Source organism: Eleginops maclovinus, chromosome 6 (genome assembly GCF_036324505.1).
Source record: "Eleginops maclovinus isolate JMC-PN-2008 ecotype Puerto Natales chromosome 6, JC_Emac_rtc_rv5, whole genome shotgun sequence".
Taxonomy (NCBI): domain Eukaryota; kingdom Metazoa; phylum Chordata; class Actinopteri; order Perciformes; family Eleginopidae; genus Eleginops; species Eleginops maclovinus.
The window spans coordinates 13,617,123-13,897,269 of NC_086354.1; the positions used below are offsets into that span (position 1 = coordinate 13,617,123).

At 40.9% G+C, this 280,147-nt stretch overlaps 20 protein-coding genes and 5 long non-coding RNA genes across 43 annotated transcripts; 10 read left to right on the forward strand and 15 right to left on the reverse strand.

Moving 5' to 3' along the window:
- Nucleotides 1–7,706: 7,706 nt before the first annotated feature.
- nyap2b (neuronal tyrosine-phosphorylated phosphoinositide-3-kinase adaptor 2b) lies at nt 7,707–24,384 on the forward strand. Its single transcript, XM_063884937.1, has 7 exons — nt 7,707–8,003; nt 12,715–13,025; nt 16,580–17,644; nt 20,015–20,137; nt 20,353–21,396; nt 21,513–21,616; nt 22,070–24,384. The coding sequence occupies exons 1-7, from the start codon at nt 7,825–7,827 to the stop codon at nt 22,355–22,357; spliced, it is 3,114 nt and encodes a 1,037-aa protein (XP_063741007.1). The 5' UTR covers nt 7,707–7,824; the 3' UTR covers nt 22,358–24,384.
- Nucleotides 24,352–36,121, reverse strand: LOC134866017 (collagen alpha-4(IV) chain-like). Its single transcript, XM_063885908.1, has 24 exons — nt 36,092–36,121; nt 35,799–35,982; nt 35,631–35,702; nt 35,276–35,383; nt 34,920–35,137; nt 34,558–34,753; nt 34,213–34,377; nt 33,721–33,864; nt 33,546–33,656; nt 33,218–33,396; nt 32,879–32,942; nt 32,629–32,703; nt 32,222–32,329; nt 31,657–31,764; nt 31,406–31,477; nt 28,670–28,798; nt 28,362–28,469; nt 28,062–28,217; nt 27,869–27,976; nt 27,521–27,666; nt 27,291–27,399; nt 26,011–26,199; nt 25,609–25,892; nt 24,352–25,521 (listed from the first exon to the last, which is right to left on the reverse strand). The coding sequence occupies exons 1-24, from the start codon at nt 36,119–36,121 to the stop codon at nt 25,261–25,263; spliced, it is 3,324 nt and encodes a 1,107-aa protein (XP_063741978.1). The 3' UTR covers nt 24,352–25,260.
- A 199-nt stretch (nt 36,122–36,320) lies between these two features.
- LOC134865432 (uncharacterized) lies at nt 36,321–36,917 on the reverse strand. The gene is made up of 3 exons (XR_010165967.1): nt 36,819–36,917; nt 36,475–36,635; nt 36,321–36,396 (listed from the first exon to the last, which is right to left on the reverse strand). It is a non-coding gene; the product is annotated as an uncharacterized LOC134865432 (long non-coding RNA).
- Nucleotides 36,918–44,375: 7,458 nt separating this feature from the next.
- On the forward strand, nt 44,376–48,150 carry LOC134865431 (uncharacterized). Its single transcript, XR_010165966.1, has 4 exons — nt 44,376–44,545; nt 46,917–47,002; nt 47,377–47,454; nt 47,955–48,150. It is a non-coding gene; the product is annotated as an uncharacterized LOC134865431 (long non-coding RNA).
- Nucleotides 48,151–48,186: 36 nt separating this feature from the next.
- Nucleotides 48,187–74,041, forward strand: LOC134866018 (collagen alpha-3(IV) chain-like). The gene is made up of 52 exons (XM_063885909.1): nt 48,187–48,222; nt 49,913–49,966; nt 52,402–52,491; nt 52,635–52,679; nt 52,874–52,918; nt 53,052–53,114; nt 53,195–53,248; nt 53,407–53,433; nt 57,822–57,890; nt 58,055–58,117; nt 58,201–58,236; nt 58,679–58,723; nt 58,917–58,994; nt 59,127–59,180; nt 59,271–59,336; nt 60,581–60,622; nt 60,713–60,766; nt 60,876–60,917; nt 61,550–61,628; nt 61,833–61,868; nt 62,012–62,188; nt 62,552–62,641; nt 62,871–62,954; nt 63,124–63,194; nt 63,271–63,459; nt 63,613–63,784; nt 63,896–63,985; nt 64,066–64,170; nt 64,480–64,574; nt 65,172–65,322; nt 65,491–65,604; nt 65,910–66,074; nt 66,302–66,388; nt 66,613–66,753; nt 66,992–67,090; nt 67,190–67,288; nt 67,571–67,710; nt 67,841–67,967; nt 68,074–68,154; nt 68,326–68,424; nt 68,632–68,679; nt 68,885–69,067; nt 69,259–69,389; nt 69,604–69,676; nt 69,964–70,038; nt 70,305–70,430; nt 70,812–70,907; nt 71,181–71,390; nt 71,488–71,665; nt 72,099–72,213; nt 72,297–72,469; nt 72,758–74,041. The coding sequence occupies exons 1-52, from the start codon at nt 48,187–48,189 to the stop codon at nt 72,867–72,869; spliced, it is 4,974 nt and encodes a 1,657-aa protein (XP_063741979.1). The 3' UTR covers nt 72,870–74,041.
- Nucleotides 74,042–81,697: 7,656 nt separating this feature from the next.
- Nucleotides 81,698–115,188, reverse strand: fgf12a (fibroblast growth factor 12a). Of its 7 annotated transcripts, none has more exons than XM_063884932.1 (6): nt 114,969–115,059; nt 100,355–100,402; nt 97,287–97,397; nt 93,024–93,127; nt 85,690–85,888; nt 81,698–84,985 (listed from the first exon to the last, which is right to left on the reverse strand). In XM_063884932.1, exons 1-6 carry the CDS (start codon nt 114,985–114,987, stop codon nt 84,870–84,872), a joined length of 597 nt encoding a protein of 198 aa, XP_063741002.1. In that variant the 5' UTR covers nt 114,988–115,059; the 3' UTR covers nt 81,698–84,869. The 7 variants fall into 7 exon arrangements, with proteins under 7 accessions (XP_063741002.1, XP_063740999.1, XP_063741003.1 ...); XM_063884929.1 differs by lacking the exon at nt 114,969–115,059 and adding an exon at nt 101,676–102,851; XM_063884933.1 differs by lacking the exon at nt 100,355–100,402 and having other exon boundaries at nt 114,954–115,188.
- Nucleotides 115,189–119,141: 3,953 nt separating this feature from the next.
- On the forward strand, nt 119,142–123,047 carry parla (presenilin associated, rhomboid-like a). The gene is made up of 10 exons (XM_063884923.1): nt 119,142–119,274; nt 120,154–120,337; nt 120,435–120,539; nt 120,654–120,786; nt 121,162–121,257; nt 121,412–121,561; nt 121,673–121,743; nt 121,824–121,925; nt 122,225–122,322; nt 122,488–123,047. Exons 1-10 carry the CDS (start codon nt 119,195–119,197, stop codon nt 122,630–122,632), a joined length of 1,164 nt encoding a protein of 387 aa, XP_063740993.1. The 5' UTR covers nt 119,142–119,194; the 3' UTR covers nt 122,633–123,047.
- Nucleotides 123,048–123,431: 384 nt separating this feature from the next.
- extl2 (exostosin-like glycosyltransferase 2) lies at nt 123,432–126,728 on the reverse strand. Of its 3 annotated transcripts, XM_063884920.1 has the most exons (7): nt 126,602–126,726; nt 126,429–126,500; nt 125,145–125,593; nt 124,942–125,012; nt 124,640–124,755; nt 124,048–124,505; nt 123,432–123,951 (listed from the first exon to the last, which is right to left on the reverse strand). In XM_063884920.1, the coding sequence occupies exons 1-6, from the start codon at nt 126,670–126,672 to the stop codon at nt 124,106–124,108; spliced, it is 1,179 nt and encodes a 392-aa protein (XP_063740990.1). In that variant the 5' UTR covers nt 126,673–126,726; the 3' UTR covers nt 123,432–123,951; nt 124,048–124,105. The 3 variants fall into 3 exon arrangements, with proteins under 3 accessions (XP_063740990.1, XP_063740991.1, XP_063740992.1); XM_063884921.1 differs by having other exon boundaries at nt 123,432–124,505; nt 126,602–126,728; XM_063884922.1 differs by lacking the exon at nt 126,602–126,726.
- On the forward strand, nt 126,428–130,317 carry zgc:110366 (uncharacterized protein LOC550476 homolog). 2 transcript variants are annotated; one of them, XM_063884928.1, is made up of 8 exons: nt 126,428–126,541; nt 126,733–127,078; nt 127,525–127,773; nt 127,940–128,044; nt 128,123–128,214; nt 128,424–128,606; nt 128,692–128,751; nt 129,296–130,317. In XM_063884928.1, the coding sequence occupies exons 2-8, from the start codon at nt 127,003–127,005 to the stop codon at nt 129,389–129,391; spliced, it is 861 nt and encodes a 286-aa protein (XP_063740998.1). In that variant the 5' UTR covers nt 126,428–126,541; nt 126,733–127,002; the 3' UTR covers nt 129,392–130,317. The 2 variants fall into 2 exon arrangements, with proteins under 2 accessions (XP_063740998.1, XP_063740997.1); XM_063884927.1 differs by having other exon boundaries at nt 126,519–127,078.
- A 19-nt stretch (nt 130,318–130,336) lies between these two features.
- rc3h1b (ring finger and CCCH-type domains 1b) lies at nt 130,337–143,789 on the reverse strand. 2 transcript variants are annotated; one of them, XM_063884918.1, is made up of 20 exons: nt 143,628–143,789; nt 141,945–142,362; nt 140,451–140,571; nt 140,067–140,306; nt 139,747–139,922; nt 139,343–139,543; nt 139,057–139,189; nt 138,705–138,823; nt 138,291–138,403; nt 137,942–138,187; nt 137,450–137,658; nt 136,871–137,280; nt 136,585–136,743; nt 136,209–136,361; nt 135,730–135,952; nt 135,437–135,527; nt 135,187–135,283; nt 134,656–134,859; nt 134,320–134,423; nt 130,337–134,221 (listed from the first exon to the last, which is right to left on the reverse strand). In XM_063884918.1, exons 2-20 carry the CDS (start codon nt 142,173–142,175, stop codon nt 134,065–134,067), a joined length of 3,387 nt encoding a protein of 1,128 aa, XP_063740988.1. In that variant the 5' UTR covers nt 142,176–142,362; nt 143,628–143,789; the 3' UTR covers nt 130,337–134,064. The 2 variants fall into 2 exon arrangements, with proteins under 2 accessions (XP_063740988.1, XP_063740987.1); XM_063884917.1 differs by having other exon boundaries at nt 135,437–135,530.
- Nucleotides 143,790–144,067: 278 nt separating this feature from the next.
- On the forward strand, nt 144,068–153,759 carry si:ch211-13f8.1 (uncharacterized). 3 transcript variants are annotated; one of them, XM_063884915.1, is made up of 10 exons: nt 144,068–144,727; nt 145,237–146,462; nt 147,626–147,692; nt 148,670–148,822; nt 149,444–150,591; nt 151,194–151,335; nt 151,689–151,911; nt 152,413–152,525; nt 152,606–152,796; nt 153,234–153,759. In XM_063884915.1, the coding sequence occupies exons 2-10, from the start codon at nt 145,271–145,273 to the stop codon at nt 153,425–153,427; spliced, it is 3,423 nt and encodes a 1,140-aa protein (XP_063740985.1). In that variant the 5' UTR covers nt 144,068–144,727; nt 145,237–145,270; the 3' UTR covers nt 153,428–153,759. The 3 variants fall into 3 exon arrangements, with proteins under 3 accessions (XP_063740985.1, XP_063740984.1, XP_063740986.1); XM_063884914.1 differs by having other exon boundaries at nt 144,069–144,727; nt 147,620–147,692; XM_063884916.1 differs by lacking the exon at nt 144,068–144,727 and having other exon boundaries at nt 145,948–146,223; nt 147,620–147,692.
- A 1,515-nt stretch (nt 153,760–155,274) lies between these two features.
- Nucleotides 155,275–160,631, forward strand: tal1 (T-cell acute lymphocytic leukemia 1). Its single transcript, XM_063884924.1, has 4 exons — nt 155,275–155,466; nt 156,700–157,242; nt 157,614–157,702; nt 158,645–160,631. The coding sequence occupies exons 2-4, from the start codon at nt 156,737–156,739 to the stop codon at nt 159,166–159,168; spliced, it is 1,119 nt and encodes a 372-aa protein (XP_063740994.1). The 5' UTR covers nt 155,275–155,466; nt 156,700–156,736; the 3' UTR covers nt 159,169–160,631.
- A 3,755-nt stretch (nt 160,632–164,386) lies between these two features.
- On the reverse strand, nt 164,387–168,597 carry otol1a (otolin 1a). The gene is made up of 6 exons (XM_063884919.1): nt 168,519–168,597; nt 166,642–166,724; nt 166,059–166,538; nt 165,887–165,976; nt 165,668–165,739; nt 164,387–165,332 (listed from the first exon to the last, which is right to left on the reverse strand). Exons 3-6 carry the CDS (start codon nt 166,522–166,524, stop codon nt 164,455–164,457), a joined length of 1,506 nt encoding a protein of 501 aa, XP_063740989.1. The 5' UTR covers nt 166,525–166,538; nt 166,642–166,724; nt 168,519–168,597; the 3' UTR covers nt 164,387–164,454.
- LOC134865427 (protein phosphatase 1L-like) lies at nt 168,503–176,654 on the forward strand. Its single transcript, XM_063884926.1, is given in 5 exon segments — nt 168,503–169,421; nt 172,738–172,803; nt 172,805–172,913; nt 173,899–174,060; nt 174,353–176,654. Coding segments are annotated over 5 exon segments (1,092 nt in total). The 5' UTR covers nt 168,503–169,022; the 3' UTR covers nt 174,709–176,654.
- A 903-nt stretch (nt 176,655–177,557) lies between these two features.
- Nucleotides 177,558–181,001, forward strand: arl14 (ADP-ribosylation factor-like 14). Its single transcript, XM_063886482.1, has one exon. The coding sequence runs from the start codon at nt 179,944–179,946 to the stop codon at nt 180,472–180,474; it is 531 nt and encodes a 176-aa protein (XP_063742552.1). The 5' UTR covers nt 177,558–179,943; the 3' UTR covers nt 180,475–181,001.
- Nucleotides 181,002–183,109: 2,108 nt separating this feature from the next.
- Nucleotides 183,110–186,252, reverse strand: LOC134865677 (zona pellucida sperm-binding protein 3-like). Its single transcript, XM_063885340.1, has 8 exons — nt 185,742–186,252; nt 185,065–185,180; nt 184,879–184,982; nt 184,526–184,703; nt 184,303–184,420; nt 184,077–184,162; nt 183,727–183,998; nt 183,110–183,408 (listed from the first exon to the last, which is right to left on the reverse strand). The coding sequence occupies exons 1-8, from the start codon at nt 186,153–186,155 to the stop codon at nt 183,302–183,304; spliced, it is 1,395 nt and encodes a 464-aa protein (XP_063741410.1). The 5' UTR covers nt 186,156–186,252; the 3' UTR covers nt 183,110–183,301.
- Nucleotides 186,253–187,798: 1,546 nt separating this feature from the next.
- On the reverse strand, nt 187,799–189,938 carry zmp:0000001127 (interleukin-12 subunit alpha). The gene is made up of 7 exons (XM_063884999.1): nt 189,826–189,938; nt 189,577–189,722; nt 189,411–189,497; nt 189,289–189,330; nt 188,614–188,733; nt 188,344–188,394; nt 187,799–188,115 (listed from the first exon to the last, which is right to left on the reverse strand). Exons 1-7 carry the CDS (start codon nt 189,842–189,844, stop codon nt 187,990–187,992), a joined length of 591 nt encoding a protein of 196 aa, XP_063741069.1. The 5' UTR covers nt 189,845–189,938; the 3' UTR covers nt 187,799–187,989.
- A 993-nt stretch (nt 189,939–190,931) lies between these two features.
- LOC134865470 (schwannomin-interacting protein 1-like) lies at nt 190,932–202,060 on the reverse strand. Of its 2 annotated transcripts, XM_063884997.1 has the most exons (8): nt 201,830–202,060; nt 201,147–201,398; nt 197,352–197,461; nt 194,565–194,682; nt 194,266–194,472; nt 193,716–193,839; nt 192,481–192,574; nt 190,932–192,338 (listed from the first exon to the last, which is right to left on the reverse strand). In XM_063884997.1, exons 2-8 carry the CDS (start codon nt 201,387–201,389, stop codon nt 192,287–192,289), a joined length of 948 nt encoding a protein of 315 aa, XP_063741067.1. In that variant the 5' UTR covers nt 201,390–201,398; nt 201,830–202,060; the 3' UTR covers nt 190,932–192,286. The 2 variants fall into 2 exon arrangements, with proteins under 2 accessions (XP_063741067.1, XP_063741068.1); XM_063884998.1 differs by lacking the exons at nt 201,147–201,398; nt 201,830–202,060 and adding an exon at nt 200,126–200,358.
- An 867-nt stretch (nt 202,061–202,927) lies between these two features.
- LOC134865694 (uncharacterized) lies at nt 202,928–204,173 on the reverse strand. Its single transcript, XR_010165986.1, has 2 exons — nt 203,068–204,173; nt 202,928–202,978 (listed from the first exon to the last, which is right to left on the reverse strand). It is a non-coding gene; the product is annotated as an uncharacterized LOC134865694 (long non-coding RNA).
- Nucleotides 204,174–204,373: 200 nt separating this feature from the next.
- LOC134866473 (uncharacterized) lies at nt 204,374–205,187 on the reverse strand. Its single transcript, XR_010166043.1, has 3 exons — nt 204,849–205,187; nt 204,598–204,741; nt 204,374–204,511 (listed from the first exon to the last, which is right to left on the reverse strand). It is a non-coding gene; the product is annotated as an uncharacterized LOC134866473 (long non-coding RNA).
- A 1,440-nt stretch (nt 205,188–206,627) lies between these two features.
- Nucleotides 206,628–209,436, reverse strand: LOC134865651 (uncharacterized). Its single transcript, XR_010165982.1, has 4 exons — nt 209,123–209,436; nt 208,897–209,031; nt 208,683–208,801; nt 206,628–208,459 (listed from the first exon to the last, which is right to left on the reverse strand). It is a non-coding gene; the product is annotated as an uncharacterized LOC134865651 (long non-coding RNA).
- A 2,236-nt stretch (nt 209,437–211,672) lies between these two features.
- Nucleotides 211,673–214,663, forward strand: LOC134866380 (glutamate-rich protein 6). Of its 3 annotated transcripts, none has more exons than XM_063886511.1 (7): nt 211,673–211,880; nt 211,980–212,041; nt 212,170–212,351; nt 212,883–212,962; nt 213,094–213,252; nt 213,884–214,109; nt 214,199–214,663. In XM_063886511.1, the coding sequence occupies exons 1-7, from the start codon at nt 211,687–211,689 to the stop codon at nt 214,352–214,354; spliced, it is 1,059 nt and encodes a 352-aa protein (XP_063742581.1). In that variant the 5' UTR covers nt 211,673–211,686; the 3' UTR covers nt 214,355–214,663. The 3 variants fall into 3 exon arrangements, with proteins under 3 accessions (XP_063742581.1, XP_063742583.1, XP_063742580.1); XM_063886513.1 differs by having other exon boundaries at nt 214,215–214,663; XM_063886510.1 differs by having other exon boundaries at nt 213,884–214,663.
- Nucleotides 214,664–215,469: 806 nt separating this feature from the next.
- Nucleotides 215,470–220,035, reverse strand: selenot1a (selenoprotein T, 1a). Its single transcript, XM_063886514.1, has 6 exons — nt 219,813–220,035; nt 218,816–218,926; nt 217,713–217,839; nt 217,066–217,153; nt 216,135–216,301; nt 215,470–215,997 (listed from the first exon to the last, which is right to left on the reverse strand). Exons 1-5 carry the CDS (start codon nt 219,950–219,952, stop codon nt 216,177–216,179), a joined length of 591 nt encoding a protein of 196 aa, XP_063742584.1. The 5' UTR covers nt 219,953–220,035; the 3' UTR covers nt 215,470–215,997; nt 216,135–216,176.
- A 760-nt stretch (nt 220,036–220,795) lies between these two features.
- kif2c (kinesin family member 2C) lies at nt 220,796–229,086 on the reverse strand. Of its 4 annotated transcripts, none has more exons than XM_063884904.1 (23): nt 229,008–229,086; nt 228,720–228,799; nt 228,512–228,606; nt 227,539–227,664; nt 226,424–226,472; nt 226,318–226,347; nt 225,589–225,741; nt 225,216–225,332; nt 224,767–224,864; nt 224,585–224,680; nt 224,453–224,507; nt 224,161–224,323; nt 223,601–223,691; nt 223,434–223,497; nt 223,179–223,270; nt 222,924–223,066; nt 222,555–222,768; nt 222,164–222,274; nt 222,002–222,069; nt 221,807–221,885; nt 221,631–221,711; nt 221,446–221,539; nt 220,796–221,201 (listed from the first exon to the last, which is right to left on the reverse strand). In XM_063884904.1, the coding sequence occupies exons 2-23, from the start codon at nt 228,778–228,780 to the stop codon at nt 221,140–221,142; spliced, it is 2,142 nt and encodes a 713-aa protein (XP_063740974.1). In that variant the 5' UTR covers nt 228,781–228,799; nt 229,008–229,086; the 3' UTR covers nt 220,796–221,139. The 4 variants fall into 4 exon arrangements, with proteins under 4 accessions (XP_063740974.1, XP_063740976.1, XP_063740975.1 ...); XM_063884906.1 differs by having other exon boundaries at nt 229,012–229,038; XM_063884905.1 differs by having other exon boundaries at nt 228,927–229,020.
- A 12,436-nt stretch (nt 229,087–241,522) lies between these two features.
- On the reverse strand, nt 241,523–270,185 carry ptch2 (patched 2). The gene is made up of 23 exons (XM_063886915.1): nt 269,587–270,185; nt 267,885–268,077; nt 258,706–258,895; nt 258,547–258,616; nt 258,358–258,449; nt 256,216–256,324; nt 256,020–256,106; nt 255,764–255,885; nt 254,681–254,828; nt 253,565–253,696; nt 253,300–253,455; nt 253,089–253,181; nt 252,861–252,986; nt 251,684–252,071; nt 251,039–251,563; nt 250,349–250,491; nt 250,036–250,216; nt 249,657–249,937; nt 247,951–248,088; nt 247,327–247,469; nt 244,082–244,481; nt 243,437–243,977; nt 241,523–243,292 (listed from the first exon to the last, which is right to left on the reverse strand). Exons 1-23 carry the CDS (start codon nt 269,731–269,733, stop codon nt 243,258–243,260), a joined length of 4,440 nt encoding a protein of 1,479 aa, XP_063742985.1. The 5' UTR covers nt 269,734–270,185; the 3' UTR covers nt 241,523–243,257.
- Nucleotides 270,186–280,147: the final 9,962 nt, after the last annotated feature.

The window sequence follows — 280,147 nt, forward strand, 5'->3', positions numbered from 1 at the left end:
CCGTACCGTAATTTCTCTATAGCAAATAGTAGTCTAACATTTAATTCACAAAGCAACCGTTTAACCAACCCCAATAGCCACATCTATGTAGGCCTGTGTTTGAGGAAAGCTACACATTCCAGTAAATGTTTTCTACATTTTAGGACTTGCAGGTCTATGAGAAAATATTGTCAAATGTTCTTTCTTTCTTTTTTTGCTGTGATTTTATTATGATTTAATCCTAATTCCTAATGTTTTGAATTTGAGGAGTCTAACTGCATTATATTATGTGTTGCAACTAGGACCATCTGTTCCTGCCCTGATCTAGTCAGACTCTGTATAATCTTAACATTTGATTTAAGAAAGTGAGATCCATTTCTACAGAAAGATGTACAGGTTAAATGGGACACTCCTGGTGCTGCTGCTCCTGGTAAGTCCTTTTCATGCCATTTTTGAACCAAGTGAGAAAGGAAGGACAAAAGTTATTTATTTGAAATTGGTCAGCAGATGGTGCTAACAACCCTTGTTTTTTTTATAGCCATTCATTAATGCTCAGGTTTGTTTTTCTGTAATAAAAACCATTAACTTAGGACAACGTATTTGTTATTTAAAAAAGTATGAGGTGACTTTAATTTACTTTGGTTCTAAACACATTTTTAAATAAACAATCTCAGGTATCCGTAGTTTACCAGGAATAGGTCAGTAGTCAGCCCTAGCATCCTTGCAGTCATCACATAAACATGACATGTATTCACTGAGAAATCCATTTGTTATCCCTGAAGAACAACTACAGTCCGTATTTACACATAGCCATAAAACTGTGTACAGTGTGAACTCATGCTGAGATTTTTTAACCATGTGATGAGTTAACAAACATTACTGTGGTGATGCCAATTATGCACATCCAATCCTTTGAATAGGACTTCAGTAGGATGAAGTGGCTGCAGTCATCATGGCAGGGGATCCTTCATTCTGTGTCCTCATGCTGTGTCTGAGTCCAGTAGTTAGTGGACCATCTCTGGGGGCTTTAGCCCATCAGTTCTGGCCCTTTAAACTGGGTATTTAAGGGGCTTACAGGGGGTTAAACCCCCAAGATTGCAGCCCTCAACCGCCTGTTTGAGAGATTATGTTCTTCAGTCTTCCATTTTCACCTCTCTGTCTTGTCGGAACAGCAGGAAGTGTGGAGGGTAGACGTTAGAGACATGCCTCAGCTTGACATCTCTGGAGGGAGGAAGTTGGGATAAATGAGTTTGGAAAAGCTTGATTAAGTAGAACATCACCACATGCTGTGCAGCTGAATTCTAAGTAACTTCTTGGTTAGATTTTGGGGACAAATCTTTCTAAGTAATGAAATATCTTGCTTCAAAAAAAACAAAACAGGGTGTGCATTGAGTACTTTAAGGACATGCAAGCATGTCACATGGAGTGGTCAAATGTCTGCACAGTGCTGTCCAGAGCAGGGACCTTAGGCTGTGCTCCATTTCTATCAGCTAAATGTGAATACTGGAAGTAAGCCATGCTGCATCTTTAATGAGAGTCTGACATCTCCAAGCTCACTATCTGTCCAGCTAGTGCCTTCTTTATTCGTACCGGCATGGCACTCACAGAGAGGACAGAAAACAGAAAACGCCACTAAGCCTGCCAGATGCTTTCAAGAATCCTAATGCCACACCACACCCTCCCTAGAAGCAAATGCCATTTATAGTAGCACAGTGTGTAGAGTGCCAATCCCTGACAGCAGGAAATTGCACTTAATAAAACCTTGTAAAGCATAGTCCTTGCCCTCACTCTATTTCCTCAGTGGCATTTAATTGATTGGTTAAATGGTTTTCATAGACTCTTCATTAGCCCGTTACAGCAGAGGATCAATGCCACATCATTACATGCATGATTGAACCAAGTACCAGCCATGCGCTGCAGGGCCCATTGGTTTGCATTTGTAAACATTCAATTATAGAGACAATGGCCCACTACATGAACTGGTAAGGTGATGTTACTCTGCAAAAAAACTTTCAAAACTGATTGACTAAGCGCACTGGCTTGTTATTAATTGAATTAGAATATATTATCTTAGAAGTATTGGAATCAGCACCCAGTATAAAATGAGCAAGGATACAATTGATATGTATAGTTGAGACAGCCAAATTGGAGCAAATATCCAACGTACCAATCATTGTTGTCTAATGCTTTTGGCCTTAGATGATCATTAGAAGAGCCTTGCTTCTACTGTATGTTCCGGTTTTGCATACAGTATGCTGACAGATATCCATTAGTCTACTGCAGCCCACATAATCGTATCAGATGTTTTAGATTGAGTGGATTAATCTAACAAGCTGTTTACTAAACAAATAAAACACAAACACTAAACAACATCTGGTGAAATCATACCATCCACAAAGCCAAATCTCAGCTCTGCCTTCATTTTCATATCAATTACATACCTGTAAAGTTTTGTATCTGTGCCTTGCAGTGTTGTGCTGCTATTGCAATGACAAAGTCCACAGACAGACAAACAGACAATCGGACGGACGGACGGACGGACAGACGGACGGACAGACAGACAGACAGACAGACCAATATATAAACGCTTGGCAAAGTATTAAAAGTTGCCTCTGTGCTAGTTCCAGCTACAGTAGGTGTCACCAGGACCACTTTTTGGCTTTATGATACAAACAGACCAAAAGTTTAAAACAATACCAGTGTTGATGTTGTGGCTGGTAACAATGATTTCATTACCAAACAACATTTGCAAATGAATTTGAATACAGTCAAATATTCTTTCACTAATGTATGCAGGCAGTTTGGATGTCTTACTCTTTGTATGCCATTCCTTTTGTGTCTGTAAGTGTATGAGAAGTGCAAAGTTGCAGCCATCGTGTCTTGTTTCACCCCCTATTCTGTCCCTTAGGGAGCATCCTCCACTGTTCACAAAACAAAGTACTGTTGTGCACATAGGTGGAAACATTTGTTTAACCCATTCACCCCTGAGATTTCCTCACTTTCTGTGCTCATTGAACTGGAAGGGATCTAAATACTTCTTTAGAGCTTGTACACAGGGGTGTTGTAGTGAGGTCAAACTGGGGCCCTTGTGTATGTGCATGTGCATGAGCACGTGTGCTGAGTTTGTCTGGATGAGGTGGATGAAGAGACTTGCTTTGTGCGTGACCAGTCGACCACATACCTCACAATAGGCAGAAAAAGGGGGTGACTACCTTTTGACAGAACATTTCATCTCAATGGGATCATAGCAATTGTCTATTTATGGCATGTGGCATGCTGTTATGAGAGGAGTGTTTGAACTCGGTGCAGAGAAATGCTGTCAAATTTCATCCTGTTTTACCTTTAATATCCTCAGTCCCAAACAGCTGCCTCTTTTAATAATCATATGCAGTCCAGCACAGCGGTTCATCCCTAGCCCTGCTGAACTCAGTAGTGCATCATTGCTCTTTTTGGCTCCCCCTCCCCTTGCCATATTTTTTAACAACACTGCCCCATTCTCTCTTTTAAACTGTTTGTGAACTGTTTTTGTGGCCTCCAACCTTTTCCCCCCAGCATCCTATTTGCTCACTCCCCCTTCATAGTGCTAGACAGAACCAGGGATATAGGGAGGGAGGGGGGGAAAGTGAGGGGGAGAAGAGGAGGGGTTAAGAGAAATGGAGGGAAGGGTTGATGAAAACAACAGATCTCTGCTCCCTAATCCTTTTGTGTCGACGGTGTTAATCCACCCGAGCAAACCCCTACCGATCCACACCACTCACCCTCCCTCAACCCCTGTTTCTGTAGCATATACCAGGCGCTCCTCCACATAAACAAACGACAACACTACTGAAACCAATACCCGTCCCCCAGACAGTCAAGCAGAAGTACACGGCAGTAGCCCCCTGACGAACAGGCAACTCAGAATCAACTCTGTCCCTGTTTTCATCCTGTTCATCTTTGTAGCCACTGGGAACAAGTCTTTTCTCGATTGCGTGCTTTGTTTATCTTTGCAAACATATTTTAACTTTGCATCAGCATGGCATCGTGTATGAGAATTTGCAAAGTGTTATTTTGATTTTTTGATTTCGCTTTCATGCATTTGCTTATCTTTGTGTTTATTTTCTACTCTGATTTGGCTTACTGTACATGTGACAAATGCACTTGAGAGCAACACGGTGCATTCACTGCAAGTGTTTTTGTGTCGCGATCTTGTTTACGAGCTTTTAGAGAGAGGGGAGGGAGGGATTGGGGTGTCGAGGAGGGGTAGCGCAGTGGTTGAGAGGAGGTTGTATCTAATGAGGTCGCACCCTGGCAACCCGGTGACTCCTCCCACTCCCCCCCCCCACTACCTCAACCATCTTTCCTTTTCGCCCTCTCTGAATGTGCCCACCCACTCAACCTCCCCCCTCACCCTTTGACAGGGAGCGCTCTCCGTGGTGCTGAAAGCAGAAAAACACATTCAGCCAGGCTCTAGTCACAGTGCAGCTGCAAAGGGGAAAGCATGTGAGACACATGAGGCAAAAACTAAATAAACGACTAACTGCAGAAAGAGATTAGGGAATGAGTGCTTATTAAGATGAGTTGAAAAGCACACAGCAGGAGAATTAGGAGTGTAGCAAAAGGAAGGAGAGAGGGAGAGAGGATGACGCTCTAGCAGAAGGTGGCTACAGTAGGCAGTGGGCGTGTTCTTGTTGTTGTGATCTATAGTTGGGAAGCCCGGTGTCATCTGCTTAGGCACAGAGCGACTCTACAGCCCTGTGTGGACGAGCAGGGCTGAGGGAGCCGGCAGGGGATGCCATTACTGGAAACGCGCTCTGTTTTCTAACCCTTCGGGGCACTGTGGATGAGGACTTCTTTCACCTGCATGACACTCTGAGACATTGTATGCATTTGGACATATTCAAGCAGAAGGAAGGACATTCTGGGGAAGAAGAAAGACTATGAGCGCCTGGTATGCATCTGCGAGAGGAGTTTGATGTGTGAGAGTGTTTGAGAGTGCCAGTGTGCATTTGTGTCATGCTTGCAGTTGCGGGTGCGGTCTGTTGCTACGCTGCGTCTTCCTTCTGTCTCTAGCATGTGCAGATGTGTGGAGCAGTGAAGCTGGCACCTGGTTAGGAGTTTGGCATCATCTGGACTGGAGGGGTCACATCTCCCTTTCTGCCCAGGGAAGGGAGCATTGGGTTGGGCACCCAATGTCCCAGCTCCCCTCTTGCACCAGCCTTATCCTGGATCAAATGGACTCCTTCTAAAAGTCAAAAAGTTGGACTATACAATGGATGGAAGTCTATGTGGATTTAAGTGGAATAGTGCATTGGTTATGCAGCAAAGGTCAGAGTTCACTAGCATGCACTGGGCTCATCAGGAGAAGACAGAAGACAAGTTGGTCCACAAACTAGCAGGGACACAGCCCCATTGTAAGTATGCATCATTACCCTTGCTTTCACACAACAATGACCCATAAGCCAATGCTAATTCGATACATCATTTATCATCATAATGCATGCAAATGTTATTGTTTTTTTACATCCACATTAAAATCGCAAAAAAACATTCAGAGATGCACCTGTGTGTGTATACGGTTTACAGGTTAAGCTGGTCCACTTTGCTGCACTGATGTGTGTGCCTATGTGTGCATGAGCGCCCACGCTTGCTGTCACCAGACTATTGGCCTTGCAATCTTTTTGACATTGCGTCTCTAGAATATCCATGCTGCCCTTCTCCTGTGACATGGTTGCCTGGAAACAGAAATGGTGTGCCACTTTCATTTACTTAAAGCAAAGTGCACCTCTGTGTTTCAACTGTTGCAGCCCATTTCAGCTGGGGCTGAGGGAGAGACACGAGAGGAGATAGAAAAAGGAAAAAAAGAGAAAATGCATAATGCCAAGAGGAATCAGTGAGAATGGAAAGGGAAATAAAGCTCTGTTGAAAAAAATGGGTTGCTGAATTGACAGGTTTTATAGAGATTAGCAAACAAGAATAGAATTTTACATCGATGAGTTATGGGAGGACAATCCAATGTGAAAGGCTTGGTTGGTAAAAACAGTGTGATAAACAAGCTGATTCCAGTGCAGAGTGCTGCTGCAGGCTTATAGGGATTAGGCAGGCAGGCTTAATTCAGCTCAAACACTATTTGAACTGTGCCTTCCTACTGCTGCACCCTTTACACATCTAACTGGTGCACCTTGTTTTTCTTCAGAAACCAAGATTTATTTCCTTTGTACAGCCCCAGCTCTCTGGTTGCACCAGTGATGAGAGCTGATATTCATGGTGGAAAAATCTACACCACTTGACACCATGATTATGTGCCCTAGTTTGAACTCTGCTCCAAGATGTTGATTCCATCTGTTCTTTTGGCTCTTATCAGCCCTCTACTCGTGCCTGTACAAAAGTACGCTAAGGTGTCTAATGAAAATAGGTGCAAGGGAGTGGAAGACAAACCCACTGAGCTGGGCACCATGCTGTACTTGATAGACAGACACAAGTTAGAGGGATACTGAGGATGCCCAGACAATGGCCAGTCTCTTAGTTGGCCCTGCAATTTCCATCTGGCAAGCACCCCCGACAACCCCCCCTTGTTACCCTTGCCTCCCTACACACAAACATACATACAGTTATCACAAGCCCCCTCCCCCACCCCATGCACACTCACACTCAGCGCCTCTCACACGTAAACAAGCATGAGTCTTAGGCTGATCTGAAAACATTGACCTACATAAAAGCATGCACTGTCTTCCACTGGCCTCTCCAAAATCACATTTGGCCGTTGCACATAGCATATACTATGTTGCATGCAGCTGCACAGGTTTCCAGGCAGATGTACACACATGAGCACTGAATCACATCATATGCCGCACCATGCTGTGTTTGGAAATGTATTCACAATTAGGATGCTATCATATGATTCACTGAAGTAGTGAATCATATGATAGCACCACACTGGATGTATCATTGAAGAGGCTTTTCCTCACAGAAACATCCACGCTCTCTCTTATGACAACGATGCTGTCAGTAATAGTCTTTTTACGGAATCAAAAGCAAGGAACAACTCAAAAGGAGACTAATTTTAGATCTTAAACACTGGATCGAGGATGATGTCTGCATATGCAAAACCACGCATCTGGTAAGAGTGGTTTGTTAAATCTGTGTGTTGGTCCCTGGAGTGCTATATTTTCACATCTGAGCCCAGCACATATTGCATCTGCAGAACATGAAAGCCCATTTTCAGTTTCATAGGGACAGCCAATCATTTCAGCCAGGAAATGTGCGAACACAACTGAGAAAATGAACAGCCGCTACTGATCCACAGCCAATATGAAGTCTGAAACCCAAGGTTATGAGTAACTGCAGCTAGATAGTTAGTGCCTTGGCTGTTTTTCATACTTACAGGACGTGTGTGTGTGTGTGTGTGTGTGTGTGTGTGTGTGTGTGTGTGTGTGTGTGTGTGTGTGTGTGTGTGTGTGTGTGTGTGTGTGTGTGTGTGTGTGTGTGTGTGTGTGTGTGTGTGTGTGTACACAACCCTCAAGGGAACACATTTACTATGAACACATGATGAACAAGTCGATCCTGTTTAGACCATGAACCACACAACAACACTGTGGAACATTGAATAAAACAAGCTACATCAAACAAACTTAATTGTTTCTATATTTTATTTATAATCTTGCTCCATCGATTTTCATCTCACAAAGACTGACTTGGAAAATGAAGGCATAACAGTGTGCTGGTTTTGCATTGTGGACATACTCTTATATGATGCACTACTGGTTTTCCTTCGTAGTATTTTGTGTTTCAATCTCTTTAACGCAAGCCATTGTCGCTAACATTTTCTTTATGTCTCCATCAGAATGCTGTGGAAACCCTTGAAGAATGATGAGTTCTAAAGAGGAGGAAACTCTCCGTTTTTTCCAGTATGTTGAGGAGAATGGGCTGAGAGCCTACAACGGCCTAGTGGCTCAGAACTTGGACCACGCCAGGAATGAGAGAAATAGGACATTCCTGCAGGAGAAAAACGACAAGAAGAGAAAACAGGAGGAAGCCATAAGGAGGTAGGAAGAAAACCACCAAACAAAGTGCTTCACAAAACAAAAAACAGACTATTTGGCAAAGCTTTTTTGCAGTAAAGAATACATACATTGAACACAACCTTGCTTTAGCTCACCAATGGGATTCTGCTCTCTAAAGGCAAGCATGTCACCAGGTTCACTTCAGGAAGATGTCGTAAGAAATTAGGACAAGCGGCCTGAGTGTCCCTTTGGCAATGGCAGGTTGCTATTTTTTGGGGGTTGCCTGTGTGGACTTGTGCACCCCATGATCTGTAGAGGATAATTAATTTTTCACTTTTAGACTTATTTAGGACTTGTCCTTGGATGGAGGTCATCGCTGCTCCATTTTTAGAATGGAGAGCATTTACAATTAAGCAGGACTGGAGCCGGCTGTGACAGACAGTGGGTTAGCTTTCAGAGACATCCAGTTATGCTGTTGCTGTGTAACTACTGTTTGGAGATGAACATTTTCCAAAACTGTAGAAAGTTTTATCATTTTTCATAAATTGTTGTAACACCCCTTAGAGTTTGAGGAAATGAGTCACTTGTGCCACTGCACCCTGTCTTACATGGTGTGATGAGTAAGCTTTTTCCGCTGTTCCACTGTGCGCAGCAACAACACTGTGGGGCATCCCGAAACATGTGCGAATAAGAAGCACGAACTCTCAACGTGACTAGCATGTGGATGCGGCGTGCTTGTGTTGTGGGGTAGAATAGGGCACACAGAGTCACAGAGTCATGGGGATGACAACAGGACATTAGAGAGTGGTTTGGAATGTGTTTGTGCAAAGGCAAGGACATCTGAGTTGCTTTGTTCTCCACCAAATATCTGAGAGCAGAATGCAATGACACCACAAATCACTCCATTGACAAGATTGGATTTGATTTTCTTTACATTTTATATTGGTTAAAAATGATTTGAGCTTTAAGAGCAGCAACAAAATTCAGACAGCTGCTTCTGTGATTTCTTTTCTTGGAATACTATTACAATACGTAGGTTTCAGGAGTGATGACTCATCTAAATAAGTTTATGTTTTACAAATTTTTAAAAAGTATGAATTTGAAAAGAATATCAGTCTTTTTCCTCCTAAGGTGTAGATGACTCATACTGTAAGTTGCTTAACTTTTTGGTGATTTTTATATATGAATTTATTAAAGAGGATGCATATCCTATCTGCAAGAACACCCATGAAGTAGTACAAAACAGCTCTTTCCACTTTATAATCAAACAAAAGGCTTATAGAAAATGCTGTCCAATCTTGTCGTAGTATCTAAATATCATCTCAGTTGGTTCAGATACAGAACAAAGTATTTTAACAGCTGGGAGATTTAGATTTGCATTGAATGCTTACATTGATGTGGCCAGATGGTTCTATTTAACTGATTTATCAGGGGCACTTTGAACCTTGTCACATTTCTGTCAAGGGGTCCAGCGATAAAAAACAAACCGTTCATCCGCTGCTTGTGTGCATTGTACAGTATGCACACTTTATATCCCTATCAAAACTGAACCTAAAGTTGAACTTTAAACCAACATTACATGTTCTAAAAAGCTAAAATCCATCCTGCAATGACTTTTATCACTCAAAAACAACATGTCCCTGCTTCCATTGTCTTCAGCCATCTGATGCAGGTCTGTAAAGTAGTTTACTGAATGGGACAGGCTGGACGATGCCTGAGGAAAATGCCATCTACTGTCCTGCTATCCTTCCACTGTCTCTCAGCTGTTGCCAAAGCTAAAATATTAATACACAGTCACTGGAGGAATAGTCTTAAAAAATAACTGGATTTTTCATGAGGCCTATAAGTAGGTCAATGAGACGACCCATTTTTACAGTTACTGAATGAGAGTGAGAGGATTCATTGGTTGGATGCTTGCAAGTGCGTGTGTACAAGCACGTGCTTGTGTACATGTGCATGCATGGGCCTGAGTATAGGGAAATGAGCGAGAAAGGTAGGAAAGAACAAATGGCCGCTGTGATTGTTTGAGGGCAAAAGAGCTTCTTAAAGCAAATGTGTTTAAGAGGAGGGGAATAGAAAAAAACCTGTTAGAGAGAGATTAAGTGTGAGCTCAGTTTCAGGAGATGTTTTCTGCCTGGTGACAGCTGGAACAGCCATAGGCCAATCAGATCAGCACGTTTGGTTTGAGTGAGGCGGGCCTTCCTGCCTGCTGCTATCTCACTAAGGGTTTATTTTATTGTATTTCATATGAAAAACTCATTCATGCCCCCCCCCCACACACACACACACACACACACACACACACACACACACACACACACACACACACACACACAAACACACACAAACAAATTCCAACAAATTTGATTAAACGTGCCAGTGCATCCATAAACACACACACACAACCTCCAAGAAACCTCACTCAAATTTACTTATATTTACATGCTTGCAAATTTCAAACGACTGCATTTGTTCTCTTTGCCCTTTGTGCAGACATGCACACCTAAACAGAAAAAACATTCTGTCAGTCTTTTTTCCCCCCTCAAAATCTCCTTCACTGTTTCTTTTTCTGTGTTGTTGTTTTCCCTGTCGCATGGTGTGACAGTGAGAGAGCCAGAGCTGCCCGACGACAAGTCAGCTCGAACTGGTCCAAATGCACCTGTGGTCTGTCCTCTAGCCAATCACTGGGCAAATATACTATAAATAATCCAGTCACCACTACTCCAGTCACACCCACCAACCAACAAACACAATCCATGTATATGAGTGTGCATGCACACAGTCACAGCAAATGCACAGTCAAAACATCCTGTATGAAAAGGTTGTCACCTGTTGCTGAATGACTTCAGTGACATTTTTTAAACTTATTTGTTGATTGGCAAACACATTTGCAATATTTTCTAGAGACTGTTAAGGCCATTAACAATGACAAAATATTTTTTTTTTTTGCAATGACATTACCTTGTGTCTTGTATGAAGTCATTCTTTTTACCATTTCTCTTCCAGTTCTGCTTCACATTCTTCAGGAATGTTGGTCTTTTGTTGGTGACAGTACATTTCCCCATTTCCTAGTAATACCATGTATGCTAGCAACTAGCAATTTCTAATGAAATATCAATTTCTTTCTATCATAATTTATCCAGAGGGATAACAGAGAAAGGAATAACAAAGTCTTATATCCCAGTATTTGTCAAAGCATACCATTTCCCAGATAACAATTATGTGTCCTTAGTCATGTTGAGCTGGCTCCAAATTATTTTCTCAAGCGTGAACTTTTAATGAATCCATACTTATATAAAAATCCTTGTATAATTTCTTTATTTGCCATCGCATTTTGAATCGGATATTAATTAACTTCTTCTATATCTTTCAGTAATGCTTCAAAATCTGGCTCGCACCAACAATAAATTGTCTCAGCTGATCTGTACTCCTTAAAATCTGAAGACATTCAACCTACAGTTCATATTTGGGAGCTGGAAGGTTTATATCTAGCTATCGGACTTTTGTTCCCTCTGAAAAACCCTATCAGAGATATTTGACCCCAACGTGGTTGCTATATTTTTTATACAGAATCCGCCTAAATATCCACTTAACATGATTTGTTGTTTACTTTTTACACGTTCAATTTATTTAATATAACATCGGCAATCTACTGTTTTTAGCAGTCGCATTTCTCTTGTATCCCCACAGTCATCCTTAAACAATGACAGTGAAGTGGTTTTGATGTGCACGTGTGCTTTATTATTAATGTGCGGCAGTGGCTGGTTTTGTGTCTGGTTTCTATGGGTACCATGTTGCTAGGCAAAGTTAAGCCCCTGACCAATGAACCCACCCCACCAAGCACCTTCTGTTCAGCAGCTGGCCGGGAGGGAGTCAGAGTCAGCAAAGTCACACACTGAGGGGTCATAAACAACCGCATGCATTCAGTCCCACATGCATGCAAAAACTCACACAAGTCAGGGATTTGTGAAGCCACACACACAAATTCATCTTATTTCATGCCAACATTTAAATCTCCAACAAAAAGCCTAATCGTGGCTCGGGTTATGATAATAAATAAATAACTAAAGTGCAGAGATCAAGTGTGTGCAGATTGCATACTCGTTATGTCTATTGTACAAATGATTCCCCTTGAAAAAGTCAGATCTTCAGCTTGTTTACTCTGCAATACACACACATTCGTACACACAGCCCTCCTCTCCCGTCTCCCCAACACTCAGACATCATTAACTCTCCATTCAGGCCAATCATCCGTTTATAGAGATTGATTGTGGGGGGGGGGGGGGCATCCCTATCCAGGGTTAAACTCAAATCAATGCTTTGCCCTTAAATAAACCCTGCTTTCAGTGGCACTAACATGCCTGTTATTGTTGACTTACCGCTCTCATCATTTGAACACAGAATGAAATACACACACACACACACACACACACACAAGACGAAGACTCTGTATGTCAGGGTGTGTTGTTTTTGCTGTCTGCTGACAAGAACAGCTTCCAGGGGATGATGCCCCCAAAACTAATGCCCCCTTTTTTCAGCCCCAATGATACAATATAACATGATATTGAATACATTTCTGATTGTTTCAGTCTTTTGCATCAGATGCCATGTTTTTATTATTTACATATAATACTATATTTATCTTCTCTTGACCCTTTATCTCTCCTCCCCTGTCTCTCTCTCTCTCTCTCTCTCTCTCTCTCTCTCTCTCTCTCTGTCTCTGTCTCTCTCTCTCTCCTGCTTTCTGTTTTAGGACAGGTGAGGACATTGCAACTGAAGGCAAGCACTTACGTATGGGCTCAATTACCATGCCGGACCCCCAGGAACGCATGCCCCACCCGCATGCCCTCGCCTGTGGGCAGGGCTTCTCCGTTCGCTCCCAGTCCCTCCACTCTGTCGGCGGTGGGAACAGTGGGGGCGGAGGAGATGATGAGGTAGGGAGCCCGACCTCTAGGAAGCAGCCCCCACCCAAGCCCAGGAGGGACCCGGCCACCAAGCTGAGCATGTCGTCTGAGGCGGTGGACCACAGTCCCACGTCCACCTGCCGCGGGGAGCGATGTGACGGTGAGTGGTGGTGGCACTTCACACCAAACAGCTGCGCTATATTTAGCTGCTCTCTGCAGTGCCCTCCTCAACAGTTTCTCCTACAATGACATGACATCTAGCTCTTCACTGCATACTTTACACAAAGTACCATTGAATTCATGTTAAAAAGAGAGCTTCAAGTACAGTTAAACCACAGTTAACAAGTTTAGGATGCACTACACAGCAATTAGGATGTCATAGCCTGCGGTCAAGTGAAGTGCATGTAAAGGAATGCTCAAAAGATTAAGAGACGATTTGGGCTGCACCATGCTGATTAGTCTGGTCACACTTTATCTGTTGTGTGAGGGAAAACTCTTCTGTAACATGTGTGAATGATAGCGGACAAATGTATAGATATCACAAAGTAATTAAGAACAAAGGCCAGAGAAATTGTGACTGAAAATCTATGAAGAAAGGTTGGAAGGTTATGGATTTGTTTTACTTTTTTACTGCAGGTTTTTTATGTGTTCTTTCTTGCCCCACAGATAAATCAGAAAGTATAACATTCAGAATCCTTTACTATCATGTAAAAGCAGGAGTGAAATTATCATCACAGCATGATGCATATGAATGGCTGGATCAGTTCTTGTGCTGCTAGAAACCTCTGGGCTTTGGGGAATATAGTCTCATACATCATTTTGTTGTGTTTGCTGCACTCTTAAGGTCATGGCAGATTGTGCTTATTCAAGAATTTTGAATTTTTTGAAGAGTTAATGCAGATGACAGATGTTAAAAAAATATATGGAGTGTTGTCCAGAAAGGAGGTGTTTGTGATGTTGATGGTAAAAACCGGGTGCTCTTCAAGTCTATAAAAATGATGACTGTCCAGCTCACCTTAAATCATAGTCCATCTTATTGGTCTTAACAGCATCTATCCTTATTGATGTATAGAAAACTAACGTCATGTGGACTCCACACGTTGTCATCAGGCTAACATTTTAAACATCATACCATTTAAAAAGGTGCAAGTGTTGCCATATCTTTGTGAATTGGACCACCAGTAGTTATATATCCACTAAGTATTTTACTCATTAGTTCTCTTTTAATATGGTCTTAGTTTCTCTGGCTGAGTGTAAGGTCCTAAAAAAAATGTATATAGTTTTGTTTATTAGGTTAAAGCTCCAGTAGACCACTCCTTGAAGAAGGTGCTGGCTATAGGAGGGTATCAATCACAGAGCCAGTTCACACAGAGTTATCAGTGCACATAAAGAAGTCACACGTCGCGACAGATCCTAGACTCATTTAAAAATGTCTTACTTATTTTTATATTAAGTATGACAAGGCAAATTACCAATAAAAATTAAACACATTTCCTTTTAGAAAAATCTAGCGAGGCCAACATTGAGACGTGCATTGATTGAGATTGAGTGGGAGCACCCTGCAGCAATTTCACTCAATGTTTTGAAAGAAAATAAACAACACAATATGCCTGTTTAGCCATGGATGAAAAAGACGGCATAATTAAAGTACATCAGCTCCATGTAAAAAAAAAAGCTTTAATGAATAGGACCAGAATTAATTGAGCAAAAGTAATGTTTCCCTAGGGCCACATATACAATCACTGCCTGAGCAAATACACACAGCCATACAATAAATGCACATGTGCTGAGCACAAAGGAAAACGAACATGCACTGCAAAATTAGACCGTTGTTTCCTATAGTCTTAGTGTTTGAGGCAGAGCTGAGCAAAAATATTCTGAGGGTTGAGGGAAGCTTTGACTCCATTTCACTTTGGATGCGTTGTTGCCAACATGATGTTAAGGGAGTCGCCCAGCCTGGCTCAGATTGGTGGGGATCTCTCTATGTGCACACAGATCTTCCTGGGCACCACGGCAACCATCCCACAGAAACAAGACCCCCTGCAGCCCAGCCAATCACAGAATCACTGAGGAGCCCGAGCCAATGGGGCTCTAGAGATGATGAAGTCTGAGGCTTAGCAGCCAATCAGAGTGAGAGTGTGGGGGTGTCCCTGGCTGAGGGGAGGGTTGCGTGCTCTGTAGCTGGCGCTGTAGCGGGAAGGGGTGGAGCCTGTCCGAGTAGAATTCATTCAGGAGGAGCGATTGACCTAGATTCATTTTCCCCAGGAGGAGGGAGAGGGGGGTTTGCGGGTAAACACATCCGCTGCAGGGGGAGGGGGAGAAGAGGGAGCAATAGAGAGAGGAGAAGGGAAGAGACCGGGAGAAAGCGATATATGGACTGACGGATTCATCATTAGCGCTCAAACATATCTCAAAATCCAACAAATATATTAGTGAGATAATGCACATGATAGATCAAAAGAGGAATGCACACACTCTCACACAAAAGGGAGAGAGAGAGAGACAATGAAAGTATCTTGTCAGTCCAAACAAACACATGCCAGAACACCACATTTTCGAATAACACCTTATTAATCGTAAGGGAAATTGTCAAAAAAAAAAAAAAACCTGTTATTTGATCTATTGAAAATTCAAGTTGGCATCATCAACATCCACTTGGATTTTTGATAACCAACTGGATTTTTCTTGAATTCATTCATGGCTATCCTTTTCTAGTTATATTTTCAATTAAAATAAAATACTCTAACAGTCTAGCTATTTACCGATATCCGTTAAATGTCCTGCAACATGTCAAAGATAAACACCTACAGATACATTCCCCTTTGGAAAGACTGACTTTATTATTTGCGCTTTAAAAAATGTTTACATGCATGTCCTAATTTCCCTCTCTGAATGTATAGGCATGTGCAGTGTGTGCGTGCTTGCATGTTAGTAAGGATGGATGGTGGTGAGTCATACAGTTACAGGAAGTATGCGTGTGTCTTTGCCATCTGGCATCTGAATTATTAAAGGTGTAAAATCTGCAGTTTTAGGATTTCAGACATGGTCCAGCTCTTAACTACACTTATCTATCAGTGCCTATCCAAGAAAGGGACTCTTGCATCAAAATATCTCAGTGTCTGACCTAGAAATGCTCTGTGAAGATCCCAATAGTAAGAGTGCTTGTACTGTGAGTAAACTAGCATTAGGACCGCATCGTACAGTAGTATCTAGTTGACGTGAACACTGTACCATAGCTTCACTGCACCACATCTAAAGAGATTTACACTGCAATACTACGTCACCACTATCAGAAAGAAGTTTCACAGTGTGTGTGACCCAGATACTATACTCACATACTGATCCAATGCCGTATATGTGACCTAGAAATATGCATATGCCTCAACTATTCACACAAATCTGACTCAAGATATTGCTCTCAGCTATACACGTTGACCTACATCTGACCCACAAAACTGAAGTTGGCCTTATATTAATGATATTGACTCACTCAATGAGTCTTGCAAAGATAGAAAGGTTTTTTTTTTTTTATCACATTCATTGTTGCGATGTGTATGACATCTGTGCAATCCTCCTCAAACAACAACAAAATATCAGTCAGAACTACAAAAAGCATACAATGAATGTACAATATGCTTTCTGTTGTCAGGTAGTTGTCAATATGATTGTTTCCAGTGGATCTGTGTTTGACTTTTCTTCCTCTCCATCCTTCAGGAGCTCAAGGATGCAGTGAGGACTGCAGGCGGGTGCCGCCACCCAAACCCAAGAGGAACCCCAACACGCAGCTGAGCGTTTCCTTCGATGAGTCCTTCATCAAGAGCCACGGCGGGGTGTGCAGAGCCCTCCACCACGTCACCTCCCCCTACGAACTCAGCCACTCACCTCCGCAGAGCGACGAGAGCCCTACAGACGACTGTGAAGATGAACCTGTCTACATAGAGATGGGTGGCATTGATGTCGGAGCACGAGAACCCCTGAAGAGTGAGGACGAGGAGCCGGGGGAGTCTGTGTACGAGGAGATGAAGTACCCAGTTCTGGATGATATGGAGTATCGCACTGACCCTGTGGGATGCCGCTCCGCGTGTCCCACCCCGGCACCGTATGACCCCGAACCTCTCAGTCGCTGCTCGACACCTCGAAACATTCCACTCTGTGACATTCCTGCACCCTTTCCCAATTTACTCACCCATCGGCCTCCTCTGCTGGTGTTCCCACCTGCGCCGGCTCAGTGCTCTCCTAACTCAGACGAGTCCCCCCTCACCCCTCTAGATGTTACCAAATTGCCCATGCTGGAGAACCAATCCTACAGTAAATCTCCAACATCATCCAGTGAGCCACCTTCCTCGGCACACCTCCGCAGGGAGCTCACTGCCACCCCGACCCTCACCATCTCTGGCCGCTCTTCTGCACCTCCTCTACCCTGTACCCTCTACAAATCCTCCTCCTCATCCTCCTATCAGCGCAGCCACTCTGCTTGCCCATCACCGGTCAGCATGGGCCGCTGTCTCACCCCTCTCAGCCTCATGCGTACACCTCCCTTCGATGCTCCGATGCCATTCCCAGGGGGGCTGCCGCGGAGCGCCTCAGCCACCCCTCACGGCAAAGGCTCTCCACCTCAAGACGGTGTGGGCCGACTCCATGGCTCTATGCAGAATGTGTCAACAGGGCGGTCACGGACGCCCACAAGCCCGCTGGACGAACTTACCAACCTGTTTACAACAGGCAGGAACATGCTGAAGAAAAATGCCAGTGGCAGGAAGTCTAAAGAGCCTGGAGAGAGTGAGTAATTTCACTAATTTGTGTACTCATTTTGGAGCTTAGTGAAGCAAAGGGCACAAACAAGCTCATATTTATTTATGTGTCTTTGATTCCTGAAGAGTGTTGACAACTGCATGTTCTTTCATAAATCTTACCCTGTATGGATGTATCCTCATTTCATAAGAGAAAAGCTTAGTTCGCAGACTTAATGAGAAAGCAACCCGACAAACACTGCAGTCTCACAATAACAGGGTTAGCCAATGGTCTGGCTGCAGTAAACCCTGCAGTAAACCCAAAAAAGAGTCTTGAGTTCCCTTGTTAGTGCAATTCATTTCCTGTTTTGGCTTCACAGATTCAACCCTGCTAAATTAGGGGGCTATGTAGAGAATGCCTCCCTTTCTACTGTACCGTGTATGATGTTTGTGGCTCTCTCCATTTGTTTAATCTAGGTCCAGCCAGCAAGCCAAGTCTGTTACAGATCGTATGATTTAATCTGAGGGGATTAGAGACTAAAGCGGACAGCAGGTCCCTCAGACCCACTCATGGCATTAGGCCATCAGGCAGAATTACTTTTAAATATGTAAACATCATGTTTAAATACCGATAGCCGATGCCGTGCTGCTCTCAAGACTTTGTAAAAAATGAATGCAACTGTAACCAACAAATCAGTTATAGTGTTCACATTATCTATGGCGCCCTATGGTTGGTCTGGTGGTCTATGTTAAGCCGGAATGATTAACTACAGCCATTATACCAAACTAAATAAGCAAGAGGGGATTTTATTAATGCATGGAGTGTAGTTCATGTAGAGGTATGTCATGCATTATTTGAAAAGGGTCACTAATAAATTAAAATAGAGCATCTGATGATTTGAGTGAGGTTTGAAATGTAACCATAGTTGGCATATAGCTGAGCTGTAGTGTGACACACTTAAACATATTGAACATAAACCCTTCAACAAAACAGAAATTATTCAAGCCCATTTTGTACATAAATCAGAAAAGTTCTACAAAGAGTCCACACATCCATCCCTCGTAGCAACTACAACATAGCAACAGTGGAAGAAGGAGAAATCCCTGTTTCTTATTTGCAGATTCCCTCCCCATGGGTAATGCAGCCAATCACAGCTCAGGGCATGCCGGTCTACAGGAAAACTGAGCAATGAGCTCCTGATGGGAATAGCTATGGCTCTGAACTCAAATCTGCACCTGATCAGAGGATGTTAGATTCTCTTTTCTGTCCAATCAGCATACACTCTCCCTCAAGATTGAGCCAATCAGGAAGCTGTGGCTGCTGTGCGGATGGGGATAGTAGAAGTTTTGACAATTTGTGTGATCTTGCTGTTTTATGAAATATGATAAATACATCTTACAGTTGGTGCTGCGCATTTGATGTTTAATCAGTCAGAATATACTCGATTTTTTTTCAATTACTTGCTTACATTAAATGATTGTGTGTGTGTGTGTGTGTGTGTGTGTGTGTGTGTGTGGGGGCTCTGTGACTGGCTGCTACAAGCACACACAGTGTAATGAGCACACACACCTAACACAATATACAGAGGTTGATTTTTTTTCTCTCACTTTCCGAGGCGATACAGGCAGCAACAGCTAGTAACCCACTTACCAACTGGTTGATCGCAACACTCTCTCCCACACTGTACACACATGCATGCACACATGAATGACACATAACATGACAAGGGATAGGCATGATAAGGAATGCCTGTGCTTGCTACTGTATGTTAAAGCCCATATAGATACCATTTAGAGGCATAGTCTACATGGAAATCAACCATGCACATACATTTTTTATTTGCGCAGTGATGATCTATAATGCCTTTATTGTGCCTTGGATCAGTGACATACATACAGTTCCAGTTTTTATTTTCCGAACAGGATGCAATGTTGTATGTCGTCTAGAAACAACACCAATACAGTTGTGAATGGTATTCCAAACATCAGATGGCACTGGTAATGTTGTAGAATGTAAATTGTATTGTTAACAAAGGAAATTTTATGGTACTGTCGTGGGTCATTTTGCAGATTTTAGGGTGAAACAAACATTATTTTTGGCTTATTGAACTGAAATAATGTGTGTGATAGCGTGCATTAATATATAGCAGGATTAATACAGTTTTAATGCCTGTTAGCATTGAATCATCTCCAGTGATTTACTGCCACTGTCTCAGTGAGTAGTGAGTGACACCTAGTGGACGAATGGTGGTAGTGCAGACATTTGAAATAAAAAAACATTATCATTTGCTATTTTTTTAATCTTTCTACAATTGACCATTTATCAGCAATTTATTATAATTATACATGTTAAGTGCATTATTAACTACAACAGAAAAATTGTTTGTCTTCTGAACTCTATGTCTTTGTTGTTTTATAGCTGAGTCCAAAAGCAAATCTCACAGCGAGTCCAAGCGTGAGGGAAAGGAGCGCCACAGCCACAGCAAGGAGTCCAAACGGGAATCAAAGGAACGCCACAGCAAAGAGTCTTCTCACCGGAGAGATCGGGAAAAAGACAGAGACAAAGACCGGGACAAAGACAGAGATAAAGAAAGACAAAAAGACAGAGACAAAGACAAAGAGAGAGACAAAGACAGACAAAAAGACAGAGATAAAGACAGACAAAAGACAAAGAGAGACAGAAAGACAGAGACAAAGAAAGAGAGAAAGATAAAGACAGAGGGAGCAGCAATGCAGAGCCACTTCCCCCAAGACGCAACAGTAAAGACCGTACTTATAGCGGTTCAGACGTGCCACCGGCTCGCAGGGATAGCAGGGATAGCAGGGACCAGGGCTGCAGCAGTCTGGAGCCCATCCCTTCGATAAGAAGGGACTCCAAAGACAGAGGGCTCAGCAATGGTGACCTAATGCTAAGGAGAGACAGTAAAGATCGAGGCGGGGGACACGCAATTGAGTCTTTGATGAGACAGGACAGCAAGGACAGACTGCTGGATCAGCCCCCTGAGCTGTTACCAAAACAAGAGAGCAAGGAAAGGTCAAGAAACGGTGTAGACAGTAGACATGAAAGCAGAGAGAGACTGCTGGATCAGCCGCCTGAGCTCTTACCAAGACAGGATAGCAAAGAGAGAGCCAGGAACGGTGTGGACTCAAAACATGAAAGCAGAGACAGGCCGCCTGAGCTTATCCCTCGGCAAGAGAGCAAAGACAGAGCTAGAACTGGAGCAGAATATAGGCATGAAAGCAAAGACCACTGTCCTGATTTGTTACCCCCGCAGGAATTCAAAGAGAGGGCACGAAATGAAATGGAACACAGACATGAAGGTAGAATAGATCAGCCACCTGAGATCCTACCCCGCCAGGAAACATCCAGAGGCAGCAACGGGAGGGTCGGATACGCCTCTGAATCCAAGCATGATGGGAGAGATCGGAGCTGCCACAACGGGGGAGATCTCCCTCCTCCTCTTCTGCCCAGGCAGGACAGTAAAGATCTGAGCAGAACTGGTCTGGAAGTGAGACGGGACAGCAAAGACAGAAGTCTAAATGGCTCAGACCAGCATCATTACGATGTCAAGAACAACAAGAGCCCTTCTGCCATGGAGTATAGGTGCGATAGTAAAGAGCGAGGATACAGATCAGATGGCACGCCCAGACGAGATAACCGATCAAGCTACGGCGCGGACCAATCAAAAGCACAAGAGAGGAACGGCAGCACAATGTCAGGGCAGCACTCATCCACAACGACACCTACTCACCACGGGAGACCCTCCGGTAGCCCACCAATTCCCACGGGAACAGGAAATGGTGAGGATTTAAACATCATATTCAATAGAATCTAGAATTGTTCATACAATTTTTTTAATAAAAAAAAGCTTTCTAATGAAATATGACCAAAGGTGTGATTTCTCCTCCACTTGCAGATCTGAAAGCAGCACCTAAGTATTGCCGCTCACCTTCTATGCCTGCTAACCCCTCCCCAATGGGAACTCCACAAAGGAAGGCAGCAGAGGCACATCCAAGTCAGGTATGCAGATTTGATTGTTTGTATTTACTTTAATGTACTTTTGTAGCCTTTAACATTTTCTCTCCATCTGTCCTATAGTATTTGTCTGCATCAATCAGTATTCAGCTTCATTTAAATCAAAGCGGCACCTTTTTAGCTGAGTGGTTACAGTGCATGCCATATAACTACATTGAGCTTGATTCCTGCATTGTGATATCTCATGCATTTCATACCCCTCCTCACAATCTTACACTGTGCTCCAGAAAAAAAAAAGAAAAAGGCCCAAACAAACTAAACCTTAGAAAAAGAACTATCATATCTGATCAAACTACTAAAAACACATAGTATATTAAGCTTTTCATTGTGTTTTTAGTCATGAATAATGAAATACAGAAGAGATTTTTTTAGAAATTTAAATTGTTCAACTACTTGATCTGTATTTGCTTCACTTAATATTTTGTGTCTGCCCATCAGATGCCCCAGATGCCATGGATCTGTGGAGACACCACTATGCTAGAGCAGATTGAGAGGAAACGCACCCTCTGCATGGAGATCCGCTCAAAACAACATCCACACCTGCAGAGATCTCTGGAGAGGCCTCCTCCTGCGGACAGGAGCGAGGACAAGCACCAGGAGAGGAGTCAGTGCAAGCAGCAAAATGCATCTGTTCTCCCAGGCTGGGGGAAAAGCAGCGGGGCCAAGAAGATCCGTCCTCCCCCTTACCCCACACAGAAAACCGTATTCTGGGACACGGCCATCTGACAACACACTCAAACCTCCCTGCCACACAACCCCATATTACCCTCTCCCTCTTTCCTCTGGGCTGTGCTGATTCTTCAGGGGCGTCAGGACAGCCAGTAAGAGCACCCGGGTGAGACTCGCTGATGTCAAAGGACAATGGTGGTTACCATAGCAATATTTCTGCTTGTTCAGGTTGTCATGTTTTCTTATCATCACTGGTGATATTTGCTATTTTTCTATTTCCTGTGACTGGATTCTTGTAATATAATTAGTAGAATAGATATTTGATGAATAGATATTTTCTAAATGAGATGGGGATTAAAAAGCATTTTAAATTATGTATAGTAGATGTAGATGCAATCTAATGTTTGTTTTGTTATTTTTGTTTTGGTTATTTTACATTTGAAAGCATAATCTATCAATACTTGTACTGTAGTAGCATAATTTTCTTATGCCCAACTCTTTCTTTTGTGCTCCAAAGCACAAAACCGAATGGACTATTCAACTCTGTCTATATATACTTTACATTTTCACTGTTGTATTGTAAGTTGAGGAGTTAACGTCAATGTGCTTTAGATTCCAGCGCCCTCCATGCCTGGTGCAGTACACTTTGTTCTAGAATGTACAACAGTTGGTCCTAGAACAGAAACAGGAAACTTTGTGTGCTTCAGTTTGTATATTACAGTAAGAAGCTGTGTAGTCACTATACATCAAAGCCTTTCAAAGCGGTTGAATCATTTTATAGGAAAACCTGTTGGCTGGCATGTTGTGGAGGACAGAAAAAGTGCAAAACGCTGTTTTTCTAAGATAGGCTATGAGGGTGGGTTGGGGAGGTAGCAAATTAGAACATACATTATTAACAGTTTAATTTCTAAAACCAGCCAAAGCCTGTTCAAGTGAGATATTGGTGTGGTTGCACTTTTGACGGTTGTTTTTTTGAGAAAGGGTTTGGGGCAATAGCTGGCGATTACTTGCGCCCTTACTTTGCCATGCACACTGCAAGCACCATGACACAGTGTAAATACTTGATGCCAACGACCAGCCCAGTACAATCAACACCTGAGCTTTTAGAGCATTTCTTCATTTTACTGCAGATTATAATAGCCATATGCACTTGCTTAAGAAATAACTTTCAAGATTATGCTTATATATATATTTTTGAAAATGTTAACGGTAGCTGTGCCATGTTTAGTTTTTAATTTATTGGCTGGGAGTGACATGCAGTCATCTGTGATTGGTTGTCTCTGACAATATTCCCAATTCAATTGGCTGGCAACCGTTTAAGAGAATAAGTCGTTTAAGGACCTATTACATGGCAACAGCTCTACCCAGTCAAGCAGACAGGGGTTGCACAATGGCCTAGAAATCTTTGAGGCTTTGTAAAAATAAAAACAATCTGCACTACCCATTATATTCCATCACATTTAATCAGGCTGATAACATACATTTCCCTCTCCCCCTGCTCTTTCCCTCTACCTCAACCTCCTACTTACATCATCCAAATTGGTTCTCGTTAGCACATTAAATGCAATGTCGACATTGCCAAAATAGTGTGGGTTTGACAAATGAGCTAGCCCTCAGAGTGCAAGTGCAGTACCCCCTCACTGGTGAGAATCAAAACTGCAGAGGTCCCTCTGTGTTGTACCTGTATGTGTGTGTGTGTGTGTGTGTGGGGGGGGGGGGGGGTGTGTGTGTGGGAGAGAGCTGTGTGTGTTTGTGTCCGTGTGCCAAGCTACACTGTATGCAAGTTGAATCTTTAAAAATGATTGTTTTAAGACATTCACTTTGCCCCATCCATGATGTTGGTGGGTGGAGGTTGGAAATGTAATAATGATGATGTACAATCTCTTTGTGTGTATAAACGTGCACTGTGAAAAGGTAGAGAGAGCACCGCACTGTCAGAGTCCTCTGTCTTATTGCACTGAGTGTTCTCTTGTTTTTACGTAATAAAAAGGAAAAGGAAAAAACATGTTTGAGGAAAAAAGTACTGTATTCTGATTGTCACTTGGGTTCTGTTGAGAGAAAGAAATAAATATGAACTTGAAACCCGCTATGGAAATCTGTATCCTGTTCAAATTATTCATTGGCTCCCATCTTGGGATTATTGCATGTACACTGTTGTTTCTACCAGATTTTTGAAAGCTATTGAACTCTGAATGACTCAGTGTTGAAACTTTTTTGAAATGATTAATTTAATTTTAGATCTTCTCCTAAATGACTAGTCTAAAGTGGGTTATTGAAAAATACAAAGGCACAGCAGCAGGATCAAACATTAGAAATAGCACCTCCTTAAAAGGAATAAAGTATCAGGAACAACACATAAGATATTCAGATACAAGTTATTCTGTACTAAAATGACAAAGCTGGACTTTTTGTCACAAGATGTCCTCAAATAGAATCTTTATATACACACCCCTAAATGGTATCTGAATTTTGGAAACGTGTATCCTTTTCAAATTATTCATTTTCTCCCATTTTAGGATTTTTGCATGAAAGTTGTGGTTGTGTTTTCCAACTGTCGAAAAGCTATTGAACTCTGAATGACTCGTAGTGTCGAAACTTTTTCTTACCATTTAATAGAGGAGCACATTTTAGATGAGGAAGAAAAGGTCTTCAGAATACATTTCCTTAATGACTAATCCAAAGTGGATTATTGCAAAATATTCAGCTACAACCGCAGGATCAAACACTGTTATCATTAGAAATAACATCTCCCTTAAAATAATGACATAAAAGGAAAACAGTAACAGAGACATCATATAAAAGATTCACAGATAAAAGTTGTACTGTATAAAGATGGCAAAGTCACAAGATGTCCATAAATAGAATCTATCTAAAACTCTAGATTGTAATCAGAATTGTAATTTGACAGTGGGATGGTTTGTATCATTAATGTTAAAACTTAAAGTGGAAAAAGAAGTCCTTTATTGTGCTCTGAGGCAGACGTGACACTGACTGGCCTTGTGTCGCTGTTGGTCCGCTGCCTTGATGGTGCCAGGCCTCTGGGTGATAAACTGTTCTGTTGGACTAACAGTAGTCAGCCAAAAACTGTACAGGTTGGCAAAGTAGTGGCAGGACCCACGCGCACCCTGGCACTCTATGAAGGGGGGAGTTCGGAAATCCTTAAGGCAGCTACCAGAGGAAGATAGAGACTGGCCACCACCCTCATCACCGGCCCCTGTGTGCTAAAGAGAGAAAGGCAGCAGGTACACAGTAGGTAAATTGGTAGTATTTTCTTCCAGACACACAGTAAACATGTTTGTCACACTCACCAGGAGGAAAGAGTATCCCGTCCACAGACTCCTCCAGCCACGTGGACATGAGGGGACGTTGTGATCCTGGCTGTGAAAAGCCACTGCAGGCGCAACAGTCTCACACACCGCACAACGACTGATGTGGGAGCTAATCTCCTGGCCGAAGAGGGGCATCATGGGTATGGGAGCGGTGGTGGAGAGCCAATAGGATTTGTCGTTGCGACTGGAGTAGTGGCAGGCAGCTTTGTTGCAGTACGAGAAAGGCATGGTGGAGAAAACACGGAGACAGGATCCAGCCTGGCCTACAAGGAGAACATGTTAAGAAGAGAGAGACAGAGTATAAAAGAAAAAATAACGCATACACTCAGACTGATGCATACACAATTTCCAGCAAAATTGTCACTTTATGCAGACAATTACCCAGGTCTTGAGTGTGAGCCTTCTCTTGCCCTTCCAAGTAAACCAGACTGTAGCCCACCCAAAGCTGGATGCTGCCTTCAGGGCACCGTGGCACCTGAACTGACTGACTGTGGATCACCAAAAGGTGGCCTGACCTCAGTGCCCCTCTATGGCCTGGCCTACCTGGATCACCGGTTGGACCTGGGATACCTGGAGGATACAGCGGTTTAACAAGCTGTCACGGTTGTGGTCACAGGACCCAAATGCAGAGAAACAAGGGGAGGCAGGTATGGGGGTTTGAACTAAAAGCGAGCTTTATTAAATAAAAGCTGTTAACAAAAGTCAAAAAGGCAAGGTACAACAAAAAAGAAAAGTAGCAAATGAAAACTATGACAAACCAAAGGATGCAGGAGAACAGGGGAGGGTAAGCCAGGGAAATCCAGGAAATGAAAAAGACCTTGATATGAAAGATGACGACCGAACAAGACACAAAAGAGGAACTAAGATTAAATACACATGTGTAATCACAAGACAAGACACAACTGGAGAGGGGAGGAGAAACACAGGGGCAACAGGTGAACACAAGGACACAATCAGGCACAGGAGGGAAACTCAGAGAGGAAGTGAAACTAAACATGACACAAGAGGGGAAAATATTTCAAAAATAAAATAGGAAACAACAAACACAAAACAAGGATCATGACACAAGCAGCAAGTGAGTGAAGTAGAGATGAAATGTGCTATTTATCGGAGGAAGTCAATATTTTTTATCTGTGGCCTGCATACTTTTTCAAATCGTTCTACATAATATTAGTGTCTCTTTTAAGGTGACCAAATCTTAATCCTTAATCACATAGTACACCAAGTGGTCTATTTACATGATTGGTACCTCTGTGATTAGTATGAAATAACTAGCCACTAGTGAAATGTACAAACAATATCAGGTTTAAAACACGATGAATAGACATGACACAAAGTTTTTTTTTTAATCCAGCATTTGCATGTTGATTTAGAATTTGAATGTCAATGTTATGAATGAAACATAGGTTTCAAGGTTTTATTGGACATATGCACAGCATATACAATGTATATGTTGGCAATGAAAATCTTATATCCCATGCTCCTCCAACAACTCAACATACATGGTGCAAATGAGATAAATAAAATAGTGCAGAAAGAGAGAAGAATATTTACAATAACAACAATAAAGATTTAAGGATGTGAAATATATACACATGTGGAATACATTGAAAACATAGTAGATGGATTTGTTACAGTTCTAAATGGCTGTATCTGATTACCCTGAGGCCCAGTAAATCCTTGCTGACCAACATCTCCTGGGTCTCCAACAGGACCATCACGACCAGCAGGACCTGGTTTGCCAGGCAGGCCTACATACCCTACAGGACCCTTCAGTCCTGAAGCACACACAGATACATACAGAAAAATGAGGATTAACACATACAGTACAACACAGATTTATTGAGACCATAATATGTAAACAAATACATACATGAAGAATATATTAGACTCTCTTGCCTTTACGTCCTGGAGTCCCAGGAGGACCTACATCGCCACGATATCCCACAGATCCTGGTAATCCACGTGGTCCTGGGAGTCCAGGTGGAGCCTCACCTCGGTTGCCTCTGATGGAATCACCAGGGGCACCTTTAGCACCTGGGAAAAAAGTGTTTAATGAATAATAAATATTTCAAAATGAATGAAAGTAAAACACAATATGTAAAGAATCTTAAGACTTTTTAATGTCACTTAAATACCCTCAGTCATTGAAACGCAAATGCACACTCACATTTTAACAGATGTCTTGACTTCACATAGAAATAACGGCATATCTGTTCGCCATTTAGGTGTCACTTACCTGCTGCCCCAGTTGGGCCAGTTGAACCCTTCCTGCCCCAAGGCCCAGGGACTCCAGTCTGACCATTGGGGCCTGGAGGACCTTTAGGACCTTTAGGACCTCTCTCACCTGTCAAAGTGCAGCACCATTTTCAGTGCTTAAGTGGATGGCAACACAGTAAATACTGATGGCAGCAGTAATGCACCTAGTATACCTTTTGGCCCTGTAACCCCTTGGTAGCCCTGTGACCCAGAAGGCCCTGGGGGGCCACCGTCGCCCTTGCGGCCTGGTAACCCAGGTAGGCCGGTTGAACCTGGGTCTCCTTTGGAGAAAATGCTGCTGCCTGGAAGGCCCGGCTCCCCAGGAGGGCCTAAAAACCCAATTGTAGACTAATTGAAAGGCACACCTACACTTAAACAAAAACATCCAAACAATGTTCATTCCCAAATGGGGCCACACAACAATGGAGACAAGGGACGAATGGACAAGCGTAAATAGGTGCAAAGAAACACACCTGGGGATCCTGGAGGTCCTTCATATCCTATGTCCCCGTAGGATCCTGGCGGAGGCTTGAAGCAATCTATCCCAGGGTTCCCAGATGCCCCTGGGGAGCCTGGAAGACCTGAGGGAAGAAACAGGGAAAAGTGAAATAGGTTATCTCAGGGTGTAATGACTAGAGGACGGAGACAGTAAACACTCTCAACAAAAAGCAGATATAGAGCAATAAAGTGCTAACAAAAATGTTTGTCTGCAACTGTTAATGTTTCCACCACTAGCATAAGCAGATGCACTAGGAACTGTATTGGTATAGATGTTTGATACCTTTGAAGCCAGATGGGCCTCTCTGGCCTTTAGGCCCAGGAAAACTGACTTCTGGAGACCCTTGCTGTCCCCTGACCCCTTTGACTCCAGGAAGACCATCTGGTCCAGGAGGGCCAGAGAAACCTATGCCTTGAAGTAATAAACATGTACATTGTTTAAAGGATTAGTGCGTTCTCAAAAGTGTTTAATTGCCTGATACTAGAAATAGTTTGTTTTTTGTTAGCTTAGAATGAGCCCTTCATATCTGAATAGGAAGCAGGTGCTCTTGCATGTGGCCCTCCATGGTACATGTTGCGCTCTTTAGGTGGTGTGTCTGCACCCATAGGACTCTTGTAGGTATCAAAAGACTTGAAAGGGGGGTATGGGTACAGTAGTGGTGAAGGTGAGTGGGGTTGGGGTCTGAATGAAAGGTATATGGTATGGCTGAAATTATGCTTTAACAATTAAGTGTTTGTAGTGTATACTACATGCACAAGAAAAGTATACCAACAGATAAAAGAAACAAATTAAAGCTGCAACAGCGATGAGCGGGTCTGAGACGCTGGCAGGATGTTGTCACAACGTCGACATGTGTCGCGCAGGTGTTTTCCAGAGTCACTCGTTAGAAAAGGCGGGAAGTTTCAGGCCGATCGGACGACATTCATGGGAGTTACAGCATTAACACAAACATGATCTGTCGCCATGGCAATGGCATATGATGACATCCCATAATACTCCTAGATGTGTTCAGGGCTGCATCAATATCAAACATGTTACGTTTTAGGTCATTTGGAGCATGTTAACTGGAGTTAAGAGAAAAACGTGTTGCCATAGCAACGGCATACGATGACATCCCATAATTAACATAGAGCTGGTCAGCGTGTGGCCAGTAACCATTATCTGCAGTCTGGTGCGATTTGGTTGATTTTCCATTGACTTATGATGACAACGTGTTTTATAGCGAGCATTGACTTTCCATGGCAACGGCATATGATGACATCCCTTAATTAACATAGAGCTGTTCAGGGCCGGACCAGTCACCATTATCTACAGTCTCGTGCCATTAACATGATTTTCCATTGACTTATAATGACAACGTGTTTTATGGCGAGCATTGCGTTTCCATGGCAACGGCATATGATGACATCCCATAATTAACATAGAGCTGTTCGGGGCGTGTCCAGCAACCATTATCTGCAGTCTGGTACGATTTGGACGTGCCATTAACATGATTTTCCATTGACTTATAATGACAACGTGTTTTATGGCGAGCATTGCGTTTCCATGGCAACGGCATATGATGACATCCCATAATTAACATAGAGCTGTTCGGGGCGTGTCCAGCAACCATTATCTGCAGTCTGGTACGATTTGGACGATTTTCCATTTGATGACAACGTGTTTTATAGCGAGCATTGACTTTCCATGGCAACGGCATATGTTAACATCCCTTAATTAACATAGAGCTGTTCAGGGCCGGACCAGTCACCATTATCTACAGTCTCGTGCCATTAACATGATTTTCCATTGACTTATAATGACAACGTGTTTTATGGTGAGCATTGCGTTCCCATAGCAACAGCATATGACATCCCATAATACTCCTAGATGTGTTCAGGGCTGCATCAATATCAAACATGTTACGTTTTGGGCCATTTGGAACATGTTACCTGGAACTATGAGAAAACTTTGTAGCCATGGCAACGGCATACGATGACATCCCATAATTAATATACAGCTGTTCAGGGCCGGACCAGTAACCATTATCATCAGTCTGGTGGCGTTCGGATGATTTTCCATTGAGTTAAGATGACACCGTGTTTTATGGCGAGCATTGCGTTCCATGGCAACCACATATGGTGACACACCATAATTAACATAGAGCTGTTGAGGGGCGGACCATTAACCATTATCTGAGGTCTGGTGGCGTTCGGATGATTTTCCATTGACTTACAATAACGTTTTTTATGGCGAGCATTGCGGTTTCCATGGCAACGGCCGACCGTGAGATCGCAGATTCTGCTTACAGCTGTTGAGCATGGACCAGTGACACACAGGCGAAGATTGGAGGTCGATCGGATCGTGTCCATTGGAGTTACAGCGGCATCGTGTGTTATGGCGAGGGATGCGTTGCGATGGCAACGCCACATTTTGTAACGTACATTTTGACGTAGAGCTGTTCAGGGCAGCAGTGTTAACCATCATGTGGCGTTTGGTGACTTTCTGAGCATGTCAGTTGGAGTTATGACATCATTGTGTTCCATGGCAAGGGGTCGCCGAAAATCGTACGAACGCGAACTTTGGTGCTAAATAACGGCTACGTCGTGCAAAAAAAAGTTAGAGTTTGTGATATCGTTTTGTCGCCCATGTCTCAAGACGCTACCCGACGATTTTCGAGCCGATCGGACAAGGCCCCTCGGAGGAGTTTGTTCAAGTACGAGCGTATATCCGACGCCAAATTCAAAATGGCCGACTTCCTGTACGTTTTTTCATACAGGCCCAAGAGGCTTTTTTGTTCGTCTCCGGACCCTGGATATGCGTAGCGATTGTCGTTCGTTTCCGAGAAAGTTAAAGTAGGGGGAGTTAACGCTAAAAACGGAAGTGGGCGTGGCCTACGCAATTTTTATCGGAAAGTTCCGAAACCAATTTCAGACGTCTAAGCGAATGACCAATTTCAATAGGGTCTTCGACGGCCTCTGGTCTCAGACCCTAATAAATGAAGCACCTATTTAAAGTTATGATAAAAATCATTCTTACCACTCTCGCCTTTTATCCCATTTGGACCTCTAAGCCCATCTAGTCCATCAAGACCTGGTGGTCCAGGGGTCCCTTTTAGAAAATGCCAGCAAAACAAAAGAATTCTCTTGTTAAGGTTTTGGCATGCACATCTTAGAACCCCATTGAGACTGAAATTAAGCAAAGTGATGTTAATATTAGCCAACACAAATAACAATTACAGTGTATTGCCTGTACCCTGCCCATCCGCTGATAAACAACATTGTTAGTACCTGGAGGCCCATATGGGCCAGGTGGGCCAAGTGGTCCCAGACCTCCATGATCACCTGGCAGACCTGGAATACCTGGAAGACCTGAAGAGCCACGAGGACCAGGGAAGCCTGAGACACACAAATAAAAAGGCCCCAACCACCATATAGCATCGTTAACTCTACGTTTGAACATCAGCAGTGTTCCTGCATTTATCCCCTCTTGCAGTATATTACACTCACACCCAATGTATTAGGTACACCTGTCAACTGCTTGTATAAGCCAGAAGCATTGTTTGCTGACACCAAATTGGCTGATTCATGTTAAAGTTGCTAGGTGTGCCTACCAAAACATAAATACATACTAAATACAGTTTTTATTTACAAAAAACACATAAAAATCCAAGACAAACACACAAGCAGCTGAAATAAAGATGCACTATGGCAACATTAGGATGATAATTTGATTGACAAAATGGTATGACGTTTATACACACACACACACACACACACACACACACACACACACACACACACACACACACACACACACACACACACACACACAGCATTCTCTGACATAAATCACCTGTTTCTCCTTGTCTTCCTGGCTCCCCATCAATGCCTGGTTGTCCTGGTTGTCCGGACCTTCCCCGGGGTCCTGGGTCTCCTGGATAACCTGGAATCCCTCTGGGCACTCAAGGGGAATTATTGAGTAGATATTCATTTAATTACAGTTATACATCCACTTAGAGAATTATATATTCTAGGAAACTCAAAACCTTTTTCAAAATAAACTAATATATAACAAAATAATTTCAGTCACTCTTCATCGTTTCAAATAATTTCTAATTCTTAAGGCCTTCTGGTAAATGTATCCTTTTATGTTCTTAATTAGATTTGACTTTTTATTTACTTTATAAGATAGTGTAAGGCCATGTCACACATTGGGGTCCTCCTTGCTGCCCACAAGTGTGTGGTATTTTCTAAACTCACCAGTCTGTCCATCCTCTCCTGGCATTCCTTTGGATCCAGGTGGACCAGGGTCTCCATAAGATTGTCCTGGGTTACCTGCAACCGATTTGAGATACGGTATGCATTTATTATAACAACATACTACAACATCTTGAATCTTGAATCTTGAATCAAAGTGGCAAAACACTAATGACCCATTCCAAAGTTAATTCTGTTGTAAACTAAAAACCTTTTTCTCCATTAAATGAAATGAATCTCTCTTTCGACTCACCTTTGACACCTGGAAATCCCGGTAACCCTGGAATACCTGATGGTCCCAAAGGCCCTTGATCTCCCTTTAAAAGACATAAATACATGCACTCAATTTAACATCACTTCAGAGACTGACTTACAATGAATTATGTATCGTTGAACCACTTATATTGTATCTGTTCTACAGGTAATTAAACATAAGTAGTCTAAGGCTAGCCATCAACTTAATCCATGGAGAAGTCCCCACAAAAGAGGAAAACATTTTATTTGAGAACATTCTGACATATATCAAGAAAAAAGCTGAACACAAACAGCTGTTGCAAAATATTTAAGAGCAAAGATTATTTGTTTTGTGTACCGGATCTCCACTTTGTCCAGGCAATCCCCTTGGACCAGTGAAACCTTTGATTCCAGGGAACCCTGGAGAACCTGGTCTTCCTGCTCTGCCCAGAGCACCAGTGCTGCCTTTATACCCTAGAGAACCAGGCCACCCATCTGGTCCTGAATCACCTGGTGGTCCCCTCAGGCCCTTTGAGCCTGTTAGCACAGACAACATAATATTTATGTAGTCCTATACTGTTTATCACAATCTTAAGTAAGTCTTTTTAGTTCATCAACCTGCACTTCAAGCAATCATCTTCTTAGTTGTTTTAAAAAATGCATAAGTTAGATGCAAGGTTCCTTGCCTTCAGGTCCTTGTTGTCCTTGTTGCCCTTCCCTTCCAGAAATTCCTAGTTGGCCCTTTTTTACATTCACAATCCCTGAAGGTCCTGGTAATCCTGGCAAACCACGTACACCTGGATGGACAACAGAGTTATAATGAAATCTCAATAAATACATGACTTTTAAACGGAAACTTACCTTTATTACCAGGCTGTCCTGGGTATCCAGGGTCCCCTGGGAGACCAGTAAAACCTGTCTCTCCTTGTTTACCCCTGGGCCCTGCAGGTCCAGGATGGCCTGGTAAACGTATGGCCCCAGGTTTGCCTGGGTACCCACTTTCACCTAGATGAATTGAAAGGAAAGTATAATTGTAATAAGGACAGACTGTTTTACAGAAACAAAAATATTGGATTGGGTTTTAGTAAAAGCCTTGTTGTTGTATTTGGTCAGTGACATATACTGTAACAGCTCCGACCTGCAGTGTGATTCTGGTATTGGTGGGAAATGTGGGGATCAGATGATGGTTATATTTTTGGTGTCTGGAGGTAGTGGGTACATATGCACAAGTACAGCTTTGTATGTGATGCTTGATGGTGCAGACAATGTCAGAAAAACCTGTCTGATTTTGAAATGGTTAAAAACACAGTTATTTCTCCAAAGCTTTCCTGTCATTCTAGGTCAGTGGTTCACCTTTCTTTCCTGGCAAGCCGTCAGCCCCAGGTTCTCCTGAGATGCCATTAGGGCCTCTTGGTCCAACCACTGACAAACCAGGAGGGCCAGGGAAACCTTTTGGACCCCTAAGTCCATGACCAGGTGGACCTATATCTCCCTTCAAACCCTTCTGACCAGGAAGGCCTATGCAACATTTTGCAATTGAAAGAGAGAAATGTTTTAATGGATGGTCAGATGGTGGCTTCACAACTAGACATTCATGAATGTGCAATTCATATACATTTGACATTGTTAGGGGACACAAAGATGGACAACCAGAGTGACAGAGAATCAAAATGATGCTTTCTGCTGCTGTGTGATCACCTGGTATTCCCCTGTGTCCAGGATTTCCTGTAGGGCCTGGAGGCCCTGGAAGTCCTTTCAGTTCAAATGCAGTGCAAGGTGGGCCTCGGGGACCAGTGGCCCCAGGGTCACCACTGGATCCTGGCTCTCCTTTCCAACCAGGTGGTCTAGACAGGCCTTGTTCACCTGTAATTAAGAGGCATCGATGGTGAACCAACTTCAATGCACAGATTAGAATGGGAAGTACACTGTAATTATATCTGGGATCTTTTTGAATGAAATAGGCCAACATAACTGAAGCCTACTTTGTTCAGTGGATGGTTTGTGTTTACTTGAAATTTAAGTAAACTCTATTTAAGTCTTGAATAGAGATAAAACTTAACTGCAGATCCAGGGTTTCCAGGAATGCCTCGTAGTCCTTTCTTCCCCAAAAGCCCAGGGCGGCCAGGTGGGCCAGTATCAAATGGCCTGGCAGAGAAAACATCGCCTGGCTCACCCTTCCTGCCTGGATCTCCTTGAAACCCTGGAGGGCCTGGAGGACCAACCTGGCTAATTCCCCTGGCACCAGGGTCACCTGGATCCCCATCTAAACCTGGAAGTCCTATATAAAAAAAAGAGACCTATAAGTGCACAAATAATCCCCCTAACTTTCTAGCAACACCTTGAACTTGGTCTCTCCAAAGAAGAACAATCTTTATAAAATTGTGTATAGATATATAACATTTTAGAGAGTTGTTACCTATCTGTCCAATTCCTCCAGTACTACTGTCATCTCCTTTCATGCCTTTCGGGCCTGGGTGTCCCAGAGTTCCTGGAGGACCATCTCTTCCTGACTCACCTGGAATACCTACAAGGATCCAAAGAAAATGTGCCTTGCAACATGAACATCAAACGTTTCAAGGGTCATAAGTCATTCCTTTTAATGACACGTGGCTTAGTACACTACTGTAAGTCAATCAAATTCTGGCACTAGAAATGGCATTAGGACTTGTCAACAAACAATAACGCAACCCTCCTTTGACTGAAAGATGGGATTTTTGCATTGAGAATGCATTCTAATCAAAGATAGTATGAGGAACACCTGTGAGACTTACCCGGTGATCCTGGCTTCCCCTCGGGACCTGGTGGTCCAATTTCATATTCATGACAGCTTAACCCATTTTCACCTTGGGACACAAATGCAATATATTTTTTGAGTCCCTGACACCTGCTTAAGGGGCTTATCAACACCAACTGAGAATCTCTCAAATCAGGTATCTGACCTGGAGGGCCTGTTCGTCCAGGAATTCCTGAGGGGCCAGGACTTCCCTGATACCCTTTAGGTCCTTGGAGCCCCTTAGGGCCTGAAAAACCAGGACCGGGAGGGCCAATAGGACCTGGAAACCCTTTGAGTCCAGCAGCACCAGGGTACCCTTTGGGACCAGGTAACCCTACAAATCCAGCACCCTGCAAAAATGTTGCCTGATATCATAACTGCACAACCAAAACAAAGTGTAGCGAATCGAAAATAGTTTTCTATTTCAGAAATAAAATGTACAGCAATTCACCGGTATACCAGGGTCACCTGCAGGGCCAGGGGGACCATCCCTTCCTGACCTACCTGATGTTCCAGGAGGACCAGAATGTCCAGGGTCTCCTAGGTCACCCTTGGCACCTTACAACAACAAAAATAAACAGATATTACATTATAGGCAACTGTTAAAAATTTGGATTTTGCAGATGTTTCCAAACATTTAAAGTAAGTATACCCCTTGCTTGTTCAATAACACTGTAGGACAGGTTCTCACCTTTAACGTCTGACTCAAAAGAGTGACCTTTTTGACCCTTGTGTCCTTTAATACCATGAATACCTGGAAAGCCCTGTGAAAAACATAGTCAAATACAAAACTGCACACTACACTTTAATTCTTACTTAATTTGTTTTCCTACTGTCCTTACTTCTGGTCCTCTTGGACCATCATGTCCTTTTAGCCCAGGGTCTCCCTTAAGTCCTTGAGTTCCAGGAAACCCTGGAGAACCTTTAGAACCAGTTGGTCCAGTTGGACCAGGGGGACCTTCTCTTCCTCCTTCAGACCTACAGTTACATTCCCCTAGACAACCTGTACAACATGGGGGACAACATGTATGAGTATGATGCAGTGTTTTTATATTCTGCACAGTTATACCTACTGAATTATATACAATTATACAAAATCACCAATATGTTCCAGGTAATTCCCACGGTACATTTCTTGACACATAACACAATCTGTTTGTAGAATCAATAAAAGGTCAGAGATCACCTTTAATTCCTTTGAGTCCTTTGTTTCCATGGGGTCCATTAGGGCCTCTATCACCCGGGTCCCCTGGGTAACCAGGTTCACAATAGTAATCTGTAAATCAACCAAACACAATTATTGAAGAAGTTCAAAGTTTAAGGAAGCATTGGAGCAAAAGATGACTTTTTTTAATCAGAAGTAATAGAGAACTCACCTCCACATCCTGATCAAGAATGCCACATGCACACACACACACACACACACACACACACACACACACACACACACACACACACACACACACACACACACACACACACACACACACACACACACACGAAAGGTAAGTAAATGTTCAAAATAAAACATCAACAACCTAGCTTAACTTTTTTCAAAAAATGATATACATTTGTAAAATTAACTAACATTTATATTTTGTATTTAACATAAGAAAAGTACTGATATACCTGGAGGCCCGAGGGAACCTCTGACACCTTTAGGCCCGAGGTGTCCTTTAACTCCCTTTGGTCCCGGAAATGGATCATCCAAGTAGTTAAACCTTCCTGGCTCTCCCTTGTACCCCTTGGGACCGGGGGACCCTCGTTGACCAGGCAACCAAGGCTCTTCTAGTAGGGTGTGAAAGACGATATGAAACTTACAATAAGGTAGCATCAACACTGACTGACTGACTGACTGACTGACTGACTGACTGACTGACTGACTGACTGACTGACTGACTGACTGACTGACTGACTGACTGACTGACTGACTGACTGACTGTCTGAGTTTTTAACTGCAGGTACAATCCTGATCACAGTGAGAGATATACTCTGTGATATATTGTATATGTAGTGCATGAAGTCAGCAGTAACTGGAAAGTTAGAGACCAACTCTGACCTGGTATTGTTAACCCTGGTGGGCCAGTAGGTCCTTGAATGCCCATGTGCCCAGGCTCACCAGGGAGTCCGGGAAATCCAGCATACCCAGTGTCACCTTTAACACCTAAACCATAAAAACATAAAACCATGAAAAATGTAGTAAGGCTTAATTACTGTCCTACGTAGTGTGTTTGCTATTGTCTCATTTTCTCAACTGTTTGTAAACAAACCTTGTTAATGATAGTTATATTCACTTTTTATAGTATGGTTACTGACACATTTTAATTTGACAACAAGTTTAAAGTAAACGATTTTACAGCGACCTTTCAACCTTCGAGAGGATGAGTTTTTCAGAGTTAAGTTAATGGGGAATATACTTTTTAAAGCTATGTTCAGCATGTATAAACATTCTACAGTTACAGTGGTGAGAACATTGTTTTGCCAATATAATAAACTTATATTGGTCAAATCAGAAAAACTAAGGTTGTTGACTATTGGCCTTTATTTCAATAAATGATTTCCTATTCATCTTTCAAATAAAAGACATCTAATAAGATAGTGCTACTATTGTCCACACATAGTTCAATCAGTATGGAGAGTGTAGCTTCAGCTGTTATATCACCTCTGGCATCACTTCCATTGTGAAAGTGCTGGAGACCTGGGGGACCTGGATCTCCTGGGTAACCCTGTTGAATGCAAAGACAAAGACAGAAACCATAGTTATAAACAGAAAATGCCACTGATGTAGATAATCTGGTGCAAATGTGACACTAAGTGACCACAAGAGGGCAACAGTTTCCCTTTACTTTGTTCCTACATTTGAAGAACACTTCTAATTGTAAGTGGATCAAAGGTATCACAAGGATTATGCTGAAAATATATAGATTCCTGTCAATATCAAGCTTTACCCATGCAATAGCTGTTTAGTATATTATTATACATCTGCTACTTTCTGCATTCGACACAAGCTTTTTTAATGTTGTTCAAATTGTATGCCAATTTCTTTAATGTTTATCTAACGCTCACCTTTGGTCCATTTCTTCCAGTGAGTCCTGGAAATCCTCTCTCTCCATGGACACCCTGAAAATATATGAATATATTTAACTTAAAAAATGCAAAACAATACAATCACAGGAAAGGGTTAGTCCTCATGATTAAGTTTACCTCAGGTCCTGGCAGTCCATTGCTACCAGGCAATCCTGGAAGACCCTACAGATGGAAACAATGGAGTGAATATTGTATGTGTTGTCTAAAAGCGTTTTGCAGTGTGATTTAAGACACAAACCCTCAATCCAGGAAAACCAGGGACTCCTTGCTCTCCTTTCATTCCTTGAATGCTGTAGTCTCCGCCCTAATTAGGAACAAAAATTCAAACAAACTAACTTTTTCTTTCTCTCAGACATACATGTATGCTGACATTAGAACTCACCCTTATGCCCTTTAGTCCACATGGTCCAGGAAGACCTCGGTCTCCCTGAGAAGCAGGAAAGAAAATAAAGAAAAATATAAAATATTTCTTTTTATACACATATATGAGGTAGTTAAATATCAGTAGTCTTGTAAAATCACAAATAAGAGCTTTGGTGTCACCTTGTAACCTTTGGTTAGAAGAAAGTCTGACGGAGATTTTTGTTGTTCTTCTGTTTCGTCTGGGCCAGGTGGGCCAGGTGGTCCTTGTTCCCCCTGGAATATGAAGGGGTGAAGACATTTGCTGGTGTTATAATCGCACATGCATAAACACAAACACATCACAGCAAAACCTCGTTGCATAGCTTTGAAAGGCATAAATTGTTTCTTACATAGTCACCTTCACCTCCTGCCAGTGATCCTCCGGGGTCACCCTACACAACAATCAAAATTATAGAAAGGTTTTATGGATGCATGGGTGTGTCTGTGTATGCACGTGTATGTTTCTTTATTTAATAGCAATTATTCGCAAAAATTGTGAAAAAGGTGACTCACTGGTGGTCCTCTCACACCTTTTGGTCCATCCAAACCCTTAATGAAATCACACAAATAAAAATGTTTACCTGTGCACTTCTTCTTGTAATGTAGATCATGAACATTGATGGTCATAATATATATTTCTGCTTAACGTGCATGTTTAGTAATATAATGTCCTTTATTACAAGCTATATACAAGACTTATTTTTACTTCATATCCAGGATCACCACGAGGGCCTGTGCTTCCTTTAGGTCCAATGTCTCCATTTCGTCCCTGATTTAGAAACAACAATACAATGTTAAAAGAAAGTCAATGTAAGCAGAGTCAGTTTAATTATAAGCCCCTTGCGAAATTGAAATCATTCAATTCCTGCTTTATTTCTTAGCAAAAAAAGGGCTTGGAGGATTCTTCGTTTAGAATATTACTACAGAATAATGAATTACTGATTCAAAATACTCAGTAAAAATGAGAAAACATAACATACAGTAAGCCCCCCTTGTCCATCTCTACCACGCTCCCCCTGTAGGATAACACAAAACACATTTGAGAATGTTGAAAATTCACAGACAGTGTACATTGCAAATAATTATGAACCCACTGAAACAGAAATGCATTTTGACACTTGTGAAGCTCTGTTTGTTATTATAAGAGCTTCTCCAAACGAAGGAAATTTACCGGTGGTCCAGGAAGGGCAGCCCCATACAAAGGTTCTCCTTTAATCCCTTTAGGTCCATGTAAACCCTAATAAGAAAACACAATAAATGTTAACATTTGTTTGGACTTAGTTGAAACAAATCACTGGAACGTTTATACTGGATTATGTGGCCAAACCTTGAATTATGTTGAATGAATATGTTTGTCAAAATTCAGGTCCTCAATTAATTATTGCTACAAAAGCTACATACTACATCTGTTAAATAAGTCAACTGCAGTTTTTTACAAAAATATCACTATGATTTAAACATGTAAAAAGTTAACTTTACTCACCGGTGGCCCATGGAGACCATCAAAACCAGGGATACCAGAGACTCCTGGTCGACCCCTTGTCCCGTAACAGCCATCAACTCCCAGCAAACCAGGCTCACCGCCTGCTCCAGGGTGGCCCTGTTCAATAGATGTAATATATATGTAAGCCATAACAATATCAGACGCCACTATTATGACCACTTGTTGAAACCATAAAGAAATGTTGGTTAAAAGTATCCCAAAGCATCAGGCCCATATTTAATCCATAATATTATCCTATAACATAATGGTTAAGATGAACAACTTGTGTGTTTTTTTTTTAACACATACACTTAAGTAGTGAAGAGGCAGCTGCATTAGGCATAAACACACAGCCAACAGCTACAGTATGCCATGATGTCTCCACTAGAGGGAATAGCAGACACAAGTTTAAAAATAACTGCAGCATTTACTGTTTAGTAGTCAATATTGAATCCTAAATGTATAAACTGTGCAGTAAGACAGTTGGAAAAATCAAATGACATATTACAAAGTGTCTTATATTATAATCAAATATACAGTGGGGCAAAAAAGTATTTAGTCAGCTACCAATTGTGCAAGTTCTCCCATTTAAAAAGATGAGAGATGCCTGTAATTTTCATCATAGGTACACTTCAACTATGAGAGACAGAATGGGGGAAACAATCCAGAAAATCACATTGTAGGATTTTTAATGAATTAATTGGTAAATTCCTCGGTAAAATAAGTATTTCGTCACCTACAAACAAGCAAGATTTCTGGCTCTCACAGACCTGTAACTTCTTCTTTAAGAGGCTCCTCTGTCCTCCACTCGTCACCTGTATTAATGGCACCTTTTTGAACTCGTTGTCAGTATAAAAGACACCTGTCCACAACCTCAAACAGTCATACTCTGAACTCCACTATGGCCAAGACCAAGGAGCTGTCAAAGGAGACCAGAGACAAAATTGTAGACCTGCACCAGGCTGGGAAAACTGAATCTGCAATAGGTAAGCAGCTTGGTGTGAAGAAATCAACTGTGGGAGCAATTATTAGAAAATGGAAGACATACAAGACCACTGCTAATCTCCCTCGATCTGGGGCTCCACGCAAGATCTCACCCCGTGGGGTCAAAATGATCACAAGAACGGTGAGCAAAAATCCCAGAACCACACGGGGGGACCTAGTGAATGACCTGCAGAGAGCTGGGACCAAAGTAACAGAGGCTACCATCAGTAACACACTACGCCGCCAGGGACTTAAATCCTGCAGTTCCAGACGTGTCCCCCTGCTTAAGCCAGTACATGTCCAGGCCCGTCTGAAGTTTGCTAGAGGGCATTTGGATGATCCAGAAGAGGATTAGGAGAATGTCATATGGTCAGATGAAACCAAAATAGAACTTTTTGGTAAAAATTCAACTCGTCGTGTTTGGAGGAGAAAGAATGCAGAGTTGCATCCAAAGAACACCATACCTACTGTGAAGCATGGGGGTGGAAACATCATCCTTTGGGGCTGTTTTTCTGCAAAGGGACCAGGACGACTCATCCGTGTAAAGGAAAGAATGAATGGGGCCATGTATCGTGAGATTTTGAGTGAAAACCTCCTTCCATCAGCAAGGGCACTGAAGATGAAGCGTGGCTGGGTCTTTCAGCATGACAATCATTCCAAACACACCGCCAGGGCAACGATGGAGTGGCTTCATAAGAAGCATTTCAAGGTCCTGGAGTGGCCTAGCCAGTCTCCAGATCTCAACCCCATAGAAAATGTTTGGAGGGAGTTGAAAGTCTGTGTTGCCCAGCGACAGCCCCAAAACATCACTGCTTTAGAGGAGATCTGCATGGAGGAATGGGCCAAAATACCAGCAACAGTGTGTGAAAACCTTGTGAAGACTTACAGAAAACGTTTGACCTCTGTCATTGCCAACAAAGGGTATATAACAAAGTATTGAGAGGAACTTTTGTTATTGACCAAATACTTATTTTCCACAATAATTGGAAAATAAATTCTTTCAAAATCAGACAATGTGATTTTCTGGATTTTTTTTTCTCATTCTGTCTCTCATAGTTGAGGTATACCTATGATAAAAATTACAGGCCTCTCATCTTTTTAAATGGGAGAACTTGCACAATTGGTGGCTGACTAAATACTTTTTTGCCCCACTGTATATATGTAATCCTATATGGAAGAAAATAAGTAGGAAATATGTTAACTTCGCATTGAGCTGTACAGGGTTCAGGAAATGAATAATGTACAACTCCACCATAGGTTTACTTACAGGTGAGCCATCATTACCACGAACACCAGGAACACCAGTCTTGCCCTGAAAGTAAAAAAAATATGTGCGTGATCCATTCATTCAGGTTTATATTGCATTATTCCCTCCCAAGCCATCCTTGTGATGGTTGGTGAAACTTGGAGGCATTATCTGCCTTTCTCTTTCTATCTTAAACAGAAGAAGATAAACACTCACACGGTCACCTTTGCGCCCTTCTGGGCCAGGTGCTCCCTCTGCTCCCCTCCTGCCTTTCTCTCCAAGTGACCCTTGATGTCCCCATGGTCCCATTGGTCCCTGGGGCCCTTGATGTCCTGCCTTCCCCGGAGCTCCCTACAGAGAGAAAAGTCATGTATATAAAACTTTAACTTTGAACTTCTAACTGTGGTTGTGAGTATTATTTTTTTCCTTAAGGATCCAGGAAGTATATGGTGTATAATGGAAACTAATCAATACATGTTACTAGTTTTGAATTATTCAAAAAGAAAACACATTTACTATCAATATGTTCTACAGTTGAATATCTTGCTTATTTAAATCTCTTAAAAAGAACATGAATAAACCTACTATTGAGAGTTATTCCTAATACATGAGAACATGAGAAAAAAAAGTTCTCACCCGGGCACCTTTAGCAGGATGACACTGACATACAGAGCAGTCTCTGCCTTCACATGGGCCATCAATGAAACTCCCCTGAAACAATAAACATTGATAAAACATAGAGTGATCATTGCTGCAATGAGGGAGAGGAAAGAGAGAGAGAGAGAGAGAGAGAGAGAGAGAGAGAGAGAGAGAGAGAGAGAGAGAGAGAGAGAGAGAGAGAGACTAGTTGAGGCTGAGTGTGTAGGCTATCTAAGCAGAACAGAGTTTTAGCTGAGCTTTAATAGTAGCCGTGAGAATTAACACATTTCCCTGTGGAGACTCGACAGTCCTGATTAGATAGTTTTAAACAAATCAATGTTCTCGCAGAGATTTGGGTAAATAATGAGTGCTCTGACCTTGGAAAAAAAAATCTCACATTTCTCAAAACTCTCTTACTGATAAACTGTTCAGATGTTAAGTATTCCCACTGATATGTTTATGTGTACGAGTGGTTTAACAGTCTCCTCCTTCACAAACACAGTCATGTTTTCTCAAAGCATACCAAATATTTGCACATCTGCTGTCCCACTTTCTCTTTTGGTCCAACGCTAGTATCTCTAGTATCTCTAGCACCGGGCTCCATTGCCCAGTCCAGCTTCATCAGAATCTAAGACGTAAAGTTACAACATACAACCTTATCTCGAAAAAGGTGTCAAATCAATGAATTAATTAAAAGTGTGTGACTACCTTGTAATCATTATTAGCATATAAAAACACGCAACATAGCTCTTTTGAGGAAGTTTGAAAACCTGGCAAATTCTTATTTATATACCCCAAATTTTTTTATTTAAAACACATGACTGATAGATAGGCCTATATTATTCAGTTCAATTAACCTATGCCAGATCTAGAAACAGTTGCTCCACCACAACAACACGCGGTGTTTTAGGGAATGATTTAGCAAACACTCGCGATACCTCGGTACCAACAGCAACACGAGTTTTAGACATTTCTGTAAAGTAGCTTAAAAAACTATTAAATTCATGGTACTCCTGATATAGGTTATAAGAAAAATAAACATGGGTTATATCCTCTGTTCGGTGGCGCAAAGGTAGGTTGTAAATTAACGTCAGAAATGCGATTGGAAATGATGGCAACAGCACTAACTTAACTGTTATTAGATTAACTTGGAGTGAATCGACGCAAAGCTATATGCTACACAATTGTTCATGTCATTATATCTATCTCTTATTTCCCACTCAGTTCAACAAATGTGATAATCCGACTAAACTCGTTGGGAAGCACAACAGTGTAACTCTTAACATCTGACAAAGTAGCATTTAGCCTTATTGACAACCACACTTTTAACCAGTTGTGTAGTTTAACGTTTAAACAATATCCTGTGACCGGTGGACACCGATGATTTTAATCTCAGGTAACTATTCAGAAGGAGGATCTTCAATGATGATATGTAGGAGATATGTCAATATAATATAATATCCCACTCGTCGTCGTTGAAAATGAGGGAAACCTCAATGCCCTAGAGCAGGGGTGTCCAAACTACGGCCCGGGGGCCAAATGCGGCCCGCAGCTAATTCTAAAAGTATAATGGAATATGGCCCACAAGTTAAACTTTTGCTTGTCTTATATTGTACTTCTCAAATATAATTGTTAAAATATATTAATGAGCCCAATTTTCAAATAAATTCTGTCATTTAGAATTTAAACCATTTTTTAACAAATCTTAGTTGATAATAAAAAAAAACCAATAATAATAACAAGCTTGAAAATTGAACCTTCATATTTACTCTTATTATCAGCAATCTGAGGCTTCTGTTTTAAGGAATGAGCTGCCAACAACATTAATGAAACCCTAAAGAGAGATGGGATGTAGGCTGTTTTTTTCTCAAAGCATTTTTAAGTATCGCACATTATTCACCTACATTTGATTTGCTTTGCTAACTTATAACTTAACTTATGAGTTAATATTCACCTCTATAGGTGGCCCAGCTCTCCGTATATTTTTCTGTATGTGGCCCTCAGTGAAAAACGTTTGGACACCCCTGCCCTAGAGTATAAAATAAAGGTTTAAAATCAATATAGATATGATGATATGTCAAGTCGTTCATGTTGATTGCAATTTCTATTTTGACCGTACTTTAATAATTAGCCTTTCTTAGCATCAAATATCATCCATACACCTGCATTGCCTAAGACTCTTGGCATGTGCATAGTTTCCTTCCCACACTACTGACAGGGACTTTTTCTTTTGTTGTGGATAAACTTTAAAACAAAGAAGTGCACTGTTTCTAGGCTGTTAGACTTATATTTTTCTTTGGCATTTTTATATTGTGATGTTGTTACGTTTCAGTTGACATTAACCAATACTGATGCAGTATGCCATTTTGGACTATATCATAACAGCCAATTATCGCTTTACCTGAAGTAGAAGTCTTTTTGTATACCAAAAGAAAACCCAAGCATGAGTGTATACTGTGCTGGAAAGTACATTGTATAAACACATACAGTAGAGAGCAACACATACAGTTTCCCGATGCATAAAATGCATTAAGCATTATTTTCTTCGCAACAATTAGCTATAGACCTGCATGTGGCAGAACTTAGGTGTTTACAAGTCATAAGTTCCTTGACTAGAAAGCTCCGTACACAGTGTGACATTTTGTACGTTGAGAGCATCAGGTTCATGATCTTGAATTAATGGTTTGTTATTTTTGATGGCCTAACTACATTCCAGGTTACTGTAAGCAGCAGCAGTGTTTATGCAAATATACATGCAGCCTACTTAAACTGTAAAGAATTAATTTCAATGCAATGCAGTCCAATTTAACATCCTTACAAAGTAATTCCAACCAAAGCCCATCACAAAAAAATAATGTTTATGTCAGGGCTCCATTTCATCTTTGCTGGTGCATGTATTTCCCTTAGTGTACTCAAAAAACATGTTTAATCTATTGTGGCCCCAGCACACTAAATACTTTAAACATAGATTTTGAATCTGTTTTAGCTAAATCTGTGCTCATCCTTATATGTAGTCCTAATCAGTGCATATGTTGCCCCAATTAAAATTGTCTTCCCATTATTTAAAAGAACTATGATAAGGTTTTGACATGATTTATGGGATGACTAAATACAGTTTTGATTACAATTAAGGTCTGCTGTGTCTTACAGTTGCCGAAAGTCTGAGTTTGGGTTTATTGCTGATAATTATTATCCCTGCAAAATATTCATATAAGTATACACAAGTGTATGCAAAGTTTATTTGCAAAATATTATTAAATATGAGGATTTGAGATGTAAAGGTTCTCATAGTAGTTTTAATCTAAATCTGAATGCATGTAATGAAGACTTAAAAAGAAAAGCCTTACTGCATTGAGCTGCTGCACAAAGACTAGGAAGACAAGGATCCACCTGTGAATGTGACAGTGGGTAAACATTAACTGTTGTCATTCTGCACATTACAGGAGGGAAGTAAAAGTCAACATGTTGGAACAGTATGCAAACGTGTTGAATATCCGAGTAAACAAGCAGGAAATTTGTTTGTCTTCAGGTAAATATAGTAGGTTTACAAATTAGGGTAATTCCTTTAAAGTTATTGAGAAATACCTCATTGTGTTTACTGTGTACGGGTTCTGTGATTTATACTGTATGTTCTGCAGATGAAGGTTTAATTTGTTTCAGAAATATTATACAAGTTTTTTTTGTTTTTTATAAAACGTTACTGAATCATTGTTGCCAGTGTTTAACACGAAATAAAAATGTAAAAGACTTAAAGATACATTAATCTACATTTTCTGATGTGGTGATACAGTTCAGTCGGAAAACATTTTTAGTTGTAATCACCAGATATAGTGGATGCTATTAATATTAAATTATTAACATGCATGCCATATTGGTAATTATTTAATATAAATGTTGTTGCAGTGGGACTCACCTGTGGGGAGACAGAGTAACTTCAGTAACTGAGGATCCCATCTTTTTTCTCATCGGTCTGCTTTACAGGTGAGTGTTGGCCTCAGTGCTGCCCCCTCTGGTGAATAAAAGTAAGCATGAAACACCTGTGAGCTGTGGGCCGGATGATATTATGTGACAGTAAAGAATACTTTTCTTTTTAGGTAGAAGTTGGAACATGTTATTATGTTTTCCAAAAGATCTATTTGCTACTGATGATGAAATTGTAGGTGCAGCACCTCAACCCACCAGATATATTTAAAGCATAAACATTAGCAGCCCATGTACACTAAAGGTAGCAGTCAATAATGCTCATAAAAAACATTAAAAACTCACCCAAATTGAGAATATCAAATGAATCTTCATGAACGCCTTGGTGCCCTCTAAGCAGGATAATCTCCGACAAGATTCAAACTAATCTCCTGCCTCTGTATCAGTGAAAACCAAACAGAGTAACTGCCACTGTTTGTGCAAATTTGGGATGAGGCGATGAGAAGGATCATGTTTGGGGTTGACCTGCATCAATAAGCTCTGGCCCCCTCCCTCTACAGGATCAAGTTAAACAATTTCTCTGGGCTGTCCTGTCTATCAAGTACCTTTCGAATCCAGACGAAGAACCTTAATTTATATGAAGCCATGACCTAGCATAACCCATAGGACAGCAGTGGATGGGTGTAATGTGACAAGTAGTAACTGAGGAAGACGCTCAGTGGGTCCTTTTTTTTATACTGGATTAAGAAAAGAACTATGGGTAGGCCACTGTTTGTATTTCTTCCGATCCTGATGGCTGTGTTGCTGATGGGCACTGGGGCCAACGATGTAAGATGTTTTATTTTCCTTACTGAAATTACTTACTGATTTTATAAATATAACCGATTCTAGACTTCTATCTTAAATGCACTTTATTTATCCTTTTTCTTTTTACATTTATGCTTTGTACCTTTGTGTAGACACAATCCTAATTTGTCATTCTGTCAGAATCAAACTGCTGCTTTTTCTTTCTTTGATAGCAGAGATTGTGTTAGAGCTATAATGGTTGATGTGTGAACTTTGATTTGTGAGCTTTGTTTAGGAAAAGTATAATAGCTTTTATCGCGGCTGTTCCAATTCCTTTTTAGGCAATGCATCTGTAACATTTAAGTTAAATAACTTGTCTCATATTTTAACTTTACCTCACAGTCACTGTTTATGGGACACCAGCCTTATTCTGTGACAGTACGTTCCTTGTCTGTTTCCTGTTGTGTACAATGTTAGTGGCATTCACTCAGTTTAATAAACAATGTTGTCATCTGTTTGTAACTGTAGTGGCTACGCTCAACTTCAAACACCTTGAATCTTAAGGAAATGCAAATGCAGTTTTGTTTGCACATTTCCTCCCTTGTGTACATTATTCACTTCACTGGGCTATGTTGGTGGGCTTTTTTATAGACAGTCATTGAAAGGGGACAGGATATGGTGGAAGAAGGAAAAAGAAGCAAAACAGACCTCCAGGACTTAACTGAAAGCCTACAAAGAAAAGACAAACTGCAAATTAGTAAACAGTTTTTCCTGTAAAAAAAAGTTTTGTATATTATTATTAAATTGAAAATTAAATTAATAGTAAAATTCTGAATTCTTACGGCTCATAACGGACGAGAACATCTTTGTTGTTGTGCTGTAATAGCCCAGCAGCTGTTATAGCCATGGCCAAACACATCTCCAACGGTATGAAGAAAAGATAACAATTTCAAATAGAATTTTTAACAATATGAGACTTATCAGATCCAATGTTCCAACTTTTTTTGTCAAGGAGCACAGAAGCACACTGTAATTTATTGCTGGAAAATGACAGGTTAGTTTTTAATACGTCTGAAATGACTTCACTTGATGATGGTTTATTTATTATATCAGTATCTCAGCCTATAACTGACCCTGTTATTTAGCCTAGAGACAACCCAATCCTTACATCTGTTATTAGTGTAGCTCCACCCTCTTTGTCTGCTAGCTTCCTTGAACCTTTTTCTCTGCTGATGAGCAGTTATGATTACAGCCTTGAAGTTAAAGGCCACTGTGTTAAACAAAGACATTGTACAAATTGCTTCCATAAATCCTCCTCACAAATGCAGCAAACAATTTTGAATTTAACAAATTCTTGATAAGTTACAAGTGATGGATGACACTTCTGGGGGCATAGGGACATTAATATTGCCATGGTGAAATAAATAAAGCTGAAATAATCAAATTCAACATGAATAAATTGCTTTTATACTGGCAAGGCTGTCAAGACTCAGGTGAAAGAACAATTGTAGTCCATGTTCATCTCACTTGTGTTACCACTTTCTGCAGTTCGTATGAGAGGGAAAGGATATTGCTTAACACTAGTGTGGGGAAGCACAGTTTTCCTTTATAAGTCGGTCATGGGCAAAAGCATTTGAAAACCACTTCTTTCTATATCAACATAGAATCCAATTCTATAAACATTGTTTTTCAAATACATATTCGACATTTTTTAAATTGTATTTCTTTTTAGTGTGTGTGCAATGGAAAGTCGAGATGCCACTGTGCAGGAGTGAAAGGCAGCAGGGTAAGTAGATCATGGTCTGTTCAAAACAATCATCCTGTTGCATTCAAAACACACCATACTGTACAGCAGCGTTCACAAGCAAAGAATTTAGGTGCAGTTGTCCACCTCTACACTAGTCATTGCAGTTGCAGAGCCTTGACATATCATTGTTGAAAAAGCATGAATACCTTCTTTTTAAGTGTGTTTCAACATCAAACTTCTTTATGTTAGCCTTTTCAAGAGCAACCAGCTGTCCACTTATAAAGCCACTAGCTGAGCTCCAAGCAGAGAGAGAGTATGACACACTGATCCCTTTTCAGTCTTATAGTTCAGTCTAGCCAATGCTCTGCAACAAACCATGTGACTGTAATGACTGCCCTTTCGATATTCATTGCAAAAAGACAATTCAAATTAATGAATGAATAATGAAATGTTATATTTACTCGTAGTAAATATGTTCATTTTCACTTTGCTATCATCAGTGTTAGTGTCAAAAGCATCAGCCCTAAAGTTATTGACAGGTTTTTTTACAGGGCCTAACACTTGACAACATTTCAACTATATTATTAAGTTTTCCTGATGTTGTTTCAGGTTTGTTAGCAGTAATACTATTTGAAAACATTAACAAATGATATGTGTGAATTTAACTTAATTCTTTCACTTTGAACGAGCCCTAATTTGCCAACAGCAATTTTATGTGTATACAGTGGGGCAAAAAAGTATTTAGTCAGCCACCAATTGTGCAAGTTCTCCCATTTAAAACGATGAGAGAGGCCTGTAATTTTCATCATAGGTACACTTCAACTATGAGAGACAGAATGGGGAAACAATCCAGGAAATCACATTGTAGGATTTTTAATGAATTAATTGGTAAATTCCTCGGTAAAATAAGTATTTGGTCACCTACAAACAAGCAAGGTTTCTGGCTCTCACAGACCTGTAACTTCTTCTTTAAGAGGCTCCTCTGTCCTCCACTCGTTACCTGTATTAATGGCACCTTTTTGAACTTGTTATCAGTATAAAAGACACCTGTCCACAACCTCAAACAGTCATACTCCAAACTCCACTATGGCCAAGACCAAAGATCTGTCAAAGGAGACCAGAGACAAAATTGTAGACCTGCACCAGGCTGGGAAAACTGAATCTGCAATAGGTAAGCAGCTTGGTGTGAAGAAATCAACTGTGGGAGCAATTATTAGAAAATGGAAGACATAAAAGACCACTGCTAATCTCCCTCGATCTGGGGCTCCACGCAAGATCTCACCCCGTGGGGTCAAAATGATCACAAGAACGGTGAGCAAAAATCCCAGAACCACACGGGGGACCTAGTGAATGACCTGCAGAGAGCTGGGACCAAAGTAACAGAGGCTACCATCAGTAACACACTACGCCGCCAGGGACTTAAATCCTGCAGTTCCAGACGTGTCCCCCTGCTTAAGCCAGTACATGTCCAGGCCCGTCTGAAGTTTGCTAGAGGGCATTTGGATGATCCAGAAGAGGATTGGGAGAATGTCATATGGTCAGATGAAACCAAAATAGAACCTTTTGGTAAAAACTCAACTCGTCGTGTTTGGAGGAGAAAGAATGCAGAGTTGCATCCAAAGAATACCACTGTGAAGCATGGGGGTGGAAACATCATGCTTTGGGGCTGTTTTTCTGCAAAGGGACCAGGACGACTGATCCGTGTAAAGGAAAGAATGAATGGGGCCATGTATCGTGAGATTTTGAGTGAAAACCTCCTTCCATCAGCAAGGGCACTGAAGATGAAGCGTGGCTGGGTCTTTCAGCATGACAATGATCCCAAACACACCGCCAGGGCAACGAAGGAGTGGCTTCGTAAGAAGCATTTCAAGGTCCTGGAGTGGCCTAGCCAGTCTCCAGATCTCAACCCCATAGAAAATGTTTGGAGGGAGTTGAAAGTCTGTGTTGCCCAGCGACAGCCCCAAAACATCACTGCTTTAGAGGAGATCTGCATGGAGGAATGGGCCAAAATACCAGCAACAGTGTGTGAAAACCTTGTGAAGACTTACAGAAAACGTTTGACCTCTGTCATTGCCAACAAAGGGTATATAACAAAGTATTGAGATGAACTTTTGTTATTGACCAAATACTTATTTTCCACAATGATTTGAAAATAAATTCTTTAAAAATCAGACAATGTGATTTTCTGGATTTTTTTTTTCTCATTTGTCTCTCATAGTTGAGGTATACCTATGATAAAAATTACAGGCCTCTCCATCTTTTTAAATGGGAGAACTTGCACAATTGGTGGCTGACTAAATACTTTTTTGCCCCACTGTATGTAGATACTGTTTATATTTATTATTATTTGTTTACTGCCCTTTTGTCCTTCTCTCTCTCTCTCTCACTCACTCACACACACACACACACACACACACACACACACACACACACACACACACACACACACACACCACACACACACACACTCACAGGGTGACAAAGGTTTCCCAGGACTTCCAGGTCCTCCGGGGTCTGGAGGTCGTCCAGGACCAGATGGTCATGCTGGGCCTTCAGGACCAAAGGTAGATGCGATACTGTTGTTAAATTAAAATGTATATAGACTGTGACAAATGACACTTCCTCCTTGTTTACATTGACATCCCTTGTTTTGTAGTTGTACTGCATTTTACCAGATCAATGAGATTAATTATGCTGTCTTTGACAGGGTAAAACTGGGCCCAATGGACTTGTGGGGCCCAAAGGCGATCCGGTAACATAGCTGGGTGTTTGTTGTGTGTTTTTTGTATGTCTCAGTGACTGACTATTCAGTTAAAAATTGAAATGACTTGTGTTTAAAACATATGTGTATATGTGTGAATGCAAACATTTTGTTAGACCAGGTATCCACTCTGTAGCGTGTGTGTCTTTAAAAAGCTTGTACTGTTTTTGTTTCCTTCATTACAGGGACCTGAAGGAAAAGAAGGGTTTGCTGGGTCTCATGGTTTACCGGTGACTTATTGTACTCTCTTGCCCATCAGTGTTACTCTGTTCATCTTCCGATTTATGTATTGTGTGCAAGTGCATGTTCCTGCCCATGTTTAAAAATGACTTATAGATAAGTTTGGCTGATATTCTTTTACAGGGTATCCCAGGTTTACAAGGGCTTCCTGGCCTCACAGGGGCTCCAGGCTGCAATGGAACAGATGTAAGAAAATGTTACACATTAACAGTTTCATGGCAGCAAACTCGAAGCGGTCTTACTTTGAACCTATTGCATACTTCCAGGGAGACGATGGACTTCCTGGTTTACCCGGGGTTAATGGCAATGATGGATATTCAGTAAGTTATTTATATTGTGTTACATTATGTTGTAAGCAAATACAATTTGTTACACTTATCAACCTTGGTCTTTTATTTTGAAATGCCGTCCTTAAATAAACCTTTAGGGATTGTGTTTACTGTTTATAATTTGTTTAGACTTTGTCTTTACTTTACAGGGTCCACCCGGTCTGCCTGGACCTAAGGTAATGAAATGGATGCAGCGCCACCCACGCTCTGTTGTTTAGTGCTTTTTATCCTAGGCAAGGGGGAAACTGCAGAATTGCTCAGCACTTACAGCCTTTAAATACGTTTATTACCAGGAACCTGCCTCCTCAAGCTCCCAGAGCTCATATATACCTAATCCATGTGAGACCAATAACTAGTTTAAAGATGTTTCTTTGTTTTGTTTCTTCAATTAAGTCCATCATTTTGCACACAAAAAAAATAGTTAATTCTCAAAATCTGAACACTTGTTTGTATTCACAAGATTGCTAGCATTGAGTGTTATTAAAGTGTATATATTATGGACCTACTACATTAGACATTTTTCTTGTGGACATTGGTATGGGTTATAATCCTGGTCATTTTCTGTTGCAGTGTTTGCCCCAAGGTGTTGATCTGTAGTCATTTTAGAAATCTTCCAAACCCCAACACATTGTATACAAGTGCAGAAACTACTCCATATGTGTAGTCTAAAGAAACTACACTCTTCTGTTTTACCATAAGGGTCCTTTTTCTGTGATATTTCTGTGATCTAAGGGGTAAAAATAAAAACAGCATGGAGACAGAACACATGTATTCGCTGGTCGGTACAACATGTTGGTCAATGTAGGTTGGTTTAAATGTCTTTTTTGTGACTTGACTTGACCAGACTGAGATAGATTACCATACCAGTACAGCAGGTTACTATTTCGCTCCCCCACCAATTCTGCCTTATCGTGCAGACACATATTAGCAAGATGGCAATTAGCAAGATGGCGCCGAGGATGGCTGCCGTGTCTCGAGCTCCTCAACAACTCCACATTTTAGTGTTTTTATTGTTTTACTTTGTTGGTTGTTTTTAACTTTTTTTGCAACATGCAAACCGCCCAAGCGAGCCCTATCATCCAATATGATAGAGAACAACTTTTACACATCAGGTCGCTGGTGGACAGCAATAATCCACGACGACCTGCAAACAATGGAGAGTCTCCGTGTTTACCTGCTGGAGCTCTACCTGTGGAGCGCAGGAGGAAGAGACCACGAGGATCCCGGGCCGGGGTCCTGGTCAGGCTGAGGAAACGTGAAAACAGGCCTCCTCTACCGAGTTTACTTCTGGCAAATGTCCAATCCCTGGATAATAAGCTGGACGAACTCCGTAGCAGGGTGGCATTTCAACGGGACATTAAGACCTGTAATGTTTTGGTTTTCACGGAGACTTGGCTCGACCCCACGATACCGGACGCCGCCATTGCTCCACACGGATTCTCCATTCATCGCCAGGACCGGACAATAAACTCAGGGAAGAGCAAGGGAGGAGGTGTCTGCTTCATGATCAACAACAACTGGTGCTCAGATGTGGAGATCATTTCTTCGGACTGTTCTCCCAGCCTAGAGCACATCATGATCGGATGCCGGCCTTTTTATCTGCCGAGGGAGTTCACATCTGTTGTTCTAACAGCAGTGTATGTTCCGCCGCACGCTGACAACAACACAGCGCTGGAGGAGCTGTATGGGATTATCGACAGGACAGAGACTTCTCGGCCAGAGGCCGCATTTATTGTGGCCGGGGATTTTAACAGAGCCAACATGAAGAAAGTCCTGCCGAAATACTATCAGCACGTCAGCTGCCCCACGCGCGGTGGAAATACACTGGACCATGTTTACACTCCTTTCCGGCATGGATATAAAGCCCTCCCCCGCTCCCCCTTCGGCAAGTCAGACCACATATCTCTTCTTCTGCTCCCTGTTTACCGGCAGAGACTGAAGAGGGACCGACCTGTGACAAGGACAGTGCAGCGTTGGTCCGAGCAGTCTGACTCTGCTCTCCGCCACTGCTTTGGCATCACGGAGTGGTGTGTGTTTGAGGAGGACGATATAAACACACACACTGACGCGGTCATTTGCTACATCGGCAAATGCATCGATGACGTCGTGCCGCGGATTACTGTACGGACATTCCCAAATGAGAAGCCCTGGATAAACGGCGAGGTCCGAGCTAAACTTAAAGCACGGGCCATCGCGCACAGCGGCGGTGATTTGGATGAGTACAGGAATTCCAGGTATGCACTCCGGAGAGCTATTAGCAGTGCGAAAAGACAATACAGGGACAAGGTGGAGTCGAACTACAAGGGCTCCAACGCCAGAAATATGTGGTCTGGACTAAAAACAATAACAGACTACAAAAGGACAACGAGTGGTGCTGAGGAAGTGTCTGCATCTCTCCCAGATGAACTGAACACATTTTATGCACGCTTTGAGAAGCCCCCGGCTGTGGAGGCACCAAAGGCCCAGGATCCCTGCTCACTGGTTTTAACCAGTGCAGATGTGTGTAGAGCTCTGAAAAGGATCAACGCACACAGGGCTCCAGGACCTGATGGCATCCCTGGCCGTGCTCTCAAGGTGTGTGCAGTTCAGCTGGCAGATGTGTTCACAGACATTTTCAATAGGTCACTGCTCCAGTCTGTAGTCCCCACATGCTTTAAAGAGTCCATCATTGTCCCTGTCCCCAAAAAGACAAAACCCATCTGCCTCAATGACTACCGCCCAGTTGCACTCACCTCCATCATCATGAAGTGCTTTGAGCGGTTAGTCAAAACTTTTATCACATCCTCCCTCCCTGACTCACTGGACCCCCTGCAGTTTGCCTACAGAGCAAACAGGTCCACGGATGATGCCATCTCCCTCACCCTCCACACTGCCCTCTCCCACCTGGACCAGAGGAACACTTATGTGAGAATGCTGTTCATTGACTACAGTTCAGCATTCAACACCATTGTGCCCTCCAAGCTCATCATTAAGCTCAGGGACCTTGGGCTCAACAGCGCCCTCTGTGACTGGATCATGAGCTTCCTGACGGGCAGATCCCAGGCAGTGCGGATGGGGAACATCACATCCTCCACCTTGACCCTCAACACCGGAGCCCCTCAGGGTTGTGTGCTCAGCCCTCTCCTCTACTCCCTGTTCACGCACGACTGCGTGGCCACACACAGCTCCAACACCATCATCAAGTTTGCTGACGACACGACCGTCATCGGCCTGATCACAGACGGCGACGAGACGGCGTACAGAGAGGAGGTCAGAGCCCTGACATCTTGGTGCCAGGACAACAACCTCCATCTCAACGTCAGCAAAACAAAGGAGCTGATTGTGGACTACAGGAAGAGGCAGAGAGAAGCACACACACCCATCACCATCGACGGGACTCCTGTGGAGAGAGTCAGCAGCTTCAGGTTCCTCGGGGTTAACATCAGTGAGGACCTGACATGGACACATCACACCAGGGTCATATCCAAGACGGCTCGACAGCGGCTCTTCTTCCTCCGCAGGCTGCGGAAGTTCAACATGGACTCCAGGATACTCTGCAACTTCTACAGGTGCACCATCGAGAGTATCCTGACTGGCTGCATCACCGCCTGGTATGGCAGTTGCACTGCCCTCAACCGTAAGACTCTACAGAGGGTGGTGAAAACTGCTCAGCACATCACCAGGACGGAGTTGCCATCCATGGAGGACCTCTACACCCAGCGGTGTAGGAAGAAGGCCGGTAGGATATTAAAGGACCCCCATCACCCCAGCAACAATCTGTTCTGTCTGCTGCCGTCTGGCAGACGGTACCGCAGCATCCGGACCAAGACCACCAGACTCAGAGACAGTTTTATACCACAGGCTATAAGACTACTGAACTCCTGAGCTCTGTGAATGTCTACTCACATCTGTTTATAGTACACACATACATATATATTATACATATCTGCCATATACATCTGTTATACATAATATATGCATCTGTCCATACCTCCTCATTCAACAGTGTAAAGTGTGTAAATACTCTCAATGTATTCCACATATGTATATATTTCACATCCTCAAATCTGTATTGTTAATATTGTAAATATTCTTCTCTCTTTTTCACTATTTTATTTATCTTTTGCACCATGTATGTTGAGTTGTTGGAGGAGCACGCGACATAAGATTTTCATTGCCAACATATACGCTGTATCTGCTGTGCATATGACAAATAAAACCTTGAAACCTTGAAACCTTGAAACCTTGAAACATGGTACAAACTGCTGCAGCGCCTGAACATTAATGTCAAGGCCCTTAAAAAAAGAATCAACCATTTTTCCCCTTTTTCTTTAACTAGTTGTCATTTGTAACTCTATTTTATAAGCACAGGTTGCTGAATTGGTAAATGAGAAGTGCGATTTATGCAACCTTGTAAAAGAGGCAACCCCTCATTATAATTCAGAAGGCATACATGCATGTCAAGTGCACAGACACATAAAAATGAGTGATGTAGCCTGCAGAGCCAAACTGTGATATTTTAACACACATTCAGTCATTTTTTAATAACTAAATGTTTGATAATCTTTCTTCCTCTATTTTACAGGGTGAATCTTGGGGATCAATAAACGCACCACCAGGTACACCTGGGCATCCTGGAAGGGGCGGAAAGCCGGTATCTGTTTAGATTATGTTATTAATGATAATATAATTCTGTCTGTACGATATATTACAGTTCCATGAAAGTCATTAGAATTAAATGAGAAATATAAAAGTAGTACTGTATTACATATATTTTGCTTGTGTATTAATGTAAAGGACACGTCCCTTGACTTTCAGGGAAGTCCAGGGTACCCTGGAGATCAGGGACAAAGAGGGGACCATGGACCTTGGGGCTCTATCGTGAGTAAAGTTTTCAGGGTTGCAGAGAATAAATATAGCACAAAAGTGTTTGATGTTTGATCTACCTGTTTTCTTATGAACAGGGGATTCCTGGTCGTGCTGGGGCTCCAGGATCTAAGGTAATTTTATTGAATAGGGATCAATAGTTTGGTCTGTACGTGTGTGACAGCTTTTGCCTGTGAACGAGTGTGAGTATTATCTGTGTGTATAGACGGTACAGAGGAGAACCACAGCTGCTGGGTTTTTGTTTTGGTCTGGTTCTTATTATCATAGTTAACCATGTACAAACTACCTGGGAAAGTGGAAACATTGCCTAGTAGTTGATATAATGTACACTGTTTGGCAACTGTGCTTGTTTTTTGGTAAGACAGTGTTTTGGAATTTAATGTGAACATCTGAATGTGTTATTGTCTACAGGTTTTCTGTTCACTTTCAGAAAAAAAGTGAGAACCTGACCACAACTGATTGGAAAAAATATATAAAATAGAGACGGTTTGAATAAAATACTGATAGAACAATTTATTTATACAAACAAATCATGACTGTGTTCCCATCCTACAGGGTCAAGAAGGCATTGGCGGTATCCTAGGACCTCGAGGACCAAGGGTAATTCATTTTGATGCCTGTGCGCTGCTGACAGCTATGTTTTTAGGATCTCTTAAAGACGGTAGGCATGTTTATGGTATTAAAGTGTACAGTATGTAAGTCCCTTTGGATAGAAAGCATCAGCCAAATACAATTTTATGTTTGCATTTTGTCTTATTTAGCCTTGACGATAAACTCAATGTGTTTGATTTAGGGGAGACAAGGACCAAGAGGCCCGCCGGGTCCACCGGGTCCGATGAACAGTTTTCAAACAGGGACTCTGGTGTTGAAGGTACAGTACAGACTGAGGTCAAATCACTGGAGCAATAATATATTCAAAAGGATATTGTTTAATTTAACATGTTGGAAAGATAAAAAGTTTTCATTGCAACTATAAAAAAATAACCTGAAATGTGTCATTCAGGGTGAAAGAGGAGTCATTGGAGATGTAGGAGAAAAGGGCTGCAAGGGTGCGCCAGTAAGTATATACTTTACACATTTTTAATTAGCTTGTTAGTGTTTTTTATTTATCTCTCTGATCCCTGTCTTTATTTCAATCTGTTCTCAGGGGGACCCTAGTGATGGTTATAACACCAAAGGAGAAAAGGGAGACAAAGGACTGCAGGGTCCAGAAGTAAGATACTACATGCCACCTCTTCCACTCATCCTCACCTCTAAGCCTTCCTTATGGATTGTGCATACATATGAAATGTAACGGTGTGAAAAAAAGTCTTATATACTTTTACACCATATCTTTTTCCCGGCGAACAGAGATGTAACCACTTCACATTGCATTGATGGGCCAGCAGTTACACTCTGAGAATAGCTAAAGAATAAAGGATGATCAGCAGAGGGCAGTAATGCAGCATTTAATTGAATGTGATTTGCCACAAAGCTGCAAAAAAATAATTAAAGCCCTTATTGATTGTCCCGCTGTCAGTTGAAAGTATTAATGTGAAACTCCTGGAAGATAAACAGGGTTTAGGAAGGCTCTCAGATAACTACAAGTCGTGCATTTCTTTCTGAGCGAGTAAAGCAGGAGGACGTGTTTGTTTACTTGTGATTTATGCAGCAGAGTGAATAGCTTTGTGACTAATTTTCTGTCTTATCTTAGTGTCTGCACATTTTTACTATTCAATGCGGTTCATTGTGTCTTGCTTTTATGCAGCAATTCCCTTACTAAGAGACAATAAAGGTAGATTGACCTTATCATCAGTCTGTTTACACAATTTCTCAAAATTCAGTTCCTAAAAAATTGCTTCAGCCCAAGTTACACTGAATAATGTTACTACTACCTGCTGTGGCTCCCTAGTTAAGGCCCATCCAGCCGCTTTGAAACAAGGGGAAGGTTTCTGTTCAGGTTTGGGGACGAAACCTCAAGTCTGATTGCACATGGAGGACGTTACAGCTTTTTACGTTTTTTTGTTTTGTTTTGTTTACAACAGTGACATCTTTAGCTGACCAATATGACTTCTTGCTCCTGATATTTGTTGGGATTCCATGCATCGAAGCCACCCAATGTGGTTGAGAATTTCAAATCTGAGCTTGACCTAGAATTTTGTGTGTCATGTGGATAGCCTGATTTATGCTCTAAACATGGTTTCATTTTGTTTTGCTTTTTTCAAAGGCTTGTGGCATGCGTCTGAATGATGCTTTTTAGGAAAGCGCATCTTCTTATTACATCTATTCATATGGAATGAAAGAGGGGCCTTCCCTAAATCCTTGCTGTGGATTGCTTTAATACTTACTGTGCCAATCAAAGATAAATCCTTAATAATTCAATAAATGAACGCATGCCTGAGGTCTTTCATAAACTGTTTTCTTTATAGAAAGTTGAACCTGCCAATTGCTCACTGCCTTCCTCTTTTGTCCTTACAGGGAAAGAAAGGGAAGGATGGTGAACCAGGACAAACATATGTGGTACCGCTCTTTGCTATGATCATGGATGTATGCAGAGGTATTATGTCTTACTGTGTTTGTGGCTTTTGAATACAACATAGTTTTCTTTAGGGAAGGCCTGGCCGTGGAGGGCTTCTGGGATATCCAGGGACAGCAGGAGAGATGGTCAGTGATTTCTTATATGCAAAATAATAACTAAAGTCTTTTGAGTCAGTTGGTATGTTTTGTTACTTCATTCTCTGATTATACTATTGTATTGAACTGTTATATTTAGGGTGAAAAGGGAGAAAGGGGTCCCCCTGGCCAACCTGGAGATGTGAGTATATCCTTTTCATTTTATACTGAGTACTCACTGAACTTGGTGTTTTTTTAAGCCAGTTTCCAATACAATTTTCAATGCTATAAGAGATGTTTATTGCATCCATGCCTATTACGTAGCTTTTTCCTTGAAGCCCCCCTTCGACACTTACTCAATTGCTTTTTCCTCTCAAACACATTCTGATCTTTGCCACTTATCTGTTGTTGTTTTGTTTCCTGGAGTTGTTTTCATTTAGCTTGACTGTTAATAGATAGCTTCTCACCAAAAATGGCACATAATGTTCAAAATCTGTGTTGTACCTCAATAGTACGTAAAGGTAACTCTCAAGATATAGCCTTACTTTCTTTTTAGATACTGATCAACTTTTAAAGGTTGGTAAGACATGTTGTCTATTCATGAACTGTCTATACTCTGACTCCAAAAAATGCAGAGGAGAAGCTGGCTGACCTGATTAAGGGGTTGAGAGCGGGGGTCGCAGAGGTGTGGTCTACCAAGGAGCCCACTATTTTTCCTCAACCTCAGAGAAGACAAACCACTTGTGATCTTTAGTGCCCCCTTGTGGGAGGGCTTCTTTATTTGTTGCTGTTTCATTTTGATTTCTTTACATGTGCCTTATGATTATATTTAAGGTATTTGGGCCTGAGCCACTGAAAGGATACCGCGGAGATCCTGGTTTCCCAGGCTTTCCCGGGCCACCTGGGCGTCAAGGTAAACAAAGATAATTATTTGTAATAAGCAGAAAGAAACAAGGAGAGATGAAAAACGCATACATGTAGATCTGGTGGCCCTAAGTCAGTGTCTGCCATCATTGAATAATTATATTTCTGTAGCCATAATAGTGATGAATGTATAGACTAATGTTTGCTTTCAGCAGATATGCCTCTAGGAATAACATGTTACTACTTTTCTCAGGTATTGAAGGGTTTCCTGGACCTGATGGTCCTCCAGGTGTGTAGTGAAGAGGCTTTTCTCATCTTTTCTATCCCTCTCTTTATCACTCAATACTGTATTTAAAAGGTGAAGTATTAATATATATTACTTTTGGTGTGTCTAAATATATTACTTACAGTTTCTCTATATACATTACACAGGCCATTCATCTGGGATAAATGTGCCATGCCCACGTGGTCCTAATGGCTTTCCGGGCTCCAAAGGGCACCCTGGGGAGCCTGGGGATATTTATCTAGGACCTTCAGGTCTAGATGGGGATGATGGTGATCCAGGGCCTCCCGGGGATCCGGGCCCACCTGGACAACCTGAAGACAGTGGTATGTGTAAATACCTTCCTTGTAAAAAGACATCTTTTCAAAGCTCACTTGCGTTCTTCTCTTTTCTGTGATGTTAAGATAAAATGGCTGCTGTTCTATTGCACTAATGCACGCAACATTAACTCTATGTGATCGTAAAGGATGACAGGCGCGTGTTTAACAAATGAGCCATCAGTTATCAGAAACAACATGGTACAATTATGTTCAAGATTGGATTGGATTGCCTTAGTTAAACTAGACACATTTTTAACTATGAGTTGATTTTTTGGTAATTTCGAATAGAAATGCATTTTGATATGAATGTCACATTTCTAGGTAACCATAATAAGTTGACTGATGGACTGTTGTTGGTATTGATTGCAGCTAAAAGGCTAACCAACGGTCCCCCAGGAATGAAAGGGGTGCCGGGTAAACCTGGACCTATGGGATATGATGGAACATATGGAATGAAAGGTGGGAAATGAAGTGTCCTTCATAAATAAATTACTTTGTTCGTAATTGGTTTGACACCTGTTCAAGTCACTAATACTGCTAAAATCTTGCATGCAGTTGTTATAACATAGCAGTTTATGTATCTCTGTAATGGACTGGGGGGAGGTGTTATGATAGAAAACATAATATTGTATAACATAATTGGGACTAGTTTCAGCTCAAAATATTCCAATTGTTAATCTTTGTTCAGGAATTAAAGGGGAGCCCTGTTATGACTGTCTTGGATCAGGAATCCCTGGACCACCAGGTCCCCGGGGCCTACCTGGCCTCCCTGGTAAATTCACTCACTGGAGGAAAACAGAATATATCAAATCTGTCCTTCTTCAACACTGAAATGCTTCTTTTTTTTTTAAAGTTGTGGATATACAATAGTGTAGACAAGAGGAATAGAGTATGAAATGTTTTAAACTGGAATAGACAATCTGTATATTTCCTTGACTCAGGATATAACACAGGACCAGGTGCCAAAGGTGATCCAGGTTTTTCAGGGCTTGTTGGCTTACCAGGAGTACAAGTAAGAACGCACGTCCTAAAAAACATAAAACCTTTATTTTTTCCAAACATTTTTGAACAATAATTCTTCTCTGAAGGGTCCTATGGGTCAAATGGGATTTCCAGGCCCTCAAGGACAAAGAGGAGACTCATATTCATACAACACTCCTGGGATAAAGGGAGCAAAAGGAGACCCGGGATACCCTGGCAGACCTGGTGCATATGCACTCCCTGGATTTCCTGGACAACCAGGTCGCAGAGGCGAACCAGGTCCCCCAGGGGATTCGGTGAGAAATTTTTGTCAGGTTTCAAATTAACATGCAATTTGTTTTGACATTTATCCACATGGTAATGTTTCAAGATTCTTTAATTCTTAGCCATTTGCAACATAATTTATAATTTAAGTTATTGTTGTAATAAGTTCTCAGTCTTCTCTCTAGTATCCCTTCCATGGTGCAGAGGGAGACCAAGGTTTCCCAGGTCCACCAGGTTTTTTAGGCATACCAGGACCTGTTGGCTACCCTGGGCCAGTGGGATACGGACCTAGTGGACTTCCAGGAAGTCCGGGAGATGTTGGTGTACCTGGTCTGCCCGGACAAGCTGGAACTCCAGGTAAAGAAACACATTGACCTTTAAACAATTTGTCATAAATGTATGCATGAACACACATGTAGATAGACAGCCATTGGGTGTCCTTTACTTTTCTTACTCCTTTATTGGTAGGCCAGAAAGGCGAACCCAGCCAGATCCACCCCATAAGACTTCCTGGACCGCCTGGATTTCAGGGTCTGCCTGGTCCCCCCGGAATCCCAGGTACGTATGTGAAATATGGTATTTACATTTACATACAATAAATGATGGAAGCATTTCCATACTTACTAACAAACATCCAGGTCATCACGGAGCGCCAGGTATCCCAGGACTACCAGGTTTTCCGGGAAACAAAGGAGAAAGTGGTGAGGTGTTTCCTGGAATGCCAGGGATCCGAGGACAGAAAGGTAACACATGCTGTTGAGCAAAAGCAGAAAAGCCACATAGATAGCAGAATCAATTTTTGGAAGTTAACATCTTCTTAAGCAAATGGAGAGCAACCAAAAGTATAGTTAACTTTGTGTGTGTGTGTGTGTGTGTGTGTGTGTGTGTGTGTGTGTGTGTGTGTGTGTGTGTGTGTGTGTGTGTGTGTGTGTGTGTGTGTGTGTGTGTGTGTGTGTGTGTGTGTGTGTGTGTGTGTGTGTGTGTGTGTGTGTGTGTGTGTGTGTGTGTGTGTGTGTGTGTGTGTGTGTGTGTGTGTGTGTGGTTTTGTTCAGGTGACAAGGGGCAGCCAGGTCCCGCTGGTGTTTCAACTCTTGGCGATATTGGTCGGCAAGGTTCACCAGGCCCTCCTGGTCGTGCAGGAATGAAGGTCAGAGACACAGACTATATCTGATATAAATATAATGATATAGTTAACATCTACAAATAGTACATTAGAAATGTATTGGTCAATAAATAAAAGCAAATTAAAGGGTCAAACTAAAGGTCTCCAGTTAAAATACAGACGGGTTGACACTGTGTAATACCGAAGCTGATTAAAAACAGGGACTTAAAAATATATATCAAAGCTTCCCTTCTAAATGTTATATTTTTTCTGTTGAGATCTTGGATTAGACAGCAAGAGATCCATGTACATTTGGTAAAGACACTTTTTGCTGAGAGTATGATGAGAAGATTGACATGATGTGACCCAATAGCACTATATGTGATTACTAGTTTGCCTTCAGTGGACGAGCAGAAAAGTGACTTTAGTGGTTGGCTTTGTTATAGTAGTGCAGAATAAAGTTATCGCTTACTATGCAAGTTAAAACTTTTCCAAAACATTCAAGTGCTCATTTTAGTGGGTTTTTGAATAGATTTATTTTTCCCTGACTTTTTTACCAAAAATGGTGTTGCAATATAATAAAATTACCCTGCTTAAATGAATCGATAAATAAATAATATTCTGTGTGTTTGTGATCATCAGGGTGATGGTGTCCCTGGATACTCTGGCACCCCAGGAGCACCAGGGACACCAGGGGAAGAAGGAGCTCAGGGGCCTGTGGGAGATCCTGGGATCCCTGGCCTACCTGGGAACCCAGGACCAAATGGCAATCGTGGTTTTAAAGGACAAAAAGGTACGCATAAATCAATTTTAAAACTGAAACCCACACACAGACAGAAATCCATAATAAGAAAATAATGCAGGGATCAAACACACACAGACCTGTGCTTTCATGCATTGCATATATATTCATACAAACACTTGTTCATCAATTAACTGCTTTGGTCTATGTTATATACAGGAAGTAAAGGTTATATTGGGCCCCTTGGACCTCCTGGTAATCAAGGTTCATGTAAAAGTGATTTTCCTGGTCCAAAGGGAACTCAAGGACCAGACGGTTATCCAGGAAATCCAGGTCAGTGTTTATTGAAGTCATGTGATGTATGTAACTCAACTCCAGAGAGGCGATGAATGCAGTAGATGAACGACAATAGAAGGTAAAATAACAAAAATAATTCTAAAATGTCCAACAAGTGTATAAAGTTTCTTCCTATAGGGTTAAAAATACTTTAAAACATTAAAAAAAGATATATTTAACATTAATTATGTTACTAATAATAACATAAAGAAATACTATATACTTGTTCACCATTCCCTTAACAACATACAGTATTTCCCTCTGCTCCCCAACTCAATTTTCTTCTGTCTCCCCTCTTCCAGGATCTAATGGTCCGCCGGGGGAGAAAGGGAACCCTGGAGTGACGGGGATTGGTCCTTTTGGCGCACCCGGTGAACCTGGCTTAATTGGGCCATCAGTGCTAGGTCTAAGTGGGCTTCGTGGACACAAAGGGATCAAGGGACGACATGGCATCCCCGGTCAACCAGGTACGGTATTGTTTCTCTGACAGACACGTTTTTCAAGGTGTTTTATTCTAGATAGATTGGAAGTGGGTCTTTTAAACTTTTCAAAATAATAACTTTTTAATGTACTTCAAAAGTATTTATTATGAAGACGTCAGTATTGAAACGTCATGGTTATTAAATCATCCTGTTTTATCACAAAATGTAGATAGAATACATAGAGCTGGTTTTCATTAATTCCACTCTTCTAGGAATGAGAGGAGATCCTGGACCAGACGGGTTACCAGGGTATGGACCAGAAGGGCTCCCTGGAATTATCGGTGCACCAGGCCAAATAGGTGCGCACACACACACACACACACACACACACACACACACACACACACACACACACACACACACACACACTCACACACAAATCTGTACACTATATCAACTACATATTTTTTCCAGAAAGATTGATTTAAAAAGTCTTGCGTCAGTTTTTAAACAATGGTTGATGACAAATCGTAGTCGTATATGAGGTTCACAATTATGATAGAATGAAAGCCTCTATTGACAGGTTCCCCTGGCCGACATGGGGCAAGAGGTCCGCCAGGTCCACCAGGCATGAACGGTGAACCAGGTCTTAGAGGTCCTCCAGGCACTTCAGCATCACAAAATGTTATTGCTTCGGGGCCCCCAGGGGACCCAGGCAATATGGGTAAGCTTCACAGTGACTCTTACTTTTTAATAATGTTATTGCGAAATGCTTACAGCTGTTCCACAAAACACAACTGATAGGTTTTAAGGTATCTTTTTTTTACATTACTTTTAGGTTGTTATATCAAAGGGCATGTCATGCTCTTGCAATAGTGCATGTGAAGTAATAAATGCTGTTTTTGCAAGTTAAGCCTACGTGGTGGTTGTTCTTTTTTTTAACTCTACGTGTTCTTTGTAAGGTTACTCTGGTCTATGTGGAGTCCATGGAGATCCTGGAAGTATTGGACCCAAAGGGCAGAAAGGGATAGGTCGAGCACCAGGGCTTCCCGGACAAAGAGGTTTGTTATCAGTTTCACATCTGTATCAATACAATTGCCAGTATTTCTGGCCCCCAGATCAACCGTTTGTGAAATTGCATTTCTACCGTGGTTGTCCAGGTCCATCAGGTGAACCAGGTGTTGATGGACTCCTGCTCTCAGTAGGCTCTCCAGGGTCTCAAGGATCTCCTGGAGACCCGGGAGTCATAGGGCCTCCAGGTAGGATATAAATGTTGATCTATTGTCATACATGCTGATTGCTTTGCTACAAGTCACATCTCTAACCTCACTGAAGTACAGTTATTCTGCTAAATAGCTCTATTACTACAAATTCACAATACAATCTAATGTCTTTGACCAACCCTTAAAGGCTTACAATATAGTTATAAAATAATTCTCTAAAATAATCTGTACTGCCAAGTGTAGCTTACATTGTACTGATATCATAGTCTCTTTAAATATATCTTACCTTAAATAATCAGATTGGTTTAACCCTCACAGGCCCAAAGGGATTAAAAGGAGACCTAGGAATCCCTGGAGGGCCAGGTCCAGATGGTGTACCAGGTTCACCCGGTAACAAAGGAGTTAATGGAGAGCCAAATTACTATGGATATGGACTACCTGGACCAGTAGGACAAAAGGTACGGATGACTGATCCAACCATTTTTTGTAACTGATGCAGCAAAGCATGGTCCAATCTACTAAAATACTAGTGTGCCATTTTGAGAAAACGATAGAGATTCCTTTCTTTTTTCTGTTCGTCTTATCCAGGGTGAACCAGGATCAATTAATCCTCATGTGATGAAGGGTCAGAAAGGAGAACCTGGTTCTTTTGGACCTTTAGGTTTACCAGGAAACCATGGAGCCAAAGGGAACCCAGGGCCTGTTGGTCAAAATGGTTACTACCACTGCTCACAAAGACAAGGCAGTTTATGATTGTCGTATGTTTTGCCCCCACTAAGTTAACCTCCCACCTCTCTGTTGTCCCAACCGTACCACCCCAGGGTCACCAGGCTATCAAGGGCCTGAGGGTTCAGATGGACCTCCAGGAAGCAAAGGGCAGTTAGGACCCAATGGACCAGCTGGTAATGTCCTTTAACCAGAACTTGTTTTTGCTAATGAAGGGAAACGTATAATTAATCAATTTTCAACAACCGTTACGCCACCCACTTTTGAAAGACGAGGAAGTTGAATCTGTATTATGATTTCACTGCTCTATTATATGTTTGCAGTTTGACCACATCTGTTTTTCTCAGGTGAACCAGGGCCACAAGGCGTCAGTGGTTATCAAGGTCCTAAAGGCAATCAGGGCCGCGATGGCATCCCTGGACCGCCGGGGCCGAAAGGAGACACTAGTAAGGGGAATTTTCCTTTCGCAGATCTGTATGGTTTTCAGAGCTCCTGCACATCATGTATATGACAAAACTACAAGTTTTACAGTTTATATTTTCTTTATGTTCATACCCCTGGCCTGTAGAAAAGTGTCTATTTCATAGCTATTGGTACTGTCAAAGCCATGGCTGCGGCCAAACTTAACCTGTTCTTCCATCTCTTCTTTGTAGATATATCAGGAGGGACATCTGGTAGGCGTGGTAAAACAGGTCAACAAGGTGAGTTTCAGGTAAACGATTTAAGAGTTTAACAAACTTGTGTCACAATCCTTTATTTTAAAAACACTTGTATTTTACCCAGATGAGCACTCTTTTGTACCTGTTATGTTGCATAGCACAAAACACATTTTACATGAACACTTTTTATTGTCTTTAGTTGGTTATTAGCACTGTAATGCCACACTTTTATACTTCTGCACTGTAGGTCCCTCCGGGAGCCCTGGTCCCCTCAGCTTGTCTCTTCCAGGGGGTCCTGGACCAATAGGTGATAGAGGAATTCGAGGTTCACCTGGAGCCACTGGTCTGAAAGGACTACCAGGAAGAGAAGGAGCATGTGTTCCTGGGTCAAAAGGAGACCGTGGCTATCCGGGCAATCCTGGTAGCCCAGGTAAGGATATACAGATGGAGGATAAAGTGTCTCACGTACCCTTGGGGGAAAGTGGGATATATCCTGATAGCTGTGTTTTACAAGATGTACAAAAATAGTACTTTTGAAACTGTTCAAAATATTTAATAATTGTTTTCTTGGCATGGTTCTCAGTTAATAAAATAACTATCTCCTCCCTCCTGTTAATGTAGGCAATCGTGGCTTACCTGGTCATCCAGTTCCAACAATGCCAGGGTTTAAAGGAGACAAAGGGTACCCAGGTTTTACAGGTGGCCCGGGCTCTAGTGGACCCATAGGAGAATCAGGCCACCACGGACGGACTGTAAGTGAGCCGTATATCGACGTATTCTATGCAGACTAAATACTGGGAAAATACCTGTCGGATTAGTATTTCAATGTTATGTCCAGTGTTTTGTTTTTCTTCATATTTATATTATTACATTTATATATATTTATATTTGAATGAGTATAATCCTTAGTTACATCACAACTGAAGCCTAATCTTTGACCTTTCATTGTTTAATCTTCCTCCTTAGGGTCCAAGAGGCATACCTGGGCGCCCAGGTCCAAGAGGGGATTCTGGTCCTCCTGGAATCTATGGAAACCCAGGTAATTTATCATGTCCATTTGAGCCTAGAGATTTGGTGTTTTCTTTCAATTCTCTGCCAGACAATAGCATATCTGTCTCCAGAGAAGAGTTAGAGTCCACAATTGATTTATGATCCCACAACTGGGATGAAATATAAATTGGCCAGAGAAAACAGTGGACAGAGAATAATAAGATTTATGAGGATTCATTACAGTTTCTTCTGTGATATCCAAGAATGGAATTTCCACAAAAGGGTAAAATGACAAGATAATTTCCTTAAAATATATTTAAAACCTCTGTGTTTCAGGTGGCAAGGGAGACCCTGGATACATCCCAGGCCCTCCTGGTCAATCTGGGGTAAAAGGCTCTCCTGGATGTCCTGGTACGGCAAAAGTTTGACTTAGGTTTGCTACTGTTAAAAAATAATCAGGAATAATACTGATCCCTATTGATATCTCCTAGACGTTTCTAGATCATATCAGATATGAAATACTCCACCGAGCCCTGTTGGATAACTAGTCTAACTTGATTATCGGCAATGTTAGCATTCTGCTGCCCTTAACTAATTCCAGGAAATATGTCAGCCATGTCATACAGGTATAATGTATTTTTAATAGCTTTACAAATGCTCCTGCTCTGTCACTACAGGCAACAAAGGTCAACCTGCAGTGGTCGGGGTGAGGTATGAACCAGGACTTTCTGGCCCACCGGGTCCCCCTGGCAATCGCGGATCCCCAGGGAGCACAGGGCCATCAGGACCAACAGGCCAACCAGGTACACAGTATAACCTTAGCTGCTTCGATTTATTGATTTTAAGATTTGGTACGTTGCCAAAGATACTGCACCTTTTTTTGGTCAGTTTAATACCATGATATTTCCTATGTATTAAATGAAGTTGGACATTGTTCAAAACTAGCTTTATTTTATTTATTGCTTTTCTCTTTTTTATGCTTTTATACTAATATCATTAAGAATGGTTTCTGTTTCTAGAAACTCTTATAGAGAAAGTGTCAAAAACCAAACCAAAAACAAATAGATTGAAACTCAAACGTCACAGGTACAGAGTTTTTATTTCATGCTTGTTAAAACTTTACCATCAGCCTTTTTTTTCTTTCGATTTTTAACCCCATGTGACACTGAATCTTTCTGTTCCAGGTCAACAGGGCATCAAAGGACAGCGTGGCTCCAACCCAAGCGGCCAGCCCGGATTTACTGGCCACAAAGGGGACCAAGGAAGATCAGGACTGCCAGGTGTGTGTATATGTGTTTTAAAAAGGAGTGTATGTCAGTTCACAGCAGATGATATGTTATGATTAAAAATGGTAATTTTCTACAGTATGACCAACTACATCATGGTGATCAATATGAATTCCATGTTAAAAAATACACGCTTTAGTCCAAAGGGAGAATAAGTGGTGACAAAGATTGTAGTACACCGCTATAACCAAACAAAACCACTCACATGATGTCAGTTAAAAACATAGTACCGTTGTTATTTGTATTAATAATGGGTTTTCTCTGCAGGTCAAGCAGGAAGACCTGGTAACCCAGGCAACAAGGGCCCTCCAGGGCGGCCAGGCGAAGGGGGTCCGAGTTATTTTGACAGTTTTCTGATTGCCAGACACAGCCAGAAAACCAGCATCCCTGAATGCCCTAATGGCACTACCTTCATCTACTCTGGTTACTCTTTCCTCTTCATCAACGGAAATGAGAGAGCTCATGGTCAGGACCTTGGTAAGAGCGTGGAGAACTTTATTAATAGAAATCATTTGCAAAGTCTGCATCCTAAATACATACTACATTTGAGTCATTTTCTGACTCCGTCTCTCAGGCACCACAGGAAGCTGTCTACCTCGTTTCACCACCATGCCCTTCCTGTTTTGTGACACCGAATCAACCTGCCGCTATGCTTCTCGTAACGACTACTCCTACTGGCTGTCCACTGACACTGCTTTGCCCGCCAACATGGTTTCCATCACAGGGGATAGACAGGCCTCCTTTATCAGCAGGTGCGACAGCAGCATATCCACACACTCATCTAATACTGTTTAATTGCTTTATAGTTCAGTTTTTGGGATTATCATACAAAGGTACAAAGATGTCATAAACAGAAAAGAAAACAATGATAACAAACTCATAAAACAAGAAGAAGAAGTAAATAAACAAATGGTAAGTATTGGCATCACCTATAATATTACCATCACATGCAAACTTGATAATAATATCTACATATAATGACATTACCAGCTACACCATTGTTAGCTATTTTATATAATATTCATGTAAGGTCCGGATATTATCTGAAATACCTCCTGTCTGTTGTTAAATTACTGTTTTAAAAGCAAATAAAACATTTTGTACATTTTCTATTAAATGAAATAACCTTTTTTAAATATCTTTCGACAGTTTTAATATCAATGTTTTTATGCATGTGTGTTTTAGGTGCTCAGTGTGTGAAAGCACATCCAATGTCATAGCCGTCCACAGCCAGACAGTTCTGATACCTGAATGTCCCCAAGGCTGGGAGTCACTATGGAAAGGATACTCATTTGTCATGGTAAAAGAGCGTTTTTTGTATTTTTAGTCCCTTGATGTGTCTCTTTCATTGAATTTTCTTCATATTTCCTTCATCCGTTCTAGCAAACGGGAGCCGGAGCAGATGGCTCCTCCCAGCCGCTTGTTTCTCCTGGCTCGTGTCTGGAAAGTTTCCGCCAAGTTCCCTTCATAGAGTGTCATGGCAGGGGAACGTGTAACTACTACCCTGATTCCTATAGCTACTGGCTGGCCTCAATAGACCCTAACAGCATGTTCAGGTAAGCTTTTGTGGACTCATGCCATGGGGATCCCTTCTTTGATCTGCAGTTTAAATCACACGCATGATGTTTGGGTTTGTGATGATGACATTAACAGCTGCTAATTGTAGAGGAGTTTCATTAGCATTTTTTTAGTTTGTTTTGCATGTCCTATGATTACCTCAATGCTGTTTCAGAATCATAACCTTATTCTACTTAGAAAGGATATGTTTGAACCGTTTTACCATGTCACTTTGAATCAAGCCCTTATACAGCTGTAATGTGTTTGTGCTCTGCTCTCTCCTACAGTAAACCTGTTCCTCACACAGTGAAGGGACCGTCTCTACAAAGTGTCATTAGCCGTTGTCAAGTTTGTAGGAAACCATGGCAACCAACAGATGGCAAACGTGGGGACAATTAACATTGGCTATCTTACTCTTCAATGTCATTTGACATATGAAAATAATGACAAATTTGACACAACTGTTTATGCAATTTGAAGTGTGCATATCTGTTTGTATCACTGGTGCTTTCAAGTAACACAAGTCTGTATATCGGTCTGAATTAAACAGCAATTTTAAGCAAATTTAAAACAAGTTTTAATATTGGGTGTCTTATAATCTCTGATGTAGTGTATATTAGAATTAATGCGTGTCATGATACACATAGAAACTGTGTTGTTCCATCTCTATATAATTAAATCTGTGATAAACTATAACCTTAAGAGCAGCTGGTAATAGCAGTGATTAAGGTATTACTTGTTGATGTGTTAGTAATACTAGTACAGCAGCACTAATTCATCCTATATGTGTGTTTATTCTCACTGAAATATTCAGTTTTACTTGACATGCTTGACATAATAAAGGTAGCCATCTGGGACCTGGACAAGCCTCTAATGACTGAGAAATAATCGACGTGTTTATACTTTGCTGATGTCAGTGAATGACGTAAAAGGTATGATGTCACGGACAGATTACACGCATGTTCCTAAACTGGCGAGGCAGTATGTAGTAAATCGCTTTGGAATGATTGCGTTGTCGTGTTTTCAAACCCACATATTGAGTCATTTATGCCCTCTAAAAGCATTTCTTTGATTTGCTTAGCAAGTGAAATGATGCATTGAATAGATTAAACTTTATCACTCACACTGCCTGCAACTTTCTCCAATCCATTTCTAAATTGACTGTCAGGAGGCTGTCTGTGTGCCTTCGGGACAAAAATGCACATTAAGGTATCAATTTATTTTGCATTAAATCTTTCTCATTTTAAATTGTCAATTGAAGTAATAAAAATACAATACAAAATAAGGATTATTTTAATGAAATGTTAATCTCCCTGTTTATTCCACAGGGGGCCATTGATTTGAAACAGCCTGTTTTTAAACTAATCCAACTAATTATCTGTCCAGAATAGCCAGCAAACATCTTATTTCTCTGCAGTATTCATTCAGAAAAGTATCAGCAGAGGAATAGGTCCCTTAGGAACGGCCATTCAAACTCTCTCATCCATATCTGTCACTCTGATCAATACATGCAAACGTTCCATATAACTAGATGCAAAAAGTACAACACCCTTTGACAACACTGGTTTTAAAATACTGTTGCTTTTTGGCAAGCAGATCTTCCAACATATCGATTGCTCGGAGTCAGAAATAACAAGCAGCCTCACACGCTTATGCAAGGGAGGCAGCTAACACAACAACTGAAGAGGAGCTGAACCCTTTTTGGGAATTTTACGGCTGTGATGAAGCATCACACTGATTATATCATTAGTTTTTGACATTTTTGGGGCAATTTCTCAACTCATTAAAAGTGAAGTTCTAACACATCTGAGAAAGTCCTGATAGAACAAGCAGCCACTCCTTGAATGCCACCTAAATGAACTAAGTGTTACATGCAGGCAGTTGTCAGCATGGATAGAAACACTCCGCTGTAAAGTGCTCTTGGTAGCCTTCTTAACAGGATTATTCAGCTCCCTACAGTGCACTTACTAATTGTTTAGGCGGCTATATTAGGCTTCTACACCTCTATAATTGGGTTAAAATGGCGATTTGTTGAAAGGTTGATGTGTTTCAAGGTTGTCTCCTATGTGAGAAGGTCGTGTGTTTTCAGTTTCCTCCACACATGTGCCTTACATTAGATTAGCTGCATGTGTCTAAGGCAAGAAAAGAATGGCGTACTATAAAATGTAAGACACAAATGTAGGTTCCCATATTAAAAAAAATGAATTCCAGTTCATGTCAGATGTCAATCCATAGTTATTAAATGCCATGTCAATATTTTTGTGTACTGCTTATACTTAATTTAATGATCTGCTGGTAAACTCTATACAAACTACAGAGATATTGTTACACCCTCACCGGTGAATGGGATTTTTTTTCCCTTTTTATATCCATAGACTGTTAAAATCCTTAAGGAACAGCTGTTTAAACACTTCACTTACAGTCACTCAGTTGTAATAACGGAAAATTAAGCCTGAGTACAGGCGGCACCTTCATTGAGAACCTTTATCTAATGCTAATTGTCACAAGGTATAGCCATGATGTAATTGTATACTTTTTTTTATTAATAACACTTGCTGGTGATAGCATCGACAGAACATATGGACAGGCTAATTATTCAATGAAGAAGAAAATATTACAATTATATTTTCACTGCAGCAATCCAGTTTATTGTAGTAATACCACATTTATGATAAGTATTCCCATTTACTTCAAACAGAAATTACAATTCTAGAAAGTCATTTCACTCACTTTTCCCATCTCATTCATCAAATAAAGAAATACCAAACACTGGTTTTTTCCTGAGATATATATTAAACAGGATGATTTTAATGGGGTTACTTCAGTCCACGTAATGCGGTTGCAAATTTACAGCATGTGCCATTACAAAATCATTATAGCCTGTGACAAATGTGTCTTAATTCGGAAGCACAGGAACTGTTAAGTGAAACAGAGCAGAAATCTCATTAGAGGGATGAACAGAACAAACTCACAAGGGTGTAACAAATGATAAATTGACCTTTATGGACTACGGATATCCCAGTGTCTCTGAGCTGCCTGTAGACTCCACTTTTATGGCACAGTGGGGTTAATGAAATCATTGTTTCCTACATGTCATCGTCATTAATATTTTATTGTACATGAGTGCACATTTCACTTGGCTTACAGGGAATTGCTTTTAACTCGGAAGTAGAGGGGATCCTTCACATTTCCGTGTCACGCCAATGACAGCGTCTATTAGCTTCAACCACATTCTTTGTGTAATGATGACACAAGAAAAAACCTGGATGGGGAAAATATCCTGATTTAGTCCTTTTGTCTCACTCTTAATGACTGCTGTAAATGACATAGTACACGCTTCAGTGCATTGATGGGGCAAAACACGTAATTGACGATGTGCCTTACGCATACCCCTCCCTGTTTGGGATTAGGTAACACTTTAAAAGCAGATGTCTCCCAGTGGCATCAGCAGTGGATGGTGTGGTGTCTTACCAAGAAGAAATCTTTTAACAAGAAGCACACAAGCAAGATGTCCCAATTAAGGATGGCACACTTCTTGTGCATTTTGGCACTTTTGTGTTTTGTATCGTGTGTTGCAGAAAATATAGAGACTCAGCAGGGACTTGAAGACCTCCAACTTCAGAAAGACTCATTGCTATGGCTCGACAAATTAGAAGACAAACGGGTAAGATGACTTTATTTTCTTTAATGCCCTTTTATATAAACTATGTTATTAATGCTTATCACATCACAAAATGCCATCCTTCCTCCATGTGGTTGAAATCAGGTCCCAAGTACCAGAATATCCTGCCTACAGCGTTTCAATTTATTATGTTTTTCCGTACTTTTGCACACAACTTTTCATTCACCTTGATCTGTTAAAATTGTATTTTTATCCCCAGTGAGTCATTGTGTATGCTGTCAGAGCTACCTGCCAGATATCTGTCATTTGATTATCCTCAAAGCTGCACCTCCATGAAAATGCAGATTAGAGATCAAAGTACTAAGTTTTATTTCCCTCTCTAGCTATGAGCAACAAATGATACATTCTGATCCTATAATAAACTGATTTACAGTAAAAAGTTTCATATTTGACAACATTTAAGAGCTTATAAATGTTTGAAATCCTCTTATAATCACACTGTGTCAATATGTTGTTCTGTAGGAATCGCGAAAGGAACTGAATTTGGTAGACTGGCTTTATAAACTTTTCAAAATTGAAAATGGAAATATCCTCAAAGGCACAGAGAAACAGAAGAAGAATCGACGTGGACTGGGCAGGACAACTCGCAGATTCGGATGCAGAAGTTTTTACTGGAAATCCTGGACTGCCTGCTAACTGTTTCACTAAAGTGCCAGAAAAACTGTGAACTGGATATTTGTCTCTAGTCTGCTTTTAAAGGCTAGGATATTGTTTTCTCTTGACATAATTAATTTTTGCTGAATAAGTGGCCCATACAATCAATAAACTACATTGCGTTTTAAGATTTTAAAATGGTTTGTGCTGTTCTTGCTCACATAAATGTTCTATGTTGATAGAATATAACATTACTATGTGGTTTTCAGAGAGATCGTAGCTCCTTAAGACTATACTTTTAAGAAACAATTATAAATATATAAAATATATTTGCCATCATACTCTTATCAATAATTGGTTCTCATTAATCCTACACTCTTTAGTGCTAAATCTCAACATATAGGCTTTTCCTGGAGGGCAACATTTGTATTTGTTTAAAAGTACTTCAGTAAGTTCAACAATACTCTTAGATGTGCTTGCCTGCATTATTTACAGTTCACCTGGCAGTCTGGAGGAGGTGTAAACAATGAAGTGGCCACTGAATAATTAATGAATGGTAAATGAGCTTTTACTGTGAAAAAGCAGCTGCTAACTCTTACTGAAGTTAAGAGCGCTCCGCAGTGAGCTGAAAAACTGTGCTCCACTGGCCTGTAGAAATGTGAGCTGTTGTAGATATGCTGTATCTGATATACAGTATACCAAATAAAAACAGATCACTTTCATGTATTTATTCATTCATCACACATCAAACTACTGATATTGGCCCTCTTTTGTTAGCCGGTTCCCCTATGCCACATTATTTTCACTCCAGCAGAGGAGGCTGTTCTTCTCTTCGTTCAATCCAGATAGTCTTTAAATGTCATAAATGTCTGCAGTGTGTTTGATGTTTCCTCTTGATTTTTATGCTAGACCAGCACTGCAATAAACCAAGTGCTTTAAGGACATCCATTAATCTTCTACATATTAGATATTCTTTCAATGGTGAAGGCAATGATTGAAGGAAATCCTTTAAGTGTACTAGCTTTGGTGTGGAATCTGCAGTGACAAAAATGCGTTGTGTGTGGCAGTTGTGCATGCATTTGAACGAGTTGGCATTTCTTATATTGCTTATTTGCATATTTACGTATACATGCCTGTGTGTGCATTAAAGATGTCTTGTAACATCACATACTGACACACTGATAATCATGGATTTAGATAGCTCAGCATATCCTAAAGGTCTTGTACTGTAATAAATTGGTGTACACATTGTATGTATTATGCATGTAAAGCTGTGAGGTGAATTTGGTGAGAATTACATAAATCTCAAAAAAGTAAAGAAGATGCAGAAAAAGAATGCTGGTTTGAGAAGAAATGTATCAAATTGGATAGAGAGGTGAAGAGGGAATAGGGATTAGTAAAGTAAAAAAATAGGGAAGGGAAGGAAAGAGAGATGCAAAGAGGATGAGTAAGGGGATGAGAGAGAAAATTATTTAAGTAGCAGTGTTGGAGCGTAACCGCAGTCAAAGCTTGGCTTAGTATCCTTTCTGTCCCTGGGCTATTGGGATTCAGCAGAACAGCTTCTCTCTGTAACAGGAACCACTGCCAGCACATTAACATGCTCATACTGCAGAGCTTCTTCAATAAAGTGTGTGAGAGTTACAGATAGAAAGTGTGTGAGAGGGTTTGTGGGCGGGCGGCTGGGTGAGTGGGTTTACACAGTGTGTGTGTGTGGGGGGTGGGGGGGTGGGGGGGGGTGGGGGGGTGCCTGTGTGCGCTGTGCATGAACTTTTATATGTCTTATGTCTCTTGTGAGTGAGCGCTTGTATTTCTCGCAATATTTATTTGCAAGCAGTAGAGGCCAAAAGCAGCAAATCACAGAGAAAGAGAGGTGGAGAGGAGGTAAAGTGATCTTCTTTTATCGTCTTAGGACAGCAAACACCCTCACAAGCTGCATCAGCAGAAGCTTAAAGGTTTGAATGCAGCCTCTTCAACCATCATAACTAATTTCATTCAAACTTTCATGACCACTAAGCAGCTCTTCATTTCCTTCCTCCCATCTTACGGAAGTAAATACATTAGAACCAGTTTTCGATAGTTTTGCCGACTCTGATCTGTGGATTTAGATGTTGAAGACGCAGATAAGAAAACACTGAGCCAGCAAGATCAAAGGAGCATCACTGAGCCTTAATTGAACAGAGACCAATTATTTTTAATGAGTAGAACTGAATTCCCCACTTCTGAGCAGGAGTTCCCTCATTCTCTCCTTGGGAGGACTACAAAAGAGAAACATGCGCAGTCCCAGGGGAACAGGCCCATATCAAAACAACAGGACAAAAAGTGGAAGACAGAGGGGGAAGAAAGATGCCTGGGATACAGGATCAAAATAGCTCTTCTCTGTGTGCTCATGACTCTGCAAAAGACAAACATGCACAACTCTGTAACATACAGTCCCTGAATGTCTTCGTTGTAGACAGTCCTGAGACCTGAAAGATCCATAAGCTTTACCTTCAGTGTGGCGTAATGGTGTTGTTCACCAAAGGATAGGTAGGCTATACTTGTGATCTTGAGGAGATGTAGGCCCAATTGTGTAAAATGTATAGAGCTAACAAGTTTAGCTTATTGCATGACGTGGATTTATGAAGAAAAAAAAATGTATTCCAAATAATAATCGAATTAATCAAATATAACTGTCGACTTCATTCAAAATTCCAAGCAACTAAAACAAAGAGAATCACTGATTTAAGGCACCACCAGGCGAGCATGCTCAGTGACCCAAAACAAACAGACCCACAGGTCAGGTGCATGCTGGGTGGTCTAGATCAATCGCTATATCATGGTAGACCCAGAGCGATCTAGAAGACCCAATTGCGTGTCTTCTTCGTTAGCTAAGTGAACTTCTGAGCTCTTTAAGGTGTCGTGAGCCGTGCATTTAGTTTAAAACTTTAGAAACGCATTTATATCCTGAGAAGTTGGACCTCGAGCAGATTCACGCTGGTAAAGACTTAATGAATGACTTTTAGACAGGTGGGCAGCTTCCACGATACCTAGTATGCTATGCTTGTTTACAAAGGAACTACAAACTGTTCAGGCTCTGTGTTTTTGGGCTGTTGCTGCTGTTGAGTTTATATTGTCTTTTCATCGCTTTGCTTTAGGGATGCTTTATTATGCTTTTGCTTTGTTGATGGTCATTTTTGTGTAGCTTAATTGTGAGAGTTTTGCCCACTCCTCTACCGCGGCGAAGTTTTAGGTTGGGTAATGGACAGATTTGATCTACGTACAGCAGTGTCCTCTGTCTCAGTGTCACCGACTGTCGGCGGTCAGAGGACAGTTAGGGCTTCTCTAATGGACGAATAATAAATTAAAGTTAGAATGACACAAACCCAATGTCATTTCAATACCTCAATCCAATGCTTACTCCTATTAGTGAAAGCTTTGCTCAACATATTATAAATGTGTCTTATGCTGCACACATTTTTTATCAATGATAAAAGAGATTTTATCAACAAATACATTTAAAATGAAAGTATATTCAATGTGTACCATATCATTTGACCCAATTTGCTCCAAATCAATGCATCATTGTTACACCTCTTTGGATTTTGGATTGGGTTTTAATTATTTTTCTATTTTATATGAATACATTTATAAACGAAATAGCAGTTTTTTAATCAAAACTTGTAATTTTTAATAAATGGTAAATGGAATGCAATCATATAGAACTTGTCCAGGCTTTACGACTCCTTAAAGCACTTTACATAGGTATTCCTTCACCCATTTGGGCTGCCACGAAAGGAGCCACAGGCTCAGGGAAACTTGCATTCACACACAGTTGGCCGCTCCCAAGATGAGGATTGTTATTCTAAACCTCACAGAGAGTATTTAAAGGTTGCTAGGGCCATAATGAATCAGGAACAGCAATTCAATAAACAACTGATGATCCTGATTCAATTAAAAAAGAAAAGATATTATTGTGATTCATTATTTTTATCATGATTATCTCATTAAGTTCCTGCAGGTTCTTAAATTTGAACTAATTTAAATTATATATGGTTATTATTAAGTGCATCTAAGATGTAAGTACAGCCTGTGACTCCAAGGTTGTGTCTTCCACACAGGAGGACAGGAAGGGAGGTCGGGGAGGACAGGTGAGGGGAGTAGCAGAGGCCACAGTCAGAGCTGTAGCATAGAGGACAGCAGAGCTTTCCCTCTGTATGTGTGTCTGAACAGATGACCCTGTTTTAGACTGCCAACTCCCGGCTGGTGTCTGAACAGCTGACCTTTACTTTTTTCTGCCCTTAGTCAAAGTTAATCACAGAGGTGGATGCTGTGAACAAGACGGCATATCGATTTTCATAAAACACAATTTTTGGTCTGCATGTTTGAGCCTACTCGCATTGTAATAGTGATGAAATGTTTTTTTTGTGTCTCCTTAAAAAAGATCTGTAATAACTTTGGTAATTTCTTAACGTTTCTTCCAGCACACAGTTAAATCTTTTAAATAATTTGAATTCTGATGCTTTTAAAACTTAATCTCAAACCCTCCTTTATATGACTAACATGCTCACTGGAAAACATTACAGATGCTAAAATCAGCAGGTTGACATTGTGAGCGAGTTGCTCTAAAGCATTATTGCTAAACTCAAAGCACCACTCTGCCTGTAAGCCTTCAGAGAGCTGTCATAATGGCTGTAGACATTTTATGATACCCAGACTGTATTTGAGTTTAGGGATTGATGTAATGACAGGGAGATAAAGAAAGTAAAATGCAGTCGACAAAGAACTTTCCTCTCGCTTCTTTATTTATTTTTGCCATCAACTTTTGTCCTTTTTAGTTTTTTCAACCATTTCTTTCTCAATTTCATGGTGAGAACCAATACATTTGCACTCTTCTCAGCTGTTTACTGAACACAAAGTAATAACAAGAAAAACATACTTCCCACCCCTCCCTCCTCCCAACTCTGCTGCTCTCTGTGCTGCAGCCATCACACAGCAATGAAGACAAAACCACGTCCTGAAGTCAGGGGAGCCTTCATCCTCCTCCTCCTCCTCCTCCTCCTCATTCTCCTTGCAGACGGTACGGAAGGTCTGTTTCCATGACAACGGGAGAATTAAGGGCGAAGGAGCGCCATCCCAAAATGACACATCGGATTTAGGGGCTGTTGAGAAGATAAATCGCCCTCGGTGTATTGATAGAGGAAGCGGATTAGATTTTCTGAATTTCAAAACGCTTAAGAATCTCAAGTTGATGGATTTAGTTTGTCTGCTCATGTCGCTGCTTCTCTTGTTGTTGCAAAGACTCACATTCATTTTAAAGAAGATTCACAAAAAAACTGTCAGTCATGATCAACAACACATTGAATCAGTCACTGCGTCTAGGTGAACGTTTTTGATAACATAGTCTTTATTCTTAAACAATCACTAACTTCATTCTGATTTTATTATCAATGCATATTTTTTTATTTCATCTCACAATTCATAATGCATATATGAGTGTGTTCCAATGCAGTGAAATCATCTGCAAACATAAACATAATAAATTATACTTAATATCACGTACAACCTAAGCCTTTGGTCACCCTTTCATACATCAATAACCCCCCCCCCAAAAAAAGTGCATTACTCTCCCACCTTCTCACATCAAATATTTATACCGCCTTGCTTTAGTCATCCCTTTTTTAAATCCTCTCATCCTGCTGTCAACTGTTGACATCGAGTACATCCAATTTCATGCATTGCTTTGAGTCCACATGTATTTTCATTTGCACCAAAATAAACCTCTATAAAAAGATATTCCTATATGCTGGTCTTGCCTGTTGACTTCCAGTGTCACGCCTGATGTACTGTAAGTATCAATGTTATGCTGTAGGTGAGTCGAACTAGTGTACCGTTAGTTATCGCAGATAACCAGACCCAAGGTAGAACACCAGATCTATGATAATATATCACTGCGTTTTCTCTGTTCAACTGAATGTGTGCTATTTACTGTACATACCACCAACTTAGCATATGTTTTCCAACCAGATATAGGAGAGACATACAAACTCTCACTAAATTACTGATCAAAATGTTGCATAAAAAAAGTTCTGGACCCATTCTCCCCGAATTTGAATCAAGTTCTCACCTCAAAATCAACCCAAGATTACATCAACTCCTACAGTCATGCAATGCTCATGCTTTGTCTCGGCTCCTGTATCCCCCTTCCTAAACTAGCTAGCTTGGCTGTACACCATCTTTTGTTAATAATAAAAACACCATCGACCCCGTCCCGACCTCTCTAAACACCCCATCGGTGGCCAGGCTTTGTGCAACAGCTGCTGGACAAGAAGCGGCCAGCCTTTATGTCTGGCCCCATCTGCGGAACAATTTGTAGGACTTCCTGAGTTAGACAAACTAATTGGGGATTAGAAATGAGCTATGCAACGTCCACGGTGTACCAGTCAATTCACCTTGTTTATACAGCCCTGTCAGCATGTTGATTTATGAAAGAGAAGCTTCCTTCACAATGCAGCAAATGGCTCATTTCATGGGTCACAAAACCAGGGGGGTGGAGAATCTATTGGTTACCATGTCAGGAAAAACAAACGATAAGATACTCTCACAGGAATAGTAAGATATCCTCCCCAAACCTAGCTAATCCAGACAAACTGGCTCCTCAATGAGACCTTCTGCTACATTGTGATGGGAAGTCTTAATGATTATGACCTATATCGAAAACATCACCAAGTCAGGTCAGTGGATTATTAAACAGTCAGGCACCCTGTCCTCCAGTGTTGAGAAAATCTCTAATGCTTTCAGAGTAAAAGTAACAGAAAGAGTCTTGAAAACTAATCAACACATATCCTCACTGCCGGGTCTGCCAAAACAACTTTCATTCCTTCTCTTGCTTAGAAAAAAACAGGAGAAGACTTTTTGTCCATATATTTAAAGGCATTATTACTGTTACATGGTTATATTTTGAGAGTTGTTGTTGTATTAACCTAGCAAACAACAGAGAAAGTGGTCTGTGTTTCTTGAGGTGTAAATGTGAAGTGACCGTGTTTTGGCCATGGCTCATAGTGCTGATGCTGGTCAATATCTTCCCCGTTGCTATTGGAGAGAATACAGTTATTTATTTTTTTGACAATGTTGGACATCTCTTTACTTAGAACCGAATAATCATTGCAAATGTTAAAGAGTATATTGAAGCGATATCAAAACAGCTTTCCTTTGACTGACTTTGACCTACCTGTACAACTTTCTTTGACAAACACACTTACCACAGGGATGTGTCGTCTGCTTATTATTACTATTATTAAGAGACATACTAGACTGCTCTCTATTATATTGCTTGAATCAGTCTTGTCCCGTCATTGCAGAACAATATAGGGGGAGCCCATGTTCGAGTACTTGAAACATCCCTATCTGTCCTATTAGTCCCGCTTACAGTTCACACCTGAGTAAATTACATCCCACCCTAAGCACTCTGTTTCCATTGGAGTCCAACACAGAGAACTATCAAATACATTCATTCTTACCCCCACACCAAAGCAGGTAGTGTGACAGTGCATTCAAGATCAAACTATGAGAGAGAAAACATCTGAAAAGATGTCTTTTTCTAGTCTCAAAACAAAAGAAAGCCAGAATTACCGTGATAGTAACTGGGATGATAAGATACAACAGATTTAGTAATGATGAAGATGTCACAGCTATTACTGACAACAATAACACAGTTAAGCGTATGAGGGTGCAACAGAATTTAGAAAATGAAACCATTGTATGAAAATTTTACATGTATTAAAGCTTGTTTTTCACAGCATAAATTGGAAATGATAGATATTTGTTTGAAGAGAGAGACCACCATTTATTTATTTATCACAGCTTTTTCTCTTTTTTTTTTTTTGCATAACATGTTGGTCAAGTCCTGATTGAAAATGTTAGATTTTTCATATATATATATATATATATATATCCATATCTTCTGGTTTCATATTAATTCATCTAAAAGGTTTTCACAGGCAAGAGTTCAGTTTGTTTTTGTTTTCTTGGGTTGTACAGTAATAGCTCCTCGTCGTAGCAACGCCCCCTTTTTGTTTCAGAGGGGAAGGTGGTGCGAAATTGGGGGGGGGGCCACTCCCCCCTGCTGGAAGCCCCTCCCCCCACTGCTATGTGGAGTCCTGATTGACAGCTTTCCCTCCGTTCATGGTGGGAGTCCCTGAGCTCTTCCTGGAGCGGTGCTTGTCCTCTATCTCATGCATTGAAGGCTCCCTGTACATACAAACTGTAGGGATGTAAAGAAAGGAAAGGAGAAGGAGAGAAGGAAGGAGAGGAGACGACAGGACAAAGAGAGGAAGAGCTCAGAAAGGGGACAATGGAGAGCAGATTGAAGAGATGGATGGGTAGACAGAGACAAGGTCAGGTGTAAGGCTGGAGGGGCAATTATACCAGGCAGGGAATTAGACCAGGTAAGCACTTTTTTGGGGACATTGCTTATCAAGTTTTCATGATATCTATCAGACGTAGTAATTTCTGAAATACATAGTCATCTGGCAAACTAAAACGTTTTAGATGTTGGAATTAATCTGCTTTTTAGTATCTTTGTTTTCCAGGTTGGTACGATGAAAACAAGAACATTAAGATGAACTTTCACTGCACACACTACAAAATGTTATGCTGGGCTGGATTAAAGAATCTTAATTAAATAACCACACTGAAAAAACTGAAACATTGACTTGAATTAAATGTATTATATCAACAAATTTCACATGACTGTATTAGGTTAGTTGAAAGCAACAATATTAGGTTGAACCAAAATTGAGCCGATATTTTTTTATTCAAACTTAATGTTATTGCTTTGAACTAACCTAATACACTTGTGTGAAATTTGTTGACATAATACGTGCAGTAATTCCCAGCAACAAAGAACAAAACAAGCAATATAAAAGATCACTTCAAAGCTGTTCCAGAAAACAAGCTTTCTCGTACCTTCGATGGGCCGGGGCACAAAGTGTGACGAGGGTTTAGTCTTCTTGACGCGATTGCCCTTCATGACTTGTCCCTCCTTGGTGAGGCCGAGGAACCAGGCACGCCCCGACTCCTGCTGCCGGTACACAGTGGACGAGTAGATCACATAGTAGTTTTCAAAAACGGACTCTTTGAACTTGCACTCCGGCGTGAACATCTCCTGCAAAAGAAAACAAAAACAAAAGAGGGACTGAAGGATATAGATACGGTTTGTGTATGTGGGCTTGATTCATTAAGTTAATAATATTAAATGAATGAATGCACACTCAGAATATTTTTTGTATACAGAATAATAAAAAAAGAAGGCGGTTTCTGTTTCAGTTTGCCAATATTGGCTCCCAACTCTAGGGGTGTACATTGCCAAGGTCAGTAAATGTACTGTAAACACAGACAGACACATCCTTGAAATCTACTGTAAGTAATGATGGTCTAATTAGAATAATGGTGAACAATGGAGGATTGTTATCTCCCTGCTTCATTATCAAAGTAGCAAGTCAAGACAAAGTCAAGGGGACACAGGAGGTGGAGAGGATTGACAGGGAAAAGGGGAACAAGCCAGATATTGAATACACTGTCGGGACAGAGTACCGTGCCAAAATATTGCCATGACAATTTGGGACGTGTAAACAATGCTCTTCACTGTCTCACCCTTAACAAAACCAAGATGCCTTAACCTTTAGTGAAGAAAGTAGTGGAGCTGACCTTTTCATATTAGGCAAGAAATAGTGTGGCATTACTTTTCACAATAAGAAAAGTGTACTTTATAAAGCAGGTGAGCCTATTAACGTATGCTGACAAGGCGAATGCCAAACCTCATCACCTTTACATCTCATCTCTGCTCTCCTGCTCAGCTCAAAGTTTCCTGACTGATAGAGGCCAAATGAATACCTAACACCAGTCAAATTGAAGGGCGGTGAAGTCCTGTGTGTCCCAAACAGATTTGTGTGATGTGGAACAGCTGGCTTGAGAGAATTTGTGCCATTTCGGTTCAGGCAGGCTTTGAAGTGTGTGTGTGTGTGTGTGTGTGTGTGTGTGTGTGTGTGTGTGTGTGTGTGTGTGTGTGTGTGTGTGTGTGTGTGTGTGTGTGTGTGTGTGCGTATGTGTGTGTGTGTGTGTGTGTGTGTGTGTGTGTGTGTGTGTGTGTGTGTGTGTGTGTGTGTGTGTGTGTGTGTGTGTGTGTGTGTGTGTGTGTGTGTGTGTGTGTTATTTCATTTATTAATATCTCCTACAGGGTTCTGCACCCTTTTTAAGGTTGTCTAGTTGACTGACAGCCCAATTCTACTTCCCGCTGGAGGTGACTGTTTATGTGTTTGGGTGTGTGAAATAAAGCTAGAGTGAAAGAGCCTTTAAAAAAGATAAGGAATGAAGGAGAGAATGAAAAACTGTGTTAGAGGGTTGAGTCACCCAAATAACGAAAACACATATTTTCTGTTTCCTGTGCTTAGTTTTGGATGTTTTTCATAATACATCTTGAGTTTCCTGCTTAAACCCTCCTCTAAAATCAAACACTGACATTACTCATCATAACAATGCTGTTTAAAGACGTCTGTGTCTTTTACTTGCTTGATCAGTCACAGTGTGTGTGTGACCACTCATTTATAAGACACAGCAGTTCATAGCAGACTGTGTAAAGGACTCGGGGAAGGTGAGGTCTCATGGTGGGCTGTGTGGAAACGTCTCGCTGGTCAGCAGGAGGGGTGTACAAGATCTGTGGAGAGCAGGCAGCTGACTTTATCTAGACCCGCTGACAAACTGTCAAACGGCAGACGTCTCTCTCTGTCGGGATACACAGGGGCAGGTCTGGTCTGTCTGGCTGTGTGTGTGTTTATGTGTGTTTGAGTGGGTAGGGGGGAGACATTGATGCATTACACACCAGCAGGCTTTGTCCCCCCACCCCCAACAGCAACACATTAGTGCGCTCCTCTAGCCTACCCTTCACAATCAGCCACTTTGCTTTGCTGACACATGGTAGAATCTCCTCCAAATTCATCCACAAGGACAACACTCTGTTACTGTCTATGAAAAGGCTAGGAGCATTTTAGAAAGCACCCTGGCTGTGGCTAGGGAATGATTGGGGTGGGATGTAAGTGACTTTGAAGTCTTTGACAGAGCACCTTGTTTGTGAATGACAGAGTGGAAATATGAGGCGAAGAGACGGGGTTGGAGTTTCGCGTGATTAATTCGATCTCCTTAATGGCCATGCGTGAACCATAGAATCAAAGAGGGAAGGGGAAGCCGGGAAATACATACTGGCGTACGGCCACATCCGCACACATACTCAATGCGGAAAACATGCCTTCCCACATTAAAATGCCTACCAACAGGTTTGCGCTTTGCTTCCTCTGCCAGGAATAAATAATCAACTGAAGTTGTTACCCCGACCGAGCAAGGAAAATTAAAAAAAGACCTGCCACATTTCAGCAATAACAGGCTGTTCTTAGTGGTAGTAGAGTTTATACAAGGACGCTTATTTATATTCTGTGGTACTCTGAAGGAGAAGCGTGAAGTAATTTTTAGTGAAATTCGAACATGAGACGGCTCACTCCACGCCATAAGTGAGCTTAGGAGAAATCAACCCAAAGGGCGCATGAGACCGAATGAACAAACTCCATGAATCTGGGGACAGAACATGTAACAGTTTTAACACTCATAAAATGTAATATGATTTTTTACCAAAGACTGCAAGCTGATGTTTAAAACTAAATAATTATTATCCTCTTTATAGTACACGGAGACATTAAGGTGAGGTCAGTGGTGAAAAGTCACTCAGTACATTTCAAATACTGTAGTTTATTACAATTTGAAGGTACTTGAACTTCACTTTAAATGTATTGCCACTTTGTACTTCTACTTAAGTTCTAGCTAGTCAGAGGGAATTGTTTTACTCCATCACTTTTCAAGAGCTGTTACTAAACATATTAATAATAATATTAAATAAATATAATGAAATGTGTTAATATGGGTAACGATCAGACTGTTTTGATCCCTTGGTGAAAGTTCCCTTGCATTATGTAACAGAAATGCTCCACCTTTACCCGCAACAACATCAAAGAAATGCATAATGCATCAATAATTCAATGAGGTAATATACATTATTCTAAATCGGACCACTCTGCATAATGAGAACCGCTGCTTTAGGTACTTGATGTTAATACTTTCCTAACATTTTGAAGACCTTAACTTAAAGCCGAGTATTCTACACTGTAGTTTTAAACCACAGCAGATTACTTCGTCCACCACTCAGTGATGTAAACTGAGATTGCTGACTGCAAATATGAAAACGAAAACACAAAAGGGTGAAACAACATGCAGGGAAGAGTGGGTGAAACTTTTAGGGACATTTATATCTGTTGCTAGTCATCCCGAGACACTCAATCAAATGATGTAATGGTAACAGGAATTTATATTAACAAACGAGTGCTTATCGAAGTGGGGGTTTATGCGAACAAAACTGGCACACAGGAAAGATGTTTGCCATTCAAAACAAGGATTTGAATTTAACAATTAAGTTTGAATATGACACAATTAGCTTAACAAAGATTTTAAGAGGAAAAAGCACTTAACACATTTCTTAGGTCTCGGAAACATTAAGACTTTCATATTGGTGAGAAACAGTGTGGGTGAGTGTGATCTGTTTCTCTATATTTGTGGATATATAAAGCCTGTTGCTAGACAAATTCAAACACAAAACCACGACAACAAAAATCCCTGATGATGCAGAACATCGAAAAGGCATGACTAAGGTGATAATTGTGTGTTTAGTCCGGGGAGCCTGTGGAAGGTGGGTGAGCAGGTGTAGGGAAATGTAAAATGGAACAGAAAGTAAGAAGGCATGATGCAAACTGGGCTGCCAACATATCTGGGTTGAACGCTTCCTGAATCCCAATCAGATCCTGGCCCCATCTGATGATGGAGGCAGTTTTCTGGCTCTGCATTAAGGTGCCTTCTGCTGCCGACAGGCGTCCTTTGACTTTGGATAAAGATGCTTAGGATATGGGGGGGGGGGGGGGGGGGGGGTGCTTCACTGAAATATGGGTCTAAGCTGCTGGTGAGATTTGGCCTCAGTGAGAATCACAGGCTTACCATGGATCTCCCGGCGAGCTCATTATTATTCTGAAAGAGATTCAGGTGGGGGATTGTCTAGACGTTACTTAAAACTGAAAAACTCTTTCTTCTGTCTGTTTCTATCTCTCTCCTCCCCTCCTTGTTTATATTTTTTCTCTGTCTCACCCTGAAAACCTAACACATTAAAAAAAATTTCCCTTGTAACTTTAACTTGCTCAGGAGAGGACATTCATGGTTAATTGGCAAAATCCATCAACAAAAAATACCAATGCTCTGAATTGCTAAGTTAGTTCCTTTTTTATATCTCCATAGAACAGCGTAATTAATTCCATGTCATTAGCAACAGCAACATACTATACATCCAACTTAATAATTTGCATATACACTAGTGTTAACCCTCAAAATTTAGATTAGGTTTTATTTAAAGTAATTTTTCAATCAAAAACACCTAATGGCTGTCACCAGTGTCTCAAATATAATTGTATGTATTTCAAATGGGCATGTTAATCATTTTCTGAAATTTGAAAGAAAACTACAAGCAGATCAATCAATAAAATGAAACCTTAGTAACAGCCCTAATACACCCAGAAATAAAGACTTAATTCCTGTTTTTAATTCCATGATCCTAACTCCTATAAGTATTTTTGTTCAAGACAGAAAAAAGATCAAGAAGGGGGAATACAAACCTTTCTCAAAATAACATTATCATTTGCCCATGGGCTGTCTGACCTTCCACACCAAATCTTTCTCGGTCTCAAGGTTTTTATTTCAACACATTATTCATCCATATCCATACTATATATAAGAAGCAGTAAAATTAGTAGGCAATTGAAATAAAGAGTAAGGACAGTTCAGAAGCTATGCATGTGTTTGTTAAATGTGTGTGTGTGAGTGTGTATGGCTATAAGCAGATATGTCTCTCTGAGAGATAGATAAGTTAGATCATTAGAAGGATAGATAGCACAGAAAGAGGGGGAACAGTGGTTACTGCTGTGCAGAAAACTAGGTCATATTGAGAAGAGTTATAAATAATAAAAGGGAGCTCTTCATTGTAGATGCTCAGCCCCCATGCACTTCATCGCTAAACACTCCACACAAGTATTTTCATCCTGCTCACCCGTGGCTACATCAGCTTCCGTTCAGCCACAGCTTCAAAAGTGAGCTCTGCAGAAACGGCAAGAAAGTCAACGAGCGACCAGCATGGGTACGTGCGCCTTAATGATCAACAGTGACAGTAAACTAACTGGCTGGATACCTGACACCTAGATGAAAGATGGAGAACGCAACAACTCAGAATCATATCTTCAACAAACAAAGCATGTCGGTCGCATTGCCTACTAACAAGACAGCAGGGGGGAAAGTAGAAAAAGAGGCAAAGGAGGAAAACCCTCAGTAATTATCTCCCTGTGGGGAGAAGGGTCGAGAAAGGCTTGCTTCTCTGATCTCAGATATTAAGAAGACAAAACAAGACAACAAAAAACGCTGTGAGAAACTTTATATCTCTGAAAGGCAAAACGGTGTAACTGTAGACCTTGATAAGAACGGGGAGAGTGCCTAAAGGCAAATAAAGGTAAATGTGTAAGAGAGCGATGAAAAGCTCGTCTTGTAGCTGTGATTGCACCCCAAGAGATCTCATAAACGTGTGAATAAAGAACATTAGAGATCCCCATCTACAGTACTCTCTCAATACACATTCTATCACAAACACAATCTGCTTGACGGGTAAATAATGGGATTTAAAGAGATAAACAGTGGCTATTTGAGCATTGCGTGTTAATTTTGCCTCTTTATGAGTACTCTGTGGCTCTTTGAGGCTTGTAAGCCCTCCTGTGATCCAGTCCACCACCCGCATACTGCTTACAAATGCCTGCTAATTTCCCATGCTTCACATCTTAGAAAAAAACGGAACTCCTCCATATGGCCACAGAGTGCATTAACTGCATGGCTTAATTAAAAATTGCCTTTCAAACATGCTATGCAGCCTATATACTATTATATGCTATATGATAAATAGGGCAAAATATGTACATCTACCCGTAAAATGATGTCTAATAACGCACAGTCATGTTTGCAGTCATGTTTGGTGATGTGTGGGTGTATGTGAGAGGGCGGATCATACTCTGTCCCCAATTTGCTGTCAATTTGCTAAATAAAAGATTGCTGTTTGATTAAACTTTAATTGAATTCGATATGTGGGTGGAGGTTTATTATAAGTGTTATACATGTGTCGAGTTTTGCACAAGTTGGACTGTGTGAAAATGCTGAGAAATGATGGCTCAGAATTCACTAGACCTAGAAAAACAGTAAGCATGTACATTGTATCAAATACCAGAAACCAACTCACTTTCAGCTAACTTTTGAGCAATTACTTTTAATTGTTCTCTGTTCCTGTAAAAATGTACGATAAAATAGAAATGTCCCTCAGCAGAGGTTTGTTGGTACCACAGCCCACCCATCCTTTATTTTCCAACTGTAACACTATCTTCAACTGGATTAGGAACCACAAGACTGGCGGTTATATAACCATGCCAACTAGGGACATCTTCCTGTCTCTATAACTCTGTTTGTCCTGTCCCCACCCCCCTATTTCTTACTTGCTCTCTCTCTCTCACACTCCCAAGCTCATTTCCACTGACATGCTCCAGAAGCATGTCTTCATCGTCAATGCAACATCTACGACTTAATGTTTTCTCCAACTGACATCTGTGACTGGGTCCACCCCCGCCTGTGCATCTTCTACCCACACTAACCTAAAAGCTTCTCTTTACACTGCAAATACAGTATCCTTTCTAACAATATTTACTCCCCCACTTAGTCTTGAAATAAGTTATTTTTAACATTTCATTACTTTCTTTCATGACAGCAATAATCACTAATCAGGTTGAAAAAGTTAAACAAAGCAAACTAAAGCAACTATATAAGCTTCCGTTACTAGCCAGTAAAAGAGGAAGAGGATATTTTTAACGGACTGAGCACTGAACTTGATGTTAAATTAAATGTAAAACATGCGCGGTGCTGCTTCAACGACAAAGGGGGGTAATAAGTGCACAGCAACACAAAGGCACATCTGAAGAGCTCTCGAATGGAGGGGAGATGAAAGGCTTTAGCAGAGTCTTTGCTGCAGTGGGATATTAGGAGAGACAACAAACAGAACAAAACAGAACACATGTAAATTAAAAAATACTGGTAATGCACAACCTGTGCTACTTGTGTTAGGGGTTGTATCTTACCGAGCTGTAAAGCATGCCCTCGCCATTCATGGCAATGTAGAAGCCACTCTTCACTCCCTGGATGGCCACCACTCTCAGACCCACAGGAATAAGATTAAACAGGGCTGGAGAACAGACAGAGGGAGGGAGAAATGGACAGATGAACAAAGAGGCAAAAGAGCCACATCAATTGAGTTTTCACTTGTAGAAATCTAAAGTACAAATCCAAAACATTCTGGTGGAAAAAAAGAGGGCAAAACATCTAACGAGCATTCACGTTTTGTACAAATTACCTAGCTGAATAAAAATGCCCCCTCAACCAATCAGACAACATATTGGATATTTTGTTAGTGGGGATGAAATTACACGTATTACCCAGAATTACACACATTTGCAAAAACAAAAATACTTCCAAATTAATTTATATTTAAGTGACTTTGTAAGGAACAACTCTGGTTTGAAACTGACATAATTCTCATTAGGTAGCTGCTAGACCGTTGGTAATTTGCACGTTTAAAGCTGGAAATTTGTTTTAAAATCTTAAATATTTTTTAATAACAGTAAATAGTCATGGGTAGAAGTGTTTTGAAAAAAAAACATTATTAGGTATAATGTATTCAAAAAATTAAAACAGAAATAAGCTGATAAATTACTTTCAGGGCACATGTTGAATATCACTATGCAGATGACACCACGTTCTATATCAAAAAGTTCGGTCTCAAATGTTTTAGCCACTTTTTCCAGAGGCTTTTTTCCTTCTGTAATCAAGTCTTACTTGAATCTGCAGTACTGCGATCTCTGTAGGTAAGTTATTGAATAAGAGGACTGTGACTTTCATGGGCTTTGGTTTGCTGAAGGTGTGAGGACACTCTTTCCTCGCTCTATTGTTGGGATGATTGTTCTGCAAGTAGCGATGGGGACTATCAGATAAAGCTGGCAGGGACGACAAGAGACGTGCCAACATGGGTCTGTCCTCGGAGCAGATTCGATTTCACTCAATAAATATTGACGTGCTGCTTTTGCCTGCCAATGGTTTGACTCTGCCCTTTGGCCACTGGTATGGGAGATACACAGTAGCCAGTCTTGCAGTTATCTATACCCTTATACCCGTTTGGGTTGCTCTGGCAGAATTTGAGTCCATTAGCAAACTTACATTTGGATTTCTCAGGATTCTCAATCTGTTTTTTCATTACTTTTCTGTCATAACTATCTCCTTCCCCTCTGTCTGCTCCTTTGCTCCTATTTCCATTTGCCTTTCAAGGCTGCTGCCTTTGTCGGTCCAATGACTGTCAGTGTCTCTCAGAGGCACAGTCCACAGTTCAGTGACATAGCTCTAAAACCCAGGAGTGTTTCACCCCGGCGCACCGCCACCCATAAAAACATATTCTAGCTTTTTCTGAGCAAATTATATTTGCAATACGCCCTTCAAAAGATTCCCCATAATAGATGGCTTGAAAAGTATGGCAGGTTAGTCCACTATTGTGCCATTATTATGATCTGCCATCCCTTCCATCCCTGCCAATGTATTACACATCTGACAGGAGCTGTCAATCAGCTTCCTTCTAAATGTCCAGCTTTTCTATTTGCAGCTCCAGTGGTTGATGGATTCCATAATAAGTAACTGTCTGAAGGTAATTCCTTTTCCTTTTTAATCACAATCCTATCTCTCTGGGAAAAAAAACAGCAGCTATGATTGTGCAGGTACAAAGTTAACAGATTACCAGGGATCCTCTATCGTCAAAGGGCCAGACAAAACAGGTTCAAACAACCCAATAAAGCCGAATCTTTGGAACGGCTAGTCTTTCAGTGGGGCGGTAATGGGATACAAGCAAATCCTGCAGGTAGGCTAAAGGAACTGCATTTGATGTGAGAAATACTGGCGCAGCAGGAAATAAACCCTGCCGGAAAGGTTTAGAAAAACACAGAGCCAGACTTCATATGCCAAGGGCACTTCTCCAAATCCAGAAAGAAATGCAACCCAAAAATGGGAGCGCTGGTTCAGACCGTACAGGTGTGTTAGTCTATGCTCTCATATGCAGTCTTTTAACAGTGTCTTAAATTACATTTTGGTGAGAGTCCTTCTTCATGCCAGTACTTGCTATGTCCAATCCATCAACGAGGAGCATCAGAGACAGATGGAGTGTGAATGCCTGATTCTGCAGGTGTCTCATAACCAGCAATATCTTTCTGGAGCTGCAGTGTGTGTGTGCAGGTAATTACTGCAGGCAATCAACTGATGACAATCAAATTAATAACTGCTCAAATTTGAACATGGGTGTTAATTAATTGAATAGTGTTTCACAGCCCTTGCAGTTAGTTAAGCGGCAGTCAGTAATTACCACTACAGTTTGAAATACTGCAAATGCAAAAAATTACTTCTGAAAATGTACAGAATTTTTTAGGACAAACAAGTGTTATGATTTAATTGAAGCAGAATTCCAATTATCTTCAATGCATCACCCCAGATGAAACTATTTGCCGTTCAGTTATGTCCGTGTCTCAGCACTTTTCATCCAGCTCAGAAATATAGCAAATAATAAAAAATGGAATTGAAAAGCACACCGGCCTCAGTTTGCAGCTAGTATGCAGTATGCCAAACTCCTCAATCCCATCAGTTCCACTGAAACTCCCCCTAAAAATAAATTACTCTATTCCATCTGCCTCTGCTGAAAGATGCTGCAGGTCAGAGGTTGGTGTGGTTCAAGGGTATGGGTAATCTATTATACTGATAATCCAGCCGGGGAATCGATAGTGCAGTGCAGGACCTGAATACCAAATGTTCTTCATCCTCTTCCATCTCTCATCACTTCACTCTTTCTGTCTCTATCACTGTAGTCCAAACACTTCGCATTCCTCTTGCTGCACTCGCTGCTCTCCTTCTGTGTTCTCCTCTGGACCGTCTCTGATCTTGAGGCTTCTCATATAGAGAATAATTCATTGGGTACAAACGGGGAAGGTGGTATTTTTAGTTTCCTTTGGCTGAATTATTCACTGCATTTCTCCATCCCTGGGCCATTGGGATTGCTTAACAAGAGGATTACCTAGGGCTGGGGAAACCCTAACACAACAGGAACCTCATAAGCCTAAACCTTTACATCACATTGCAGGTGCCAAAAAGCACAAAGTGTTTGTTAAAAGAGCAAATGGGGAAACGCATTGTATTAATGATTTCCCCTTTCTTTTTGTTATGCAGTAATCCTTTTTGTTCAGGAGATCCTGTCCTTATGCTATAAGTACTGAAGATGTATCTTCTCGTAAAATATAAAAGGACGAGTGACAGGGAGAGTCTGATCTTTTCACTGCATGACTGGTACAGTCCAGCAGGTTTGGCTCGGGTTACTTTAAGATTGGCAGCCTGTTTTAGAGAAGAAAGGTCATGATTGGTTTCCTGTCTGGCGCTGCTCCAGACTGGGAGTGTCGTCATTATCGCTTTGACGACCATTCTCTGCTGACACATATCTCTTTCTTGATCATTTGCTTCCCACAGGAAATAGTTACAACAGCCAATATGCTTTAATATAGCAGACAGACTCTGCAGTTTTTTGCTTTTTCAGCTCCTGTGAGAGCAGAGAGGGTGTGAAAGCTTTAGCGGGTCATCCCCTGGAGACAATTTATCCACTGGTAGTCCACTATGAAAAGTCGATCTGTGGGGAAATGTGGTGATGAATCTTTGTGCATAACAGTGAAGCTGAGGGGCTTAGTTGTTTCAGGCGAAAACATTTTTAAGTATGGAATTTCTGCCGTGATAGTCACACAGGCTCAAAAGCCGAATAAATCAAAACAATGTGACACTTACAATCAAGCGGTGTACACAGCAGAAGTGGTTTGTTTAGAGGGCTCCAGGCAGCGATAGTGGATTTCAATTTACTTCAGAATAGAGATTTGAATAAATATTGTATTTACTTCATTGTGAAAGGTATACAGAAGAATTGGATAAGAATTCATAAACCATCTGAGTAGGTTTTTACACATTTATGTCTACAGTTATATCTCTTTTTTTGTTTTTAGAATTTTTTTTAAGTTATTTTGAATTGGTGTTTCATATCCCTGTGTGAACCTGTATGAATTTGGTGAATACTTCCCTTTTAAATTGGTATTGATAAGAGAATCTTAACCATCTTAAATGAACTTTTAACAGCAATAGCCTGACCTCACTTGTAAGATGTAAGAATTTGAAAAAAGATAGCAGAGCTTTAAACGTGGCATTATGTTATATAACGCAGTGACAATTTGTCATTAAATGATTCAGTCTGGAAATTGTAGCTTCCATAATGCTCCACTCACTGTTGTCGCTGTTCTCGTCCTTGCTGCCATCGATGGTTCCATCCGGCTGCATCTGCAGGTAGAAGCCCTGCTGGCTGAACAGTCGTGTCACGATGCCTTTCAGCTGCGGCTCTGAAACACGCACATACACACACACACGCGACACGTACACAAAAACCGCCGACCAAGCCACAGCCCCATCCCCACCAAGTATGTGTCAGAACAGCATTCTCATAACTGTGACAGAATCACACAAAATAATTTATACCTGTGTTTTCATCTAAGTGTTTGTACACTGACAGCTCTTCATATCAAGCAATTTAAAATGCTGAAATGTTCAACAAACACATGTTTCACAAACATAAAATGAACAGTCTTTAATTAAGTAAAGAAGACAAGATGGTTGTGGGTGTTGGAGGGTACCAGCAGAGCAATAATACTTTATACCATTAAAATTGTTTTTTTTTAAAAAGATTTACTAGTTTGTGTTTATGTCTGATAAATCAAAGACCTTTTAAATTGCATGATTTATTTACAAAATTAAACAAATGAGATTATTTAGTGAATCTCTATACACATATCGTTTAAATATTACATTTGGATTAACCATTAAGGAAGTGTTGTTGTTCTTGTGGGACAATCCAGCCTCCGGAGTTTCCTTATTACAAAAAACTTAAACTTACAGCACCATAACCGTATCATCATATCTCTTACCAGCTGTTTAATGTTCATTTGACAGTTTGTAATGAGTCATCTCTTGTAACAAAAAATAAAAATAAATTCTATTGGCAGGAAGGCCTCACAATGAGACCACCATGACAGAAAATCTATGAGAATGCTAATAATTTCAAATGGTTTCTGACTGTATCTAGTAGAGGAAAAAGACAGATTCTGCATTATTTGGAAACCATATTCTGTAATGTACACTGACATGCCAATGGTTTCTTTATTTGGTATGAAGCAACTGTGCAGTTTTGAGTTGATATGACTTATATTTCATGAAGGAGAAGAAGAGTGATAACGAGCAACATGTTCACCCCAAATGATTCCAGCTCTTTTTTGTTGACCTCAACGAAACTGCCCTGAAGTTTCTATGAGTTTTTTTCATTGCATTAAGCCTGAACCGCCCTCCAAGTTTGAGGCTATGACATCTGGCAGCTGGCCAGGGTGCTGCTCGAAGAGCTCAGCACTTCTGGGGAGCACGTGAAAACAAGGATTATTTTGGGGCAAAGAAAGACTCTGCCACAGGCAATGCCAGTAAAGCAAAGATGTCTAAACAAGCAGTCTCTGCGGTCTATCCAGGAAATATTTAGATTTTCTTTTTTTTAAAGCAGTAGTCAGGAATCAGATGACAACATTAGTGTAGAGCTAGGCTTTGACTTTTGCCAAGTACATTGGAGGGCTAAATTTGGTTTGCTGGATAAAAGAAAGAAACAGACTACGTATAAATATTCATATTTTTCCTAAGGTTTACTCTAAATAAAGAACAACAGTTGAAAAGAAATGCGTATGTTCTTGCAATTGCAGAGATTTGGAGACAAGCTCCAATGAAATAAGACATCAACTCAGATGCTGGATGTCACTTATCCTTTGTTTATTCTTAGCCTGACAAAAGAAGCAATTTATGTGTTTTGTCAAAATGTAATTGGTACTGCAGTTTCATTGTGTGTGGCTAAATTCACATTCAGTTACAGAAAATGGTTGTTTTGCATGGCTTACAACATGTTCTGATAAATGATGTATGTGATTACAAGAAAGGAGTACGAGTGAGCCTGACTGTCCCTTAAGGTCTTGAGAAGACAAGGAAGTCATGCAATTCCCGTCTGGCACAAAATAAATAACAAAAACAAAAGAAATATATCTAAACTTGGTATAAGGAGACGAAAAATTCAAGTTTTAGCCGGATCCTTCTTCAACAGAAACAGCAGACGTTAAGTCTTTACTTGAAATTCACCACTTCAATAATTACCGGTGCTTTTTTAATATTTTACAGAAGACAATGTGGAAAGAGATCCCTAAGAGACTTTATGCAGAGTGGTGGCCCTGAACAACAGTGGGTTCATCTCAACTGTACATCATCCTGACCATCAGTTCCCAACTCACCTACCCCTGGGATGGGGCCATCAATTCTTGAGACAGGCCCTTCATCATCCATCACAGGCAGGGTAAGGACAATGTGTGTTTGTACTTATGTGTGTGTGAAAGCACATGAGAAAGTACACATCAGTAAATCACATGTGATAACTACTCATCCATAAATTAAGACCTCAACATGGGCCCCGGTATTGCTGACGGCTCATCAGTTCCAATCATTTAGCAGAGAAGTGAACTGTGTGTGTTTGTGTGTGTGGAGGCATATGCAGGCTTCAAGCCACATGTTTGTGCATAAAAGATGTCTTTCAGTGGCAACATAGTGCAAATCATCCTCTTTGTGTGGAGGGCCGTTAAAACGTCAATAAATGTACTTCATACCAATACAGAAGGACAAAAACATTTAGGTACGTCGACAAATGGCGTCATGACCATGAAATGGTGAATGATCACCTGTTCTTACACCTGTATATAGTGTGTGACAGGGAGAAACACAACAAATCCATATACACCAAAATACACGATAAGAACCTCTACTACACTTAAACAACAGTAAACATATATTTACAGACACAGAACAAGTAACGGGGTAAAGACTGATCTGACACTGACTGACAGAGAGAATGAGGCAAGAACGACATGATAGGAGGCAGAGCCAAAGACAAAGATAGAGAAGAGACAGAGGAGCGACAAACGGCTAGTTATAGGAAAGCTTTAGCTACGAGAAATAAAATACAGTACGAAAGTAAGCTTAAGAAATCCAATGAAGCCACACAGAAGGAGGAATGAAAGAATAAAAAAGAGATCAGCGAGGGAGAGGGTCGTCGGCTGTCAGACAGGTGTTGAAGCCCCCCGCCCTTCCCTCCCTCTATGTCCCGCCCCAAACCTCCCCATCCCCACCTCCCCCTCTCCCTGGCCGAGGGGGAGTCGACATGGGCGCGAGATGGGGTGGAGACGAGAAAAACACAGCACACACGGATGGAGGCTGAGCTACTGACCTAGCCTGCAGCCCTTATGGGACACCTGTGGAGGTTTCGAGGGTGCATCTTACGAAGGGGGGAATAGAAGGAAAAACAACAGTCTTTTAAACAGGCAGAATTCATAAATTCTCCAGCGTATCGGCTGTTTATATGCAAATATACGGCAAGGCATCAAGCGAAGATAAAGATGATCAATAAAACGAAACACAGAGTCTGTCTGTGAGTCTGTGCTTTCTGTCTGGCCAGTTATGGCCACATTGAAAGGAGTTACCTACCTGTCCAAAGGTGTCTGTCAGTCGGTCTGTCTGTCTGCTAATATCTATATTTAGGGAATTTATGGCAGTTTTTGGCATTTAATGGCAGTTTTGGCACTGAGATTGTTTGTCTGTGCGACGACAGGGTTTTAATTAAGTCTGTCTGGCTGGCTGGCTGCCTGTCTGTCTCTGCTGTCGTAATTTTTTTGCTTAAAAAAATTATGTCTGTTTGTCTTCTTGCCTTATTCCTCAGCTGTCTGTCTGCAGCACTCTGAATGGACCTGACTGTCGTTCATCACAGCGAGAACTATCTGGATTCGAGGAGGGCTGGCTTATTGTCTGTGCACCAGGAAAAAGCCAGGAGAATAACAAAGGGGGAAAGCTATTCATGAAGTGTAGTAGGCACAGAGCCTCTATCTATCAATACAGCCAGAGTAGCTCTTAATCACTAAGGCTATACCTCCTTCACTGCAGTAAAGCTCTCTCTGTCTCTGCAATAAACATTTACCATTAAAACATTTAATCTCAAAGAGCCTTGGTGCACTGCGGTGCAACTTATCTCCCCTCTGTACCCCAATCTGCAGTAATATTGAGTTAGGTAATGTAAAGCATGCCTTTTTGAGTGCATTTAAGTTGTGTGTAATGTGTGTTTAGAGGGGAGTGGGTGCAAACATTATGTCTGCAAAATTGAAGGCTTAAATATATTATATAGCTTATATCAAGCTGTGACTGGGATACAGAAGCATTAGTTTTGTTCTAGGGTGATTGATTATTCACAGCACTATCACAATAAATACAGGGGTAATGTCACAGCATACAAACAATTACATTCAGGCTGCTCTTGTTCGGTAAATGGGAAAGGGTTTTGTCGTGCGGTGGATCGACAGACAACAAGAACACCTAATGGAACAGGTGGATTTTTCGCACCGCGGAGAAAATCTACCTTCTCCTCCGGCTCAGATTGAAGCCCTTGACTGCAGTATAACGCTCCAAAGAGGGGCGGGGTGGAGTTGGGGAGGCTGAGGAAAACCACTTCCATCAGCACACATAACACACATCAGTAAAAAAAAAATCACAGCACTGACCTGGTCGCCGCCGAACGGGTCTTTTCTTGCCGCTGCAGAAACGGACTTTGCTGAAGACCCCTAAGAAATGCCTCTCGCAGAGAGAGCGGGGGTCTTTGCTGGGGCTAGGGCGGCGTTTCGAAGTAGAAACCCGGTCACTGTTCGACTCCCTCGCCTGGCGTTTCTGCCGGATCAGGGAGCTGGCGATCGCGGCCATCTCCCCGAACCGAATCTGAAATACCTAGAGTCTAGTTCGGCGGAGGTCGGATGTTGGTGCAGTTTCTTGGTGCAAACAAAAATGAGAGAATTGTTTCTGTGTTTCGCGTCCACGAGTTTTTCAACCAAATGTCATCCTGATCAGAAAATCCTCTGAGTCCCGGGCATCATTGCGCGACAGGCAGCATCCTCTCGAGGGACCAGTCAGTAGCTGCGAGTGTAAATCAGCTGCTGAGAGTTTCTGACACTCAGGGCTTTGAATCAATAGCGAACGATCTGATATAAAACATAAATCTAGGCCACAGGGGCCGACATTTCACCCGCGAAAACATGCAACAGTGTTGATAAGTTGATGCAGCTGCGTGTCATGGGAGAGCTTCAGGTATTCCAGGTGAACAGCGCCGCGTCTGCCGAGCACGATTTAACACTCATCTGCACAGCAGCCTCTGCTCTGGCTCCACGACGCCTTTTAATAACTTGCATCAACCTGAATCCAGGAAAATGAGACTGTTCGCCGCTAATCCCGCAGGCGGTGCTGGATCCCAAATATCCGAGCCCCGTGTCCGGTTCCGTCGATGGCACCTCGAAATGCAGCCCGAAAAAAAGGACTCAGCAGCAGAGGCTACTCTGCAAGGATGCTGCAGAGATGCAATTTGAAGCGTGCAGGGAGGGTTTCTTGACTGAAAAGCAACAATTGGTTGAGGCAAACACACGCCAGATTGCTTTTTGTTGTAGCGCACAAATAATAAAGTACCCAGAGTATTATTTCCAGTGCGTCCTGAAAGCTGTCGGTGTGTTACAACGCCGAGAGCGAAAGTGGACGGTCGCGATCCATAGCCTCCTTTCGCTCCCTCTCCCTACCCTTTTCGCTCTGTCTCACCCCCTCTCTCCCTCTTCAACTACTTTAACGCAATCATACGTGATTGAGGTTCGTATTAGGAGTTATCGGAGAGCTGTACAGGGAAAGATCGATGATCTCCCAGGAAGAATATATGTGAACATAAAAAATAGAAAGGGGTAAATGCTGAGTGGGTGCTTATGCAGGGGTGTGTGTGAGCGTGCGTGACTTTTAGTCATCTGAGGTAATGTGCACATCTTAAAGGGGGGTGGCTGATCTCACTATAGTCTCGTTGAATTACAGTACAAATCCGAAGTTGCAAGCCAGAGTTTAAATGGGGCACGTAGGTCACCAAGGATGCTGCATTAGAAATCGTGTTTTGAGGCTGTGCATGAACAGAGATATTGTAATCAGCTTTGGCTGATACTACACAGCATTCTTATCCTCATAGCTTATACTTAAGGAATATAAGCACATATTTTATGTCCTAAAACCCTTTAGCCTCGCATGCCATAAAGAACACATTATTTGTGACTAAAAGGATTACCTGCAACAGGTTTAAGCATACAGAGTATGAACCAAAAACAGAAATGATACACAAAAGATCCAGACAGTGACACAACACAGAGATAAATATGTTTTAGGGCTTATGGAAATGAAATGGACTCACCCAAAACATTACAAATAACATATCCAACAACAGTATGATGGTCCTTATTATAAAAATACTGTAACACCAAAGCTTAGAAAAGTGTGAGCCACTAGGAGAGTATATTTGAATGATTCAGATATGGGTTCTGTATGTGTTTCTATCACACCAGGTGACAAATGTATATGCAGTTGTTTTCAGCCAAATGTTAAGCATTTCTCTTTTCATCTGAATGACTATGGTAATTACTTAGGGTTAACAATAAGCTACATTCATGCAAAGTCCCCCAACATGTCCTGCAAACGTGTCTGTGTGCATTCCCTGGGTTTCATGTTGATTATAACATGGGCTGGAGTGCACACACACGCCTCCCCCTTCCCCCTACCCACCAACGCACACACTCTGTGGGAGGAAGAACACGTGAGTCTTCAGCTGCACACTGCACAGCAAACCTTTCTCTTCCCCGTGATGAAACGGCATGAAACATTTAGAGACTTTTCTAGGACTCGGTCTGACATTCTCTCCAAAACCAGCCCACAGAGAGATCGAGAGAGACAATTTTCTTTTGACTACCACCGTCCGTCCCCTCTTCCTCCCTCTTACATAACATTTGGATATAATGGATAAAAATGTGAATGTGAACTGCTGGTACCTTTTTGTATTTCTACACAAGTCTGTGTGTGTGTGTGTGTGTGTGTGTGTGTGTGTGTGTGTGTGTGTGTGTGTATGTGTCTGTGTGTGTGTGTGTGTGTGTGTGTGTGTGTGTGTGTGTGTGTGTGTGTGTGTGTGTGTGTGTGTGTGTGTGTGTGTGTGTGTGTGTGTGTGTGTGTGTGTGTGTGTGTGTGTGTGTGTGTGTGTGTGTGTGTGTGTGTTTGTGTGGTAGGTAGGAACAAGGGCAGCTATAATCTTTCCCCAAAAGGAAGACAGACGGGTACAATTTGGATATCAAAAGTAAACTTTATACAATTCTGTGTATAGAAAACCTCTAATCTGTAATCTTACTAAGTTGCGGAATACGTCACTGCAGCATAAAAAAATATCAATAACAACATTGATATATCACTCATCGCTCTAACAAATATGCACAAACTTGATATACTGTACATTTCTCAGAAGAAAACCCAGCTGGTGGTTTCCAGTACATGGACTTAGCTTTCTCATAAGCTCTGTAGAGACATGGGACATAAATCTTTGTCAGGAAAAGATCAAGTATTCCCTAATGAGCATCTGCTAGGCTTCCCCCCTCTAACAGACATAATTGATGTTCACTTCATTCCAGCTGAGATATGTCCACAAGCAATAAAAGACTGTTTCTATGCACTGCAATCTTTTGAAATGTCAACTTAAATGATTTGACTCTATATAAGTTTGCTAGTTAGATTATGAACAACCTCTTTGTGCCACAGGCTTGTTTCTGGATTTGCATTTATCATATGCCAAGTAGCCTACATGGAATCGGTTTGTTCCTATTTTATCAGAGTAGTTTATGTATTTTTATCATTAAACATCTCGAGGTTGAATACAATGTACACTGCAGCATATGAACTAATTTAATATATTTGAAAGCAGAAAGCAATGTCCCTGTTCAGGTACCACCACTGGAGTAACGTGTTGTTCACAGTCATTTCTTTATACATGCTGCTCCCTTGTGGAACAATCATGAACTGCAAGTGTTCAGAGAAAGAGAGAGAAAGAGAGAGATAGAGAGGGAGGTAGAGACCAATGTTTGTTTCTGATCTGTCAGGTTTGTCACTCCAATGTGTCCTTGAGATATCTCACTAATGTGTTGACTCACAATAGCTAGCTAGTTTTCATTGTGTAATGTCTGCTGAACTGTCTTGCCAAATATCCAGGAGGCAAAGAGGAGAGATGTGGGAGAAGAGACATGCAAGAAAAATGTGTGATGCTTTGGCTCACAATGCTCATTACCACATTTACACTAACACCACAAATCACAGTTCGATTATAGCTAGTGTGGCAGATATAGAGCCAATAAAACTGCACAAAGCCCAAGTTGGATGGGCACACAAAACAAGAATAATCAGATAACATGTCGTGCAGGAAAAGCTGACGTCCCTTCATTCCAAGGTAATTTAAGATACATTAAATAATATGTTAACCTACTAAATAAAAAAGGAGATCAGTAATTAACCTTAATGTTGTTCTTTTCTCACCACAAAAATGGAGAACTCATAGAGCATAGAGATGAAAACAAACTGCTAATTAAGAATATTAAGACAAGTTAGACATTAACAAATTGTTCTTGAACAAAACAGTGTCTGACTCAACTAAAAATGCCTCACATCAGAGGAATCTGATTGACTGATTTTACGACATGAAGAAAATGTAACTATCCCCAAAGTTTTTTCAATGAAACCTGATTAATGAAAGTATTAATTAAACAGTCACTTGGAAACTAACAAGAAAAAGCTATATCACTTTTGATTGTGGTGGTGTCTCTTGTATACAAGTCTCCTGCAATCCAGACACCCAAACTACTGTATTTACCTTTTAACACAAAAAAGCCAGGTGCAGACTTGACACCTCCAAAAGAAAGCAGGTGCAAACATTTAAGCTTACTCTGACACGTCTTTTACCTAAAGTCCCTGGGGAAGATTCTGGCAAAGTGCCTGTATCTTGAGAGCAAAACTGCTCCTCCTGCTTTACATGATCTTGTTGTAAGTGATGCAGTCAGATTATCAGCTGAAGTTAAGAGTGTCATCCCCCTTTGTCCATTGAGAGATATACATACTGAGTCAATAATGTAAAACTGCTGAAAAATAATATACAAAGAAGTTTAGATTTGACTTAATATTGGCTGACTAATTGTCCACAAGCAGGGTAGTGTCTGTTTAAAATCCCCCAAAAGCATGTCCTCAAACTAGATCTATTTTTGAAATGAGACAGTTTTGAATGAGTATAAAGCCACAGTTGAACTTCTCAAGAGTTCATGCAAAAGAACAACAAGTCAAATACAGAGAATTGGATTGAAAAACAAACAAACTTGCAAGTAAATTAATATGAAACAAACCTCGAAGAAACTCTTTCAGCACAAGTTTTAACTTTGGATCCATTTATCAACACCTGTGAGCTGACTCATAACGTTTAAATTGAGGTCATAAGGTTCATGTGACAGTAAGTAGAGATGCAGGATAAAGACTGATGGTGCTTTATATCCAAGCCTTACAGATCCCAGTGTGCGTGCTGCTTTTGGTCCAACTTCCTCAGAGGAATCAACTGTGCTTAATGGAGTTTCTAATTGTCTGCCCTGAATTTGAGAGCTGCTGCAAGCTGAGACTACTGGATATGCTATGTACTGCAGGTGACTGGATTAGACAGAAGAAGGGGTTGCATTTGTCTTTCTCTGGAAATACTGTAGGATTTTTTTTTTTTTTCACTGACTTTGGAGGTGTAGTTGTGTTAAGAGTGAACAAGAGCAGCAATGCAGTAAATTGCTGAAACATGAGTAGAGGACATGGCAGGCATCTTAGGCTCATTGCCAAAGTCTGTTGAGTGCTGGTTATGTATGAGCTTGTGTGTGCACATGCACGTGTGTCATTGAGTCTTCTGGTTTTATAATGGACATGTGGCGAAGTCACTTTCAAAAGGGATGTTTAATTTTCCAGGTGAGGGGGAATGCAGCTGATCTGGAACTATACTCTCACTTAGCCTGGTTTTAAACAATCATTAAAGTAGTTAAAGCTTTAGAGTTTAGACAGCTGGTTAAATTCGTATTTAACTCTGTTGTCAAGTGGGGTTCATTGAACAAAATGTACTTAATGTGGTGACGGGATTTGATATAAATCTATTAAAAGAAACCCTTATTTTAAAAGTTTAGGAGCCTCTTCCCTGTGTGTACTTCTTCTACACTGTCCATGGTGCTGAAACGCGCTGCTTGTTTGGGGCCATAAAACAAAGCTGCCTCTCCAGGCCCCTGAAGTTTAATGACTTGATCCCTGCATTGTCCATTTTTGGCCCGCTTCATATGCAGCACTGGAACACTCTCGTCTGCAAATATAGCTTGGTCTGGTTAAGTATTCGGAGACCTCTCTCTCTGTAGTAGTGCGGCTGGCTGGATGCCGACTGCCAGCAGCTATACCCGCACTCAAAACTCGGGACAGATGCGAGGAGAGGCTCTCTCCACTGCAGACTCGGAAGATGTTACTCACACAATCGAGTGGCCAATGAAACCACTCACCCCCCCTTTCCTCTTCCTACCCTCTCTCTATATCTCCCCTCTTATTTCATCACTCAAGAGAGAAAGCATGCAAAGCGAAGGTAGCTGCAAAGCTATGGTGCTATGTTTGTGTCTCACCGTTGGTGATAGTGGTCGACTTCGATCGTTGTCCACAGAAACACTGCAGCATATGCGCTCCTTTCTGAAGGAATGGCCTCAGAATCCTCATTGATTTGGGTTGATGGGAGCCTTCCTCAATCCAAACAATCGGACAAAGCTATCACAACACAGCAGGGTCAGGCAGCATAGCGTAGCCAGCCAGCCAGCCTCACTCTATAGGCTCACAGCAGCCCTCAAAACGCCGGAAGGGCACAGTCTGCAGGACAAATTACGCTAAAACGAGGCATCTTGAGTGATTCCTCCTTCTCTTTCTCTATCTCTCTCTGTCTATCTTCTTCTCGTCCACCGACGGTCATTCGCGTTCACTGCACACTCTTCTTCCGCCACGGCAGGCAACGCAAGGACGTTACAATGTGCTCTTAATTGTACACCCCCCCTCCTGTCTCCGCGTCTTTACCAGCAGCGGACGTAGAGAAGGAGAGACAGGGAGAGAGAGATTGTAGGAGAGGGAGGGAGAGCGAGAGAGCGTGCACGCCAAAGTTAAACTGCAGGGGTAAAGTGGCAGGCCGGCCACGAGTGAGGTAATGCGGAGCTGACAGTAAAGGCGACGATCTGACGCTGGCTGCACAGATGTTGCAACCCTGGAGCCAATAGTTTCTCTGTTTTCAACCAAGATCCTTTGGGAACACGCGGGCAACGAATAGCTTACGTCAGCTTCATCCCAAGGCATTAAGGACAAAGGTGTTTTCCTAATGTGATGTAACTACCCGAAAGTTTAAGAATCACGCAGTTTGTCATGAAAACCAAACCAGGTGCCAACACCCCAGTGTCAAACCAGTGCGCAGCATGTGCAAAAGTGGATTAATTGTTCAATTACTTTATCTAGAATTACAGCTTCCAGAACGCCAGTGCAGGTGTACTGATTTAAAGTAATCCTGTGATAAAGTTAATAAAGTTGACCCCATCCTCACAAACAATGCAAAGTATACCTATAGACTAGTTATCCCTTGTTGAGAGTTTACATAAATAAAAGTATAACAAAACTGTAGAAATACTACAGTATATGCCTACTGTGATTATTATATCAAAATTTGGTATCAAATAAGTATTGGAAGTATTATGTACTTGAAGTCTGTACCATCATTATCATGACGATTAAAGTTATTGAAAGCTTCAGTCCCCATGGAAAGAGCTTCCCGCACTCTGGCGGCGAAAACAGCTTCACTGAAAAAGCATAAATTGTTGAAACTCCAGAGTTCTCAAATATGCTCCAATGTTCTTTTGAATGAAGAGAGTCCAGCCACGAAGACATCATTCCAGTTTTGAAAAATAAAAAAATCGCTACCTAGTGGCAACATTACGTTACAGGTTTTGTACTTTTACCTCCACCCCTCGCATATCAGGCAGGTCCTTAGGAAATTTGGTCAGAAAAGTGTTAAGAGGTGGAGGATGCTTCATATTTAAAATTATCCGTCTGCGTTAACCGGCTTCACTGTGGCTGCGCAGTGTAATTCAATGTTCGCCATGAACGAAAAAAACGGTTGTAACTTTCTTCTACACAGTCAAAACGTTTCCAAACTTGACGTGATGGATTTGTCCTGCCCTGAAGACAACTACAGGCCAATTATGAATCAGTCATAGCACCACATAGTGGGAACAGGGAGTTAGAGCTGCCATAATTTTTCGTCTTAATCTTAGTGGGTTAACCAAATGGGTAAATTATATCCCTCTTTCTATATCTCCATCTTTGTCTACCTTCTTGGCTGATTTGAAAAAAAGGAATTTGTTCGGCCGATTGGAATGAGCGATTTGATTTGACAATTTAAACAGGTCTTTTAATTGGTCAAGGGAAATGAGCAGTTCGACTGATCCATTGTGTCAAGTTATTTGATTGGCCAATTGCAATTATAGATGTATTGTGTATATATGTATGTGTATATTCATAAATGTACAGTACATATGTCTTTTTAAAATAAGTCTAAAAGGGCTTCATAGCAAAAAAGGGAAAGGATGTCAGGACAGTAACATGTACAGAACCACACAAATAGAATGAAATCAAGAACATGCTTTATTCATTTCACTTTAGATAACACTTTATCTAATAAGTTATCAATCTTTGATACCTTAAAGATGAGTGGTTCCAAATAAATACTGAGTAATGCGTTACATTACAGCCCATACATCTGATTGCCTTTTAATAGATTCTAAAGTTTTGTTTTTCATCTTTTCTATGATTAAAAAGACACATTTAAAAATCCTACCATGCAGTGTGGTCTAGTATATGACAAGTGTTGCATTGACTTGGCATAATATCAAAACTATGTGTAACCCTATACTCTAGGGGGTGCCCTAACATAAAGCGTTCAGGTTAGAATAAGATGCAGAGAAACTAAGATTTATCCTGTAGCAAAGATGAGAGAATTATCAGTATAGCAGTTTAAAGTGTTCAGATTCAATACACAAAGACATATTTGTGACTGCTGGGCTGAGACATTGCTGTTCTTCAGGCTGTATTGAAACCAGACACACTGCATAACTCCCCCTGCAGCATTAATTTAACACACTGCTGCATTATAAGTATTTCACTGTTTAGCTTAAATGTTCTGGTGCTCATATAACCTTGCACAACAATGGCACTAACTACCTTGGGAACATGCCCTTATGATGTGTAATCTATACAATGTACATAAAAGGACGTTTTAGGTCAGCAAAATGCTTCAACAACAGCATCCATGCAAATGAGAAGAGGTCAGAGAGGTGTAAAGAGAGAATAGGTGCAGGGAGGGAGGGAGGGAGGGAGCTGGCATCAGACCCAGAATCACAGATACGGTGATGGTGCTTTTATATCCAACTCCCATACTGTCCTACTGCAAAGCAAATCACCACCACTGACAGAGAGAGACAGAAAAGAGCAGGATGAAAAAGGGACAAGATAAGTCACAGAGGGACCAGGAGGAATTAATATGTAATAAAATAAAGCTAAATGTATGACAAATATATGACCAAAACATACTGTATTTACTTAAAAGTTGTTTTTTTTTTAAATGAAACCCCCTTCAAGTTATTACTTTAAAAAACCTGGTTACTAGTTTTGACCTAGCATGGGAATCATTTCACTTTGAAGGATTATTGTATAGTGGATTTTGTGAATGATATTAATATGATAATTGGCAGTTTCTTAAAACATATTCTTCAAAAGAAGCCCCAAAACACGTAAAGAAGGGCAGTAGCTACGGACTCTAGTTAGGTGAAAGAAACATAGGAGGATTCCTTCATTTAGCGAATCGCCACTCAGTAAAATTAGATGATTACCGTTGCAACAAAAAAAACAATTATGAATATAGCATACCGTACTATGACAGAATGGTTATAGCTCTCTCTTTCTCTGATATTTTAATGTTATATTTAATGAAAATACCCTGAATCCATAAAACAGAGAGATTTACCCTTATTCCCAGTGGAAATTACATCATGAAGTACTAATTTCAGATGTCACATTCTCCTTCCTCCAATCACAAATGTTTTCTAGCTTCAGACCCCATGTGGCACCTTGTGAATGACCTGTCTTCATTCTCTCAGCTTGAGTTGTAACTTTACCTTGTCCAAAAAAAGACGTGTCCTGTGTGTATTTGAGCAAACTCAGATCTGTTTGTGATGACAGTGTGGAAAGATGTGAGACAAGCCAACTCTTATTTCAACCTCCTATATACTGTATGTCAACAGAAGCGAGGTTAAAATGTTCACCTTGTAAGAGGATACTAGCTTTGAATGGAACTGCAATCCAGATGCATCATCAATCATGTCAAAATGGATGTTATGAATGTTAGGAATAACAGATAGTTACTGCAAAGAAGAATTTTCCAGTTGACTTAACATACAGTACAGCTGATTAAACGGCATTTTAGATCTGACTTAGTTTAATATAGCTTCAATAAAGTCATAAATCAAGCAGAGACACTATCCACACTGCATTCATTACAGCAATACGTGATTTTGTCCATCAATGGATATTTGTAATCTAATATTAAGTTGAAAGGGACATTTCTAAATAAAGCATGTATTGTAAACAAACTGTTATTGGTAGTTCGAGTGTTAAATTACTGAGAAGGTGACTCAGATGTTTGTAAGTGTTGACAGCAGAGCTGCCCACAGTGGGGCATGCTGGATGACACAAACAGATCACTACAAAATATAACCACTTGCTCATCTAAAACCTGATGTATAAGAGTCATCTTACAATATTCAGGGTAATATTAAATATTTAGGTCTTCTACAATATTATAATTATTTTATTGTTCAACATTAAGCTATTTAAAGTACCATACTAAAGCTATTATCATGTATATTTCTGTTTTGGTCCAAATCTAATTGTTGTTGTGTTAATGCAACTACAGTACATACAACTACATGGCCTTGCACCAATAAATTTGACAAAAACATGAAGATATGATTTTTATCACAACTTATTTTAAGTCTTGTGGCAAAACACTGTAGCTAATCTAAAACGCCACCACTTTATTTGAAAATTGTTAAGAATATTTTTATATATTTCAAATAATTTAATGGACATTTAATGGATAATACATGTGAAAATGAATTGGATCGGTAGCACTCAATCCTAATTTCTAAAAACAGCCTGAAAAAAAAAGACCTTTGATATGGTAAAAAGTGAGTAACCTAAACACGCACGGTGTTGTACAACAGCACTGAGTCACAGCTGATACTAAATACCATTTGCTGAAATATGAGAAAGTATTCTCATATTCTGCAATGCTAAAGCAACGTCTGCGTAGTTAAAATCAGGAAAACTGTTCATGGTTGCATTTAGTGATTTGCCAAAAAATCTTATGCAAACTGACAAGTGGGCAAACTTGAGGTTAGTGGCTCAACAGACAGAAGAGTACAACAACACAGCAACAAGATACTGATACAGATAACATAGCGGCATCACAATAATAAATAACCAGCTTTATCACTGATCATATGAATGAGACAAAGGACGGAAAGCGGGAAGAAGGACCATTTTTAAGTCATGTGTAGCCAAGAGTGCAAATATGTTATGAGAGGTTTCGTTATTGCTGTGGTGTGCATGACAGAGGAAGAGGGGATTTAAAAGATGAGGAGTGTGAGGGGGGTAGAGAGTTGTGAGAAGTCAATCAGCAGCAGCACTAAACTGCTGTTTGTGTGAAGAGCTTTCCTCCTTTCTTAGTGTAAAGAGGATCGCACCAAAGATGCCTGGTTCGGTGATCAACGTTCAACATCATATGGAAAGAAAGTGGCTCTATCTGGATTTAGGTGTGTTCTGAGTGGAAAGTAATCCTATATGCAAGAATATTATCCCAGGTTTTATGTGTGGTAATTTAATGAAACTGTTATTAATTTGTTTCTGAATATGCACCATGTGAACACTATAATTTGCAGCTTACACGAAAACTTCATCCTTAAAATGATCATTTAAATATATATATCATACACAATATTTATTGTTCTTGTATGCCTTCACAGGGAAGGAAGAATCAAAAGGCTAATCCAAGCCTCATTTATCAAGTCGTCCGCCCACTTTTTCCCAATTTCCCTAATACCTTACTATTTATACTCTTAAAGTTTGTTGATTCATATTCACCATTGAGGCATGCGAGAAAAAAAACTTTTGGTAAGAATTAAAGGCACACAAGGTTTTATGGGTGTGTTTTTTCTTTAAAACAGTAAAAAGATTGGTCACAGTTACAAATAACAGAAAAGACTTGTCAAACTGGTAACAACAGACAAATATGAAAACATACTGTCACAGTAACCCAAACACACAAACTACTGGATATTCCGAGAGGACATTAAAAGACCCATCCACATCACCAACTGATGTGCTTTACACGGGATGGATAATACAGAAAATACTTTTGTCATACAAGAGCCAGAGAGACACAAACATAAAGCGCTGTAACTGTGCAAACTGTTAGTTTAAAAAGGAAGATACATCATACTCTGCAGTGATGTCAAACTGATGTTCTGTACTGTATGGAGCTAGCATTGGCTTATAGTGAATTGTCCTGAAGTTAATGTTACATTTTTCCACAGTTTAAATGTGGCTTTAAGAAGTCCTATTCAAAAATAAATCATAGAGCTACTCAACCTCTTCTTAAACACAAGACCGAGATAAAACACCATGCTCTCGTGGGAAGTATTTACAACAATACATTATGCATGACCATAAAGCATAAAGCGTAACATATTTCTGGTAGTGAACACTTGATTTTCCCTGTTAACAAGAACATAAATTCTGCAGATCCAAGAGCGGAAATAAGAAGGGTGAGTCAGGTTTGCTGCCTAGAGTATGCAGGTGAGTCCCCCTGCCCTGCTGTAGACCCCAGACTGTGTTTCTTGCTTTACTGCAGACTCTTTGCTTTTCTGTAAACTCTGGGTAAACAGTTCAGGGTGACCATGAGCAAAATGTTACCCTACTTAAACAAGGTCACTCTGTCCCTTGTCCAGATATATTTTAAGAGGGAAATGTCCCTGTTTTATGTTTTAACCCCATCATTATATTGCCCTGCAAACACAGCAACATACAGATGTTTCAGATCTTGAAGTGTGTGTAAGCAGCATACGTTCTCTGTCCTCTCGATAACAGAATATATAACCCATTATACTGGCAGACTTGCAAAGCTTTTTCAACAACACGCATGCTGATCGTTGAGGCCACACTGCCATCGCTGCACGGGGAATAGCAGCACATTCATCTCACCGAAAAAAAGTGGAGAGCCAGCAGTTTTTGTCTAAATCAGCTGACAGCACCGATAGAGTAAACGAAAGCTCCGGCAGGGAGACTAAAGCCGTTTACCCTGCGCAGCACTGGGGTGTGAACACTGTAATGCAGACCTGATATGCACAAGTTGCAATTCATAAGCAATTTGGATGTTTTTCAATACACTTTGGAAAAATAGTGTAAGGTGCTTAAGGGAGAGTGCAAACTAGTCGAGGCGGGGACTGAGAGCTATGAAACCGGGATGGAGCAGCAGCAGCACCGCGCTGCAGCACTGGAGCATGTGCTGATCTGTCGCCGGTTAACGCACATTCATTCAGTATCATGCTCATCCCCCTGCCATTAAGTTCCAACCCATGCTTTAGTGCATTCATGCTGTTTTACATGTGGTTTCCAGGAAACCGTTTCCTGCTGCAGATCTGATAACAAAGTTTAGGCTTTCCGCAGTCTGTGCTCAAGGAATCCACACAAATAAATACAACGTTACGTCCCCACAAAATCTAACTAAGATCAAGAAAATAAGATAAAAACTTACTCACGTGAGTTTTTCTTACCGGCGTTTTTATCGCCCATCTCCCCTTTTGGTGCTGAAGTTGAGTATACTGCCGAGGTATAGGCTGGAGGGATGTGCTTAAAGCTTGTGTGCGCTCGGTTCTTTGGCCGAGCAGAGACGGAGGCAAGTTGCTTGTTTCAAGAAATACAATTGCAAAATGAGCTCCTCTTGGGACCCCCACTGAAACGCGCTAGAGCCACACCGGATGCAGAGCTTTTAAGTGAGCTGGTGCTTACCCCTTCGTGTTTGCAAGACTTTCTGAGTAAGGTGGTGTGAGGGCTCAGGTGAAGAATGAGGGAGGTGTGTGTGCGTGTGCATGTGTGTGTGTTTTCTCCAGGGTAGAGCGGATGCAGGGTGTTCATTGTGTCTTGATCTGGATGCAGGAGTATACAGTATTTGTTTTGTCAAGGGGACTGTTCTGTCACTTTTGTACTGAAACCCTGTAGAGCAAAAACATGCCTGATTTAAATGTCCCTTGCAACCAGCAGGTTAATATATGCACTGATGATGAAGCTGACCAAACTGTTTTGTTTTTATCAATCATTCTTCTATGTTTGGATGTATAAATGACTTCAGTTACATAGCAATCTGTATAAATCTGCATAATTAAAAATGATTTGTGTTTTTCCTAAGCTTTTTACACAAATAAGTCCAAATTGCACTGCGTTTGCTATTTTTATGATGTGTCATTAAATGCTTGAAGTAAGCTATTCCGTTTTAACACTTAATTCTCCAAGTGTCAGTATACTTTTTTACACAGTTCCCCTTCCCAGCCCACAGTGAAGAGGTTCGCCCTCACACACCTGCTGACCACATGCAGTAACATGTTGCATTTCCCTTCTGCAAGGGCAGATGATATTTTGCTGAGAATCATCAATATTTAATGAATGAACAAAGGATCAATAGTCGTGTCCTGAGCATCTGACTCTTTATTCTTCCTGTAATTTGATTATGCTGCAGTATAACTCTGACAGATATTGTGTACAGTGTATTCAAAGATTACACTGTGCATTTAGAAAGAACTAGCTGTTCCTTTGTCCAAAAAGCTCTTCAGGAAGTTGCCCGTGTTAAGTAATCAACTCGTGTGAGCTATACCGGGGTGGATTTGGAGACAAGTGAGTGGCAATGGTTTACTTCTCTCACATTTGATCAAGTTCCCCCTCTTATCTTGTGATGTTTTTTAACCCCAAATATTGGTGGAGTTATCAGTGTCTTCTTCACACAGCTAAATAGTGTCAGCTGCGGACTGCTTCCCGAAGGACGCCAAAATGAGACACTGACCACAGAGTTTTAAATATACGCAGGAAAAAACAGTCAACAAGTCACAGTGTGGTATTATCTAACTGGCCCATTGATCATTGTCTTGGAAAGCTCACCGTCAGCATTCTGAGGGGATGGTATGATAACAGCTAGAGTTTCTTCCAATGGTATAAAAAGATTGCTGCTGGTATAAGATGTTCTTAGCCTTTGGGATGAAAGAGAAGCCTCAAGGCCAAATGACGTTCAGCATCATGCGTCTGCCTGATAAACAACACAAACACTGGAGCCGGATGTCAAAGTTGCTTTATTATTCACTCTATTTATTACAATAACCATACATTCATACTATTTATTATGCCAGTAAAATATGGTGTATTTCCAATTATCACATGTTATGTCAAATGCAATATTCCTAAAATACCAAGATGTCTCACTGCACCTGTTTAAATATTGTAGAATGCAACTAGCATGCTTTTTTCTCTATTTTGACCCAAAATTCTAGGAAAAGCAGATATATATGGGTCAAAGGTCAAGGTGCAATCTTATGACGATATAGTATGTATTACTTGTTTTCATACTGTCTGCAATGACAGGCACTGCAAGTCACAGAAAATACTAAAATTAAAGAAAAAACAGGCAATTTGTAACGCAGCCATAGTTGAATTATGAATGAGTGTCCTACATGAATGACAAGTTGTTCTGATTTTAGACACTTCCTGTGACAGAGGCTTTGCTACCCTGTTTCCAATGCAGGCAAATCCTGGCTGGCGTCGGTTCACAGCAAATCGATGAAGGAATCTGAAAGAGGACACCAATGCTGCAAAAAAAAATGCTTCGCATTGATCAGAAAGCAACCTATGGTCCTAAACAGATTCAGAGGGAGGTAAATGTGTTTCTGTTAGGGTTGTGTTGTTTCCATAACAGGTTTGTAGTGTCATAAAACCCTTACCTAAATTAACTTCTGCGGCCGCTTAAATATTTATGATTCTCACCCTCTTTTTTGGTCCACCCTCCTCGCTTTCAGTTCCTCTTTGTGGGCTCCCAACCTCGCCCTGTGTTCCCTCCAATCACTGTCATCCCTCCATTGCCTGCTCTGCTCTCTTCATCCCTCCTCCTCTTCCTCTCCTCCCACATTTCCCTGTCCTCCCCTGCCCTAGACCTGCACCCGTAGGATATCATCTAACTTGGCAGTGTGTCCTTGGGTCCTTACAGGGGCAAAGGCATATTGCTCTCCTTTCCTTGTCCAACGTATCTTTGCCTTGAAACCCCCCATGCTTTCCTGTACAACAACATCAATTACTCAATGAAGTGCGATGGTATTAAAATGGCCCCACAAGATGCATTGTCTGCCTCAGTTACGATTAATTACCTATCTACTCGTAAATGTCTTTTATTCTTTCCTAGCTCTATAATGTCATTTTCCTGTGCAATGTTTTCTATAGGTCAAATAACCAGTAAGTCAAGTGGAGGTATTACATTAGAGGAGAGCCCCAGTTACTCTGAAGACACTGCAGTGCAGCCCTCTCACTGTAAAGTACCTTCTTCGCCTATTTCTGGAGTCACTGGCAAGCTTGTGAGGAGTTTGTAAAACTTGTCCTGATGCCAATAGCAATATAGTGCCATCAATAGTGTTTAGTCCAAGGCCTACACTATATTTTCTTCTGTTTTCATGTAGACAGTGCCAAATACTTTAATTCTTATTAAAAGAAAATCATGAATTATTACATTTTCTTTTATTATTTTGACATTCTTAAGAAAATGTCATATCATCATGTTTTTTTTTACAGTGCATTTACTCTCTTGGTCATCTCTGTCATCATATTCTCATCTATGCTCAAAGCTTTAACATTCAGCATTTTACCTCAATCTATTTTCAATACGGGAATAAGTATTTAGAACCTCTACTTGACCAGAAGAGTCTTACAATAATGTTTTAATTGCAGGTCCTGAAACTTAAGCGGCTACATGGAATTCAGCCATCTTTAATCTTTGAATTCTTACTTTTCCTTTTGTCAAAATGTGTAATGTGAAAAAGGGTTAGGCAGCATCAGCATCTTTTACAAACAGATCATTTGCTCCGGCTAAGTCACATGATGTAAAATAAATGTTGTAGTGTAAAAAGTACAATATTTCCCACTGAAATTTGTGAAAATAAAAGATGGCATAAAGGAAAGACACATGTTTCAAAATTGCAATCAACAGTTTATTCCCTCAGTAAATGTACTTTCCAATACTGTGACTTCTGTGGCTAGACCTCCCGCATCTGACAAATGTGTTCTTTACTATGCCACTAGAGGGAAGTGAAATGCTTACTGTGGATAAACGACAAATGTTGTAGTGTCTGCACAACTCAAGAGACCTTCATGTTCTGCTGCATTCAAGTTCTCTCCTGTATTATTTCGGAATCCACTTTATTGGTCCAGTATACTTAGCACTTTCTAGGACTTTGACTGTTTGGTTTCCAGTAGCTCTCAGTGTATAATAAAATATAAATGTGTTTATTTATCAGTGTATTCATATTTTGTATTAGCTCATGATCTAAATCTATGAATTTTTCTTTAAACTAAAGCTGTCAAATAAATGTAATGAAGTAAATAGTACAACATTGGCTTTAAGTAGCATCAAATAGAAATACTCAAGTAAATAACAAATATTTAAAAAATTGTAAAACAGTGCAATACTTACTAAATAGACTGGATTTAATTCCATTGATGCATACATGTATGTACTGTACAGTAGGCCTATGTAGGCTACGACTCACTTAGAGTTGAGCATATAATACTCACACAGCATCGCAGTTTTATTAAAACAACTCAGTTACTTTTTTCCACCAATTCAAACACGTAATCTTACACCAATAGCTATTTAGAAGAACAAAGAAGTCGGACCTTTTAGGCGAGTTCTTGAACGCAGCGTTTACTCCAGTCAGGCAGGGGGGCGGGCTTCCGGAAGGAGGTCATCACAAACATGGCGTGGAGAGGATGTCTATTAAAATGGGTCAAAACAGAGTTAATCAGATCCACCAACACGACATTACGAAGCTCCAGGTGAGACGTTTGGTAGCTCGGCAGTCGCAGGGTTTGTAAAGAAAGATAATGGCAGGACTAGTGTGTGTATGTGTGTGTGTTTGTCTGTCGACCAGCAGATTACCTAACTGTCATTGTAAAGAGACCGAGCTGCAGAGAGCTGTGTGTTTCATTTGTTTACAGAAAAAGACCGACCGTCCTTGTCATTGTGTTGATATTCGGTGCTGTTCAAGCAGCAAAATGCATGTAACGCTTTTACTGCCTTTTTTCAACCATTATGAAATAAAAGTCTACTAAATTAAGTTATGGTTTTGACCAATAGGCATAGTCCATGGTAAGTCATGAGGGCTACCTTCAAAACCTGAGTTCTCACCAAGAAGAGCTACAATTATAATTTTACAGGGATCCTGCTTGACTGAAGTTATCAGATGAACAAAATATATTAGATTGGTCTGAATAACACTCTGTACAACTAATATACTTTATCAATTGATTTGCTTACCCAAACGAGTCAAATCTGTATTAATTCCAATTTCGCAGTTGCAGGGTTGGATTATTTTTTGTCTTATTTGATTGTAAATGAAATATACTGTAGACTTTGATAGACAAAACAGGCAATTTAAAGAATTCACAAGCCCTGTAGAAAATTAGCACTTGTATTAATCATTATTTTTGACATTTAGGATCAAAATATGAATCAATATTGCAAATAATTATAAGTTTCCCACCTAAGAAATATTGACTCAACACTTAAAGAAAATATGAACTCTTCTAACTTATTCATTCCAGGTCTGTTAAATTATTTTCCGTAATGTAATAAGGTGTTTATCTTTTTTACTGCATTTATTTAAGCTATCTGTAAATAAGGTTTTAATAATGTGTCAACACTTTCTTTGGCAGAGAGAACCCACACTACCAACAGAGGTGCGGTTTCCGTCGGGAAGCCAAACGGCCGGATACAAAGAAAGGAAATGTTGTCCAAGAAACTAAAGTTTCCCCCTCGGAGGCTGGCACACAATCTCTCCCACCTCCTCCCAAACTCCCCCGGCCATCACTCTTTAAACCGCTGATGTTCACAGTCGGGGTAGGTCCTCCAAATCTACCAGAATCAGAAAGGCACAGACAGTACTGGGGTTAGGGGACGGTATGACTGCGTAGGATGTTGTCTGACTCTGTGTCAGTTTACAGGCTGCTCTTTTGGTGCCGCGGCTATTCTGCAATATGAGACCTTGAAGTCACGAGTTCGGACTGCACAAGATGAAGAAGAGTCCAAAAAATTGTTCCAGGTGAGGATTTAATCATGCACACTGCTGGTTCTCTCATCCACTGCTGTCAATGTAGTATTGAACTAAGTTATGGGCTGCTCACAGTGACTGAGATTACCTTTCTTATATCATAAGGGGTCTCAGGATATGGCGTTCTGGCATGACTGGTGGAACAAGCTGTCAGACTTCCAGCGACAGCTCATCCTCCTCATGTCCATGGTGGATGACTTCTGGAGCAGCCTCACGGAGGGACAGAAGACTGTAACAGGTAACTAATGTTACAAACACAGATTCATTTAGTTTGTTTTTCCGATTGAATGGCCAGTATCACCATCTTTATCTCAGTGTTTAAGATAAGATTAAGATGATGTGTATTTTATTGATCCCAAATTGGGATATTTTTTCATTGCAGCAGCATAAAAAAACAAGGCATTGCAAATACTGTAAGTATAAATTAAAAGAGTAGAAATAAACAATTCAAAATATAAACATCTCAAAATAAAATTGAAACCGGCATTAGAGTAGAAAAAAAACAGATGACCGGGAAGATAACAAATCTAAAAAACAATATTGAAAGGCCAAGGGGTTTAATATAATCTTACATGTTTCATAGTCAGGAGCTTCCCTTATTACTATTTTCTAGGCATCATTGCAGTGAATGCTGTAGTCCTGTGTTGCTGGCGGATCCCTGTGATGCAAAGAAGCATGGTTAAGTACTTCACATCCAGTCCAGCCTCAAGTGAGTATGCATGTTATATCAGTATTACACTTTTTTTTTTCTTTATTGTCTTAAGACTGGACAATAAGGGCAATGCTTTTCTTGCATGTGGAAAATGTGCAGCTTGGCGATGACCAGGTTCTCTGTATGACCAGGTTTTTTTTTTTCCTACCAGAAAAACGGTGCCTTCCTATGCTTCTGTCCACCTTCAGCCACTACTCCATTTTCCACATGGTGGCCAACATGTATGTCCTGTGGACATTCTCATCAGGAATCGTCTCCATCTTAGGAAGGGAGCAGTTTCTTGCATTCTATTTATCGGCTGGTGAGTCGAAAAAGACAGGACTGGGGTCTGATAACATTTGATATAGATTAGAAATCCAGTATAAAATGGCATAGATCTATCTAACACTAATCTAATTGTGTGTATTTTTAGGTGTGATTTCCAATATGGTCAGCTACACTTGTAAAACTGCATCCAGAAGTCTCCATCCATCATTAGGAGCAGTAAGATATCTGTTGAAATATTCATACAGCTCAACAAAAAAATAAGGACTTTGTTTTACTGTATTTTGTTGTCTCCATAGTCAGGTGCTGTTATGGCAGTACTGGCTGCAGTCTGTGCACAGGTGCCAGATGCCAAACTGGGCATAATCTTCCTCCCCATGCTGACTTTCACAGCAGGAAACGTAAGTGACCCAGTATATGTGTGAATGTTCGTATGCACTGTATTGCTTGCTGTCTTTTATGTGGATACACACCTCTGAAGTTTAATGTGAATACAAAATAGTTTGGCTCAGATTAAAAGGGTGTTTCTGTTTCTGCTCCAGGAAAGAGTTGTTAATCTGCGCACGAGCAAAACAGACAAAGAGCAGTGTGCGTGCGTGCGTGCGTGATCATGTCTGAATGCATGGTATAGAGATAGTTGTTGAGTTGATTCAGTCCCGGTGTGTGTAACTTTGGGTTCCTGTCATTGGTCTGCCTTTAGGCTCTGAAAGCACTTATCGCCATGGATACAGCAGGGCTCGTTTTGGGATGGCGGATGTTTGACCACGCAGCTCACCTTGGTGGAGCCCTCTTTGGAGTGTGAGTGGGAAAAAAGGGGTGTTTAAAAGGGTGAATTAGTGGCTTTCGTAAACAGCAAAGATTTAAAACTCCATAGATGTATAAATGAGGAGTGTTATGTCGTTTGGTAGTATCCTGTCCTGCAAAGAGTACATTTTAACAATTCCCGTGTGTCTTCTCCTGCAGATGGTATGTGGCATATGGTCACAAACTGATTTGGAGGAAGAGGGAGCCTCTCGTGAAGCTGTGGCATGAAGTACGTTCTCCAGGGGCCGGTGGAAATAGGTCAGGAGGAGGGCCCGGGGTCAGTGGTGGACCTGGACCAAAATGAGACTCTGCAAAAACTGGAGTCCACAGTTACTCAAGGATATGCAAAGAAACTTTTAACAACCAAGAGAGTCGGATGTTATTGTTTCATAATGCACATTGATTTTATTCAAGGTTAGTAATGAGCATAAGGTTATTAAATGTCATTCAGAGACCTGATATATGAACAGGTGAGACATCACACATGCTGTTACAATCCAGATGTTTACTGTGTGGACTGATAACATCTGCTGCCCTTTAAGTAACTCCTTGGAGCTACAAATTAAAAATATCATCTCTCTACCTCTTAATGTTCAGACTTCCGGTCGGCTTTTTTTTTTGCTGTCCCTATTTTTAAAACAGTTGTATAAAACTCGACAGGAACTGTGTGCGTGATGAAGTCAAGAGATTGAATAAATTGTGGAAATCATTGTAATAGACTAGTCCTATGGGTTGGTGTTACGTCGCTATTAAAACAGGATGACACTCAAAGTGAATTATGCATTTACATTTTCTATTCATGAATGTGAGAGTAGTCTGACATCATTTCTGACAAGGGAACTGTTTCTACACTTTGAAGAAGCTGTGAAGTAGCAATTGTGTTTATCATAAATAAAAAGATCAGTATGGTAGTATTCAGCTTAAAAAGGCTGACGAGCATTTTAGGGTTTTGCTACAGATTTCGGGATAGGACATCACCCAATCCTAGATTTAGCACCATCACTTCTTCAATAATTCATTACATTTCAGGGACTAAACCCCTGTTCCCTCTTGTTGAACTCATTAACTGATATCATAATTGTGAATTCATCCACAACTCCTGGTTAGAGAAAAAGTATTGGATTTATTTAACATGATTAGTCTTACAAGCTTGACATATGTGCACACGTTTTAAAAAATTGATTGTCCATTCATGCATAGCATTTTACATTAAGATTTAGTCAGAATGTACGTAATACCCTGCAGTTATTCTAGTTCACAAATTCACTTGGCCAGGAAATGACAATAACTACATCTTCTAACAATTGTGTTAAATGTGAAGGGTGTGTACACAAGTCACAAAACAATGTACACATTAAATAAACAACTATAAATGCTGTAAAACCAAAACAAGACCTCATCAGAGCTGTAAATCCTGGTTACAAGCAAGGCTATTTGTCTGCAGATTTAAGACTGACATCTGCTGGCTGTAAAATAACTGCACAACGATCCACTGAGAGAGTAGTTCATACTGAAGGAAAGGCAGCTTTGGTAACACCATACAGATTACCTTATCACATAAGGACATTTCATCTGACTGGGCCATGTGTAGAAAATTCAGATTGTCCGAAATCCATGATTGTCCTGCAGATGCAATGGGAAAACTAATCAGAAATGCAAACAAGCATATTCTTATGAAGACAATGTTTTGCTGTATTTCATCAGAAGACTTAAACTTACGACGGTTACTTGAGTTTGCCTTCTTTCAATCCAAAACAATCAGCAGTGTCGCAGATCCTCAACCTCTACTCTTGTGATTGGCATAGCTGGGAAATCCAAACTGGGAAACCATGAGGTTGGAGAAGCAGAGAGGCATGAAGCCATAGATCTGCGTCAGCCTGTTCAGACAGAACGATCGCTGCAGAAGGTGTTCGGGGCGATGCCACATACCCTGGTACCCGCTGCGGGCATCCTTTTCCAGGTTTCGAAGGTCCACAGGTTTGACAAAGACCCCAGAGGGTTTGTTACCGCTGCCTGTGGAGTGTTTCCTCAAATACAGCGCTACAGCAAAGTTCATGGCGATGTCGTCACAGTTCTGTGTTTCATCTACCAGCGCATGCACTGCTGGAGGTTGGTCCTGGAAGAGCTGCAGGTAGCGACCGTGAAAGAAGGCAGCACCAACCAACACCATGGAGTATCTGCAGTGAGGGGATCAAGATAAACGTATAAAAGAAAGGGCCTTTCACACCATAATGAGATTGAACAAACCAGCAGCCAATAATATGCATTTTGGCTAGAAAAAGTATGACGAATACGAAAAAGCACCACTTACTTGTCACCTCCAGCTGTTTCTGGGTCCTGCAGTTCAAAGCTGCCATAACTGTACACTCCTCCTGGTGTGGAGACATGTTTCCGTGGGACAAACCCAACGATCTGGTCTGGAAATTGCTGCAGATTACAACCAAAGACAAAACAGTGGATGCTATACCTGCTAACGCCAGGACTAATGTTAAATGCAGTACCAGATAATGCTGATACCTTTTCATATACGTAATCAATGTATTGAAAAAACCCAAATGTAATTAAGAGACATTATGTTGGCCACTAATCTACATTGTCCCTGAAGCTTATTACCTTCCAGACAGACAAAGCAAAACTGATGTCAGGAACGCTGACCAGGGTGTCGTCATCCAGCATCAGCACAGCTAAGGATCACAGCAAAAATCAAAGAAACACCACTGAAAAAATGTTCACGCACAAAATAATAGTATGTATAACCAAAACAATTAGAACCTCCTCTTAACATAAACAAAATGCAAACTGGAAGATATACTCACCATCAGTTTCAATCTCAGGGAACGGTTGTAGTCTGTTGCGCATTTGATTGACAGTCTGCTCCTTGAAGAGCACATGGACCGGATGAGGCCCCAAAGAGTTCCATAGCTTTAGGGGTGTCTGCTCCCCAATGTTGTTCCAGACTATAATAATCTTCTGAAGATGAGGCACTGCTTGGTAATGGTTGAGGAGTTTGAGCAAAATGTCTGTGCGGTTGTAAGTTTGGATGATGATGGTGAACCTCTGCTCGTCCTCTGTGCTGTCGCCATGGCGGCCCTGTGCAGGATCCTCCTTTTGTGATGTTGCTCTGCGTAGCACTCCCAGGACGCCAACGCCTCTCTGGTCCTCTGCAGGCGGCAGCAGAGCGGTCAGGGCTGCACCAACCAGGAGTACCAGCAGGATGGGACAAATCAAGTAGGCTCGACGTAGCCCCATGCAGCATCTAGGGACCCTGCATCAGAAAGGAAGGACATCCCATTACAGTTATATCCAGGTTTGTCCCTCCCAGGCACAAGCAGACACATTTTGATGCGGAAGGTGCTCGAGTGGAGAAAAGGGCAACCTTTCATAATTGTTTATTAAGCTACATTCAGAAGCATGTATTTTACTGACCTCCAAATGCATTCATTGTATGACCTATATATCAATTCACAACAGTATAGGGCATTCACTTTTTGTACATGTATCGCAATAAAAGGCAACATCATAGAAAAATTATGCCACATTTTGTATGCTGTATGATCTATTAAATACATAAATGTTAAAAGTCTCAAATATTAACACAAAACTGAAAAAGGCCGTCCAATCTAAACTCCTAACTAATAAGTAGACATATTGTAAAATGCTGCTACTGTTTAAGATGTCCCAGAACATTGCATTTAAAAGACATGCTTGTATTAATCTCTAACGCAACTGCAACGTATTTTTGTGAAATCACTTTTTTTTACTGGATTGATCGAATGGATTTCATGTCCACATGAGGCGTTCAGAAAACACTGGAACTTTCAAACGTAATTAAAGTGAATACGGTAGTAAGTAGGTTGATTTTCTTTTAGTGAGCCCAATGGAATAATATCTAGTCAAGAACACAGGGAATTTGTTCTGCAAGCAAGATTTAAATGTTTGCTTACCCAATAAGTGCCTTGTTGAACGATGAAACAATTTGTATGATTAACATACAGTATGCCAGTATTATTTCTGCCATTATCGTTTCCCGTACTACCACATGAAAGAGAATTGAAGAGAGTAAAAGTAATGCTATATATGTTTCCATAACTCAAACTCACCTCATTTTGTTGGCAAAGCCCTGAGCGTTCGCTTCACATGGTCGCCATGTTGACTGACTCTGACCAAAGAGCCTGAAAGAAGAGAGCCGTGTCATTAGCGCTACGGAGCATGTGTGGGTATTACAGCTCTAAGGAAATTAGAGTGTGTTGTTAGAAAACTTGTAAATTGCCACCTTACTAAGCCCTTTAATTGAGTCTTTGTGTTTACAATCCCTACGTTGAAGAGATTTACATTAGCTTTCATTCACATGAGCATATTTAGTATTTATTTTAGCTGACGCCATCTTTCTTCTGCTAAACTAAGGCATTACCCAAAGGTGTTCATGTAATGTGATTGGATTTCCCATTGGAGGCATACCTTCACCAGCTCCAGAGATACTATCGCCATTGGTTTGGAATTTATTCTCTGTGGTTTGGGAAGAAGCGAAACACATTTCGGTAATAACTTCACAACCAGAAACTTGCAGATAAATACAGCTTGCCGACAAAGACTGTTTTAAATATCTACAATAAGCCTTAACGTTGTGTTACGTTGCTGGAATGTTTGTAACGGGGTTTTTTGTAACAGAGGAACATGACTCTCACACCACTCCTGAGGTTTCCTAAAGTCCCACTTTCCAATGGTCTGCAGATTCCAATACTTGGACTGGGTAAGTTTTACTGTAGTTAATAATTGACCTGTCTCATTACACTAATGCCAATACAAAATACAACAATGCACACAAATTGCATGCTTTTTTACTCCAAACCTTTTTGATGTATTTGTTGTTGTTGTTGTTGTTATTTGTTGAAATATGCCATTCTAGGGAGGACACACTATTGTTAAAATATGACAACCATTCCAACACAGAGAAACTTTTGTCTCAATATACCAGAAACCATGCAAATTCTTTATTTATTTTCTAATCAAATATATACTTGAGTATATCTGTAATTAAAATGTTCTGAATAAAGACAGATTGTTCATATAGTGCATTGGCAATACTGTTTCTGATTATGCACAGCTCCCAGCAAAATAGCCATTAACTTGAACTAAGCTGACATTTCTTTAGATATAGCTGCCTGTATCAAGTCTTTTTTTCTCTGTTTTTATCAGGCACATCACATCATGGCGGTTTCTCTCATGATGCCATCGTGTATGCACTCACTGAGTGTGGAGTGCGTCATATTGACACAGCAAAACGCTACGGCTGTGAGGAGAAACTGGGTAAGGCTATCATAGAAAGTGGGATACCACGCAGTGATCTGTGGGTCACCAATAAACTGTGGCCAGGGGACTACGGATACAAAGCTGCAAAGAAGGCCTGCCTTGACTCCTGCTCACAGATGGGGTTGCATTATTTCGGTATGTTTGTGATTAAGAGATTTTCATCAGAATATAAAGTTTTCTGTGTTATCGTTGCAATACCACACATTTTCTTTTTTAGCCTATTATTCAACAACTTATGCCGTCTTGTTTTCTCTTGGTTTTAGTCGTCTTGTCTTAAATCAGTACCTGCCCCTTTTGTCAGATCTGTACCTGATGCACTGGCCAGAGCCATTGCAGTCATCTAATTGCTCTAATAGGGAGATGAGAACAGAGACCTGGAGAGCTCTGGAAGAACTTTATAAAGAAGGTACAGAGCATGGAAGATCATGTCTGTAGTGAGTGACTACAGCAAGCATAATTGTGGTATCCCTGTTTGTCACTACAGGAGTTTGCCGTGCTATTGGTGTGAGCAACTTTCAAGTCCACCACCTGGAAGAATTAAAGGAAGACTGTAGTGTTGTGCCACATATCAACCAGGTAGGTTTTTGTTTCTCCAGGAAAATGTAAATATGATCATGGAAAAAAGCCTTACGAGGCCTTCAGCTCAGGTCATTTCCCTTTCCCACATCAAACGCTTTTGCACCACTTGAGTTCCTGTACCTAAGTACACATTTCAATGTACAAAAGGATTTAGTTTCAAACTTAAACTTGCTTATGATCGTCCTTAAAATGATGTGATCCAACAGGTGGAGTATCATCCTTTCCAGCAGCCCAAACTGCTGATGGAGTACTGTCGTCGGGAGGGAATTGTGTTTGAAGGCTACTCTCCTTTGGCCAAGAATCAAGTCCTCAGAAACCCAACTGTTCTCCAGATAGCAGAAAAATATAGACAGACCCCTGCTCAGATCTGCATCCGCTGGAGTATTCAGGTTGTCATGATGTTTAGATATTGCCTGCCCGGAGTTATACTGGCCTAACTCCTATGTCTCTAATAGTTTCTCTCTTTTATCTTAGAATCGAGTTGTTACAATACCAAAATCCACCAAAAAGAAGAGAATTCAAGAAAACTGTCAAGTAAGTTGACAATGCTTTACACAGTATTTTGCGTTATAGTAAAATGTAATACTATAAAGAAAACGTAAGAATTTAAGAAAGGTTAAGGACAAATCATTATATTGTTATGGACCAATCAAGCAGCCATGATGACACAAACACATTTAAGAAAAATGCGAAAGGTTAACACACAAAGAAAAAAGTATAGTTTGTGCTTCTTTTTACAAGATATGCTCCGATGTCCTTAGAGAACTAAAATATGCATCCTAAAAACTGCCATAATATGATACCAGGCCTGATTATATCAATCAAATACTTATTCAGTTTCATAATTTTACCCATTTTTCAGATGACACCATGTTCTTTTTCATGAAAATATATAGTTAATGATTAATGTCAATAGGTTGATCAAAAATATTTCTTGTGAAATGTACTGACAGTAACCAATTGTAGGTCTCTCAGGGGAGCAGGCAGCGGGGCAGTACCAACTCTTAACTAATGTTCTCTAATGTCACGAGTTCCTGTTACCTCTTCCTCCTCTCTTCTTCTCCTCTGTCATACTCAGGTATTTGGGTTCCAGCTGGAGGAGTCAGACATGACTGCTTTGGGAAGCCTGCATGATGGAAGACATGTGTCGTGGGATTCAACACACGTAGAGTAACACATGTTAGAAAACTTAAAAAGAAGAGTGAGTTTGTATTTTTTGCTCAACAAGTTCTTTACGAGTGCTGAAAGAACGGAGCTCTTCTCATATGGCATACTAGCTTTTAGATTGCATATCCATTCGCACATTTGACCATTTGTTAAAACGGCAAACTCTTCGACTTTTAATCCATGTATATTGTACATTTTTTAATAGCATTTAATTAATATTTGTATTGTCTTCTCTCTTATCTATATGTATTCCTTGTGTCCATTTTAATAGTATTTTTTTCTGCTGTTCTATAGGTTTTTTGATATTTGCAATACTTGCTTTATTGTTATTGCTGTTATGCGCCCATTCACCCAAGCAAATTCCTTGTATGTAAACAATTTTAAAAAACAAGACGACAATAGAAAAGATTTAGAGTCCAAAAAATCAGAATATAATAGTATAATTCCTTACTTTTTTCAGTAATTTTTCAGAAAATAATTAAATAACCCAAATGTTAACATGATTGTTACATACTGGCCGTTATGCTATTATGTTGCAAGATAGTGAGCTGCAAAAGATGGCAAATATCTAAAGATTTTAGCTTATGCAATAAATCTAATAATCACCAAACCCAGACAATGTAAGTGAACAGCCTTTTGTACAAGCTGCAATACTAAACAGTTATTCAGTTCTTGTCATCTAAGTTTAAATAAGTGCATTGTTAAGAGCTGGTGTTCATGTACCAGGGAACTAGTATGTTCGGCTGTGCTGGCTGCCTGCTGCAAAAAACACCAACATCACTCTGCTTGTTTAATCAATTTATTTTGTAGAAATTCTAAAAAAATATATTTTAAAAGAAAGACTATTCTATTTGTAAAACTGTTTTGTTTTTTCCATACTCATCCAGACCTAGAAATGAGAAGCTGGAGTTGCTCTTTGTTAAAAGCAAAAATAAAAACAATGACAAATATATTCAGAGTTAGCAATATCATTTAATCTTTCCCCTCAGCTTAGAATCACTGTTGTACATAAGTTACACTTTGTTTTCTCAATTTCACAGGTTCATTTTTTTTCTCTCTTCAAACTTCCAGTTTGACCTCCCTCTCGTATCAAACGAAAAAAAAAGCAGATTGTATTATACAAAAATGCAAACCAATTTTCACACAGTGAATTCTCTTACAAAGTCATAAAATGGCGTAATAATGGCTACATCCACATTGGAGGAAGATAATTCTAGACATTCCTTAATGGAGTATAATATACATATAAAAACTTTTTTCTTGCTGAAATCAAACCTGTACCTTAATTTAAGAGATATTTTACAAGGGAGTAATCATATAAAATAGCCATTTGCGAATTTCCCCAGAAAGTCAGGGAATAAAATGTGAGCCTCAAACAGCAGTAACAGAGTTCAGTGGTCAGGGTGGGAGTGGAGGGGTTAACTGGTTGTGTAAATGAGGGCTAGAGGCAGCAGTTCCACTCAGAAACAATAACACACAGGAGACGGAAATGCACATCTTTGCTATTTTCACTGTAGTAAACCACCCCATGCGTCTTTGTACGGCAGTTCTGATAAGCTACAGGTGTTTTAGGCTCATTCAGACCTGCAGGGACAATCAGATAGAATCAGGACTGTGATCTTTTTAGTTGACTTGCACTTAGAAAAGTGAGAAATATCATTAAGGGAACAACATCTGTTGCCAATTCATGGCATTTTAGCAGCAGAATTGAGCTGCTGGGCCAATATATTGTAAATACTTGTCACATAAGAACAACACTGTTGTGTGAATGTCACTCTTAGCTGTCGACTACACATCAGGTCAGATGATGCATCAAAGACTGTAAGACTTGTAGGTCAGTAAATTCACTCAACTATTGCAGAAAACAAAAAAAACAAGAGAAAGAGAAAAGAACTACAAACCGAGCTAGGTCAACAACATTTCCTTAAAAAATAATAAAAAACACTTTCTTCAAATCTTGCGATTTACATTATTTGCATGTTGCTGTTTTACAAGACATTTTCAAAAGGGAGGGGGGATCTACTAGAGTCCCTCTGTACGACTCTAAATCATGCCAATTCAGTGTTAATCAGTATTTTGGAGATTACCTCTTGCTCCTAAAGAAGCTAAAAGGAGCATAGCAAGAGGATTTAAGGCCAACCTGTCATCAGGGATTCCTGAATATCCTCTTGGGGGCAGGGGTGGGAATAAAACCCCAACACTTCGCTAATACCTCAAAACTATCACCCAGTACAGCACACTTTGAGGGGAGAAAAAACTTAAGGGTACATTTCTACAATTCAATCTAGCACACACAAAACGTCTCCATACATTTTCCAAAGTTACAGAGTGTTTGTCTTCTTCGGAAGAATAGTCTATAAAGAACATCTTTGTTTGAACACAAAAGATTAAGTGAACACACATCAATGCGCACAGAAGTCCTTCGTCTGGGAAAGGATAAAGTCTGTGTTGGCAACCAGTGGACAGAAAACAAATCAAACAACAAAAATAAACAAAAACATTTTGCTGATTCTAAGTAGAGATCATTTAATATAAATGCTGAGCGAGTAAAATAAGAGGTGGCACATTAATAGTGCTTTAGTATATTAATGTATGTATACATACTCATATGTATAAGTGAGCTGTGTACCTAAACAATAAATGTAGCAAGGAGCAGCCAGAGGCTTGAAGTGTGGTAGGAAATTTAAAAAAGAAAAACCCAAACATCCATTATCATAGCGCTGACAAATTGCAAGAGATGCCCATCAAACCGTTCGGATGAGAGACACAAAACATTTGTGTCTTTATTATTTTGACTCATCAGTTATCAGGGGATTTGCCAAACTGTCAGTTGCTGTGTAGCCCTCGTCTGACCAAGACGAAGGCCCATCGTTAAACTTAAATGACCTGACCCAGAGCGTCTCCTCTATCCTTCAACCGTTCAAACACAAGGACTCACTCGCTCTCAGCAGAGCTGTAAAACTGTAGCCAACCATGCTAATTGTTTACAAAAGGCAAAGAGCTCAGTGTGGAGCATCAGCAGTAAACAGTTTACATGATGGAGAAAGAGCTATACTTGTGGTAATGGTGGTGATGTTGACATTAGGTGTAGATCAAAGAGGAAAATGTGACTTGAATATTGTAATACTCTTCAATAAAGATGATTGATTTATACTCAACGGGATATAAATTAATACGTAAAAATTGCCTGACTGCTAAATATTTGTGCACATCTATCTTTGAAAGTTCAGTAACCTAGTCATACCCTCAGCTGTTTACATGATTGTAAGTGTTCTGTTTAGCTCATAATCCTACAGTTACAGAGTACAAATCATAAAATCTGGGTTTTGTTTGGATTTCAACCTCCATGATAGAGGACGACACACATTCAGCTAAGCTCTAAAAAGCCTTCACTAGGTAATCCACACCCCAAATCGTAACAACGTAAAGCATGAAAAAATAAAACAAAATTTAACAAAAAACACAAGGGAAGGCAACTTCATAGAAGTTAGGAGAACAAATGACAAGATAATCCCAATGGGGAGGCCTTTTGTGTGGCCAGACGAGAAGCTCTGAGGAGGGAAATCCTTATTTAGCCTATGTTATAAAAGACCCTACATTCACCTGATTCCTGAGGAAGACAGATGTGCTCTCTCTCAGCCTGATCATGTGCATTCACCCAAAAAATAACCTACATTTTTGAGCATGCTGTGAAAAAAATCTCACACCGTAAATCAGCTAGGACTGAATGCAGTCCCACGGAGTTCAGGCGAAAGGCATTGCAACCGAACCACATCAGGTCACACCACGACCAAGAGAAGCACATAATAGATTCCCTTATAGAAAACATGTGGAAAGCTCATTATCAAAAAGACTTGCTGCAATCCTTAAAACAGAATGCTTCAATTAAATATATTATATACTGCTTTCAAGTGTGAAACAGACATGTGTTCATAAAATGCACTAATAAAATCATACCTCTTGTGGCAGGTGAAGACGTGCATCTGGTGCAAAAAGCCGTTTCTGTAACACCTTGCGTCTCCATTTCAGCTGAATACTGGTGGGACGTTATACTGCGTTTTCCTCCTCAGACCATCTACATCTGGGCAACCACTTTTTTTTTTTTTACGATTATGGGGTTGAGTACCAAGTGACACTTCCGCCGTTTCCTAAATTACCTTCATATATCATCAGACTACAGAGAAGTTTCTCAGAGTGCATGTGAGAGTGCTTGGTAATCTGCTCCTCTTTATCCAACCCTGCGTCTACATGTGAGCTAGTGCAGCTAAACCAAAAATCTTATTGGGGGAGGATCGGTCAAATACATGAATAAGTTTCGTGTTTATAAAGGATTGAGTAGGCCTATCCTTTAGAATGTAATACCACTGTCAACATTACCACCATTTTCTCTTCCTGATATATTTTGTGAGCCTTGTTAATCTATTATCCCAGTACAAAAAAAAAGAAAAAAAGAATTAACACACACGAGAAATGTTATCATATGCTCTGGTTTCCAGGCAAGGAAAGTCATTTAAAAAAAAGCTCATTCACAGAACAAAAAGAAAGAAAATTCATATCACGGCAGATACTGCTCATCTTCTAAATAGAATGGGTGTATGTGTGCCTGTGCATGCTTTTCAATTGAGCATCTTGAGTGTGTGTGCGTGTGTGTGTGCCTATGTGTGTGTGTGAGTGTACTGCCTAAGAGCAGGAATGGACGACGCCATTCTTCTGCATCTCTGAACCAGTGGCACCTGGATCAGAGCACAGGCTCATCGCAGACGTCTTATTGGTCAGTGACAGCATGGACCCGCCCACTGCACTTTCTTGCAGACTGCTGGAGCCGTTTGACACCTCGCTGGATTAAAAAGGAGGAAGAAAAGAGGTCAGCTTTATGAAACAGCTCGATACTCAGGGAATATACACAACCTTACAGTCAAGTCCACATTTACTCACCCGAGAGCCAGTGAGATTTCTTCCAGCTGAGTTTTGTGATCTTGTTGTCCATTCTCTGCAGGTTTCATCTTGTACTGCTGGACATCATGGGCTACTTGGTTTTCCTGGTTTGGACATTGACAAAACATGCTTAGTTGCTGGTAAAACACCCTGTTTTTATTATTCTTCTACAAGTATTCTGTTTGTGACAAAATATTTGATCCAGCTGAACCCTACTTTGTCTCAATGCGTCAACCACACCACAACAACTATAATGTGTCCTGGTGCCATAATAAGTTGTATAGAGTAACACTGTTTTACCCCTATTGATTCCAACAGCCCCAGCCCCCCCCTTACCAAAGCCATCTCACGGGTCCTCTTGCCGATCTCTCTCTCCACCTGGTGGAGCTCCATGCTCAGCTGCTCACTGGAGACAGATGTTGTGCTCGCTCCCCCTGCTGGCCACTTCGGCTGCTGCTGAGCTGCCGCTTGGCCTGGCTGCCCAGGCTGGCCTGCCATTCCACTGGCCTCCCTCTGCAGCATTAAAGAGTCTCTGGCAGTCTGTAACAGAGAGACAGGAAGTTAAGAGGATGTGTGCACAATTTGGAATTTTTGGGCAATAATCCAAAGTACTGCAGTGTGAAATGAAAACTGGATATTACTGTGTTGACTACATTTGATAGCGACTAGACAGAATGACTGCCCACTGATTTGGATTCACCACATCAGTGGTCATTTTAAAGGATGGGGATATAAATACACACATTTGACATCATCACCTCTCGAGGTTAAACATCTTTGTAGATTATTATTTTAAAATCATTATCAAATCAATTTCGCTACTTTCCAGGCCTTCCTGGGTGGTCTCATTACTCAGAGCATACACACCTCCATGCTTCGCATCTGGGTCTGTTGGTTGATCTGCTGGTTGACCTGCTGCAGCTCAATCTTTAACTGCTCTCTGTCTGTAGCTGCCATAGGTAGCCTGTCAGGGGGAAATACATTAAGAATGTAAAACAATAATTACAAGCCACAAGTGTAACCTTTCCTATATGCAGTTCTGATATTTTCCCTAGTGTTATTAGTGTCAGTATATGAATATTAAAAAAGATGCCAGTAAAACAGAAGCAGTCCTCACCGCTCGCTGAAGTGTCCCTGAGAGGAGGAGGCTGTCTGGTGGGAGGGGTATGAAGCTCCACCCCATCCTCCATGGCTTCCATATGGGTATTCTGCTGTGGACGAGGTGGTCAGACATGTTTTGTAATGCCAAACTTTAGAGAATAAACACCAAAACTATACGAAATGTTGCAACGGTTCAACTTAAAAGTTGAAAGTGATCCGTGTTAACATTAATGCAAAGGTTTTGTATTACGTATACAAAAATAACAGTGATATAAATAGATCTATCAGTAATTTTGTTGTTTTGTTTACCTGGCATGGCCATGTGTTTAGAGCTTGGGTTCTGGGGGGTGGAGGCCATAGCCTGCACAGGGACTGGGGTCTGATAGCCCGTCTTTGTGGTGCGGGAGATGGCTCCGAAGCGGGAAACAGTGGGCTGGGGGCCAAATGGGATAATAGGGTCATCGTCTTTGACTTCTGCACCCCTACGAGGGGCTTCCAGCGATTGTTCCCGCAGACTCTTAGCCTCCGCATTCTGTGAGACACAAAGGTATGGAGAGGTTAAGAATAGGAAGAAGTTTGAGTTTCCTTGTTGTTTTTTCAGGCTATTAACACTTCATCAAACAAAACAAAACAAAGGTAGCTTGCACTTCATAACACCATCATTCATCTTGTTTCATGTTAGCTGCCCTTTAAGTTTTGTGCATCAACACTGGATCATAACCACAATGCTTCATTTTTCAACCCTAATTGCTCATAATGTTACTATAAAACGTATCCGTGTAACTCACCATCATGTCCATGCTACCAGGAACCATTACGTCTTTGGGTTTGGCATCCTTTGTGCCGATATAGGAGCCAATGGTTTCACAAGACCAGGGAGAGTACTGCCCTGCGTAGTCGGGTTCTCTGCATTTCACCATGTTTTTGGAGTCCTCACCATACTGCAGACACAATACAAAGACAGTGGCATCACTTTTAAATGGGTTACAGTTTTGGAAAACATGCAAGTTATATAAAAGTCTGTTTTTAGATTAATATACAGTTTAAATTTCCATTTTCCATAAAAACAAAGTTACAAAAATGTTTATCGCTATCATTTATTTATCTTAGAAAGGAGAGAAGATCAGAACCAAGTTGTGCAACTCTAGTATGAATTTCACCAACCTCTGATGGATAGTCACTGGGGAAGGAATGAGTAAGAGTGGGGGAGGCAGCAAATGGTGGAGGGGAGATGACCTTCCTTTCCTCCAGCTGGGATAACAGCTCCTGGCGGCGCCGGTGCAGGTAGTCCAAGCTGGGCTGTGAACCGCTATACGATGGCCCCTGAGAGAGAGAGAGACACACACACACACACATTGCTGTGAACTGCAGGCGATTACTTTAGTATTTTGAAACTAGGTTAGCATCCCAAAAGATTAAACGGCAAACAGCTAATATTTAACCAACTCACCCTGACATAAGTCCTCATGGGTGGAGGCTGTCCCCCTGGTGTGTAGTAGCCATCAGGGGGGTATCTATCGCGGCCACTGGGCTCCTGGTGGTAAAGGGAGTTAGCCGGTCCTGTTGATGGAGGGGGCATATCCAGAGGGGCGGGACTCATCCTAACCATGCCATCCCTCTGAGATGGGTAAGGTTGTGGGGGAGGTGGGGGGCCGGAGTAGGTCCCGTGACGACCTCGGTCATGGTGTGGAGGGTGAGGATAAGAGAAAGGTGGACCGGAGTGAGGGGCCTGGTAGGGGCGCTCTGGAGGGCCGTAGCCAGGGTAGGGGTCCTGGTAAGGAGGTCCTGACTCACTCGGGGGAGGGGGGTTACGCATGTAATCCCGAGGGACATACTGTGGTGGCTGTTGGTAGGGGTACCCTGAGAAATAAAAAGCAAAAACAACCATTAACACCACTTCATTTATTTCTAAGTATTATACATAAACATACCAAACCCTTTTTCTCACACACACACACACACACACACACACACACACACACACACACACACACACACACACACACACACACACACACACACCCCTTACCTGTGGGGTATTGTGGGGGATCATACTGAGAAGCAGAAGGTGGCGGGCGAGCGTCATAGCACATCTCAGGATGCGGTGGCTGGGGGTACACTGGCGAGCCTCTGGCTACCACTGGCATGTGCTTCACCCCAGAGAGGTGGTCTACTGGCATCCTTGGGTGGGCCATGGCATGGGGGGGCATACCAGGTTTGGGCATCATTTGATCCATGCTACAGGAATACATTTCAGGTTTTAAAAAAATGTAGCAACCACGGTGTGCCATACAGTCAGCAACTGTTTTTACAGAGTTATCGACTAATAGATTCACCGATGAATTAGCAGTTGATAAATGATGTAAAAAAGTGTGAATAGGCTATGCTGTGCTTACACAAAATGATTATATTAAATGAATATGGCAAATTAAATTTCCTTTGTTTCAGTTTTACTTCATGGCACGTGGTTGCCTGATGTTTAACTGAGAAATAATTCAATGTACAGAAAAGCTTCTCTCACCCATCTGGTGGTGATCCTGGGGCATTGGGACTCCCTCCATCGATCTTCATGGGTTTTCGCAACAGTTCATATGGGACTGATTCTGTGCCACGGGCAATGAGCTGAGGCAAAGAAGGTCCACCGCTACCGTTGGTGAGTGGGGAAGGCTTCCTAGTCACTGCTACATCAAGAGGAAGGCCATCATCTGCCATGAGCCCTCCTGAGCCAGGAATGCGAGCTGCCAGGCGCTTATTCATCTTACGATACCTGAGAGGACATAGCACAGATGTATGAGGAAAACTGGGTGTTGTTAGCATTTTTCATTCCAAGTCTTATTTAAATCCTATATGTTGATGTGTGTCGGACTCACTTCTCCAGTTCTTCCTGAGAATGGGCAAAAGTGCAGCTGGCTCCACGAGGACAGCCTCCCTTCTGCTTCATGTCACGGCACATGTATGTCTTGTACTTGCTGTGCTGGGGCGGCTAAAGAGAGACATCAAGTATTGTTCAAACGTAGAACACATGGCTTTTTGTGACATATGTTGAAACCCTTTTAAGGTGTTTAGCACAACAACAAAGAGAAGAACGATTCAAAGCAGAGATATTTAACATTGCAGTAGGGGCTGGGTGATACTGAAAAGATAAATAAGTGTAAATTATATGAAGTGATGCTCTTAGTAACAAGCGAAAAGTGGATGTTCTTATGATGGTGATAGTTGGATTACTTAAGCCACATGCAAAGGATGGGGCACAGTCCTTTTTGTGGTCTAAGGCATGAACTGACCTGTTGGGGGTCAGCTCCTTTCTTGCTGTGGTTCTGGATGAAGTCCACCAGGCCATGCACCACCGTTTTCACCGCTACCAAGCCTTTCTCAAGCTGCTCCCAAGTGGGAGGGGGAGCATCTGGAGAAACAAGAGATGAGAAATAAAGACTTTAATCTAAATACTTTAATTGGTGGTCATTTTTTGTTGATAAAACATAAATACACAGAATATTTTTAGGTGGGAAAACTAATAAACTACAATGTTAGACATATCTCAACATATTCTGGCATCCGAGCTGCTTGTTATAACATATATACAATTCATTTATATACAAGATATATATGAAGGTTACTGAGGTGTTTGTTTCTTACCAGGACTGGGATCAATGTTGGCCAGTAGTTCAAGGTGGGGACGCAACCTGTTGAGGTTGGCAGGGTCTCCGGTCCTCTGCAGCGCAATCGTCAGCTCCTGGACGCTCTGAGCAAAAGACGCCGGGGTCTGCAGCTGTGCCAAAAGCAAAAAAACTGAGTTAGTGTTTTATATAAAAGGAGCCTAAAAACTGCAGCATGGAGCATACCACATGAAATAATCTATAAAATATGCCTTGCTGTGGGAGAAACATGACATCCAAACAAAACAGTTTCTTATCTCACACACCTTATCTATGATAGACTGCATGTGGGACTTGTGAGATTGATCTCCATATAACAGAGAAGACCACTGGTCAGGTGCGATGCGCAGTCCACCCTCCATGGCAATCTGAACTATCTGAGAGTCGTGCTCGCGCCGCAGAGCCTCGTAAGTACGGAACTCCTCCTTCAGCTGCATTAGGGATGAATCCTCGTCACGTTTGGTCACCTAGGTAGCAACAGAGAACAAAGGAAAGCGTAAGGGGACATTTCTTCCCAGCTCTGTTTCTCTTCCTTTGCAGAGAGCTCTTTTTAATGTGGCTTTCACACCATTGTTACGACTGAAAAACAAAAAACGGGCTCTGTTGTTGAGCAGTACAACATGACATTATTTGACACAAAAGTTCTTCTGGTTCTCAGTCAGGGACATACCTTAAAGCAGGAGGCCCTGTAAAGGAGCTGCACCACGTGGCCAATGCTAGTCTTAGAGGCCTGCGGGAAGCGTGGCTCAAGCCTTTGGACTACAAAGAGAACCAACACCTTCCTGGACAGAGCAGAGCCATCCTCCAGAGCAAGAAGGACCAACTTTAGAGCTTCCTCCTGCATGGCTAGGAGAGAGAAAACCACAAACATAACAACCATGAGTAACAACTGAATGCCAAAGCAAACTTTTATAGAGGATGTACGTAATTATTTCTCTAAAAAAATGATTGAATCTGCTTATCTCTATTTGCAGGTGGTGGAAAACATACCTGGCCCTAGAAACTGACATCCTCTTGCACGCACAGCGGCCCACAGATTTGAAGAGAGCTGCTGCGGGTTCTGGTGCTGCAAGATGAGTTCGGTGACGGTTCTCTCCCCCAGAGAGCGGGCTGCCCTCATGGCTCTGACGCGGCCCTCCTCCTCCACCAGCTGGCAGTGGACCAGAGTTACCAGTTTTCTCTGCATGGGTCGACTCAGCATGCTCTGGGCTGTGCTGCTCAGGCCCACACCTGGTGAGAGATTAGACAGGACAACTGGTCAACTGAGGGAACATACACTCAGATTCAAGAAATATTCCTCTTTTATAATTCATCCTATCATCTTATTGGCATGTTTTTAAGCAATAGAATCAGGTTGCAGTTGCATACGAGTACCTCGGGTGTTGCTGAGGGGTTTGAGGTAGAGGGCCAGCTCCTCGACACACTGCCGGGCCTCCTCATAATGCTGCGAGTCCTCTGGACTGGTAATCAATGCGACTGGCTGAACCTTAGGAACCTGAAGCGAGGCACAGAGAGGGGGAAAAATTAAGACAAGCCATAGTAAAAGGTGGTGTCCTTTAGTATAATTCTAAATATCAATTAATTAAAATGCCAATTTGTGTACATGCAGGTAGATTTTGGTAAAATATTTTTAACTTGCACAGGCACTTAGCTTGCAACAAAAATCTAAACCTCTGAGCAGCACACCCTACCAACTGAATAATATAAGCAAACGTTTAATACATCCCTAATTTTTCTAATTAAGAAGTGCTGAGGGTTGACTACAACGGCGTCCTCCACTATTTGTGTTGTGTTGTGTGTTTTCTGTGGCCCATACTTACATTATGGAAAAACCAAGGAAATAGCTGACTACATAACTAACATTTTAATACATCATTGCATTGTACTGCTCTATTCTCTTTTTGCTGTCACTTGTTTGCCTGCATCTTTCCCAGTTGACAATAATAATAAAGATCATTTAAAACAGAGCCACTTTCTCATCATGCTTTATTTTCCTGCTCAGGCTGCTATACAGTATCACGCTTAGTAGCAAGGCAAGCACAATATTCCAGTTATGCACTGCAAGTGCATTTTAAGGAAACCAATGGCAACATTTGAAATACATCAAAATAACAATTTCACCCGTTGAACTTTTGCTTTTTTACTGATCAAATCAACCTGAAGCTCTGAGGAATTTTATATGATAAATGAGGTTATTGACCTCAACAACAATAGGTACAGAACTATAATAACAACTTTTATTTCGGAAGTTATATTTTTTGATTAGGCTTTGTACGCTAATAATTGTAGGACCGCAGTGCAATCAGAATCAGAAATACTTTATTAATCCCAAACTTGGACGTTTTTTTCATTGCAGTAGCGCAATACAAAAAAGAAATACTAAAAAAAGGCACTGAGCTAAGAGACGAGACACCACCTGTCATGACTAAATCAGACACAAAACTGGCTCATCGTCGACACACTTACATTAAGCAGTGTATACCTTGTAACTTTGCCAACAAAAACAAACCACCATTAAATGTTTCGCACCCTGTTGGTTAAAAAACGAATCAGAAGAATATAGCTTGACCTATTGCGCCAGCACTCAGTAAACCAACACAATTAATGCAATTACTGGTGTATGACTCATAAAGGAATCTCCAAGCTATGAGCATCATGTAATAGCCTGTGTGTAGCACTCTAATGTAATCCATAAACAGATATTGCACAAACATCCCAACTGCAGGATAGATATTGTATCATCAACTGTTAAAACATCCCTGCTGTTATTTTCATCAAAGGCTAGCCTCAACAATGTCTGCTGTCTGTTTAAACATAACATCTTTGTCCTAAATTGCCAAACGGGTGACGAAATACAAAAACTCTTACCTGGCCTCCCACCAGCTGCAACAGGGCTGTGTTGACAGGTAGCTGCTCGATGTCCGTGCTGATGGCCGTCTGGTCAAAGGGACAGGCCTTACGGTGCAACTTGTTCAGGCACATCTTGCAGACAGTATGTCCACAGCCCAAGCTGATGGGCCGACGAACAGTCTCCTCAAATGTCTGTGTGCAGATTGGGCACAGCAGGAACTCCGTCCATTGTGGTGCTTGCACTGGCATGGTTATATGTTGATGGGACGAGTGTGTAAATGTGTGTAAGCTTTAACACAGAGGAAAAAAATCTAATAATAATATATATATATATATATGAAAGATTCCACTGGAATCAAGAATTTTTCTTTCGAACTCAATTGTTCTTAAATGTCCTCACACATTGTGGATTTTAGATCACATCGCACGATGAACACTGTAAAAGAGAAAGAGAAAGATCATTAAAAATGTGCAAACATCCCCTCATTTGAACAAATTTGCATACAATCAAAATGATGTTGACTATGCTTTTTAAATGTGCTATCCAACAGTGCAACAACAAAGCATGCTGGTGTTTTGTTTGAGTGCACATGTATTTAGGAAATGCATTATAGGGGCAGTGGCTAACGATACTATACTATATTAAACAAAGGAAAATACATCGTCAAAACTAGTTTTGCCTTTGATAATCGTTACAGCCGGTATGTGGTGTTCAGTCATAACACAAAACAAACACAAAATAGAAGGCACCGCACATATTTGTAAGATACAGAGGAAACTACCGACGGAGAAGGATCAAAACAACTGCTGTGTGGCCTACTTAGAAGAGCTGATAACCACTGTGACTGTGGACAAAGGGTCCTGAAGAGGCTAACAACCAAGTCCCTCTGCGCTATCTAACTTGTTATGATGCTATCGTCCACTAATAGAGTAGTAAAACATAATGCTACCCGGAATTTAAATTTTGCTCAACGAATTAGTTATCGTGGATGTAATTCAATAAACGTTTGGTAATACAGCCTTTAAAATGTATCTGACACCGAGGCGCTACGTTAGCTAGCTAATTGTAGGTAACGTTAGCTTACTGTTAGCATGCTAAGCTATGGGTGGCTAGGCTTGCTAGCAAGTAAACGTCGTCTGATTGAAACATAGAAAACATATTACTCTCAAATCTACCATTGGTTGCTTATGACATCATAATTATAAGAAATGTAACGGTGATAAGGAATCCATTTCACTGCTCAGAACACAAGTTACCATAGTGTGTGTTGGTCAATGAAACGATAGCTAGAGCAGAACCAGTGACACTTGAAAGTGTAGCCATTGGACTTGCAACAGCGGGATTATGTAACGATAGTATCCGAAACCAAGCTGCCTTGAAAATATGTTTAGTTTCACCAGACATGCTTATTTAATTGGGCTCCCAATGTTCATACTTATGGTGGATTGTGTTTCCATCCCGTTTTCAACAACAGCTAACATAAGTACTCGACTGAGCATTGAAAGCTAACAGCCTAGCGAACAAACCATAGCGTTACTCCTCCCTCTGCTAGCGGATAGCAGGCTAGCTAGCTAGCTACCATCCGCGTTAGCAACAACTATCCATAGCTATGCGTCATAAATGTGACTAAAATAAAACATGCAGCTTCTAGCATTAGATTATTTCGGTACAAATCCATAGTAATCGTCAAAACTACTCACTCATTCCAAAAGACTTGGAAGATTTTCATCTTTCTTTAGGAAATTGTTGCGATATTTTCTTGCCATGTCGACTGTGCAGCTTAGCTGCTGCCGAGGTTTGGGGAGGAGGGTGTCAACTCGACAACAGACTCGCTAGCCGGTTACAGCTAGCTGGGCAAAATGTGTGTGCGTGCGAGTGCGTGTGTTTGCTTGCGAGTATGTGGTGATAGCGCCCTCTGCTGACATCTGTCTACATGTACAGCTACAACATAAAACTTAGCCGCATTTGCCTGAGTTTGATCACATCTGGGGATTCTGACAACTGGCAAGTAGAACACTGTTCTAATTAGGTCTACTGTGCGCGAGCGCGCGCGTGTGTGTACGAGTCTTTGCAAACAGAGATAAGAAGGGAGAGAGCTGTAATGGACTAAAATAGAGAGAGGGAACAGCTGTATTGACAAATAATAATAAACTGTTGTTTTTTACGAATCAAAACAAGTCTGTATTCTAAAAAACCCATTTTAGCATTTCAAAACACTCGAAATACCAACGAATGACACATGGGTATCTCGTTTAGCCTCAAACCCATTAAGCCATTTTAGTTTTGTTTTCGGTCCTTTTCATTGGCTTATTATTGTGTGCAGGGAGTCGGTGAGTGTACTCAATACTTACGCAACAGAGAGCTTCACTCCTCAACGGGTTTGCGAGGCAAGGACGAAATTAAAGCAGGCATTTTTTGTATTCCATTTTTGTCTAATCCCACTGATTTCTGAAGGGATTACCGGACCAATCATGTTTGAGGGACCGCTGGCTCGCCTGCCTGGAGCAGTTTAGACAGTCAGTAAAGGCAGAGCACGCGGATCTGTAGAAACAACGAGGGATGGTGTTTGTTTTTTCTCGTGTTGTCTGGAGGTGAAAGTTGCCTCTCTTCTCGTTAGGTTGGCGACCGACTTGAGGATGAGCGATTCAATATCTTCACGGTTGGCGAAGGTTTTTTGAAACAATGGATGCTTTACTTACATTTGTGCGGATGCGTCAGCATTTATGGTTGCCTAACTTTTCTCGTGATGGTCAACGCTGGAATTGTGTTTAATAGGACACCACCTTTACTAAACATCCAGGTACTCTTTATGCTGTTATTTATGTAACTTAATGTAGTGTAAGTGATTATCTTTGAAGCTATTCATTTTTACATTTTTTTCTTAAATTGGCTTTTAGCAATGTGTCATTCATATGATTTACATAATATGACACGACATGTTTGTATATGTACATTTCTTCAACTTCTGATTAAATAATAATTATTGTTTCTCAATGCATAAACGTATTTAATTTAAAGAGAATAATTATTTTTCATGAAATATTGTTGATTTTGCCTGACAGCAAACATTTATAAATTGTTTATTCGAGCAGGGGCTCAGTTGCTGGCAGCAGTTGCTTATTCTCATTCTAAAGGATTATCCTGTGCACTGCAAAGTAATCAGTGGATAAGTCAACGCACTGAATCCACTTTACATATCTCCTCACCACACAGCCAGATAGAAAGTTGGTGGCAACAGAGATGGAGACTGGATGATACAGGCATGGTTTTCTCATCATGTGTACAAAAACTTCTTTATTTTATTTATAGGATCTGTCTGGGCTTTTCCGTGCATGACCGGCCAATGGAGGAAGAGAAGGTGGTCGACAATATTGAATCAAAACCCAGTTCCCCTTTACCTACCGGGATTCCCATTAATTGGGGACTCATCACTGTCCCTGAACCTGTGTTCCTACCATCATCCTTGAATCCCCAACTTCCTTCTCCTCAGAGTTCGGCTGTGCATGCACTACAGACCAAGGTGAAGACACTCACACAGAGAAGGACAAGAGGGAGAGATCGAGAGAAAGAAAGAGAAAGGTTGGACACAGATGTCTTAGTGAGCAGTCCAGCTGGTCAGATTTCATCGGAAGTATTTCTCAGACAGAGGCCCAGAGGAAAGGGTCCGATATCTCTGCCTGCCCCTTCATGGCGATCAGGCACTCTAAAGAACCTGAGCAGTAGCGATGAAGAGGAGGAGGTAGAGGTGCAAGTAAGTTTGGAAATCCACAGCCCTCCAGCTGAAGCACGAAGAGAGCAGTTGTTTCATGAGAAAGATGAAACTGAAGACGAAGGGGCAGAGAAAAATGTGGAGCAGATAAGTTTGCTGACAGGCCAGCTATGTGGGCTCGGGGAGGGCACCAGTCTAGAGAGTCTTCTGTCTGACAACTCATGCAGTAGTAAGGATGAGCCCTCCCCTTCTCCTCCTCCACCTGTGCTCTCCTCCTGTCCTACCACCACCTCTGCTACTTCAACATCTATTTCGTCCGCCACATCAACCAGACACTGGGCACCTCCCAAGGGTTTCTGGAGAGTGGCACGTCCTGAAACATTGCTTCTAAATGGTGTGACCGCTAACAACACAACCTCTACTCTGCCTTTAATCGACCACACTAAGACAGAAAAGACAGAACAAGTGGCAGAGCCTGAGAGGAAGTCCAAACCAGTGGAATCAAGCCCCAGGATCGATGTGGTGGACGACATTGAGGCTTCCTCTGAATTCAAACACTCGGACAGCATTGAGTGCTACCTGGACAGGTGTGAGCAGAAGGAGTTAGATGATGGGTACTTAGCCAAAGGATTGTGCAGTTCAGACAGCTGGGAGAGCACGTCTTCACAAAGTGGGATTCTCTCTGCTGATGAGATATCGAAGGTGAAGCAGAGAGCATATGTAAAGTTAAGGGACAGACAACAAAACTACAGGGAGGACAGAGAGCAGAGCGACGGAGAAAGTGTAGACTGTTATGGAGACACAGCATGCAGAGTGGATTGTAAAGGTAGGTGTCATGAGGAAAAAAGGTGCATGTAATAAATGTCAAATAAATCACTTTTGTGAATAATTAAAACTGACTCATTGATCTGAGGAGGTTTTATTTTCAGAGTATTAATGGAAGGATTGATAACATTAAAAGTGTCATTAAACTTTTAGTTTTCATTACAATACATAATATTATGTTGTGTTAGGTATAAAAACAAGCAAAACAATGATCAACAATGGTTATGTGAAGACAGTTTATTTTTTTTATTTATTTTTGCTCAAAATACTTACCAACTAAAAAATTCAATTCAATTCAGCGTTCCGTATACAAGCCTGTGTCTGTCTAGCTATAATGTTGTTTTGAAATGCAGTATGTAGCCTGGCTGATTCCAAGCGTTGAACAGATGTCAGATGTGCAGATGTGCATAAGCGTGTTGCTATTATTAGCAGTAAGAGCCGTGGGGGAAGTGTCCCAGCTTTTGTATCGCAATCTGTATGGTAATGGGTGTCTTTGTAGTCTTGTAAGATGACATATTATATATATTGTTTTATATTTGTGTCTGTAAATGTATGTTGTATATATACAACATACATTTACAGACACAAATATAAATATATAGGAATATAATTATATGTCATTGGACATATATTTTTGAATTATTATTTTTTTCACTTTGGATTTGAGTTCACGTCAACCACCCATATGTATCTCAGCTTGTCAATACCACAACAGTCAGTGCAATCCATGAGGTAAATCCAGGATGATCAGTTGTTCTTCCCCTCTTGTCTCTGGGAAATCGGCCCTCAGTTTCAGTCGTTGTGTAACCTCTTATTATGAGACTATCATTGAATCTAATGGTATGACGGTTTATGAAAATGCACATGATACAAAGATCCAATTGGTTTAATACCCACATGACCCTGTTGGTCACATTATGAATGATGGCTCTCTTGACAGTATGCTTCCATAAATCTCCCACAATATGAGACACTAAATAAGAATATATAATAACATAAGGCTATTTTTTAAATAAGATCTATTATATAAATGTCGAGGTAATCTAAAACTGAAAATAATGGGAATTCAATATTTGAATACTTATAAAGCCTTTTTTATCAATATTTTATTAATTTCATTTTGCTGTGATGTGTATTATTCTACATTTGTTCTGCCAGTTGCAGGTGCCCATGGGGGGTTGGACAGCTCAGACTCAGCCATTTTTGCACAGACACTTGAACCCTATCTGAGGTGAGCAGTGCAAAGCTTCTTTATGTGCTTGGCAGGCATAGTGACTCACAACTCCTATGGACCATATACTGTATATCCTTTCCTCATAAATTCAGTTTTTACAGCTCAACTTGAGGGAATTTAGAGTCCACTTTTTCTTGGATTGAAGCAGCTAGTGTCAAACTAAAATGTAATAAATCATATAGAATATATTCATGAAGAAATGTCCAAGGAGTGTGAGGTATTTGGCAAACCTTGATCAAACATGTTTGTGCAACTGAGCAATAAAAACAATTTGTTAAGAGGTTGAATAGTTCATCTGATCCACCCTTTTCAGTTGATCCTCCTGCCATTATTATAGATTATAGATCATTCTGGTCACTATCATAATAAACTGCAGAATAAAACGGCTTCACATGAGACAAAACAGAAAGCTGCTGATTATATTGTTTTTGTGTTGGTATAAAAAAAATTACATGACAAACTGTAATCTATTGTAACTGAATGTTTCCTCCTCTTGACACACAAGAAACAATGAATCACACTCAGTCCATTACAGGATAATCCACATGGCTGATGTATCCTGCTATCTTTATCACAAGGCCAGGGGATAAAGACAAGCAGGGCGATGAATCACAATGCAGAGCAGCTTAGCCGCTGGGCATAAGGATAGATGTTAGGATGACGTTTCTCTTTGCTGCTCACCACCAGTGCCACGCCCCTGACTATCTATTTGATATTACATAAAACAGCTTAGGAAGACGCAGCTTGATTCACTCAATGTTCAGTCAATCTGCAGGATGTATAATGTTGCTGGATTCGACACCGCATACTGTACAATCAGCTTTGCACAATTAAACTTAATCAAATATATATTTTCACTCAAACAGATGCTCATAATTTCATCAATCACTTTTATTCTATCCTTTCCCTTGCTGTTTTCATCACCCTGAATGATGGAGTGCTTTACTAATTTGCATCTTTGTCATGATTGCCAGGTCACTTCTTGCCATCAGTGATGAACTCCCACTGAGCCCAAGACATGAGCAAGCCAAGCTTCTTCTGGAGCGAGCCCGACTCAAGGCTCGCTCAAATCACATTAAAGATGATCTCCCCTGCAGACGCTCCCATTCTGATCAGAGATCCACCATGTAAGTTGGGTTCATCTACTTACGTGGGCTATGACCTCTTTGGCATCTTTACAACTTTGTGTTTGTACAGTTTTGCGTGCACGGTTATGAATCACTGTAGTTATAACAAGTTTCATTTGCTGAAGTGAGTTTGGTGTATCTGTTAATCCTCAGTTTCCCATCCTTATGTCACCCCTATCTTCCCCTCTGCTTTTTCCCATCTTCTCTTGAAGCTTTGACATACATAGAGCTGAGATGTTGAGAAAATGTTTGTTGTTGTTCTGTTCGTGTAACATTGAACACGTCACACAATTTTGTTTCTTTTAAAATCTGTTGTATTAGCAAGAAGCATTCTCTTAGCTCAGAATAAGGAAGATTTACATTGGACCTTACATTGCAGCCAGTATCCCATACCTACCTGCAGCCACTATGTACGGTAATTCTCATTGTTAGGTCATTTGTCTATTTAATCTTCAAAAATATCTCAATTTGAAAAGGTTTTCCATCTACCTGCTCTATTCATGAGAGATAGCTGAAATTCAGTTTCACTTTCATGTTCATTTTAGCTTCAGAGATCCTATATCACAAATACATTTAAAACAACTGTTACTCTCTTATAGGCAAACATGTGTTCTTTTGCAGAAAGAAGCAGCAAGTTGAGTCTCCCATTCCAGTGCCAGAGCAGAAAGCTGTTCAAACCAAAGAAGATGCAGCTCAAACTGTATCTGATACCCTCCTCATCCCCAGCCAAAGAGACACTTCCCCAGGTGACCAAGGAGCTCGATCCAGACGTTACGGTTGTTCCCCCACACGGGTGCGCTTCGAAGATGAATCAGAGAAAGAAGCAGAGTGTCGGTACCTAGATAGAGTGAAACAGCGCAGCAGGCCAGGGGGGCCAAAATCCAAGAAAAAAGTAAATAACACGGAGCCTAGCAGTAGTGGATCAGAGAGGAACAAAAGCCATAGAAGTGTCTCCATGCCTCCTTTACAGAAGAAAGAAGTTGCCGGTGTCAGTGGCGAACCCACAACAGTGATTAAAGAGATAATAGTGCTGGTGAAGAAATGTGAGGCATGTGGCTCTGTAGTCAGGGAGCCTCAGCCAATGTCATCACAGTCAGATCCAAAGAACCCTGAGCCACCGCAGCCTGAGGACACACGGGAAAAAGCTGCTACTCGCTCTGTGCCTCATAACAAGCCAGAAGCAAGTACTCGTCCTAAAGCTCCTCTAACTGTCACTTTTGCTGGAGCTTATGTGCTGGGGGAAAACAAAGAGAGCAGCACGGGGTGGAAACCATCAGGTTTCGGGAAACTTAGGAGAAGGAGCAGGAAAGGAGAAAGTCGGCTGGAGTCTGGCAATGGCCCTTACGGTCCATCTTGGGCTCAGCGGCGTAACTCAAATCCCAGGAACAGGCTCAATGTTAGCAGAGCTGTTTCTTTTTCCCCTGATAGTCCCATCGCTCTGGAGCCCCGTTTGCCTGAGGCATCTGGACTCAGAGAATCTCCTCCCCCAACGCTGCCTATAAAGTCGGCCCTGAAGTCCAGTTCAAGGAATCGCAATGCTGCAGGACAGTCCACTGTGCAGTTCCAGATAACCTCAAATCTGGGAGGTGAGGGAGGATCACAGGATTCTGAACTCCTGGACTCTCCAGAGGCAAGAGGACAGCCTGCAGTGGCTTTAACCCAAGGGAGCCCTGCAACAAGCAACCCAGTGCCCTGTATCAGACCCTCCACCCTGAGGTACTCCGCAGCCCTGCCAGCTGTTGAACTCTGGGATGCCACTCCAGATGGAGGTAAGTGGTCCTTGGGGATGAGCACTGCAGATAGATTTCAGCTCCTATGGAAGGTCTCGTACACTTGATTTTCTGCCCATTACATGTCCAATTATATTGCTTTTTTTAATGGGAGGATTTACTATTCTAGAAATAAGAACTATATAGCAACATTTTTTGATTTCTTTATGAAGTATGAGCAAAATGTACTTAAATATGTAAAAAATAATAACAATTAGGTTAAATATATTATTTCATTAGATTATTAATCGTGATTACATATGTTTATAATATATAAATATATATTTCACATGATCTTTAAGTAACACATAAATAAGTAACTAATACATTGCAATTGTATCTACATTTTCAAAGTAAAGTTATCAAATGAGTTTAGTGGAATACAAATGACAATATTTGCCTCTGAAAAGTAGGCTATAATACTAGTTGAAATATAAAGTAGCAGGAAGTACCTCAAAATTGTACTTAAGTAACTTTCTTAGGAAGATGCTCTTATTCACTGTCCAACACTGACAATGCAATAGAGTGGAAAAAAATGACTACAAAATAATACAGGAAAATGATTGTTTGGCATCCACTAAGTAAAATTGATCTTCCCTCAGGTGACCCTGGTTCTGGGTCTGAGTGTCGTCCCGCTCTGCGCGGCCTGGCTATGTCTCGGGCTGAGGACCTCAGAGCCGAGCTGTTGAGAGCAGAACATTTGAAAGCTGAGGCCATATGGGAGGAAAACTCTGACGGTTCCAGGTAAGCCAAAGTAACAGCGCTCTTTAAAGCTTAGATAATAAATCCCCCCCCCATGCTGTTCCCAAAATGCATTTAGCATGCCAGGCTGGTAGCAGTTAGGAGATTAAAACCCTGACCTACAGTCCACAGGATGTTGTTATTAAAATGATTCTGTGAACATCAAGACTATACTGCCCTCTTCTGGTAATGAAGACCTGTACTTGTTAATGCCATTCAGAGCTGAATAATAAAACAAAGAGCAAAAATCTTTATCCCTGGCTTGTTATGTTGGTGATGTCTTTGTGTCTTAATTAAACTATTTTGTGTCTATATTACACTCTTAAAAATTGATCTTTCCGTCTGTCCTTTTACAGAAAGATGGATGGACGACCGAAGCTCTTCCTACGTCGCTTCTTCTCCTCCATTGGTCTGAATAGTGTTGGTAGGCTGGTGAAAGGAGGCCGCTCCAGCAGCATGGAACAGCTCAGTTTACCCTCGGCCTCCCGGATGGTCAGCTCAGCTTCCCCAAGCCCCACGCGTAGACCACAGCCCGCCATCCGCATGCAGAGGACACCCTCCCTGCAAACACTGAACACGGTGAGTAGAACATTTTTTCATTTTGGTTCAAGACTGTTGTGTTGCTCTGCCATAGTCCTTAGTTTTGTTTCATCAAATCGAGTAGATGATTTTCCCAAAAAGGAAGCTGCAGGCAGAAAACACATTTCTAGTTCTGCTTTAAAGTACATTTCACTGCTTATTTGGCACATTGGACCAACTAATGCTTTGATGTATTACCTATCTGTCTGATACTGGGAGCAGAGATAATGAATTCCAGGTTGTCCATGTTTCCTACTTTCTGTGGCAGCCATCATTGTTGTCCTCCTGGCAGCTGTAAGATTACATTAAAAAAATTGTAAACAACTTTCTGTACCATCCCATAATAGAACGTATTGTTTGTGGTGTCAATCACACATTGTTAGATTTATAGGTGTTTTAGAGCCAAAAAGTTGCACTTCCAAAAGCCGATCCAGAGACATTTTGCCAATATGAAAAACATCAACAACATTGTTTGTTACAGTGCCATTTATTTTCCACTAGGTGCTGCCACTGGCCCAACTGCGCAAAGCCTCCTCAGTGCAGAGTTTGGAGAGAAGAACAGAACGTTCAACAATACTGGGAGAGGTGCGGATACCGTATGGCCTGGCACCCAGGTGAGTGTAAAAAAAAACACATTCTACATTGTTTACTTTATTAGTTTTCTGTGACTAAAGCTGAATGTTTGCTGTTACAGCCCTGATAGTCCTCAGATCGAGTTTCATAGGGCCCTGAGTGCTGAAGATGTACTTGCCTCCAGAATTGTGCGTCCTGTGGGCCGGGTCACCCAGGCTTTCCCTGATGGGACTCTCCTTCTGGAGCTGGTCAGACCCCCAAATGGTCCCTTTGGTTTTGTCATCTCAAGGGGCAAAGGTCGACCCAACACAGGTAACTTTTTAAATCAACATTGTATTTGTACTTTCTTAAATGTAGTGTTGTGATTTTACTCTTATTATTTTATTATATTCAGGCTATTCTTTATCATTAAAGCTTTCTTAAGCTGTCTATCTTGCATATGTCATTGTTCAGATATATATGGGCCTTTTGCTTTACTGTTAAATTGTAAAATTGGTAATCATCATGATTATATTCAACATATTCCGATACAAATGCTCTTAATCGTAGTAAAGCTGTTTTAATGTTGACAATGTTGTTGTTTTTTATCGTTCACTAAAAACAAAGGTATCATCTGGATCCCTTTTTTGCTTGCACCTGTTTTCCCCTTCTCTACTACCTCCTCTATTTTCATTATATCCAAACAATCTTTTACCTTCATTTCATGTGTCTTCTTTCTCTCTGTTCACCTCTTATTGCTTGCTTTCCAGGTGTGTATGTAGAGAAAGTGGGTGACGGTGGTGTTGAAGGTCCTTACACAGGTCTCCTTGGCATCGGGGATGAAATTCTTCAGGTAAATGGAGAGGCAGTAGCTGGACTCAGTCTGGACCATGTGACACGGCTCATGACCCGGGAAAGTATCGCTTCTCTTCGGATCATGCCGGCCCGACGCAACCAGCGCTGACTGGGAGAAAAGCATGGCAAAGAGCCATTTCTCCTGCAGCTATGGATTTTAATTCACCGCTGCAAACACTGACCATTGACTGTAACCTGTTAATAGAGTTTTCTTCAGTGCAGTTTGATGTGTGAAAATGTTACATGAGATTACAGGGTTGCATGTTCATTAGAATATGACACTGCAAGGGACTCGGATGGCAATGACAAATCAAAAACATAACCAAAGGACAAATCAAAAAGTATGTAAATGAAGTAGTATGTAGATCTGCACTAGGTAAACTGGATTCCAGAGTTTATATTGTGATACTAATAAAAAACCAACACTATAATATGATTCAACTTCAGGACAACTGTTTTTATTTATTTATGGTCGGACATAGTTGAACCTTCACTTTTTTTATGTTCAAATTGTGATTTATTTTGACAGCCTAAATGCTAAATGAGTGTAGAAAATATTGTGTATAAAATATTTTGCCACATTTAAATGTTTACTATTAATCTTAATGATTATTCCATATCATTGACTTGTGGAATGATGTACCACAATATAATTGTGGCTCCTGAGACATTTAAACATAATAACTATTAATTCAATTAATAAATAAATAAAAACGTGTATATTAAGAATGTGGTTTATGAATTATAACACAATTTATTTATTTTATTTTTATCAAAATTTTAAAACAGAGTCAATTAAATCAATAAGGTTCAGCCTATTGATTTGCAAATGTAGGATCATCAATTAGAACCCAAAGTAGCGCAGATTGCTTCCTAACATCAAACATCTTGGCACAATTGAGGTTAAAAAAACGTTTAAATGGCTGAATCGTTAAGCTCAGGATGCCGGATGATGGTCGTGACTGTTTCAACAGGTCTGTTTAAAAGGTCCTTCCTAATAAGGCTCTGTTATTTTTAAACGTAAGACTTAAAAACGTGTAACATGAGACTGTGTGATTAGGATTTCTGAAGTCGATATTTAGCCATGTCACAAGTTTATTTGACCAAATGTATGCGATTATTTAAATTCAAACACGTATTTGACAAAACGTGAAAATCCGTTATTAGGATGTACCTGCTACCATTTTCGCTGTTCTGAATGTGCTCTGATAGCGTGCTGCGCTTTTATCTGATGCGTCCAGGGGCCGATACGCTTTATCTCCCCCAGCCATGAGTCCCATGGGCCCTGAGGGAACCGCCGTCCAAGGCCCCCAACACAAGCAATGACAGCACTTTTATTTATTTACTTAGTTATTTATTTATACATTTGTTGATTTGTTAATTGATGAAGAATCGTTTCCTTTTTGATTAAGGCATCGTTATCGTAATTACATCCTCGTCATTTGGTATCAATAGCACATCCTGCCTCAGGGCGAAGGAAATTAATATGGATTATACTCTTTTCCGGATAAAATAAAATAACAAAAAAGATACGACCCTCTGCTATCGTTAGTCATCTCTTTGCAGGATAAATTGGCTTAGCAAAAAACCCTTTGTTAAAATTAAAAATAGTTCAACAGCTTAACCTGAGCTTTTGTTTCTTTCATCCAAAAATTAAAACACCTCCACTAAAGCTCAAGCTACAGTATCTTACCCCACGTTGTTACAGGCCGTTGCGCTGTGCCTGTTTGCTTTTTTTTATGCTTTTCCCTCCACAAGCCTATATAGCCCACGACAGCCAAATAATAATGAATCATTTCATAAATAATGGGTTTAGGGGCTTATCGGGAATGAAGAGGCCGCTGCCGTGCGCTTATCTCACTCGGCCACATTGCGGCCTGTGTTCCGCTCCCCATACTGAGGGAGCGCGCTGGATGCGGCGAGGAATAACTCAGCCACACACACACACACACACACACACACACACACACACACACACACACACACACACACACACACACACACACACACACACACACACACACACACACACACACACACACATACTGCTCCACAACTGGAAGAAAAAAAAGAAAAACCTCAGACATGGATGACCCACTCACAAAATGGCTCCACTTACACAGTAACATCAACAACACGGCTAGAACGGTAAGTGCAAAAAATACACCTCTGATTCAAACCAAGTTATTCGTCGTTCCCGAAGGATATAATTGGATTGTTATCTTCTGAATTTATTGATGTTATGGTTGGAATATTTAGCCTAAATGTTCTGCTATTGTCCGATTGTATGTTGGAGACTGTACGGGATGTAGGCTAATAACGGATGCGAGGCCCATTGGAGAATTCCCAGAAATAAAAAGTGCGCTTTTTATGGAGGTCTGCTGTTCGTTTCCAGTGACATTTCCCACATCTTTATCTTTTTAACTAGCTATTAAAACAATTTACACTATTGTGTAGTGTATTCAATTTGACACTCTTTTGATGTTCGGCTTTACAACAACAACAGCATCGTGGCCTACGCTGATATAAAATAAAATAAACGACCACCTTCTCTGACATGTGTAGCGATAAGAAAACGATCGGATTCGAGTATTTTTGAAGGTTAACTGTGAATTGGTGAAGACCAAAAAGGTGGGATGTTATACCGACGAGGAATGGACACCGAGCTCTCTCCGTGGTCCTGGCATGCAATATCTGTCATTAAGACGATCATTTCACCTTAAAATAAACAGCAAACTTAATTCACTTTTCAATTTATTAGACTGTATGCAGGGCTGACTTCTCGTTTTAAATACATTCGGGTATTAGCTTAACTCAACGAGTACCGCAAATATCAAATTGATGATTGAAAAAAATCATACGGGCTCCACATTTATGTTTGAATGGCGCAAATTCATAATGAGTCTATAAGGAATATATCACATCCCAACCGGTTTAAATTAAAGAAAATCTCTAAAATCTTCAGAAGCTCACGAATAATATAATCCTCGAGAATTGAGTCGTGTGTAACATTATTTATTTTATTTATTTGTGGCAAAAAAAAGAGTCTACATTCGGCATTTACTTTATTTATTATTATTTAAATCTTTTAAAGGTGTTAAACATAATGTGGTAATAAAGACAAATTATCAGTCTAGCCAACAAGCAGTTTACAGAGTAGACCTTTTTATCTTCTTTCTTAATTGTTTTGTTAGTAATGTAAAGACTGCAATTGTCATGATGATGATAGTAAAAATCATTCAAATAAACGCCAATAATAAAAAATAAAAATAAATGAATTCTTCTATGGTTTTATGCAAAGTAAAAGCCTGGTTTGGTATATTAAGTCTGCCACATTGTGTTTTGATCAATAACTTAATGGAGAAAAAAAATCTTATTTAGGACGTAGTGGATTCGAACGAGTGGTGACGGTATAAAAATGATGGAAAAACGGCTGCCGGAGCTTCGTCCTGGAAGTCCTGATGCAGAGTCCGGTCCTGGAAAGCGGGAGGACTCCTCCGTCATCTCCAGAATAAACGGATTCAAGGAGGAAGAGGAGCCGAGGAGGGAGGAGGGGGAGAAAGAGAGGGGAGGGAACCTGAAGGGTGCTGAAGAGACGGATGACGTTCCTCTGCAGAACTCGAGCAACGGGAACAGCATCAGCATCATCATCAACGGCGTTGCCAAGGAAACTGCCTCTCACAACGCCCTTGACCTGAAAAGGGAAGTACCGGTGATCGAGCTCTCCAGGAGGGACGCTATAAAAGCGCTGGAGCAGAGGACTGAGAGCCATTTGGTGCCGATCACGGAACTTCGCAGACCTCCACCGCTGCCGCTGCCGCAACGAGACGACGCTCGAATGGTCCAACTGAGCCCAAACGCGTTTCCTGTCCCGGCCCGGGCGATGCTCTACAACCTGGCGCAGCCTCTCGCCGCCATCAACAGGTAAAGGTGGAGACAGAAAATGAAAAATCATTTAGTTTCATGAATGCACGTTTCAATTTGATCCTTGTAAGGGCACCATGACTGTTAGGCCTAGATGCAGCCCTATTATGGCCCTGCAGGAATAGGCTAATAATGTGTGAAAATATGCTTAGTGTAAACATTATATTGACCATTTTTAGTATGTATCATTAACGACAGAAAGAATAGTCCCATACATTGATGTGTGTCGTGTGTGTTTCTGAGAGTGCATGTGTGTGCTTCTGGTGCAAGGAGTGGGGGTTGTTGAGGATTAAATGCAATAAAGAATATCATGTAAATTCATGTTTTTTTCATATACATGTGGACCTTTTGTCTGCTTTCTGTTGTTGTAGTCTTGGAGGGGAGACGGAGCAGTACAGCATGTACCCCAGCAACAGGGTAAAGCGTCGCCAGGCACCCTATGAGGTTGAACTCGACGAGGGTAGGCGCATTTTATATCTTTATAAGTATGGTAAGATGGACTTTGCTGTGTCCTCCTTCTGCCAATATAGTCTCCTATATATCCCTTTCTCATCTCCATTGTCATTCATCCACTGACATTGATCTATACTGAAACTAATCAGAGTGTTGCAGAAGATGCCTGGCAATAAATAAGTGTTTAACCAGGAGAAATAAATACACCATAATTCATGGCATAAATGAATGCCGCTAATCTTAATGTCCAATACATGTACTTGCATGCCATTAAAATAAGCTATTTTCAGGCAGATTTAGAGTTTATTTATTTGAAACATCCTTTCCATCGCTGCCCACTCACTGCCACATACAGGGGTGGAGGATGGGGGTGCTGCTGCCTCCATGCCAAGGTTTTACTGCAGAGTGGGCTGAAGGATTAAGATAGACTGGGTGTGTTCCAAGGGTGACAAAAGCCTGAAAGACACCATTGTAGAGGGCGGGAGGATGTGACTACCTGTAATTATGTATTTTTATTATACAAAAATAAGTTAAAGTATACATCGAAATTGAATATGGAGGACAAAGTCTACACAACCCACTTTACTGGAGTCTGGAACACAAAGCCAAACATTTCTATTGTATCGCATATGGCACATGGCATAGTGTACCTTGTTTTGCAAAGATATAGCTACTTTCCACAATTTGGACAATTTTGTAGCTTATTTTTTAGGGACTTTTTATTATATTTGTATACAAACCATTTTTTTCAGAACACGTACATGCATCTGATTGCCCGCGACTTCTTCTTCCATTATTATTACTGCACTTGTATTGCTATAGCCTTTAACAAACAGCATCATGTTTTTAGCTCACTTAATTATATTTATGATATTTTATCAATGCCTTTCTTTTCCTCTCTTTTTTTTAACTCTCTGTCTGTCTCTTTTTCCAATGCATTCTCTGATAGCTGGCCAGCCAAAGATTGTACGTCGTATCTTCACTAACAGCCGTGAACGTTGGCGGCAGCAGAACGTAAATGGGGCATTCGCAGAGCTTCGCAAACTCATCCCAACTCACCCGCCAGACAAGAAGCTGAGCAAGAATGAGATCCTGCGGCTTGCTATGAAGTACATCAGCTTCCTCTCCAACCTCCTGGAGGACCAAGACGGAGGGAGAAATGTTGGCAGCACAACTGATGGGGAAACCGGGCTGCTGGTCGGGACACACGAAGGGGGACCTCAGGGTGTTCCACATCAGGACACAGTGGTGAGCTTGGCAAGGGACGATCTTCTGGAGACAATGTCACCAGGCTCTAGCTGTGGAAGTCTGCCTGATGGTGATGCTGAGGGCAGTCCTGAGAGCTTTATGGATGACCAGGACTCACCTCCAGCTCCAAGGACTCTAACGGCTTCACGTGGGCCTGCGCTGCACCTAGCTGCTAGAGATCTGAGGCGCAATGGCCGCCCTTCAGATGGCTCTAGTCGCCGATGATGCTTATCCCAAAATACCACAGATACAACACCTGAGACTGAAATAACAAGGACTAAGAGAGGTGCATATCCTCAGGACCCGATAGCTTTGAGGCAACAGTGTAGGAAAGAAAATCAAGGGCCACGTAGTGAGATAGTGGAATACGTCCTGTCTCAATACTACCCGAGGCAGCATTGACGAATAGCTAGTTTTGATTGATGACCGGTTGAATTTGATAAAAGAAAGACTTGTAAATTCTGCATGTCTCATGTCTTCAACTGACTTGCGGGTAATGACTCTGTGTTTTCAAACTCCAATAAAGCATATTCTAAAGTAAAACAAAAAGCAAAAAAAGAACAAACAAAGAAACACAACTAAAGATTAGCTAAGAAAACAATTAGCAAATATATTTTATGTGCTATACTGAAGTTTGGAACAATGCTTCATGAATGATACTTTCCATTACAATATGGTGTGGCCAGAATAGATCTGATGTGCTTGCAGAATAGCTCTAAAACATCAATGAATAATCCTCATTCATGCCCAACAAATTGAATGTGTTGGAATAAAGCAGAAAAGCAAGTTGGTCTCAGTTTTAGGCAGTAAATGGCAGACTGGTCTCTATTGTACCCATGCAGTAACGTATGCATTGTAAATAGCATTATATTTCCACTGCACGATATAACAGCGTTGAGTGGAGGTTCAATTCATGTGGTTTAAGATGTACCGTAGTGTGTTTGTCAATGGGTTTACTAGCAAAATTGTCTTTTGGGAGACATGAAGTGGGGAAAGAGGAGAGAAACTCAAAATGTAAAGCAAGCAACTGATCGTAGTACATCAAATGTGGTACCCTTTATTTCTGTTACACTATGGTGTGGATAAAATTACACCAAATACGGCGACAGACAGTTAAACATTTTCACTGCCGGGATGAATATATCTATTTGAATTTGCGGAGGTACAAGACATGCAGTGTTTCTTAAAGTGTACAAAATATGAGTCCTATAATATCATGAAATGACTCATGCAGTCCTTTTGATATGAATGTTTCAGTGTTTTTTTTTTTTTAACTGTTATGCAGTTGTAGTTTAGTAAGGTACACAAACAAATCCCTTCATTGCCGCATTTCACATAAAGTCACATGCAGAGACGCACACAATCACACACACATATACACGCATGCACGCACACACACCAAACACAGTGTTAATAACATAACAACACCAGCAGTTTTTTGATTAATACTGTTAGGTATTACTCACTGTTGTTGGTTATTCTGCTTTTTCAGCAGGACTATAGTAGCCTATATTGGTACCTTTGGTAACTATGGTATTTTATGAATTGCAGTAAAGGGATATTGTATGTTTGGTTATGACATATTTGTTGTATAATAGCTGTATCTATAAATATATCCAATGTTAAATTGATGAATTTTATATAAAACCCCTCAATAAAACATGCAGAGGAGCCTGCACAAAGCATTGTATTTGATGTCACTTGAGCATGTTGTGGGTCTTATTAATTAAATCCAGTTCAATTCAATTTTATTCAAGTCATCTTAGTTTAATTCATTTTAAGTTCAGTTTAATTCTATTAAGTAAAGTTTTATTCAATTCAATTTCTTCATTGTACAAATAACTGAAGATATGGGGCCTGTTTTTACTATTTATACCATTTACACATTACTGAGATTGCATTACTTAATTGACAAATTCCTAAAGGGCATCATTGGCATTACATACCTTGTAGCTGTTTCACATCTTTAGAGAGTGCATAGTTAAACCACAACCTCCTCTCTAAACTCCCCCAATGGAGGCTGGAATCCTCACTTCCTCTCAACAAGTGACAACTTCCTGCTGAGGTTAACGTGGCTCCGTGACCTGCAGGATATCCTGCCATTGTGAAAGTGGTTTTGACAGCCTAGGCTGCACTCGTATGCACACTGTTGTGTCTGTGCACATTGTGAAACAGCTACACTGGTCGAGACTCACATTCCCTGAAAGTTTTTCACTTACGAAATCGAGAAAGTTATGTTCATCAACTTGCAGTCATTAAAAAAGGAATTAATTTTTGTAGCTCTGCCACATAATTTCTACTTTTCTAAAGTGTACTTCCCTAAATTCCATAACTCCACACATCAGACTTTGCTACCACCACACCAGCTTCAGCTCCTAGACATTTCTAAGACACTAAATTTGCTTCCAGAGACCATCAGAGACATCCAGGTGGTTGGGGACCCCTCCTGCGCTCTGCTCAGGCACTGCCGGGACTCCTCTGAGGGGCCCTCTGGGTTAATGCCTGCCAAACGTTTACCTGCTTCAGTGTTCCTGACTCTCCAGAAACACACAGGCTCACAAAAAAGAGAGGAATACAGGGAGTGTAAATGAGGGATTGAAAGCAAGGGGATGAGAGGAGGCTTGTGTGTGTGTATGTGTGTATGTTTGTGCGAGAAGGTATCGCAAGTGTCTATGTGCTTGCTCCACATAGATCTGTGTGTATGTTTGTGCGTGTGTGTGTGTGAGGAAGAGGGAGCAGGCGTGTGTGTTTATCAGCTCAGTGCAGATGGGTGGCAGAGTGGCTCTTGCAGCCAAATGATTCAGTATGCTAATGAGTTGTTATCTGTGGTGCTGCAGGAACAATATACTGTCTTTCTCACAGTGGGAATCCAGCCTGCTGGGAGCAGATTACACTGCACACACCGCCAAGGTAGTTATTTATATTTTCACACAGAGTAGTAGAAAAATACATAAATGCACACACACACACACAAACACACACACACACACACACACACACACACACACACACACACACACACACACACACACACACACACACACACACTCATAAACAGATAGGCCTATAAACAAACAAGTAAAATAACAATTTAACGCACCGCACACACACACACACACACACACACGCAAACACACACACACACACACACACACACACACACACACACACACACACCCTCAGACATGCACGCACACAAACACATACATGCACACACACAAACACATACACAAACACTATCAACAACGTCATACATTTGGTGGAAATTTGAGGAAAATGTATGTCCTTCACCAATATAGAGATGCCATTCTAGCATTTCCTTTTAACAAGTTTGAATGTTATGTTTCTGTTCCGTAGCCTTCATAAAATATGACATATTTTCCCCCTGGAAGTAATGGCTTTCACTTCAAGTTTATATCCTTCTTAGTGATTCCCAATGTTGAAACCAGTTTTTAATGCAAAAGCAGTCCAAAATGACAAGTTATTACAAAATTCCCATGTTTGATAATGTTCATAATCTTTTTGTGGATATTTTTTTTAAACTATACTCAAATCCAACACTAACACTTTGTAATGGGAGGAGTATCACTGTCTTTCTATCTATACCTTTTTAAAATACACAAATGAACAAAATACAGGCTATTTTTGATGATATATATTTGATTTAACTAAGAATATTCATCCTCACTTTTATTATGTTACAATATTCCTTGTTACAGTAAATCTGATACTGGAAACAATATTGGCTAAGTGTACCCTTAGTCTCCAATCAAATTGGAGTCATAGGTAGATTAATATAAAAAGAAAAATGAGACATGCATATCTGCTTACGATTCTATATTGTATTTGTATTTCTTTTAATGAATATGATACCGATGTAGGACCAGATTATTGTTGTATGGCACAGTCAATGTGTAAGAGCGATGAAGAAGATACTTAGTGAACATATAATTGATTTTGGCAGAAGAATAACTTAAATGAACATCAAAAGTCTTAATCAAATATTATGACAGTGACATATCCATACAAATATGGCAAATACATTTTAGATATAAATGTAGAGCTGAACTACAAAGGTAGATTTATTCATTCTTTTGGATATATATTTTTATCTAATCTGCTCAAAATAATATATTCAACATGAACAATTTGTATCTAATAAGGATAAACCATAAGGTATAGATTTGTGGTGATAAAAAAGTTTTGTTTTAATACTGAATTCTTCTAACTATTTAGACTTAGATGTGTGAAAATGTAACAATTAAACAATACACAATTAAATATATATTTTTGACCTAGGTAATGCAGTGTCCCTACTGTCTTTTTAACATATACATCACAACACATAAGTGTCTCAGCTACCTCCCAGAGAAATAAACCACGAAATGCAATGTATCTCCCAGATGGATTGCTGTTGTTGAGAGGAAAAGGAGCCGTGATCATTTTTAATCTGGAGATAGGTCCTGACTGTCTAATGAGATATAGCATTTGTAAAAGTCAAAGCTATTTTTCATTGTACAGTGGCTACACTAGAGAATAATTTATAGTGCATTCATCTCTTTCTGCTGCAGAGGGTTATCCTCTGTGATCGCTGCTAAGGCAGCTAATCCGTTATCATGAGTGTGTAATGTCAATGAGGCATTTTTTTATTTTAATTATATCCGCTTCTGGGCAATGCTATTATAAATCCATTTAAGTCTTTGTTGTTCCTGTGGGGCTAAATCACCTTCAACCCTGCCTTCAATATTGGTTGATAAGTAGTGAAACAAGTATTTCACTATTTCTGTACTTTTCTTGCCCCACAGGCCGAATGAATCCCCATATTCACATAACAAACTATTGGTTAAATTTGACAGAAACAGAGCTGTGGTGAAAGAAGAGATGCTGCAAGAATTATCTTTGCCATCCTGCTGTGTGAGAGCCATCCACGTCAAAGGCTTAAGTATTTATCTCCTGTTGTTTGTTGTTAATGAGTGAACAAAACCTTTTTGGTATTAACTCTTCTTTTGTCAATGCATCATCATTTCTTTGCATTTAACAATTCTCTCCAATACCTCTTTACAGAACTCGGACGCCTTACACCCTCTAGTGGAAACCAAATGCAATTATGGATAATATTCTTCAATTGTTCTCAAATTTGTATTGGCCTCACTGACACAGAGCTTATCTATAATAATTGCAATGACTAATGGCTTATAAATTAGCTTCCAGTTCTGGTTCTAAATAAATAAAGCTCAAGGGTCATCCATTTCAAGCATAGTCATTTTTAATGCATTGTTACACGGAACTGAAGTGTTGCATAAAGCGGTCTAATCAAGCCTCATCCATCTCTAAATACAGCAAGGCAAGCAAAGCATTTATTGTGATTAGTAACGACAGCGGCAAGCAAAATCAGAAGCAGCTGCATTTAGCTGAATCACTTAAATTTGACAAAGCAGTGCAATAGGCTGAAGGTTGTGTAGAGTCTAAAAGCAGTTTCAACTAGGGCTCATTCAAGGTCATAGGCTGCTGTCACAGGTTTTCATTATCGGTGGGTTTGTTCTTTGAGTCTGGGTAAAGCAGGAAGCCAGAGAAAGTGCTGTCATCCTCACTGCTGGAGTAAACTCCGTTCCAGTCCCTCAGCGTCTCCAGCCACACCTGGTCACCTTCATTCAGCTGCATCAGAGCCAGGTTGGACGCCTGATCGATGTCCTGGCCATACAGGGAATCCCGAGTCCGCAGCTTCCGTATCCCATTGATCACTAGGGCAGCACGCACAGGCCTGTTTCGTACGGTGATGTGGTAACTGAATAAGTAGACCCCTGGATAGGTGGCGTTGAACTTGTTGAGATTCGGGTCCCAGTGCCCCTCCCCATTGTAAAACACCTTATCAAACTTCACAGGCAGGCCGGGTGGAGGGAAGGACCTGCTGGGGAACAAGCCCACACTGAAGGCAGAGCGGATCAGCTCTGCACTCTCACCTGGTGCACCTTTAGGGCCCCGCAGCCCACGCACACCTTTAACTCCCCTTTCCCCCCTCTGCCCTGCCATGCCCCTCCCTCCTGGTGGTCCTTGGGGCCCTCTGACACCTGTATCCCCCTTCCCTCCCGGAGGCCCTGGTTCCCCTCTCTCCCCCTTTACGCCATCAGTTCCATTCACTCCTGGGGGACCCATCTCACCCCTCATTCCAGGGGGCCCAGGCTCCCCCACATCACCAGGTAAACGTTCGCCTATAAGTCCTTGTTCACCTTTCTGACCCTTTGTCCCAGCTATTCCAGTGGGACCTACAGGCCCCTCTCGCCCGGCGTTGCCCTTGGTCCCATTCAGGCCAGGCTCTCCCCTTTCTCCGGGGTCCCCTTTCAGACCGATGAAGCCACGTTCACCTTTCTCTCCTCTGGGGCCAGGATCACCTATAGTGTGTACAGAGGTTATGCACATAGGAAGACATGTTTTGATCAGATTGCTACAAATCTCACATAGAATTGAACATTTGCATACGTTTTAATAGGGGCGTTTATGCACATTTTAATCTAATCAGATTCATTATGGTATAAAAATATATATTTAATACAGCGGTTTTCAAAGTTTGATACCTTTTGCTTCCCCTCAGCCAATCTTTCTTTTGACTTTGAATGTTTTCCTTTCACTGATCTTCTGCTTAAAACAGTCTAGAGGCCTAAAAGCAAGTCACCCGCCTTTTGAAAATCTATGATCTATTACTTATAAAATGTTTACTACTACAGACCTTTCTCTCCTGGTTTTCCTGAGATCCCAGGGGCACCGGGAAGACCCACTGGCCCTTGATCACCTTTTTCACCTGTGATAGGTTTGATAAATAAAGCGTAGAAAATGATATCCACAAAGCACTTAAAAAGGACAGGGTTTTGCATGAAAGGATAAAACGATAGATAGATTGAAACGGAGAGACATTCAAAAACTCTCCTGCTGTTAAGCCCCGTTATACCTATGTCACCATTGAGTCCATTGGCTCCAGGGAGACCTGCCAGTCCTGGGGGCCCTCTGGTCCCGGTTTCTCCTTTCTCTCCTGGTAACCCTGGAAAAAAGAGAAGAGCATAAACAAGAAAATATTTTGACATCCAAAAGGTAACTTGCCTGAAAATAACAATCAAACTTACCTACAGGGCCCTTCTCTCCTTGCGGTCCAAGTGGCCCTCTCTCACCGATGGGCCCTGCTGGGCCTCTCTCTGGCGGACAGCACTCACAGATGTTGAAGAAGCATTCATTGTAGTCAAGGGTGTAGTTTCCAAGGGCATTCCCGGGGGGTGCTATTGCGTTGGTGTGGAACTCAGTGGAGAAAGTGTCGCTGGAGAATGTGGTGCTGTCTGTAGGGGAAAGCGAGTAAGAGTCCATCGTGACCTCAGTTGTCTCATCGTTATGCGGGCTGCTGGAAGGAGACGGGGTTGTGGTGGTGGTCCGTCCAAATCTTCCACCTCCACCTCCACCTCCACCACCTCCGCTCCCAGCTCGAGGGGGCTTCCTGGTGGTCTGAGGTTTAGGCCAGCGTGTGGTTCTGGTGGTGTAGGTCATCCCAGCCATCAGTACCACAAGGAGAGTGGTCAGGAAGAGGCGAACAGAAAGCATGACTGCAAAGTAATCTGTAAGGAAAAGGGTGGAAGTTAAAGAAGGAAAAAAAAGCATTTCTCTCTTCAGCACCAAAGCGTGTTTATGATGTTTAATAAAGCAACAAATGCCTCTTACCTTCTGATGTAAATGGTGTTGACTTGTCACTCCATCCCCTCCAACTTCTGATTGATGAAGGCTGCCTCTTTCCTTATATTGCACTGGTAGCCCGGAGAGAGAACAAGGGACAGAACATGGGGGGTTATTAAGAGGTAGGTGGGCTGGTAAGAACAGATTACATGACTCCTGAGGGATGTGAAATAAAGCAGGTTTTATACAAGGCAAGACTTTATTCTTTGTGATATGGGATATGATTCCAGGGACAATGGGCCGCACAATGCTAAAGTGTTGTTCACACACATGCTTGCTTTGTACACAAACAGCAGGCTACACACAAAGATACACATTTGCTGAACACGTGGACATAAGCATACAGTATAGACACACAAACTCACACATTGTTGGTAATGAATAGCAAATCATATGAGAGTTGCCGGGTGCAACACCTTGCAGTGATCACACCGTTTGGCAGCACCTCAAAGCAGAAAATGGATCACCATACACCCAGTGGGAGAGGGATCAATGTCCCAAAACAGGCGGCGAGGCAACATTGATCTAACCATTCACTTCCTTGATCAACCAACCTAAAGAGCCCAATAAACCTCGTAAACCTGGTGGAAACCTGGCCTCACTGAACTAAGCTTTACATGTCTCAGAAAGGGTGTAGGATTTAGTTTCAAACCAGTGACATTAACTCTGAATGATGTAGTTGCCAAGGCTCCACACACGATAAAATGAAATTGAATGTGGCAAAAATAATGTATTATCAACTCAAAAGAACAAAAGGGCGGAGAAGGTCACTAATCATCTTCCTTTCCTCCTCAAGTCTTTCCTTGCCTTAAGAAAAATCTCATCATTCAAATTCTTAACCTCAGTTTTGCTCCCATTGTTCAAACAAGAGCATGTTGCATTAGATATGAGGTACTTTTGTATTATCAAGTTATCCTACAAAACTATTGCCAAACAGCATATTCACATGCAACACATATATGTACATGTATTGTTATATTAACTGTTACACCTTTGCAAACTGAAAGAAAAAAAAAACAAGCATGTTTTCATTCATTCTATCTTATTCTTGTTGGTGAAATTGTTGGTGAATCACTTAAAATCTTTAGGTGAGGTTGAGGTGAAAACAATGACACCATCATCACCAACTCTGTGCTGAGGAAGACAAGGCATCATTTGTGTGTGTGTCTGACAACCTGGTTGTGGATATATCAACAACATGGTTGTTAATAGGACTGTCATGAGGTGTGTATCACTCCAAAGGGTCACCAGAGGGCAATGTTGAGTCGATGTAATGACTACTGAAACAAAATCCGAACAAAGGCCTGGTTTCACAATATCTTTTGGCAGCAATTGCCTATATTAGAATCTATAACTAGTTATTATTGCATCATGTCATTTTATGTGTATTTTGTTTTGTGTTTTACACGTATTATAGCTACTTTATATATGTGTATTCTGTGTGTCTACACGTGGATTCTAATTTTATTTACGCCTAGTTTATATTGCATTGATTAATGTCCAGTTGCTCATAACAAGTCAGCAGGTCCATAAAATATTCTTTGATCAATGGGAGATAACATGGAGTGGAAATGTATGCAGATTTGATATCAGTATGATGTGTTATGTTTTACTACATGACATCACAATTTCATTCCGCAGTTTGGCCATTGTATGAGCTTGCAGCTGCGCACTCCTGTCAAGCACCAACTGCACAAGAATGAGCCATCAGTATCTTCACCGAGGTCACAAAATACACTTCCGCTACATACTTTCAAAATAAAGCCCTGATTTAAAAAACGCCCTTTGTCCCCCGAATGAGCGTGTGAATGCTTTTACTTTACTTAGACAAGAACACTTAACTTCCGGTTGTAATCCTTGCTCACCCTTGGTTGTATGACACCCCCAAGCATGGAGGTGTGTGTGTGAGAAAAATGTAATGTTGATACGGAGACTGAATAGACACATATGCGAGAGGGAAAACGGGGTTTACGGTGGAAAAGAAGCACACGTCGACTGACTCTCGCCCCCCGGTGAATCCCATGTGTTTTTTCGGGGTGGGTCCCACCCAAAATATCCGTAATCCTGCAATGGGCTGTGGGGCTCTACTGGGAAAATCCTCTAGCAGCTGTTTAGAGAGCCGAAGATAGGACCAAGACATCGGACCGAGACAAACGAAGGCCTGTTCGCTTTTGTCCTGCGCTTCTCGGCCCGGTGTCTGACTCGTGCAAATGCAGTGAAGCCGGGCGTCCGAGGAGATATTTAAATGTTGATATCAAGTCTTTGTCAGATATCGTGGCAGTGAATCGATTTCTTCACAGCACCTCTGAGCGGATGGAGTGAATTGAGCAAAAAGGGGAGAGAGACAGACCGCAGTTTGGTTGCGTGTGATGATAGGAGACACAATGACGCTCTTGTCTCTTCTGGGTCGGATCATGCGTTATTTTCTCCTCAGGCCGGAGACATTGTTTCTGTTGTGCATCAGTCTGGCGCTGTGGAGTTACTTTTTTCACACGGACGAGGTGAAAACCATCGTCAAGTCCAGCCGGGACGCCGTGAAGATGGTGAAGGGGAAAGTGGCGGAGATGATGCAGAATGACCGCCTGGGAGGCCTCAGTGTCCTGGACGCAGAGTTCTCCAAAACCTGGGACTTCAAGAACAACAACGTCGCGGTGTACTCCATACAGGGGAGGCGAGATCACATGGAGGATCGCTTCGAGGTGCTCACCGACATCACCAACAAGAGCCACCCGTCCATTTTTGGCATATTTGACGGTCACGGTGGAGAGGTAGGCTGGGAGGGAGACGTTACACAGGCCAATGATTATCACTATGCGTTTGGACTCAACCAGACCCAAATACCCGCTGTTGCAAAACAGTGAGCATCATTTGGATGCAGAGCAGGTACAGAGACAGCAAGTAATCTGGAGAAAGCAGTATTAAATTGTTAATCTGTGCTTTTCAATCAAACCTTTAAGGAAATGTATTATCACACATTATGCCATCATACAATATTTTAGTGACGTACATTAAAATTAATGTAAAGAGTAAAGAGTTAGAAATGAACAATAGATAAGACAAGGCCAACTCTCTGTTTAGCAGTATGCCAGATTTCTGTAGAAACAGTTATTAAATTGTGCACAGACACTTGAATTCCTCACTTCATACTCGCTCCTATTCCCTATTCTCCTATTTCTGCTCTCCATCTTTGTGTTCTTTTGTGTGAACAATTCCATCCCACTGCCAATCAGGGAGTTGACTTTGGATTCATCACAAAGACTGTGTGTGTGTGTGTGTGTGTGTGTGGGGGGGGTAGTGATGTGTGTTTATCATGGCTGCCTTCAGAACACGTGTTCTGGAAGCCATCTGTCACACCACCACCCCTGCAGTCCCCCAGAGGTTTCAATTAATAACATATTTCACTAAATTATACTGGTTTACATTTCTGATTAAGAGCACAGACTTCCTTCTACGCATCGGGCCAGAGGGATCTCTCTGGAATTTTTCTGACCAGCAATCCAAAAAAACAATGATTACTCAGTTGTATATCATTGATGACAAAAACAAGTAAATATTCACTTCTGAGAGGCTTGAAAAATAATCAAACCCCAGATGCAGGAAGCAGTGGAATTTATGGCCAAATATAATTTAGCCCACGCTTTAAGGCCCATTATATTATTTTAGAAAATGTCTGTGTACAGAATGTTATAAGAGGTTAATGACATACAGTAGTTAAGCAGACCTGCAGTAAACCATTTGGATAGAAGTTCTGTCCTATCTTGGCAATTGTTGACACGAATCAATGAAAGTAAATCTCTGTCTCTCAAACCACCTCTTAAATCAGCCGTTTCATAGCCAAACATTCCTCCCTAACTCTGACATGCTGTAGGCTACATCTACATTTTCTGTCATTTGATTGAAGAATACTATGGAAATTTCACTTTTTAAAAAGATGACTTGCAAGAGTTGCAGTTGGTTTATGTTCAGAGAGAGAGAGTCAACAAGCATAAAGCAGAGGCTGTTTACCCATCCAAATCCGTATTTCTATTCCTGTCCTCAAAACAAATATTTATCTTTCTTGTCAGTCCTCACATCTCTTTTTTCCCTCATTTCACTGCCTCCTGCGAGTTTTTTCCTCCCATTCTTTAGTCACAATTGTATCTATATTCGTGCATACCTTGTATGAGTTTTCTTTTCCGTCCCCTCCTTTTAGAGCTTTATTTTATGTTTTCATTGTTGCATTTTAAAAGGTATGGACTTCAAAACAATGGGTCACTCTAACATTGATCATTAGCGTCAATAAACAGACGTCTTGAGATATGCTAACACAAACAGTTAAAAACGCAGCACTTACGGCAAATCAATGGGAGAGTTAAGGGTCTTTTTGGAAAGCTGTTTATCACCTGACTGACGGTGTTGTCGGGAAATATTACGCAATGTGTTGATATCCTAGGAAATGTATATAATGTGTATTTTCATGCAGTTTGGCACAAATGTATAAACACATACCCACACCAACATTACCGATATTAAATGAAGCAAAATCTTGGCTGATTTAACAGGCATCCTCTGTGAGTGCAGTGTGTTGTTGCTCAGAAAATATTCAGGGCATTTCTCAAACGCTTCTCTGTTTTCATACCTGCATTTTTACAGAGTTATGTCCCAAAATTATAAAAGTGCTGCTCCCCTTTTTAACATGATTTATTCACACTATTTCCTGTTCTAAAGAAATGTGAATAGTTTACTACTTTAACAGGCTTTCAAACTTCTGCACTGCATAACATGTAATTAATATAGAAACCGACTAGACCTCTAGAATTAAAGATGTCAATAAGTGATATACGATCAGATGAATCAACCTTTAATTAAGCTGGTCCAATCTTTTATGTTCACTTATTAAATCCTTAGAGAGTGAAATATTTGGGTCATTTCTGAAGTCTGTTACTGCTGGCATTTGGCAAATGTTTACGACCAATTTACACTTTAAGCACTTTACTTGATCGAGTGCTTCTCTCTCCAATTTACTAAATGAATGCGTACACTTGTCCAGAAAAGGGAAAGAGAAGGGGGGGGGGGCAATAGGGACATCACAAAAAGATTGCTACACTTAAGTGATCATAAGGGTTCAGAGTTTTAAACTGTTATACGGCGTAACAGTGAAGCATGTAGGTTGAATGGCGTAAAGTGCCCTTATATCCACAAGAACAGCAGATAAGAATTACTGTGTATGTAATGTGTTAACCAGGACTTTTGATGGTATAGCAGTTTCCATTTTTAGATTTAATTCGACTGCATTAGCATAATGGAAATCTTGGCAGAGAAAATGAGGAAAAAGCAGTGAGGGCAGGAGGAGCAGGGCAAGTGAGCTGGAAGGTGAGGACTGTGTTCAATAATTCAGCACAGAGCACCTGCTGTAGGAAATGGAAAAAAACCTTGGACCATATTACCTGACAACAACAGGGGGAAAATCCATATAGTTATAACTTTACACCCATATTTATTCTATTTTAGTGGCAAACCAAACTAAGAATAATCCGTAAAGCCTTGTTTTCTGGGCAGCAAAACAAGCTTCAAACTCTGCATTTTTATACATGCCCACAAATATAGATAGTGTCTTTACAAATCTAATATAGTTGAAATGTCCTAGTGAAGAGTTGCCTATATTTACACATCCAGAATGACTGCAGAAGGGGTGATTTTGTCGTCCTTTAGCTCTGTTTTAGTCTTCTTCAGTCTCTGAAATATTTGCCTCTAAATGCTACCTACGTATGTTAAATTGTATCAGCCTGCTGTTTACAGATGGGCATATGCTGCACAGATCTTTTATCAGAGCTTTTTATGCTGAAAATAATTGCCTGCTGCGGCTGTAAACACTGCAGACGAATGGTGAGAGTGAACAAAGTTATGGACTGAAAACTCAAATCGATGAGTTTAAAGGCCTTGAACCTTTTGGCAGGGCTCGGTAACTGCAGAGTCCGGAGAGCATTTCTGAACTTCTAAACTGATTTGAAGTCCTTGACACCAAAACAGCTCTATGCTTTGCTTTTACTTATCTATTTGCCGTTCTAACCCTCTCTGTGTCTTCCCTTTTTCCTCCTCTCCCAGGCTGCAGCTGACTACGTGAAGGCCCACCTGCCAGACTCCCTGAAACAGCAGCTGCAGGCCTTTGAAGAGAGAGAAGAGAGAGAGCACTCTCTCTCACAGCAGCATCCTCGAGCAACGCATCCTGAGTGTGGACCGAGATATGCTGGACAAGCTCTCTGCCAATCACGATGAAGCAGGTCAGGAGGGGGATGAGAGCGGTGGGGAGTATACTGTAGACCTGTTTGTGTGAGAGAAAATACGAAGAGTTGGACAAGTGGACTTTAAATCTCTTGGGAAGCGCACTCACGTTTTTGAGCCTTAAAATGTATAGTGGTGTTATTTAATCTACACCGTTACAAGAACTGTGAACACCATGGCATATATCAAAGCAGTACATTGTTAATTTACTCAGTGCAAAACGTGTCACAGCACATCGCCTATTTGACAAAATCTCTTAATTTCCTGTTTAATATCCTCTCAGCTCAATGCCTCTCAAATGACATTAACCTCTTTGGCTGGTTTCCTCTTTACAATCCACCTATCGTCATACTGAGAACAGTGAGACTGCGGTGTCGTAGCATTATGCTGCAGTTACATTATGCTGTAGTTGATAGTCTTTGCTCTGATGAAAAATTCAGAGCTACAGTCCAGAGTAAAGTTGATGGTATTTGATCTACATCTACCCAAATAAACGGTTGTTTTTGGCATTTGTTTTTCATTGTTCATTTGTTTTGATGGCAATCTGTCATTTCAATAAAGCCACAATATGCTACACTTTTTCTGCCTGTTAGAGGACATTATGCTTGTTTTATTATTAAACAACAGGATAACAAGATTATCAAGTCTCTCTGCCTCCTTGCTGGTGTTCCAGCCCTGTTACCCTATCATTTGCAACTAGGAGGGGCTCTGGACATTTTTTTAATGCAAATGAGTCAGTCCAGGGTGACGCTCCTGGCTCACAATACTTTGACCAAGGTGTAAAACTAGCATTGTAGTTTTTAAATGAAACAAGATTCAGAGTGGCATAGCGTATTTCTTCCCCCTAATGTTTTCAGAAAATAATTGTGGTCTAGCCTTTGTTCCTCCTGCTGTTTAACATAAACATGACACCAGATATGATTCATACCTATCACAGAATGTTATTAAAACGGTCTTCTCAATTTTATCCTATCTCCCATGCAGGAACAACTTGTCTAGTAGCGCTGCTGTCAGACAGAGAACTCACAGTGGCAAATGTTGGAGACTCTCGTGGTGTGTTGTGTGACAAAGATGGGAACGCTGTTGCACTTTCACATGACCACAAGCCATACCAGCTCAAAGAGCGCAAGAGGATCAAGAGAGCAGGTACATTATAAAATAAAACCCTGCTTGAACTGGCACACAGTCAATGTACCTGCACTGCACTCTCATGTTTAGGGCCTTTGGTTGCCGTCTGTTGGTCTATTTAGGAACAGCATTGAATTAAACAGAGATCAAGGTCAGATTTAGATTAATTAGATACCTAAGCTATGTGATTAAGGATTTAAAAGTCGGCTTCGATTTAGTATTTATAAACCTTAACCTCCTACCACAATTACTCTTTATCTGGTATATCCACATTAACATGTTCATAAATATGTTATTCCCTTACTTCCAGGTGGTTTTATCAGTTTTAATGGATCTTGGAGAGTCCAGGGAATCCTGGCAATGTCCCGCTCTCTGGGGGACTACCCACTGAAGAACCTGAACGTAATCATCCCCGACCCTGACATCATGACCTTTGACATGGACAAGCTGCAGCCAGAGTTCATGATCCTGGCATCAGACGGCCTGTGGGACGCTTTCAGCAACGAGGAGGCCGTTCGCTTCGTCCGCGAGCGTCTGGACGAGCCTCACTTTGGCGCCAAGAGCATCGTCCTCCAATCTTTCTACCGCGGCTGCCCCGACAACATCACCGTCATGGTTGTGAAGTTCAAAAGTGGAGCTGGAGGGAATAGTAAGGCGGGGGAGTAGGTCAGAGTCAAGTTGAGAGCTTAGAGATCAATGCTTTTCAAAATATATTGGATGGAGCAACGAGTGTTATATCACAGGAGGACTGGAGTAATATTGACACAGAACAGAAAAGTTCACACAGAATAAAGACAGACGCACACATGCAAAAACACACACAAAATGTATCTTTTATTCGTAGGTTTCTGAAAAGGGCATTTTAACACAATACATATCTGCTGATCTGATGGTGAATACATTAAAAATACTGAAGTTCTTCAAAAGTGGAGTCGATATACACAGGCCGACAGCAGACAGGGGATTTCCTCTTAACCAGCACCCATTAGACTGTGATTGATTTACTACTGTTTACTGTACATGCACATGAATGCTACCGCTTCACTCGAGGCTTTTAAGTAGGGGCTACAAGTAGTGCCTATTCAAGAGTTACTGTGCAAACACAGGAAGCTACTAAAAAGGTATTTGCAAGAACACTGCATTTTGATGTTGCTCCCAAGTAATGTATCCATCTGTTATATTTCTGAGATGGAAAATGTTGTCAAATATAAAAAGACTCCAGTGGAGCCATACATATATTTAACTTGAAGTGATGCTGCTCCTTAAATCTAACTTTTGAGTATCAAGAACTCAATGCCTGTAGACTTGAGAGGAAGATGTTAACCATTTACAGTTTCACCATCTGGCTGCGGTTAGTCTGGAGCAGAGTGGTAGTGCGAAAACCAGTAGAACAATATGGATTTAAAAAGCAACGGCCCCGATTGTGTGTTGGAACGACTCTGACCAATCACAATAGGAGTACTGCTCTGTGGGCTGAATTATATTAAACCCTGAGGCGCTAACACATCTGTAAGAAGAAAAAGCAGACAATAAAAACTGTAAGAGAATGGCAGACCAGTCTTTGGTAAAACAAAATGTGTCATTCAAAAGCTTTTTTTTAAGTTATTGGATTTATTTTCTAAATGCCATTACTAATTCATCAATTAAAGATGGAATACGTAAACACAATCAGTTATTGGCTTGGAGCTTGAGGCTTTTTTATGTCACTTTTTCGTTGAAAGCTGAAACTCCAAAGTTTTATACTTTTCAATAGCACAGACGGTTAGTGATACTCAGAAGATAGATTTTGGATAGACTATTACTTTAACATACAACACATGCACACAGACAGTTATGTTAATAAAAAGCACCTTCAGATGTTTATTTTTGGAATGGTAAATGATTGCACATCAGCCAACGTAAACACTGTCTATCCTCAATAATACAAGAGGGTTATAATGTATGTAGAAACTGATGTAGTTACTGAACTTCACCTCTTGATACAGCAATGTTATTGAGCTAATGTAAACTATTCCATCAAAGTTGTTTTACACCGTCTGAATCAGGGCATGTGCTTTGGCTTATCCATGTTCATGAACAAAGTAGTTTGTATCAATGAACACTGGTGGCTGCCTTTGACCTGAGAAATGCACGAAACAGGTGGTGCATCAAACTTCCACATCTCTGCTGCCATCAGAAAATGACTCAGATGTGACACATCATGAACTGTACAGCCAGAATGCTAGTAGCTAGAAATATATGCTCCTGAAGCAATACAACAACACCCTGTTAAGGAAGAATACAATAAACCATTCTTTATTTGCTACCGTTTAATGTTCAACTATGCTGTACTACTGTGTTTTATGACATTTGCATCCAATGAAAAAAGCCTTTTTTTAAATTTAATTTTACCTAATGCCTTATTTATTGTTGAATTTTTGGTTGTCTGGTGGATCACCAAACTTCTATTTGTTTTGTTGTCCTTCTGTACATGAGCAGAAGTTAACAATACATAACTAATCACTTTAATTGATTAGCAGTCAATTATCAAACATGTTGAGCTGTGTAAAAGAAAAGCAGTGTAAATACATCCTGTATGTAAACTCTGTATTAAACAAACTCTTTCATCTTCATGGCATTTATCCTTTCAGTCTTTATTATCAAGTTCTTTTGATAAACTGTGCAGCATACTCACCAGTTAAATTACCATCAAACACATACCAACTCCTTATTTTCAAGGGTCCCTTTAAAATTAACATTTTAAAAAAAGAGGATTTAAATTATTTTCCACCACCTGACATTAATGTTGTAATGTAATGCATGCATTTGTACATTCAGTTTTAGCCAAAGAGTCTTGATAGACAAGTATGACACAGAATTGTATTGGATTTTATTCCACCTTCTTTTTTGTATATACGTGTATAAAATTTGGAAGTATTATTTCATTAACAATTTTATTTAAAAAAAGAATGTGAGGTGAAATCCAATAGTAGGCCTACTGTCCTACTTATCCAGAGTGGCTAATAAATCCTGTATGGATTTGGAGTCATTAGGTCAAATGATATTATGGTTATTAAAAAAGATACTCGTAAAAAAATAGAAGAAGCAGTGAAATAAAAGAAGGGTTCAGTCTAGTAGCCTAATACAATTCTGCATTGATTTGGAGTCATGGAGTTACATGCAATGGAAGCTAATGGAGAAATCAAGCATATCCATGTCGCCAATCTGAAACTAACAAGAGCCTATAGTGCCTTAAACAAACTTCTTCGCGGTCCTTTTTATTCTTTTCACTTTATCAACTTCCTGGGAATTTGAATCAGTTGTGAATCATTTCACGTTCCACATTCACAAGATTGAGGTGTGAGGTCAGAGTGGTGTTCAGGGAGAAATACGTACACGTCTTCGCAGTGTTTCTGGGATGCCTCTAAATAGCATTTCATACCATACCTGCGCTAATTCAACTCTGCTGCTGAAGCCCGTGGGAGGGGCAGCTCGGAATCATTCGATGTTGCCAAGTTTAGTGACGGGCTGTACCAGGTGGAGAGGCTCAGAATAGCTCTGACATGAACTGATTCAAATGCTCAGGCCCGTGTTGCAACTAAGGGGTCTAATAACCGCAGAGTCAAGTGCGTCACGCTACAGCTTTACGGGAACACATTGCCTTGTTTTATGTACATTTGGCACTTTATAAGAGAGACAAGTGCGCGCAGGCACCAGAGGAATCGTATCATTGAGCCAACTCAGACTCAGAAGCGAATGTAAACAATTCCGCTTTGAATCTTTAAAGGAGTGTTTTGAATTTAAGTTATACTATGGGACAGCAAGGATCCAAATCCCCCATTGAAGCGCGGGTGATTTTTCAGCGCGTTGGCACCGTGGACACGTATCAGAGAATCGACGAATGTTGTGCTACAGCCTCAATTGTCCGCATTCAGAAAAAGGTAACCAGTCAGTCGGCGTGTCCAGACACTTCCCCCCTGGCAATGGAGAAGTCAACAGCTCATTCTTGGTCCCAGACCCGCGGTGACACCGGGGGACTGGTGTACGTGATGGACAATCCAACTGGGGGCGTGTGGGTGAAGCCGGGAGAGAAATGGGCCAGAACCTGATGCACAAATGAAACATCCATTTGAAATGCACACGATTTCTTCGATCGCATAAAGTGAAACAGCCCTTGCTTGGATGCACTGCCTCAAGCTCCGTTGTCGTCCGGCCAGGATGCATCTGATTTTGGCTCCTGTGCTGAGGGGCACATGCAGTGTGTGTGAAGTGACGGTGGATTTAAATCGTCTTAAGTGAGCTGGACCGATCAATGTAATTTATTGATTTAGTCTACATAAGAGACATTCATGTATTCAGTGTCAGACTGCTCGAGATTATGATGAAAGAAGGTGAAGAGTGCCATGCGCACTGAGATAACGTCCTTTCTTTTGAAACACAGAGTCATTGTTTTGTTTCCAACACTACTTTGAGCTGTTTTACTTAGTAAGAATGGATCCATTGTGGAATATATACAATGAGAAAAGGGGGTTTTGGTTGTGTCTGTACTGAAAGTTGGCTTCTTTTGTTAACACATTGATGGCAGCTGCTATTTTAATGACCTACATAGTTTGTAAACACAGTGCCCTTCTGATGGCTGACCAACCTTAATGTATTTGTTCTTCCTTTTTATTTGGTTGTGCCATCCTTTTGGAATGTAACATATATATTACATATTATAAATAAATAGTTTTGTTAATAAAATATCTTATATTGAGTTTTATATGTATAATGATGTTGGCATGAATGTCATGGACTGGAGGTTGCTGACTCAACTTCAAAATGTAAAAAGGTTGGCCAAGCTGTCATAAACTGAAAGGTGTGACAGCAGCAAGTTCAAGGGAGTTTAAGATAACTTCTGACGACTTTGAGAAGGTTTGGGGAAATTGGGAGCTGGTCTGAGGGATACAGAAACATCCACTTGACATTTAAGTGTTGTGGATGCTAGGGTTAAACTATGTGGATGTTTGAAATGTATATGAAGGATGTAATGAATTAAGCTGCCATATTATTTTCTTTATTCCATAAAGAAGACTGTTTCAAGTTCAGTAAGGAACTGCATTTTTTTCTTTGCCAGGTGAGGTATTGTGCCTTATTATGTTTGTCCCTGGTTTGTAACACTAAGGCAGCTGTTGTGTTATTTAAGTGGGTAAAATTCTTGAACTGTGTCAGAATGTAATATCAGGCAAATGATTGATGTGTGTGCAGTAATGTATCCAAAGCACTGTTCACCATGGTCCTATAAAATCAAAACAAATAACTAACTTGACCTTTATTCTTTGTAATTCGCTAATGTTTTACCTGAATGGGTCTTATTCTCATAATAATTTACATTAAGGTCCTTTCTTTCAGAACAAGACATAACAATAAAACACTTTGAAGCAAGAATATTTCTGATTTCAATGTGCTTTTAGCAGAGGTGGAAGGAGTAATCCTATATTGTACTCAAATAAAAGCAGATGTACCAGAGTGTAGGAATACTCTGTTACAAGTATAAAGTCCTGCAATCAAAATGTCACTCAAGTATAAGAGTGTATAATAATATAATATTTGGCATCAAAATGTACTTAAGGTACCAAACGTAAATGATGCTTGGTCCATTGCAGCATAATATACATTACATGTTTTGAATTAGCACTTCGACATTGCATATAGATACAAAAAGATTGCAGAACTCTCAAACTGCATAAATAAATAAGGGATAGGCCTATCTTCTGGTTGGTACAAACTTTGGCCCCGGTGTGGCACCTTATCGGTGAGTTATTGTCAGCATGGAGCTATAACTTATCTATAAAACTCTGGGCAACGCACTGAGCTAACACTACGTCAAAAGAGAACTGTAACTGCCCGTTTGATTTTACTTGCTTTATATTTTACACCGCCATGGGACTGCGAGGATCGAAACAACCGGAAGCCCAAATCCTCCTCCTGGGTCTGGACAATGCTGGCAAATCGACTCTCCTCTACAAACTGAAACACAACACGTGCGTCACCACAGTTCCCACCATCGGCTTCAACGTGGAAATGCTCGAGGCGAGAAAGAACGGAAAAAACCTCGCACTAACCGTGTGGGATGTCGGTGGGCAGGGAAAGATGCGCGAGCACTGGACCGGTTTCCATCAGGACGCATCAGCCGTCGTGTTTGTTGTGGACAGCTCGTGCGGGGAGCGCATGGGGGAGGCTCGGAAGGAGCTGGAGAACACTCTGGGGAGCGAGCAGCTGCGGGGCCGTCCACTGGTCCTACTGGCCAACAAACAGGACGTGAACGGCTCTCTGACTGTCACTGAAATCAAGGACACGTTTAACCTGAAGAAGATTTGCTCAGGACGGGATTGGTTCGTTCAGCCTTGTTCCGCGTCCACTGGATTTGGAGTTGAAGAGGCCTTTAGACGAGTGGTCCAAATGGTCAAATAAAACATGTATTTATATGAAATGTATTATTTTCCAAGCATGGACAATACGATTAATTGGTTTTATGTACAGCATCCTTGTCGGAAAAACATAATCTTGCTAGTTACATTAGAGTGAGTGAATCCATTAGGCTACTTCATATGACACTATAATGGATACCACATGAAACACGAGATACCATATGGTATATTACTGTGCATTAGAACCACCACCGACTAGCACACACATTGGAAGTTACTGTATGAATGGATTTTACTGGTGCAGCAGATCTTATTTCAATTATGAAACGGAATTATGTCATACAGCCATGTCATTTTGACATACTAGGCCTACTGGGTTCATCAATATCAACGAGATAAGCAACAGACAAGTGCACGTGCAGTAACGTTTGAGTAAGGACACGCCTTAATAATGCATAATAATGGGGATTTTACAATAATCTACTAGTCTATTAAGGTACATTTTGAGTTGTGTGTGTGTATATGAATCAAAGATAATTCTAAAAGAAATAAAGAGCCAAGAAGACAAAATGTTTCTTTTTTTTACAACATAACTCGAATGTTCTATTAATGATTTATAGCAAGCTGTTTAAAAAAAAAACATTACCATAGAAGATTAATTGATATAAGCAAAGTCAATGATAAAGGGTGCACTCTAAGACATACATATATAGGCACTCGTCTGATACATTCCTTAGAACATAGATTTCTGACTGTAAAAATCCTTGCCAAGTATAGTAGGTCATGTATGCTCAGACGCACACAGTAGAGGCAGATAACTTCCTGAGCGGCTTGTTTTTGGGTTTCTGAAACGTCCATAATAATCAAATAAACCGCAATCTAAAATGTCAAATATAGTACCATTTAGTGAAGACTCAAGTTACGGAACTGCCGTCCTTGTCCTAACTTCACCCATGTTGAACTCCGGGCGTCCTGCGTCCCCTTCCCGCACCGTCTCCTCATATGTTGGCAGACGTTTGCATTCTTCGTATGAAGGCAGCTGCGCATCAGGGGCTGGATCCCTCAGGCTGTCCGGGGTGCTGCTCTCCATTAGTGGCTCTTGAGATGTGGTAACAGTAGGGAGTCCGGGGAGGGGTGGCGGGGTGAGCTGCCTGGATCTGGAACACAACATCCGCTGGACAAAGTATCCCACTGCAAAGAGAAGCAGCATAATGAGCACACCAGAAAGTTTCCGGGTGATCATGGCGATGTTGTAGTAAGTGTTGTCCACAAACTGCTTGCAACAGGTAACGGCAGTGGTGTCGTTTCCATGTGCGCAGCAAACCTGGTCATCTCGACAAATGTGCGTTCCACATCTTCGGATGGAATGAACAACTGCGCGAAATAAAAAGCAAAAAGTGAACACCACCAAAGCTTGGCATTTGTAGAAGAACGTCATTGCTGTGTTGAAAGGGAGATACGATCCAGTAAAGCTCGATGGAAACAGGGCGCAGGCAATTCACTTAATACGCTGAAAGATGGGTTGGGTGAAACGTTGACGCGGAGTCATCACCAACAATCTGCGAGCCCACAGACAACATACAAAAATACCGGAAAACCGAGAAAAATATAAACAAATGCTCACAAAGGAAACTCTTAGCACTCAGCTATAACTATAAAGTACAAGTGGGGCTACGCAGACATCTGAAACCTCTCTGCAGCATATGTTGACATTAACTCCTAAGTGTACTTCAATCTGCTCTTGATTTATTTATTTATGTTGATGCCGTTCAGCAGACGTAAACACCGATGGCTTGTTCATTGGATGTGAAAGTAAAAAGGCGCCCAGGACATCGACCAGTCGTGTCTGTAGCACTGAGAAATAAGCCATTGATTAATCGTGAAGGTGGGAGGGGACATTAAACCAGCAGACTGCAGAAGAGACTGTTGATGATACAGCACCAGGGACAGTGCTTAACACGCCCACTGAGGGGCACAATGGGTGGGCGCTGTCCGAGGTGCTGACACAACCAAACCCAAACTACTAAGTGTTCCCGAAAGCAAGAGCCCGAACCATTTGCAATATTAATACATTAATGGGCCGGTATTTCCTGAGAAGGCTGCATTGTTTTGGTAGGCTTTCAAAGTGGTTCACACAATAGCCACTAATAAGCACTTTTTTCCAGGAAACTTTTCTAATACAGGTCTATAGTGACCAATAACCACACAATTGACTAATTATTTTATAGGAAGTAGTAATCAAAGCCAAAATTGGGTATTTCTTCATATGCCCTCACAATGATTAATCAATAATGTGACTACATGATGGGTAGGCTGTGGTAGTAATGGCGGGAAGTGCTCCTAATAGCATGTCTGCTTTTCTCCTCAGATCAAAATAGCGGGGATTATATGAAATACATTTTTACAGTGGATGACAGAAGGATGCATGTAGTGTGAATTTGTGTTAACTACAAAAACACACAAACGCATCCTTTTGACATCCATTTGTACCGTTTTGGCCCAATGACTTGAGTGCTTAAACCCAATGCTAATTGAATTGGTTGCTAAAAGGCATATCAAGTTCTTGGCAAAGAAACTAAAGGGTGCAGGATGCAAGAAAAAAGGAAAAGGAAATCAAATAAAGTAATTACGATTATTGTGATGCTTGTGTTTTGTAATAAGGGAAATAAAAAGCCAAGTTAAAGTAAAATATTTATTCGGAAAAAATGTTATTTGTACAGAAAAAACATGAACTCATTTGAAATGTGAAAATTGCTCAAAATAAAATGTATTCCAGCTGAGATGGGATTAAGAATGACAGATCTACCTCTGTATTTCACAGGGGTTGTGTTGTTCGGTCCAAAATGTTTTATTCCTGTACAAGGCAGCATTCAGGAGGTCCGTCTCTTTGGTGAAAGAACTGTTTTGGAATCTGATGGATTTTTGTCAAATTTGTCAGATGAGAGGACAGTAATGGGTCCCAACTGGATAGTTCGCTCTGTAAAACAAAATCATTACAAACATTTGAAGGATCTCGTTCCGCTGTACACAAAGCAAAACAAACAAAAACATTGATAATAATAATAATGATAAGAAGAACAGAATTAAACATATATAAACGTAATCTCTTATTTATCTAGTTTTAAAACACATTACCATCTAAAACAATGATTATATCATTAAGTCAGCATTCATGTTTTTGGTTTGTTTCGGATGTTTGTGTCTTCCAAATTGCTCAAATGTTATACGCTGCACATAGATTATTCTTAAATAATAATAGTAAAAAAAGGTAAACAAAGATATTTGATGTAGTCACTTGCTTTGTACTCAGCTCCCCTCTTCATTACTCTAGCAGAGGTTTGTTGATGTTTGTTGTGTTGGCTCTGTTGAGTTCCTGGACGAACACGGAAAAAATGTGCTTCGGGTTGCTCGGGTTTGTTCTGGACTAAACTCCTGTGTGAAGTCTTGGTGGACCATGGTGTGGTGCCGATGATAGTGTTAGGGGGTTCTGTTGCCAGAGGCTCCTCAACCCCATGGGAGATATCACAGTTTCCACACTCCTTGTCATTCCCATCAACTGACCTCCACCTGGATAAGGAGGCAATTTTCAAGATTAGGATCACTTCTATGAAATGAAATCGCCAACATGCATAATTAGTATAATACCTGTTGTCAATTACAGAGCAGGCCCTGTTTTGAGAGTTGACAGCTAGTACAGCTGGAACAGCCTTCACTAAGCAGCTTATATAGACCTGTGGGAGAAAGAGAAAGTTCAGCAAAATATGTTTGAGCTCCTCTTTAAGGTTTATGTGTATTGAACAAAAATATCCAACTAAATCAAAAATGGTTTAGTGTTCAAAGTGCATGCCAAAAGACAGAAAAATTAACCAACCTGATTGCTGGGTGCCTGGTAGAACCTGAAGGCCTCCACCTGAAACCTCAGCTTATGCTCTTCAACTCTTTGTAGGAAGTGTGACTTTGAGTTGGTCAGGTAAGCATCAGTTAGACATCTGTTAGAGCAGCAAAAGAAGAACATAGTTGGGAAAGCAGATACCTTCATTTAAAAATAAAGAAAATATTACAATTATCTTACTATTACAATCTTGGGCACTTACCCATAATGCTCAATAAAGTAATATCTTAATGTATCCTCTGCATCAGGAGTTGATTCGGCAACACAATGGTCGACATAAACTCGCAGGGGCATGTGGTTACCCATGATGGCAGAAACTTGAAAACGAATGGGATCACCCAAGAAGTAGGAATGAGATCCCCTCTCAAACTGCCAATCACCTTAAAGAATTAAAGAGATAAATCCAAGCTTCAACAACTCATTTTGAAATATGGTTGTTTAACAGGCATATTCAAAGAGAGGTATTAGCCATAACAACTGTAGCATAAGACTATAACATGCACAATAATGTAAAAAAGCAAACAAAACACTACATCAACGATATGCCATTAGTACCAGTCATCAGTAGAAGATTGAAGTCTATCTGATCTTTTGCTGAAATCGTGGAGACAGAAGGAACCCAGGTGGGATGCAGGGAGATGGCATCCAGAGAATACCTCCTGAAAATATACAGAATGTTGGAGAAATATAGTAGTGATAATAATTCTTAGCAAGTACTATGGCACAATATACAACACTTACTTTTCATAATGACATTCAACTGGAATAGTTGCTCCATCCAGTCTAAGCAAACCATCAGGGGAAGGTTCAGGAGAGTAGACCAGAACATTAGAATAGATAATCTTCTCTTTTGTCGACTGAAAGGAACAATGATAGTCTTTCAGAATAAATTAACAAGTATACATAGTCCTATAACCATGAATGGATTACTAAACAGGCCTACTAGGAACCCTGAGCTTCACCTACAAAATGTCTATTACAGTACCAACCAGGACGACACTCAACTGAGCACAAAGACACACAAGACATGAAGTTATGACAAGGACACAAATTGATCCCAAAGAGCCGCAGAACGAATACAAAAGGGTGCCAAACCAGCACAGGAAAACCTACTACCACCACCACTACTACAACACTACAAAGTGACACTGAACAACTCTAAATAGACTGTCCGAGACACTAAAAGACCAAAGAACAAACAAATCGACCTCAAAGACACAAGAAGCAACAAATATACTTTAAAGTGTGTGTGTCTTGCTTCTGTGTAGGAGAGGTGATGGGGCCTTTGTGCCCGGTAGGCCTCATTTTATAAATCTGCCAATGTTTTTAAGCAAAATAAGATTTTCAAACCAAAATCAGTTATAAAAACAACTTTACACAAGTTTTACATCCCATAAATTATCAAACGTAATGCTTACCGAAAGTTTAGTTCCACAATCCCCAAGGAATGCCTGGATGGTATTTTCCGCCTCTCCTGATGGGACTGCTACACATGCACTCCCTTCACTCACTGAACTCAAGCCCAGGTGCAGATGTCGGCCGTCCACCTTGAAGCCCTTATCAAACATGTCAGCCTGCACCACAACCCGAATTGAGTCCGGGTGGCAGTGGACCACGATGGGTCGAGGCCGCATGCTGAGCCCCGCGCTTTTCTGCTGCTGCTGCTGGACCGCAGCCAACTGAGGCTGGATGTTTCCATGAGTCCCGCTAGGGAAGTTTGAGTTTGCTCTGTCGCTGGAGCGATTCTGCACTAACCGGCTTTCTGTGAGTGCAGAAAACGAAATAAGGACGATAATCCACCAAGAAGGGCTTCTGTGAAGGTTGACGTCCATTCTTGGCCTCTGACAGGTTTGGAAAGAGCGGCGCTCACCACAGCTGTAAGTAATAAAACCCAAACACACCTGTGAGCGGGCTTTGACTGATGAACCCTGCTTCACTGCCAATGTCTGTCTGTCACTACTTGTAACGTGTCAACATCAAAGTGTTTAGCATTGTGAGTCTTGTATTAAATATCAAAAATAGATAAAAACTTCCAAAAAGGTTAAACATTTTGGTAACATGCTCATTTGGCTAAGCTATTTGTGCTATAAGCTAATTATACCACTAGGTGGCACTACAGCTGCACTTATAACCTACTATTTTATCTCCATTGACACCGTTTAAATGAATAAACTAAGATATTGTTGTTATTATTATTAGTCATTATTAATTTGAGCTGCTAAATACTAAAATGTTCGTAGTTTAAGAGTGTAAAATCTAATAGTAATTTAGGACAATGATTGAATCATTTGTTATTTTACAGTTGGAAATATATATAAAGATGAAGATGTGTTGCTTTTAATGTTACAAGCTGACCTTCTTTAAATGTTTTGATATACCAACATGCTTACATTTTTAAAATGCAGGAAATAGTTGTTTTATGTTTTAACACATGTTTCTGCTTTAGTGGTTAGCTTTGTGGAATAGAAGTAGCAGTGTGGTACATGTTTTTGCCCAGAGAAATATTTAAATGTTTTTATTTTTAACAGAGTATTTAAACATTTTGTCATGAACTCATTTGGCACGAACATCATAGGTCCCTTTCAACCCCAGAAGCCACAAGTCTCAGTGCCAATTTTGTTTAGACACACAAAGGATTCAAGGATAAAACAAAAGCCTTGTTTCACTTTCAGTGAGGCTGTAATGAATAACCAACCTGTACCAGCTCTTTCAAAACATCTATCTCAAAACAAAGCGGCCAACAGTGCCCACTGAAAGTGAGCATGAAGCAGTTCACTAAGTGGAGTCTTTTGAAGACATTAACCATTCATTTTGAGTTATTTGTTACTTGACCCTATAGCTAATCCCAAATCCTAACTTTGCTTTAAATCAAATATCAGTTTTGTTTAGTGTCTATAAGTAAACCCTTAAGTCAGACACTGAACATGTTTTGACTGACGTTTTACTGACATATTCATGGTCCCCTGACAGTTCATAGTAAGTTGATTATTAACACTGGACTTTCCAAAAGAAGTGTAAACAAACACAACATTACATTCTCACAAACCTCAGCCTGTGGTGCTGAAGCGGTTACAGGAAAATACGGTTGAGTGGTTTGTATAGACCAATGGTCAAAATCACATGTTAGGAATTGAGGACCAAATTAAATGAGAAATCTTGAAAGTTAAACATTGACTGAAACAGAATAACCACCAAGAAGAAAAGTCCAATGCTTTACTCAAATCACTGGCTATGACATGTCAATGTATAACAGAATATTACCTCAATGATCTTACAGTAATACATTTTCTGAAACATCCATTAAAATAAAAATGAATGAATGAATAATCAGCAGGATTTATGCAGGAAAAGTTTTTATTTGGTGATTCTTGGAACCAAGTGAATGACATGACAATACATGGAAAAAATAAATAGTAATAATAATAGTCGTTAATAAATAAATAAATAAATAGTAAAAAGTCTTTAAATACACTTATTAAAAAAATACTTTAACACACCATATTGATGTAAATGATGAGTTACATGACTTCATAAAATGAATTTATGTACTGTAAACAGTCATATTGTAGACTGAAGTGTTTTCTAGATTATTTAAATAATTGGACTGTTAGTTTATGTCATTTGTGTTTAAAGTGGTTTTGCTAAGCTTTTTTGAAGCTCCTGATCTCATTTAGTGTGTTCTCCAGACTTCATGTAAGAAAGGACTCTGTTGATTGTGATGCTGCGGAGCTGGAAGCCCTTCAGCACTTTGCAGAGGTTCAGCCTTTTATTGTATTGAGACTCTGGAGGAACCTTAAAGAAACACAGAGGAAATAATTAATAACAATTAGACAATAACTGTTTTTCCAAAAATGTTATAGTTGGAGTGTTCAATCTTTGATTTCTTGACAATTACAAAAATATAAATATTTTTCAAAATAGAATTCAAAGGCACATATTTCTTGATCTGTGCAAAGATACCTTGACCAATTAAAAACATTTAAGAATCATGGTAATGGCATGTATCAAGAGATCTCTTACCTCCTCCGTTGTCTCTGCCAGCTGACCTGGCAGAGGCAATGTGAAGCTGTTCTGTAGAGAGAAAATTATTCATATTTATCAATGATTTTAACAACTCTTATCCTTCATGAACAATTCCTTATTACACTTTGTTCTAGACTTCAGCGTTTGAATTAAACTAAACAATTATGTGTAACCAGAAACTTTCCTATTCACAATTCATAAAACATTATTGTGACTAACTGACAAGAAAGTCAGTGTTTATGGAGAAAGTAGTGGCAAATGATTTACCTCAATGAACTCTCTGAGGCTGGACAGAGTTGGGGCGAGTGAACCGTTAGGGTCCGGCTGAGCAGCTAGAAATGTGTAGTAGTGATGCAGATCCTTCTCTATGTGTGTCAGACATAAGTTCTGGATGGAGAAACAGTTCATTAAGACAATATCACATTGTGTAATCAAACTAATTGTTACCTTTTACAATTTAATGCGGTCCATGGGAACAGCCCTGTTTTAAAATCCATCTTTACAAAAAGTATAATGTTGTTTTGAGTGATTAGAAACACCTCTCAATATAATAGTTGTAGTTATTATAATGATAATGTGATGCTGTTCAACACAATCTGTAATCTTAACACCTAAACATAGTATTCAGACAAAAACTGAACATTATAGAAATGATAAAAATAGACGAAATTGCAGAATAATTGGATTAAATTTCATTAGATTGGACAGCCGTTACTCATAAAGTGAACCCTGAGTGAATAGAATAACTCTGCAAAGTACAGTGTCTGTAAATGTTTCTTCCTACTTTGGTTGTTAAATTATACATTTGTAAATCAGACAAAATGTTTATAGACTAATTAATAGTACCTTTAGAAATATTGTGTTGTTTTCTCTTCTAAGTAAAAAAAATCCAACAATAAAAAATAGGCGCTCTAATTAAATTTGAGACAGTACGCAACCTACCTGATCAAATTCTGTCTTAGCGATCCCTGAGCATGTTGTTCCCTGTGGGAGAAACACAGTTTAGTTTTAAGTAAAACAGAGGCACAACAGAACAGTTACATTTAAAATAAATAATAATTTACCTTTGGTGTGCATACTGATGGCGTGACTGTCTCCATGTTGAGCTTCACGCTCTGCTGACTGCAGTTGATTCCACTGAACAGGTTATCCTAGCAAATGGAAAGATAATGTTTAAGTTAAAGACTTGTTACAGATCGCAGTGTAGTTTAGTTATTGTTCTAAACTTACCTTTGTGAGTGCATCAGTGATGTTGTGTAGAAGTATCTGAGCGTAGAAAACCCAGGAGTCGGTCACCGGTCCTTTAACCATCACTGGCATAGACTGGCTGACCTGTGGACAGGTGAGCACTAGCAGCAGCAGTGCAGGAGTGAAGTCTGACAGAAAAAAAGACATAATATTTAGTTCCATTGTAAATCATGAGTTAATGACTTTGTTGCAAAAAGAAAATGCTGTTCAGCCAGGTTACAAAATACTCACAGAGCTGGATGAGAGGCATCTTGGATAGGATTCAGATTCTTTGCTGTAACTGACTGAACTCAGACATCCTTAAGTGTTTTATACCCACTGATGAAGGGATTCCCCTCAACATATAGCAGTATTCACACCTAGCTGTAAATTGAAAGTGTAACGTTAAGGTTGTGTAATTTTCCCTAACAATTTATTAACAAATGGTTCTGTGAAACTGGAATTAACACACACACTGATGAGTAATCTTCACACGGGTGGCTGGTCATTTGTTGACATTTCAAAGACTCAGGACTGAGCCAATAATCTCATTTGTATTATTGTGGTGTATTAAATCTGATTGATTAATTAATTAATTCACTGCTTGATTTGGTGGATTGATTGGTTTGATTGACTGATTGATTGATTGGTTTAATTGAGTGGATGATGTATGGAAATATTTATAATAAAATAAATAAAAAGAGAGGGAGAAGTGATTAAAATAGCTTTAAGCAGTTTAGAAGTTTCAGCAATAGGGTTAATTTAGGATTTGGGAACGTAAAACACGTGTCAAAATGAAGAAAAAGAACATTAAAACTACCAATCCAAATGTAATTACTCCTGGGGATGTAGTACAGAAAAATAATCCTTTAATTAAAGGTATTGAAAAGATGTCTGAGAAATGGCACAAACGTTGGCCTGATATTGAACAACCATGGCCAATGCAGGTGCTCGTTTCTACCTACAAAACTGACCAAAAGAAGGGCAAGAAAGGAAATATAACAGTAACAGTAATAATTATAATAACAGTGCATTTGGATTACCTCATAATATATGCAATTTATTTTTATTTTTGTCAGTCCAGGTTGTTCCTCTTTTACTTGTGGTAACCCTCCACAGAACTCGGTTACACAAGTGTGAATGTGTGAATGAGCCGAAACTCCGCTGCACCCTCCATGATACTCTGAGGCTGAATACGTCAAAGAGAGCGGACTTATTTTCCCAAGCATTGCTCAATGAAACAATTTCTATGCATGTTTTTGTAATGACTTCCAGATAATCTTATAAACCCCTGAAGATATGACAAGACCATGAAATGCAAATGAACTCTCACGAAAACCACCAAAATATAAACAAAGTTCACACACTGGAAACATTTATTACTTGAGATTTGATTTGTACAATCATTTTGTAGTACATTAATCAATGAAGCATTTAATAGAAAAGAAAGGTTGACTTGGTGTTAAATAACATTCCGAAAAAGCTGAGAGTGAAAACACTTAAACACAGCCAGACAACAAGGCATGTTTTTCATCCTTTTTAATAAAGCATCTTTTCACATTTACATACAGTATGTCTATAAACCCTCTGAACAGATAAAATAGATATATGTTTTGGTTGTGATTAATTAGTTTTACATGTTTGTAATTATTCTTTATTGACCCTTTTTCAAACCATATATTGTAAATTTGGGTATATTACCGACTTCATAAAGACATTTAGGCTACTTATTTTTTTATTATCATTCTTATTATCTCTGTGTGAACTCTTACCTGCATTATCCTGTGTTACCTTCTCTGTTATTGCTGTTGTTTCTATGACCCCTGAATTTCCTTACAGAGATTAGTAAAGGTTTATCTTATCTTTTCTTTGAGAAGGGTAAATGGTTCCATGCTGGATTTGAACCTGGGTCCACTGCACAGGAACTGATCCCCGATACATGTTATCTTATTGGACAAATATGGATTTGAGAAGTACAGCTCTAAATGCATTTTAAAGCAGGTGGAAATTGTATCAGCTATCAAATAACAAGACCACTGTAAAGCTGCAGCAGCATTTCAACTACACTGTGAAGCTGCAATACAGCACAGTGCTCATTATTTTTGCAACAGTTCAGAGAGTAGTAGGTGTTTCATAGTGAATTACACAGCGATGACACAGTGCTCTTAGTAAGATAAACGATACAGGTGACAAAGCATGTCCATAGATAAACTGATCAATCCTATTGAATGATATAGAGACTAACAAAATAAAAAGTTCAGCAAGGTGTGGCCCCTACAAGGTAATACGTTTCCAGTCATGGGAGAAACAGGGCGTGCAGGTGCTCTCACCAACCCAGCATTAACATGAGTGTACTGTGCAAAATCATGAAGAGGTAAATCAGGGTTAGGAGATGCAATTACATTGAGAGGATTCACCTTATTCTACAAAATATGGCATGTTTAATCATGCTGAGTGGAGGTGAAAAGCCTGCCCAAATGCAACTGTGTCCATACTGAAACCAGCCATCACTCAGCCTCTTTTTAGATGCCCTGTCCTTCAACAACATCTTGTGGTGCGATACATTATGCGGTGTCTGTGTGTTAATATTACAGTACAGGTATAGTTAGTTCTCCAGAAACAGCACAGATGGAGTTTTTATTAGTAACACTGGTGACAGTCTATGGAGCAGGAGGTAAGATGACGTGCAGGCGGACACGTGTCGACGAGGTGTTTATTTAGAGATAGCTTTCTCTGCTTGGTGCCGCTGATGGCTGTGAGCATGCCTGTCACAACAAAGACAAGAAGTACATTAAAGCGAGCACAGGCGAACAGTACCTGTGGAACTACAGTTTATTTGTTCTACTCATCTCCGGCTACATTTAGGTTAGAAATAGAGATTTTGACAGAGAGAAAAGGGTGATTCACCTAGTGAGATCCTCTATGTCCACCAGCATGGCGTCCTGCTCCACATGCAGCTCATCCCTCATCAGCAACAACTGCACCAGCTCCTCATTTAGACCTGTGTAAGATTAAACATGTAATCAACTCCAATTAAGATTAAAGTGTTGTTGAAGATTCTACTATGGTGGTCAATGAAAAGATTTTGGAAGGGGGGAGAATCAAGGATTAAGTGTTTTGATATTTTGACCTCCATTTTATATTTCAGAGGTACTTGGAGGATAGCTGGATTTAAACCAACATCATTTCTGAAATGGTATACTACTTTGACCACTTACTTGGCACACAATAGCACAAATCTTCAATAGCATCATCATCATTGCTATTGAAAACCTTGTTTTCAGCGTATTTAATATAACCCAGGATAATGAAGAAAGTCTGAGACCCTTAGGTTTTTCAACAATTACAAACCATTATCAATATTCAATTATTATACACTGCCTGGCCAAAAAAAAGGTCACACACTGTAATATTCGTTGGATGGCATCGTTTCCACAAGCTTCTGTGATGTCACAACATTTATTTCTGTCTTGCATTAATTTTTTGCCAAGATCTTGTATTGATGACTGGAGATTCAGACCACTGTGCAAAGTCTTCTCCAGCACATCCCCAAGATTCTCAATCGGGTTCAGGTCTGGACTCTGTGGGGGCCAATCCATGTGTGAAAATGATGTCTCATGCTCCCTGAACCACTCTTTCACAATTTGAGCCCGATGGATCCTGGCATTATCATATTGGAACATGCCCGTGCCATCAGGGAAGAAAAAATCCATTGATGGAATAACCTGGTCATTCAGTATATTCAGGTAGTCAGCTGACCTCATTCTTTGGGCACATAACGTTGCTGAACCTAGACCAGACCAACTGCAGCAACCCCAGATCATAGCACTGCCCCCCACAGGCTTGTGACCTTTCTTTTGGCCAGGCAGTGTACATTATTAAAATCTGACATAGTAAAGAAAAATGCTTTTCACATGCCAACAGTGGTATGCCACTTGATTTTTGTCTGTCTGTCTGTCTGTCTGTCTGTCTGTCTGTCTGTCTGTCTGTCTGTCTGTCTGTCTGTCTGTCTGTCTGTCTGTCTGTCTGTCTGTCTGTCTGTCTGTCTGTCTGTCTGTCTGTCTGTCGTCCGTCCGTCCGTCCGTCCGTCCGTCCGTCCGTCCGTCCGTCCGTCCGTCCGTCCGTCAGGACTCTCTACTCACTCTGAATCTGTGAGTGTAAGTCATTCGTGATGACCTGCAGCTGTCCCAGACTCATGTCCCTCATGTCCCCTCGCCTCAGGTTCCTCTTCATCAAGCCCTCGTTGATGTGGGGCAGATGGGGAAGCTGTTTATGTAAACACACACAAAAGGGAAATTACTGCATGTCAAAATGTGCAAAATGGCGCAGAATGTAAATAAAGAATATAACGGTCAAAATGCATATTAAAATCAACTGAAGTATGAGTTAGCAAATGTCAATATAGCTGTCCCACTGTCCCACAGGTTTCGGGTTTTCCTGTTAGTCACACACAAATATTCAATTATTACCCCTGACTGACATTCTATCTCTGCAATTCTAGTCATTTTTATTGTGTTGTATTTACTGTAACAAAGACACATATAGTAAGGATATTTACAAACACACACACACACACACACACACACACACACACACACACACACACACACACACACACACACACACACACACACACACACACACATACACATCCCCTGATCTGTATGTGTCTCCTCCCTCTCACTGACTAACCAAGTCAGCCACAGGTGAACGTCTGTGCAGTTGGATTTGCCTCTCCACCTCCACCTGCATTCGGGCCATGGGTCGAGCCAGAGCCAGTGCCACACGGGCCTCCTCCTGCAGCCTCCGCTGCACCCGCCAGAACCCGCCGCAGTCATCTAGCGGGTCAGAGTCCTCCTCTGCTGTGTCCCGGTCCGATAACGATGAGCTCTGCTTGCTCTGTACAAGGAGTAATGTAAGTAATGTCACACACATGTTTGTTCCACAGAGCGGAACACATGCAACAGAGACACTTTCCGAGCTGTTCATACCAAAGGTGATAACGGTGTGTCCAGACTGGTCTCTGTCCTGCTGTCCTCAGCATCGCTGTCTCTGTCACTGCTGCTGTCGTTTACAAAACACACCTGCAGGTTCACCCCACTCTGCAGTCTGAGGGGAAAGCATAAACAGTGACGAACATAAGAGGGGAAATGTTGGTCTTCAGTTAGAGCTGCTGAAATGGTTCATGTTTAATCATGGAGAAAGGGAAATTACTGATTTATTTTGAAGATTGTGTTAATGTTAGAAAAAGAAAACACATCATGTAGGACTTATGTGTGTTTGTATAATTTAGGTCTCAATAAGATAACATTTTAGAGACATTTTTAAAACACCATGCAGTTATGATGAGGAGTCTAAAGGCCAAAATGCATTTGTACGTTTTAAGCTTTCGCAGATTTAAGAATACCAATAAATACAATAAAATTAAATGATCCTTGTAATTTCAACAAAAAGCAAAACTATCATCAACATGTCCTCTAAATCGCACTGTACTTCATTTGTCAGGTTATACTAGCAATCAGCTATATTTACTGGAAAAGCACTGGCGGGGTTTTGTTTCTTTAAATCAAATGGCAACTTGTGACTGTTTGTGACTTGTTTGTTTGTAATACGCAATTTTTTTGCTTTTGTTTTTTTTAAAAGCCCCCTTTTTAAGATGCTGAAAACATGTACTCATAGTTTTGGTGTGACAGTGTATCTCATTGTGTGGATTTGTCCTCAATCCAATTAAGGGAAATCCTTAGCTACAGCTTGTAATTACATGTCATGATACAATGGTCTGGTTCCAACTCTCTGAACACAGTTTGGGGAAGACCCTATCCTGTTTTAATATAAATTAAGTAAATAAAGAAATGGTTTTACAAGTTTGATGTTGAATACCTTGACTGGCTTGACCCAGGCATCGACTCAAACCCTATTGAGCCTATTTGAGAGGAAACCAAGCACCACTTGCCATCTTGTAAAAAAACCTTCCCAGAACCATGCAGGCTGTTGAAGCATATCACTGGCCATAGTTTTGGCATTATATTCTGGTTTTGTGTCCATATACTTTTGGCCATGCAGTGAATGGATGTCGGTGAGGTAGGAACAAAAGCAACTGTGAGCTTTAATGAAACAACTAAAGCCACAAAACAACAACAGGCTCTCCACCTCAACCTCAGCCTTTCCAAGATCTGAAGAGACCATTCACTCAGTTCCACATCATTATAATATGGCTGAAAGAACCTATCAACCCAAAGTAACCTCCTCTTAAACTGGGATAACAACAATGCCTTATACAACATCACAAACCGGACAGGACGGTGTTGGAATTTCCACACCAAGTTGAACTCAAGAGAGTGAACGTCACTTCCACTGGAGGTCACATGACTCCAGTGCGACCAATAACAGCTATTGACTTCTATTTGGCATCACTTCTTCTTTCAGCAGCATGTGGGCCACAGACAGAACAGCACTTCCTTAAACAGCAGCCAGTAACATAGCGGGGTGGCCCCATTGTTTGATGTAAACGCCCACTCATAATAAAAAAGCCAACGTGCCAGAGAGTTACTGGAGGTCAAAGCTGTCATGAAATAAAGTACAATGGTGTTGTATGTAAAGTAAATGTGGTTAACCAGCTTGTGTCTGATGTAATGCAACTATTTTCACAGTGTGCGCATGTTTCCAAAACCTCAATTACTCATGTGAAATATCCTTTTCACAGGGAAACTCTTTCCTTTGAATTTATCCGTCATACCTGTTGAGGAAAAGGCCTTTTACTCAGTTTATCCCTCTAGTCCTAAAGTCAGTGTTCTCGGCCTTGGGTTGCCCTTGTCTCCCATTGTCAGTTTTGGGGTATGCGTTGTTATTGTTAATTCCTGGACATTTACAACACCCACCTCACCTACAAAGCACTCAGTATTGTGGATGACCCCTCCCATCCCTCCAACTGCATCTTCACCCTCCTTCCTTCAGGTCTTAAGGTTCCGCAGCCTCCAGTCAAGCTCCACCAGATTCAGAAACAGCTTTTTCCACCGGGCTGTCATGATGCTGAATGCCCTTCCTCCCACCTCTCCCCCCTGCCCCAAATGGATAATATCAATAAAGACAATAAAGTTGTCTTTGACTTTGAACTCTGTTGCCACTTTCTAACTTCAGTTGAGAATATTTTGGTGAGAGATCTTCAGAATTGGTTACGCAGCAGTTGTGTCACTTCCTGGCTGCAGCAAATGCATGGAGCTAAATCAGGGTCATAAGTTTTGATCTTTCAAAAAAATATAATTTATTTGAAAGTTCAAGTTTTTATCCTGAACTTTGAAAAATACAATAATGTATTCAAGCTAAAAATACGTATTTAAAATAATTTTTCAGGTTGATTATTATTTTGATTCAGTTCAGCAATTTTTTGAAATCAAATATTTATTTCCATAATTCCCTTTTATACATATTTTGATATTTGAATCCTTATTTTTTTCAGTTGCAGATTTGACATTTTTTAGTTTCAAATCTTGTTTTTTCAGGTTCATTTTTTTTTTCGCTTTCAGATCGTTTTTCTTGCTTTCAGATCTTTTTTTTTTCTTCGCAAGGGTGTGTTTCATTGTTCCCCTTCCATCCGTACCAGAAAACATTATAGGGAAATCATCTAATGATCTCAAGTATGAGCTCTCTGAAGCTAACAAAAATATTGGTGCTGGGCTTCATTGATCAAACCGTAATAGACTAAAACAAACACACACACACACACACACACACACACACACACACACACACACACACACACACTTTCTATCCAAACCCACCGGGAGGAGAGGCCGTTCTTGCTGCAGCTGGTGTAGATGACGGGCTCGTCGTCATAGAAACTGCCGAGGGCAAGTTTCTGCCTGATGGACTCTCTGTCATTCCTCTGGGCCTGCCAGAAAAATGGAGAAAAATACTTGAAAATAAAGAATATTTATAATAATGCTGCTGCTGCTGCTGCTGCTGCTGCTGCTGCTGCTGCTGCTGCTGCTGCTGCTGCTTTAGTCCCATCTCTGCTTGAATGCCCAAGTGGGACAGGAGAAATTATTAAGATGAGTGTGTAGTTGTTATTTCAATTAGAGCTATAAATACACTTCCTGGCTGAGAGAGATTAAATGAAAAAAAGGGAACTGAGGAGGGACAATTATGGGTTATGTGGGAAAAGGTAAATGGAAAATATGTTGCAGTCATGCAATCCAATTTTATGCTTTTCACACATTTCACAGGATAATCCAGCTGTTAGCTCACATAATGACACAGACATCACAATTGTATAAATATCTTACAAACTATCATAGCTTAGCGAACACATTTATTGAAAAAAGACAACAGGTAGACATCACTCCTTACATTACACTCCTCTCTTGTTCCTTTGAAAAATCTGACATGCAATAGAAAGAAGGTTCGTATTACCCACATCTAAATCAAATATCAGACAGAAAACAGTCATGTACAGAGCCATGGTCAGCTGGAACTCTTTACCAGTCCACATAATTCAGGAAAATTCTCAAGTACATTTTAAAAGGTTGCTAAAACATTATATGAGCATTACAGAGTAAAATGTAACTGTGCCTGTTGTTTGGCCTTGTGATGATGGCTAAAATGTGATGACCATTTTTGTTTCACTTCGTATACCATTGTTCATATGATGAAATGAGTTGTTCTATTTTGCTTTTAGTTTTGTTTAATGTTTGTTTTGTGTGTGCGAGGACCCCAGGAAGAATAGCCAATGCTTATGCTAGTGCTAATGGGGATCCTAATAAAGAATAAGAATAAGAATCTGTGACTCAAAAAATATGAGGTTTAAAATAATCTATCCAACATTTTACACCCCATCATACACAGAAAACAAAAGATCCTGTTCCTCCGTTGAACAGTCCCTATAATCAATGCTTTTGCAATTAAAAAGGCACATATGGCAGATCCATGTGGTCTGATTTTCTCCCACATTTCAGAGACATGCAGCTCAGGTAAAACAGGAAATCTAAACTCTGCTCCAAATATGTTAGTAAAATATGTTTGTTGACTGACATCCTATCCATGACACTGCCTCCAACACAATGCATCCTAGGATAGGCAGCACTATACAGCAGAACTTAAAAAGAAAAGAACAATATCCATACTGTATCAATTATTGTCCATTAACTGTTAAATGTCCTGAAACTACAGAGACCCGATTACAGGGATCAACACATCTGTGGTAATCACCTGCAACCACAGCATTATAATTGCTGTACATTTTCAATAATGATTTTCCTTTGATTGTCTGTCCATTAACAGTCCATTATCAAGACAGCAGCCAATGTCCTCATTAACATTTTTAAAATCCTGTGCAAACCACATTGTGCCGATGCTTCAAAATGCTACAGTATGTCATTCAGCTATTGGTTTGTCAACTTCATCTAAGAAAATTATCTCACACCTATTGTTTTTTTTAGACCCAAAAAGATTTACGTACATGGAGGAGGTTTTCCAGCATCTAGTTCAACTGTCGTAATTTAATCGTGTCATTTTTCCTCCTCTCCTGAATCATACGTCATTTTCACTTTATCTCTGCTCCAAATATAGCTGCCCTTAGATCTCATTTTCTTTTTGTCAGCTGCAAACATTTTTAGGTCATGTGTGCTGCATGGGTTAAAACCTTAAAGCCTCAAGTCTGATTGTTTTTTTCTTGCAAAATACTAAACAGAATGTTTCAGCATGACGTGTTTCTCTTCATTCTGGCTAAATGGGTAAAGTTTCAATCTATGATTGTACCAAATGCCCAGAAGGCTACCTCCGTGTGTTTGTTTGTGCCTCTGACGCACCGCCATTGAATAACATCTCTAAAATTAGATATCTCCTACATGTTACAGTTCTTTCCAAATAACCTCAAACCTACAAAGCCAACACAGACACCCCCTTTCTATTGTTGTGACGCATCATTAGATGAGGCTGTGATGTAAGAGCACAAATAATAGATGATGGCCTTCACTCTTCCAACCAACGCTCTGCTTCCTGCTTATCCACTTCAGAAAGCTGGTTTAGATTTCCTCCTTAACAGCAACACACCCACACACACACACACACACACACACACACACACACACACACACACACACACACACACACACACACACACACACACACACACACACACACACACACACACACACACACACACACACACACACACACACACACACACACACACACACACACCTATTTTAACCTTCCCAAAGACAGTATGTGGTGAAGCCCAAGCAGCTCATGGTCACTGTAAATTATGTACAATAGTTTCATTTGTGGAACAAACCAAAGCATGTTAAATGATAAGACACACACATATATTATGTGAGAGATTCAATTATTTCATTTTGTCTGCGGAGATAAAAACAGGTGAAAATCACATATGAACACACCCACGCCACCTCTCGAGCACACATCCATTCATCCATTATGGCAGAATTTTCTACAGCAGCTTCACCATGATGGATAACTGTCATGTTTACCTGTAAATATTATGCTACATCTGCTACAGTACACCCTCAGAATCACACAACACAAATCCACACACCTGGTAAACGCGTTTCTCCTGGTGCACCATCCTTCAGCGCATCGTACTGAAACAGCCGCCCTGTCCTCTACACTGCAGTGAAGCTAGACTCAGGAGACCCTCTCATATACTGCAGCTCCGTGTAGGAGAACGAGGGAGGGGGGAGGCAGCAGAGAGAGGAGGGGGGAGATGTGGGAACAGGAGAGGAAAGGGTGGGAAGAGATGAAAGCGGAAGAGGAGAGAGATGGTAGAGGGAGGGGGGAGATGAAGCTGCTCAGTACTGGTCTGCTGATCTGTTATCTGCTACTCCATCTTTCTCACTTGCTTTTTTTTGCAAAGTAACACATTGCAGCGGCTGGAAATATGTGCCCTGATTAGAGGAGACAGACTATTTAGATCTACAGATAAAAGCACATGGTTGGTTGCAAGGCAATGGGAGAGGTATGTTGTGCTAAAAATAGCCCAAATGTCGAGCCCTTTTGAGCAGCACCGACTTCCGCTCGTTGACCAAAAGCAGAACAGAGAATTTCTAATTGCACGTTATTTGTTTGTTTTGTCCCCTAATCATGTCTCATCCAGCCCCCACTGAGTCATCTGTGATGAGCTGTAAGAGAGACAAGGTAGCACAAGGGTGTACGTAGCCACATGTGCAAGGAGAAGCACATGTACACACAAACACACAGTCATTTCTCTCACTGTTGTCATAATGAAGGGTGCAACATTTTGAGACATCATTTATCAGGTTCAGAGGCCAAATACCTTTTTTATTTCATACATTTCTATCACGATATACACATTTATAATCATACAATGTGTATATACACGAGCTAAACATACTCTTAATTTGAAAGTGTGTGTTTTATAAAGGGACTTTTTATTTTATGTTGTCAGCTTTTAATAAATTCATTTTTTAACTTAAGTTTGTATGTGTTTTTTGTTATACTGAGAAGTATGCTGAAGTAGAATTTGTCAGAACAAATTAACCCTGAATAATTTAGTGCATATGTGGCTCAGACAGAAAGATAGAAAGACAATCACTCACAGAGATGCTGGGCAGTCTGGTTCGCCCTCCACTGTAACAGTCTTCTGTCTGTTGTGCAAAGATATCCTGAAGCTCCTCGGCCCAACTGCGGCTGTTTACCATGCAGCCCCTTCCCCCTCTCGGGTGTAGTGTGTCACAGTTGCCATGTTCTCCACTTTCCTCCCACCAAAGTCCTGTTGTGGTCTCTCTCCTGAGTATCTCTTCCTCCTCTTCCTCATCCATGTCCACATCATTGTCCTCCATAAATGCTCCCTGTATGGAGAGGGTGGAGCAAATGTCAGGGTTGGGGGAGGGACTAAATGCCCTGGAAAGGAATATGGCCACAGATGGGGTGAAGCTATTCAGAGGAGGGCCACAGATCTCTGACTGAAATCAAATGCTTAGAGGCTGGATGTTTCAATGTCTTTGATATCCATGGTACGTCTTTGTGTCCTGATTATAACAAACAAATAGTTCAAAATAGTTGCAGTATGGCCATAAACATGTAATTATAGCAGTATCTTTTGCGATATATAATTTCCTCATCCACTTTGTCTAGTCTGATTACACTACTTTCATATTTAATATTTAGTCTTTATGAACAGAAGTCACACAAATTACATAAAATGAACATGTTCAATGTAAAGCACAAATACATAAGATGGTGTTCCTTCCTAAAGTCAAATCATACATTAAAGACTCACCTTCAATGTTTGAAACCAATTCTTAAGATTCTTGAAATAAAAACTCAAAAGCAGCAATCATTACATGCAGATAATTGCAGCATTCTATAAAAAACTATTGCTTCTCCCATGCTGAACAAAGAATATATGACCTGAGGATGAATTTTAGGGTCCTCTTCAGAATAGTTTAGTCCTTAGCTCAGCGCTCCATTATTCCAACCAAATATCGCTCAAGGATAGTTGTAAACGATAAAGAAAAATTACAGATGTGCGTCTTTGCTTTCAAAGAGCAGCATTACATGCCTCTGGTCATGTGTGGCTTATTTTCAGTGATGTGTGAATTTGTGTGCGTGTCCAACATCACGAGGCGCCCAGAGGAGAGAGCAGTGCTTGGAAATATATAGGACCAGACAGAATGGGGTGTGTTCCCAAGCTGTATGAGAGTACATAAGCATGAGGGGATTTCAAAGAAAAATAACGAGAATCAAAATGCAGAGGCTGTCAGATCTGAAGTAGAAAAATGCTTTGTTTTTCCATTTTTACTCAAGATATCTGGAGCATCATACCACATTTATCAAGTTTCAGTCCATCATGTACAACCCATCTTTCTTTAGCAGCTTTAATGGAGCAGTAATGTGATGAGTCTTGTGTACCCAACTATTGAATGACCTTTCTTTATATTAGTCTAAATGTTAAAGCTAAATAGAGTAAGCACAGAATGAGGCAACATGCTGAATATGAAGAATTGTGTATTCAACTTAGTGGAAGATTTGTCCTTTAATCAGGTACCAAGCTACTTCAGATGATCACTAGGCCTACATGATATACAAGGGAATGTAGTTGTCAGACTGGGCATAACGGTTGTGACAATTGCCATTTTAGGTGCTGTTCTATGGAGTATGATTAGCAGCCTGTAGATTTTTTTTTAAACCCTAGCCTGCGCAGACTTTAAAAAGGTAATTAGCACCATTTCAAGAACATGGTACAAAAACTAAAGGAAGCCAGTTAAGTTTGCCAAATGTCTTTGTAAGAAAAATACACACCCAGGACATGCCAATTGTTTTAAGCATCCCATCAAAAAAATAATAATACATTACAGATAAATCACAAATGACAGGGTTAAAATGTAAACTGGTTTATTAAATGCTCAGTATTGCAGGACACCAGCCCCTGAAAGAAAGCAAAGACATTTATGGTTGAGAGATTTAACAGTTACAAATTCATGCAATACAACATTTTCAAACACAAGTGATACGTACCATTTGCAATTAATCTGCCTCAGGCAGTGTCCAGTCAAATTGGTTGTTCTCCCCCATAGAGTGTGGATACCAGGGCACAGGTTGCCAGTTGTTGAAGCCTGGATGTGCTCGAGCCTGGAGACCAGATTTGTAGGCAGCTTGAGGCATGTACTTCTGGTCATTTGGGAGTTTACCAGCCTTGAATGAAACGTATGGAGTAAAAGGAGACTCTTGGTATGGAACATATGGACGCGCTTGGCCTGTGTATTCATTGCTTGGCATTTGTGTCATTTTGCTAGTGCAGGGCGTTTTAGGCGGCACAGTAGTGATCGTCGTTTTAGCAGTAGTGGTTGTAGGAGCAGAAGTGCTTTTAGAAGCAGAGGCAGTTGTTGGCATCATTGTAGGACTTGCATTATTTGGAGTTGTGGTCGGAGCAGTTGTAACTTGCATAGTTGTGCTAATTGGAGGTTTCATAGGTGTATATGTAGGGTATGGAGGATTTCCCAAGAAAGGCTGCATATATGGGTTGTAGTAAATGTAAGGGAGTCCTGGATTGGGTTGTCCTGCTGGAGGGTAGTAAGGATATGTATAAAATGGGTAATAAGGTTTTGGTGGTATTTGAGAAGTCATCGCGGCTGACGTCGATGCTGTGGTGGTGGTGGTCGTCGTCGTGGTGGTTGGCACTGTTGTGGTCGTAGCGGTCATCCCACTAGTGACAGGTCCAGTAGTAGGTGGGGCAGTGATAGTCACAACTGGGATATTTTGGGGGTAGTATGGATAGAAGTAAGGGTAATAATTATAGTAATAATATGGATATGCAGGAGGCATGGGTTGAGGGGGGTTCTCTGTCGTAACAGGGGTCGTGTCAGGCTTAGCAGTAGTTGTAGCAGCAGATGTTGGTGGTGGTATCATCGAATGCAAGTAATAGTTATACAAATAGAAATATAAATATGGATCATAGTTGGGCTGTATAAGATGACGCTTATGACGATTCAGGCTCCAGGGCTTGAGGGGGAATGGAAGTCTCCTTGGCTGACGAGCAGGCTTCTGGGTTGTAGAAGCCAAACTTTTCAACATGTGGCAGGTGAACTTTACTGGAGTCTTTAGCCAACGCATTGCCAACACATACTCTCATTCTGAAACAAGCAAAACAGTTATGGCATGTACACTTAACTTAGTTCTGTGTTTGCTGAAAGAGTTGGCTGTACCATGCCAACAAAGTGTAGCTGCACTCCTTAACATTTTGTTAAGCAATATAAAATAAAAATGATTTACATCTTTAAATTGCTTATAAAATGTGCCACTTGTTAGTATTTGTGTTGCATTATTTGACATAAAACGCATACCTCTATTATCACATTGCAGCCATCATATGGAACAACTAAAATGAGACCAAGCGCATTTTGCTGCATTGAATAGCCACAGATTTTAGGCACCTGGATCAAAAGCAGGGAATCGGTGTTGCCTGAGGAGAAAAAAAAGAATGATACCAACTTGTCTTGCACTAACAGCTTCAAAATGAACAGATTTAATACAATTTTGTCACAATACCCATGTCCAGTTGAAAGTCAGCAGCTCCAGGTCCCGTAGCTTTCAACTTCATCTTGCCTTGTCCACATGTCAGGGAAATATTCAAGCGCCTCCATGCCGCTTCATCAACCATGTTGTCCCCCAGCTGTGAGGTCTCCAACAAACCTTTAGAAGTCCAGATAAAAACATTACTGCAGGCCAAATTCCTTGATTTTAGTTCCAAAATGTCTGCATGCAGTAGATCAAATGAGCAGACAACTGGAAAATCTTACCTCTGCCATCAGATTGTTTTGAGTCAATATGCAGCAATCCATCACTTCCTGTGGCAGGAGCAGAAGCAGATCCTGACTTGGAGTTAAACTCTTTCCCATTTAGGAGAATTGTTCCTGTCCTTATTTCTGTCCCCATCGCCCCACCAACATCATCTTCATTAACTCTTTTGCTCAGCTTATGTAAGCTAAACAAGTTGACGTGTAGGTCAAAGCACACAGGACTAATATGACTGCTGCAGTTGGAATCGAGCCGTTTCCCCTTCCATTGTCACCTGCCATACTGTAAACCCAAGCTCAGAGCAGATGGCGAGCACTTTGCAATGAAGTATGAGACACTGCTTTTAATACTGGCACATGTTACTGCCAGGCAGCCAATCAACAAGGCAGGTGCAGCTTCAGCCAATGCTTGCACCTGTGTTCAATTAGCTTGCAACAGGTGGGCTCATTAAAAGCCTCTGATGACTAATTTTTTGTGAAGGCCAGTAAAGTATGCTCTGTTTATTGATCAAATATGTAGGGTCATGTAGGGTTATCTTGCTGGAATGTAATGTGAATCCCTTTGAGATGTTATGAGTTTGTTTGCTTTATTTTATCTGTTCAACATATTCCTTTATTCTGTGTTATGTCTTGTGCAAAAATGTGAGTAGTACAACATTGTGTTATCAGTGCTTGTGATTGTTTCCCATTAGTTTCATAGCCATTCTACAAACTGTTAAAAATTAAGTCACAAGAATGACAGACGTAAGATAAACAGTATTTATCTGGGCATGGCTAATATAACTGTTGACAGCCAAACATTCAAAAGAAGTAACACATCTCTGCTAACATGTCAGGGTTGTTTTGAGACTCACTTAAGGATGTAAAGTATTTAAAATATTTTTAATTAAAAGCTTCTTTACAATCACTATTTTATTTCACAAAACAGATAAAAAGCCAATGATCTTAAGGCACTCAAAGAATATATATTTTCAATATTGTTCCAGTACTTTAAATATGGATTAAAGGGTTGAGGATATGAAACCACAGCAGTACATCCAAAAAAGTAGACCAATAAATGGAAATATACCAAGAATGTGTATAAATGTTCAATTCTTAATATATTTAATTTTAATGGATTTTCTAACCTCAAATATTCTCAATATAAAACATTGCCTTTTATTTGTTGGCCTCGTTATACAAAAGAGGAAAAAGGAAGAAAGTTATTTGATAATGTTTACGCCTTGATCCAGTTTGCAAACTTAAATGACACAAATGCTGAAGGTTCATTGTTTTGCTCAAAGTTGTAAACTCCCCATTTCAGGTGGTATAAACTATGTAATGAGTGAAGCCAATTTCCTTAACACCTGGCAGATGTTAAGTAATTTGAGAAATGACATGGTGGAACTATACCGTTGACTAAAATATATATGTTTGAGAATACAACCTTTAGTAGAACTAGTTCACACATGGATAACTAGGGTCACCACAAAATATTCCCCTTCAAAACCTACCAAGAAATGGTTGAGCAATGATGCCACCATGTGGACACAAAGCCACACTGAGAAAACATTTCAGATGCCAAACATTGATTGCATTTAAAAATGTGTGAATTAAAATTGCAAACTTAATCCCTTGCCAGGACAACTATGTGTAAACTGTCAATTAAACACCATTTTCTCAAATTGGACTGTTCACTCCTCTACACACACACACACACACACACAGCTACTTCTTGACGAGCCTGGAATAAAGCATCTCTGCGGTAGTTGAAGGATTAACAAAAGCACAAACGGGACAGTGTCACTGTTCAAAACCTTTATTAGAACCATTTAAGCAGGGTGGCCTGGAAGAGGAAAAGGATGCATCATTGCTACGGGAAAGGGAAGATTGGGTTGAACAGGAGGATGGGGTGCTGGAGTGGTCGGGTGATCCAGTTTCACATTTGTAGCTGGAGTCGTTGGCTTTGGCGGCATTGTCGGCTTAGTGGCTGGATATTGGGGATAGGCATTATAGTAATGCATATATTGTGGAAACTGTGGTTTCGCCTTTGGTTTAGTTGTGGTTGTAGAAGTCGTTGTCGTTTCTGGCTTTGCAGTTGAATACTGGGGAGGGTAAAATTGAGGGAAAAACATATTATGTGGAGGATAAACTGGCAGATACTGTGGAAGCTGCCATGAGGGATTTTTAGCCTTTGGTTTAGTTGTGGTTGTAGTTTGTGTTGTCCCTGCTGTATTTTCTGGCATTTTAGTTGGAAATTTGATAGGATAAAAGGGAGGATACATTGGCATATATTGTGGAAACTGAATGGACTGAGGCTTGGCAGTAGTTTGGGTAGTTGAGGTTTTGGCAGTAGTGACTGGATGTAGGGGAGGAACATTGGGAAGATAAGGATTGAAGATAGGGTGTTGAGGTATCTGAGGGTATTGGGGCATCTGAGGGTATTGAGGCATCTGAGGGTATTGAGGGTATTGAGGCATCTGAGTTGTTTTTGCAGTTGTAGGCTCTGTGGTCGTTGCTGTCGTCGTCTCTGGCACTTGAGGGTATTTTGAGTAAAAGTATGGTGGCAAGTAGTAGGATTGGGGAATTTTGGAATGGGAACCATCTGGGTTCTTGTTTGTGCCAGGCATCTGAAGCCATGGTGGAGGGTACCCAAGTGTCTGAGGTACAGGGGAGGCAGTCGTTCTGGAGGTAGTTTGTGTTGGCGTCGTCGCAGCTTTTGGCTTTGTGGTTGGATAAACAGGATTAAAGGGAGGATACATTGGCATATATTGTGGAAACTGCATGGACTGAGGCTTGGCAGTAGTTTGGGTAGTTAAAATGTTGGCCGTTGTGACTGGCAGTGGGGGAGGAAAGTTGGGAAGATAAGGATTGAAGAAAGGGTATTGGGGCATTTGAGGCATCTGAGGGTATTTGGGCATCTGAGGCAGCAGAGTTGTTTTTGCAGTTGTAGGCTCTGTAGTGGTCATCGTCGTCTCTGGCACTTGAGGGTATTTTGGGTAAAAGTATGGTGGCAAGTAGTAGGATTGGGGAATATTGGATTGTGAACCATCTGGGTTCTTGTTGGCGCCAGGCATCTGAGGCCACTGGGGCATCTGAGGGTATTGGGGCATCCGAGTTGTTTTTGCAGTTGTAGGCTCTCTGGTCGTTGCTGTTGTTGTCTCTGGCACTTGAGGGTATTGTGGGTAAAAGTATGGTGGCAAGTAGTAGGATTGGGGAATATTGGATTGTGAACCATCTGGGTTCTTGTTGGCGCCAGGCATCTGAGGCCACTGGGGCATCTGAGGGTATTGGGGCATCCGAGTTGTTTTTGCAGTTGTAGGCTCTCTGGTCGTTGCTGTTGTTGTCTCTGGCACTTGAGGGTATTGTGGGTAAAAGTATGGTGGCAAGTAGTAGGATTGGGGAATATTGGATTGTGAACCATCTGGGTTCTTGTTGGCGCCAGGCAGCTGAGGCCACTGGGGCACCTGTGGCCATGATGGTGGGAAGCTGGGTATCTGAGGTGCAGGGGAATGGGGGGCAGCAGTTGTGGAGGAAGGGGTTGCAATAGGTGAGGCAGTGGGTGCAGCAGGATTGGAACACCAGAGAGAGACTGGAATTCCTTGCCAACGCATCGGGAGTACATAACTTCCACCCTTTGGGAGGAAAACCAAAAATCAGAAACCAAGGCATCACACAAACCAGTCTATATTACACTCCGACTGTACACAGCAAAAGATTAATTTCTTGCTAAATTTGCAATTATAGATCATCATGATGCAACATATTTGAATGCCATTCCCAATCCAAAAAAACATAGAGTACATTTCATAGAAAGTTTAAATTCAAAATTCATAGCATTAGACAGATTCACATTACCTCTTGAACCATGTTGCAGCCATCATAGGGAACCAACATGAGAAGTGCAAGGGAGTTCCTCTGCATGCTGTAGCCACAGGTAGAAGGGACATGGGACAGAGGCATTGGAGGTGCACTTCCTGTGGGATAAAAAAGCTCAGTGAATATGTATTCATTGGTAGAGATACTGAAATTGTACATTTAACTAAAGATATATTATGGCCAATTAGTTTACCTTGTTCTACCGCAAAATGTGAAGTTCCTGGTCCCACTGCTCTGAACTTCAACTGGTCCCGACCACACTGCAGCGAGGGCGACATGCTTCTCCATGACGCGTCTTTGGAACTGGCGACTTGTGTTTGGCTGAAGCCTGAAGGCGAATATAATACATTTAATTGTTAGTACTTTAAAGAGAAGCAAAACAACTCAAGCCATACTATATACAAGACAAAGATTTTTACCTGCAGAGTCTGCTTGATAAGCACCTTCAACCTCCGCAGAAGTGTTTGAGGATGACTTCCTGGTCTCATCTGTGATTTGAGAAACAAGGCCTGACCCTTTTTCAAAAGATCTCCCGAAAACAATTTTCCCCTCTTGGAACTCAATCGTTTTCACTCTGTCGGCCTCTTTTCGCCCTTCTCGTCTTTCTGTTTTCTTCAGTCGATAACAGTCTATAGTTTGCACAAATAAACACGTCAGAATAACAGCTGCAGTCAGGTAAACACCAACGCTTTGTCTCTTTCCTGTGCATATCATCCTGTTACACATGACTGCTGGTAATGTGAAGAACTGAGAGAACTTTCCTTGCCTCAGCTATTTGAGCATCAAGCAGGTGCTGTGACAACCAATCAAGCTGCGAAGGAGGCTAACTGATTGTTGTCTAATCACCTCTTATTGGATCCACCTGGGTGATGTCAAGGTTGCCAAGTAGACTAGCGGTTCATTCTGGCTCAACTCACCAACTAACCTAACTTGCCCCTGAGCAATGCACCATTCCCTACATTGCTCCCTGGGTGCCGTACATATGGCAGCCCACTGCTCCTAACACTGGGATGGGTCAAATGCACAAGATCAAATTTTTTAACAAAAGTACATCTTTCTAAAGGGGAAAAAACACAACCACTCTGCCATCTTTTGGAGAGAAATTGTGTAACCTATGTATGTGTAATGTATAAACTTTAAACATTGTGTTATTTACAATAAACCTAATGAGGACCAAGTTAACTCTTCCCACCTAAAAGTAATAATCATAAGGCTGTATAATGCGGTATGATCAGAAGCTCAAGAACAGCTAGTCATTTAAAATTGGATTGTTTTGTCGGCTTCTGTTGTGAAAGTCAGCGATAGAATTTTTGAGCTCAAATGTTGGTTTAGAAAAAAAAGGAAATTTGAACATGCACAGCTCCATGGCAACTGGGTTAACTCCATCAGGGAAGCACTGCACAGCTACGGAATGAATCTTGAGGTTATGTTTATTCGTCTTTTTTGTCTGTATTTCCAAATCTACTTTACTTTACTTTGATTGTGGCATCCAAACCTAGATACACACTGAAATTAGGTTTGCAGGTCAGCACTGCATTTCTGAATTCACCAATTAAAAGAACCACATTAGACATTTTCAAAAATAAATACTTATTCTGTCTAAATAAATATCTGTTTTTGACCTGAACCTTGACATAAACTGTACACAATAATTCAGGATTCACCTTTTTATTGCTGACAAAGTTGAGAGTATATAACTTATATACCTTCACTTTGACAGTATACCACATATTCCAATTGTGTTTCATAATACCCATTGAGTACCAGTAGGCCAGCAACCAAAATAAGGTATGCTATTACAGTAACACATTGCTTTAGGCAGCTTTGTCTCCAAGGTAACTGACAACAACAATAAGTGTGAGGTGTTGAGGTGAGTGCATTACCTTAAGTGTACATATTTTATTTATTTTTTGTCAGGGTGCTATTCTCATTGCCGTAATTCCCAATCAAACTAAAGCTTATAATTGACTATTCTTTAATTCATGTATTTCATAGATGTATTGCCTTATCTCACATCTGTTTTTACTCTTAATATGACCTTTCTCTGTCCCCTTTTAAACATGATCATTTATGATATTTTCTGGTAAATATGATGCTGATTCTGCTACATAAATGTGTATAAGAAATATATGTGATTTAGAGTCTTTGCCACATAATTTATTTACTGTATATATTTGTCACCAGGAGATAAACCTTAGCAATAAATGCTGAATGTCTTCCCGGGAAAAATATTCGAAAGCAGTGACTTTACTGCAGCCAGAAGACATGACATCTAGCTCTTCCTGTAAGTCTGCTCCAATAACAATTACGATTAAATAAAAAAAGCAAGCCGGAGTTTACTTATCTTAGTAGGACTTGATTCAACGATACAACAGTGAATTGTGTTTTCCCATTAGACCCTGCTTCTAAATTAGAGCGCGATCTCAGTGAGCCACTATCTTCCCTTGATGACCAAGTAAGACAGATCAAGTTGTTGAAAATACACAATTACTTTAGCTTTTCAGCTCTGTTTTAATCAATGTATATCACATTCATTACTTTTTACTTTAATAAATGTGTGTATTTCTTTGGTAAGAGGAGAGCAGGGGCCTGCCCACAGTATGTCAGTGACCCACCCACCTATTGTGTCAGAGCAGCAGGAGTTCTTAGGTATAACCGGGAGTCTGACAACAACAGGATAAATCTAACAACCAGTCTTCCAGCGGTAAAACAAATCAAGTTTCTAACTTCTACTGTTGTGAACTCCTGTCTACATAAATGCACTGTGTTTTACTGATCATTTAAATACACACTTGTTTGTCCAGTCCCAACCTCAGACAGAATACCCAGTAAAGTGTGAGTTCTGTGGAGGAAAGGCCCAACCTTCACTGGATCTAACATGGGTACAGGAACCTGAGGTAACAAACACACTAAAATAACTTCCCCAAGTACACCAGATGCACCGCTCACCTCCTTGCATCCACTTTCATTTTCATTTTAGTCAATGCCACTGTTCTGCTGTGCTCAGCGGCAGCAGCTGTATAAGATGCTGGTGAAGCAGAGGTGTTTGGTTGAGGGCAGATGTGACCTGAGGAATCGTACTCCAACATCTCCCAGAGACAAGGAGGAGCTTCTCTTACAAGGCAAGGAGATGGAGAATAACAACAAGTTTATCATGGACTTACTGAGTGGACTTAGGTACGACTTTGCGTCTCAAAATGTATTTCCAATTAATTACACAGAAACACAAATATACTAAAATAATCATCTAATACTTCAATTTGTACCCTTTATTAGAGAGCAATCAGAAGTGAAAATCTATGAGGATTACTCAGTCCAACTACCTGTGGCAGAAACCTGTGAGTAACCGCTGAGTGTACGCATTGACAGCTTTTAATCAAGCACAAACAGGCATTGCAAAAGCTCTCTTTAAAGACTTTAAATGGCTTTTTGAGGCTGATTCAGTTTGTTCTGGGCTATTGTTTAGTTCCCCCAGCATCAAAGGTCCTTAACTTCCGGCTCTCTCGTGCTCCAGGAAAAGGATGTTGGACAGTTTGTCCTTGGAGCGATTCTGAAAAGGAATTGAAAATAAAAGCGGAAGAGGAGCAGCTGTTGGTCCTTTTTTGTGAAAACAAGCAACTTCAGTTTGGCATATGTCATTATCATCAGGTACCCACAATATGCTAATGTGTTTTTTCTTATTAATGTCAGTGCTAAGAATACCTTACCTTTATTGGAAAACTAACAATTAATCCTTTTTTTTTCATTGATTCAGGAGGACTTAATTCTGTGTATTAATCTTGACTCATATACACTGCCCCCCTGTGGTCACACAGTGTCTGATCGATACATAAAACTACACAATAGCAGTTTTTAAACTGTATTTAACATTCATTGATTGTAAGGCTGAATATTTCTGGGTATAAACATGTATGGCTTTTGAAATGGTAACTATAGCAATCTAATCGTGTGCTTTCATAAAGTAGACAAGACACTGACTCAAAAATATGTGTTTTAATCATAGAAGCAGATGCCAAGGAATCATCCTGATTTTGGTCAGGTCCCAGAGGTACTGGGATACATGCAGTAGCTTGTTTAGTTAGACTCTCAGCTGCTTCATTTTATAATGGAGACCTTTTTGTTGTACATTTGCAGTTAACATTAACATCTTGGATTTTGTTTAATTTTATATGTTCACAGGATGCAGAATCTCTTCAGAAGTATTATTCCAACAGCAGGACATTTCTTACTGTGCTCCCTGATGGCTCTGCTCAGGCCTTGTATCCACTCACAAGGCATAGATGTTTTATAATGTGACCAGATTTTCAGTGGGTCTTGCAAGGTGACCGCTAGAGTGTGCATGCAATACTACATACAGTGGGTGTTACCATCCTTATCGTCATGGTAACAGCTATCCCTCAGGCCTCTTGGCTCTGGTTGTCGTGGTCACTGCAGAAAATGGGAGAGTCTGCATCGTGTACGATGACAGCGATGCCTCCACTCCATCAATGAGAGCCATGTTCCAGTCTGACGGCAGGGCGACATGTTATCACAGCAATGGGAACATATGGTACAAAGACAAGTATTTATATATACTATTTCTTTAATTCAAATGTTGAGAGTTACTATATATATATATAATTAAATACTTACCGTAAATGATATGTATATCCATTACTTATCACGTGGTACCTTACATTTCTAAGATTTGTTTTTTTAGTGAACAAACAATTCAAATATGGAAAATGCATTAAGGAGGTAATGAGCATGTGACTAAATGAATAAAATTAGGATTATATTTCACATTGTTTGAGAGTTTCTGAACAGAAGTTTATAGTTTGTTGTTGAGAGTGGCCCTCATTAACTTTCATGAAGAACATTCAGTTTTACAAACCATCATTCACAATAGAGGCAACCTTTTATTTTCTTCAAGAATTCAGGCAACGACGAAGGGAATTCATTTTTGTGGTTTAATATTTCTTTAATCTTAAGGTAAATAATAGTTGGTTGTGGTTGGATGAAAAACCCTGAATTGGGAAACTTGCTGCCAGCAATAAAGGTCCATCATATCTTATCATAACAGGTCAATGCCTTAACACAAGAGTTAAACCCTATGAATTAGACTGTAAATCCTGTTCTATACACATAGATGGTTTAGAAAAGCTTATAATTCTCATTCCATGTGTGTGTTTTTGTTGCAGGCTGACTATAAACAGTGCCGGCGGTCAGTGTTTGAATGAGGCTGGTACCAGGGTTCGTCGGTGGAGCTGGAACAGTCAGAGCCTCATCCCCACTCCCCTGCATCCCGTCTTCCTGTCCCTCAACAAAGCCGTTGGGGTCCGAATCTTCGGGAAGGAACAGGTGTTTGTTTCCTTCCTGGCGAAAGGTCAACAGGCAAGGTTCAGTGTTGGTTCCTGCTGCACTCAGGTGAAGCCATGTTTCTCTACCTACATTTTCATCTTGCAGGTGCTTGCATCGCCAATTCTGCTTCGTTCATCTTTTTTTACCCACTCCAGTGTGAATGTACAACAGGCAGCGATGCTTCAGGACCGTCAACATCAAAGGAAGAGCTGTATGTATTGGAAGCCAGGGCTAGGATCCACCAGGCTTTTCAGAATCTCCACCAGTACATGACGACGCCTTCACATCCCCATCTGCTGAAAACCACATAAGCCCAACACCTCCATGTTGTTGCCCAGAGGCTTCTGGAGGCCAGTACTGATGTGATGAGTGAGAGTCTTTATCCAAAGAGATCAAGATTGTCTGCCAGTAACGAAGCAACCTGGGACAAAATGAGTGCAGCTTTGCCATGGAAAAAAGGCAGTCACATCCAACAATTGTTATCTTACAAAGAAAGCCCTAAAAAGTTACCTTTCCTCTCTTGCTTTCGCCCTCTACCCCCTCCACCTCTTGTAAAGTGCTGAATAAATGTTATGTATTATTACATAATCAGGGTTATACAACAGACAGCCGTCACAAACCTTGATGTCAGCAGAAGTCCCATATATAGGGAATAGGAGAGTTAAACTATTAAACACGTTGTCTTCTTGCAACAAAACAAAAAAGCACCCATGTCTTTTATACAACCCAATAGCTCCTTTGGGATTTCAACAGGTAGGATGGCACATTTGCTCAAACAGCACTTTCCCCACCCCCCCTTTCTCATGGATGGTATTTAGGACCACACAACAGAATCTGAAAAAACAAATTACATCTAAATAACATTAGCTTGGCTTCCTTACCCTAAACTTTTACACTGGTCATAACCTTTCAAATGATCTGACCCATAACTCCCCTAAACACACACACACAAACAGTTTTGCCCATTATCATGAGTATTTTTTAAACAGCTGTAACAGTAAAAATGCTCTCTTGTGATTCAATTACATCATGAAGGGATGTTACCTTAGTTTGGATTATCCAAAAATCTACAAGCGTTGCCTCTAACGTCACTTTGTTTTAGTCTTGTATTGTGAAGCTTAATCTGCTGTGTCTTCTAATCAGATAAGCTTGGATCCTCAGGTCTTCCTAATAACATTAGGGTGGAGCAGATGGCTTTAAAGTGCACTTGTGGCTGTAACCAAGACAAACAGAGCAGTATCTCTCAGGCATTCATTTAGATCCACTAGCTTTTCACTCAGATAACTAAACACCTCGAGGGCAGACACATCATCCAACAGCTCCTTTAAAAGTAATAGGTTTTAATTTAGCTCACTTAGGATATCATTCACAGCACAAACCACCACATCAGTAAACCTCAACACAACACCAGAGCCTCACAGTTAAATAGTTACAATATGTTTAATTAATCTTCTTTCAGCTTTCTTCAAGTTATGTAAATATAAAATTATTCAGAAATCATACCAAGACGACAATTTCCCAATGTTATTTCCACAACAATGATGACAGTGTTGCATGTTCTACATGGCTAAGCTAGGTTTAGAACAGTAAACTTATAAATTCTACATGTGGCTCAGTGGTACAACAACACGTTTTAATTCACATGGATCAATTATATGCAACAGGTTAAAGACTATGAAAATCAATGTTAAATATCTCCTTACGGGACCACTGATGTCACCTGGATGAAATCTGCAGTAGTATGAATAGATGGAGAAGACAAAAAAAAAAAAAAAAAAAAGGATTGGCCAGCACTGTTGCCATGGATCCCACTCTGGCGTCAGGGGCGGGATATCTCCCAATGGGCATGGTGAAGGTTGATGGGGGCATCCAGTCTGTGCTAGCAGTTTTCCTGCCTTCAGCGCAGACCTTCATAAACATCACCTCACAGCCCAGCGAGAATCCCACCTCAAACCTAGACAGGAAGACAGAGGAAGCAGATCAAAGTAAAACAAAATGACAGTGGCCAATATAAATCACAGGTAAGGAAAACGATGATAGGCAAAGGCTTTGAAATAAGCACAACAGTGAGATGTACACTACTGTACTTACATGGAGGGGCTTTTAGCTCGAGCAAGGATTAGACGAGTAGGGTTAGGAGTGGAGGTGTGTTCCTGTGTTCATGTGAACGTTCATCTTCATCTCGTTGTCCAGGATTTGCACAAGCTGCTGCATGGAGGGCAGGTGACCGGACTCTAGTTTTGACCACACTGGTACATCTATGAAAAACATAACACTTCACTGTAATTGACTGCATTTTGTTCCATTACCATTAGGGATGCACCGATTGCAAAAATGCCGACCGACGCCGCTGTTAAGCATAACAATTCTTGCCGATGGCCGATGTTTTACTATTTAAACTGTAATAGTAGCATAAGGCAGCCTGTCCCTTTAAGAGAGAGAGTGGGGGATACGTGTGTGCATGTGTAAGAGCGAGAGAGAGGTTGAGCGAGCCATAGTAAGTTTCCGGAAGTTAACGGGAGTAGCAGTAAGTATAACAAAGTCACAATAACGACGGCCAAGAACACTGAAGGATGGATTTAATTTACCGATCCTGCAGACACCCGGTACACGGGGCGGAAGTCCTGCAGCATGCGCAGCGTGCAGCAGCAACTCCTCACAGAGGAGAGGAGACGCTCCCCCCCCTCCGAATGACTTTAAAGTTACGGCAGACCCACTGTCACTGATCTAATCCTTCAAAATGATGCCCTGATTTAAGATTTGGTCTGTCATATTTAAAAAATAACGACGCTAATGCGACTTCTCCCGGTAACGTAGCAAAACATAAACATCAGTGACTGCCATCGTGATGTCACCGTATTTTACCGATGTGCCGATTGTGGTAAATAGGGCTAACATCGGCCGATGTCTCACTGATGTATCGGTGCATCCCTAATTACCATAGAACTTTATTTTGACAATTGTAAAGACTCAATCAATCTGAAACATTGGGGTTAGTAAATAAGTGCATGCTCTGACTCACCATTTAATGTGATTTCAAAAGCTCCTGTAGACATTAACTGGTTTTCAATCATATTGCTGAAGAAGAACACCATCATGCAGGCATATATCTGAAAGAAGAATGAGAGAAACTTGAGTTTAACATTTCTGCATAGAAATAAAATAAATGTTCCAACTGTTTTTTGGCTTGGATGAAAACAAACGACATATTTTAGCAACACAGATCCATGCCAAATGCTTGCTAAATACACATTTAAATTGCTGGTAATACACAAGAATAACCTCAAAAGTTTATTTGCAAATATCTGATGTGAGCAGTCATTACTCCTCAGAGCGTTTGGCATGTGTGTAACCCTGGAGATAACAGATCAGGCAAAACAATACTTGCCTGAAGACCCTGAGTGAGCTAATGAAATCCCATGGGTTTGAGTTATACCTGGCAGTGTGTGTATACACAACTGTATTAGAAACAAGCTAACCAAAGCCCACTTTACTACTTCTCAATATTCAGTCTATGCTTTAGTGTGATCGTGTTAACCTGCAAAAAAAAAATACTCAGCTGCATGAGGCGCACAATCCTGACCCTCTCTCTTAATCAATATTGCCCATGAAAATGACAGCGTAAACTTCCACACGATCTGAATTTAAGTGACTCGTATAGTTCTCTACCTTGTTTCCTTGGCCCCACTCCCAGACGCCAGGTGCCTGCATGCCAATGAGGGCGAATGGGTCCCTGCCGATAATGATCAGCCCAATCACCAGCAGTTTGAACACAGACAGGAAGGAAGCAAAATGTCTGGGGGAAAAAAACAAGAAACTGGCTTTTAATACAATTCCATGTCAACATCAATACACTTTATAGGTACAATCAATGTTTGTTAAGTGTCAGCATTGTGGTGAATAAACATGTCATTCTCAGTTTTTAAAGTAAGCATATTAATTTGAAAGGTAATGGAAAAAGTATATTGAACATTGTCCAAAAAATTGAGAATGGCAACAAGTTATCTGACACAATTATTCCTAGACAACACTGTGCCAAGAGGAGGATGTGACGGTTTTTTAAATTTTACTTTTGTATAGTAATGTTGCTTCTTTGTGTAGAATAAACAGAAGACGAGGAAAACATTGTGGCAATTGCTTCCTCCCATACACATCATTTTGTTACTCTGAAATGTATTCCTTAAAATAATAAACTTGGACATGGCTTAACACGATCAATCATATCAACCACAACCTACAACACAGGGCCTGCCTCCTTTTTAACCGGGTCTCACTACACTTCAACTTTAACATTGGTAACTGGTTGATCTACAACCAGTACACACTACACAGTATTATCCGTCTAATGGCAGAACCAGAGTAAGACATGGCCAGACTGAAAAAATACACAGGGGAATAGAAACCCAGGGTGTGAAACTGTTTCCTTTCTTTAATAAACCTCTGGTGTGTTTAACTGATGAGGACCCGAGGGTGCATCGACACCACCCACACATTTAACTGCAACACTTGGGACATGTGCACAAATCAGTCTCACAAGAGCCAATTACCCAAGCACAGCCATTGATGCTTCACAAGTTCACTTATAGTTCACATGTAGTTCTTAGGGATGGTAGTTATGTCTACGTTAGAATAAACTACATGTCCAGATAAGCATGACTGCACAATAATTCACATCCTTAGTCTAAAAACAGCTAAACCCAGGCAGCCTTTAGCCTGCTCTCAGAAATCCGGACATAATCCACTTGTAACAAAGCAGACAATCTCTCTCTTACCTATAGAGGGGAATAGGAAGATAATTCTCCCCTTCAATGCGGATGTCTGGGTACCGCTGGTACAAGGCCTGCGTGTACTCCTCAAACACCCGCTTGTACCCTCAGGAAATGCTGTGAAAAGACAATCAGTGTTAGAAGGTCGTATAATGTCTCAAAGAGGGACAAATGCAGACATAACACAACAATGCTCTCAAGGCTAATTCCACAATTTAACCTCGAGATCTGGTATGTGACTGTCTTATTTTGAAGATATTTGCTTTTTATTATTGTAAAGTGTTCGTGTGAAATACCAGTTAGCAGCATGTGAACCACTTTTTAGTTAACGTTGCTTTGCACTCCATTGCTACATGCCTGTTTGTGGCATATTTGTTAAAAGCAAAGCAAACATTACAAATGCAAATATTTGTTTCTGGTTTACTTCGGTGACAATCCTTGTGCATTAGCGTCTTAAAACCATGTGACATCGATATTAGCATATCTCTTTGACCGTAAGGACAAGCACGCTTTATCGTAAATCTTTTACTCGTGTTAGCTATTTAACGTCAGATAGGCTAGCGGTAACTTAACATCATGGTGTTAATGAATGTAGGATTGCAATACAGAATTCATGACATAAAGATCCATTCAGAGATTTAAAATAATCATTATTGAGCGCACAATACAAACACGTTAACCTAGCGTTACCGTCGACTAAAGATTTAACGTTAACTATCAGGTTTGACAGCGGAAGCGGGGCTATGTTTCCGATTAATTTTCAGAAGTGACACAAACCAAAACTTCAACATGTATTCTCTACGCATTTAGGCCAAGTAAAGTCGCTACTAAATAAGTGATTTGAACGCTTCTTATCCTATAACATGTTTACATGAACTACTCTGCTGTTAGTTAGCTATTTAGCTTCAATGGATTTTCGGCCTACATTCGGCTATGTTGTTAGCTTTGGAGTTTAGCTACTTAGCTTGCAATGACTCGCCACATTTTTCGCTTATTTGCTTACCAAATTTGAAACTTCAGAAGGGGTCCAGTAGCAAACTGCATCTTCATCTTCTTCACGCCGCTGCCGCTGCCGTCGCCAGACGTGGCGCACAACAGTGAGGAAAGCCCCGCAACGAGGAGCGAAAACTGCAACCACTTCATCGCTAGCCGTTCCGGGGTTTGGTTCCTCAGCCAGTCGGTCGATGAGAAGCCAAGGCAGGTTAATCTGAGCGTCACTGCCCGGCCCCTCCTTCTCCTCTCACCCCGCTTTAGCACCACCTACTGCTCTGGCTGTTCAACTCACATAAAGAATGTGCCTTTCAACTAGCAGTCAATGGACCAATGTGAAGTTTTCAGATCTTGTTGCTTGAGTGAATTTATAACTACCAGAGTGTAGTACTCTGTTAGTCCTGCATTCAAAACCCTACTCAAGTAAAAGTACTAAAGCATATGCATGAAACTATACTTAAAGTACCAAAAGTGAAAGTACTCCCATTCGATTAAATGCACTTAGTTAACTTCCTTCGCTGTATTTTAGGCAGGGTTTTAATGTAACCAAGTACATTTACTCAAATACTGTACGTTTGCAGATTTGGAATAATGATGCACTTGAATAAGACTTTAGTTACACCTTGATTAACATTCACAAGCTACCCTGTAGTTAAAAAGTAATTAGAATTAACTGCACCTTTACAAGCTTTGATAAACTAAACTATAACCCTAACATATTATAAATAAGCCAATCCACATGAATACTTTAACTTTTGGTACTTTAAGTATATGTTGATGCTAATCATTTTGTACTTTTATTTAACATTTTGAATGCAGGATTTTTACTTGGAACAGAACAGTAACCTGCTCTGTTACTTAAGATCTGAGTACTTCTTACATCACTTATTTGAGGGATCAGCTTCTCTACCTTTTCGACCAGGATGTGTATCATGCTGTTAAAGATTGTTGCTTGTTTTGTGTTAAATTGTGTGTTGGAAGTAAGTTGGGCAAACATAAGGATGCACAAGAAAGTTTTTATTTCATTTTCCTGCAAACATATCCAAGCTATGGTTGTTATAAATCTGTATACAATATTGAGACATACTTTATCACCCCCCACAACCAACATTGAATATTCAACTACTTCAACATTCATTCTTAGAAAGAAATGGAAACTCCCACAGCACAAAGCAATGCATCCACTAATAAAAATGACAAGTTCCCCAAGTGATTTCTTACTAGAAAAATCACTTTCAATTAGTGTTTGGATAAAGTTGTATTTATTTAACATTTAAAATCAGCTGCTTCAAAACAGACATTTTCAATAAAAACACACTGAGTGGGTCCATGGATTCTTCTTAGTAGCTTTCCCTTGCCATTCTCTCCTCATTGATAGCAGTTTGCAAAGCCTGTACCGTTTCTGTGGATGACAGATAATACATCATAAATAAAGGCCAAACAAAGCGATCTACAAAGATTTTGGTCCTGTATGGCATTATTTCTAAACTGAACTGAGCCAAGAAAAATGGGAAATAGATTTTTGACTATTTAATTCACAATGCTGGATCATATTTAACAGCAGTCCAAGAAGGTTAATGTTGATTTTGTTTCATAACATATATTGCTCATTGGAAAGAAAAGATCAAGATGTGGTTTGTACAAACCAAAGAATGTCTTGGCATAGTCCACCAAGTCTGGAAGTCCTTCTTCGATATTGTAAGCGCTTTTCCCCATTGCATTGTAGAATTCATTGGCTTTCTGTGAAGAAAAAGCGATACAAATGTGAATAAAAGCCAGTGCTACTTGTCTTGTATGCTCTAAAAATGGGCAAAACTTGAGGACACTTTACCTGGAACTGTCCGTAAACCTTCTCCTCCAGCTCTGCCACACGGGAAATGGAATCGTACACACTGGTATCCACAAAAGATTCCTAGTAAAGGCACACAAAAGCAAACAGCAACACATTAAAGCAACAGATACAATCAATGTTCAATATCATTTAAGAATTATGTTGTGCAAGCTGACCTCCTCTGTGGAACTTTCTAAAGGCTCTTGTGCCTGCACTGCTTCGTTGGCCTTGGAATTGCCTTTCAGTTCCTTCACTCTGCAAAAGATTGGAAAATATTTCAAGTTTTCTGTTCATAATAAAACATTTATCCGTGTTTTCCCATAAAAAAAATTAAAACATGTATTTTGAATCAAGTTAAACTAAATGTGTACCTGTCAGCATAACGCAGTGTGTTCATTGTGTATTCACAGGAAGTCATGCCTGGAGATACCATTGCAATCTGTGGAATGAGAAGAAAAAATATGTCTACATACTTTCTGCACGTAAACCACTCCCAGATATTAAAATGTATACATGTTTGGGCTTTAACGTACCATGCAGGTCCTGGATTTCACTCCAATAAAGGAATCCCTGAGCACTTTTGTCAAAGTGCTCATCCGGAAAGGAATGTGATCGCTATTCATTCCCAGTGAACGAATACACTCCTACAAGGCACAAGAATGACACGCGGGCATATTGGGTGATTTTAAAATCCCGTCAGGTGCTGTGAATGCGTATATAATATTTCGGCAGAGTTCTGGGAACGTCAGAGAAGTTTTGCATTTGGAGAATTAAACTCCGCTTTATGTAATCAATTTGAAAGTACCAGAGTTACTTTTTATTTTTCCTCACCGAGTTGTAAGAAAGAAAATGGGGCTCCTCTCATTTTCTCACCCACAGACACTTATCTTGTGGGTGCACACCTCCACAGAAACTAAAGTGTACCTTGAGAGCCAGCAGGCTGCGGTTGATCTCGGCAGTCTCCACCAAAGTGCCTCGATCATTGCTGCTGACGTCAGTGCCGCGCTCATTCCCGGCCAAATCAACCAGAGAAAATTTTCCGTGCAGCGAGGTCGCACGGTCACTGCGCCGTAGCGCAATCTGAAGGATGGCGTGAGAGCGGGATGAATTGGTGTTGGCTGAGGTCTGGCCTGATGTTCTGGAGAAGCAGTAGTCAAAAGATAAGTCGTCAATGTTATATATTTTTTGAGCTAAATGAAACAAATGTCAGACCACAAGACAGAAAAAAAGAAGTTAAGAGGAATCAAACATTATTTCATGGAACTATGTAGCATCTTAAAAAAACAAAAGTACCTGCAGGAACTGCCCATCTGGATCAACTTGATGACCTCTTCTGATGAAGACACATAGACCTCCTCCAGGCCCACCACCTGAACCTGCTGCCGTTCATCCTCCAGGACACGGAGCTTGGTCTTCTTATTGAGTAGGTCATACACCTAATTCAGAAAAGACATTGTTGCGTTAGCATAACTTAAATACGCTTTTTTTAAATGCCAAATACTTAAAAAATTTAAAAAACGTGTTCATAAAGGTAGGTTTTTCCCTTACTTTTCCATTGTAAATCTCGAAGAAGCTGACATAAACAGAGAGTTCCAGGTTGGCATACCTCTTGTGGTTTATATGGGTGAAAACATCCTGAGCTAAAAGGGAAAGACTCAAACATTATTCAAAGTGAAGCTCCCATGTAGGTAAAGGGGCACCTTAAAAGGATTGTTATTATCAACTAATCCATAAATGATTGATCATTATAACTGTCAGGATGGGTCAGTTAAAATGTCCGGATAAAGGGAATGTCTGTCCTACCTGCCAATGCGTAGATTCCTTTGGCATTGTTCTGCTGCTTCCCTATGAAATCACCTCCCATTGTCTAGGGGGAAAATGGGCCAACGAGGTTAAAAGATAAATAAATAAAACTCTAATAAATTGCAAAATATTTCTTCAAGACAAGTCAATGCCATTCAGCGGCTTACATGAGTCTTCCCGCTTCCAGTCTGGCCGTATGCGAAACATGTTGCCATGCCACCTTCAAAAATGGACTGCACCAAAGGTTTGGCTGTGAACCTTAAGAAAAAAAGACAAGGGTCATACATTTTAAAATCAATGTAAAAAACAAGAATGGTATGTAAGATTTCAACACATTTACTCCTGATCTACACTGCAGATCCAATAAATCAATACTGAACACTGCTGTAAATCCTTTCTCTCTCACACTTAGGTTTCAGGTTTCAAGGTTTTATTGGTCATATGCACAGCATATACAACGTATATGTTGGCAATGAAAATCTTATGTCCCATGCTCCTCCAACAGCAACTCCCATGCTCCTCCAACAACTCAACATACATGGTACATTAGTTACATTACATTCGTTTTTCACAGCTTGTGGGCAGCGAGAAAAAAAACACACAAGAGAGATGACGAGATGAGATACCTTGAATCATATTCCCAAGAAAAAAGATTCAGAAAAAAAGACGATTAAACGCAAACAGATCCCCTTCCCTGCTAATTGAAAAGGACACGTAAGGGAATTACTTGTAGACCAGGTCGTTGGTGGCGGTCTCATTAAAGGAGTAGTCGAAGTGGAAGACTTGGTTGTCCAAGTACTTGGTGAGGTCCACCTTCTGTTTTGGCTCATGGACCAGCAGTACACCTTTCCCAGGTATAGACACCACATCTATCTCCTTCCTGTTCATTTCTGGAATACACGAGAAAGTTCAAATTAAAAAAGGAACAGAAATGTCCCATTTCCCCCCCGCTGCTTGCTTGATTGCTCCTCTATATGCAGATATTGTTAATATTATGTTCAAAATCACTTTGAGTATACCTGGTTTGTTGAAGGGTCGCTTGCGAACGCACACACAAATCCTGTGAGGTTCAATCTGTGAAAACACAACATGTGCAATAAGTATGGCTATAATGGCAAACCAGCGTACATTGTTCTCCAGTCCAAGCCAACCTGGTCATTAGTTGACAAGGGGGTGATTTCCAACGTCTCTCTGAAGTCTTGGATCATCTCAGAGAACTTGTGGTTTGCCTTATAAACTTCTCCAAACTAAAAAAGGGAACAAAGGGAATGTGAGAGTTGATTTTCCCTCGTGTCTAACAAGTCAAACTTTGTAAAAAAAAAACACCACTCACCTTTCCCCGCTTTGGCTGGATGTCGGGAGGCTTTGCAACACAAGACAGCCTTTTGCTTCCTTTGTGCATCTCTGGGGGAGCCACAGACTTTCTTCTGCCTAAAGTGCATAGAGATAATAACTTTCTTTGTTTGCCAAATAAAAAACCCCTAACGACTTTACATATCACTGTCGTCATTGCAACACCCTACAAATCTTAACGCATGACTTGTATAAGCCTCAGATTATGCACCACCTGTTCGTACTTCTTATAGAGCATGGACTTGATATGATCTATGTGTGTTTGATACCAACATGTTTTTCTTAAATGAAACAAGTTCACAATCCTATGCAGGATATAAAGTGTGGAAAGTGTAGAGCTTTCTCTCTCTGTGTGCATGGGATATGTCTACAAATCTAGGTGATCTGGTTGACACATATTATTATGTTGATGTTAAATGATTTACTGACATTTGACTGCAGGCGGAGGAGGCATTCTCTCTGGTTCATTTTCCTTTATCGACTCTCGGGCAATGGACGGGGTCTCTGCTGGTTTAGCCTCATTCTTCCTACGTTGACGAACAGGTGCTAGATAAGGTAAAAGAAAAGGTTGCACTTCAGTTTTTACAATTTTAACTGATAGTAACAAATATTTTTCACAACATATATTTCATTTGTTGTGATATTAATGTGGATGTTCAAAGCATATCGTATGGGCGGGTTTAGCAATGAGCTGTCACAGAGAACAACAATATACGCATATTTGGTGGGACAAAATGTCTTGTTTCAGTTTGTGTCATTTTTTTGGAAAGAAATCATTTATTTTCAGAAGATCTCTACCAACCAGGGTGTGTGAAGACTGATGAAGAGTGGAGATCAACGTGAACCGTTTCCAGGTTTGCCTCAGTAGACTCAGAGGTCGGGACTGGTGCGAGAACAGGAGGCGGGGCCTGAGCCTGGAAAACGCCCGTCTGCCGGGTCTGAGACCGATTGGCAACTGAAAGTAAGACAAAACCCGAGTCAAACAGCTGCAGTATTATTGTTAGTGTCTGACAGGAAATACAGTTAAGAATTTCAAGCATGTTTTTTTTCCCGGGGTTAAAAGGTTCAATTTATGGATAAAACAATATCCTTCCAAGACCCTTAGTGACAGAAGTGCGCCATGTGAGGGATTAACACAAGTGCAGGAAATATTTAAGTGCAGCAGATGATATTGGCATATAAAAGTATTACTGACTTGAGATGAATAGTGTCACAACGTTATACAACTCTATCCTAAATGGATAAACATATAAATACAAAAGCTCTACTTTTGTTTTAGGGATGATACTAGAAGTTAAAGCAGATTAATGGAAAAATAGACAGTTCTACGGGCCCAGAAATACAAAATAGCCATAGTTTTTCATTTGCATCAGGGTGCTGTTAATCATTCAACTAAAGGAATAATCAGTGGCCAGGCCTTAGCAGAGATTAGGATTGTGGATATTGTTTGCACCTGATCCCATTAACAAAGAAGTGATTAGAAAACATGACCCATTTGCTTTAGAGAGAGGAACATGCATGCCATGCCAACCTGACTCTTCAGCATTGGTGACTGCAGGGGCTTTAGGAAGGAAACAAGCCATTAGGAGCCAAACTACAGGACATGGCAATCTTAAACAAATGAGTTATGTACATACAGGAGAAAGGGGCAGGAATCCTGGATGAGCGCAGTCGACCCTCATACTTCTGCGGAAGTAAAAGAGAGGGGAAAATGTTGTCATTTCAGTTATTTCAATATTTGAAATGATGACCCTTTTGCACCCATGACTAATGATGGACCTATTAGGGCTGGGCGATATGGACCAAAAGTCATATCTCGATATTTTCAAGCAGAATGTCGATATAAGATATATATCAATATTGTTGACGCAATATCACGACAGTTTCCGCGCTCCAACTCGTGCCGCTGTGTGCTTTCATTTCTAGCCTGCCAGCGACAGATTTTAAGCACTCTCTGCAGATCACCTGTTGCTGTAACTCGTCAGACACCTTGTAACCAAACCATTTCCAAATTACTGATCCATTTGTCTTTCGCTTACATACCAGCTCTGCGCCGCGATTGACATTTTGCTGGGACGCCATGTTTCGCGCTGTTGGGTATTTAAAAACGTGACATGAGCGGGAAGGTGGGGCAGTGTGTGTGTGTGTGTGTGTGTGTGTGTGTGAGAGAGCTGGACGCAGAGCGGGAGAGAGAGAAGCAGTGGCAGGCGCGGCTCAAACGGGCCATTATTTGAAACAATGTGCTGTACTTTCAATGAAAACAAAACTATATCGATGTTGACGATAGTGTCTCGTTGGATATAGATTGGATATATTTTTCAAATATCGATATATCGCCCAGCCCTAGGACCTATGTTTTCCCAATGAGTAAAATTACCACTTTACTTTACACATACCTCCTCCCAGCCTCAGTACAAAAATAATGTTGTAACAAAGACAAAAACGTGGCTGTATTCCACAAAATCTGCACCTCAAAATGCAGGAAATAGTGTTTCAGAGTTATAAATTACAAAAATGTTTGGGGGGGGATGCCCCCGGGCTGCCCTACAATACACGCGCCTGCGGCGCTCGCGCGTTGCTAGGCGATTGAAAAAAAAATTGGACACCCTGTAAAAAAATCCTAGCTGAAAGCCTGGCTGGGATGTTAAACTCTTGAAATTGCAAATGTTCAAATTCAAACATGTTTTCAGCTGACATTGAAAAACAATCTGCCATAATCTGTTGTTACGTGGGAAATGAATGTAAAACTTACCTTGTCTGGAGCGGGAGGGGGTGGCTCGGTTGCATTGTTGGCGGCATTGTTGGCGACATTGTTGGTGACATTCTTTATGTGGTCCAAAAGCTCTGGATTGAGTGAACATAGCTCACTCAAATCAACCTAAAAGTCACCAACAACAACAAGTGAAATTATGAAACAGGAAATAATGGACAAACAGAACGAGGGCTATTTCACAAAAACCTGTTAAAAGTTTAAAGGTATCTGCATTTATGGTAATCGCCTTTATCGAAATGCTGTATCCGCACCATTCTGCAATGTTATTAAAGAATGATGACCGACTTTGCGTTGGTTTATTCTGTAGTATTTACAGTGGCTGCTGTTCCTACATCAATCACATCAACTATCTAAAAACATGGTGGCTTTGCTCATAAACGCTCTCAAGACCATGGGACTTGTTGCCAACAAGTCAATGAGTGAGGCAACCATTGTGTCAGCAAATGACATTTGATGGACAAGCTTTAAAAACTGTAGGAAGTTTTAAGTGTTGAAATAATGATAAATGTATGGTTCAGCATTTAATACATATCCCTTAAGGAAGACGATAAAAAGGTTGCCACATCAACAAAATTAAGAGATCTCTCATTCCCGCCTTTGTCATTATTTAATATTGATTACTGCTATTCTACCTCTATCTTCAGATATGTATAAATTGTTAACACTTTATCACTTTTATTCCAGACATGTTCTTATGTATGTTAACCCACGGCAGAGGAAGTTTTATTTTATTAGTTGAACTTGTGTATGTATGGAAATAAAGATGTCTTTTTTCATAAACATATTGTTGTTCAACTTCACAATATTTTCGTGTCATTTGTATAACTATCAATAACTGTAAGATAAAGTTTATCATGGACAAGTAATATAAATTATGTTTAGATTTCATTCTATAAAATGACTTTGTCTTTGCACCCCCAACTGATTGTTTTGGGTTTATGGGTTTACTCACCTCCTTTCCTCGGCAGATCTTTCTTTCATTCCATTCAACCATAACTATGGACTTGACAACATCCGCGGACTTCACCACTGCCAGATGCACACGGCCTGTTTTACACATTAAAAAAAGTCACCGTCAAGCTTTGTTAACACCATACAGCGTTATTATTTGGGTAAAAATAATAGGGTAAGAGTTGTTTTAAAAAAGAACGCCAGCTCACCATCACTGCGAATGATTTTTACAGAGAGTCCAACAAGGAGTCTGGACAGGCTGGTTTCCATTTCAGCTCCTTTTTCTGTGCTAGGAAATCAAAGTTCAGGTAACGTTAGCTTTTGAGAAATGTGCTAACTGACGCTAGTTAGCAGGTATGTAGAAATCACTGTAAAACTATACACTTTACGACAAATAAACGTATAAAACTTCATACCGTAATATTCGGGGACAGTACTGACTTTATAAATGTGTTCGTTTATCTTTTCTTACCAACAACCGTCAAAAACATTCTTACCTACAGAGTCAACGCCGCCAAACTTTCAAACTGGTGTTGTTTCCGGGTATTCAAAGATCTGATTGGTCCTTGCTCTTCTTCTTCTATGGCTGTATTTTTTTTTACTGTAAATTCCAAACTGGCGTTATACTGCCACTACCTGGACTAGTAGGGAACAACATCTGCATGAAAGGGAACTGTTATTGTAAATTGAAAATCACAAACTGAAAGTTTCTTGATCTCCACCTTCAATGCAAACTTCTGAAGGGTGGAAGTAACAAAAACTTCAGGTGATGAAAAGGCATGTAAATTGAAAGATTGAGTGAAACATAAAACATTTTTGAAAACAATGTCTCTCTGATAATCAACTAGTGTGTTTACTGTCTTCTGTCTAATTCATCATTTGCAATATCAAAGCAACATTTATAGTTTATCCTAAGCAGTTTATGTTACTCATAGTTAATGGCTTTTGATTGATTTTTGTGTGTAAAGGATACATTTCAGTTAAGTGCTTAACATATAAAATGTGTATCAAACCAATCTATTTTTCATTCACATAGCAATTAATAATTAGTATGTATTCTTATTAATTGCAATTTATTTTCAAATATTTTTAATCAAACCTGTCAATTTTGTGTTTTGATTAATGGATGGCTTTAGTTCATATTATTACAAATGTTGAATCCAACTTTAATCAAACAACCTTCATTTTATCAAATATTTTCAAAATGGATAACTCTTTTTTAAATTTCAAACCTCTTTTATCCTTCTTATTTTCATTTCACATTATGATTTCATCTCCTCCATTTGTATTAATTAATTGTTGTTACTTTCAATCCTTTTACAAACTACAGTAAAGATACATATTTGTATAGGTTAGTATTCCCATCAGAAATCAATCTGTTGTCGCTGATTGTCACAGAGGACAATGTTGAAAATCGATTAGCAGGACTGTTGTCATTTACACATTAACATTCTGCTGCTTCCTGATCAGAACACAGTTATGGCCCAAACACTGATTTATTTAGCCTACTGCAATTCATCCATGTGACCACAGGAATCCTGTGTTTGTCCACATGCTCCCTCTCTTCCCACACCCATTGCAAACCAGGCACAGCAGATCAGTCCCCCATGACATCAACAATCAGGGACAGCTGGAGAATGACCCATAATGCAGTTCAGACTTGCCTTCAGCGTGGGAGGCTTCCCATTTTCCTATTTCCTTTTTGCCCCCCACTCCTCAGTGCCCACACCCTCTCAGCCTCCAAACCTTCTAACTATACACAAGCTGGACTTATGTATACACATTCCCCGCAAGCGAACGCTGACACATGACAAATCAAAGGTCTAATAAACAGCTTGTGCTGAACAATTTTCCCCCCACCACCAAAGGATGAAAAATAAACAAATCCCTGTCGGTTTGGCCCAGCCAGGCCATTTGGTAGGTCTGTCTGTCGATGACTGGGTGGCCCAGGGTTGCTCGGTGTGAGGCCTGGGATGGAGCCACAACTGTTTCCTGTAGCAGCCCAACCCCCAGAACTTCTCCACAACTGGCTTAGTGGGTGGTATTCCCCTCCTCCTTCTTTTCCTCACATCCCCCAAACTCCTACACCCTCCTCTCCAAGTGCTCCTCCCCCATTTTTCCTCCCCTCCAGTCAGTCAGTCTGTCCACTCTCACAGCTTCAGACCGAGGCTAAACACTTCCTCAGTGGCCTTGAATGGATGGAGTTGGCTAAACACGTTTTTTAAGTTCTGTGTCTGTATACTTTTATTTAATTTATTTACATGTGTGTCAGCTCTAATATGGCAATAATTGTAATGTTGTAATAAAATGACACCATATGTACGCCTGCGCTGAGTAAACCTTCATCGTTAACCTCAAATAATTAAAATATTGTTATAAAGGAGTGATCTTTGCCTGAACTCACAACATCAGATAAAATTAGATAATTACAAATAACATGTGAACATTTTCTCAATCGTTGTCAAAGTAACATATCCCTTGCCAATCTTTTAATGTAATGTATTAACTTTTATATCTTTCTTTGAAATGATCTAATGCTATCTAGGAGTAAAACTCAAATTTCCCGTTTTAAATTATAGTCTACAAAGAGGGAGATTAAACAGCTGTGGATGTCTGCCTCCTTGAATGTTGTTTTGATACTTTGAACCTCTATGGTATTTGAATTAATGTAATTACTCATGATATTTTTATTGGTTTCAAGTAAGTCATTTAAGTGTTTCCATGTGAATGTCTGTCTCTGGTAAATCAATATCACATCAGAGTATTCTGGTGGTTTTTATTTTATCACAACGCGAAGGCCAGGTCACAGGGACACACAATGTGAAGTGAAAGACATGTGCATATGAATGTAATAGTTATTCTTCTCAGCTGATGATAAAACATGCATGTATGTACAGTATTTGCATAGCATTTAACACCATTGGTATCTTTTGGTTTTGTTTTTGTATTTCCATAGAGTTTGTAATCTTACTCAACAAGTCACAGATTAGAATGATCGATTTCAGCTGATCTATACCTCGGGATGAAAAAATCCCCAGAAAATAAGTTATTCTCTGAGACTCTGTAGTCACCAATCCACCATGCTGGGTGGATATTTGAGTCATGGAAAGCACAATCTTGAAGTGCCTGTTTTTCAGTCTGGAGGGTGGGTATATGTCGTGGTTGATTGGAGGAAGGAGGGGTCTTGTATCTGTTGGCCCTGAGTCTGTTTAACTGCTCCCCTTTTTCCATCTGTCCAAAACCATATTTTCTCAGTGTATAGAAAATTGGCAGAGGCCATGGCTCTGTTCCCCTATACAGACTAAATAAACACACATGCATACAGTTCGTGAGCTGAGCACACTAACAAACCACCCAGGAAGGTTGACAGACTAGAGGAGCGGTGAGAGGAACAAAGAAGGAATGAGATTAAGAGTATTGAACTACTCATTATTCTACATTCCCGTCACATTTTTGTTTTGTTTTGATCAGAGTAAATTCTTCTAAGGACATCTTTATTTGACAAACATAACAAGTGATATCCGTATATTGTGTGTCAGTAGAATGGCTTCAGTACTTAAAAAAGGGTTAGACCTGTGCCAGCATTAGTCATGTTGGCTCATGGAGCAACTCTATTTCTGACAGCCCCACTCACATTGATGCTGAAATACAGACAGTTTAGAGAAAATTATGAAAGAACACACACTTATGTTTAAGCTTGAAAAAATACTTTATTTTTGGCAGATTTTTTCATTCAAATGTATTTTTCCATCAAACATCTCATTAAAGTAAACCTTCCTCACAATATTACTGTTTCTTTGTAGCATTATACAACATGACCAGCAGAGAGCAATATAGCTACAAACAGAAAGACTTGCATACAGGCCTCATACAACCCTAAACATTGGACTTAAGAAGAAAAAAACACACCAACTGGGTCGATATTACAATACAACCTTTTCACGTTTTTTATTATGTCGACCAGTTGATGGTCTGGTCTGATTAATTGTTGCATAACTGAACTTACTGTGTGTCCAACATTGCTACAGCAGGGATTTAAAACTTCTCCAGCCTGGAGCCAAACTGAGCAAATACTGAGTGAGTCTGGAACATTCACTCATTAAAGCATATTAGTATTCTTGGCATGTGGGGATCTACTGAAACATGCCAGTGACCCATTTTGTTTCCCGGACCATCATTAAGGAAAAGTTGCTATGAGCTTACTCTTCAAACATAACATTACAAGCAGTGAAATAGTTCAGTAGGCTCAGCCACACAGACCGGATTCCAGTTTACCCAGCTGGCAAATTTTTATTTGTTTCTTCATAGGTTTGTTTATTTATTTGGTCTCTGCAGTATAGAGTAATGCATACAGCTGAGTCTATCCACAGGTTAGTTACCTATACACAGTACCACAACATTACTGATAGTGATCAGATGAAGCTGTCATACCTTGAACACAGAGAACATTGTTTTTTAGGTAATACATTTAGCTTAAAAGCTAATATGGCCGTATCAAGAGGAAAATACTCGGCCCACTGAGTGATTAAACATCTTATTAAACAAAAGTAAGGCTTGATGCAGACTTAATGTTGACCAACCAGATTCCAAAACACTGTGCTATTAAATATGCTTATTTCGAATGCAAACAAACTTTTCCAAACACTTTCAATTGTTGTCTTGCTATAACTCTGCCTCCTGTTGATCATTCAGCATTGCATATATCCTTTGTCAGAGCTTCAGTCACCATATCATTTTTTTCTTCTTCAAAACAGCAATACGTATCTGCAGAAGTAACCAGAACTTTTATTACCAATTACAAATTTGGCTACATCAAAAAAATTGACATTTAGAGTGATATAATCTGACATATTTGGTAAATAATTAGACACATACAGTATACAACACTTTTAGGACATAAAGGGCTGGTGGGCTACAGTATTGAATGCCATTAGTGTTATTGCTTTACATCCACACACATGTTCAGTCACGGATTGCAGCTTGTGGTTTCTCTGTTTCTCCATTTGGTCAGTAACTAGTCCACAGGGCCATTCTGTCACTCACAATTTCCCTCTCGGTCTTCATCAGTTTTCCATTTCCTACCATAGAGCGTAGAAAAGGTTACTTCACTCCAAAAAATAAGAAAGTAAGGTTTTCAGCTTAAAGCTTCATTCAAACGCATCTTGAACTATTTTTTATTCATGACTGTGAAATAAGCAAATACGCCTATTCTTAAAATAAGTCAGATTTTTTAATGCCAAAACCATAAAGATTGAGATTTTGCAGTACTGCATACAAACTGTTTAAGGGAACACCAATTGAAACCACAAACCATGAATAGCGCAGAAATGTGTCAGTGTGCTTTTGAAATTAATCCTCAAAACCCACCAGTGTTTCTTTTTTCTTTTTATTAGACTCACCAGAGAAGACATGTGGACCCCAAAGTTCTCAAAGAAAAACTACACATATACCCAGAGTTTTATAGCCTTCTCTGAAACCACAGCAAGGCACTGCAAAAAAAAAAAAAAAAAATCATCTTACGAGTAATTTCTGTCTGAATTCATGCCTAAAATCCTTATTTTGTTACATTAAAAGAGAAACAAAGCTGCCAGTGTGGTTAAATAAATGCAAAATGAGTGTTCACACAGGGCAAATATGTTCATGTTGAGGAATTGAATCTTAGGGTCTTTTCCAAAAAGGTTGTGAACCCCTGACTCATTTAGCTTGAATAAAATGTGCCTGCATTGATTACTGGTTGAACAAAACCATTTCTGCTGAATGTAAAACTGCTTTACTCATTATAAATAATGTGCTGTTTTTTAAGAAAAGCAGCAATAGCCTTTATTTTAAGATGTTGGAAGATTAGTATTCAATTTGAACCAAAGAGCTGAACTGGCATGAAAAAAAGCCTTAAAAAAGTCAAACTTTATGAAGAAAAATGACAGAAATAAACCACAGCACTGGCCACACTGTGAGTTCTGAAGTGCGGTTAAAAAACATCACAGCAAACTTTGGATTATCATCAAAGCCACCCTCATTAAAAACAAAAGATTGGAAATAGTAATCTTGCAAATTACCACTTCAACCTCAGTATCAGTTAAGTGTTGTGTATCAACTGTGTTGTGATTTACTTTATAAAGAGGACCTGTTAGCTAAGAACCCTAATTGTAATAAGCTACCCTCACTGAAGGGCTGGTTTTATTGTCTGTGCTCCCCAAATGTGTTAATGTCATTGTTTGCCGTTCCCATTGCATAGACAATTATTTGGCAGACCCTGTGACAAACGATATTGAAAAACCACGCAAATGCATGGAGTCAATTATAGTTTATCCTCTGGTTTGCCTAACTTGCTTTCGACTCAGGCTCTGCCTTATTGCTCCCCAGCCTGCCCCAGTCCTCCTCCTCTCCCTCCTCTCCTCTTCACCACATGAAATGGCTGTCTGTGCCAGCCTAGCGCTGCCGCTGAGCCTTCATTAGCTTTTACTACCCCACTTGGATGTGTTTAGCTTTGCTCTCTTTCTTTGCCTCTCTGTGTGTCTGACTGTGTGTGTGTGTCTCACCCTCTGTATGTGTCTGTGTCTGCATATGTTTAATTACCAACCCCCGCCCTCCCTTTGGAGTACCCCTCAATGCCATGCCACCATATCATTACACTGTGGCTACAATTTAAACTTCAGTCACACACATACACACACACACACACACACACACACACACACACACACACACACACACACACACACACACACACACACACACACACACACACACACACACACACACACACACACACACACACACACACACACACACAAAGAGGAGACAGTGGGGTTCTGTAGAGCACTGCTTTGCTCCTTTATTCTCCCCTAAAATGGAGTTCTCAAATGGAAACACAAGCATACAAAGACACTGATGAGGACAAAAAGCGAGAACATGAAAATCACAACAAAAAATGCAAAAGGAACTACAGCGCAGAGCATCATGACTGATCCACAACTACGTCTGGTGTTCAAACTGTTATTGTTTGAACTAAACAAACCACTTATAAACACAAGGCCTCTGCCTTACGAGGCTCATATTTAGGCCCTTCTGTAAACAGCAAAGCACAGAATGAATCAATTAAAAGGGCATTACGCTGGTTCCTGTTTATTTAAAACATGTTTACACTATATGGGCCCTCCCGCCTGTCTGCATGATTGCCTGGAACTTCATATCCCTCCTCCTCCTCTTTCTGCCACCCCCAATCGGCCCCGTCACGACAAGGTATATCACACACACACACACACACCCACACACACACACACACACACACACACACACACACACACACACACACACACACACACACACACACACACACACACACACACACACACACACACACACACACACACACACACAGCGGATGGATTACAAACACATTTGTTATGTTGAAGAGCATATTCAATAAATATTGATCTCGCTCTTCCTCTGTTTCTGCAACAAATGATTAGAAGAACTTGGTCTGAGCAACAATCTTGTGCAGAGTGCAATCACAGCAGGAATGCATATAAATACAGGCAGTGGCAGAGAAACTCCACTCTCAAAGGTGATTTCCGTTTTAGAGAATAGGCCAGTGATGTAGGAAGTACTTAGACCTTTTGCTTGAGTAAAATTAGCAATGGTTTAAACATACTCTGCTACAAGCAGTCCTGCATTCAAAATGCATAAGCATCACAATATGGGCTACTCAAAGTACCAAAATGCATGCTCAACGGCCCATTTCAGAATCATGGGTACTATTGGATTAAAACTGTTGATGCAATTATATGTTGCAATTGTTTATTACTGAGAGGTAACTTGTGATACCATGGTTGTCGAGTAAGTTAGAATCATCAGTGTAAAGTATTTTTTTCAGCGTAAGGTTTGGTAGCCATTTATGCTAGATAGGTGCAACTTTGAGAAAAAGACATCCATAGACATATGGACCAGACCATTTTGACAGATTTCTTAGCCTGTTTGCTTATGTGGTCCAAGCTAATCAAAAACAGAAGGGAAATTCGTATTTTGTTGTTAAGCTTCTGTGAGACACCCCCCCACTGAAATGTTTACAGCACTTGATCCTGGCACCTGGTTGGTTGAACTTTTGTGAAATATTTGGACAGAGGCTTGCTGTTTCCTCCTTTTCCCGTCTATGTGCTAAGCTAAGCTAACCGTATTTTTCCTCTAGCTTCATATTGAACAGATAAATATCATAGTGGGAGGACTCTTGTCGTTTTACTCCCTGAAATAAAGCCAACAAGTGCATTTCCCAAAATGTTGGATCATTGCTTTGATTTTATGTGATAGGCTTTATTTTAGCTCAAATTCAACCCAACACAATCAATACAACTATGACACATGTATACACATGACATGGAGTCTATACCTTCAGTGAAATGTGATGTAAAAACCAAATTTCAATTTGAGCTATTAATTTAATTATTTTCGTATATAGTGTAAGTGTAAGAGAGAAACATAATTAAAGTGCTAAGAAAATTAGATCACTTTGGGGGTTTGGAAGTTAATTAAAATGCCAGTTCTAAAACCAACTTCTGGATTAATGTGGTTTTAAGTCCCACACGAAGCAACTAGGGGACATATCTCCTCAGTGTTTAAGCAGTATTGCTTCTAAAAAAACATTCATATCTCTTTTTTAGTTATCACTCTATAGAGGGTAGGGAGAGAGTTATTCTATTGAAACAAAGCATTGCTTTGGATGTAGAGAGAAACAATCCCCATTCCCCGGATTTGTGTGGTATGTCACCCTGAAGTCTGCTTTCTCACTGGCTTTACAGCTAATTCCCCCATTCTTCTCTGCTGCGCTTAGTGCAAAAGTACAAACACATACACCACCCCCTGCTTCACACAGACACGCATGCCAGTGCATGTTTTTGCACATGCACACACACACACACACACACACACACACACACACACACACACACACACACACACACACACACACACACACACACACACACACACACACACACACACACACACACACACACACACACACACACACACACACACATTTCTTCACTAATCAGCCCTATTGAATTCCAGCAACAATGGGCGCTCATCCTCGGGCCACCCAAGCAGTGCACACACTCACACACACATGCATACACACCAACACCAGCATCACCAGATCACGAGTTCACTCTTTGTTCCTTCATTGTGTTTTCCTTTCCTCCATTGATCTCACCTTCACACACAGGTCAGGAGTTGGCACTGAGAGATCGTGTTATCTGGACTATCAGCTGCTATCTGGGCCCACTCACAGGAAGGAGAGAGCGAGCTCCATATACCACATTAACATCTTGCTGTACTATGTAGAAGCACACAATTAATGCTAAGTTGTATGTTCATGATTCCAAGCCATAATGCATAGACTAACACATTGTTTTATTATTATGTCACATTACTTTGCAGGCGTATGCATACCTGAACTTCTTATTTAGCTGCGCCTCTGTTGTTCATTCTACTTCCCCTTTTGGAAAAATGTGTCTGATTTTTTGTACATCTCTGTCACAAAAAATTGAATTCAAGCAAGTTTTTCAATGCTTTGATCCAAACTACCAAAGGACCTAAACAGTATCCTAACATGGGGAGAGCATTTTCAATATATTTACCCACTATTTTGTATTGATTATTTAATCAACAAGCAGTTTAAAATCTAATGTGGTGATCTTTTTTACCCAATCCTTTCACCAGAGGGTCAGAATTAGTACAATCCCCCAGGAACTGGTTAGGGTGATGTCAGATTTTTTGGTTAAAGCATGATCTCGCCTTATTCATTACACCATCCGGTTGTCCCCACCCTGAATATCCGCTTTATAACCCAAACATAAAGAAAGAAAGTTCAGGTCAAAGCCATAAAACTGTGAAGCTATTTATTTTTTCTTATCTGATATACCTCTATACAAGGCATAGTGCCTGCGGGAAACTCAAATAGACCAGAGTTTTCCATGTGTGTGTGTCTCTCTCTATTGAAACCAGTCTGTGTCGTCACATATGTTTCTGATTATTTCATTAATTTCTTTCTCCGGCAGAAAATTAATGGTTGCTTTACATTTTTTATGTCTTGTCTTAATGTACCCTTAAATTAAAATGTTTAGTGTTCCAACCACATAAAAAAAATACGTATTTTGTTTATGAAGATATGGTACAATGAGTTAGAGATTAGCAAAACACCCCAGAATAATATTGCCCTTTGTGCGTGAAAATACAATTTTTCTCTGTGCTCTCCTAGGTTTGTTACATTCTCCTCTTTTGCTTTTAAAATACCTTGTTCATAGTGAACACTATTCTGAACATTAAATTACCTTCTATGCCTCCACCCATAACAAGAAAGCATGTTTCCATTTTCTTGTGACTGGCCTCTGACGTTCAATACAATATGCTTCCAGGTCGACAGCAATTAGGGGGCAAACTTTTTTAATATTGAATCTGGCCAGCATGTTTACTGCTTTTATGAACATTGTGTTGTACTGTGAGCTTTTATGTGTGTGTGTGTGTGTGTGTGTGTGTGTGTGTGTGTGTGTGTGTGTGTGTGTGTGTGTATGAGGTTTGGTTTAGTGGTGGACGTGCATGACAGTAACTTCAAAAGGCTGAGGTATCAGATTCAGACATGGGCTGCTTTGCTTGGGCTGACAAACGAGGAGCTGTTGTGTGAGAAGCGAAGGAATTTACAGCATCTACCTTTCATCTACACAGGTGGGCCTGTGTGTGTGTGTGTGTGTGTGTGTGTGTGTGTGTGTGTGTGTGTGTGTGTGTGTGTGTGTGTGTGTGTGTGTTTGTGTGTGTGTGTGTGTGTTCGTGTGTATGAGGTGGCAAGGGTGGGTATGTGTGTATGTCTTTCCAGTATGTAGTTTGTTTTGTGTTTGAGTTTTTAAGAATGTGTACTGCACATAAGCATAGTAGCGATATTTGTGTGAATGTGTTTGTGTGTGCGTGTGCGTGTGTGTGTGTGTGTGTGTGTCTGCATTCACAATGGCGGAGATTTAGACAGACGAGTCACAACAATGTTCCAGGAAGCCAGTGATCCCAGGCATTTTCCAGGTGGTTCAGTGCTCCAGTTCAGAGGTTCTCTGTGTTAATTCATTGTTCATGAAGTGGAGACATTTAAAACTCTGCTGTAAAAAAAATGCATATTGCCAAATGTTGTTATCTATCAATGTAGTACGAAATCTTATCAAACAAGTAGAAATGTGACAGTAAATTGTGTAAGGTGCATACACATTATGAGGGGTTATTTCCTAACCTGGGTTTGTGGGTTTTCCAGTGGGTGTCAGGTGACTGACAGGAAGCAGAGCATTGCACAATATGAACACACTCACCTCAGGCACAAAGAAAGAATAAAGCACAACTTAAACCTATGAAATTCGATCGTGCATTGAGTTATCTATATAGTTGTTAAACAGTTGTTATAAAGATATGTCTGAGGCTATTCAAGTTACACATTTTTCCCAACAATCCCGTCTTTCGGTCATTTAGTCTCCTGATTGCACTTAACATGAAACAGACAAAATGAACACCATGATAGTAATCAGTTGGTGTTTCACTGATTTTCATAACCCACGATATGAAAGTACCACACAAACATGACAAACTAAGACTAAGACTAAGAATAGTCAATAGTAGGCTAAAATATAAATATGAAGTGCAACCTGATGGTGGAGTTGGCAAAGGAGGGGTCATCATTAAAAAAAAAAACTAACAGCTGACATTGTATGCCTGAGGGTGGTGCTAGATGAAAGTTTACTGAGTGTCCAAAATGTAATCGATTCATTTTTGTATGGAAATCTATAAAATCAATTTGTAGATAACTAATAATTTAAGTCAAGGGTCGTCAATATGTTGACAGTAGCACTTGCCAAAAGGCCAAAGATGTTATGCAAAATCAGTTGTCACTGCTCATGAGAAAAGACGCCAAAGGAGGGACCGACTGAAGGTACTATTTGTTGAAAATAAGACTTACATTAAGATCAAGTTCGGTAATCAGACAAGGAGTTTGGATTAATGTGGATCAAGCGTTTACTGTATTTTCAGTTAGAGACTTGCTTAAACTGTTTGCATTTGAGTCAGATGAAATCTTCTTGGATACAGTAAGCAACTCATGAGTTTTCTTTCAATTATGACTGAATAACCCAGGCATTGCCCTCCAACATAACAAGGTACTGAGTTACATACGACAGTCGCAGTATCATATTTAAAAAACAGTTGATTCAGGGATTCATTTCAATAAGGTATTTATCCTACATTTAGTTGACTTTTGTGAACTTATTTGGACTAGCTTATCAGTGTGTCTTGTGTGTGTTTTCGCTTCAAAAGGATTCCCTATTATCATCACATGCATATGCTTTGATCTCTTTCTGTATAACCTCTCTACAATGAAGTTGATAACATAGGCCTCAACTAACTTATTTGTGGATACTTCTGGGTTCAAAATATCACAAATCCAACCATTTGTTTGACCCCTTAACAATGCACGTTGATAACAGAGTAGGACCATTTGACCGGTGTATTTAACAAGCAAACATGGTCCGTTTGTATGTTAGCTTGTCTACATTTGTGATAACAGTCCTGACCCCTTGAGTGCAGGGTCACATATAACCACACACAAACACACACAAAACGACAGGCAAAGGCCACAGAATCACTTTTTTCATTCAATTTATTTTGTTAGTCAAATTTCTATAGCAGGTGAGGGAACATAACGGTCACATAAGGGTTTTTTTCTTGAGCATAGTTTTCAGAAGTCACAGTGTTTTAGACATGGACAAGCACATTAAAAAAAAAACTGACAATGAAGAAGGAAGGGGCAAGAGGAAACTTAGAAACCATGTGTTACAGTGACACAATCCTACACACCTTCTCCTTCATGATCCTCCAACTGCCCCCTTTGCTCCACCAAATAAAGGCCTCTGCTCTAAAGTGTTGTCGACCCCTCCCTCCCACAACCCCCCCCCCCCCCCCACCCCAAAATGCAAACAAAACAAAGCAACAAAACAAAAAAGAACTCGGCAACAAATAGATATATTTATATATAATATATATTCACTCTTTAAAAATAGAACTTCAGTCTAGATACTAACATCTGTACAAACTACAAAAATAAAATTTTAATATAAATAATTTATATGGCATGACATTAACATTTTTTTCGAAATAAACTACAAACCAATGCAGGAGCTTCCCCCTCAACTCCCCTCCCTTTTACACTCCTCACCCCTGTCTGACAACACCTGCTGGCGGTCTACGGTCTGATAAACTGTGAATGGTGCTTTGCTCATTCTGTTTGATTTTTCATAACTGCACAGTAGCTACTACATCTTTCTTTCATATGTACAAAAGAAACCAAAGCTGCCACTTTAATGAATTTAAAAAATAGATCTGCAAGTTTTTCCCTGCAATTTAACCTGGCAGTGATGAGACCAATACTGAACAACATAAACAACAACGAAAACCTTGTAAAGCAAATTACATGAAAGTCCTAAGAAGGAATGAAACTGTCATGTGGACTATATGAGGTTTGTATTAGCAAATAGAGTGAGACATTAAAAGTGAGCAGGTGTGAGTATTACAAAGACTAAACCAGTTTACATAATATTTGCAACAACATGAACGTGTTACAACCCTAACGCAGGCAGCAAAGAAAAAAGAAGAAAATAATAATCAAATAAAATCACTCCCTTTGCATTAGATTTTATAATTCCCTTTCAAAGTTATATAAGAAGGTGAACAATTGTCAAACACAAAGTGACAAATGTGAACTTCACCCACTGTATAGCTTACAAAAACTGCAGAAGAAAATAAAATCTTATCACAGCTCCTTCAAGTAGTTCAAAACTGCAGAGGGTGTTGGGACACCTAGAAAAATATTTGACATTAAATTAGAATTAGGTGTGACCCTGCCAGATAGGTGGACAGATGAAGGTCTACTACTGCTTTTTGACAAACATTCTGTGTCTGGTAGAGACAAACCACATTAACACCAAAGCGGGAGGACATAATACTGAGCGCTGATTGCTGTGATAATAAGGAAGAGGGGACAAATTGAAGGCACGACGGTTACTACTGAAAACAGTATGTGCTGTCGAATTCTCTGCTTTTTGACAGAGAAGATCTATAATTAAAATACAACAGAGAGCGTGTCAGATGCAGAACACCTCACAATAAAATACTGTGTATAATATACTGAAATAAACCAGAAGGGGAAGAGAGGGTACTGCATTTTTTTAAGGCAAATTACTTAAATGTTTTTGTATTGTAGCAGCAAAAAAATAAAAATAAAAAGAACATAACAATTACAATTAGAAATTAAACACTGACCATGTATGTTCAATAGTCTAATATCTTCATAACATCTGACTTTTTGAGGACACTTTTTACATATAGCACATTTTATTCTATACACTGTGGGGCGAAAAGAAAATCAACCGATCCACAAAAAAATAATCTTTTACATCTGAACTTTTACACGAGAGTATACCCAAGTTATACAGTACTCTTTTAAATAGCTTCCTTCTTTTTTAGTATTAAAATATATACTCATAGATTTATATAATTCTTAAAACGTCTTTTTTTTCTTAATATGTCCTTGAAATAAATCCTCTCCTTTGTGTGTGAAGTCTATGTACAGTTGAGAGTTCAAGACATGATGTGATGCCATTCGAGGCGTCAAGGTGCTCTGGGGCAGCAGCCAGAGACTCGGAGAGAAAAGGAAGGGCGTGTGAGAGAGTCTAGCAATCTTTAGTTGCCTGGATCCTCAACCCACCTACAACAGAAAAGCAAAGAGAGAAAAAGGTTAGATATTGCTAAATAGCATTCATACGCAAACAAATAAATACTGGAAATCGTATTCAAAAAACTAAATGTTTTTCTTCATTTGTTTTACGGTTATCGTCATTTTCTAACTCACCTTGAGTCTTTCCGAGTTTATGCTCTGTCTGGCTCTGTGTTGCTTCCAAGTCCTGGAGCTCTAAAGAGTCTCTTTTACATGAAGAAAAGTTTGTTTTGTCACCACAAGTCCTCTTAGCAGCCTCAAAATAGTCCGACTCACTGTCCGTTTCAAAACCTTCATGCATGTAGCCTTGGTAAGCCGTTCCCGGCAAGGTCGGGTGCACAGCCACCGTCACCGAAGCTGTGGCTGTTACCATGGTAACAGGTCCCCCCGTGGAGATTTGTTGCATCGGCAGGGCCGAGTTGCTATTAGTATAGCTTGGCCCTTTAGTCCTGTTTGGCTGAGGCCCTCTGCCGTTCTGCACCCTGGGTCCGCTTTGACAAGTCCTCCCATGAAAGTGAGGTCTGTCGCTGGTTAAGTGTTGTGCCGAGAGCCTCTGGAGGCCCGGCTGCTTGTTTCCATCCCAGCATGTAACCTGGGATCCATTGTGGGAGGATTCATTGAGCGGTTCGATCCTTCCACCGGTTCCTGCTGCATTTTCTCTGAACGGCTTCACCACCTAGAACAGATACAATTTCATCGTTAACCTTTAGAAGAACACATGAATTTGAAGAACACACAGTAAAGTGGTTTCTATCTTATCTGTGTGGACATGCAGCGTACCGTAAGTTTGGGGAAGCTGGGGTTCTTGCTGGCTTCCAGCAGTATGTGAGATGTTGTAGTTGGAACACTGGATTCTATGTACGCACTCCGATCACAGTACTTGTAATCCTCCTCCCCGATCCCTGACGTGCTGGTCATTTCCGAGTAATACTCAGAGTCTGAAGACTCGGAAAAAGCCTGTTGACGAGACACCCGTGGGTTGTGGTGGCTCGTGTAGTATCCATGGTGGGTCATTGGTGGGGGCAGTGGGGGTTCAGGGGAAGGCGTCGGCAGGCGGCTTGCATTATCAACTGGGGTGACCTCAGCCGGAGGGCCCATCATGGACAGGAGGACTGGCAGAAGAACCAAGCCATTCAGCATGCCCAAAACAGTGAGGATGGCCAACACAGCAAAGAAATACCTGTAGAACGAAGAGATGAGGGACGTTAGTTTGATCAGGAACCTAATGTATACACAGAACAAATAGTTTCCTATATCCAATCTCTCTTGGGACACAGGCACAGTCACACAGACCCACAATCCTTTCATTCGTATTTTCATTTGCATGGTTTTTAGGGATTTGGCCAAAGTTCAGATGGATTTAGAGTGTCAGACAAACTCTTGAAAATGTTGACAACACTGAACATTTGTCGTACATCTTAATTGTATGCATTTTTTTTTTCTTTGAGAGCAGCAAGAAAATACCACAGTTACCAGATGTTTTATATGGACACACAAACACATATGCGCGTGCACAGCTCTAAACTCACACATAGTTGGCACATGAGGAAGGGAAGTAGCTCAGGGGAAGAAGTCAGGGAAAGCCCAGTGTTTGTGTATCAAAGGCAGGGAGGGCAAACCTGATTCCCACTCAGTCCAACTAAAACATGCTTTGATGCCTCTACTGCTGCCGCTACAAGACTTGTCTCTCTCTGTATTTCAGAGAGTGTGTGCGTTTTTTTGTGTGTGCGTGCATCTCAGTGGAGCTTTGAGGAGGCCAGGGGTGGAGGCAGGCCACAAGAAAGAGCTCCCCAAGAAAATTAGAGAGGACTCCACTTAAACACTAACAGAAAGCAGAAAGAGAGAGACAGTAAGATGCTAACCACCAGCCAGACATAAAGAGGTAAAAGAAAAAGGGAGGAAAAAAATGATTGTAGGAACGAAGGGAAAAAAAGCCAACAAGGACGGGAATAATAGCTGTGTGTTGTTCTGGAAACAAGCTCCTCTATCCTGAATGGACTTCCACAATTATTATTACTACTACTTCACTTGGCAAAGGTCACCCTTCAGGAAAAAGTTTAAGGTTTGCATGTTGGGTGGGATTTCACAATTTCCTTATTCGCACCAATTTCGGCCCCCCACTCTCTCTGACATATTTTCTTCTTTAACCTCTGTTCTTGTTTTTTTTTCCTTTAGAAGAAGCATAACACATGTCATCCTAACCACTTTTGACAAAACACTTCAGGGGGATATTTTCATTTTCTCGCTGTCTGCTCAATCCATGCCTTTCAACCACATGCAGATATTTTATCTGAGCGCTTTATTGAATCAAAGCACAGATGCTAAAATCAGAAATAGGTTGTCGCTGTTTTAGGCACAGCATTGGCCTCCACTTGCTTTATTCCAAAACAACTGTTTTACAGTGAAGAAAAACAAAAACAAGGGAAGAGTAAGACAGAAAGAAAGAAAGTGAGACGTTTGTGGGACCTCCAACAGTGTCTCGCTGTTAGGAATTCTGTTGTTTATATAAACTGTAATCTTTTCCATTTGTTGTCAGGGCCTGGGGAGCTGTGTGTGTATGTGTGTGTGAGAAAGAGATCGTAAGTGTTTACATGTCTGTACATATGTGCGTTTCTTTTTGCGTGTGTGTGCACTCATATATGGCCCGCATGTGCGTGCATGAGAGAGAGAGAGGACTCTGAGCTGATCTATGCTTGCTGTTTATTCAGTGCAGTACAAGGCCAGGGGATGTTTACAGCAGTATATTTATGCTGCTCCCCAGCTAGCCAACACTGGCTTGCCCCATTCACCCGACCACAGCTACAGCTAAACAAGACCTCCAACAGAGATACTAGACCCTTCTGTCTCTCTTTCTCACCCCTCTGAAAAGGATCTCTCACAGAACCATGGGAGAAGAGAAGAAAAACGTAATGCTGAAAAATGCTGCTCTGAATTTCTTTTTCCCAGTCCTACTTAATATTTACTGTCAATGTTTCCCTATTTACACCTCTTTATCTTTTCAGTCCAAAACTGTGGAAGATTTGTTCTTCTACCCACCCACCAGGACTTCATATTCTTTAAAGGAAGCCACCCTCAGAGTATTTCTCCTCCTTTCCATACTTCTGACTCTGTTTCTGCAGAAAAACTGGGCTTTTTATGTCATGGAGGCCTGTTGCAGTCTGTGAGCTCAAGGTTGTGGTTTCGGGTTTGGGCCTAGACCACATTCAGCTGAAAAACATTGAGCTATTTGCCTTTTTTCCACTCTGACCATGAAACAGTGGTAGAAAACACACAAAAGTACACACTATGTGCAAACACACACGCACACTGAGGGGAGTGATGTCTGTTGGTGGGCTTCAGACCATCTGACTGCCTGACCGGTTCAAATTTAGCTCCAATTTTTATTACGGCACCCAACGTGGAGGGACTGAATGCCAAACGGATGATAGGAATTTTTACAGATTCCCCCTTGTATGTGTGAGTGTGTGTGTGTGTGAAAGAGATGCAGTGAACGAGAGAGAGAGAGAGGGAAAGACATCACCCAGTGGGTAGCAGAACACTTCCATGTTTACGAGCAGCTGCTACACACCCTTGATGTTTTCCCCATTTGTTGTGCTATGAGGTTAGGCAGACGGGTGTGTGTACTCAGAGTGACAGAACCAGGTGCATATTTGTCACTGTGTGTGTGTGTGTGTGTGTGTGTGTGAGCATAAATAGGGGTATAACATTTCCACCTGCATGCACCCCTGACCCCCCACTAAGCTTCCTCCCAAAGTAATGATGGACAACTGGCTCCTTACAAATACTACCACACACACACACACACACACACACTTGTGGCGGAAAACCAAAACACTAAAGGTAACAAATGGGCTGTAGAGGCTATCGCTGTGTGAGTTAGCAGCGTCACTCATAAGTAAAAACACACACACACACACACACACACACACACACACACACACACACACACACACACACACACACACACACACACACACACACACACACACACACACACACACGCACACACGCACACTGCTTCTCACCTCATGATGAAGTCAAACTCTGACCCTGCCAGCATGAGAACGCCCAGCAGCGTGGAGATCGCTCCGTCGACCACCGGAGCAAACATGTGCTCCAGAGCCTCTGCCGAGCGCTTGTTTCTGTTGCCAATCGCTGTCAGGAAACCCTGCGGTGGAGAGGAGAAGAAATGAGTTGGAAATCTTGCCGATCACACAAAACTAGTGCTTGCGGCGAGGCTTGGCATTCCTGCAATTTGGTTTTGTTGGGGATTACTACACTACACTACAAGACAGTACACTATGCTTGAAAGCTGCCAGCATGAACCAGGAAGCCAAAAGTTTCCTTGTAAATCTTTAATCACACTTAGTTTACCTTTTTCACTTTCCATTTCAGGCATTAAGCCACAGGACACTTAACAACAACTAAAATCTTTGCAATGCAGCTTATTGCTTTTTAGAAAGTGGTAATAAATAAATCCTTGTTGCAAGAAAAATACATTCAATAACAATACATATTAAATCAAGTGGCCACACCTTTGTAGAAGGTATTTCACTTTTAAACCAAAGCATCAGGTTTCAAGTAAAGTAGGTGTTTAATTACAGTTAATCCATGTGTGTAATCTTGCTTTGTGCTGGGTCTTCACTTACCAGTGCAATGTGAACGGTAAACTCCACTCCGATGCCCACGGAGGCGATCAGAATGACTACAGGTATGGCGCTCAGCTTGATGCCAATTAGACCCATGATGCCAAACAGCTCCACTGTCATCATAGCCAAGATAAACACCTGAAACGAAAACAAGGAAACAAAGTGTTATAAAGTAAATCATTTTCAGCTGCCATTATTTGGGAAACATACAATGAAGAGGAAACAAGCAGTAAAACAAAAATAAAAGCATGTGAACAATAAAAGCAAATATGCCTCTACTAAGTGACTGAATTGAGCCCTATTGCCTCTTCACCCCACAAAATCTTTGACCCTATGCTCAGGGTATCAACCACATGGCATCAAATTACCCAGCCCGAAGCTAATGCCTTCCCCTCCTCCCTCCCTCCTTCCTTCTCAGAGGTGGTTGAAATGATTGACAGCGCCTGAGACAACAGAGTGTGGGCACTCTGTCATTACCAGAGCAGCGTATACATTTGTTTGTGTTTGTGGAGAACAAATGCTCTGGTTTTTCACTAGATAGCAGCCTGTTCCCTTTTCTTTTTATTGTTTCCGATATTTTATTGAAACATCTTGCAGTGTAATGCCTTGTTTTGGTTGACTCATAATCTTAATAGTAAACATGCAAAGTTACTGTAAACCGCAACGCAAACAACAACAACAAGGCTTAGCAAACAAGGAGGAGAAATCTGTTCCCGGCCAAAGGCAGCTTTTGATCCCAACGGGGGCTCTTAGTTTGGGCATGGTTAAATTGGAAATGATAGAAGCCGTTTTTACTGCTCGACCACATACAGGCACGGTGAAACCTTCACAGGCAGGCTGATGCTTAGAAACCGTACGTGCATGTAGCCGTGCCTCTCCCTCTCTGTCTGAGGAGACTGTGTTATATTGCTGTCTCAATCAGGGCTGCTAGGGACCGCTACTTAAATTAAACACATTCCAACCTAAACCGGCACTGTTGTTGAGCTACACTTCAGCCCCCCCAATGTTCAGGGATATGTGGATTTGTGTATGTGTGTGAGTTTGGGGGGCCCTTAAGGACCACCAGTCCCACCAGCTTGTGTGTGAAATGTTTTCCAACTGCTGAACACTTAGACTGTCTCTTTCCCTCTTTCTCGCAATCTCTCTCACACACACACACACACACACACACACACACACACACACACACACACACACACACACACACACACACACACACACACACACACACACACACACACACACACACACACACACACACACACACACACACACACACACACACACACACACACACACACACACACACATCCCTGATGGATGGGTTGAGCAGGCCAAGGTCGCAACTGGGCAGATCTGTCCTGTCCTTAAGTCTCTCCCTCTCCCCCTGACAAAAGCAGTAAGGGAGTTGGAGGTAGAGGCTTCAGGAGGGCAAAGCCTTTCTTGCTCCTTTGCATTTCCTTTTCTATGGCCGGCCCAGCCTACATTAGAATGACAAAGGTCCCCGTGTGTGTGTGTGTGTGTGTGTGTACTGGCCCTCCGCAGAGAAAAAGGGGCCCCCTAGACAGCGTTATTGAGCTGTGCTTAGAAGGGTGAGAAGAAAGTGAGAGGAGGAAGGGGCTAATGATGTTGTTGTTGTAGCATGAGTGGGAGGATGAGGAAAAGTTATGATGAAGAGTTGTAGGGAAAAATGATTGCTTGCTTACAATAATGCCGGCAGTCCAGGGGTTGAGCAGGAGCATCGCACACACCAGGAAGGTGCAGGCCAGCACCACGCTGATCGCCAGCAGGAACCAGTGTCTGAGGCCGATGTACTGCTCCCAGAACAGGAATGGGTATCCGTTAGGGTAGTTTAACACGCCCTTGCGGCTAAACTCGTCGCAGATGGCCCGCACGCTCTCGATGGCCTCCACAAAATCGCTGGCCTGGCGAAGGCCGTTTAGGTAGAAGGGGAACTGAGCAAACTCCAGGGGCTCTGCAGCTGGGACTGAAGAGAACATGAAAATAAAAATGAGATTTAAGATGATTTACTTCTTTGATTTGATCCACTTTTGCCAAAATAAATGGTTGAAATAGGATACTTACTGCGTAGATTCTCCCCTGTAGTGTCATACTTGTCGTGAATCCACTCCCGAGGATGGGGGTAGAAGTTGGCCTGGGAGGCTGCGTAGCCCAGAGGATCATTACTGACCCAGACTGTCAGGTAAATGTAAAACACCTCTGCAGGGATCAAACCCTCTGCATCCACCAGCCGTCGAGCAGTCAACTAGCGCAAAGCAATTAAAAAATACTGAATTAATGGACATTCATGTATTGAGTTTTACTCAAAATGACAGCTGATAATGTATTACACTAAGCCACACAAGTGGATTCCTTTTTAGAGCTCTTGCAGACATACCTGGCTGTAGTTGAAAGGCTCTTTCTTGGATCCGGTCTGGATGAGGAGCTTGTACGCCAGCGCTCCGTCCTCTGTGCCGTTACGATAGCTGTCAGAGGTAATCCTGCCTGCGAGCCAGTCAGCATCAAAAGCAGACTGAAGACCTACGTGTGAGGTAAAACACGCACAGCAAAGAAAAGAAGAAATGAGTGTGGCGGTCATTTATAATCTTTCATTATCATGAAATTATTTGAGCTTTCCTGCATTTATCTCTCTGCTATCTGTGGTGTTGAACATGTAAAATATCAAGTTTCCTTTTCATCTGTTTTTTTTTTTTCTGGCTGGGATTGCACAGTTCAGTTATCACTTCCTCCTGACTGGGCCTCTGACATGTTGTACCCTAAGGACACACACCCACACAAACATGCAAAGATAACCTACGACCCTAAACCCTCTACTGCGCCACCCCTGAGCCCAGGTGGACGAGGGTAAACAGAAGGGTTGAACTTTGATTCACCCTTTGCACATTTTTACATCTGTGAACACACATACCCATTCGAGCCTGTCATGAGTAAAGAGAGTACACCTGAAAAAACCTGGTGCACCCTTTACCAGATCCTGACATCATTATCAAAAACTTTCAGGGGAACAGAGAACCTTATTACCTGCCTCACTCAAAAGATAATAACATTACTGAGCTTGTATTCCTACCTCTGAGCCAGTCCTGGAAGTAGTGCAGCCACATGCGGGGCAGTTTGCTGTCGCTGTCTCTGACCACGAATTTCACAGAGTTGAATGCGTTGTGAAGCTGAATCAGCAGCCTCTGTGACCGGGCGTAATCAAATCCATCCATGGTCACCAGGTACATGTTGTAGAAGGAGAAATACTTGAACTGGGCGTCGATGAAGTCATACTCCTTGGTGTCGCGTGGCACAATGTCGGTTAGGTATAGGCCGTCGTGCACCATGGTGGTCCCGTACAGGCTGAGGCCCAGGAGGCCCAGAAAGAGAATCACCACGATGGCTTTGCTTTTAGGCTTGAGGAGCAGAGGGGCGTATTTATCCCTGGCAAAGCTAGAAAGGTTCCAGTGCATGAAAGGCAGTGGGACGCACTCCTTTCCTGATTTCGAATCCTCCACCTGGGCTAGGAGGTCCCGTGTGGAGCTGGAGGTAGGGGTGAAGAGTTGGGAGCCATAGGGATCTGGCACCGAGGTGGTGGTGGGAGAAGGTGTGATTGCTAGAGAAAAGAAATACAGATACAAATTAGTGCTTGTGATTTATTCTGTCTATACTGGTTTCAGAGACCGCTTTATACACAATAACATAGTTGTCTGGATGTAAATAAAGCTTTATTTACTTGGAGAATGTGAAGTGGGGCAGATGATGACAGACGGCGGGCTGGTGGAGATCTGTGAGGTAGGTGGTAAGATGGTGACAATATGCTGTCCTGCTGCGTCACACTGCGTGAACGCCTGCACTGTGGTGGTGATTTGAGTGCTAGTGGTGATTGTCGATCCCGCCGTGTACTGGTGAGTGTGCGTCGTTGCCGTGGTAGGCGTGGGCGGCTGCTCGCCAGCGTCGGACAGCTCGTGAGGAGACAGGTGGATGACGCGGTCGGAGCAGGGGCTGTACAGGCAGCAGAGGACATCCAAACGCTTGTCCTCTCGCCGGTGGAGGTCCAAACTCAGGATGGCAGGGAAGATGAGCAGCACCATGGCAAAGTTAAACACGACCACAATGGCTGCCTAGGGAGGGAAACGGAAAAAAGAGAAAAACAAAGTGAGAAAAGACAGAGAACAGAATGTCAAATCACAGACACCACAACCCAGCTGGGGAGAGTCAGGGCTCCTTCTTCTTTTCTCTTTTTTTTAGTATCTCAGACCACAGCCCAGAGACTAAAGAAAAGCCTAACTCTAAATCACCAGCCAGGAATACTAAGCGAGCCAGAAGGGGAGAAGAAGAGAGGGAGAAGAAAGAAAAGAGCGCCAGAATGAACTACTAGAAAGACTGAGAGAAAAAGAGCAGGGAGGTAATATATATGTTGCGAGTCTGAGTGAAACCATCACCCTTCACCACCAACGCCACTGCCTCCCCACTCACCCCAGCCCCTGAAGCTGACATTCTAACTGGCTGTGGTTTCCAGTATGTGTGTGTGTGCGTGTGTATTTTTGTGCCTGGTTGTGTGTTTCAGACCACCCACAGTTAGTCACAGATCAGAGCAAAGCGCCTTGACAGGCCAGTGATATACTGTTGCACTCCTCCCTCCTTCTCTCTCTTTCTGTTCATCCCTCTCTTTGCTCTGATTATTCCACATTTTAAACGTGCACACACGTACACACATGCAAAAGATGTTGGCCCTATAGGTGCAGCGGCAATAAAAACAGGAACAAAGGCTTTCCTTGCTCTGAATGAATGTCACCTCTCTTAAGTTATCTCTTTAATTTTCAAAGGAGCCTCTGGTCTCTCAGTGTGCGATTCTATACATGTGTTTATGTCTGTGCGCATGCGTGTGGGGGTGTGTGTACAAAACATACCTGCAAAGAGAAAGCTCGCAAGGCAGGAATGGGTACGAGAGCAGCCATAAAGAATGCAATCATGTTGTTGATGGAAGTCAGAGCCACGCTGGTGCCAGTGCGACGCAAACAGTCTCCTGTCCGCTCCTTTAAAACAAAAAATAGAGAGCGTTAAGAGGGAAGGGGACGAGAAGAGATGAGATGAGAAAAGAGGAGAGGAAAAGAGAAGAGAATTGAGTCTTAAAATACCTTAAAGGGGATGTTAGTTCCAGCCACTGTGAAGGAATGAGCCAACAGAAACATGTCATCCACACCAATTCCTAGGGCCAGGAAGGGAAGCACCTGTGATGGGAAAGAGTCAGAATAAACAATAAACATCTAAATCTGGACTTTAAATCACAGAAAAGAGGCACACAGTAAGTTATCACATGAAATGATAGCAAATTCCTTTGTGTTATACCTGTGTAGTGGCAGCATTGAAGGAGAGGCCAAGCAGGGAGCAGAGACCCAGTCCTGCGGCCACTGACAGAGCCACTAACAGCACCCCGGCCAGCCCCACAGCACCCTGGGACTTGGAACAATCCCACCTTAGCATGGTCACACAGGCATAGGCCAGCTGGAGTGGAGAAATCCATAATTAATATGGGTATTTCTCAATAAAGTTTAACTTTTTTTATTCATTTACGAGCCAAAATCTATTTATTTAAATCATTTATAATGCTCACCATGAGGAGGTATCCTCCGGCCACCCTGATGACGCTGACATCGGAGAAGGATTTCATGATGTCGTTGAGGGTGGTGGTGGAGAAACCTTGGATGGACTGGCTGGAGTTGGATGGGATACTCTGATGAACCACCTGGAGGATACAAATCATTTAATCATCATACACTTCTTAATTGTTCGACACATTACCTAAATAATTTTCAAGATACTTAAAGTACTTGAGGATCAGATCTGCTAAATTAACTTTTTTTCACATGAAAACACACTTCCTCCCTTTAACCGATGCTACCCCATATTTCAGGGTCTAAGAACAGAAAAAGCCCCCTTTTCATTTGAAATGTGTGAAAGTGAGTCTGTGTGTGTGTTTTTACATGTGCTAGCATGTGTGTGAGTGCGTGTGTATGTATGACAACTGAGGAGTAATGAGCACAGATGCCAGAGGTTGTGAGGTCAAAGGTGAATAGGATGGGATCACATGGCTTGGGAGGCTACTCGCTCTCCACTCTGTGCCACAAATGGACCAAAGCCCCCAAAAAGCCATTAACCTGTTCGCATTTAGTAATCATTTGCAATCTCAAATAGGTTTGTTTTTGTTGTTTTATGTGTCACGAGGAGGTGTTGTGTTTCAGCCAGTTTACGTTTGAGTTTGTTACCCCTCCTCCCATGCACATGTCCCTCACTCTCCTCCCTCCCACCCTCACAGTGGTGGGTGTCAGCTATCACAGCAACAGCTTGTTCCTATAACTAGGGCTCTGACATAGAGAGATGGTTGGCTTACCACACACACACACACACACACACACACACACACACACACACACACACACACACACACACACACACACACACACACACACACACACACACACACACACACACACACACACACACACACACACACACACACACACACAAGCACACACACATACTGGTCTGCCCAACAGTTCCCTTTACAAGGTATTTGAAGACTGATGGAATTCAGACACACAATGTGTGTGTGCTTTTTGCTTTCATCCTTCTATTTCTCCTTGTTGACTAATCCATAGCAAGATGTGCGCATTTTCTTTTTTTACGAGTGAGCATTTTAATACATGAAATGTGTGATGTATGTTCGCACCTCCACAAATTTCCTCTGCCAGGACTCCAAGATGGCAGTAGCCTTATCTTCATTCCAGTTTATGTCGTGGATCTCGTAGTCATCTTTAAAGTGCTCATACAGCTGCTTAGGACTCATCAACAGGAACATGGTTTGGAGAGCCTCCGCACTGCAAAACAACAAAATACAGATGTTGGTTTAGGATACCTCAGAGATGTCTGGCACTTTTGCAACCATGGTTTATTGTGTGTTGAGCTGAAACCTCCTCAACTCCAACATTCATCTCGAGACTTGCACATTAAAGTAATCCACTCAGACTATATAGATGTTCTTGGTATGCCTTTGCTTCCTACACAGGAACATGCCTTTCTGTGAATGGTTTTGGGCAGGTGCCTTTTCTTCTAGGATCTTTCCGCCTGCCTGTCTGTCTGTCTGCCAATGTAAGCAGGTGTTATCTAGTCTGCCTGTCTGCCAGTTTCTCGGCTGCGATCCCAGATGTCCTCAGGTTTTCTTGGCACAGACGCAGCGAGTAGCAGCACTGCTGCTAAAAATGTGAAAGAAATGACCATAAATCACATCTAAGAGTAAGTGTGGCTCCTGCAGATGGGACTGGAATCCTCTTTCATTCAAGGTTCTGCTGGGCCTGTGTGGGTCATGATCTGGGCTTTATCCCAACGCTGTGAATCTATTTATATCGGCCATGCTTTTAAATCCAGTTGAAGTCAAAAGAAAAACACTAAAACTACAGGAAGAAAAAACCTGGAGAATGTCATCTTAAAATCCTAAACGTTTTTTTCCCTCCATCTATATCTGTTCCTTTTTGATCCCTTACACAACAGACGTGTAACAGTGTGGGGGGCCTATCCTGGACTGGGGTCATGCAGGAAACTGATGCCTCTCGGTACCAGGCATTCCTAGCATATGTCTGTTGGGTTATTAGGGGTTACACAGATTCCACAGTCATGGCGGCTCACAAGTTGACGGGCTGCCTGCCCCCCTCCACCCCTTCTTTTACTATCACTTCCTCCAATAACACAGGAGTAAACTTGAGACATATTCTGTAAAATCCCCAGAATCTGAAGTGTCTGATCTTTCTCTACACACCTCAGCAGAGTATCCTGGCTGCTCTTGACCCGTCCTCCCAGGATCAGCTCCTCCTGCCAGTGCATGAACTTCCGGCTGAAACCATGGCAACCACCCTGGAGACGCCCGGCAATGTCAGGACTCTGAATGGACGAGAAGAGGAGGAACAGAAGGAAAAACACAAAACAATATGTTAGTTGATTTTGTGGTTGTGAGCGCTACCTTCATCCACCTACAACTTCTATACAAGTTATACAATGATTGAACTTAAGTTTACCTCTCCTAGCTCCTTGTTGGGCGCACTGAGAGGGCAGTCAGGGTCGGAGGGGTCTAAACATGGCCTGTTCATATAGGCATGTCCCACCTAAGGAATTAGACAATGTCAGAAACGTCTCAGTATATTGGGAAAAACGTATGCAAATAGGCACTTTGTTCATTCAGTTAATCTGTCAGTCTGCGTTGTTGTTTCCCACCTGGGCTTTGTCCAACATCTCCTTAAATCCTTCTAGGGAAGTGAACTGACTCAGCTCCTCCATCAGCTTGACTGGATCTAGATTCATCCACTGGATATCTGGCATGCCCCTGGAGAGCAAAGACACACATAAAGTATCCACACAAACATATTTGACAATAACTTGAAGAAGTAACTGTAAAATAACTTTTTTATCACTTTGTGCCTGCAAGGATGCATGAAGCAGAAAACCTTAATTCTTTCATTTCAGTTTAATTCTCTCTCCCTGGGCCGGGCTACGCAGGAGGCTAGCTGCAGATACAGGATAAAATAGCGTTTATTATCCTGTTTCACGCTGCCACAATACCCGGGGAAAAGGCACGATGGCTGCATGCTCGCTTCCATTCCTCAATGTCCTGCACTGAGTCATAACGATTACCTCTGCCTCCCAAACATCTTGATAAGGAGGGAGGGATGGGAAAAGTTTGGGAGGATAGAGGGGGATATAGGTGAGGACATTTGTTCCTTCCCTTATTTATCTTCTAGAATATTGTTCGCTTCTACTCAAAATAAGTAATAATATCCTACATTATTGGCAAGATGTTATGATTCAGAGCAGGGCAACACTTATGATTGACATGTTCTGCAGTCCAACAATGTAAGAAAGAAGAGGGAAAGAAAGAGTTGAAAATAAAAGAATCCCATAGTATCCCAATCTCCCTCCAATGGCTCAGAGAGCTCCTCTCCTATTCCCACATACCAGGGTCCCTTTTGCTGCTGCTCGCAAAGACACTCCTTTATCAGCTAGTTTTTGCTTGAGTGAACCAGGCCTGGGCCCTTTTGTTTTTTCATAGATTGCTGCTCTTTGTTCTCCCAAGTTTTCTCTCTCTCTCTCTCTCTCTCTCTCTCTCTCTCTCTCTCTCTCTCCCTCACTCTTCCCAACTCTCTTCCCAATCTGCCTCTCTCCCTGTTCCCTTTTCTCTCTCTCCATCTCCCTCTTTTTTTGTTGCATTTAAAACTAGAGCTGAAGTGAAGCGAAAGCTGAGGGGGACACAGGCCTCAGTGACCACCACAAGTACCCTTTAGCTACACATGAAAAATGTGCAAATAAATCTATTAATAAATAACAACAGATGCTGAACACTGTGTGTGATTTACAGGAACACTTGGAAGACGTGTGAATCATCAAAGACCCGCTTCTCCCTCTCCGGGGATCTGCTTTTCACACAAGCCAACTGGGAGATGCTGAGGATGGGAAACTTGTTTGTTTCTGTATGTGCTGGCTTGTCATGCAACATACCATTGTCAGCTCAAGTCTGAAATCTAAACAAATAATTTGTTTGCAAAGAAACATCTGCTATGATCTAAACTATCTTTTATAAACTAGGGACTCAATTGAAATATCACTCGGACCAAAAAAAAATCCCTCTTTCAGTGACTCAATTTCTCAGGAGAACTTCATGGTGCAAAAGCAGAAGGAAAAAACAAAACAAATGCCCAAATACGCCCAGACTTCACTGTTAACCGTCTTGTAGCCTCTCTCTGTCTTTCTCGAGGGACTTGAGGCTTGAATACTGCCCATTTTATTTGTTGGACAACTTGGGAGCTGGGAGCCCGGGGCATTACCATGAGAATGCCGAGTGTTAGCCGTGAGCTGACAAAGCCGGCCCCCCTCCCTCCTCCGGGGCCCCTGCACTGATGGACACTCACTCGTAAACTGAAAGAATGCTTACCATTGTCTGACCCAAAGGGCTCCCCTGCCACCACCACCACCACCACCACAGCCGCCTCCCCGCCCTCCGTTCTACCAACCCACCACCCAGTTGCTGCTGCAGCCATCGCCTCTCTCTTCATCCCTCCCTCGCTGTATTTCTCCCTCACTTTCTCTCTTTGAATTTCTCTGTCAGGACACCCCCTCCAGTCCCTCTCTGGGCCCTAAAAGAACTCTATTACTGACCGCTGCTGTCAGTCACAGCACCATCTGACAGAATACTGAAAGCCCAACTGTATGTCTCCATCCAGCATGTGTTAAAAGTTACAGACCCCTCCAAAGGCAAGGCAAGTCGGATGGAAGCAATGACAGCAAAGGCAGAGCCAAAACTTTCTATGAAATGTTTTACTATGCAAAATAAAATCTAAGTCGTTCAAATATTCCAAGACTTACGGTAAATAGGCAGAGCCTCCCTGTAGTTTGGCCCCTTCCCAAAAACAGTCCAATGGGGTGATTATCATACAGGGGAATAGCTTGTCAATCATCTAGGATCAGGAAATAGAAAGGAAGCATGATTAAACATCACATTCAAGTAAATATGAATGTATAGGGTTAACAATTATCAATTAGTTGTGTACTTACCCTTTCGATCATGACATTTTCTATAATAGGAACTCCTGATTTATAGCATATTTTGTTAAGATCCCATGACCTGCAAGAGTTAAAACCATTTATTTAATATACAAGTCTTGGCAAAACACAAGGAAAGTTTTTCACATAACATGACTGTGGTCGACTTACTTTCCAAACAGTGACACCTGGACCTTGCTGGCGGAGAGGGCGGCCTCCATGTGAACCAGCAAAGCCTCCTGGGTAAGAATATTGGTACCCTCTTCTTTGGGGGTCTGGATAAGCATCTGTGAGGTAAATACTGACTCCTCTCCCTGCTTCTCCTTGGTGTAGCGAAGCTCCGTGCTGACCCGACTGCCAGCTAGAAAACAAGGAATAAAGGACAAATTAATACTAAATTCTTTAGATAGATAGATAGATAGATAGATAGATAGATAGATAGATAGATAGATAGATAGATAGATAGATAGATAGATAGATAGATAGATAGATAGATAGATAGATAGATAGATAGATAGATAGATAGATAGATAGATAGATAGATAGATAGATAGATAGATAGATAGATAGATAGATAGATAGATAGATAGATAGATAGATAGACATTAGCACATCATTTACTTAACACTTATCCAAATGTATGCACCGACACATTTGGATTGTATAACAAAGTGTGTTGCATGCATATATATGCACACACACAAGAGAACAGACACATATATCGACCAACGCCCTTGGCCCTCGCCAGTGTTGGTTTTGAAGGCACTTCACACAAGCCAGCGTCTGGCCAAGAGAAATGAGTAATACAGCTTCTCGTTGGCTCCCTCTGCGAAACAGATGTGCCCTGTTAGTTCGGAAAACCAGCCTTTCTGATGCCCCAGAGCCCTCTGCCACTCTGTCGGGGCATCAGATATCGATTTAGACTTTTTGAGTACTTGGGAAAATATCATGATGAGAGGAGAAGAGAAGAGTTGGTTAAGAGGGAACAGCAAGTGGTTGTTTTAATATGGCTTCCAGAGTTAGGATGAAAGACATCAAAGATATTTGAGATACGAGGCGACACAGGAAGGTAAATAGATTCATAGTGAGTGTTATGTTGGATGTCAGAAGTGGTAATGATGAAAGAGAGATAGATACAGGATAAAAAAAACTGAAGGAGAGAGGGAGAGAAAGAGGGAGAGGGTGAGCTATGTTGTGCTGTGCGGTAGACTCCAGCCCCCTAATTACAGGAGGTTGCCCTGAAAAGAGTTTGCCAGCCGGGGGGATCTGTGCCTGTGCCAAGTGGACATGAAACATGCCGCGCTGGATCACAGAGGGCCAGTCTGCCCCTCTTGCTGTCCCACTACATGACAACCCCAGAGAGAGAAAGAGAGGGAGAGAAGGGGGAGGTGGGGGAAGTGTGGAAATAAGGGCTACCTCCTTCTTAATTCTAACTCTTGTCACTCTTTAACTCACTTTCCCTGCACTCAATCCTGACTACATCTATTCCTCTCATACTCTATACTAATACTGTCTCCTGCCTCTGTCTTCCTCTCCAACAGTCTCCCCTTTTATTTCTTTCATTATTTCTCTCTCCCTCTCTTTTCCTCACGCTCTCTACACCTCCCCCAGCCTGTAGCAGGCTCCTATAATTGATGGGGAGAAAAGAAGAAACAAACTATTCAGGCTACGCCGCGAAAGTGTGAGATCAGGTTAGAACTCTTCGCCTTGGAGACGCAGTCCTACATTTCTAGGCTTCGCTTTCAAGGCTTTAATTACTTACGCAGGAGCTTCAGAAAATAAGGTCACCTCATTTATTTGCATTCATGGGTGTCTGGATTAGTGCATCCCGAAAAGAAAAACAAAAGTCAAAATGTTTTTGCTTCTCATTCTGAACATCTGGTGCTACAAAAATGTTCAAGACGAGAAGTTTATATAACAATTTATTTCCAAGAAGTCACACTCAAAAGCTCTTTTAGTTGAAAAAATAACGATTTTCCTTAAGAGCACTGACTCTTTGGGTTTATTTGACTTTTATTAAACAATTATCACACTGTCAAGTATATCTGACTTGGTGTAGAAATGGTGCTTAGAGGTACAGCTCTCCACTTCCTTTCCACACAGATTTCCAATCAAAAAAGGGCTACTACAAAATGGAACCCTTTCCGTTCGTAGACCTCTTTGACATCTGTTAAACCTTTTTTGACATTTCGTATGTTAACCTCTGCAGTGTGGGGTTTTGATCCCAACAGGAACTGGGTGGCTCGGAGAGACTCTGGCTCTGTAATTACAGGCCTCCTGAAGTAAATTATAGCTATTTGTGTCTCGTTCCTCCCATCTGGACCACCCAGGCAGCCAGTCCTCTCTCTTCTCGCTCTCTCTTTCTCGCCTTCTCTCCCCAACCCCTGGTCCGGCCCCAACCACCCAACTCTGAGCTCTGCAACCACTCCGATCAATTCAGCTCACCGTTCACTCCTGAAGTAACCTTGTCTTTTCTTTTCTTGTCTATCTCCCGGGTTCTCTTATTCCTTTCCTTCATCTTTCCTTCTACTTATTTCTCTTTCTCAGTCTTTTTTCAATCCCCCCTACCCTCTCCCTGCACTCAGCCAGCGCTCAACAGCCTTAAAGAGACAGTTCCCGGAAATGTTCCCACCCTAGGAAGAAAGCCCCTTTGAGTTTGGATACCCAGGATTTCAACACCCCAGTTGCTGGTTATTATAAAACATGAGCAATTTTGAAAGATTAAATATTAGTCCATGTTTGGCACCATGATCAACAATAAATAAAAAAGATTCACAAAATGATCACAAATCTTTCTAAATCACATCCACAGTTTTTTTCCTTGGATGTTTTTGAGAAACTCGACCACCATCCTACAAATTTTAGCAAACAACTCGGCTTTGCTGGGTGAAACATGTGAATTCATTTACAAGCTTCACCACTAAAAGCCCTTTCACAACAGTTACGACATTTGGAAAGTGAAAAGCAAATGAAAAATGTCACAAACAGCCCTGACATGGTTCCATGGCTCTGTTTTAAAATATAATGTATATTTAACGCATATCTGGTTTCAACACTGAACCCTGTCTCCACCAACCTCAGTCATTTCCTCTCCACCTGACCCCTCCATCACCAAAAGCTGAAATGTGCGGCATCTCACTTATGGCTTCTAGAACAGAGGAAGACCATCTTTAAAGTGGTGCGCTTTAAATGTATTCTATCCTTTTCTGTCTTCGTGGCTTACAGACCTAGTCCCAGTTCCAGGCCATACTAGGTCAGACCAGGCCACCATCAAAGTTCAGTGTGGTAGATTAGCTGGATTAGGGGGCCTCTGAAAGGCCCCACGCTGCTATGGAGGAAGACCCAAGACGAAGAGGGCTGAAAGTGACATGTATGCTTTTACCTCCTATGTAAAGCAATGGAAGTTACCCTTTCGGAAACTATGCAGGAAGGCAACTAAGATATAACGAGCAATTAATTTCTATAAAGAACCACCTTTAAAAAAAGAGGATGCAACAATATTTTTAAAAAAATGAAGCTATCGCTTGGGTCTGCTATCCATCATTAACTATTTCTTTACTTCCTTTATTCACTGTCCTCCAATAGGGGTCCTTTATTTCTTTAGATTTTCAGCAAGGGAGCCAAATGATGAATTCATTCTCTTGGCCTGGCATCACAAAAAACTCTTGGTCCTTTTGTCACATGTGGACCTACCAGAATCAGGACTGTGCCCCTCTGGGTCCTCAGCCCGGCCCTGCCCTGTGGCATTTCCTAGCCAGGGCACCGCCTAAAGCCAGCAGATGGGCTGTACCTCCATACAATCCTTCAGTGCAGAAGCTCCAGACTGAATGCCGACCCTTTTGTCCTTCAACCCCTCTATTTCTTTCAGATGTTTCCCAACAAACAGCAGAATAAAATAAAGAGGGAACGTTTTTTTTAAAAACAAAAGCAAATGGACCCAAACTTTCCCAGCCTGTAAAACAATGCCAGAGTTGGCTGTGGGAGAGGGAAGCTAGGGGCAAGACAGAGAAGCTGGCACTTTAGTATCTCACCTATAGAAATACAGTGTGTGTGGTGTGCGTGTGTGTGTGTGTGCGTGTGCGTGTGCGTGTGTGTGTGTGTTTTCACACGCTGTAGCTGTTCATTCATCTTGAAAGACAGTTGTGTCATTTTAGGAGGAGTAATACAATTTCATTTGCAAACACTAGAAAACAAAATTAATCTGTCATATAAACTCTGCAGCTCCCACCATTATGAACAAAAACCAAGCCTGAGATCATACCTTAAAAACAGTATAAAACAGTGAAAACAACATGAAAAATCAGTATCACTTATATTCTATTCAGATGTGCCAGTGGTGTTAGCCACACACATAAATTTCCACGAGGGTTGGCATTTAGGCACTTTCTATTTCCATATGTATAGGCTTGCCTCTGCTAATTATGCTAATCATGGACAGAGTCGGCCACTGTGAAAAATAGTCACATTAGACACTCCACTGACCGCTAATACTGCTTAATGTGTGGTTGAAACATACATTCATCCCTCCCTGAAAGGCAAAATTTTTCCACGTTGCTGGTCTCATTCAGAAGAGAAATGAATTTATTGAGCCCAGGAACCATTTCTTTTTTCACTCCCAAGTACCAAGATAATGTTCAGTCTCTCTCCCTCTCTCTCCTTTTACTTTTATACTTTCATGGTGTAAAGACAGAGGCAAATGGTGCAAACTCTAAAGGTGACTGGTGCCGCTTTATTTCGTTCAGACCAAAGACAAAGGTTGCTCTGCAGCAAAGGAAGAAAGGTTGCCACACTATATTGATTGAGTTTTTACTATCCCATTTTCAGTTGCATTGCAGCCTTTCTCAGTAAGCATTCAAGACTGACAGTCTGGTCCCTTTTTTATTAAAAGCTTTGGCAACAAAATAACCAAGCAATATTTTTTTTAAAAGTTATCTCTGTAAATGTGGCCACATCATGAGTTCTTCTGTTAAAATGTCTACTTTCAAAGTCAGGTAGTGAGCAGCCTGTGTTTCCTGTTTCATGGAGGCCATGTGTCTGTTATATGTATCTATAGCTGCTCAATGTGTGTTTATTTGTTGGGGGGTGGTCTTGGTCTTACTGTTGAAAAGTGGTGGGTGTGTGTGTGTGTGTGTGTGTGTGTGTGTGTGTGTGTGTGTGTGTGTGTGTGTGTGTGTGTGTGTGTGTGTGTGTGTGTGTGTGTGTGTGTGTGTGTGTGTTGGGGGGGATACTGAAAAAGGGGATGGAATGAGGGAGACTTGGATTGAAGGATGGCGGGAAGGGGGGTGAAATAAACATTTAGAAGTGACCCAGGTTGACTCTGGTCTTGTTTGTTCTCTCTACCAGTGAGGTCCTGGGCCCTGAGCGCTGGGAGTTTATTTATCTAGCTGGGGCACCACCGCGCACTATTCACCTCCAATAATGCCTCATAGAGCTCCCTTTCTCTGTCTGAACTGGGGTGCTGTGTGCGCTCGATGAATTATAGCATTTACCTGCTGTGCCGCTCTGAGGTTTGTTTAGAGAAACTGCTCCAAACACAGAAATGCCCACGTGTGCATTCACTCATTTACTCAAACTCAGACGTCTTTCCTCTCATCCAGACTCTTTTTTAATCAATCCAGTTCCTTGGTCTGATTGCTAGCTGGCTAGGCTAGCACTTCAGTCTCTATGCAGTCATGCTATGATCTTAACCTCCCCCTTTCCTATCCTCTTTCTACATGGCCTCTTTATGGGACATGTGGTGCGCCTGCTATCCGGATAGGCCCTGTCTCACTGCACTCATATTTGGACAGCTTGAGTCTGTGTACATGTCTGTCATGCCTCACCCAAACTATGCCAAGAAGGATGAGTTTAATTACTGTAAGAGAGTAAACACCACCATTTTTACATAGAGGCCATTTCTTTCCTTTCATTTCCCCAAAAACTTTTTCAAATGAATGTTGAATGTTAAATGGTGATACCATTTATACAGACATTTTAAGAAAATGCAAGCTTAGGCAAGTAGCTTCTCTTCATGCAAACACACCCTCTCCCCGTCCTTTATGGTGGAAGAAAGGCATGAAGGAAACAGTCTCACACTTGATGTTTGTTCAAGTGAGACAGGCAAAAATACAGGCAAAAAAAAAAGTGTCAGCTAGCTGTAAACCTTCTGCCCTGTTCCTGCCCCAACCCCCCAAAGTCTGCTCTCATCCTCCTCCTCTTCCTGCACCTCTCTTTTTATGATCTCACGCTCTTCTGCTTGTGGACAATGCAGACTGGCTCACACAAACTTTCGCACTTTCGAAGGTGACAGGCTGTAAAACATACATAGCAACATGTATGTTCACCAAATGCAAAGCTTCATTTAATAAGAAATTACACACATTGTGGGATTATAGAAATATAATGTTGTCCAGGCCTTTAAATAATTGATGTTGCTGAAGGAATATTGAAAACGTCTTCATTTATTTTCGTCCCACAGGTCTGTAGACACTGTCCAAAAATGTGCTACTCTGGAATACAACATTTATAAACATTGATATACAGGACCTGTGAGGGTACTTGAAGGAATTTGGATGGATATCTGTCTCAAATTCTCTCGTTGACTGAGCAGTAAGCCAGAAACAGACCTTAATCCCCCTGTCAGACTAAACACCCTGATACTGTGTCTTTTATTCTCACCTACACAGGTGTGCGGACTGAAAGCATGATTAACTCTTTAACTCTTTTGTTGTATGTACCCCTTACATTTGCAGCTTTACCGAAGATTAACACACGAATCTTTCAGACAAACACAAATACAAGTATACAAGTTGTATACAGTGGGAGTATACTTGCCTAATGCAGGTACACATAGTGCAGACACTGACTTTACTGGCTTTCATATTCTTTCTCTCTCCGTCTACTCTCTCAAGGCTCCACTGCTGTGCTCTGCTTCACAGTGTTTTGGTCCAGTAGGAGGGGAGGAAGCAATTAAAAAAGCCCTGGTGGCCTGACTTCACAGAGCAGGCAGACAGACAGGTAGAAATATAAACAGACATACACAAAGCATTGGCAGACAGACGGGCACGCAGTTAGGAAATTCAGCCCGACAGACAGACGGCTAGGCAGGCTGTACCCCAAAGGTGGCAAAGATGACAAGTGTATGTGTTACTGTGTGCGTGGGTAGTGCGGGGGCCGCCCGTAGTATGAGTATATGATGGGAAGCATACGGCCCTAACACGCGCACGCGCGCGCACACACACACACACACACACACACACACACACACACACACACACACACACACACACACACACACACACACACACACACACACACACACACACAGCTAACACCATGTTGGCAGTGTTAACACATACAGTGTCAATTCCCAGATAGTTTATTCCGAACAAATGAGGATTCTAGTGGGAAAGCTTTGTTTACACTGCAATCTTGAAGAGGTGTCTCATAAGTTTACATTGCATTTTAAATTACATTTATTTTACGTTAAGAAATATGAATGAAACGTCCAACTTAACTCCTACTATATAAAATCTGCGTTTTTTTATTAGATAAAATGTCATTCCTGCCTATTCTGAATTGTGTGCATGTTTGTGTGTGTGTGTGTGTGTGTATGTGTGTGTGTGTTTCTGTGTTTGTGTGTGTGCGAGAGAAAGAAAATGAGAGAGCAAAAGAGATAGAGAGAAAGAGAGAGGGAGAGACCTAACCTCTCCTTGTTACCGAACCACTTTACTCTCCATTGAGGCTCTAGCAGCTTTGTCAATGGGCTATTGGTGGAAACAAGGCAGGCAGAAACTTTAGAAACATGGCCACGGCCTCTTAAAGGCACAGCATTCCTTTTCAGACCCCCCTGCTCAACTCTCTCAATCCCACAGCAAAACAACTGGCACACAAATATCTAAACATCTCCTTTACGAGATGGATCTGCCAATTAGCTCAAGAGGTAATCCTGAAGCTTTACACTAACCAGAATGAAACCAAAGAAAAAAGAGACTGTTGAATATAAAACTGTTGTTGCCATCTTTGATTGCAAATTCAGGCTTTTGCAATGTCAAGCTAATGGTTTTAGTAACTACATTAACGAAGATTGTTTCTTTAAATTGTGCCTGTTCCATGAACTTATTTCAATTACTGTGCAAGTGAAGTGAACACAGCCTCCAAACACTCCTCCTGACACTAGCAGCGTGTGATTCCTCAAACACCTCCACACAGCTCCTGTGGGAGCCGCTTGTCCCCGTCGTCTTGTGACATGGTGGGCTTAAAAAACCCCATAGGGTCTGTTTATATTCACCAACTGCTATAGCGCTTTTAGAGTGTGCAAAACAGGTGGGTAAACTTCAGCTGCATTCACTTATATTTTTTCTTCTTGTGAGGAGGAGAGGAGAAGGAGGGAGGGGGTTTTAGGGAGGTGGTTCCTGCTTGCCTGCCTGCCTGCTTGCCTCTTGTTGAATGGAATCCAAGAATAGTTAGGGACCACACAGGGAGCTGAGGGGGGAGGGGTCAGAGCCCTCAAAGATGGCTAACCATTCACACAGTCCATCTGCTGCGGGGATCAGCCCCGGCACTGAAAGCCTGGGGGTTTAAAAGGAATTTGGCCAGTGTGAAAAACCAAATAAAGCTGCCTCTACTGCTGAAAATGTACAGAAAACCTAAATAAAAAATGCATGGAGAGAGCGGAAAAGAGAACAGTGTCACATCTACAAGTTTGTTAGTCAGCGTTGACAAAAACAGTCAAGCTTATGGTACAGGCGATAAATAGTCTGTCTCTGTATACGAGAAGAGGTAGAGAGAGTTGTAATGCAGTGGTGTACCTCAGGTTAACTGTGACTTATTAAGACATGAACAGACATGAGCGACCAGCACTGAGCTTGTAGAAAACAATAAACAGTATATTCCCATCCACAACATGAACAACTACACCAATGGAACATAATACTTTATCCAATGCCTCAAATCTTTATAATACTCTATACAGTGATGACAGTGTTGATCATATTATTTTTCATCCACACAAACGTAAACACAACTTGAAACCAGCTTCCACAAATCATATCCTTGCTGCTTGTTCAGTCAGTCTATCTGTCACTGAACACCTAGTGCCCTCCCATGGCACTAAGATGACACTAACAAGGCCACACAACATTTTCCCACCAGCCATTTCTGACATTAAAGTCCAGATGAACAAAAACGGAAAACAAGCTCATAAAAATGTTCAAACTCCTTCTATCAGACTGATTTGCAAAAAAAAGGCAGTGCAGCCATCCATGTACCCAAAACTGAACCCACAAGGTGATGCCACCTGAAGGATGTTTGTGAGAAACTGTTACAACACTTTTACATTGCGCAAGTATACAGAAATATCTCAATCTTACCTTCAACCCATAGCTGTTCAATGTCCGTTTCGATGGCTGCGACTCGAAGTCCCACAGACAGAGCCCCGAATACTAAGAGTCCAATAAAGAGGACCTTCCCACAGTGCCTCTGGATGTGGCAGCCCAGAGAGAACAGGAGGGCCTGGAACCTCGCCCGGATCCAGAGAGGAGCTTTCTGACCTACCGCCTTCCCCTGGATCAGAAGCAGGAGGGAGGGTGAGAAAAGGACAGTATAAGTATCACTATGTTACCACATAAATAAAATATCATTGCACAATTGTCTGCAAACACTTTCATACATACTGATCTCTATCTGTGTCTCAAGTGTGAAGGATTTCTGAGACATATGAAAAAGACGTAAAAGGTTGTCTTTGAGTGAAGTTTAAAGTAAAGCTTGGTATATAATAATAACATTTTAAGGTGCAAACTTAGCCAACCACAGGTTTAATGCCAGTGCTGTCCTAACACAAGTTTGTGCTCTTAGAGTCCTGCTAAAACTGTGTGTATCGCCTGAACTCAGTCCAGCTCCTGACAGGTTGTCCACTGACACCTCTAATACAAGACTGTTTAATCTTCAAAGTTGTGGCGATAGCAGTTTAAATGTACAAAGACACAGTAATGAAAAGGAGCTGAAAAACAATTGTTTCATCCATACAGAACAAACCCAGGACATAGAGTGTCTTATAGTGAAAATGTTGATTATATCTGCAGTTTAAACGTAATCAAAGGTTTAAATGGACACCTTTTATGAATCAATATGCTTGTGGCAAATGTAAGATTGGTAGTCAAGTCATTTTGGAAATATTGGTAAGTGGAAGCCTTGTTCAATCACTTTTGCATGAGTATAAAATAACAATAGCTAATGAAGTGGTTAAAGATACAGTTTCAGTTGAAATCCATCCTCCTGCAGTGATCTACATTATACCGTGTTTTCCTCTATTTTGTAATATATCTGTTAAAATGTTGACTTTAGGGCGAACCATTCAGTCCCTGTGCTACAAATGTCAGTGCTGTAGAAGACATTGCACTGGTGTTGTGGTTTCTCTCAGCAGTGCTGAAACACGTCCAAGCATCCGGGCGGTCCAAAGATGCTTTGTCAGATCAAACTCAATCAGTGAATTCCTTTACAGGACCCACCACATTTCCAAACAGACCCCGGGCCAGTGCGCTCTCCGCTGCCTGCACAAAGCCAAAAACACGCACAACACGGCTGGGATATGGGAACAAACCCTCACTCCCTCCCTCCCGGTGGCTTTAACAACAACACTGAATGAGAGTCTGCTGTCCATTCAAAAACACAGCAAAGTTAACATGCTGCCAAATATGAAACTCCTGTTAAGGTGTTATCACTTTATCTCATTCGAGCTCCGCTTCTAACATGTTTTGTTCCAGTGAACATAAAGAATAGCGTATATGCTTTCTATACCATCCCTCATTACAATCTCTTTACACTTTTCGTTAAATTAAAACAGTTAGCGTGAAATGCTGCTGGTTCACTGTTGGCTCCCTCGGGGAGCTCTGGTGGTCCCCAGTTTGGGAGCTTCTGCTTCAGCTACACTACATTCCCATATGCGCCCTCAACTCTCGATTAGTTTACGGCTGAATCTAAAGCTGAGTTTGAAATGCTTTTCATTCACATTTGCGGACTAAATGAAAGCTGACTGTATAGTAGATCCACACAAAACTGCGAGCATTGTATCACCTTTGAGATCTGTTTAAGTGCAAAAGCAGCGTGGCAGTAACTGGGTCTCCGGATTACGTCTGGGTTTGTAGGCGGCTGGGAGCGCGTATAACTCGGGGGTAAATCTCCATAGACACCGGCCCCTGGGACCCCGCGATCCGAGGCCATAGTCCAAAGAGGGTGAACTAAACGGGGCGCAGAGCGAAGCGACAGAAAATCGGTGCGAGTTCAGAAAAAGCGACAATAATCCAACATAGAAGAGGAGCGCATCCAGCACCGCCGGCGACAAATTAGAGGAACGTTTTCTAATCTTCCTTGGAGCCAAACAAGTCTCGAAACTCCATCCCAACATTATGCGCCGAAATCCGTATAGATCCTTCAGTCTTCATTCGTCCCGATAGTTTGTGAAACGACGTCTCAGAGAGGAGTAGTAGTAGTTGTAGTAGTAGTAGTAGCCTATGTCTGAGACGCCCGTGTCAAGTCTAACTCCGATCCCGTAGCGGTAACATTTGGAGAAGTTCGCCTCTCGGCAAATCCTGAAAAGGGAGGTTTGATGGAAAAGTGCTCCGGCTCCCATTGGCCAAGGAAGAGGCAAATTACTTTGCAAACATCGCCTATTATTAGCTGCTAAGCAACAGCTCACCAAAGTGGAGAGAGAGGGGGACCACCCAGGCTGCTGCTGCTGCCTGGGCTGGAGGGAGGGGAGGAGGAGGAGGACGGGGGAGGAGGAGGGGGAGGGAGAGAGGAACTCTTTCAATAAACTCTGCACAGCCGCGTGCACACACACACACACACACACACACACACACACACACACACACACACACACACACACACACACACACGTGCGCGCACACTCACGCACACAGCTTGCTGCCTGCCCGCCTCACTTGCTCTGTGAACATTATTTCCCAGTGACTGGGCCCTCCAGTTAGCAAAGGAGAAATCGCACATGCGATCTATAGATATCACAGCCACATGCAGGCACGCACATACATGTTCTGTTTCATCAGCAAAGGGCAATCAGAAAATAATGTAAAAATGTGATTAATATTTTTGTATGGAAGAATACCAGATCTGTCAACACTTTTCATATCACTTCATCTTGTGTGTGTGCAACAATTTTTTGAAGTCTCACATTTGTCATAGAACACCCTCCAAAATACTTTTTTTTAACCATCTCATGCCACCAGTGCAGTTTGTTATAGGCAGCTGTGAGAAAAAGTGTGTGTGTAGGGTTTTGGCGCTAACAGCTGTAACCTCAACTCTTGTGGCCAAACGCTTCTAAAAGTAGGTTGATAGGCCTTCTTACACCCTAGAAAATATAACCTCTCATCCCTGTAAACTTGCCCTTAAAAGCTTGCAGGAATTACTACACACATGCCTCTTTTTAATCGACACCTTGGGGCTGCCTGGTTCAGTGGGTCACCCTTATCTCTGCAAAGACATTTTGAACATTTCCATGTCACGCCATGCATGATTATATGAGTTCAGAGAACAGTTCATCTGAAATGAAAAGAAAAAGAAAGAAAGAAAGAAAGAAAGAAAGGAAAGATAGGGGGTTCTTAGACACTTTATTTTTCTAATCTCTCTCAAAAAGAAGTTATGAGTGTCTTGGTGATTTTCTAATCAAAGCCCCCACTCATGACAGTATGGGGGTGAAGAAGAAACACTTTGACAGATTACACACATCATTGTCTGCCTAAACTCCAACCTGTGCTGCTGTGGCAAACATTTCTCAGGTGCTAACTGGTGCTAATTTGAGGCCCTTTGGCCGACTGTAAAACAATTTGAAGCTGAAGTAAAGCAATTTGAGCGTAGGTGTCGGTGCCATAAGCTCTCTCTGTTGGTGACCGCTACAGTAGGTGCACGTTCAATTGATGTAACAGCCATTACATCCATCATCACCGTTTACATGGGATGAGACAAAGGATAGATTGTGGATGTGCAGATGTTTCTGACATGGGGCTGGGGATTTTCATCATGGGGCATTCTACATAGTGCATTATAATGCAAAGAAGAACGTAATAAGATAATATAAAAAAGATTGTGAACTTTAATGTAGTAAGCAATCACAGGTCAAGTCAACTTTTCCTGACGTTGTTTTTACACTCAGATGAAATTAAATGATTTTGTGATCACACTTGCAACTAATGGTTTTTTTATGGAAAAAGTCAGTCATCTTAATAATTTAAATAATTGTTTGCTCTATAAAAAATCTCTACAAAAAGTTCATCACAAGTTCCTGGAGCACAATGTCACATTCCAGCATGCTATAATCTTAAGACAATGATAAAACAAATAAAAAGAAAACCAAAGCATGTAAACATTAAATATAAAGATATTCATGTGTATGTGTTTTGCTTTTTATGGCCACTGACACATATTTCAGTTTTTGATCATTATCAGATCAAGATTAAAAACTGAAATTAATCTCTAATGCCCTATAATTAAACTAGCATGCACTGTCAAATGCAAGGGGATAAATACTTCCTTTTAAATGTCTGTCAGGATAAAAACTGAATGACTGCATGTACAAAACATGCATTTAGTCCTTTTCGGAAACTGTTAAACAGTGTCCAACTTCATATGCTTTTTGTTTACAGCTCCAACTAACAAAGGATCAGTGAGGGAAATAACTTCATACAATGTTAAAGAATACCACTGATCACAATCATTATCATACAAATCATATAAAGCACAAATCTGAGATATTTAATGTTTGCCAAAAGTACAATTTAAACTGACATCAGTGTTAGGCCACCACTGGTGGCTAAATAATCAAAACTTTCAGAGGTTGAGATAATAAATACATTAAAAGGCTCAAATATCTATGTAACGCTCTCTTATCGCTAAGATACTCTTTGAAGTCATTGTTTCAGATCTTTATCTTAATTGTTGTTCCTAGCGCTAAGTAAGTAAATGTGGCTGAAAATGAGCAATATTATATTTGAATGCTGGTTATAACAAAACAGAGAGTTGCAGTTGTAGTTGCAGTTACATTTATAAGCCTCAAGTTGAGTTTATCTTTTTTTTTCTTTTTTCAATGCCGTTATTTGAGCAACAGATATGAAACAGGGAGACAGGGGTTGACACGCAGTACATAGACTCGAGACAGATTCAATCCCGGGTCCTTTGCTTGTAGACCAAGCCCCAGTACATGGGCTGTCAACTTTACCACCTGAAGTATACGAAGTCCCAAAGTTGAGCTATTCTGATGGTCTATCTTGGTATATCCTGGTATAAAACAGGATGTAACCACTGACTTTATCAGTCTATCTATTATAGACCTTCAGTGTAGGATCACAGGAACTGTTGTTAACTTGTCCTTCATCACACAACAGCACTAACCACGTCATCCATCTGTTCAAACGGAGACCACCAAATGTTCTTATAACCCGCTCCTGTTTCCAGAGGAGCACTGACCGGCCAATATTTTCCACCCTCGCTGGACCTGGGTATAGTCTGCCTGGACTGGGTTGGGTCGGGTTGAGTGGTAGAGGGAAACAGGCAGCTGGAAATGGGAGCTAATGTGGAATGTGAGGAATTGGGTTGTGTAGTAGGGGGCCCCTTCAAGCCTAACAAACTCAGGGAGGTCCGAGGCCTGGTCTGGAGGCCTTGGATAAATAAACCATCTGAGATGACCATGCGTGGTGCAGATATCTGCCATCACACCACCCTGGCCTCCAAACACAAACCGCCCAAACTGTTTCTCTCCCCTTCTTTCGCTGTGTCCCACTTTGTCGCTCTCCTTCCATCCCTCCCTCTATCCTCTCCATTTCTATCTCCTACATTTGTCTTTTTTAATTTCTGATTTTCCTTTTTAACACCTTCATCTTTCCCCTTGGTTTCGTCTGCTTCTGTAATCCTGCTCTTCCTTATCCCTCCCCCTCTATCTCCATTTCTCCATTTCATGTCTCCCCTGTGACTCTATCCATCCATCCGTTCATCCATGCATGCATGGCTGGCTGTCCGTCCGGGGTTCTGTATGTGCTATAGGCAGCGCTACGGAACCGCTCTGGCACTCAACAGCCGAGACGGCCAGGGTTCAGGCCCAGAGAGTGTTTATTTATTGAAGAAGAAGGCAGTGAGACTGCTCACGACTGCATTTCTTCTTTTCTCCCAAAAAGGAGTAAGTAAAGATAGCCGGGAAAGAGGACAAAAAGGGTTTTAAAATATATGTATAAGGAGCAACAGTGATGGTCGGTGAAGGACACATATTCAGAGGTAAAAATGCAACCACAAAAGCTACTGCAGGATATACATACCTATAACCATATATTACAAACCCAAGTGCTGTGTATCTGGGGAACATTTAGGGAGTTACACAAAGACGGGGTATTCCCAAAAAAGGAAATATTTCTGAGAGAAATAGGAAACAAGATTGCAAACCTGACTAATTCAATATCTGGAATGAGGAGTGGATTATAAATGCCAAAGCATTGACTGTCACATGTACCTTTCTTCAACAAAATTGTTTTAAAGAAGAAAGGTAAAACCAACATTTTTACATGAGAAGAGGTTATCCTTAAAGCTCTCTGATTTTCCCTTTAAATGTTGTGTCTTGTTGAGCATTAGCTTGCCTCGTGTATCAGTTACCAGACAGATATTACATGGCCCCACAGCTGGGCTACATATTTACAGAAACATATTGAGATAACATAGACAACAATAAATATACTTCTAAAAGAGCCTTTGTATTCTTGCAGAGGATTTTCAAAATGCATTCCAACATGTAAATAAAAATAAAACTTAACTCTTAGATGCCGTGTCTCAAATACAAGACAGAAAAGCTTGAGGAAATACATCTGAACACAGTTTTAAAGCTTTTAAAACCTAAAACACAAATGTGTAAACAGATCATTTTTGATGCAAGTCTGGCATACAAATAAAGACCCTATCCACATTATACAATCACTAAGTAATGTGAAGGCGATTGAGGTGGTATGATGATAAGCATTTTTCTACCCTGTCATTAAATCTTGTGTATACTTATCTATGTGTGAGGGCAACTTAGAATAATTTCATTATGCAAACCACTTTAAAGCATCAAACTAAAGAGCATCTCATCTAGACGGAGAGAGACTAGACTGAGACTGAAGTATAACAAAATAGGGAACAAATCACAAACACGTTTCGGGTCAAGTCTTATCCAAATGACCTAATCATTTTCATGATAACGAAACAAAATACTTGGCTATGGGCCGGCAGACTGGACAAATAAAGCTGTTTGAAAAACACAGAGTTGCATGATTTGATCACGGGAATAAATATACACCGAAATTCACCAAAACCTTTGTACTTTTTCAGTCATGAAACAATCTTATTTGGGGCGTTTGATTTATAGTTCAGTCATTTCACATTCTGTTGGGGAAAACCCATAAGATATGTTTCAACTTTACTAGCTTTTAATTACATGTTACTCAGATATCATAAAAAAAAGCAAAATTTGCCCGGTAGCAAGGAGACGCTTTCTGCACTGAGCACCTCTGTCAGTCTCAGAGCAGAGTCAGAGCTGCCACCCACAGTCTCACACAAGATTAATTATGATAATGCATTTCTTTACCCCTTTGTCATCGTAATGAATGGTTGTCTTTCTGGGGGAAAAACACACAAAACACAGAGAGTAACAGAGAAACACACTTTTCTTTAAGTCTTTGTTTGTGCGGTTGTAACAGAGGTATTGTCAGACGCAGCTAGCAGGTGGTAATGCAAACTCAGACCTGTAGATTTAAAAAAAAGCATGGAACCTCAAAACTGCGTGTGTGCATGTATAAATATGTGTGAGCAAATATAGCTGCACGGTACGAAAGCTCGGTGTCTGTGATCAGTTTTAAACAATGAGCAAAATAAGCTAAAATCCAAACGCTTTGAGACAACATACAGCTTCCTTTGTACGCACAGAAATTATATTTAGATATATTTTTGAAGAATTGTCGTAGGAAAGCAGGAAAATACGGAAATTCACCAAACAGGAACACTTTTTTAAACGTATAATACAACATCTCCAAAGGCTTACAATTCAGGTATTACTCAATTGTAAACATTCCCTGTATCTATTAAGCTCATTACTTGTAGTCCTGCTGTGAAATTGAAGTGTAATCCAGAATGAATTGAACAGATTAGAGGGATTTATCGGGGGATTGATTGTAGTAAAATAGTTGAAAATTATAACATTCATTTGTTTTTGTGATTTGGGAAAGCCAATCTGTTTGCATTTCCGCTGTAGATGTGACACCTTGTGATTTAACTGCAAAAGCAATTTAAGACGTGATCCCAATCAACCACCCAGTCAATGTTTAGTTAATTAGCTGGGGGCCTCCACAGTGAGACCGACAAGGATATCTAGCTTAGCTTAGCTTGTGTGTGTGTGTGTGTGTGTGTGTGTGTGTGTGTGTGTGTGTGTGTGTGTGTGTGTAAGGCATGTCACCAAGGTTGTTATCCCATACATGGGATCTGTGTCTCCGAACACACTCTTTGTTGGCTAAGCAACATAAGCACACTGTTGTATCTCTAAAGCTTGTAAAAAGAGTGTGTGTGTGTGTGTGTGTGTGTGTGTGTGTGTGTGTGTGTGTGTGTATTCTGGTGTTTAAGTTAGAGATGGGTGGTGTCTGTATGTGTGTGTGCTTGTTTTTGGTGGGATGTGGAGGGGGCAGCATCTTGAAAGGTAGTGTGTGGAAAAAAAAGGGAGGGAGGAAAATCATTTGTGGCCGGAGAACACAGAAGACAAATTGAGGAAGTGTTGTGCTAATGTGTAGGGGTCAGCAGCAAACACACACAGGTTTCTGACTGACTGCCACTTGGGTGGCCTGCTCTCTCTCTCCCTCTTTCTCTCTGTTGCTCACCCACGATCAGCCCTCAAGCCATGAAGCCACCCAGCTATTCAGCCAAACCCCCAACCCCGAGCTCACACTCCACCCCACCTCTCTGTGCATCTGGGTATGACTATGTAGTACAAATTTGTCTCCGCCATCCATCCTATCCATCGATGTAGGAAAACCGTTCTTTATTTCCTATTTCCGGCTCTCTGAGGTTACAGCAGAAAAGCAAAAAGCAAGGTACCTGTGTTCAGAGAGGATGTCTCAGAAACCAGAATGTATGAAGGCTTTCAACACATTTCAGCCCTATACACACATTTTCCCATTACCCTTTTAGCTCTACAGTCGAAAAATCAATTGAATTCTAAGAAGAATGGCAGTCTCATATGTAAAAGCACAATTTCCTCAAATTCCACCCTGACATATTTGGTATATATACCACATATTTGAGATCTCTGGATGGATGGATGGATGGATGGATGGATGGATGGATGGATGGATGGATGGATGGATGGATGGATGGATGGATGGATGGATGGATGGATGGATGGATGGATGGATTATGAGCTAAAAATGACCTTTTAATGACTGACCCACCATGGGCCACTGTTTTGTCGTTAATGTTGCTGGCTTTAATTGAATGGAAACAGTAAATAAGACATTGATCAAACTAATTGGTTGAACATGTTCTGTACCTAAATTATGTTGCTTCTTTATCTACGTTGTGTAACTTCATAAATCAACGTTGGTCAAAGAAGGCCAAACACTTCCTCTCCAATTTGATCTATCTCTGTGTAGATTATCCACAGACTTTACTTTGGACCGTTTTAGTCATATGTTCTTCCTCAGTAGGAAGTAGTTTCAATAAATCTGTTGCCAGACATTTGGATAATTTGATTTTTCAGAGTAATTTAAAAAAATGCTTTGAGTGTTGTGTGCACCATAAACATTCAATTGACCTCTAATCGCTTAACATCGTGGCAAAGGACAATATCTCACTATAGCCATCTTTAAGCTTTATTCCACTACTTAAATAATAAGTAAATATGTTGTATGTGATATGGAATAATAACAATTTAACCTACCAACTGCTATTACTTAAAACATTCTGTGTTGGAGGTACATGTGAGTCATGAGACAATGTCAAAATAACATGTCCAGAAGTGTCATCCATAATGCATTTATCTTGAGTAATAGCACCAAATGTCGACACCCATTGGGAATTTCCCCAACACACTTTGGGTCCCTTCCCAGACTCTGAACAAACTCTAATGTGAACAAGTCTTTCAATCTCTAGTCTTCTGTCAACTTTTATGACATTAATGCCCTAGGAAAGTGATGTCTTCATGATTCACGCTGCAGACAGAGACAACAAAACTACATGTTGAGCAAAGACACGGAGCAAGTGCAGGAAAAACAGATCTTACAGCTCATTATTTGAGAAAAAATAAAAAAGCCAATGAATGTCCGTGCAAAAAAGCGCCTCTTCATAAAGTTATATCCTAGATGTTACCCTTGTTAAAACACATTTTGTGGCAAATGTGCTGCCAAAAAAACTGGTTGGTTAACTGATGATTATCTGTGCATATAAATGTCTTATTTTACAGATCACTTCTCCTCTCTCTGGGGTTAAGATAGATTTGTTTGGGATGCATAATTAGAAGAAATTCTTCGCTGCAGATGTCAGAAAATTCCACAAGGCTACAGAACCAGAGAGCGACAGACAGCGTGATACATGATCTGTGGCTCGACATCTGATCTCCAGATCTGCAAAGCAAACATGCACATTTTGGGTACGCATGTGTGCACACGCATGCATGCATGCGTTCACTCAAAGGGGTGTGAGCAGGCATTGATTAGTTTGTGTGACAGAGGATTAACAATAGTAACACACAGGTATGCCTGCACACATGTGTGCACATACACCAGCAAACACATGTATGTGCTGGAAGGCGGGCTCAGCCATTGCGGCGTTGTATTGAGGGTACTCTGGGGTCTTTGAGTAAATATACAAACCTCTACCTAAACACACCCGGCTGCCAGATCTCATCATGTGGTTGAAGAGAGAGGTCAGAGTGTGAGACCGCTAAAAAGGTTAACACAGCCAAGACAAAGAGCACAGACAAAGTGAACCATAACTGTGGTCTTCAGCATTTTCAGCTGACAAATGTAGTTTCTCACTTTTCCATCTTTTGTCGTCTGCAAAAATGACTTCACTCGGTTGCAAAATGACAAAAAATACTAGCTTGCTGTTATAAAAATTTGCAGGACGCAGAACTGAGGATGATACCTTACAAATGAGGTATCATAAAATGTACACAATTTGAACTAAAAGGAAATAATGCAACAGGAAAGGAACCACAGGTAAAAAAAAAAGTACCGAACAACATATTTCAGTATGTGAGCTGAATCCACATGCAGAGGAAACATGGTGGGAAGACAACTCAGCGAGGGGGCCACATAAACAATCCTTTGTTTATTTAGCAGTTCATCTTTTCAACCTGGGACTCATGCACATTTATGGAATGTATTCACGTCAGGAACCCAAAGAAAAGTGACTTGCTTTGCACTCTTCATGCAGTCCCAAATTGATCCTATACTAGTGATCACCATGCAAACTCTTAAGACACCAAACATTTTTTATTTTACAATTTCTACATTTTTGAGAAATGATAACATGTCATTGTCTTTCAAACTTAATAAAGAGAAACCAAATATGTTCCTAAAGATGTTAGTGTTTGTTTTTCACACACACGCACACGCACACGCACACACACACACACACACACACACACACACACACACACACACACACACACACACACACACACACACCTTTGTTGCAGATCAGGTTGAAAACCGTTGCGTCCTACATTTCCAATAATGACTTCAAACTTTAACACAGCATTTCCAAAGAGAAATTCAGTCGGGGATCCAACCCCAAAACGACCCTGATGACATCATCATCATTTTAAATAATACAATTCCCCTTTAACAGTTAACATTTGTAAAGAGTGACATATTTCTTATTCAAGAAACTCACTGTGTACTTCAAAGACAATCAACAAAGTTCTACTTTTAACAGAGTTGGGGATTGGGGATGAAAACACAACTTTATGAGTTCATGAATCTAAACATGAAACAAGTTACAGATAAAAGCACAATAGTAACGGTCAACTCTTAAGGAATGATCATAAATAGCATCTAACTGACAGGCTAACAAGCACATCTAATGGACAGTGGAGATGGAAGATAATGAGACATCATAATCTCCGTCTCTCTCACACAGCAACATCACGTAATCAGGCCACAAGAGACAGTCTAAATGACTCCTGCAAGGCCACAGACACAACAGGCAACAGAGGACAGGATCATACACGTACGCACACATACACACACACGCACAGCACCCCACATACATCCCTGTCCTCATCTTCTTCCTTCGTGACTACGGAACTGCAAACCTGTAATTTAAGAAATGCTTTGCCGAAGGAATGCAATAAATCTTGTGACAGCAAAGGGAGCAGAGAGGGAAAGAAGAGGAGAAAAAAGAAAGAAAAGTGTCAGGCGCGAGTCAGTTTCCTCCTCTGCTGTGTTTGTGTGAGGGTGGGGTGTCGGTGTTAACTGATACAGGATCAAGCTGGGTGGTCCGGGGCCTACACATACACCATTTTTGTGTACAAATAAACTTAACCCCCACGCCATTGTGGTCACCCCTCCCACGGCTTTTTATCCATCTCTGGTCGTCACAGCTGCACAGTGTG

Bases quoted from the DNA above. Each gene is read 5' to 3' on its own strand.
- otol1a (XM_063884919.1), bottom strand. From the start codon at position 166,524: ATGCTTTCTGTTCGCCTCTTCCTGACCACTCTCCTTGTGGTACTGATG. The intron at 165,977-166,058 runs GTAAGTTTGATT...TCTTTTTTCCAG, and splicing joins AGGAGAGAAGGGCCCTGTAG to GGTTACCAGGAGAGAAAGGA. The intron at 165,740-165,886 runs GTATAACGGGGC...AACCTATCACAG, and splicing joins TGGACTCAATGGTGACATAG to GTGAAAAAGGTGATCAAGGG.
- nyap2b (XM_063884937.1), top strand. From the start codon at position 7,825: ATGATGAGTTCTAAAGAGGAGGAAACTCTCCGTTTTTTCCAGTATGTT. The intron at 17,645-20,014 runs GTGAGTAATTTC...GTTGTTTTATAG, and splicing joins GTCTAAAGAGCCTGGAGAGA to CTGAGTCCAAAAGCAAATCT. The intron at 21,397-21,512 runs GTGAGGATTTAA...CTCCACTTGCAG, and splicing joins TCCCACGGGAACAGGAAATG to ATCTGAAAGCAGCACCTAAG.
- LOC134865677 (XM_063885340.1), bottom strand. From the start codon at position 186,155: ATGGACGTCAACCTTCACAGAAGCCCTTCTTGGTGGATTATCGTCCTT. The intron at 184,983-185,064 runs GTAAGTGTTGTA...GTATATTTTCAG, and splicing joins GTTGAATGTCATTATGAAAA to GAGGTATTCTCTGGATGCCA. The intron at 184,163-184,302 runs GTTGGTTAATTT...TTTCTCCCACAG, and splicing joins ACCAGGCACCCAGCAATCAG to GTCTATATAAGCTGCTTAGT.
- tal1 (XM_063884924.1), top strand. From the start codon at position 156,737: ATGATGGAAAAACGGCTGCCGGAGCTTCGTCCTGGAAGTCCTGATGCA. The intron at 157,243-157,613 runs GTAAAGGTGGAG...CTGTTGTTGTAG, and splicing joins CCTCTCGCCGCCATCAACAG to TCTTGGAGGGGAGACGGAGC. The intron at 157,703-158,644 runs GTAGGCGCATTT...ATTCTCTGATAG, and splicing joins TGAGGTTGAACTCGACGAGG to CTGGCCAGCCAAAGATTGTA.
- zmp:0000001127 (XM_063884999.1), bottom strand. The intron at 189,498-189,576 runs GTAAGTTTAGAA...TCCATTTGCTAG, and splicing joins TCACTGATGCACTCACAAAG to GATAACCTGTTCAGTGGAAT. The intron at 189,331-189,410 runs GTAAATTATTAT...TTTCTCCCACAG, and splicing joins CATCAGTATGCACACCAAAG to GGAACAACATGCTCAGGGAT.
- ptch2 (XM_063886915.1), bottom strand. From the start codon at position 269,733: ATGGCCTCGGATCGCGGGGTCCCAGGGGCCGGTGTCTATGGAGATTTA. The intron at 258,450-258,546 runs GTAAGTACACAA...TCCTGATCCTAG, and splicing joins AAAATGTCATGATCGAAAGG to ATGATTGACAAGCTATTCCC. The intron at 244,482-247,326 runs GTGAGAAGCAGT...TTCGTTCTACAG, and splicing joins GAGTTTGACTTCATCATGAG to GTATTTCTTTGCTGTGTTGG.
- LOC134866380 (XM_063886510.1), top strand. From the start codon at position 211,687: ATGCCACTGTTCTGCTGTGCTCAGCGGCAGCAGCTGTATAAGATGCTG. The intron at 212,042-212,169 runs GTGAGTAACCGC...GCTATTGTTTAG, and splicing joins ACTACCTGTGGCAGAAACCT to TTCCCCCAGCATCAAAGGTC. The intron at 212,352-212,882 runs GTACCCACAATA...ATATGTTCACAG, and splicing joins GCATATGTCATTATCATCAG to GATGCAGAATCTCTTCAGAA.
- extl2 (XM_063884921.1), bottom strand. From the start codon at position 126,672: ATGAAAGCTAATGTAAATCTCTTCAACGTAGGGATTGTAAACACAAAG. The intron at 126,501-126,601 runs GTGGCAATTTAC...CTCTTCTTTCAG, and splicing joins CAATTAAAGGGCTTAGTAAG to GCTCTTTGGTCAGAGTCAGT. The intron at 125,013-125,144 runs GTGAGTATATCT...TGTGATCCTTAG, and splicing joins CCCTGAGATTGAAACTGATG to CTGTGCTGATGCTGGATGAC.
- si:ch211-13f8.1 (XM_063884914.1), top strand. From the start codon at position 145,271: ATGGAGGAAGAGAAGGTGGTCGACAATATTGAATCAAAACCCAGTTCC. The intron at 146,463-147,619 runs GTAGGTGTCATG...TTGTTCTGCCAG, and splicing joins ATGCAGAGTGGATTGTAAAG to TTGCAGGTGCCCATGGGGGG. The intron at 147,693-148,669 runs GTGAGCAGTGCA...CATGATTGCCAG, and splicing joins ACACTTGAACCCTATCTGAG to GTCACTTCTTGCCATCAGTG.
- LOC134866017 (XM_063885908.1), bottom strand. From the start codon at position 36,121: ATGGTCCCCCTGGCCCTGCAGGTGACCCTG. The intron at 35,384-35,630 runs GTAAGTCTCACA...GGATCCTTGTAG, and splicing joins GGGGAAGCCAGGATCACCGG to GTATTCCAGGTGAGTCAGGA. The intron at 27,400-27,520 runs GTCTAATATATT...TCAGGACTGAAG, and splicing joins CAGGACGTAAAGGCAAGAGA to GGTCCTGTAGGGTATGTAGG.
- zgc:110366 (XM_063884928.1), top strand. From the start codon at position 127,003: ATGACTCTCACACCACTCCTGAGGTTTCCTAAAGTCCCACTTTCCAAT. The intron at 127,774-127,939 runs GTATGTTTGTGA...CCCTTTTGTCAG, and splicing joins GATGGGGTTGCATTATTTCG to ATCTGTACCTGATGCACTGG. The intron at 128,607-128,691 runs GTTGTCATGATG...CTTTTATCTTAG, and splicing joins GCATCCGCTGGAGTATTCAG to AATCGAGTTGTTACAATACC.
- parla (XM_063884923.1), top strand. From the start codon at position 119,195: ATGGCGTGGAGAGGATGTCTATTAAAATGGGTCAAAACAGAGTTAATC. The intron at 120,540-120,653 runs GTGAGGATTTAA...TTATATCATAAG, and splicing joins AGTCCAAAAAATTGTTCCAG to GGGTCTCAGGATATGGCGTT. The intron at 121,562-121,672 runs GTGAGTCGAAAA...GTGTATTTTTAG, and splicing joins TGCATTCTATTTATCGGCTG to GTGTGATTTCCAATATGGTC.
- rc3h1b (XM_063884917.1), bottom strand. From the start codon at position 142,175: ATGCCAGTGCAAGCACCACAATGGACGGAGTTCCTGCTGTGCCCAATC. The intron at 138,824-139,056 runs GTAAGAAACAAA...TTGTTTCTCCAG, and splicing joins CAACATTGATCCCAGTCCTG to ATGCTCCCCCTCCCACTTGG. The intron at 136,744-136,870 runs GTGAGTTGGTTA...TCTCTCTCTCAG, and splicing joins CCATGAGGACTTATGTCAGG to GGGCCATCGTATAGCGGTTC.
- fgf12a (XM_063884929.1), bottom strand. From the start codon at position 101,871: ATGGCCGCGATCGCCAGCTCCCTGATCCGGCAGAAACGCCAGGCGAGG. The intron at 97,398-100,354 runs GTCAGTAGCTCA...TGCGTGTTTCAG, and splicing joins CCATAAGGGCTGCAGGCTAG to AGCCGCAGCTGAAAGGCATC. The intron at 93,128-97,286 runs GTGAGTGGAGCA...TCTGTTCTCCAG, and splicing joins GGACGAGAACAGCGACAACA to CCCTGTTTAATCTTATTCCT.
- LOC134866018 (XM_063885909.1), top strand. From the start codon at position 48,187: ATGGCTGTGTTGCTGATGGGCACTGGGGCCAACGAT. The intron at 53,115-53,194 runs GTAAGAAAATGT...GCATACTTCCAG, and splicing joins CAGGCTGCAATGGAACAGAT to GGAGACGATGGACTTCCTGG. The intron at 61,629-61,832 runs GTAAACAAAGAT...TACTTTTCTCAG, and splicing joins CGGGCCACCTGGGCGTCAAG to GTATTGAAGGGTTTCCTGGA.
- kif2c (XM_063884904.1), bottom strand. From the start codon at position 228,780: ATGGAAACCAGCCTGTCCAGACTCCTTGTTGGACTCTCTGTAAAAATC. The intron at 224,681-224,766 runs GTGAGTGGTGTT...TCCCTTTTTTAG, and splicing joins TCCAGCCAAAGCGGGGAAAG to TTTGGAGAAGTTTATAAGGC. The intron at 222,769-222,923 runs GTACTTTTGTTT...CTGCTTCTCCAG, and splicing joins CAGATGGGCAGTTCCTGCAG to AACATCAGGCCAGACCTCAG.
- arl14 (XM_063886482.1), top strand. From the start codon at position 179,944: ATGGGACTGCGAGGATCGAAACAACCGGAAGCCCAAATCCTCCTCCTG.
- LOC134865470 (XM_063884997.1), bottom strand. From the start codon at position 201,389: ATGGAGGACAATGATGTGGACATGGATGAGGAAGAGGAGGAAGAGATA. The intron at 197,462-201,146 runs GTGAGTGATTGT...TTTTTCTGGCAG, and splicing joins CCAGACTGCCCAGCATCTCT to GCCCAGAGGAATGACAGAGA. The intron at 192,339-192,480 runs GTGAATCACCCT...TTGTTGTGACAG, and splicing joins GACATAGAGGATCTCACTAG to GCATGCTCACAGCCATCAGC.